The sequence below is a fragment of the Heptranchias perlo genome, chromosome 1, assembly GCF_035084215.1.
Source record: "Heptranchias perlo isolate sHepPer1 chromosome 1, sHepPer1.hap1, whole genome shotgun sequence".
Lineage (NCBI taxonomy): Eukaryota > Metazoa > Chordata > Chondrichthyes > Hexanchiformes > Hexanchidae > Heptranchias > Heptranchias perlo.
In genome coordinates this window covers 35,745,035-36,006,522 of record NC_090325.1, presented here as the reverse complement: position 1 = coordinate 36,006,522, position 261,488 = coordinate 35,745,035, and the positions used below count along the sequence as shown (strand labels likewise).

Sequence of the window (261,488 nt, the reverse complement as noted above, 5' to 3'; positions counted from 1 at the left end):
AACAAAAAAAAAACAAAAAAAAACAGAGAGAGGCAGAAACATCCGGAAGGCAGAGAAAGCCAGCAAATGACCCATTATATTAAAAACAGATAACATTTGTTCGCTGGTGGGGTAACGTGTAGCGTGACATGAACCCAAGATCCCGGTTGAGGCCGTCCTCATGGGTGCGGAACTTGGCTATCAATTTCTGCTCGACGATTTTGCGTTGTCGTGTGTCTCGAAGGCCGCCTTGGAGTACGCTTACCCGAAGGTCGGTGGATGAATGTCCATGACTGCTGAAGTGTTCCCCGACTGGGAGGGAACCCTCTTGTTTGGCGATTGTTGCGCGGTGTCCGTTCATCCGTTGTCGCAGCGTCTGCATGGTCTCGCCAATGTACCATGCTCTGGGGCATCCTTTCCTGCAACGTATGAGGTAGACAACGTTGGCCGAGTCACAGGAGTATGAACCATGCACCTGGTGGGTGGTGTCCTCTCGTGTGATGGTGGTATCTGTGTCGATGATCTGGCATGTCTTGCAGAGGTTACCGTGGCAGGGTTGTGTGGTGTCGTGGACGCTGTTCTCTTGAAAGCTAGGTAATTTGCTGCGAACGATGGTCTGTTTGAGGTTGGGTGGCTGTTTAAAGGCGAGTAGTGGAGGTGTGGGGATGGCCATAGCGAGGTGTTTGTCCTCATTGATGACATGTTGAAGGCTGCGGAGAACATGGCGTAGTTTCTCCGCTCCGGGGAAGTACTGGACGTCAAAGGGTACTCTGTTGGTTGTGTCCCGTGTTGGTCTCCTGAGGAGGTCTATGCGATTTTTTGCTGTGGCCCGTCGGAACTGTCGATCGATGAGTTGAGCGTCATATCCCGTTCTTACTAGGGCGTCTTTCAGCGTCTGTAGGTGTCCATCGCGTTCCTCCTCGTCTGAGCAGACCCTGTGTATTCGCAGGGCCTGTCCATAGGGGATGGCCTCTTTGACGTGGTTAGGGTGGAAGCTGGAAAAGTGGAGCATCGTGAGGTTGTCCGTGGGCTTGCGGTAGAGTGAGGTTCTGAGGTGCCCGTCTTTGATGGAGATTCGTGTGTCCAAGAAAGAAACTGATTCTGAGTAGCACTGGATTTTGTGGGCATGTGCAAGGGAGCTGTCACTTACTAGATCAGCTGTTGGCAGCATGAACTAATTTTACTGGCAGAAAATTAGAGAGGAGATGCTGTAGGAAAAACATTGACAATTTTTGGTTGGTTTTAAAATCCTTCAGTAAAAAAAATCCAAAATGTTTTTAAAAGGTCAGCAATTTTTGCTGGAATCACATGAATGAGATCTATTCTGCTGCCTTAATTATCTATTGATGGCCATCTACAGGTTGATACTTCATTGGCCTGTTTAGGGATCCATCTCCTGTTTGTGAGGAAGAAAACCTGATGTTCAAAGTCTAATTGTCGAGCAGGAGTTGAGACTGAGGAATCTATAGAAAGGCAGGAAACATGTGTCCATCCCTTTTTGTTAATTGAGAGTTTCATTGGTGCATTTGACTGAAAGGCAGTTACACTAATGGGTTCCAGTGACAATTAAATGCCTTTCTGAAGAGAGAAAAGATTTGGTGACTATGATGAAAATGTTGATGAATGGGATTCATGTATGAAAAAGAGGTGAGGTATTGGGCCTGATGGATTTGTTCCCTTTTTCCAAGAACTTATGTTATTTGTCATTGTTTTCTCTTCCCTCAGCCAGGCTGCTATGAGGGGCTCTGCAGGATCACATGGACAGAATTCTGTGATTAGTTGTCAGGTGACTTGCTTATAGTTGTTATTTTTAAGTGGGAACCACCATAAATTCAACTGAAAATTCTAATTTCTTGTACTGTGGTTCAAGCTGGAACACTGTTGCCTTTACAGAATGAGACACTGGCCTAGACATTTGGCTGCACAGCTCCCGTTTTTTGGCCAAGGTCACTTCCATAAGTGAGCCCTTGTTCCCTACAAATTGCCAAGTTACTTTATACACACAATGGGTTAGATTTTAACTTGGGCTGCCTGGGGTAAACGGGGTGACAGCGGTCTGAAAATGGCTTATCGCCCCATTTATGTCAGCTACCGGCCTCCACCAGCTTCAAAGGGGCCTATCATAGTGCGGCTGACGTGCCCGCCTGCTTCAGGTGGTAGGCCCTTTTAATATGCAAAAAGGGGTCCAATGATGTACATAGGACCCTGAGTGCAATTTTAGGACAGAAGTGGGCGGATTGTGTGCCGTGAATGCTCCGCCCAGTTTCAGTTGGTGGGCAACTCTACTGATGAGATATCTTTCTTTAACTCATACCACTTTCTGTTCATGGTAGCCACGATGTGGAGATGCCGGTGATGGACAGGGGTTAACAATTGTAAACAATTTTACAACACCAAGTTATAGTCCAACGATTTTATTTTTAATCCCACAAGCTTTCGGGGGCTTTCCCCTTCCTCAGGCAGTGTGGAAAATTGCCTGAGGAAGGGGAAAGCCCCCGAAAGCTTGTGGGATTAAAAATAAAATCGTTGGACTATAACTTGGTGTTGTAAAATTGTTTACACTTTCTGTTCAGTAGCTTTACCTCAAATACTTTTGAAAAGCAGGAGCACAAATTTCACAAGCTTCACTGAGGTAAAAATTATGTGTTTTTTAAAAAAAGATAGAGATGCTATGTGTGTGTGTGTGTGCGAGAAATAGAGTGAAAATGGCAGCATTCTGATCATGCACCTGTTGTAGAATTTGTGTTCTATAAAGTTTAGTAAGTGCATTTAACTAAATGAAAGATAAACGGAGAGAGACAAGCTTGGAGGCGATAAAAAACAGCAATGTAGTTTGGACCTAACACCAGCTGAAGTATCTAAGGCCAATGTGTGTACTTTTTCTGAAAGCAACATTTGATCGATATGAGGAACAATGTAGGAAAATTTATTATTCTGTTGAGCTCTGCTGCTTTACAAAATATCCAGTCCACTTACTGAAGAATATTGAAGATGCTGTGGAGAAAGATGAAAGGAGAATGACGAGTCATAAATGCTGTTGTTTTCCCCAATTTTCTCCCCTCTTCTCAAATTGCTGACTCTTGCTGGTTGTGCTTCGATGGGTGTGCGTTGTCCATGTGGCTATTGTTCACGTGTGAGTGTAAATAGTGAGTGGATCATTCCTTTTGATCATGTGGGGATGTCGGAAGACGCATCTTAGCTGAACCTGATCTCGTCCTCTCCTGATAGTCACATTTTTTATCAGCGAAAGCCGGAAATATTTCATAGCAACAAGTATTATTTGATATTATCCCTTGCAACTCCACGCCTGCAAAAGTTAATGCCCAGACCATGAATTATTCTTCAAATGAAGTAGTAGATTTCCACTGATTTTGCCCATGGGTAGTCTGAGGCTGGAATAGAGTTTTTTGATGTTTACAGGGCTCCTTCACTGAGATCCAAATGGACACTCAGTCTGCTTACTGACATCCTGCTGTTATTGCTTCAGGTGGGGGCCTAACACAGATCTCCAACTGCTGCCACTCAAGCCTCGGACATACTGTGTTATCTGCAGAACTGCATCTGTAGACAGAAGTGAACAAACCTTGCGTTGGCAGACAAGTAGTGCATGGGGGAGACTCCTGTTCCCATCAGAAGCTGTGACACCAGACCCAATGGCACCAGCAAGACAAGTGAACATCCGGCACACTGTACTGTTGGATGACTGCTTGGAAGCATCCTAGTTACAGCATGTCATGCTTTCAGTGATACTGCATAACAGAAGGCATGACAGGGTATGTAACAAGTACCACAACCCAAATAGTTGAACCTGCTAAGATACAACCAACCATATCTGCAAGTCTGGGGAACTGTCTCCACAGGGTCTGGATCAGTAAATAGCCAGATGCAGAGCTGTGTCATCCGCTGTTAGCACACCTGCAGCATATAACTGGCACAGCTGCCGTGCAGCTGTGGCCTCCAGCTTGCCTTCACCTCTTTCCATGCAGGCTGCAGTGCGCATCTATGAGATTTGAGTCATAAAAAGGACCACCCCCCTCACAACCGCCTCCTGCAGCACCACCTCCACTTCACAGCGGTCATCAAACAGAGGGTTGGGGGATAGGCTGCAGATTCGTTCCTGGACCTTAGGTTTCCTTTCACTTCATTTTTTTTGCCTGTCGCTTCTTAGTCTTCTCCCCCTTCAAGCCTTGGCAAAAGGTTGCTAATGGGTTCAGGTGGTTTTTGAGTCTTTCCAAAGGTTATTAGAATTTTTGCCACCTTGCTCTGAGACTTCTGTAATTGTTTCAATCCCTTTAAATTTCACTGACGTGCAATTTTCCATTCTCACTATCCGTGAACTCTCTGCTAATCCGCAGCTGAAGCTAGCAACGTGCGTGTGCAGCCAAGGCACTATCTTGGCACTTCAGGAGGCCGCGTAGCGCCGAAACAATGAGCGCTACATGGGCCAATTTCTAGCCTTGTGTCCTTCAATTGGAAAAGTGCAAATATCACACCGTTATTTAAGAAGTGGGGGGAGGAGTACTGATGGAATGCGTTTGTTGGTATATGGGTGATGGGGATGTAGTGCGGCTAGTAGTGCATTTGGTAGGAGACGCCACTTGACAGTTGACCTCACTCACTTTGACCACTCGTATCAAAGCATTGAACTTCTTCCTGCACTGCATCCATATTCGTGGTGCTGTGCACCTGGCATTGACTTCGTCCCCCGCTGCCTCCCACTGCCTTTTGGACATATGACTGCAGGGCCTCTTGTGCTGCCCCATCTCCCTCCCCCCTCCTCCCGCAGATATAGGATGTCTCACCTTCTGTTCACCTCTTGCACCAAGGCCTCTAGTGCATCAGCAGAGAACTTTGGTGCACGCTCTCTCACAGGCCTGGTACAAACTCAGATCGGCAGATTGGTGAAGTCTGGCATGCAGATTGGAGGATGTGGGATTTAGTAGTGCGCAACCTTTATTTAATGTTTTAAAATAACTCAACAGTTTGTAAACATAGGGACGGGACCTGCATCTGTGTTTTACATGTGCGATGTCTGATCTCCGTTCAGACTCCGTACAGACAGCAGACTGTTATTTTTAGCAACTAACAGGTGCTGGCTACCTTTAAGAGATTTTAAGGGACATCCTCCCTTTAAGAAATTGGATGGTGGAGATTGGTGGAAAGTGTGCATTTACTTCAATCGCTATGTGAGGCCTACTTTTCGATGCTGCATGAAAGTAAGTCCACAGGCCGGATGAATGTGTTGTCCTGCCTGCGTAGGGGCCAAAGGGTGTGGGTTAATAGTGGGTCATGCAACCCATGCCCAATAATAGGCCTTACCAATCCCCCACCCCCGATGTAACTGCAGACTTGCCAGTTTGGCATCAGTTGTGGAGGAGTTATTGGAATTTATCATCAGAGTGATTGAGCATTTAAATGCAGAGAAACAATTTCCTCTGGTAGGGAAATCCAGGACAAGAAGGCAAAATCTTAATTTTAGAGCTAGGCCATATGGAAGTGACTCCAGACCTCATTACAGACTTGGTCCAAACATGGACAAAAGAGCTGAATTCCAGAGGTGAGGTGAGAGTAACTGCCCTTGACATCAAAGCAGCATTTGACCGAGCGTGGCACCAAGGAGCCCTAGTAAAATTAAAGTCAATGGGAATCAGGGGGAAAATTCTCCAGTGGCTGGAGTCATACCTAGCACAAAGGAAGATGGTAGTGGTTGTTGGAGGCCAATCATCTCAGCCCCAGGACATTGCTGCAGGAGTTCCTCAGGGCAGTGTCCTAGGCCCAACCATCTTCAGCTGCTTCATCAATGACCTTCCCTCCATCATAAGGTCAGAAATGGGGATGTTCGCTGATGATTGCATAGTGTTCAGTTCCATTCGCAACCCCTCAGATAATAAAGCCCGCATGCAGCAAGACCTGGACAACATCCAGGCTTGGGCTCATAAGTGGCAAGTAGCATTCGTGCCAGAAAAGTGCCAGGCAATGACCATTTCCAACAAGAAAGAATCTAACCACCTCCCCTTGACATTCAATGGCATTACCATCGCCGAATCCCCCACCATCAACATCCTGGGGGTCACCATTGACCAGAAACTTAACTGGACCAGCCACATAAATACTGTATCTGCAAGAGCATGTCAGAGGCTGGGTATTCTGTGGTGAGTGACTCACCTCCTGACTCCCCAAAGCCTTTCCACCATGTACAAGGCACAAGTCAGGAATGTGATGGAATACTCTCCACTTGCCTGGATGAGTGCAGCTCCAACAACACTCAAGAAGCTCGACACCATCCAGGACAAAGCAACCCGCTTGATTGGCACCCCATCCACCACCCTAAACATTCACTCCCTCCACCATTGGCGCAACATGGCTGCAGTATGTACCATCCACAGGATGCACTGCAGCAACTCGCCAAGGCTTCTTTGACAGCACCTCCCAAACCCACAACCTCTATCACCTGGAAGGACAAGAGCAGCAGGCACATGGGAACAACACCACCTGCACGTTCACCTCCAAGTCACACGCCATCCTGACTTGGAAATATATCGCCGTTCCTTCATCGTCGCTGGGTCAAAATCCTTGAACTCCCTTCCTAACAGTACTGTGGGAGAACCTTCACCACACGGACTGCAGTGGTTCAAAAAGGCGGCTCACCACCACCTTCTCAAGGACAATTAGTGATGGGCAATAAATGCTGGCCTTACCAGTGACACCCACATCCCATGGACGAATAAAAAAAAAGAAAATGAGAAGCACTTTTTCACACAAAAGGTTGTGGAAATTAGGAATTCTCTCCACAAAAAGGCTGTGGATGCTGGCTTAATTGAAATTTTTAAGATTGAGATTGATAGATCTTTATTAGGTAAGAGTATCACGGGATATGGAGCAAAGGCAGGTAAATGGAGTTATGTAAATAGAGTAAATGAACCATGATTTAATAGAATGGCAGAACAGGCTCAAGGGGCTGGATGGCCAACTCCATTTTACCTTCCTATGTATTCCTGGATATGGTCTACAGAAATACACACTTTATAGAAATATGGAGAAGGTAAAAATGAGAATAAAAACAGAATTTTAAAAGCTATACACTAAAAGGGATGTTCCATCCCACGTGAGGCAAAGGGATAAAGATCTGAGCCCAGGAAATTCATTCCTTCTTGGGGCATAATTCTAGTGTTTCTGCCTATTGATGCTCCGTTAGAAATTTACAAGGGATGGGGCAGAGGTTGGGCACTTCTGCCAGCTCTCCACGTCTCAACTGCAGTTTTAGGATGAGCCTCAGGGGCATTCCTGGGCTATCCTGGCAATGCCGCCAGATGTGCTGCCAATAGGCCCAGTGGTAGTGATGTCTGCAGAGAAGGATCAATTGTCATTTGATTCTGGGCTTGCCAACTAAGAAGGCAATTAGCCAACCTGTTGTCTTTGGCCAGACTGGCCTGTGGCCTTCCTATGTCGGAGCAGCAGGATGCTGACTCCTCCCCTGGATGGACACCCCTGTTGTGGACATCTGCCTTCAACGAAGGTTCACCAAGTTGATTCCTGGGATGAGAGGGTTGTCCTAAGAGGAGAGATTGGGTAGAATGGGCCTATACTTTGGAATTTAAAAGAATGAGAAGTGTTTTCATTGAAACATATAAGATTCTGAGTGGGCTTGACAGGGTAGATGCTGAGAGGTTGTTTCCCCTGGCTGGAAAGTCTAGAAATAGGGGGCTGAGTTGCAGGATAAGGTGTCGGCCATTTAAGACTGAAATGAGGAGGAATTTCTTCACTCAGAGGGTTGTGAATTTTTGGAATTCTCTACCCCAGAGGGCTGTGGCTGCTGAGTCGTTGAATTTATTCAAGGCTGAGATCGATAGATTTTTGGACTCTAGGGGAATCAAGGGATATAGGGATCGGGCAGGAAAGTGGAGTTGAGGTTGAAGATCAGCCATGATCTGATTGAATGGCAGAGCAGGCTTGAGGGGCCGCATGGCCTACTCCTACTCCTATTTCTTATGTTCTTACGTTCAACATGTTGACGACCCTATCCGTGGGATTTGAGAAGGGGTCACGGTGGGACCAAAGTGTTGGGTGGAAGTTCTTTACCCCTACATTTCTGTTGGCACAACAGCATAGCCAGATATTCTGCCCCCCTTTCTTTTTGACTGAAAAAATTAGCAAGGTCAATGAAACGACAGGTGATTTTATCTGGGGACTTAAGTTCTGGGGTGGGATGAGAGGATTCTTTCATCGAAGAAGAGCAACACTGAAACAAAAGAATGTGCAGGGTTTCAAAGATCACTATCCTCCTTCTAATTGCTTCCCTTTGCCAACCCATAGTCATTGGGTTCAGCAATTTCTTTGAAAAAAACCTTTAAAATCTGAATTCAACTCAAGTAATAGATATAAACGAACCTTTAATTTGAAAAATGCGCACATTTAAAAGCACAAAATTACATTTTCTTCACAACATTCCTTATACATTATTAACCCCAAGCGATTAAGACAAATGGTTATTTTTAAAATGAGATAACATTTTTTTTGTGCAAACTTTATTCATTGCGTGGCATTGTTCTATAAACACAATATAATACTTGAGAGAGATTCAAACAAGTTTATTAAAAACAAATCATCTATTTTTTGAAGATCCTTTAATGTGATTATAATTCAGTGTCAGCTGGCTATAAATTGAAACAGGGTGACAGAGAGTTTATTGGAATGGGAGTCTTGTTCAGGTCAAGGTCTGAGTATGTAATAATAGACACAGCGACAGACTACATGGTTAAACATGCTACCTAGATGTCAGACTGCATTTCCAAATACAGGGAGTTTTCCCAATAAGCAATAAAAGGTTTACTCAAGTTTTCTCCATAATGGAGCAACCATACTTCTCCCAAGTTTCACAAATTGATATCATGATTATGTTTTTTAACCCTTTGCCTTCACACTTCAAGGCATTTGACTAAAAAGGCAACATTTAGGCAGAAACTTTCTGTAAAGTTTGAGGTCCCACCAGTATGTGTTTTGCTAACCTACATAGATTTAAAACCCCCTGTTCCTCCAATGTTCTCCACTCTTTTGAAGGCTCGTGTTGACTCATTCTGACAACTGGCAGGTCTATGATGCCTCACTCGAGGCTCCATCCTTCACGTGTGAATCCAGGCAAAGAGTATCAGCAGACTGAGGAGGGCATCAAAGCTGAGCCTGATCCTGTTCTCACCCAACGTGCATGCATATACACACACTTTCCATCGGGAGTCACTAGATAGCCAGTAAGAGCAGGAACCAAGGCTGAGTTTTCCTTTCCCTAACTGCCAGGCAATGCATTTACCAAATTCGTCACTTCGGAAGCTCTTAAATTTAATTTTTTATGAACTCTCATAAACATAGAAATATATAATCAGTCTGGCTGAAGGTATTGGCACCATTCGTGTACCAATACCACCAGTCCATTGCGTTTACAACTCCTTGTCAAGGACAGTCTAAATACCATACAATTTTCCAGTTTCACAATAGGTTTTAACAGGACACTGTCTTGCCAATCCTTTGTTTCAGCTTCTCAATAAACGTTGCTTTGGAGTATATCACTTGCATGTGATGTTATTATAATCACCACAGTGCACCCCTCTTCTGGCCTTTCATAAGAACTTAAGAAATAGGTGCAGGAGTAGGCCATATGGCCCCTCGAGCCTGCTCCACCATTCAATAAGATCATGGCTGATCTTCGACCTCAACTCCACTTTCCCGCCCGATCCCCATGTCCCTTGATTCCCCTAGAGTCCAAAAGTCTATCTATCTCTGGTGGTACTGGAGGTTCTGGTACACGAGTGGTGTCAATATCTGCGGCCAGACTGATTCTTTATATTAATGACTTAATGACTTGGACTTGGGTGTACAGGGCTCAATTTCAAAATGTGCAGATGACACAAAACTTGGAAGTGTAGCAAACAGCGAGGAGGATAGTAATAGACTTCAAGAGGGCATAGACAGGCTGGTGGAATAGGCAGACACATGGCAGATGAAATTTAAGGAGGAGATGTCCTTAACCCAGTGCCAGGGTTAAGGACATCTCCTCCGGGCTGGAGAAGGGAGAGGATCCAGTTGTTGTGCTCCACATAGATACCAATGACATAGGTAGGACTAAGAAAGAGGTTCTGCTGAGAGAGTTTGAGCAGCTAGGGACTAAATTAAAAAGCAGAACCACAAAGGTAATAATCTCTGGATTATTACATGAACCACGAGCAAATTGGCACAGGGTAAATCAGATCAGAGAGATGAATGCGTGGCTCAAAGATTGGTGTGGGAGAAGTGGGTTTCGATTCATGGGGCACTGGCACCAGTACTGGGGAAAGAGAGAGCTGTTCCATTGGGATGGACTACACCTGAACCAGAGTTCTAGCGAATTGAATAATTAGGGCGGTAGATAGGGCTTTAAACTAATAAGGGGGGGGGAGGGTCCCAGTGGAGAGAAATCTAGAATGCTGAAGAGAAAAGACAAGGAAGCAGTACAGGAAAGTGACTGGGATAAGGATAACCAGATTGTGTCAGGGAGGGACAGAGCTCACAAACAAAAGAGTGCACTAACAAATAGGGTCCAGGTAAGAAAAAATGGTAATAAGTCAAATGGGCCAGAGTATAAAAAAATGTTAAGATGTCTAAAAATGTTTAAAAGACAAATCTAAAGGCACAGTATCTGAATGCACGAAGCATTCGTAATAAGGTAGACAAATTAACAGCACAAATAGATGTAAACGGATACGGTATAATTGCGATTATTGAGACATGGCTGCAGGGTGACCAAGGCTGGGAGCTGAATTCCTAGGGTATTCAATATTTAGGAAGGACAGGCAAAAAGGAAAAGGAGGTGGGGTGGTGTTGTTAGTAAAGGATGAAATCAGAGCAATAGTGAGAAAGGATATTGGCTCAGAAAATCAAGATGTAGAATCAGTCTGGGTGGAGTTAAGAAGCACCAAGGGGCAGAAAACACTGGTGGGAGCTGTCTAAAGGCCTCCAAACAGTAGTGGTAATGTAGGGGATGGGATCAAACAGGAAATTAGAGATGCATGTTACAAGGGTACCACAGTAATCATGGGTGACTTTAATGTACATATAGACTGGCTAAACCAAATTAGCAATAATACTGTGGAGGATGAATTCCTGGAGTGTGTATGAAATTTTTTTTAGACCAGTATGTTGAGGAGCCAGCCAGGGAACAGGCTATCCTAAATTGGGTATTGTACAATGAGAAGGGGTTGATTAATAATCTTGTTGTATGGGGTCCTTTAGGGAAGAGTGACCATAACATGATAGAATTCTTCATTAAGATAGAAAGTGAAATAGTCCAATCCAAAACTAAAGTCTTAAATCTAAACAATGGAAACTACGAAGGTATGAGGAGTGAGTTGGCTATGATAGATTGGGAAGCTTCATTAAAAGGCATGACGATGGATAGTCAATGGCTAACATTTAAGGAATGAATGCATGAATTGCAATTGTTATACATTCCTTTCTGGCGCAAAAACACAAAAGGAAAAGCGGCCCAACCATGACTAACAAAAGAAATTAAGGATAGTATTAGATCCAAAGAGGAGTCATATAAAATTGACAGAAAAAGTAGCAAGCCTGAGGATTGGGAGCAGTTTAGAATTCAGCAAAAAAGGACCAAGTGATTGATTAAGAGGGGAAAAGTAGAGTATGAAAGTAAACTTGCAAGGATCATAAAAGTGAACTGCAAAAGCTTCTACAAGTATATAAAAAGAAAAAGATTCGTGAAGACAAATGTAGATCCCTTACAATGAGAAACGGGAGAATTTATAATGGGGAACAAGGAAATGGCAGAGCAATTAAACAAATACTTTGGTTCTCTCTTCATGAAAGAGGACACAAATAACTTCCCAGAAATGCTAGGGAACCAAGGGTCTAGTGAGAAGGAGGAATTAAAGGAAATTAGTATTAGTAAAAAAAATAGTGCTGCAGAAATTAATGGTACTGAAAGCCGATAAATCCCCAGGGCCTGATAATCTGCATCCCAGAGTACTAAAAGAGGTAGCCATGGAAATAGTGGATACATTGGTTGTCATCTTCCAAAATTCTAAAGATTATGGAACAGTTCCTAAAGATTGGAGGGTGGCAAATGTAACCCCACTATTTAAAAAAGGAGGAAGAGAGAAAACAGGGAACTACAGACCGGTTAGCCTAATATCAATAGTAGTGAAAACGCTGGAGTCTATTATAAAGGATGTGATAACAGGACGCATCGAAAATATCAACAGGATTAGACAAAGTCAACATGGATTTATGAAAGGGAAATCATGTTTGACAAACCTACTGGAGTTTTTGGAGGATGTAACAGGTAGAATAGATAAGGGAGAACCAGTGGAAGTGGTGTATTTGGATTTTCAGAAGGCCTTTGATAAAGTCCCACATAAGAGGTTAGTGTGCAAAATTAAAGCACATGGGATTGGCGGTAATATACTGGCATGGATTGAAAATTGGTTAACAGACAGGAAACAGAGAGTAGGAATAAATGGGTCTTTTTCAGGGTGGCAGGCAGTGACTAGTGGGGTACCGCAGGGATCAGTGCTTGGGCCCCAGCTATTCACAATATATATCAATGATTTGGATGAGGGAACCAAATGTAATATTTCCAAGTTTGCTGACGACACAAAACTAGGTGGGATTGTGAGTTGTGAGGAGGATGCAAAGAGGCTTCAAGGCGATTTAGACAAGTTGAGTGAGTGGGCAAATACATGGCAAATGCAGTATAACGTGGATAAATCGGAAGTTATCCACTTCGGAAGGAAAAACAGAAAGGCAGAGTATTATTTAAATGTTGATAGATTGGGAAATGTTAATGTACAAAGGGACCTGGATGTCCTTGTACAACAGTCACTGAAAGCAAACATGCAGGTGCAGTAAGCAGTTAGGAAGGCAAATGGTATGTTGGCCTTCATTGCAAGAGGTTTTGAGTACAGGAGCAAGGATGTCTTACTGCAGTTATACAGGGCCTTGGTGAGACCACACCTGGAGTATTGTGTGCAGTTTTGGTCTCCTTACTTAAGAAAGGACATACTTGCCATAGAGGGAGTGCAGCGAAGGTTCTCCAGACTGATTCCTGGGATGAGGGAACCAAATTGAAGCCTCTTTGCATCCTCCTCACAACTCACAATCCCACCTAGTTTTGTGTCGTCAGCAAACTTGGAAATATTACATTTGGTTCCCTCATCCTAATCATTGATATATATTGTGAAGAGGAGAGATTGGGTCGACTCGGCCTGTATTCACTTGAATTTAGAAGAATGAGAGGGGATCTCATTGAAACATATAAAATTCTGACAGGGCTAGACACACTGAATGCGGGGAGTATGTTTCCCCTGGCTGGGCGGTCTAGAACGAGGGGTCACAGTCTCAGGTTACGGGGTAAGACATTTAGGACTGAGAGGAGGAGAAATTTCTTCACTCAGAGGGTGGTGAAACTGTGGAATTCTCTACCACAGAAGGCTGTGGAGGCCAAGTCACTGAATATATTTAAGAAGGAGATAGATAGATTTCACGACACAAAAGGCATCAAGGAGTATGGGGAGAGAGCGGGAATATGGTATTGAGATAGGGGATCAGCCATGATCATATTGAATGGCGGAGCAGGCTCGAAGGGCCGAATGGCCTACTCCTGCTCCTATTTTCTATGTTTCTACGTTAATGCAGAGAAGTGCGAAGTTATACATTTTGGCAGGAATAACGAGGAGAGGCAATATAAACTAAATGGTACAATTCTAATGGGTGCAGGAACAGAGGAACATAGGAACAGGAGTCGGCCATTCAGCCCCTCGTGCCTGCTCCGCCATTTGATAAGATCATGGCTGATCTGTGATCTAGCTCCATATACCTGCCTTTGGCCCATATCCCTTAATAACTTTGGTTGCCAAAAAGCTATCTATCTCACATTTAAATTTAGCAATTGAGCTAGTATCAATTGCCGTTTGCGAAAGAGAGTTCCAAACTTCTACCACAGAGATCTGTGGATAGATGTGCACAAATCTTTGAAGGTGGCAGGACAGGTTCAGAAAGCAGTTAAAAAAGCATACGGGATCCCGGGCTTTATAAATAGAGGCATAGGCCCCGATATTAGTGGGGAGGCAGGATTGCAATGGTTGGGGGGGGGGGGGGAAGCAATTGGGCGCGTGGGTAACCCGCCCAATAAAATTTATTTCTTCCCCACGCGATCACGGGTAAATTGGAGCCACTTAACATGGCTTCCGGGTTTGCCGTCGGAAATCTGCGCAGCGGGCGGACTGCACACCTGCGTCACAGGCTGTCAGCTGGAGGAGCTCTATTTAAAGGGGTAGTCCTCCAATGGCTGCTCCTGGAGCAAACACCCAAATAGAACAATGGAGCATCCCAGGGGAAAGGCTGCTCCTAGATTTAGTGATGCCTCACTGCAGGTGCTACTGGATGGGGTGAGGAGGAGGAGGGATGTCTTCTACCCAGCGGACGGGAGGAAGTGGCCTGCCTCTGCCTCCAAGGAGGCCTGACTCGAGGTGGCAGACGAGGTCACCAGCAGCAGCAACATCTCCCGCACCTGGATCCAGTGCAGGAAGTACTTCAATGACCTAATTAGGTCAGCCAAGGTGAGTACACTTACTCATTCTCCTACATTCCGTCTTCCACATCATCGCCCCCACCTCCCAACTCATTCTGCACTGCCAACACTACTCTGTCACATCTCTCCTCACACCCACTCAAAGCTCATCCTCAACTTACCTGCAAGTCCTCACCACTTACTCACCTCCCCATTAGTCACCCCACCACTACCACTCAACTCAATCCTCATACAACGTCATGGCTCTGTCTCATACTCACCCTCTGATGCATCTCTTTCACGGTCAGCCGCACCCAAACCAATGCATTCATCGATTGGCCACGTCGCCACCACTCACTCATGTGTCTGTACTTTCTCCCCTTATAGGAGAAGAGAGCCCAGAATGCACGGAAGAGGGCGAGGACTGAAGGGAGGCCGCCACAGATAGTCGTCCTCACAGACGCAGAGCAGGAGGCGCTGGAGCTGAGCCGCACCCTCGAATGCCTCTCCATCGGGGACGACGAGACTGGCACCCAACAAACGTCTGGTGACAGAACTTTAACATTCAGCACACACAATATGAATTGATGTTAACATGCCTTGCCATCGTCAGCACCTCAGCATCTGTGGTCTTCTTAATATTGCCTTCTGTTCTCTTACAGGGGCCTTCAGCGACCGCTGTGACGGCAGAGGACGATTCCTCAGAGGACCTCCCGGCCTCTGAGGGTGGACTATCACATCTGAGTGAGCCATCCATCAGCGCAGATACACACACCTCGGTGGGTCCCAGTCCGCAGTTAGTTGGGGTCGCACATGGTGAGTTACCACACACATGTGAGCACGAGCAGACACTGGTGGCAGGGATAGCTGTGGAGAGTCCGCGTCATTGGGAGCACTCCTCTCTAGGGTCTGCTCAGCTGGACGCAAATATGAACCGTGGGGGCCATCCTGTAAAAGGACAATGATCGAGGGGCAGCAGCACATTTGCGAGGGGCTGGATCAGGTGCCATGCGCACTCTCCACAATCGCGCAGAGGATGGAGGAGTCCAACTCCTGCATGAGTGGAATGGTGGCACAGGTACGGGAGGGAATCTCTGAGATAGTGTCGCAGGTAAGTGCAGGAATGTCTGCGATGGAGGGAAGGCTAGCCTCCATGGAGCTTCAAGCACGGCTCACAAATGAGTCCATTCAGGCCCTGACAACGGCCATTCAGGCTTAGGGTGAACAACATTCTGCCACCTTCAACAGGCAGGCAGTTACACTAGCACTGGCCCTACAAGGCTTCACACATGTCCTCCAAACTGTCATCCAGCAGAGTGGTAGGAGTGGTGTGGGCCTGGCCCAGGGGTGGGAATGATGGCGAAAGGGGACATGGAACTGGGGACACCACTCAAAGCAACCCCATGTCTCACCCATTGCCCCAGAATGATCAAGGCACCTGAAGTGCATCTTGAGCAGCCCTATACCATGCTCAGTTGTAGGTCTGGTGGCGATGTGGCTGTCGTTATATCGACGCTGTTGCTCGGTAATGGGGTTCCTCAGAGGTGTCATAAGCCACGTGTGCCTTGTCCCCAAGGAGCCAGCCCTTACGGGTGTTCAGTGCGTGGAAGAAAGATGGGATGTTGGACTCCCGGAAGATGAAGGTATGGTGGCAGCTGCCAGGGTATCTGGCACAAACGTGAAGGAATCTCTTGCGGTGGTCACAAACGCGCTGAGTGTTGATGGAGTGATAGCCCTTCCTGTTGATGAACAGTCCTGGCTCATCTTGGAGGTACTCGTATTGCTATATGAGTGCAATCGATTACATCCTGCACCCGTGGGAGGCCAACCACATCATGGGATCCCACTGCCCTCTCTGTCTGGCTGAGGTCGTCCATGAGGAAGTTGACGTAGTGCGAGGCCCTGCAAAACAAGCCATCAGTGACCTGCCTTATGCACTTGTGTGCAGATGACTGAGAGACCCCAGAAATGTCCCCAGTGGCACCCTGGGATGATTCGGAGACAAAGAAGTTGAGGGCAGTGGTGACTTTGACAGCGACTGGTAAGGAGATGCTGCTCGGCCAGGCCAGGAGCAACTCGGCATGAAGGAGGCCGCAGATGTCTGCAACTACCTGGCGACTGACTCAGAGCCTGCTCCTCAGAGAGGTCCAGGAAGCTGAGCCTCGGTCTGTAGACCCTGTTGCGAGGGTAGTGCCTCCTGCAACGTCGCTCTCTCCGTTGTTGCCCTCCGTGGTCTTGTGCAGGTGCCTGTGGTAGCAGCACTGTGTTGTGGAGCTCCACATGGCTGAGGTGGATGCCATGCCTGGCGAGGCTGGTGATGTTGCTTGTCCTCGGATGAAGTGGTGAATGAAGCCATGACATCCTGACGATGTGAGTTTGAGGGGGTCCGCAAAGTAGGTAAATATGTTTGCACAGCAGAGTTTTGGATGGAAAGTAAGAATTTTGAGTGAAAAGACAAAGGTCTTGCAGCTGAGGATCCTTCAAAATTGCACCCCTGCCAAAATGTCTACTCAATCAAGTATTTCAAGTACTTTAACTATTTGTCAAACTATCTAAATTATCAGCCCGCTGGCTTTAATTGCCGGTGGGGACTCCCGCACTCGGGAGGCACGCGCGCACCCGAACACGTCACTGGGGAACCCAGAAGTCAGCGGGTTGGGGCCGGGCTCTGAACCCGCTCCGGATTTCAGTGATTTTTGGAGCCCCCCCGCCCTCAACGCACCCGCCCCTTCACCCGAAAATCGGCCCCATAGAGTCCAAAAGCAAGGAAGTTATGTTGAACCTTTATAAGGTTCGACCACAGCTGGCGTATTGTGTCCAATTCTGGGCACCACACTTTAGGAAGGATGCGAAAACCCTAGAGAGGGTGCAGAAAAGATTTACTAGAATGGTTCCAGGGACGAGGGACTTCAGTTACGTGGATAGACTGAGAAGCTGGGGTTGTTCTCCTTAGAGCAGAGAAGGTTGAGAGGAGGTTTGAGAAAAATCTTCAATATCATGATGAGTTTAGATAAAGTAAATAAAGAGAAACTGTTCCCATTGGCGGAAGGCTCGAGAACCAGAGGACACAGATTTAAGGTGATTGACAAAAGAACCAAAGTCAACATGAGGATAAACTTTTTAAAGCAGTGAGTAGTTATGATCTGGAATGCACTGCCTGAAAGGATGGTGGATGCAGATTCAATCGTAGCTTTCAAAAAAGAATTGGATAAATATTCGAAGAGAAAACATTTGCAGGACTTCAGGGAGAGGGGGAATGGGACTAACTGGATTGCTCTTACAAAGAGCCGGCACAGGCTCGATGGGCCGAACGCCCTCCTTCTGTGCTGTAACGATTCTATGATTCTATCTCAGCCTTGAACATATTCAACGACTCAGCATCCACAGCCCTCTGGGGTAGAGAATTCCAAAGATTCACAACCCTCTAAGTGAAGAAATTCCTCCTCATCTCAGTCTTAAATGGCCGACCCCTTATCCTGAAACTATGCCCCCTAGTTCTAGGCTCTCCAGCCAGGGGAAACAACCTCTCAACACCTACCTTTCTTTTTGTTTGCCAAATGCTCTCTTACGACAATGCTCCTTAAGGGAACCCATCTGATTTTGGCCTGAAGCCCAGAATATGCAAAAGACTGCAGCACCTCAATGTTGCCATCAACAAAAAAAGCTACCGTCTTCCCCATCTCTGCCCTTCAGAGATTGTAAAATTCTGGACTATTCCAAGATTTATTCAATAATACTGAATCTGAACTGTAAAAAAATTACATTGACAACTGTAGAACCAGGCACGTTGTTACAAAGCAGGCATAATCTCAATTTATACCTTTTTTAAGAAATTATCTTAACAACCATCCGCACGGGATTCTAACTGAACCTTCTGTTTAGGGGGATGGTGGATACAGCCCCTTGTTCCTCAGCTTACAATGATTACGACTAACACTTTGAATAATGAATGCCTTTTATATTTTACAAAGGTAAACGTGATCCATCTGGAGACATCTTTGTAATTAGAAGGCAGAACTAAGGCAAAAAAGTGGTGAGCCACAGAACATTTAATATTTCTTGTGTTACTTTTTGTTTGCACAGGTGTATCAGAGGGCAAATTCTACAATAAGTATAAAAGAACTGGATTTGAAACATGCTGTGAATTACAACAGCAGTAGACACACATTGTCATCCTAAACCATGATTTAGAAAAATCTGGCACTAAATCTGGATTTTCCCCAGCACTATAGCCCTGCCTTACTGAAATAATGAATTATTTTTTATAAGGGGGAAAGGTAGAACAAATTAACTATCACATTTAATACAGATATGACCATGGAAATGATGTTCAAATAATATTTTTCTCCCACATAGCTATTATCTAGTTTATAGAATGTGCAAGTTTAGCTTTCCTTTTATTTCATAAGTATACAGAAAAGCTACTAAAATTGCAGTGCATCCACATCTATATTCCAATAGTTTAACTCAGATTATAATACCTATTTTAGGCCTTCTAGCTGAAATTAGTCTGTGATGAGTAGGGTAAGAATCGGGCCTCGGGCCTACCCCGCTCGGGATTCTTCAGCGGCCTCTGCGGCCTAAACACCTCAAAGGGAGGTGAGTCGGCAATCGCCCCCCCCCCCCGCAAATTCTCCTTCCCCCTCACCCCACGCTTACCTGGTGGGGGGCAGGCGGCCTGAAATTCAAACCAGCAGAAAGGCGTTGCCTGTGGAGACGTGACAGGTGCCAGAGAGCTCACCCATATTATTGAGATGAGGCGCAAGGCCCAATTTCAAGCAGGCCTTGGGCCGCCTGGTTCAGGCAGGGGTTGGGGCTTCACCACTGCCTTCGCGCCTCAAATCGGGCGCCGACAATTTTCCACCCCAATGTGCCTTTGATATATTTACATTTACAATTTACATAAATACTCCCTATTGCAACTTCAAATTTCAATCAACTTGGATGCAACATGGTGGCACACGACTTCACATATGGCATCAAATTATGGCATCACAGATTGTTAGAGTTCATCTCCACAATCACCTACACCACTGATCTCAGAAGTGTTTTCCATGGGGTGGGTGAAAGGAGGAAACTTGTTCAACAGAAGAATCATTTCTGAGCCATTATTGCACACCTCTTAGTGTTCAATTTTACAGCTATTTTGCCAGAGGTCTGGAAACAGATCACCCACCCTCTCACCTATGGATGGTGCACTCTGTGGGGAGATCTAACTGGAGAAAGAAAAAACTTGCGTTTATATAGCACCTTTCACAACCTCAGGATGTGTCAAAGTGCTCCACTGCCAATGAAGTATATTCAGATTCTAGTCACTCATGTAAGGTATGGAAATGCGGCAGCCAATTTGTACACACCAAGAGCCCACAAACAGCAATGAGATAAATGACCAAATAATCTGTTTTTTTTTAAGGGAAAAAAACAAAAAGAGGAAGCACTACCCTCCCCTTCCAAAAAATGAAAATTGATCTAGAAACAAGGCTTACTAGTACTGCAAAGAAACATGGGGGTCGATTTTCGGAAGGCCGAGCGGGTGCGTTCGTGGTGGGGGGGCTGCGAAAAATCGGGATTCCCACTTCCGGGTTCCCCAATGACGCACTTAGATGCGCGCGCAGCCCCCGCATGTGGGACTCCCGCTGGCAGTTAAAGCCAGCGGGATCCCACTTAAGCCAATTAATTACATAGTTCAGGTCGTTTGCAGACCTGACTGGGAGGATATTTTAGGAGGGGTGGGATTTCATATCAACTGAGCGTGTTTCCCGTACTGAGGGAATCACTCCCAGTTGAAACAGACGTGTTGCAGCCACCAGCCTGTGGCAGCTGCAAAGGTCCATTTGACAGGTGGGGTGGGGGGGGAGACCCTCACTCATTGCAGGAGGCCACTCTGTCACTTTGGACAAAGTTTGGCCTCCACCACCCTCCTCCTAACACAAAGATTCACAAACTTGGAACCTCAACTCCAGTGCGCAGACACATTTACCTACCTTGTGGACCCCCTCAAACGTACATCTTGCTGATGGGGGCCACCATAGCTGCAGTCATGACCTCATCGGAGGACGAACAGAATCACCAGCCTCGCCGGCCACGCCATCCACCTCTGACACGTGGAGCTTCACAACACAGTGCTGTGACACATCCGCCTGCACAGCAGGAGGGAGGGCTACCGCAGAAAGAGATGCGTCGCAGAGGGCACTACCCTCGCCACAGGGTCTACAGGCCGAGGCTCAGCTTCCTGGACCTCTCTGAGCAGCAGTGCATACGGAGGCTCAGAGTCACTCGACATGTAGTCGTGGACATCTGCAGCCTCCTTCATGCCGAGCTGCTCCTGGCTGGCCCGAGCACCATCTTCTTACCTGTCGCTGTCAAAGTCACCACTGCCCTCAACAACTTCTCCTCCGCATCCTTCCAGGGTGCCACCGGGGACATCGCCGACGTCTCTCAGTCGTCTGCACAAAAGAGCCCTGCAAATACACCTACACCCACTCTGCAGTGACACAATGGGTGGCATCAGATGTGGGTCTTCATTGTGATCTTCAGGAAAGTGAATTATTGCACAAACCAGGCAAGATTTGAAAAGACGTGGCAATAGTGGTGATAACAAATTTTAATGTGCTTGGCAAAACAACAAAACTAAATGAAAAACATGACATTCTGTCATACACCCTTGTGCATCCCCTTTGTGCTCACAAAACCTTAGCCTTACGTTTACGGGAACCCCTACGTGGTGCTACCCCTGTGGCTTCAGCAAAGGTAGTGGCAGGTTGCTCTTGTCCATGCCCTGACCGATGAGATGCTTTGCACGGACGCCCTCTGGGTTTCGGTGCCCGTGAGGGCCCCTCCAAAGACTGCTCCACCTGCACCCGTGCAGGGGCAGACTCGGCCACCTGGAGACGAGGCAGCATTGCGGGTACTGGTTGAGAGGGGGGCAACGGGTGAGACGTGGAAGCACTTTGAGTGGCGTCCCCACTTCCATGTCCTCTTTCGCCATCATCCCTCTCCTGGCCCAGGCCCACATCACTCCTTCCACCCTGCTGGATGACAGTTTGGAGGACTTGTGTGAAGCCTTGGAAGGCCAGTTGTAATGTATCTGTCAGCCTGATTAAGGTGGCAGAATGTTGCTCACCCTGAATCCGAACGGCCCCTGTCAGGGCCTGAATGGACTCATTGTTGAGCCGTGCTTGAAGCTCGATGGAGGTTAGCCTTTCCTCCATCGCAGACGTTCCCACACCTACCCGCGACACTATCTCAGAGATGCCTTCACGTCCCTGTGACAGTATTCCACTCATGCAGGAGTTGGACTCCTCCACCTTCCATGCGATTGTGGAGAGTGCGTGTGACAACTGTTCCAGTACCTCAGCAATGTGCTGCTGGCCCTCGATGACTCTCCTTTTTATGGCTGGCCCCCAGGGTTCAGCATCTGGGTCCAGCTGAGCAGAACCAACGCGGACTCTCCACGGCTGACCCTGCCACCAGGGTCTGCTCGTGCTCACATGTCCGTGTTGACTCACCACGTGCAAGCCCAACTAAGTGAGGACAGGGACCCACCCAGGTGTGTGTATCTGTGCTGGTGGATGGCTGGCTCAGATGTGACGATGCCCCCTCAGAGGCCGGCAGGTCCTCTGAGGAATCGCCCGCAGTCACGGCAGTCGCAGATGGCTCTGCAAGAGAACAGAAAGCAATATTAAGCATGTGGACAGATGTTGAGGTGCTACGGATGCCAAGTGATGCTAAGATCATTCGCTATCATGAGTGCTGAGTGTTAGATTTCTGTCACCAGCTCCTTGTGCGCTCCCAGTCTCGGCGTCTGCCACGGACAGGCACTCCAGCGTGCGGCTTATTTCCATTTCCTGCTGCTCCGCATCCGTTAGGACCACCTGGTGTGGCGGGCCCCCTCCGGTCCTTGCCCTCTCCCGGGCATTCTGGTATCTCTTCTTCTATCAAGGCAAAACACAGAGAGGCGTGATTGAGTTATGGTTGCATAGTGACCCGCTGCATGCATTGGTGTGGGTGGGGGTGAGCGTGAGGGAGATGCATGGGAGGGTGCGTTTGAGACATGGCCATGTGATTGTATGAGGATTGGGTTGCATGGTAGTGTTCGAATGGGAACTGGGGCGGTGAGTAAGTGCAGGCAAGGTGAGGATGATGGTTGAGTGGATGTGAGGAGTGATGCGAGAGCATTGTGGTGGCAGTGCAGAAGGAGTTGTGTGGTGGTGGAGGTGATGTGGAAGACGGAGTGTGGGAGAATGCGTAAGTATACTTACTTTGGCTGACCTGGTTAGGTCATTAAATCGCTTCCTGCGCTGGACCCAGGTTCGGCCGACATTGCTGCTGCTGCTGACCTCCTCTGCCACCTCGAACCAGGCCTTCTTGGTGGCAGAGGGAGGCCACCTCCTCCCATCAGATGGGAAAAACGTTTCCCTCCTCCTCCTCACCCCATCGAGCAGCACCTGGAGTGAGGAGTCAGAGAACCTTGGAGCAGCCTTGCCTCTGGACTGCTCCATTCTATTATTTTGGTTCTTTGCTGCAGGAGGAGCATTGGAGGACTGCCCCTATAAATAGGGCTCCTCCTGCTGACTGCCTATGATGAGGGTGCGCAGTGCGCCCGCTGCGCAGATCTGCAACAGGAAACCTGGAAGCACGCGTAAGCACCTTCAATCAGGCTGCGATCGCGTGCGGAGCACCCCAAATTCACTGGGCGTGTTACCCACGCGCCCAGTTGACCCCCCCGCTGCCAACCTGCCTCTCTCCTAATATTGGGCCCATGAAGTCTCCGGTGGCTGACTGGCCACCTAGTAAGTTTGGAGATTTCCCGAGTGCCCCCCGTGAATCGTGCCACAGTACTGTATTATCGGTGCCTCCCTGTTTTCATGAGAATCCCGAAGAATCCCACACCCTTTTGGGGAGTCAGTTCACCCCTGAATGTCTCCACATGGTTACTTCTGATTAGTCATTACAAATGACTTTGTAATTGTAATTATCGATCTGTACGTTGGCTAGCTGTCATTATCTCCTCCTTGTCCCCAACTAAAGCAAACAAAATGTTTGGTAGATGTCAACTCCTTACAAATAAGTACTTTCTGGATGAAAGAAAAGTGATTATAGGGTGAAATTCATCTTGGGCAGTAATGCAAAGCGAGCAATGACAAATCACCAGTCTGTTTCTTTTCCACTGAAGTCAACTCACCCAAAAAATTCATCATCAAGCTCAACAAGTCAAAGGTATATACAATCCCAGGCATTAATATAAATCATAAGTTTTGCTGCAGTATAAACACACAGCTTAATCTTTCACTGACCTGATTGGTCAGCTGTACTACTAATAACTGCGTAGGACAGCATAGCAGCAAGAGTGTTTATGAGTAATAATTATGCTGCCATTTCTGTAACTCACATAAGAAATTAACTAAAACAGATACCGCTTTTTAAAGTAGTTACAAAGAATGAGGAGGAGATGTAGCAGTGGGTTCATAAAGCACATGGTGAGGGTATTAAAGATGACCAGGCAATTCCGATGTGATGTAATGTTTTAACTGTAAGTTTCAGGCTTACAGAAAAATGCTGCTAAATATGGGACTGAGGCAAAAATCTGAGGAGTTGCAAGAATATTTCAAGGCCAACATGTGGTGCAATATTAACATTGGAGGGTTTGTTAATACCTTTGTACCCGTTAACCTCCTGCTGTAGGTAATCCAGTGGATTGTACACAGAACCATTTTAAACTTTTAACTGGTAATGTCCAGCTTGCAAAAGGTCAAAATCAAAAACTGCACCCTCAGGAGCCACGTTACCTTTGAAATAGTGAAAGGGCTTATTTACTTCTGATGATGTCGTTGTTACTTAAAAGGGCAAAGGTAACTAAAGCAAATATTGGCACTAATAGGCACTGCACCTATAGTCTGCCTCTAAATCAGTTTTAAAAAAATACACATGTGCATCAGATTTTAGTTTTGGAGAAACGCACATCCGTTAACATGCAATGCAGACTTGAGGGGAGATGGAAGGAACTTTCATTGAGACTGCAGCCGACATGTTGATTCGCCCCAGCTGACACTATCCCAGCATGTCAGTACTATTTAGGCTGGATAAATGGGAGGTATGGTGAAGCTTTGTAAATGAAGATTTTTCCCCCAAAATGAAAACTATTTTTTTCAGTTTACTAATATGGTAGAGTCATAGAGTCATAGAGTCATACAGCACGGATAGAGGCCCTTTGGCCCATCGTGTCCGCGCCGGCCATCAAGCCCTGTCTACTCTAATCCCATATTCCAGCATTTGGTCCGTAGCCTTGTATGCTATGGCATTTCAAGTGCTCATCCAAATGCTTCTTGAATGTTGTGAGGGTTCCTGCCTCCACAACCCTTTCAGGCAGTGAGTTCCAGACTCCAACCACCCTCTGGGTGAAAAATTTCTTTCTCAAATCCCCTCTAAACCTCCTGCCTTTTACCTTGAATCTATGTCCCCTTGTTATAGAACCCTCAACGAAGGGAAAAAGCTCCTTAGTATCCATCCTATCTGTGCCCCTCATAATTTTGTACACCTCATGTCCCCCCTCAGCCTCCTCTGCTCCAAGGAAAACAAACCCAATCTTCCCAGTCTCTCTTCATAGCTGAAGCGCTCCAGCCCTGGTAACATCCTGGTGAATCTCCTCTGCACCCTCTCCAAAGCGATCACATCCTTCCTGTAGTGTGGCGACCAGAACTGCACACAGTACTCCAGCTGTGGCCTAACCAGTGTTTTATACAGCTCCATCATAACCTCCTTGCTCTTATATTCTATGCCTCGGCTAATAAAGGCAAGTATCCCATATGCCTTCTTTACCACCTTATCTACCTGTTCCGCCGCCTTCAGGGATCTGTGAACTTGCACACCAAGATCCCTCTGACCCTCTGTCTTGCCTAGGGTCCTCCCATTCATTGTGTATTCCCTTGCCTTGTTAGTCCCTCCAAAGTGCATCACCTCGCACTTTTCCGGGTTAAATTCCATTTGCCACTGTTCCGCCCATCTGACCAACCCATCTATATCGTCCTGCAGACTGAGGCTATCCTCCTCGCTATTTACCACCCTACCAATCTTTGTATCATCAGCGAACTTACTGAGCATACCTTTTACATTCATATCCAAGTCATTAATGTAGACCACAAACAGCAAGGGACCCAGCACCGATCCCTGTGGTACCCCACTGGCCACAGGCTTCCAGTCACAAATACAACCTTCGACCATCACCCTCTGCCTTCTGCCACTAAGCCAGTTTTGTATCCAAAGTGCCAAGGCACCCTGGATTCCATGGGCTCGTACCTTCTTGACCAGTCTCCTGTGGGGGACTTTATCGAAGGCATTACTGAAATCCATGTATACCACATCCACTGCGTTACCCTCATCCACACGCCTAGTCACCCCCTAAAAAAATTCAATCAAATTAGTAATGGGTAAGTATCTGTCAGTGATGATACGGGAGGAACTTTATAGGATAGTAGCAGCACTGAGCTGTGGAGTTACCTTCCCCATTAAATCCCCGCTACTTATTCCATCTAATTTAATTCAGCCTGATGCAATATTATCTATTTACCTTAAATTTCATTTTTGAGCGAGGGGGGAGTGGGAGCATGATCTGTGCAAGTGGAAATTCTTTTTTTTAACAATGTTAATGCAAATTCATGGTCCTGTCAGACAAAGCAAACTTGAGATTTGAAGGGCGTGGCTATAGTGGAAAATATTTAATTAGTTTCACTCATTATTTACAATTTTCTTTTCCCCACAAAACAGTTAATTGAATACATTTCCTCTCCCTCCCTAACTCAAATAGCTACTCCATGCCCTATTACATCCTGTGGCCCAACAGCTAGGTTTGCTTTCGTATTTGTTAAGGAAAAAAAGTTGTCTGCTGCCGGGAGAGGCAGGGAGCAACTCATCAGCAGCAGAAAATGCCACGCAGAAGTCAGATCATGCAGAAATTGAGTCTGCGATGTGAATCTGCTCAGCTGTGTCAATAGAATTATTCATGAAGGAGTTTTCGATAACAGTGGAAAGCAGTGACATTATTGCAACAAGAAAGTGTGTTTACCTGTAATGCCCCTTTAATACAGTGCACCCACATTACATCACGTGACAACATCAGTGTGTTGAGCAAAGTTAAATCTGTGGGTCAGACATAAGAACAATTTATCCACATACCAACTCTCCAATAGTCTTTCAGTGGGGACTCACATAATTTAAATAGTAGACATAAATCTGTATGGATCAGTGAACGTGAAGCAATGTACTCAAATCAGTTTAAGAAATCAATATGTGATCCATAAATGGCAGGATAAATTACTTCATTATGTTAAAACCCCCCAAAAAGGTAGATAATAAAAACAACCTCAAATGTAGTTATACTTCATTGGTGAGAGGATATCAGCAGTTAATATGTGCATATCACATACTACAAGCTGGCCTCTGTACAGGTATCATTCATCATTTGTGCAAAATATGTTCCAATACAATCTCATATACATGGTACTTACTGAATTAATCTCTATACCGTAGTGCTAGAATGCCACAAGATTAAATCACAGGGCAAATTCAACTCTCAAGCACTCCTAGCAGGGAGTTGCGCTAGTAAGGATTGTGGGATGGACAATTGGTGCTACAGTGTTTTGTAGCCCCATCTCTGACCCAAGCTGAGTGCAGTTCCCCTTTGGGAGCTTGAATTTAACCTCAAAGTCAAGTTGAAACCAATGTCCCACTTAACCATTCTTTCAAAGACATGTATCATTTTGTTAGATAAGCTAGCACAGACCCACCAGCAGATTCCAAATATCTTGATTCAAATCAAAATGTTGCAAACCTAAATAAATTCAATATTAGCAGAGAATCAAAACTGACAACATGAGGCTCTGCCAGGTTATAAAGGCCAATTCTTAAGGAATTTTAAAAACAGTGAAACAAATTGTTGCAAGAATTATGATTAAAATCATTTTATTTCTGTTCATCCTTCTGAATATTTGGATTTAATAATGAATACGAATAATATTATTAGAAGGGAAACTAAGTTGGAGGAGGAAATGGGCCCAACAGCACAAGAAAGTTGAATGTATGCAAAGGTGCAATCATCGGGCCATTCCAATGAGTGTATATTCATCCAGCTTCCTCACATTGCTGCACTCAGTAGCTCCCAGTAGTTAGTTCTCCAAACTCACAAATGCTCAAAAGATCAAAGGGAAGACAGAAACAAAAATGACATCAAAATTCAAAATTAACTTGAGAGTTTCTATTTCAAAAGACTAATGAGGAACCGAACTGACAAAATTCTTCTTTCCACATCTTGCTATTGTCAGAAATAATAACTGCCCTACAGCCTATTTAAGTGATTCATTCAGTTATCCCAGCTGTTTATTCAATTGTACATGGAAGTTCATGGGAGCGTTAGGAGCTCTTGGAATAATGTAAGGAATGTTGCTATTTTAAAATAAAAGGTAACTTATCCAGTTTTCCCTGACTGGCAGGCCTTCTGAACACCCAAACTGACAGGTTAGTTCAACAGCTGAGATTAAATCATGATCATTTGCCTCAGCAATACAGTTCAGTCAACTGAGTCAAGCAGAGAGAATTCTCATTATGATTGGGACTTTGGGCTACAGGAAGATGATGTTGGACTGGAATTAACCACGGTGACTAAGGGCATGATTTAAATGGGAAAAATGGGTGGGTTGGGGGCGGGAGGGGGGGGCAGTAAAAATTTTTAAAATCTAAAACCCGCCTCCAACCCACCCACTTCCGGTTTTCACAGAGGCTGGATGAGGGGTGGGTTGGTCAGTAAAAGATTTCGGGGAGGCTGTGGGCCTCCATTTTCATAGAATCATAGAAAGGTTACAGCAATGGAAGGAGGCCATTCGGCCCATCGAGTCCACGCTGGCTCTATGCAAGAGCAACCCAACTAGTCTCATTCCCCTGCCCTATCCCCGTAGCCCTGCAACTTTTTTCCTTTCAAGTTCTTATCCAGTTCCCTTTTGAAGGCCATAACTGAATCTGCATCCACCACCCCCTCGGGCAGTGCATTCCAGATCATAACCACTCGCTGTGTTAAAAAGTTTTTCCTCATGTCACCTTTGGTTCATTTGCCAATCACCTTAAATCTATGCCCTGCCACCTTCAATGATTTGTGCACATATACCCCCAGCTCTCTCTGTTCCTGTACCCCTTTTGAAATTGTGCCCCCTAGTTTATATTGCCTCTCCTCATTCTTCCTACCGAAATATATCACTTCGCATTTTTCTGAGGTAATTTTCATCCACCACATGTCTGCCTTTGCCACCAGCCTGTCTGTATCGTCTTGAAGTCTATCACTATCCTCCTCACTGTTTACTACACTTCCAAGTTTTGTGTCATCTGCAAATTTTGAAATTGTGCCCTGTACACTCAAGTCCAAGTCATTAATATATATCAAAAAAAGCAGTGGTCCCAGTACCGATCCCTGGGGAACACCACTGTACACCTCCCTCCAGTCTGAAAAATAACCATTCACCACTACTGTCTGTTTCCTGTCCCTCAGCCAATTCTGTATCCATGTTGCTACTGCCCCCTTTATTCCATGAGCCACAATCTTGATGATAAGCTTACCGTACAGCACTTTATCCATCGCCTTTTGAAAGTCCATTTACACCACATCAACTGCATTGCCCTCATCTACCCTCTCTGTTACCTCATCAAAAAACTCTATCAGGTTAGTTAAACATGATTTGCCTTTAACAAATCCGTGCTGGCTTTCCCTAATCAATCCACACTCGTCCAAATGACTGTTAATTCTGTCCCGGATTATCGTTTCTAAAAGTTTCCCCACCACCGAGGTTAAACTGACTGGCCTATAGTTGCTGGGTTTATCCTTACACCCTTTTTTGAACAAGGGTGTAACATTTGCAATTCTCCAGTCCTCTGGCACCACCATTTTGACAGGTTTTTTGTTTTTAACCCCTGCGGGCCGGGATTCCCGGGTCTTCTACTTCATGCCACTTGAGAGGAGGCAAGAAGGTCCAAAACTGCAGGTAAGTGCCTTTATAGCACAGCTTGTGGGTCTGGAGGACAGGAGTGCTTCCCCCAGGCCAACAAGCCTACCTGCAGCGACCACCCTCACGATCTTCGGCACCCCCTCCCCATGATCCCCGACTCCCCCCACGATCTCCGACCCCCCCCCACAATCTCCAAACCCCCACCACGATCTCTGACACTCCTCGATCTCCGACCCCCTCCCACAATCTCCAATCTGCCCCCCACGATCCCCGACTCCCACCACGATCTCCGACCCCCCCCACAATCTCCAAACCCCCACCACGATCTCTGACACTCCTCGATCTCCGACCCCCCAACGATCTCCAATCTGCCCTCCACGATCTCTGACCCCTCCACGATCTCCGATCCCCCATGATCTCCCACCTCCCCCCACGATCTCTGACTACCCCCACAATCTCTGACCCCCGCGATGAACCCGACCGTGACCCCCCATGACTGATCCCCCGATGAATGACCCCACCCCCGCTGACTGACACCCCCCAATGACTGAGCCACCCCGATGACTGACCCCCTCCCGATGACTGTCCCCCCCAATGACCCCTGATGATTGAGCCCCCCGATGACTGATGCCCCCCCCCGGTGACCTCCCGACCCCCCCGATGACTGAGCCCCCCTCAGATGAACCCCTCCCCACCATCTAACACTGACCTTTCACACTCTGTTCCTTCTTCTTCTCCCGTCCGAAAGAGACCAGCCCGTCAACAGGCTGGCCTGTCAAAAAAATGACGTCCTTACATCAAAACCGTAAGGACATCCGGGAAACCCATACTTCCGGGTTTCCGGTCAGGAATTCCACCCCTCCCCCTCCCGTTCCCTTGATAAAATCATGCCCGAAATCTCAGCTGTTCAGGTGATCTACTGAAAAGGGGCTCAGGGAATATATATAGGCTGGACGCAGTTATGCAAAGTGTTTACTTTGTAGCCACAACGAAGATTCCCAAAACATCAAATATTATAATTGTTATCAGATTCACCGGGGAAAGAACGCTAGCCTGGATTTGCGATTGAGTGAATTACATTCTTCTAGAATCCAACCGAGAGTGAGAGTTTGAAAGTCTGAGCAAAGTTGTTCACATGCACGTAAAGAAAAAGTCACCCAAACTTTGGCCAGACATTCTCTATGGGCCTGTGCAAAGTATAGAGAAAACTTAAAGACGGTCTGAATCTGCAGTGGTTGCTGTGTAGCTCATTCAATTGGTTGAGAAGAATGGTCTGAGCCAGATAATGCGAATGTTTTTCCAAAGTTATATATATCTTGCTTCTTTGATCTTCTCCATTGTGATGGAGCAGTCTGCTGCTGTGAAGTGTCCTACCTAACAGGCTAGTTGGCAGTGACATTATTTCCAATGCATTCTACCCAATTTGGTCAACTGTGTGATTTACATTCAGAAGATCCAAATGTCATTTTACTGGTAGAAATATGGCTGTTTTAGATTTTTAACATGTTGTAAATACTCCAGATTAGCAGCCAACACATGCAGTTGATGGTTCAAGGCCAACACGGTATGAATCCCAATATTCACTAGGCTTTGTGCGCAATAGTTTTCATGAGTTTTTGTCTTGGTCATTAAACAGGATGTCTCACAGATGCAGCAAGTTAACACCACATGGAATGGAAACACCTATAAACTTTTTTTTGTTGTATTATTAATAAACATGCTCTCATTACGTGGACACTGAGGTGCCAGGCTATAAACCAGGCTGCAATAAATTTTACCACCATCCTATCTCAGGGGGAATGGATGGAAATTAAAGTTCTTTGGGTGCTAAATTGGGCCATGTAGCGCCCGTTGTTACGGTGCTAGTGGCCTCTCGAACATCCAAGATGGCGTCTTGGCTGCGCAAGCATTTTTCTAGCGTTTGTGTCAGACGCCAGCTTGGTATAGGAGTTAGCACATGCGCAAATACCGAACACCGGAAGCATGTAAAGTAAGGAGAAAATGGATACAATCAGTGTACAATGATGATTTAAAGTGATAGACACCATTTTGGGACTTAATGCTCAACTCAACGCACAGTCCAAACCACGACCATCTGAACGTGTCTCGGAGTGCCTGGAGGACCCCCACCAGCGCTATTTAAAGGGACCATGCAGGATTTACAGGTTAGTGACTGGATTATTGCTTCTGGCTGCTGATACATTTGTAACTGTTTTTGGAGGTCTCCTATACTTGAATACTAGGATTAGGGGACATAGCCTAACATTTAGAGCCATGATGCGCGGGAGTGAAGTTAGGAAACGCTTCTACACGCAAAGGGTGGGAGAAGTTTGGAACACTCTTCTATAAACAGCAGCTGATGCTGGCTCAATGGTGAATTCTAAATCTAGGATTGATAGATTTCTGTGAACCAAGGGTATTAAGTAATATGGGGCTAAGGCGGGTATATGGAGTTAGGTCATAGGTCCAGCACGACCTCATTGAATGGCGGAACAGGCTCGAGGGGCTAAATGCCACTGCCACTTGCTGTCTCCTGTTATGCGCCACCTTTTTCTGCAAGAAAGCGCAATGTGTGTCTGGGTGATGTGCTTGTCATGGTTGAATAGCTGCCAGTGTGTGTGGCCTGTGAGTTGGGGGTGGGCGGCTTGCAACAGTGGTAATATGTAAGGATGAGAGGAAGCATTTGATTGGAAGAATTGAGCATTGATGGAAAGAGTTTGTTGGTATGTGATTGATGGGGGGTGTAGTGCATGGAGCAGTGGATGCGGCTAGTGGTGCAGTTGGTAGGAGACGGCACTTGACAGTTGACCTCACTCACCTTGACCACTCGTGTCAAAAGCATTGAACTTCTTCCTGTACTGCATCCATGTTCGTGGTGTTGAGCGCTTGGCATTGACTTTGTCCCCCACTGCCTCCCACTGCCTTTTGGGTATATGTCTAGAGGGCTTCTTGCCACCCCCCATCTTCTGCGGATATAGGACGTCCTTCCTTCTGTCCACCTCTTGCACCAAGGCCTCTTGTGCATCTGCAGAGAACCTTGGTGCACGCACTCTCGCAGGCCTGGTTCCAACTCAGATCGGCAGATTGGTGAGGACTGGCGTGCCAATTGGAGGATGTGGGATTTAGTAGTGTGCAACCTTTATTCAATGTCTTAACATAACTCATCAGTGTGTAAACACTGTGTTTTACGTGTGCGATGTCTGATCTCCGTTCATACTCCGTGCAGGCAGCAGACTGTTATTTTTTAGCAAATAACAGGAACCAGCTACCTTTTAGAGATTTGAAGAGACACCCTCCCTTTAAGAGATTAGGGCTCCCCCTGCTGGTGGAAAGTGCAACTTGCATTGAATCGGCATGCAAGGCCTGGGTTAATAGCAGATCACACTACCTACGCTCAATAAAAGGCCCTATCGAATTTTTCCCCCTTTGTCAACAAAACTGTTGGCTTATACTTCAAAAGAAAGTATTATACCAGAAAAGAAATGGATGGATCTCTTCAAAGGGAGTCCAAAAGTTCGATTAAGATTACCAATACTCTTTCATGGACATTTTCTCAAACATTTCATTTAAATGTAAATGCAATTTATTTTACACGTAAGTTACTTGTTGCCTTTTGCAACTTGCTGGCCTTATTTTCATCGTTGTATCAGATGGCTTATAATTCTGTACGAAATATCAAGTTTATTTTACTTTTCATTTAGCTGTGGGGCAGCATCAATTTGTGGCTAGAAGCAGTTTAGTGCTGTTAATTTGGCAGGGGCAAATAATCCACTGTACTGAGGTATACATCCACAAGTCAAATCTTCCAACTGGAGTAAGTTATCCTGGAGGCATTTTGATTCTGCAACACCTAAACAGTCCCAACTACAATGATTTTCTCCTAGTTACTACCGAAGATGTCCAGGAGAAAATTTAAAAACCAAAACAATGAGATAGGAAAATAAACTTTCTGGAGAAACCATTTACACATGCAAATAATCTTTAGCTGTGGCAAAGTTGTTTTCTAGCAGGCACACTTTTTCTCGTTTGGGTTGTCAGCTTCGAGTTTATGGGCGGCTCCTCCATTGACTGAATCAGGTATTTCACTCTTGTCGACACACTGCTCCATACGTTTCATTATTAAGTCCAGCAGTGTGATTATAGATTTATCAATGTTGGTTCCAGTGGCGGCACTAGTTTCAAAGTATGGAATCCTGTGGGAAGGAAAGAACATTAGATAGTCTTCCATTTTCTATGAAAGGAAACCAAGTACACACAGGGTCCAATGCGAATATCTTTCTTTCCAGTGGTATTTATTATCTAAAAATTACCGGAGGAGCCATGGTGTAGACCAGAATGATGAATCCCTATTCTTGTTAAAAATCACATGCAAGGGGTTTTGATTTTCTTTTTTTTTAAAATATAGTTCCCCCCACCAACTCCATGCACCTTGTCTGACTTTGAAGCCAGATGATCTGCTTTTAAGCCTCAGACCAAGTCACAACATACTTTGCTGCTAGAAATTTCAAGAGAAACCTGCCAGGTTAAGACAGGGGGAAAAGAGGATCAGGGCTAAACTGGTATGTTTTTTTTTAGGTACAGCATAGAAGGAGGCCATTCGGCCCATTGTGCTTGTGCTGGCTCTTTGAAAGAGCTATCCATTTAGTCCCATGCCCTTGCTCTTACCCCATAGCCCTGTAAAATTTTTCCCTTCAAGAATTTATCCAATTCCCTTTTGAAAGTTACTATTGAATCTGCTTCCACCACCCTTTCAGGCAGTGCATTTCAGATCAGTACAACTCGCTGCGTAAAAAAATGTTTCCTCATGTTGCCTCTGGTTCTTTTGCCGATCACCTTAAATCTGTGTCCTCTGGCTTTTATATAATATAAAATAAAAACAGAAAATGCTAGAAAGACTCAGCAGGTCAGGCAGCGTCTATGGCGTGAGAAACAGAGTTAACGTTTCAGGTCGATGACCTTTCATTAGAACTGGAAGAAGTTAGAGATTAAACAGTTCATAAACAAGTACAAAGCCAAGGATAAAGGCAGGGTGGGGGGGGGGGGGGTGGAGAACAAAAGAGAAGGTCTGTGATAGGGTGGAGGGCAAGGAGTGATTAAATGACAAAGGGGATGACAGTGCAAGGCAAGGAGGGTGGAATTGGAACTATAAAGAAACAAAAGTGAGGCGACGTAAATGGTTACAACAGAACCATTACCAGCACTGACTTTCCGAGAAAATGGGAGCAGTGGTTATGATCTGAAGTTATTGAAATCAATGTTGAGTATGGAAGGTTGTAAAGTGCCTAAACGAAAGACGAGGTGCTGTTCCTCGAGCTTCCACTGAGCTTCACTGGAACAGTGTAAGAGGCCGAGGACAGGGAGGCCAGAGTGGGAGTGGGACGGGGAATTAAGGTGGCAAGAGTTAAGTTTTTATGATTTCTTTGTGGGGCCAGGAAGAGCAGAAATGCTCCGCTGGGCCCCACAATAAAAGCTGGGGCCTTCCCGTCTGCTGATTCGCCCCTCACTTCCCGATCGCAAGACCCCCATGAGACAACCCCGGCAGCTGACACCCCCACCTACCCAGTGTCGGCAGTTACGCTCTGGGCCGCGTGATTTTCCGCCGCTTCCCGGGAAGTCGGCCGGCAGGATTTAAATGAGGCCCGGGAGTTAAAGTAGCTTGGGCCTTTTTTCTGAAGCAGTGGGCGAGTTTCTAACTCACACTGATACCCGAACGCCCAAAACCCGCCCAGAGTTAAAATCAGGGCCCATCTTAATTTTCAGAAATTACTCTGACTGGTCAGGTACAGAACACAGATATTTACAACCTATTTGTAACTAAACAGGCACCAATCAGAATTCTATTTTTTTAATGGGGAAAAATGGACGAGAAAAGACCGATTAAGTTCTTTCACTGCCAGTGCCACCAAGTTATTCAGCTCCAAAACGGTCAAACTACTCAAAACGGACATGATAAAAGTTAAGTGAGCAGAGCACTCACCCGTATTTGTCTGCTAGCTCTTTTGCATGCTTCTCTTGCACCTCTCTCTGATCGGACAAATCCGCTTTGTTTCCAATTAAAACCACGTCAGGATTTTCACAATATGCATTTGCTTGAAGCTGGCCTGAATGAAAGAAACATTAAAAACATTTAGGGCACGATTTTGAAATGAAAGTGTGGGTGAGTTGGGGCATAGAAAATCAGGGTCGTCTGGAGCGGGCAGGAATTCGTGGCTCCAACCCGCCGAAAAACACGCATGACCCAGAGTCATCTGGGTGCACGCCCCGTTCCCGAACCCGGAGGTCCCACCAGCAATTAAAGCCGGCGGGACGATATTTAAAACAGTAAATCCAATTTAAATGTACATAAATCCAATGAGGGCAAACGATTTCAATGCTGCCTCAACGTGTTTCCCGTGCTGTGTGAAACACGCCATGTGAAAGTAGTCGGGTTTCAGTCGGCAGCCATTTGGACATTTAAATCCCTCGTTGATAGATTGGGATAAAAGGTCAGTTATTACAGCAGGGGACTCAGTTCTCTCAGGCAAACTTTTGGCTGGGAGATCTTTGTGTTTAGACTGAAAATTCTTGGTTTAGTCTCAGAATTCTTCTGTCTACACATATTTACCTACATTTCAGACCACCTCAAACCGACACCATCAGGATGGGGGGGGGGGGGGGGCGCGAAGGCTGCATTCACCACTACATCCGAGGACGAGCAACATCACCATCCTCGCCAGGCACGGCGTGCACTTCCACCACTTGGAGCTCCACAACACAGTGGTGCGCCACAGGCACCTGCACAAGAGCAGGGAGGGGAACAACAGAGGGACCGACGTTGCAGGAGGCACTACCTTCATCAGAGGGTCGACAGACCGAGGCTGAGCATCCTGGACCTCTCTGAGGAGCAGTGCATACAGAGGCTGAGAGTGAGTCGCCAGGTGGTCGCAGACACCTGCAACATCCTTCATATCGGGCTGCTCCTGGCTGGGCCTGGTGGCATCTCATTACCTGTCGACGTTAAAGTGGCCACTGCCCTCAATTTCTTTGCCTCCGGACCATTCCAGGGTGCCACTGGTGACATCGCCGGTGTCTCTCACTCGTCTGCCGACAAGTGCATAAGACAGGTCACCGATAGTTTGTTTCGCAGGGTCAACTTCCCCATGGGCGACCTCAGCCAGACAGAGAGGGCAGTGGGAGTCCACTCTGTGGCTGGCTTCCCACGTGTACAGGGTGCAATCGATTGTACACATATAGCAATCTGAGCACCTCCACACGAGCCTGGACTGTTCATCAACAGAAAGGGATATCACTCCATCAACACTCAGCTCATTTTGACCAACGCAAAAGATTCCTTCACGTGTGTGCCAGATTCCTGGCAGCTGCCACGATTCCTTCATTCTGAGGGAATCCAACAGCCCGGACCTCTTCCACGCACCGAATACCCTCCAGGGCTGTCTCCTCGGGGACAAGGGATACCCCCTGCACACTTGACTCATGACACCTCTGAGGAGTCAGCGAGCAACAGCGTTGATACAACGACAGTCACATCGCCAACAGGTCTGTAATTGAACATGCGATAGGGCTGCTGAAGATGCGATTTTGGTGCCTCGATCGTTCTGGGGGAGCGCATCAATACACACCAGCGAGAGTGGGTCACATTATAGTAGTTGTGTTGTGTCCTGCACAACATGGCACAACAGAAAGGGGTCCGGCTGATGAGGCCCCATGCCCTCATTCACCATCCACATCTGCAATGAACATTTAGGAGGAGCAGGAAGCAGAGCAGGAGGAGGAGGAGTAGGAGGAGGAGGAGGAGCAGGAGCAGGAAGAGGAGCAGGAGCAGGAGGAGCAGGAAGAGGAGGAGGAGCAGGAGGAGGAAGAGGAGCAGGAGGAGGAGCAGGATGTGGAAGAGGAGCAGGAGGAAGAAAAGGAGGAGGAGGAGCAAGAGCAGGAGAAGAAGGAGCAGGAGGAGGAGGAGGAGCAGGAGGAGGAGAAGGAAGAGGAGCAGGAGCAGGAGGAGGAGGAGGAGCAGCAGGAGCAGGAGGGGGAGGAGGAGGAGCAGAAGGAGGAGGACCAGGAGCAGGAGGAGGAGGAGGAGGAGGAGGAGCAGGAGGAGGAGGAGGAGGAGGAGGAAGATGAACCCATGGGCAGAGCAGCAGCTCATCTGGCTCTCTTGAGGCCACGGAGTCACTGATATGTGAATGGTTCGCATAAGATCACAAAGTAAGAATAGTCCAATCCTCACTCGACCTGGAAAGACCAGCACCAACACCGGTACCCCCCACCCCCACCCAACACAAAACAGTCCTACAACTACAGTACAACCCACTGTAAAGTCACCCACTGCGTGGCATCAAGGGGCTGATTGGCCTACTCCTGCTCCTATTTCTTATGTTCTTATGTAAGTGTGCCTTTCATGATGAAGCTCATGAAAGGGCCCTATCACTAAAGCCAGTCAAGAATGGGTTAGATGTGGCAGCAGTGGTGAGAATGGTAACATTTAATGTGACTTTAACAAAAAAGAAATATAAATGAAAAACATGACAGTCTGTCAGACACCCTTGTGCATACCCTTCGTGATCACAAATCCTTAGCCTTTCTCTTCCTACTACTTCTATGTGATGCATCCCCTGTGGCTGCAGCAGAAGTAGTGACAGGTTGCTCATATCCATGTCTGGACTGCTTAGATGCTTTCGGCCTACGCCCTCTGGGGTTTTCAGCCCATGAGGGCCCCTCCAAAGACTGCTCCACCTGCAGCTGTGCAGGGGCAGACTCAGCCACCTGGAGAGGCGGTAACATTGCAGGTACTGGTTGAGAGGGGGGTAACGGGTGAGACTTGGAAGCGCTTTGAATGGCGTCCCCACTTCCATGTCCCCTTTCGCCATCATCCCTCTTCTGGACCAGGCCCACATCACTCCTACCATCTTGCTGGAGAACAGTTTGGAGGACATGTATGATGCCTTGGAAGCCCAGTTGTAAAGTTTCTATCTACATGTTTAAGGCGGCAGAATGTTGTTCACCATGAGTCCGAACAGCCGTTGTCAGGGCCTGAATGGAGTCATTTGTGAGATGTGCTTGAAGCTCAATGGAGGCTAGCCTTCTCTCCATTGCAGACATTCCCGCAGTTACCTGCAACAGTATCTCAGACATCCGCAGACATTTCAGCTCCACTATATTACCTGTGAAATTATAATGTGATAAAACAGTTTCTCTGAATACACATAAAAAAGCAGTATGGGGGAAAAAAGCATTAGGGCTGAAACTACAGCGCATGTCATCCCACCCTAACTTCAGCAGGTGTGCACTAGAAGGGCCACAAACTAGGCCACAAATTAGATACCAGCCTTATGTCAGGGATTCTGGGTTGGCCTGTTGGGGGTTGAGCTTTTGCCTGTTCCAAACAAGACCATCGGCAGAAGAGAGGGTGTGGATTCCCTACAGTCAGAGTCCCCGAGTTTTCAACGGTCAGTGGGACCCAGAGGAGGTATGTCAAAGTGAGCCCAGGTGTACCAACTCACCAATAGGTGGAAGTGAGTCCCAATTGGCAGCCCAGGCTAGAATTATGACCTGGACCCCAAAGAAAAGCCCCAGAAATTTTTCTTAAAAATATATAAATAAGGAGGATAGTCAACTAAGAGTTGTTTCTGCATTTATATACAGCCTTATTATATCCCTCAGAAATGTCTTAAAATGCTTCACATACATTGAATTATATTTTGTAGTTCAGTGTTATTTGAGTAAATATAACAGTCTGTTTCCACACAGCATGATCCCACAAACAATAATGAGATGAATGACCAGTTAATGGCGATCTAATGGTGTTGGTTGAGGGAGAAATGATAGCCAGGACACCAGGGGAACAGCCTGCTCTTCTTCAAATAATGCCACGGGATCTTTAACAACCACCGGAAAGGTAGGAGCCTCGGTTTAACACGTCATTCAAAGACTGGCACCTCTGACAATACACATACCTTCAGCAGTAAATGTCAGCTTAGGTTTTATGCTGACTTTCTGAAATGGGGCTTGAACCCACAACATTCTAAGTCAAAGGCAAAAGTGGTATCAATGAACAGAGAGAGATAGAGAGAGAGAGACATGGGAGTCATTTTAACCTAACCCGCATGGCAAGAAACTGACGGGATTCGATCGGCCACCTGTTTTACGCCCCGCCTGATTTACTTTCCAATGACTTCAATGGAAAGTAAAATCCAGGTTTGGGCAGATTGAGTTAAAATGACCCCCATACAGACTGACGCAGACAAATGCAAAGGCAGATTTAAAGTGCTGGCAAAACAGATGCGCCATTATTCAGTACGCAGTCAGTCACAAACACATAAATATGTCAACAGTTCAGCAACCAGTCAATTGAGGAAAAATTCATACCAAACTACAGGAATGCAGCTATGAAATGAGGAAAAGTGTGAGTTCCTCCTAACTCAGCTATTTGAAGGTGGAGAGTGTTGTAAATAATCCAAAGGTGCATTTATACTGATCTCAGGTCAATAGACATTGTATCCATTCCCAGTTGGCAGTACTTTGTTCATACTGCTTGGCTGTTAGTCAAACAATCAATTAAGAAAGTGCTCTGCACATAAGTGTTTACATGTATATGTAGTCTTGCTCACCTAACTTAAATTTTAAAGGAGTGTCTGCACTCGCAATGCATTAAAATCAACTTTGGGTACGTATATAAAAAAACTACAATAAAAATTTGTATTTATATCGTGTCTTTACCATGGAAAAACATCTCAAGGTGCTTCAAAGAGGTTTAAGGAGCGATGACCAAAAGGATGGAAAGTGGAGGCTGAGGGACTTATTGAGGGAATTCCAGAACATGGGTCCTAGGTGGCTGAAGGTATAGCTGCCAATGATGGGGCGAGAGGAAGGGAGGTGTTCACACGAGGCCAGAGTCAGAGGAATAGACAGTTTGGGGTGAGGGTTAAAGGCCTGGAGGAGGTTACAGAGATATGGCGGGGTGAGGACATAGAAGGATTTAAACATGGACAAAGTAAAGAAGAGGTACTTGAAAGGCTGGCTGTACTTAAAGTAGATAAGTCACCCGGTCCAGATAGGATGCATCCTAGGTTGCTGAGGGAAGTATGGGTGGAAATTGTGGAGATACTGGCCATAATCTTCCAAACATCCGTAGATATGGGGGTGGTGCTAGAGGACTGGAGAATTGCAAAAGTTACACCCTTGTTCAAAAAAGGGTGTAAGGATAAACCCAGCAACTATAGGCCAGTCAGTTTAACCTCGGTGGTGGGAAAACTTTTAGAAACGATAATCCGGGACAGAATTAGCAGTCACATGGAAGAGGGTGAATTGATTAGGGAAAGCCAGCATGGATTTGTTAAAGGCAAATCGTGTTTAACTAACCTGATAGAGTTTTTTGACGAGGTAAAGGAGAGGGTAGATGAAGGCAATTCAGTTGATGTGGTTTACATGGACTTTCAAAAGGCATTTGATAAACTGCTTATCATCAAGTTTGCAGCCCATGGAATAAAGGGGGCAGTAGCAACATGGATACAGAATTGGCTAAGGGACAGGAAGCAGAGAGTAGTGATGAACGGTTGTTTTCGGACTGGAGGGAGGAGTACGGTGGTGTTCCCCAGGGGTCGGTACTGGGACCACTGCTTTTCTTGATATATATTAGTGACTTGGACTTGGGTGTACAGGACACAATTTCAAAATTTGCAAATGACACAGAATTTGGAAGGGTAGAAAAAAGTGAGGAGGATTGTGACAGACCTCAAGAGTATATAACCAGGGTGGTGGCATGGGCGGACACGTGGCAGATGAAATTTAACGCAGAAAAATGCGAAGTGATACATTTCGGTAGGAAGAACGAGGAGAGGCAATATAAACTAGAGGGCACAACTCTAAAAGGGGTACAGGAACAGAGAGATCTGGGGGTATGTGTGCACAAATCGTTGAAGGTGGCAGGGCAGGTTGAGAAAGCGGATAAAAAAGCATACGGGATCCTGGGCTTTATAAATAGAGGCATAGAGTACAAAAGTATGGAAGTCATCTTGAACCTTTATAAAACACTAGTTCAGCCACAACTGGAGTATTGTGTCCAGTTCTGGGCACCGTACTTTAGAAAAGATGTGAAGGCCTTAGAGAGGGTGCAGAAGAGATTTTCTAGAATGATTCCAGGAATGAGGGACTTTAGTTACATGGATAGACTGGAGAAGCTGGGGTTGTTCTCCTTGGAACAGAGACGGTTGTGAGGAGATTTGATAGAGGTATTGAAAATCATGAAGGGTCTAGACAGAGTAGGAAGGGTCAAGGGCCAGAGGACATAGATTTAAGGTAATTGGCAACAGAACCAAAGATGACATGAGGAAAATGTTTTTTACACAGCGAGTGGTTAGGATCTGGACTGCACTGCCCGAGGCAGATTCAATCATGACCTTCAAAAGGAAACTGAATAAGTACTTGAAAGCAAAAAAATTGCAGGGCTACGGGGAAAGGGCGGGGGAGTGGGACTAACTGTATTGCTCTTGCATAGAGCCGGCACGGACTCGATGGGCCAAATGGCTTCCTTCCCTGCTGTAACCTTTCTATGATTCTATGGACAAAAGATCTGAATTCCAGAGGTGAGATGAGAGTGATTGCCCTTGACATCAAGGCAGCATTCAACTGAATGTGGCACCAAGGAGTCCTAGTAAAACTGAAGGCAATGAGGATCAGGGGGAAAGTCTCCAGTGGCTGGCGTCATACCTGGCACAAAGGAAGATGGTTGTGGTTGTTGGAGGCCAATCATCTCAGCCCCAGGACATTGCTGCAGGAGTTATTCAGGGCAACGTCCCAGGCCCAACCATCTTCAGCTGCTTCATCAAAGACCTTCCTTCCATCATAAGGTCAGATGTGGGCCTGTTCGCTGATGATTGCACAGTGTTCAGTTCCATTCGCAACCCCTCAGATAATGAAACAGTCCGTGCCCGCATGCAGCAAGATCTGGACCAGATCCAGGATTGGGCTGGTAAGTGGCAAGTAACATTTGCATCATACAAATGTGAGGCAAGGACCATCTTCAACAAGAGAGGGGCTAAGCACTTCCCCTTGACATTCAACGGCATTACCATCGCCGAATCCCCCACCATCAATATCCTGGGGGTCACCTTTGACCTGAAGCTCAACTGGACCAGCCAAATAAATGCTGTGGCTACTAGAGCAGGTCAGAGGCTGGGAATTCTGCGGCGAGTGGTTCACCTCCTGATTCCCCATAACTTCTCCACCATCGACAATGCACAAGTCAAGAGTGTGATGGAATACACTCCACTTGCCTGGATGGGTGCAGCTGCAACAACAGTCAAGAAGCTTGACACCATCCAGGACAAAACAGTTCGCTTGAGCAACACCCCATCCACCAGCTTAAACAGCCACTCCCTCCACCATGGCTGTAGTGTGTACTATCTACAGGATGCGCTGCATCAAGGCGCGAAGGCTTGTCCAGCAACACTTCCAAAGCCTGCAACCTCCGCCACCTAGAAGGACAAGGGCAAAAGATGCATGGGAATATCATCACCTCCAAGTTCCAAATTCTCACACCATCCCGACATGAACATTCCTTCTTCATCGCTGGGTCAAAATCCTGGAATTGCCTATCTAACAGCACTGTGGAAGCACCTTCACCACATGGAGTACAGTGGTTAAAGAAGAAGACCCACCACAACCTTCTCAAACTCGACTAGGGATGGCCAATAAATGCTGGCCTTGCCAGCGACGCCCATCAAAAAATGTTGTAAAAACCCAACTCGTTCACAAATCTCCTTCAGAGAGGGACCTGCCCCACCTACCTGGTCTGGCTTAGATGTGACTCCAGTTCCTGGTTGACTCAATGCCCCCAGGGAAACTAGGGATGGGCCATAAATACTGCCTTGTCAATGTTATCCACATTCCAAAGACAAAATAAAACCTATTTGAATTATTTCTCTTGCTTTCTCTGGTGAGCAAAGAGAAAGCAAGAGAACTCTGTGAATGTAGGGTTACCTCAACATTCACAGCAGCAGTGAAAGTCTTCTATTGAAAGTAAGGAGGCAAGAAAATGCTGGCGATTAGTGACAAATATGGGGGGTGAGTTTCAATCTGAGGGCAGGGTATTTGGTGGGACCCAAGCCTAAGACTATCCAGCTTTTCAGTGAATTTTTTATTGTTAACTTGTACATTGGGTGGCCTTTTTCCAGAAGACTGATCAAAGACAAGTGCACTTTAGGCTTTTATTCAAGGGTATTCCTATAACAATCATTGTTTGAGGGGGCGAATATTAGGAACCAATTGGGGTTATATTGGATAACCCCCAAAACAGGGTGCGGGGGTCGCTGTACGCGATTAACCTAAAAGTTATGCACTAAATCCCACATCCTCCAATCTCCAAACCAGTGGAGACCCCACCAGTCTACCTATCTGAGTTTGTACCAGGCCTGCGAGACAGCATGCAACAAGGTTCTCTGATGATGCACTAGAGGCCTTGCTGCAAGAGGTGGACAGAAGGAGGAGCATCCTATATCCACAGGGGGGGTGGGGGTAAGAGGCCTTCCAGACATATGCTCATGAGGCAGTGGGAGGCAGTAGGGGCGAAGTCAATGCCAGGGACACAGCACCACAAACATGGATGCAGTGCAGGAAGATCTTCAATGCTTTGACTCGAGTTGTCAAGGCAAATGAGGTCAACTGTCAAGGGGCATCTCCTACCAACTGCACCACTAGCCGCATCCACTGCTCCACGCATTACATAAGAACATAAGAACATAAGAAATTGGAGCAGGAGTAGGCCAATCGGCCCCTCGAGCCTGCTCCGCCATTCAATAAGATCATGGCTGATCTGATCCCAACCACAAATCTAAAGAACACAAGAAGTAGGAGCAGGACCCGGCCACACAGCCCCTGGGCCCTCTCCGCCACCCACAGGGCATTGACCGATCCGAACTCAGCTTCATGTCCAATTTCCTGCCCGCTCCCCATAACCCCTAATTCCCTTTACTTCTAGAAAACTGTCTATTTCTGTTTTAAATTTATCTAATGATGTAGCTTCCACAGCTTCCTGGGGCAGCAAATTCCACAGACCTACCACCCTCTGAGTGAAGAAGTTTCTCCTCATCTCAGTTTTGAAAGAGCAGCCCCTTATTCTAAGATTATGCCCCCTAGTTCTAGTTTCACCCATCTTTGGGAACATCCTTACTGCATCCACCCGATCAAGCCCCTTCACAATCTTATATGTTTCAATAAGATCGCCTCTCATTCTTCTGAACTCCAATGAGTAGAGTCCCAATCTACTCAACCTCTCCTCATATGTCCGCCCCCTCATCCCCGGGATTAACCGATTGAACCTTCTTTGTACTGCCTCGAGAGCAAGTATGTCTTTTCTTAAGTATGGAGACCAAAACTGTATGCAGTATTCCAGGTGCGGTCTCACCAATACCTTATATAACTGCAGCAATACCTCCCTGTTTTTATATTCTATCCCCCTAGCAATAAAAGCCAACATTCCGTTGGCTTTCTTGATCACCTGCTGCACCTGCATACCAACTTTTTGATTTTCTTGCACTAGGACCCCCAGATCCCTTTGTACTGCAGTACTTTCCAGTCTCTCGCCATTAAGAAAATAACTTGCTCTCTGATTTTTCCTGCCAAAGTGCATAACCTCACATTTTCCAATATTATATTGCATCTGCCAAATCTCCGCCCACTCACCCAGCCTGTCTATATCCCCCTGCAGGTTTTTTATGTCCTCCTCACTCTCTACTTTCCCTCCCATCTTTGTATCATCTGCAAATTTTGATATGTTGCACTCGGTCCCCTCCTCCAAATCGTTAATATAGATTGTAAAGAGTTGGGGACCCAGCACCGACCCCTGTGGAACACCACTGGTTACTGGTTGCCAGTCCGAAAATGAACCATTTATCCCAACTCTCTGCTTCCTGTTCGATAACCAATCCTCCACCCATGCCAGAATGTTACCCCCAATCCCGTGATTTTTTATCTTAAGTAATAATCTTTTATGTGGCACCTTGTCGAATGCCTTCTGGAAGTCGAAATACACTATGTCCACTGGTTCCCCTTTATCCACCCTGTACGTTATATCCTCAAAGAACTCAAGCAAATTTGTCAGACATGACTTCCCCTTCATAAAGCCATGCTGACTTTGTCCTATTAAATTATGCTTATCTAAATGTTCCGTTACTGTCTCCTTAATAATAGACTCCAAAATTTTACCCACCACAGATGTTAAGCTAACTGGCCTATAATTTCCAGCCTTCTGCCTACTACCCTTTTTAAATAACGGTGTTACATTAGCAGTTTTCCAATCTGCCGGGACCTCTCCTGAGTCCAGGGAATTTTGGAAAACTATCACCAAAGCATCCACAATCCCTACTGCCACTTCCCTCAAGACCCTAGGATGGAAGCCATCAGGTCCAGGGGATTTATCCGCTTTGAGTCCCATTATTTTACTGAGTACCATCTCCTGAGTGATTTTAATCGTATTTAGCTCCTCCCCCCGTAGAGTCCCCTGTTTGTCCAGTGTTGGGATATTCTTAGTGTCCTCTACTGTAAAGACTGAAACAAAATATTTGTTCAGCATTTTTGCCATCTCCATGTTTCCCACCATTAATTTCCCGGTCTCATCCTTTAAGGGACCTACGTTTGCCTTAGCCACCCTTTTTCTTTTTATATAACTATAGAAACTCTTGCTATCTGTTTTTATATTTTTTGCTAATTTCTTTTCATAATCTAACTTCCCTTTCTTAATCAATCCTTTAGTTACTTTTTGCTGTCTTTTGAAGAATTCCCAATCTTCTATCCTCCCACTAAGTTTGGCTACCTTATATGTCCTTGTTTTTAGTCGGATACTATCCTTGATTTCTTTACTTAGCCACGGATGGCTGTCATTTCTTTTACACCCTTTTTTCCTCAGTGGAATATATTTATTTTGAAAGTTGTAAAATAACTCCCTAAATGAACACCACTGCTCATGTACCGTCTTACCCTTTAATCTATTTTCCCAGTCCACTTTAATCAATTCCGCTCTCATACCATCATAGTCTCCTTTATTCAAGCTCAGTACGCTTGTTTGAGAATCAACCTTCTCACCCTCTAATTGGATATGGAATTCAACCATGATGTGGTCGCTTGTTCCAAGGGGATCCTTAACTAGGACATTATTAATTAATCCTGACTCATTACACAGGACCAGGTCCAAGGTTGCCTGCCCCCTTGTAGGATCAGTTACATACTGCTCAAGAAATCCATCCCTGATGCACTCAATGAACTCGTCCTCAAGGCTGCTCTGCCCAATTTGATTTGTCCAGTTAATATGATAATTAAAATCCCCCATAATTATAGCTGTTCCCTTATTACATGCCCCGACTATTTCCTGATTAATACTTCTTCCAGCAGAGTTGCAACTATTAGGAGGCCTATATACTACGCCCACTAATGTTTTTTTCCCCTTATTATTCCTTATCTCCACCCAAACTGTTTCATTATCTTGATGCTTTGTCCCAATATCATTTATCTGTATTACAGTGATTCCTTCCTTTATTAACATAGCCACCCCACCTCCCCTTCCTTCCTGCCTGTCCTTCCTGATTGTTAAATACCCTGGCATATTTAATTCCCAGTCGTTGTCACCCTGCAGCCATGTTTCTGTAATGGCCACAAGATCATACCCATACGTAGTTATTTGTGCCGTTAACTCGTCCATTTTGTTACGAATGCTACGTGCATTCAGATAAAGAACTTTCAAATCTGTTTTGTGACGCTTAGTTCCTGCTTTTTCCTTTTTTAACACTTTACCTATTACTCCATACCTTCTGTCCCTTCCTGTTACGCTTTCCTCTCTCTCCCTGCTCAGGTTCCCAACCCCCTGCCACTTTAGTTTAAACCCTCCCCAACAGCACTAGCAAACACTCCTCCTAGGACAGCGGTCCCGGCCCTGCCCAGGTGCAGACCGTCCTGTTTGTACTGGTCCCACCTCCCCCAGAACCGTTTCCAGTGTCCCAGGAATTTGAATTCCTCCCCCTTGCACCATTCCTCTAGCCACGTATTCATTTGAAATATCCTCCTATTTCTACTCTGACTAGCACGTGGCACTGGCAGCAATCCTGAGATTACTACCTTTGAGGTCCTATTTTTTAATTTACCTCCTAACTCCCTATATTCTGCTTTTAGGACCTCATCCCCTTTTTTACCTATATCGTTGGTGCCTATGTGCACCACGACAGCTGGCTGTTCGCCCTCCCCCTCCAAAATGTTCTGTAGCCGCTCCGAGACGTCCTTGATCCTTGCACCAGGGAGGCAACACACCATCCTGGAGTCTCGGTTGCGGCCGCAGAAACGCCTGTCTATTCCCCTTACAATTGAGTCCCCTATCACTATAGCTCTTTCACTCTTTTTCCTCCCAGCCTGTGCAGCAGAGCTACCCGTGGTGCCAGGAAGTTGGCTGCTGCTGCCTTCCCCTGATAAGTCATCCCCCACAACAGCATCCAAAGTGGCATATCTGTTTGAGAGGGGGATGGCCACAGGGGACCCCTGCACTACCTGCCTGCACCTCTTACTCTTCCTGGTGGTCACCCATTCACTTCCTGCCTGTATACCCTTTACCTGCGGTGTGACCAACTCGCTAAACGTGCTATCCACGAGTTTCTCTGCATCGCGGATGCTCCACAGTGAGTCCACCCGCAGCTCCAGCTCCGAGATACGATCGGTCAGTAGCTGCAGGTGGACACACTTCCCGCACACATGGTCGGCAGGGACACTGGTAGTGTCCATGACTTCCCACATCTTGCAGGAGGAGCATATCACCCCCCATCACCCACATACCAACAAACTCTTTCCATCAGTACTCAACTCTTCCATTCAGATGCTTCCTCTCACCCTCACACTTTACCACTGTTGCAAGCCGCACACTCACAACTCACAAGTCACGCACACTGACAGCTAGTCAACCATAACAGGCTCATCACCCAAACAGCTTGCAGGAGATTCACCAACACATGTCCCGCTTTTGTGCCGGAGAAGGTGGCGCATAACAGGAGGCAGCAAGTGGCAGTGGCTCCATGGAACATGAACCTGCTGTACTCTCTCAGGATGACAACATTCCTGTCCCATCCCTGCCACTCTGCCAGTGCCCTTGCTTTTGCCTGTCAGCCAGCCAGTCCACTCCCTGTAGAGTGTTGAAACTTTATTATAGGAAGATGGGAACAGGAGTAGGCCATTTAGCCCCTCGAGCCTGTTCCGCCTTTCAATGAGATCATGGTTGATCTGTGACCTAACTCCATGTAACTGCCTTAGCCCCATATCCCTTAATACCTTTGGTAAACAAAAATCTATCAATCTCATATTTAAAATTAACAATTGAGCTAGCATCAACTGCCATTTGCAGACGAGCGTTCCAAACTTCTACCACCCTTTGAGTGCAGAAGCGTTTCCTAACTTCAAGTTCTGGCTCTAATTTTAGGATATGTCCCCGAGTCCTAGTATTAAAGTACAGGAGACCTCCATAAACAGGTACAAATGCGTCAGCAGCCAGAAGCAATAATCCAGCCACTAACCTGTAACTCCTGCATTATCCCTTTAAATAACGCTGGTGGGGGGGGTCCTCCATGCTGTTTACGATCTGTTCAGCTGGGCGAGGTTAAGACAGTGTGTTGGCTGGAGCGTTGAGTTCTAAAATCACATCTGTCTCTTTAAATCAGTGTTGCACACTGATCTACCGCATATTCTCCCTACTTTACATGGTGCCGGCGTTCATTGGAACATAGGACCAGGAGTAGACCATTCAGCCCCTTGAGCCTGCTCCGGCATTTGATAAGATCATGGCTGATCTGTGATCTAACTCCATATACCTGCCTTTGGCCCATATCCCTTAATACCTTTGGTTGCCAAAAAGCTATCTACTTCAGATTTAATTGCCGTTTGCGGAAGAGAGTTCCAAACTTCTACCACCCTTTGTGTGTAGAAATGTTTTCTAATCTCATTCCTGAAAGGTCTGGCTCTAATTTTTAGACTGTGCCCCCTACTCCTAGAATCCCCAACCAGCGCAAAAAGTTTCTCTCTATCCACCCTATCTGTTCCCCTTAATATCTTATAAACTTCGATCAGATCGCCCCTTAACCTTCTAAACTCGAGAGAATACAACCCCAATTTGTGTAATCTCTCCTCGTAACGTAACCCTTGAAGTCCGGGTATCATTCTAGTAAACCTACGCTGCACTCCCTCCAAGGCCAATATGTCCTTCCGAAGGTGCGGTGCCTAGAACTGCTCACAGTACTCCAGATGCGGTCTAACCAGGGTTTTGTATAGCTGCAGCATAACTTCTGCCCCCTTGTACTCTAGTCCTCTAGATATAAAGGCCAGCATTCCATTCGCCTTATTGATTATTTTCTGCACCTGTTCATGACACTTCAATGATCTATGTACCTGAACCCCTAAGTCCCTTTGGACATCCACTGTTTTTAACTTTTTACCATTTAGAAAGTACCCTGTTCTATCCTTTTTTGATCCAAAGTGGATGACCTCACATTTGCCTACACTGAATTTCATTTGCCACAGTTTTGCCCATTCACCTAATCTATCAATATCCCTTTGTAATTTTATGTTGTCATCTACACTGCTTACAATGCCACCAATCTTTGTGTCAGGCGTTCGTTATCTGTGCGTGCGCAAACTCCTTTAACAATATGGCGTCTGGCGCACGTCACGCTAGAAGTGTGCGCACGCATTCTGGACACTATTTTGGGACCTTAGGAGTCCGCATAGTGCCTACACAACGGGCGCTACACGGCCCAATTTAGACCCCAATGTGTTTACTCACAAGGAATGTAGGAGCATTCGAATTATAATTAATTAAAGTTAGGTTAATATCTTGCAACACTAATGTGATTAATTGTTCTAAGGTTTGAAAAAAGGACTGTATTACACAAATAAATCCTTTAATCAAGTCTAGGAAAGGACTGTTATGAAATATGAACATAAGAAAATCTAGAGTGAGAAAAGGCCATTCAGCTCATCAAGTCCACTCCAATCAGAACCCATGTATGATTCTTCCATCATGGATCTCCCGCCCAAAGCACCGTTGATCTTTACTTTAAGTTCCTTCTGCAACCTCCCATGAAAAAAAATCTCTTTAACCCTTAATCCTGCTTCCCAGCCGATATAAGTCCAGTTCCTTTTTAAATGTGCCATTTGACCCTGTAACGACTACCTTCACTGCAAGTGTGTTCTACATATTCACTATCCTGTGGACAGAAAAAGTTTTTTCTCATCTCTAACCTTGCTCAAGGCTTGGGAATTTAAAACTTATGTCCTCTAGTCCTATGCTTGCTATTCAAGTTAAATAGATTGTTCACTTTTTTTTTTATTCGTTCATGGGATGTGGGCGTTGCTGGCGAGGCTGGCATTTATTGCCCATCCCTAATTGCCCTTGAGAAGGTGGTGGTGAGCCACCTTCTTGAACCGCTGCAGTCCGTGTGGTGAAGGTTCTCCCACAGTGCTGTTAGGAAGGGAGTTCCAGGATTTTGACCCAGCGACGATGAAGGAACGGCGATATATTTCCAAGTCGGGATGGTGTGAGACATGGAGGGGATCGTGCAGGTGGTGTTGTTCCCATGTGCCTGCTGCTCTTGTCCTTCTAGGTGGTAGAGGTCGTGGGTTTGGAGCACTTCGTTCATGCTTTCCATGATTTTGAAGACATGTATCGTGTCTCTCCTCAGTCTTCTTTTCTCCAGTGAAAATAAGTTTAGTTGTTTGTGCCTTTTTTCATAATTAAGTCCCCTAAGGCTTGGAAGTATCCTCGTCAGTGTCTCTGAGTCCTTTCACGTGTATCTATATCCTTTTGGAGGCTGGATAAAGTAGTTAAATGAGACCATGATTGATTTGTGTGGTTTGAAATGGCAGAGATATTTTTCTCATCTAACCTCGTGAAGTCATACAACACAAATTTCAAAATAGTTCATAGTTTTGTACCATCTGTGTGGTTTGAGATCTCAAAGATCGATATCAATAGCAGACAATGAGACAGGATAGGCAGCTCCACTTCACCATTTACTGTCTCAGTTTCACTGGCGATATACTTATCTCATTTTCCTGCTGGTTATCACAAACCCTCCAACTAAGGTTGGCAACTCTGGTTGAATGTATTTCTGGAGATTTCATCACATGACCTCCTGCCTCCAACTAACCTGTACCCATACTCCCGCCATTGGTTACCCAAAACATCCATCCTTCTGGTCCACCACCTTCCCACACCAATTGAAAAGCGAAAAGACTTCATTACCCAATTGGATGATTCTTGACTGTCAGTCAAATAACCATTGTTCCCATCTCCAATAATTTTATAACTAATAAACAGAAGTGTTCAAAGAAAATGAAAAAAACACAATTTTTTTAATGTCCCAAAGATTTTTCTCCAGGGTTGTTCACAGCAGTGTCCTGGAGATGAATCCTGGAGACTGCAGGCCAATCCTGGAGGGGTTGGCAACCCTACCTCCAACTCTGGTTTTATGTTACCATTGCGAGCCAGTGATATTCCAAAGACCATTTGGTAAGATAATTTGAATGTGCATGGGGTTATCAATGGTGAATTTACTTCCCACATCACACTGTTCCCTATTCACATTTCTATTTTAACACACAAATGTGTGATGCAATAGTAAAATACTGTAATTTTATGATTTAAAATGTTGATGTGCAGGGCCCATTAAGAGATATTAGTATGCAGAGTTAACTTGGAAACAACCCAACTGCATCTCCATCTGCCTGGGTGGTATAAAGCTGTATTAGTGATTACTCTTTAGTTGTTTTCTTGTTTATAGGGCTTTATGGAACTCATTTAAAATGCAGCGCATGAGGGTGATTTCAAAATAATCTTTTACTTACATGTCTGCTAACCATCATCGTCACTGGGTCAAAATCCTGGAAGTCCCTACCTAACAGCACTGTGGGAGAACCTTCACCACACGGACTGCAGCAGTTCAAGAAGGCGGCTCATCACCACCTTCTCAAGGGCAATAAGGGATGGGCAATAAATGCTGGCCTTGCCAGCGATGCCCATACCCCATGAACGAATAAAAAAAATTCTAAATTGTCCTAGTAATCACATAATATTTCTTTAACCTAAAGTCACAAATCACTGACTTCTGCTATTGTATCTCTCATATATTATCATATTCCCAGTATACACATTTATTTTTTCAGTCGTAAACCTATTACTAGTTTGATAAATAGAATGCACCTTGGCCAAAAACAAGATATATGTCTAGTGGAATGGCTAACTGCACATCAGACTGTGAGTATAGATTAATTGGTGACAAGTACAGATAAGTGAACGCGTGGGTTTCCAACAGATGAGGTGACACAACATTCTAATTCACAGTTACCTGAAGGCCCTCCATGAACATAAAACTCTGCTAGTTGCTGAGTACATTTACATTTTTAGAAAGTTTCCAATGTAGAAAAACAGGTTTAGTCATGCTCACGATAAGTTTTCAATAAAAGCTCCTCCCCTCAAAAGAATGCTTTAATCAGAACTGAATTACCACGGTAACTTACTTATCCAGTTTCTCACATTCAGAAAACTCTGTTGATTCGTTAGGTCAAAGATCAATAAAAAGCCCATGGCATCTCTGAAAAAGGCTGTGGTGAGGCTCCGAAACCTACAGGAATAAAATAAATGCAATGCTTTGGTCCATTTTAAAAATGCTTAAGTCAGGTAATCAATCTCTTACCGTCTATCATTAGACCCTGCCACAGTGGAATGTCTCATTAGGAGTTTCTGGCTTTCAAGACAGTAAAAAGACTTGCATTTATATAGCACTTTTCACAGCTTCAGGACATCCTGAACCACTTTACAGCCAATTTGTATCTTTGAAGTGTAGTCACTGTTGTAATGTAGGAAATGCAGCAGCCAATTTGCACACAGCAAGCTCCCACAAACAGCAATGTGATAATGACCAGATAATCTGTTTTTAGTAATGTTGGTTGAGAGATAAATATTGGCTAGGACACCAGGGATAACTCCCCTGCTCTTCTTTGAAATAGTGCCATGGGATCTTTTACACCCACTTGAGAAGGCAGACAGGGCCTCAGTTTAACCTCCAACAATGCAGCACTTCCTCAGTACTGCACTGGAGTATCAGCCTGTGATTTTGTGCTCAAGTCTCTGGAGTGGGGCTTGAACCCACAACCTTCCGATTCAGAGATAAGAGTACTACCAACTGAACCACAGCTGACACTTCAGTTTATGGCAATTAAATGTTTTGGATATCATCTTTTACCATGACGAATTTCTGTTGCTTATGAAGCAATTTTTTTAAAAATGCACTTTCTCCCATTGAGGGTGACACTCACTTTAAGCTATTTTCCCCTGTTTAATTTTTTTGAGTCTTCTTAATTCAAACATCTTCTGTGGTCAAGAGGACCAGCAACATTCCCAAGTCTATTCCAATCTAAAGCCAAGCCCCCAGAAGGAGCATGAGTTCAGGTAGCTGGGTGACCCTTTCTTTCTTTCCTGTGTCCTGGGGAAGTGACTAGCCCTACCGACAAGAACTTAAAAGGGTAGAGGGAAAGGGCAGGGGAATAGGACTAAGTGGATAGTTCTTTCAAAAAAGCTGGTATGGGTGTGATGGGTTGAATGGCCTCCTCCTGTACTATAAAATTCTGTGATTCTGTGAAATTCATGTGGGAGAATCAAAGACCCAAATCTGGATCCTGCTTTGCCATTATCTTGTCTCCATTTATCCAAACTATCAAAAGATATGTATACCTTCAATGCTCAGCACTGGACTTTGAACAGCATATTAAACTTCCAGATGGATTGGTGTGAGAATCAACCATCGGGTATGGTATTGAACCATACAGGTCATAGTTTCAATTCCTGTACTGCGCAAAGTTAGCTGATCTCAGCGGGGTGACAGGAAGGGCAAATCAATTAGCCTCAGCAAAGAGGGCCAAAGTCCTGAAACTTTAGGGATGCTATGAATGTGGCAATGGGAGTCGCTGTACAGTTTTGAATTTCTTAAGAATGGTTGGTATCTTGCATATCTCCGCAGGGGCTTTGCAGTGTTGGGATGCACATTTCTTTGCTTTGAATTCAGCCCAAAAATGATGGAATGCATTTCAGTATTAGTCGTGTGGCAGCCATTTCTCTCCAAGAAGTCTTAAGAAAATTAGACAGAGGTTGAGTTGGACTGAGTGGAGTGCTTTCAGTTGGAGCTCCTTCTTCAGGTTTTACAACTTAGGCACACTGAAGGTCAATATAGCTTAGGTTTTCAAACTAGGCAATCTGCAAGATCAACACATTTCTGTCAGTCTGGAGTGAAGTGTGTTGCATGCCATGAGCAGTCTCGCAAGAATTTTGTATTCTATATTATTTTCAGTATTCGTTGATTTACTAGCATGTTATTTCTATTTCTGTACTAACAAAAGATTTCTTTTTGCAATTATAGCACCGTTTTCCTTTGGGTGATGACTGCCTTCCAGAAGTTAGGACAAGGGGTTCTCCAGGAGAATGTCAATATCTCTCACACAGAAAAGTAAGGCATGAAGGAGGAAAACCAGAATAGTGCAATAACACTGATATTCCAAATGATAACGATAATCTATACAATGTAGATTTGTTACTAAAAAGGCACACCCACCTATAGATAATTTTGGGTCTCAATTTAAATAAATGAGTTATTTAAAACTGCTGGTTATGTTGAAAACGTTTTTGTGCTCAGAACAAAGACTTTGCATGATCTGACTGGCAGCACTGAAAGCTGGCCATTGTCTCAAGCTTTTACAGTGCTACAGAGGTGATTTAAAATCACATAATACAAGAGGGGAGGGGAACATCATGGTGATGGTCATAAACACAGTTACAAACCAATCTAACCATGTTCGCTTAAGGAACAGGAAAAATAAGTATTTGAAAAAATCCCACAGTCAGATCATGCAAAGTTACTAATCTAGATTTCGGAATCAAGGGAACAAGATCAAAATTTGCTGATGACACCAAATTTAGAGGTTAAAATCGACATGGCTTCACTCTGCAGTTTAGAATTCAGCAAAGGAGATTGATTAAGAGGGGAAAAATAGAGTATGAGAGTAAACTTGCAAGGAACATAAAAGTGGACTGTAAAAGCTTCTACAAGTATGTTAGAAGAAAAAGATTACTGAAGACAAATGTAGGTCCCTTACAGTCAGAAACGGGAGAATTCATAATGGGGAACAAGGAAATGGCAGAGCAATTAAACAAATATTTTGGTTCTGCCTTCACGGAAGAGGACACAAATAACTTCCCAGAAATGCTAGCAATCCAAGGGTCTAGTGAGAAGGAGGAATTAAAGGAAATTAGTGTTAGTAAAAAAATAGTGCTGGAGAAATTAATGGGACTGATAGCTGATAAATCCCCAGGGCCTGATAACCTGCATCCCAGAGTACTAAAAGAGGTAGCCATGGAAATAGTGGATGCATTGGTTGTCATCTTCCAAAATTCTATAGATTATGGAATAGTTCCTGCATATTGGAGGGTGGCAAATGTAACCCTGCTATTTAAAAGAGGACGGAGAGAGATAACAGAGAACTACAGACCGGTTAGCCTAACATCAGTAGTAGGGAAAATGCTACAGTCTATTATAAAGGATGTGATAACAGGACACTTAGAAAATATCAACGGGATTAGACAAAGTCAACATGGATTTATGAAAGGGAAATCGTGTTTGACAAACCTACTGGAGTTTTTTGAGGATGTAACAGGTAGGATAGATAAGGGGGAACCAGTGGATGTGGTTTATTTGGATTTTCAGAAGGCCCTTGATAAAGTCCCACATAAGAGGTTAGTGTGCAAAATTAAAGCACATAGGATTAGCGGTAATATACAGTCATGGATTGAAAATTGGTTAACAGACAGGAAACAGAGAGAAGGAATAAATGGGTCTTTTTCAGGGTGGCGGGCAGTGACTGGTGGGGTACTGCAGGGATCAGTGCTTGGGCCCCAGCAATTCACAATATAAATCAATGATTTGGATGAGGGAACCAAATGTAATATTTCCAAATTTGCTGACGACACAAAACTAGGTGGGATTGTGAGTTGTGAGGAGGATGCAAAGAGGCTTCAAGGCGATGTTGAGCTGAGTGAGTGGGCAAATACATGGCAGATGCAGTATAATGTGGATAAATGTGAAGTTATCCACTTTGGAAGGAAAAACAGAAAGGCAGAGTATTATTTAAATGGTGGTAGATTGGGAAATGTTGATGTACAAAGGGACCTGGGTGTCCTTGTACACCAGTCACTGAAAGCAAACATGCAGGTGCAGTAAGCACTTAGGAAGGCAAATAGTATGTTGGCATTCTTTGCAAGAGGATTTGAGTACAGGAGCATGGATGTCTTACTGCAGTTATACGGGGCCTTGGTGAGACTACACCTGGAGTATTGTGTGCAGTTTTGATCTCCTTACCTACGAAAGGATATACTTGCCATAGAGAGAGTGCAGCGAAGGTTCACCAGACTGATTCCTGGGATGGCAGGACTCTCATATAAGGAGAGATTGGGTTGACTAGGCCTGTATTCACTTGAGTTTAGAAGAATGAGAGGGGATCTCATTGAAATATATAAAATTCTGACAGGGCTAGACAGACTGGATGCAGGGAGGATGTTTCCTCTGGCTGGTGGGTCCAGGATGAGGTGTCACAGTCTCAGGGTACGGGGTCGGACATTTAGGACTGAGACGAGGAGAAATTTCTTCACTCAAGAGGGTGGTGAACCTGTGGAATTCTCTACCACATAGGGCTGTGGAGGCCAAGTCACTGAATATATTTAAGAAGGAGTTAAGATAGATTTCTAGACCCAAAAGGCATCAAGGGGTATGGGGAGAGAGCGGGAATATGGTATTGAGATAGAGGATCAGCCATGATCATATTGATTGGCAGAGCAGGCTCGAAGGGACGAATGGCCTACTCCTGCTCCTATTTTCTATGTTTCTATGCTGTGAAAGGACAGGAATCAAACTGAAACTAGAGATCCCAGCGGAAAGCCCTGGCAGGTAAAATCCTTCTCAGAGTTACTAAAATGGTACACGTTTTTCCTCTCTCCAAATAAAAAATTATTTGCCAATCGTTTTTTTCATAAAGCCAGTGCCTCTTTAAATAGAATGTAATGGGACCAGCAAAGCCTTACAGCTTGAGAAAATTAAATCGATCATTGTTTATTATATAAAAAACTGTAGAAACTTATGCTGACTGTTAGTTTACAGTATATATAGCATTACCTTTCCTGCCCAGCTGTATCCCATAGTTGGAGATGGATTTTAAAGGGGTTGCCTGTTTTACCATTTGAGCCTCCAACATGGTGCACCTAAAAAATAAATAACATGGGATTAGTGTTCATAGAAACATAGAAAATAGGAGCAGGAGTAGGCCATTCGGCCCTTCGAACCTGCTCCGCCATTCAATATGATCATGGCTGATCCTCTATCTCAATACCATATTCCCACTCTCTCCCCGTACCCCTTGATTCCTTTTGTGTCTAGAAATATATCTATCTCCTTCTTGAATACATCTAATGACTTGGTCTCCACTGCCTTCTGTAGTAGAGAATTCCACAGGTTCACCACCCTCTGAGTGAAGAAATTTCTCCTCATCTCAGTCCTAAATGTCCTACCCTGTATCCTGAGACTGTGACCCCTTGTTCTAGACAGCCCAGCCAGGGGAAATATCGTATCTGCATCCAATCTGTCTAGCCCTGTCAGAATTTTATACGTTTCAATGAGGTCCCCTCTCATTCTTCTAAACTCGAGTGAATACAGGCCGAGTTGACCCAATCTCTCCTCATACGGCAGTCTTGCCATCCCAGGAATCAGTCTGGTGAACCTTCGCTGCACTCCCTCTATGGCAAGTTTATCCTTTCTTAGGTAAGGAGATCAAAACTGCACACAATACTCCAGGTGTGGTCTCACCAAGGCCCTGTATAACTGCAGTAAGACATCCTTGCTCCTGTACTCAAATCCTCTTGCAATGAAGGCCAAAATACCATTTGCCTTCCTAAGTGCTTACTGCACCTGCATGTTTGCTTTCAGTGACTGGTGTACAAGGACACCCAGACCCCTTTGTACATCAACATTTCCCAATCTATCACCATTTACATAATACTATGCCTTTCTCTTTTTCCTTCTGAAGTGGATAACTTCACATTTATCCACATTATACTGCATCTGCCATGTATTTGCCCACTCACTCAACTTGTCTAAATCACCTTTGCATCCTCCTCACAACTCACGATCCCACCTAGTTTTATGTCGTCAGCAAACTTGGAAATATTACATTTGGTTCCCTCATCCAAATTATTGATATATATTGTGAATTGCTGCGGCCTAAGCACTGATCCCTGCGCTACCCCACTAGTCACTGCTCGCCACCCCGAAAAATACTCATTTATTCCTACTCTCTGTTTCCTATCTGTTAACCAATTTTCAATCCATGCCTGTATATTACCGCCAATCCCATGTGCTTTAATTTTGCACACTAACCTCTTATGTGGGACTTTATCAAAGTCCGTCTGAAAATCCAAATACACCATATCCACTGGTTCTCCTTTATCGATTCTACCAGTTACATCCTCAAAAAACTCTAGTAGGTTTGTCAAACATGATTTCCCTTTCATAAATCCATGTTGACTTTGTCTAATCCCGTTGATATTTTCTAAGTGTCCTGTTATCACATCCTTTATAATAGAATCTAACATTTTCCCTACTACTGATGTTAGGCTAACTGGTCTATAGTTTTGTGTTTTCTTTCTCCGTCCTTTTTTTAAATAGTGGGGTTACATTTGCCACCCTCCAATCTGCAGGAACTGTTCCATAATCTATAGAATTTTGGAAAATGATAACTAATGCATCCACTATTTCCATGGCTACCTCTTTTGGTACTCTGGGATGCAGATTTTCAAGCCCTGGGGATTTATCGGCTTTCAGTCCCATTAATTTCTCCAGCACTAATGTTTTACGAATACTAATTTCCTTTAATTCCTCCTTCTCACTAGTCCCGTGGTTCCCAAGCATTTCTGGGTAGTTATTTGTGTCCTCTTCCATGAAGACAGAACCAAAATATTTGTTTAATTGCTCTGCCATTTCCTTGTTCCCCATTATGAATTCTCCCGTTTCTGACTGTGTGGGAACTACATTTGTCTTCACTAATCTTGGTCTTGCCTTGGGGTGTCAAAGATGGCGTGCTGCAATAGGCATTAAAGCTCTATTGCCTTAGGTCTACTAATATTTTATTAGGTCCATTACTTGCACATAGCAGCACACAGATGTTGCACTAAAGAGGCAGTGTCACCATGGGGCTGATATTCTATGCCTATTGCCCAATTTACACTGAAAAACAGGGTGGTAAGAAGGTTATGTTCCTCCTGGTCGCACAAAAATAATCTAGTCCGCAGCAGGTCCCCTCCCTCGGGATTGCCCCTCCCCCAACCCTCACCAGATCCCTATTGTTGGCCAACTTGGCATAGGAGCCGGCCGATTTCCTGCCCTTCCCGACTAGCAAGCTGCCTCAGAGTGCCCTTTCAGCACATGCAGCTCACTGGCTGCATGCTAATGAGATTCGACCACCAAGATGGTTGAGGTTTCGCGCTGCTGCAATCGGGTGGACGGCCCGATCGTAACACCGCCACCCCCACCCCCACACTGATCACCGCAGCAAACCAAAATCAGACCCATTTGTTTCTGAAACATGAGACACATTGTTAGAGATTTGAAGAATCCTATCCCCCTCAATCAGGCATCTCTAATATATCCGGGTACGGTAGCATAGCGGTTATGTTACTGGACTAATAATCCAGAGTCGTCATGAGTTCAAATCCTGCCATAGCAGCTAGGGAATTTAAATTCAATTAAATAAAATCTGGAATCAGTACTCTGGCCATGAAACTACCGGATTGTCGTAGAAACCCATCTGGCTCACTAATGCCCTTTGGGGAAGGAAACCTGTCGTCCTTACCCGGTCTGGCCTATATGTGACTCCAGACCCACAGCAATGTGGTTGATTCTTAATCACCGTCTGAAACGGTCTAGCAAACCATTCAGTTATACAATCTCGCTACAGAAAATCACATTAAGAATAAAACCGGTTAGACCACTAGGTACCAGACACGACAAAGGCAAACCAAGCCCAGTTGACCCTGCAAAGTCTTCCCCACTAACATCTGGGGACTTGTGCCAAAATTGGGAGAGCTGTCCCACAGACTAATCAAGCAACAGCCTGACATAGCCATTCTCACAGAATCATACCTTTCAGCCAACGTCCCAGACTCTTCCATCACCATCCCTGGGTATGTCCTGTCCCATCGGCAGGAAAAACCCACCAGAGGTGGCGGTACAGTGATATACATTCAGGAGGAAGTGGCCCTAGAACTCCTCAGCAGTGACTCCGGACCCCATGAAATCTCATGGCATCACGTCAAACATGGGCATGGAAACCTCCTGTTGATTACCACCTGCCGCCCTCCCTCAGCTGATGAATCAGTCCTCCTCCATGTTGAGCACCATTTGGAGGAAGCACTGAGGGTAGCAAGGGCACAGAATGTACTCTGGGTGGGAGACCTCAATGTCCATCACCAAGAGTGGCTCGGTAGCACCACGACTGACCGTGCTGGCCGAGTCCTGAAGGATATAGCTGCCAGACTGGGCCTGCGGCAGGTGGTGAGTGAACCAACACGAGAGAAAAACCTACTTGACCCTCGCCCTCACCAATCTACCTGTCGCAGATGCATCTGTCCATGACTGTATTGGTAAGAGGGACCACGCACAGTCCTCATGGAGACGAAGTCCCGTCTTCACACTGAGGACGCCATCCAATGTGTTGTGTGGCACTACCACCGTGCTAAATGGGATAGATTCAGAACAGATTTAGCAGCTCAAAACAGGGCTCCATGAGGCTCTGTGGGCCAGCAGCAGCAGAATTGTATTCCAGCACAATCTGTAACCTCATGACCTGGCATATTCCTCACTCTACCATTACCACAAGCCAGAGGATCAACCCTGGTTCAATGAGGAGTGTAGAAGAGCATGCCAGGAGCAGAACCAGGCGTACCTAAAAATGAGGTGCCAACCTGGTGAAGCTACAACTCAGGACCACATGCATGCTAAACAGCGGAAGCAACATGCTATAGACAGAGCTAAGCGATTCCACAACCAACGAATCAGATCAAAGCTCTGCAGTCCTGCCACATCCAGTTGTGAATGGTGGTGGACAATTAAACAACTAACGGGGGGAGGAGGCTCCATGAACATCCCCACCCTCAATGATGGCAGAGTCTAGCACATGAATGCAAAAGACAAGTCTGAAGCATGTGCAACCACCTTCAGCCAGAAGTGACGAGTGGATGATCCATCTCGGCCTCCTCCCGATATCCCCACCATCACAGAAGCCAGTCTTCAGTCAATTTGATACACTCCACATGATATCAAGAAACGGCTGAGTGCACTGGATACAGCAAAGGCTATGGGCCCCGACAGCATCACGGCTGTAGTGCTGAAGACTTGCGCTCCAGAACTAGCCGCGCCTCTAGCCAAACTGTTCCAGTACAGGTACAACACTGGCATCTACCCGATAATGTGGAAAGTTGCCAAGGTATGTCCTGTCCACAAAAAGCAGTACAAATCCAATCCAGCCAATTACCGCCCCATCAGTCTACTCTCAATCATCAGCAAAGTGATGGAAGTGTCGTCGACAGTGCAATCAAGCGGCACTTACTCACCAATAACCTGCTCACCGATGTTCATTCGGGTTCCGCCAAGACCACTCGGCTCCAGACCTCATTATAGCCTTGGTCCAAACATGGACAAAAGAGCTGAATTCCAGAGGTGAGGTGAGAGTGACTGCCCTTGACATCAAGGCAGCATTTGACCGAGTGTGGCATCAAGGAGCCCTAGTAAAATTGAAGTCAATGGGAATCGGGGGGAAAACTCTCCAGTGGCTGGAATCATACCTAGCACAAAGGGAGATAGTCGTGGTTGTTGGAGGCCAATCATCTCCACCCCAGGACACTGCTGCAGGTATTCCTTAGGGCAGTGTCCTAGGCCCAACCATCTTCAGCTGCTTCATCAATGACCTTCCCTCCGTCATAAGGTCAGAAATGGGGATGTTTGCTGATAATTGCACAGTGTTCAGTTCCATTCGCAACCCCTCAGATAATGAAGCAGTCCGTGCCCGCATGCAGCAAGACCTGGACAACATCCAGGATTGGGCTCATAAGTGGCAAGTACCATTCGTGCTAGACAAGTGCCAGGCAATGACCATCTCCAACAAGAGAGAGTCTAACCACCTCCCCTTGACATTCAACGGCATTACCATCGTCGAATCCCACACTGTCAACATCCTGGGGGTCACCATTGACCAGAAACTTAACTGGACCAGCCACATAAATACTGTGGCTACAAGAGCAGGTCAGAGGCTGGGTATTCTGTGGCAAATGACTCACCTCCTGATTCCCAAAGCCTTTCCACCATCTACAAGGCACAAGTCAGGAGTGTGATGGAATACTCTCCACTTGCCTGGATGAGTGCAGCTCCAACAACACTCAAGAAGCTCGACAACATCCAGGACAAAACAGCCTGCTTAACTGGCACCCCATCCACCACCCTAAACGTTCACTCCCTTCACCACCGGCGCACCATGCCTGCAACGTGTACCATGCAGCGACTCGCCAAGGCTTCTTCAACAGCACCTCCCAAACCCGCGACCTCTACCACCTAGAAGGACAAGGGCAGCAGGCACATGGGAACAACATCACCTGCACGTTCCCCTCCAAGTCACACACCATCCCCTTGGAAATATATCGCCGTTCTTTCATTGTTGCTGGGTCAAAATCCTGGAACTGCCTACCTAACAGCACTGTGGGAGAACCTTCACCACACGGACTGCAGTGGTTCAAGAAGGCAGCTCACCACTACCTTTTCAAGGGTAATTAGAGATGGGCAATAAATTTTTATTCATTCATGGGATGTGGGCGTCCTTACCAGCGACGCCCACATTCCATGAATGAATTTTTAAAAATGCAGGAGTACTAAATGAGGATGCGGGTCAATTCTTAGATTTAACTGTGTAAAAGGTATATATAAACTGTTTGAAAAAATAGCAGAACTCAAGATGGATGAGTCACCAGGTCCTGATATTATCTACCCTAAACAGCTGAAGGAAATGAGAGAGGCGAGGCTCTGATCTAATTTTTTGAATCCTCCTTAGATGTGTAAATTGTGCCAGGGACAGTAGCCAAATTAACAAATTTATTCAACAAAGAAGGATAAGCTGGGTAATTTTAGACCAATAGTGTAACATCAGTTGAAACATTTGAATTCATAATTCATGATAAAATTAATTAACATTTAGAAACGCATAGGAACATAGGAACAGGAGTAGGTCATTCAGCCCCTCGAGCCTGTTCTGCCATTCAATGAGATCATGGCTGATCTGTATCCTCGCTCCATCAACCCGCCTTGGCTCCATATCCCTTAATATCCTTGGCTAGCAAAAATCTACTGATCTGATTTAAAATTATTAATTGAGCTAGCATCTACTGCTTTTTGTGGGAGACAGTTTCACACTTCTACCACCCTTTGCGTGAAGAAGTGTTTCCTAACTTCTCTCCTGAATTGCCTGGCTCTAATTTTAAGGTTATGACACTTTGGCCTAGATTCCCTCACCAGCAGAAAAAGTTTCTCTCTATCTACCCTAACAATTCCTTTCAAAATCTTAAAAAGCTCAATCAAATCACTCCTTAACCTTCTATATTCCAGGGAATACAAGCCTAGTTTATGTAACCTCTCCTCATAATTTAATCCTTGGAGCCCTGGTAACATTCTGGTGAAACAGTGCTGCACTCCTTCGAAGGCCAATATATCCTTTCAAAGGTGTGGTGCGCAGAACTGTACACAGTACTCCAGATGTGGTCTAACCAGGGCTTTGTCTAGCTGACCAAAACTTCCTCCTCTTTATATTCTAGCCCTCTAGTTATAAAGGCTGACATTAGCCTTTTTGATTATTTTTTGTACCTGACCACTACACTTCAGTGATCTGTGTACATGGACCCCTAAATCTCTTTAGACCTCCACTGTTCCTTGCTTTTCACCATTTAAAAAATACTCGGACCTATCCTGTTTTGGTCCATAAATGGGCAATAAATGCTGGCCTTGCCAGCGATGCCCACATCCCATGAACGAATAAAAAAAGGTTGAAGAACAGAAATGAGATCATAAAATGATAGATTTCAATAAATTTGTTATTGGGAAAATCATGGCAGTGTTGGGCTTTAGTTATCTTCAGCATTGATAGAGAAGAGGGGAATGTACTTTCAATACAAAGTAGACTTCACTCTCCGACTAACTCAATGTTATAAGACCATAAGAGCATAAGAGCATAAGAGAGAGGAGCAGGAGTAGGCCATTCGGCCCCTCGAGCCTGCTCCGCCATTTAATGAGATAATGGCTGATCTGATTTTTACCTCAACTCCACTTTCCCGCCCTTTCCCCATGTCCTTTGACTCCCTTGCTGATCAAAAATTTGTCTAACTCAGCCTTGAATGTATTCAATGACTCAGCCTCCACAGCTTTTTGGGGTAAAGAATTCCAAAGATTCATGACCCTCTGGGAGAAGAAATTCCTCCTCATTTCCGTCTTAAACGGGCGACCCCTTATTCTGAGACTATGCCCCCTAGTTTTAGATTCCCCCATGAGGGGTAACATCCTCTCAGCATTTACCCTATCGAGTCGCCTCGGAATCTTGTATGTTTCAATAAGATCTCCTCTCATTCTTCTGAACTCCAATGAGTATAGACCCAACCTGTTCAATCTTTCCTCATAAAACAACCCTTCCATACCCGGAATCAACCTAGTGAACCTTCTCTGAACTTCCTCCAATGCAAGTATGTCCTTCCTTAAATAAGGGCACCAGAACTGTACGCAGTACTCCAGGTGTGGTCTCACCAGCACCCTGTACAGTTGTAGCATGACTTCCCTGCTTTTATTCTCCATCCCCCTAGAAACAAAGGCCAATATTCCGTTTGCCTTCTGGATTACCTGCTGCACCTATATGTTGACTTTTTGTGTTTCATGTACGAGGACATCCAGGTCCCTCTGTACCGCAGCATTTTGTAGTATTTCTCTATTCAAATAATATTTTGCTTTTTTATTTTTACTCCCAAAGTGGTGACTTCACACTTTCCCACATTATATTCCATCTGACAAATTTTTGCCCATTCGCTTAACCTGTCAATATCCCTTTTGAGATACTTTGGGCTCGATTTTCGCGTTGGGTTACCTGCAGGGTTTCCAGCGGGGGGGCCCCGAAAATCCCGATATCCGGTCACGTGACTGGATCGCGCCGAAATCCCGCCCACTTCCGGGTACCGCGCTGACGTGCGGGGCTGCGCGCGCAAGCCCCGCTGGTGGGAATCCCGCAGGCAATTAAAGCCAGCGGGGTTCCACTTGAGAGTACTTACCTTGCTTGTTGAGGTCAGTTAATGAGCTGAATCAGCTGTCAAAAGAGGAAGTGTGGGATTTTGGGTTCAAGCCAGTGAGTTTCCCACACTGGGGGAAACAGTCTCTCTCCAACCAGGCGTGTTGCAGCCAGCAGCCTGTGGCAGGTGCCAAGGTGCACTCCACGGGGGAGAGCCCTCACCCACGCAGGAGGCCACCGCGTCACATAGGGCAACCCCTGCCCTCCACCACCCCCCGCCAAGCCAGAGGACAGACCAACACGAAACCGCAGCCCGAGTGCGAGGAACCACCCACCTACCCTGCACAACCCCTCAGATCAACACCTGCCAGATGGGTGGTGCGTGGACACCCTCGGAGGACGAACAGCATGACCAGCCCCAGCAGCCTCGCAGTCCACGCCGTCCGCCGCAGAGACGTGGAGCCCCCCAACACGGTGTTGTTGCACGCCCACCTGCACAGCAGGAGGGAGGGCTACCGCTGGGAGAGACGCATCGCAGAAGGCACTACCCTCGCCGCAGGGTCCACAGACCGAGGCGCAGCTCCCCGGACCTCTCCGAGCAGCAGTGCACAGGGAGGCGCAGATTCGCTCGACATGTAGTCGTGGAGATCTGCAGGCTCTTTCATGCCGAGCTGCTCCTGGCAGGCCCCAGCACCAACTGCTTACCTGTCGCTGTCAAAGTCACCACTGCCCTCCACAACTTCTCCTCCGCATCCTTCCAGGGTGCAGCCAGCTACACCGCCGATGTCTCTCAGTCGTCTGCGCGGAAGAGCCCTGCAAATACACCTGCACCTACTCTGCAGTAACACGATGGGTGGCATCAGTGGTGGGTCCTCATAGTGATACCCAGGAGCGGGCATTATTGGACACAACGGACAGGATTCGCGGAGACATGGCAGTGGTGGTGTCAATATAATGTGTGCTGTTTGTTGCTCTGAAATTCAATATAGGTAACACCCAGGACAAACCCTCAGACACCCTTGTGCACCCCCTTCATGCTCACGACACGTTTGCCTTACGCTGCCTACTGCACATATGTGATGCATGCCCTGTGGCTGCAGCACAGGTGGTGGCAGGTTGAGTGAGGCTGGCCGTGAGGGAGATGCACGAGAGGTTGAGTATGGGATGGAGCAATGAGATTGTATGAGGATTGGGTCGCGTGTTAGTGGCAGGATGAGTACTGGCGAGGTGAGTAGGTGGAGGTAAGATGAGGATGGGGTTTGAGTGGGTATGAAGGGTGATGTGACAGAGTAGTGTTGGCAGTGCCGAAGGAGATGTGGGGTGGGGGCAGTGTTGTGGCAGACGGAGTGTAGGGGAAAGACTTCGTGTTCTCACTGTGGCTGACCTACTGCAGTCATTGCAGCGCCTCCTGCACTGTATGCAGGTGGGCGATATGTTGGTGGCGCAGGTGACCCCCTCTGCCACCTCGAGCCAGGCCTTCTTGGTGGCAGAGGCAGGCCGCTTCCTCCCGCCCGCCGGGGGGAAGATCTGTGTCCTCCCCCTCCTCCTCACCCCATCTGATGATACCTGGGGTGAGGCATCATTAAACTGGGAGCAGCCTTCCCCCTGGGCTGCTCCATGCTGCAATTTGTCCCATTGGTTGCAGCATCTGTCAGTGGAGGACTGCCCCTTTAACTAGAGAGCCTCCAGCTGACAGATCGAACTGCGCATGCGCAGCCCGCCCGACGCGCAGACCAGCGCCGTGGACCCCGGAGGAGCAGGTAATTGATTCCTATTAGTGTGTTGCCTGCTACGATCGCGCGGGCAACCCACTAATTTCGCCGAGCGTGTTGACCACGTTCCCGGAGGACCACCCGCTGGGAACCCGCAGGCCTGCTAAATTCGAGCCCTTTGTGTCCTCATTGCAACTTGCTTTTCCACCTAGCTTTGTATCATCAGCAAATTTGGCCAGAAGACTCTGTTCCTTCATCCAAGTCATTGATATATATTGTAAATAGTTGAGGCCCCAGCACTGATCCCTGCGGCACCCCACTAGTTACAGATTGCCATTTTGAAAATGACCCTTTTATCCCGACTCTTTGTTTTCTGTTAGTTAGCCAATCCTCTATCCATGCCAGTATATTCCCCCCAACACCATGAGCTCTTATCTTGTGCAGTAATCTTTTATGTGGCACCTTATTGAATGCCTTTTGGAAATCCAAATATATTGCATCCATTGGTTCCCCTTTATCCACCCTGCCCGTTACTTCCTCAAAGAACTCTAATAAATTTGTCAGACATGATTTCCCCTTCATAAAACCATGTTGACTCTCCTTGATTGTATTATGAGTCTCCAAATGTCCTGCTGCTACTTCCTTAATAATGGATTGTAGCATTTTCCCAATGACAGATGTTAGGCTAACTGGTCTATAGTTACCTGCTTTCTGTCTCACTCCCTTCTTGAATAGGGGTGTTATGTTTGCGGTTTTCCAATCCGCTGGGACCTTTCCAGAATCTAGTGAATTCGGAAAGATTACAACCAATGCATCCACTATCTCTGTAGCCACTTCCTTTAAGACCCTCGGACGCAAGCCATCAGGTCCAGGGGACTTGTCAGCCTTTAGATCCATTAGTTTACCTAGTACTTTTTCTCTAGTGATAGTGACTGTTTTTAATTCCTCCCTCCCCTTTGCCCCTTGATTTTCTACTATTATTGGTGTGTTATTAGTGTCGTCTACTGTGAAGACAGATACAAAATATCTGTTCAATTCCTCTGCCATTTCCTTGTTTTCCATTATTATTTCCCCAGTCTCATCCTCTAAGGGACCAATGTTTACTTTAGCTACCCTGTTCCTTTTTATATACTTGTAGAAGCTTTTACTGTCAGTTTTTATATTTCTTGCTAGTTTACTCTCATAATTTATTTTCTCCCTCTTTATTATTCTTTTAGTCATCCTTTGCTGGATTTTAAAGTTTTCTCAATCTTCGGGCTTACCAGTAATCTTTGCCATGTTATATGCTTTTTCTTTTAACCCAATACCATCCTTTACTTCCTTAGTTCGCCATGGTTGGTTCAGCCTTTTTGTGGAGTCTTTCCTCCTCACAGGGATATATTTTTGTTGCGAGTCATAAAATGTCTTTTTAAATGTTTGCCACTGCTTATCCACCATCATACCATCTCATCTGTTTACCCAGTCCCCTTTAGCCAATTCCGCCCTCATTCCTTTATAATTGCCCTTATTTAAGTTTAATGCAGTAGTTTCAGACCCAAGATCCTCGCTCTCAAACTGGATGTGAAATTCTATCATGTTATGATCACTGCTTCCCAAGGGATCCTTTACTTTGAGATCATTAATTAATCCTGTTTCGTTACCCATTACCAGATCCAAAATGGCCTGTTCCCTGGTTGGTTCCCCGACGTATTGGTCTAAGAAACAGTACCTAATACACTCCATGAACTCCTCCTCAGGGCTATTTTTGCCAATTTGATTTGTCCAATCTATGTGAAAGTTAAAATCGTCCATGATTATTGCATTACCTTTTTTACAAGCCCCTCTTATTTCCTGATTTATATTTTGCCCTACAGTGTAACTACTGTTAGGGGGCCTATATACTACTCCCACCAATGATTTCTTTCCCATGCTATTTCTTACCTCCACCCAAATTGATTCGACATTTTGATCTTCTGAGCCAAGATCATTTCTCACTATCAAATCAATTTCATCCTTTATTAACTATATGTTAAATAGTATTTTTAAAAATGTTATATGTGATAAGGGATATCCTCAGGTTTCTATGTAGTCCCATGGAGACCTGTCATTTTGCCTCTCCACTAGTGAGCTAATGGAACATCGGTGACTGTCTCATGCGGAATACTATACATGGACACTCAGGACGGGCGTGAATGCTGATCAGGAAGCGCACAAGCCATGAAAAGTCAGTGCCAGCTGGATTTTTGCCAGTTGAGGACTTCCTAACATTCACCAGGCCTTGTACAGGTCGCTGATACACAGGATTCCTCAAGAAGCTGCTTCCTTACATGCCCAGAACTGATCTCAGTTTAAGAGTTCTCTAGCACAAGGGAAACTCAAAACTGATAGATCTTCAGTGGTTCAAAACCATCGATGAGAGAATTTTTTAAAATTCTGAACATTATATAGATTGGGCGGAGAGAAAAATGACACTTTATATTTGAAATACTGCCCATATTATCCTTCTTCAATTCTCTTTTGAGAAAAAAAGTTGTAATTAAGTGCTATATTAATACTAATAATTAAAATTAAAGTTCACTGCTGGGTTAAACCTGGGCACTTGACTAAGTAGGTTTCTTTTTCCTTATGCTGCTAGCATAGCGTAATAAGAGGCAGCATCTGCAGCCCTTAGGGAAGCATTGCTGTGAAATTCGTCGTGGGTAGTATCAAGATGTTACTCATCACACATCAAGGTTTGGATAGAATCAAGTACACCCTGTCATGCTCTCTTGGGGCATTTTTTTTTATGAAACTGTAAAACATCCCACTTCACATAAATATTTTAAAATAATATCAATGAAAAATCTAGGCTACTGTGTCTTTGAAGAATTGAAAGAAAAGATTTGCATTGCAAATTTAGGACTAATAAAAGGAGGTTCTTCACACCTGTTTCTCATGGGTAATTGGGCAAATTGTTATGTAAGCTGTATGCAATTGATACAATCCACGTTCCATAAATTGGAAAACCTCTCAGTAGCTAAGTTAGAAGATTTAAATTAAATTAATTGGTCATAAGGTAGATCCAGACGAGGCAAGCCATTTGGCTCATCCTAGCTCATCCATCCAGAAAGAGCCCATCACAGCATTCATTCTTAAATAACTCTAGGATTTTTGCCTCCACTATCATTCCTGGAAATTCATCCTACATGTTGATCACTGTGTATGAGGAACTTCCTTCCACTAGTCGTAAATTTGCCTTTTGCTAGTTTAAACCTGTGCACTCTTTTCCTACCATCAGTTTCATTTGAAGTAATGTTCTAGATTTACCTTTTCTATACTGTCTACTATTTGCTATGAAATACTCTTTCAGTCGCATCCTTTCCAGCTTTTTTTGGTCTTTCCTCAGTCTTCTGATGCCAAGGATTAGTGTTGTGAATCTTCTCTGCATGCTTCCGTTACAAATTTGGGACTACCATAGATAACTTCTTGTGCTCAGTAGCATCAGTGGGATAGATTTTGACTTTGTGCCATAGTGAAAAAATAGATGATAGCTAATCGGCAGCCCGGTTTATACCTCTCCCGATTTTTATTTCCATTGAAGCTTTTAATCACCCATCATAATGTCTCTTTCTTTGGCTCAGTTGCCAATTTTTACCTGATAATGCTCCTGTGAAGCACCTTTTGATGTTTTACTACGTTAAAGGTGCTATATAAATGCACGAGAGGTAACAAAGTTCACCTGAGGAAGGAGGAAGCCTCCGAAAGCTTGTGAATTTAAAATAAAATTGCTGGACTATAACTTGGTGTTGTAAAATTGTTTACAAATATAAATGCAAGTTGTTGTAAAATATTTTTCTTTAATAGGTCGCCTCCCTTGACATGACATTCCCATAATCACAGCAGCTCAGGAACCATCAAATTCCATAGGGCAATTGATCCCGTTCTTAGCCAGATATTTATCCAGTTCTTTTTTATATTCATATTAGATGATTATTTGCATAAAAAATATAAACACTCCTTTTGTAGGTATATTTGTACATATAGCAGTAATAATTTACAGCATAAAATTATTGAACAGTAGCTTCCAATCCAGAGACAAGGCAGCTAAATAATTTTTAACATAAAATACCATTTCAAAGGTCAATTAGCTCAGTGCTTAAGATAAACAAATGTGTGCTTCCTTCTTAAAGTAAGTTGAAGTTTATTTATACCCTGATCAAATGGTTGTGGCAAAAAGATTTGTGATTTGGATATTGTTACCAGAAGTTCAAATCTCCTCTGCACCCTCTCTAAGGCCTTGACATCCTTCCTAAAGTGTCAGAATTGGACACAATTCTCCAGCTGAGGCCTAACCTGTGATTTATAAAGATTTAGCATAATTTCCTTGCTTTTGTACTCTATGGGCTCAATTTTAAAAGTAAAAAACGGTTGGGTTGGGGGTGGGGCATTGAAAATTGCCACCATTTCAGACCCGCCCTCAACCCCCCTCCAACCTGCCCATTTCTGGTTTTCACCAAGCCCGACCCTCCAACCCTGATCATCCAACCCCGATCCCCCAACCCCCGACCTCAATCTTCCGACCCACCCCCTCAATGATTGCGGACCCCCGCGATGATCCCCGATCCCACCTCCCCATGACTGACCTCCGATCCCATCCCCCATGACTCGCGACCCCCGTGCCTACCTGTGCCCCGTGCCCACCCGTGCCCCTTGCCCATCCATTCCCCTTGCCCATCTATGCCCCTTGCCCACCCATGCCCCTTGCCCACCCATGCCCTCCCATGCCCCTTCCTCCCGATCCATGCAATCAAAGATTTACCTGCAGATGTCCTCTCCCTGGCTGGTCTCCCGTCCGACTGAGACCAGCCTGTCACTCAGCTGGTCAGTCGGATGGGAAACTGACAAAAAAAACACAAAAGACGTCCGGGAAACCCGTACTAATGGGTTTCCCAATCTCAAATTGACCCCCCCCCCTGCCCACTTCCTGGCTCCATTTGAAAATTAAGCCCTACGCCTCTGTTTATAAAGCCAAGGATATTGTATGCTTTTTAAACAGCCTTCTCAGCTTGTCCTACCACCTTTAAAGATTTGTGTATGTACACCCCAAGGTCTCTCTGTTCCTGCACCCCCTTTAAAATTGTACCATTTAGTTTACATTGCCTCTCCTCTTAGTCAATACTTAGTTAATAGAGTAGATGGGAAGAAACTGTTTCCACTGGCAGGAAAGTCAGTAACCAGAGGACACAGATTTAAGATAATTGACAAAAGAACCAGGAGGCAGATGAGGAGAATTTTTTTTATGCAGTGAGTAGTTATGATTTGGAATGCACTGCCTGGCAGGGTGGTGGAAACAGATTCAGTAGTAACTTTCACAAGGGAATTGGATATATACTTGAAAAGAAAAAAATGTCAGGGCTGTGGGGAAAGAGCAGGGGAGTGGGACCAATTGGATAGCTCTTTCAAAGAGCCAGCATAGGCATGATGGGCCGAATGGCCTCCTTCTGTGCTGTATCATTCTATGATTTTAGGTGCACAAGTGGGGTGAGACTTCCACTCGGTGCAGTAGTTTTTGATCTCGTTTCAGCAGTTCCCTCACAGAAACATGCATGAGCTCAGGAACATGCTGTAGAAAGAATGCAAGACATTAAGCAACATAGTAGATTCTATAACCTCGCTGACTGGAACACCAAAATGCTGCTTGGACCATTGCAAACTCACTTCTCTGACTAAACTAGACCTATGTTTATCATAATTCAGTTCACTACAGAGGTTCCACTCAACCAGAATGGATATTGCAGGAAGGGAAAGCCACCTGTATCTTAAGATTGATATCCGCTATAAGAAAACCCAGTCTTTTCCCCACAACACATGTGAATGGTTGACAAAACAAGAACTTTGCAAGTAAAATGAATAATAAAACTTTTAAAGCAAGTTTATTTCTCTTTTGTAGTATTTTCCCTCTTTAGTCCCTCTTTTGGCCATTATTAGTGGGGTCGGACCACAATTGGAAGGCTTAAAAAAACCAGACATGCACTCACCAGTCTCTTTTCCCGGAAGTCAATTCCCACTGTGGTGACAAACTTGGGGTTGAACTTATTCTCTGTGTATCTGTACAGAAATGTGGTCTTACCAACCCCTGAGTCCCCGAGAGCCAGGAGCTTGATCAGATAATCGTAGTCCCCATCAGTCATAGTGCTATTCATGTTGACCCTGCAAAAAAAACAGGTCAGAAAGAACAGGGCATGAGAACCAAAATATCACAGTGCAGTAGATCACCTTCACTCCTTAGGTCCCATCTTTATTGCTACTGATCAACAAAATACGTTAGTTTCAAATGATCAAAAAGATATGGAGCCACTGGATGCATCTTACCCCAGCAGCTGGTATCAGTGCAAATCTCAAAATAGATATCAATGTTTTAGAAAGTGCTTTGTGATCCCATAGTATGATTCAATCATTCTTAATCCTGTTAAACATACAAAATAGGAACAGGAGTAGGCCATTTAGCCCCTCGAGCCTGTTCCGCCATTCAATGAGATCGTGGTTGTTCTGTGACCTAACTCTATATACCCACCTTAGCCCAATGTCCATTAATACCTTTAGTTAACAAAAATCTATCAATCTCAGATTTAAAATGAACAATTGAGCTAGCATCAACTGCCGTTTGCGGAAGAGAGTTCCAAACTTCTACCACTCTTTATGTGTAGAAGTGTTTCCTAACTTCACTCCTGAAAGTCCTGGCTCTAATTTTTAGGCTATGTCCCCTAGTCCTAGACTCCCCAACCAGCGGAAATAGTTTGATGTTTGATAGTAAAGATGTAGCGCTATTTAATTTAAGAGCAACGTTATACTTTAATTATAATTTATTAAAAATATTGTGCTTGGTACTTTATTCTTGATACTCTCAACTTTATTCCATTATAAATTCATAATATTCACATTCATAATTGAAACTACATGTATAAACCTGTCACACTGTTATTACATCCACTCACCACGCACCTCAGCACCTCACTCTACCGCAAGCCCACGGACAACCTCACGATGCTCCACTTTTCCAGCTTCCACCCTAACCACGTCAAAGAGGCCATCCCCTATGGACAGGCCCTGCGAATACACAGGGTCTGCTCAGACGAGGAGGAACGCGATGGACACCTACAGACGCTGAAAGACGCCCTAGTAAGAACGGGATATGACGCTCGACTCATCGATCGACAGTTCCGACGGGCCACAGCAAAAAATCGCATAGACCTCCTCAGGAGACTAACACGGGACGCAACCAACAGAGTACCCTTTGTCGTCCAGTACTTCCCCGGAGCGGAGAAACTACGCCATGTTCTCCGCAGCCTTCAACATGTCATCAATGACGACGAACACCTCGCTATGGCCATCCCCACACCTCCACTACTCGCCTTTAAACAGCCACCCAACCTCAAACAGACCATCGTTCGCAGCAAATTACCTAGCTTTCAAGAGAACAGCGTCCACGACACCACACAACCCTGCCGCGGTAACCTCTGCAAGACATGCCAGATCATCGACACAGATACCACCATCACACGAGAGGACACCACCCACCAGGTGCATGGTTCATACTCCTGTGACTCGGCCAACGTTGTCTACCTCATACGTTGCAGGAAAGGATGCCCCAGAGCATGGTACATTGGCGAGACCATGCAGACACTGCGACAACGGATGAACGGACACCGCGCAACAATCGCCAAACAGGAGGGTTCCCTCCCAGTCGGGGAACACTTCAGCAGTCAAGGACATTCATCCACCGACCTTCGGGTAAGCGTACTCCAAGGCGGCCTTCGAGACACACGACAACGCAAAATCGTCGAGCAGAAATTGATAGCCAAGTTCCGCACCCATGAGGACGGCCTCAACCGGGATCTTGGGTTCATGTCACGCTACACGTTACCCCACCAGTGAACAAATGTTATCTGTTTTTAATATAACGGGTCAGTTGCTGTCTTTTCTATGTTTCTACCTCTCTATCTCTGTTTTTTTTTTGTTTGTTGTTTTTTTTGGTGATTTGTATATTCTGAGACCTGGCAGGTAACACCTGTCTGTCTGCACACTGATTGCCTTGGCAACGGGCAGTTGAAAAAACTGTCTGTTATCACCAAGCATTGTTCTGTGAATTATAAATGCGACTTCATTTCGAGGACTTCATTTCCACATCGTTCACCTGAGGAAGGAGGTAGCCTCCGAAAGCTTGTGAAATTAAAATAAAATTGCTGGACTATAACTTGGTGTTGTAAAATTGTTTACAATCACCAGTGAAGGCACTGCAGTGTAGTGCCTCAGTTTTGCAACTCCCAGCTCCTCTGCCGACTTTGTGGAAAACCTGCTATGCTCTGAACCTCTGCTTCCTAAATTGCTGTAAGTTTTTTGATATAACTATAATTTATCATTATATCAAAATATTATATAAAATAAAAAACAAAATGTACAACTTTAAAATGGGGACTGAATTACATCTGCGTGTCCTAGGTCAGTTGTCCCCTGCCCTCTGAACCCGGCTTGACCTGAACATAGGAACATAGGAACATAGGCACAGGAGTAGGCCATTCAGCCCCTCGTGCCTGCTCTGCCATTTGATAAGATCATGGCTGATCTGTGATCTAGCTCCATATACCTGCCTTTGGCCCATATCCCTTAATACCTTTGGTTGCCAAAAAACTATCTATCTCAGATTTAAATTTAGCAATTGAGCTAGTATCAATTGCCGTTTGCGAAAGAGAGTTCCAAACTTCTACCACCCTTTGTGTGTAGAAATGTTTTCTAATCTCGCTCCTGAAAGGTCTGGCTCTAATTTTTAGACTGTGCCCCCTGCTCCTAGAATCCCCAACCAGCGGAGATAGTTTCTCTCTATTCACCCTATCCGTTCCCCTTAATATCTTATAAACTTCGATCAGATCACCCCTTAACCTTCGAAACTCCAGAGAATACAACCCCAATTTGTGTAATCTCTCCTCGTAACTTAACCCTTGAAGTCCGGGTATCATATCTTAAGAATACACTTAAGCCCCGATTTTAACTTAACACGTCGGGCGAGATCTGGGCACATTCAGGTTGGACGCCCAATTTAAATAACGCCTGATTTTACGCTCCACTGATTGGAGAAAATTGAGTGGGGTGTAAACTGGGCATCTGACCTGAACACACCCCCTTCTCCCCAGGTACATTAGGTTACTACCTGTGTGCAAAGCCATTAGAGATCGACTCACGTTTTAAGAAAAGTAAAAAAAGGATGGAGTTCAACAGTCCTGAATTTTTTTGAACATTCTTGTTTAAACAATGAATGCTGACAGAAGAGTAACTGAGACCATTAGTGAGAGAGAGCTGATGTTGAACACATGAGGACCTCTGGTTTCCTCTGGAACTTAAGAGTGTCATAGGCCAGGTATATAGCAACAGTGAACATGCAGTGTCACTCCAACTTTGAGAGGACACTGCAGCACCCATATGGTGAGTGCAATATGGTTGCACTTATTGGGGGCGATTGTCATCTGCCTACTGCCCTGTTCATGCTGAAAAATGGGGCAGTAGGCAGAATTTTTTGAAATTAAAAAAACATTTACTTGCCACCTGAGGTTTGTTGAGCACTGGCAGATCGCCAATCCCATTTAAATGAGGCCCAACTATGAAAATAGTTTGGGCCTCTCGGTAGTGCCATCGGGTGGGCAGTGCAATCGCTCCACCCACCATCCACCCAATGTGTGTTCTTTATGAAAATTGGCCCCACAAAATTTAACAAACACACGTCTACTAGCAGATGATAAGGGAGTTTCAAAGGTGTGCTTTAATTCTGGTACTATGTTTGAACCATAACAATGATGCCAACATATCACTCCATCGTTGAGCCACTGCCTAGTGTGGTAGAGGTGATGCAGTTTAATTGGAGTAAAATTTTGAAGCTCTGTATGATTTTTGAGTTGAATTTATGTGTCTACAGATGTAAATTTAGTATGAAAATTGAGCTTGGCAAAAAAAAATTAATTGCATCAGACGTTAGAGTGAAAAACAAGGAATTCATTATTGTGTCAAATTCCAAGTTTTTCTTCTTGAAGAGAGTGGTTTTGGACAGTTTGCAGGGTGTCATTTAAACATATAATTGTGGTATTAGAGTAAAAGGCAAAAAGAGGGAGAGGAGACAGAGGTTGCCTGTAGGAGAACAGTCAAAGTATTGCACCTGTACTTCAATTACCCTCTCCACCACGTAGTATAAATCATGGGGGTGAATTTCCATGGGGTTCTCCCACTCCCACTCATCCATCCTAATTCTGACATAAGAGCTGCAGAATCCCACCTTTTCTGGAGTTTCTGCAGCACTTCCGCCAAAGTTGTGACAGACGAGCGGAAGAACCCCATGTGGAAATTCACATCCCCATTTCTTTTCAGACTTCTAGACTTCATTGTTAAAGCATTCAAAAGTACTTCATTGGCTGTAAAGCGCTTTGGGACGTCCTGAGGTCGTGAGAGTCTTTCTTTTACTTCCCCTTCCATTCAGAACCACCTTCAATGTTTACCTCTTCCACAAACTTTCAAAAGCTTTTTGAAAAAAAAATGAACATTTATGAAAAGAATGAATTTTCAATTGTTTAAAAATTACATACACAGTTTTGATGCAGGATTATTGAGACTTAGCGCTAGTCTGGCTGTACTAGTTCAGCCCCTTTTCTGGGAGGAGTGTTGCAATGTTGCTGTTGGTGCTCATGTGAAGTAGGCCTCTACGAAAGTGGCTCTGATTGCTTATTTTCCCCATTTCCCCAACTGAGTGTCTCTGCAAGACACAGGTTCAAAGCTAGTGGTAGGGCCTTCAGAGTGCAGGAACTTAGAGCTCCAATGACAAGGGTATGTGGAACATCAGCATGCACTTCCACCAGCTTCTACTTTGATTAAAGCAAACTACATGTTTACATTTTTCTAATTAACATTTCTCTGCTAAACAGTGCATATTTTTCTATAAATGCAATAGGTTGAGTGCACTTAGGGAAAGCAAAGCTCAGAAACAATGAAACTTCTTCCCTACTTTCTTTTTTCACTGCTGAGTATACAAAAGATTTTTTTTTAAAACACTTTCATAAATGTGCTATTTGTTTTCATGTTGCCTCTCTCCCTAGGTCTTTCTGCATACAGTTTTGGTCTCCATACTTAAGAAAAGACATACTTGCTCTCGAGGCAGTACAAAGAAGGTTCACTCGGTTAATCCCGGGGATGAGGGAGTGGACATATGAGGAGAGGTCGAGTAGATTGGGACACTACTCATTGGAGTTCAGAAGAATGAGAGGCGATCTTATTGAAACATATAAGATTGTGAAGGGGCTTGATCGGGTGGATGCGGTAAGGATGTTCCCAAAGATGGGTGAAACCAGAACTAGGGGGCATAATCTTAGAATAAGGGGCTGCTCTTTCAAAACTGAGATGAGGAGAAACTTCTTCACTCAGAGGGTGGTAGGTCTGTGGAATTTGCTGCCCCAGGAAGCTGTGGAAGCTACATCATTAGATAAATTTAAAACAGAAATAGACAGTTTTCTAGAAGTAAAGGGAATTAGGGGTTATGGGGAGCGGGCAGGAAATTGGACATGAAGCTGAGTTCGGATCGGTCAATGCCCTGTGGGTGGCGGAGAGGGCCCAGGGGCTGAGTGGCCGGGTCCTGCTCCGACTTCTTGTGTTCTTTAGATTTGTGGTTGGGATCAGATCAGCCATGATCTTATTGAATGGTGGAGCAGGCTCGAGGGGCCGATTGGCCTACTCCTGCTCCTATTTCTTATATTCTTATGTTCTTATGAAAGTTGACTCCAAACCCAATAGGGTAGGTGAGTGCCTATGGTCTGTTGTAGCAACATTTTGTAGCCATCCATGATAGCTTGAATATCAAGATAGACCATAGCCCAAGATAACTTTAAAGAATCCGGAGTAAATGATCTCCATTTTATCCCACAAATCCTGTGATTCGGTAATTGCCATATTTACAAGCTCATGAGCCTTGCCTGATTCAGCCCCGTGCACACCTTTATTGGGGTGGGCCATTGCTTGTACATCTTTACCAAATCTTGTGGTTTGTTCGTTAGAACCTCATTACTCACAGCATTAATGGATGCCGCTCCCAGCCCTACTGTGGCTGCTAGGATCCCCTAATTTGAACGCTGGACAAGGAGAGTGAATAATTATTATACTTCTGCGACACATCAAACAAAGAAAATGGATGAGAAACACGCACTATTTTCCAACTTGTAATGATACGATGTACGATTTAGGTGGAGCATCAGAACAATAGGACCTGACCTGATTTGGGCTGCGTACGCATCACGGAATGGCATTGTTGTGCCACTTCCCGGTACAGGAGTGGTATAGGCATCCACATTAGGGCAGGGCAAAGGGTTCCCCCTTATAGAAGCCGACATCCTTTTGCCTGCTGTCCCACACAAGCATGTCACAATAATGGATGTGTTACATGTAACCTCCCAATATCGCCTGTGCACGTATGTGAAATATGTATACAGATGTTCACGGCAATATTCTATTGTTGGTTGAAAAGGTGTATGTGTAAAAGGTTTCACTATCATGCCATCAAGCAAAGCTCAGAAACAATGAAACTTCTTCCCTACTTTCTTTTTTCACTGCTGAGTATACAAAAGATTTTTTTTTAAAACACTTTCATAAATGTGCTATTTGTTTTCATGTTGCCTCTCTCCCTAGGTCTTTCTGCATACAGTTTTGGTGTCCATACTTAAGAAAAGACATACTTGCTCTCAAGGCAGTACAAAGAAGGTTCACTCGGTTAATCCCGGGGATGAGGGAGTGGACATATGAGGAGAGGTCGAGTAGATTGGGACACTACTCATTGGAGTTCAGAAGAATGAGAGGCGATCTTATTGAAACATATAAGATTGTGAAGGGGCTTAATCGAGTGGATGCGGTAAGGATGTTCCCAAGGATGGGTGAAACTAGAACTAGGGGGCATAATCTTAGAATAAGGGGCTGCTCTTTCAAAACTGAGATGAGGAGAAACTTCTTCACTCAGAGGGTAGTAGGTCTGTGGAATTTGCTGCCCCAGGAAGCTGTGGAAGCTACATCATTAAATAAATTTAAAACAGAAATAGACAGTTTCCTAGAAGTAAAGAGAATTAGGGGTTACGGAAAGCGGGCAGGACATGAATTTAGATTTGAGGTTAGGATCAGATCAGCCATGATCTTATTGAATGGCGGAGCAGGCTCGAGGGGCCGATTGGCCTACTCCTGCTCCTATTTCTTATGTTCTTATGTTCTGGGAACCTGGAGTGTACTGATCTTATATAGGTGTCTGAAACTTTATGTGGAGACCAATAGTTACTAATGGATCACCTGGAAGCAGAGGTTCCTCTAAGAGTAAATATAAAATTATATTCCATAGTACAAAAGGGTAAATAAAAAGTTGTGTTCCTTTGCTGACAACTTAAGTCCCATGCGCTAAAAATGTGCATTTCTTGTATTCCGACAAATCGTACCGTCCTTAATTTATTCTTAATGTAATAAGTACCACATACACAGCATAGAAGGCGATAAAGTGATACAACATATGAGGGATGGTGAGTTCCTTTGTAAGGTGAGCCCAATAGTTGGTGCGGTTTTGCATTATTACCCAACAATAGCAGGAGATAAGCAGCATGGCGGTGGCACCAGGTGAAATTATATATAAGGTATGAATGGAAAAAGTACTTGAATCAAAATAATGAGGGGTTTTGAAAGAGTAGATGGGGAGAAACAGTTTCCACTGGCAAGAGCGTCGGTAACCAGAGGTCACAGATTTATGGCAAAAAAGCTAGGGTTGGGGGGGTGGTGAAGAGAAATTCTGTTACTCAGTGAGTTGTTATGATCTGGAATGCATTACCTGAAATGGTGGTGGAAGCAGATTCAATAGTAACTTTTAAAAGGGAATTGGATCTTTATTTAAAAAGGAAACATTTGTAGAGCTATGGGAAAAAGCAAGGGAGAAGGACTAATTGGTAACTCAGAGAGCTGGCACAGGAACGATGGGCCGAATGGCCTCCTGTGCTGTATGACTCTATGATTGATCAGCAACAGAAAATAAAGAGACAGCAATTGAATCTCAGGACTCAGAACAAACCACCTTGGTCTTGGGGTTTAAGTTGTCACTTGACTGGATTACTGACTTTGTAGAGTACAGCAACCATCACCTCTGTCACTGGCACTACCTTGCATTTGCATGCCGCCTTTAATGTAAAAAGTATCGCAAAGCATTTTGTGATAGAGACAGAGGAATGGACACTGAACTACGCAGGGAGAGATTAGACGGGATGGCCGATAGCATGGTGAAATAGATGGATTTTGAGTAGGTTTTTAAAAGTAGAGAATGAAGCGAGGTGGAGGTTTTAGAGATGGGGATCCAGAGAGTGGGGCTGAGGCAGCAGAAGAGACTACCACCAATGGTGAGGTGAAGAGGAAAGGGTTGCACAAAAGGCTAAAGTCAAAGGACCTATGGATACAGGAGGGGATGTAAAGCTGGAAGAGTTTGCAGAGAGAGGGTGGAGTGAGGCTGTGGATTAATTTGAAGATCTGGATGAAGATTTCAAACTTAATGCGTTAGAATGACAATAATTGATGGGCTGTACATAGTGCAGGATAAGAACATAAGAACATAAAAAATAGGAGCAGGACCAGGCCATCCGGCCCCTCGAGCTTGCTCCGCCATTCAACAAAATCATGGCTGATCTTCTACCTCAACGCCATTTTCCTGCACCATCCCCATATCCCTTGATGCCTTTAATATCTAGAAATCTATCAATCTCTATTTTGAATGACTAAGCCTCCACAGCCCTCTGGGGTAGAGAATTCCAAAGATTCACCACCCTCTGAGTGAAGAAATTTCTCCTCATCTCAGTCCTAAATGGCCTACACCTTATTCTGAGACTGTGACCCCTGGTTCTAGACTCCCAAGCCAGGGGAAACATTCTCCTTGCATCTACCCTGTCGAACCCTGTAAGAATTTTGTATGTTTTAACGAGATCACCTCTCATTCTTCTAAACTCTAGAGAATACAGGCCAAGACTACTCAATCTCTCCTCATACGACAATCCCGCCATCCCAGGAATCAGTCTGGTGAACCTTCATTGCACTCCCTCTATGGCAAGTGTATCCTTTCTTAGGTAAGGAGACCAAAATTGTACACAATACTCCAGGTGCGGTCTCACCAAGACCTTATATAATTGCAGTAAGACATCTTTACTCCTGTATTCAAATCCTCCTGTAATAAAGGCCAACATACCATTTCCCTTCCTAATTGCTTGCTGCACCTGCACGTTAGCTTTCAGTGACTCATGTACAAGGACACCCAGGTCCCTCTGAACATCAACTTTTCCCAATCTCTCACCATTTAAAAAATACTCTGCATTTCTGTTTTTCCTACCAAAGTGGATAACTTCACATTTTTCCACATTATATTCCATCTGCCATGTTCTTGCCCATTCATTTAGCTTGTCTATATCCCCTTGAAGCCTCTTTGCATCCTCCTCACAACTCACATTCCCACCTAGTTTTGTGTCATCAGCAAACTTGGAAATATTACATTTGGTCCCCTCATCCAAATCATTAATGAAGACAGTGACTAGCTGGGGCCCAAGCACCGATCCCTGCGGTACCCCACTAGTCACAGTCTGCCAACCTGAAAAAGACCTGTTTTTTCCTAATCTCTGTTTTCTGTCTGTTAACCAATTCTCAATCCAGGCCAGTATATTACCCCCAATTCCATGTGCTCTAACTTTGTTCACCAACCTCCTGTGTGGGAACTTATCGAAAGCCTTCTGAAAATCCAAATACACCACATCCACTGGTTCCCCCTTATCTATTCTACTAGTTACATTCTCAAAGAACTCCAAAAGGTTTGTCAAACATGATTTCCCTTTCATAAATCCATGTGGACTCTGCCAAATCCTATTATTATTTTCTAAGTGTCCTGTTATCACATCCTTTATAATAGATTCCAGCATTTTCCCTACTACTGATGTCAGACTAACAGGCCTTCAGTTCCCTGTTTTCTCTCTCCCTCCTTTCTTAAATAGTGGGGTTACATTTGCTACCCTCCAATCTGCAGGAATCAGTCCAGAATCTATAGAATTTTGGAAGATGACAACCAATGCATTCACTATCTCTATAGCCACCTCTTTCAAAACCGTGGGATGTAGATCATCTGGTCCTTGGGATTTATCGACTTTCAGTCCCATTAATTTCTCTAGTACTATTTTTTTACTAATACTAATTTCTTTCAGGATAGAATATGGGCTGCTGCATTTTGGAATAGTTGGAGTTTATGGAGGCCAGCGAGGATGCCATTCAACTAATCTAGTTTAGAAACAATAATATGGATATGAGTTTCAACAGTGGAAGGGCTGAGGTAGCAGTGGAAGTATGAGATGTTGCGAAGGTGGAAATAAGCAGTCTTATTGATGGACAGGATGTGGGGTTTGAAGTTCAGCTCTGGATTGAACAGGATACCAAGGTTTCGCAGAGTGTGGTTCAGCCTGAGTGACAGAATTGGGAGGGGATGGAATCAGTGGCAAAGGACTGGAGTCTATGGAAGAGGCTAGTAATAATGGCTTCAGTGTTCCTGATATTCAGTTGAAGGACTCACCTAGTAGCAGGTAACATTCACCTCACATAAGTTCCAGGTAATCACTACCTCGAGCAAGAGATAGCCCTGCCATCTCTGCCTGACCTTCAACAGCCGCCCTATCATTGAACTCTTCCTTATCAATATCCTCAGGGCCATCATTGACAAGAAAATGAATTGGATCTGCCATACCAACACTGCAGCTATAAAGGCAAAGCCTCTCCACCATCTACAAGGCTCAAGTCAGGAGTGTGACGAAATACTCTCTACTTTCCTGAATGGATGCAACCATGACAACACTCAAAAAGCTCGAGACCATCCACAACAGAGCAGTTTGGTTGACTGGCATCCCTGCCACTGAACTCAATATGCAGCACCTCTACCACCGGGACACTGTGGTTGCAATATATATAATTCAGACATTGTACTGCAACATCTTGCTAAGATTACTTCAACAACATTTTCCTCCTCTGCAACCTCTACCACCTAGAAGGACAAAAGCAGCAATGTTGTGGGAACATCAGCACCTCCAAGTGCCCCTCCAAGTCACACACCATCCTAACTTGGATATATATCACCATTCCTTCATCATCACTGGGTCAATATCCTGGAAGTTCTCTCCTGACACAATTGTGGGAGCAATATCAGCAAAAGGACTGCAGTGCTTCAAAGAGAAGGTCCACTACCACCTTTGCAGGGCAACTATGGATGGGCAATAAATGTGGCCTTGTCAGCATTGCCCACACCCCAAAAACAATTTTTTAAAAAGGTGGTCGTGGGGTTAAAAGCAGTGGTGCACATATAGTTGGATGTCCTTAGCATACATACAGAAGCTGTGCCTGTGGATGCGATTACATGTAGCTGAGGAAGAAGAGAGGGGCAAAGGTAGATCCTTTAGGAGACTCCAGAGGTACTGGTGCAGGGAGTGGGAAGAGAAGCCATTGCAGGAGAAACACTGGCTACTTTCAGATAGGTAGGAGTGAAACCATTTGGCAGTGGAGCTAAACAAAGGAGGGGAGATGAAGGAGGATGGCATGATCAACCATATCAAATGTTGCAGAATGATAAACATAAGAACATAAGAAATAGGAGCCGGAGTAGGCCATAAAGCCCCTTGAGCCTGCTCCCCCATTCAATAAGATCATGGCTGATCTTCGACCTCAATTCCACATTTCCACCCGATCCCCATACCCCTTGATTCCCCTAGAGTCCAAAAATCTAGCGATCTCAGTCTTGAATATAATCAATGATTCAGCATCCACAGCCCTCTGGGGTAGAGAATTCCAAAGATTCACCACTCTCTGAGTGAAAATATTCCTCCTCATCTCAGTCCTAAATCATCCACCCCTTATCCTGAGACTGTGTCCCCTAGTTCTAGACTCTCCAGCCAAGGGATACAACCTCTCTGCATCTACCCTTTCAAGCCCTCTAAGAATTTTATACGCTTCAATGAGATCACCTCTCCATCGTCCAAACTCCAGAGAATATAGGCCTATTCTTCACAATCCTGGTCACTATCAACAAAATAGACAGAGCATCGAAAACCTGATAAAACTGACTGGGTTTCTTTCATATCAATCAAGTTACAGACCTCCATAACCTACTTAGTAGTCGCTTAAATAAAAGTTAGAAACTGCCAAAATATAACACAAGTTGTGCCTCATCTTAGTTAAGCGACTGAACAGATATAAAATTTAAGGCCTGGAGTTTCCTCTGCATTTGGGCCCAGGGACACCTGTCATCTGGATGTGAATTAAAAGATTGCGGAGTTTTAGGCGTGAGTTACCCGCGTAACTACATTACATTGTACGTTGAGCGAATGGAAGCCCTTTTTGTTGAAAAGCAGTGCTGGTTGGTGATGGGAAACATGCAAAGCTATGAGTGTGCAGTCTATGCGCGTGTGGGCAAATCCCAGTGCTCGTTTCTCCTGCTTGTCAGACTCAATGGGGAAGCTAATGAATTAAAAGCAAAATACTGCGAATTTGGAAATCTGAAATAAAAACAGAAAATGCTGGAAAAGCTCAGCAAGTGAGGCAGCATCTGTGGAGAAAGAAACAGAGTTAATGTTTCAGGTCGAAGACCTTTCGTCAGAACTGGAAGATGTTAAAGAGTTAACAGTTTTTAAGCAAGTACAGAGCTAGGGAAAGGGGAGGGGGGAAGGGGAGAAAAGAACGAAAGGGAAGACCTGTGAGGGCAAGAGTGATTAAATGACAAAAGGGATGATGGTGCAAGGCAAGGAGGGTGGTAATGGGACAGGTTAAGAAACAAAAGATGGGTCTAGAGGAGCTGTAAATGGCAACAGCAGAACAGCAGCTGCCGACACACAAAAAAAAATGAAGCGTTGGCACCTTGCAAACAGTGCGCCTGTCACCTTCCTGATTGCCGTATGTACGGCAAACAGACTGATGTTGCTGATGTCCCCACAAGAAGTTTGGAAGGAGCCAGAGACATAAATGTTTAGAGCCACGGTAACATCAACAAGTTCCATCCCACCATCAAACTCACCATGGACTACTCCTCAGAATTGGTTTCTTTCTTGGACACACGAATCTCCATCAAAGACGGGCACCTCAGCACCTCACTCTACCGCAAGCCCACAGACAACCTCACGATGCTCCACTTTTCCAGCTTCCACCCTAACCACGTCAAAGAGGCCATCCCCTATGGACAGGCCCAACCAATACACAGGATTTGCTCAGACGAGGAGGAACGCGATGGACACCTACAGATGCTGAAAGACGCCCTCGTAAGAACGGGATATGACGCTCGACTCGTTGATCGACAGTTCCGACGGGCCACAGCGAAAAATCGCATAGACCTCCTCAGAAGACAAACACGGGGCGGAACCAACAGAGTACCCTTCGTCGTCCAGTACTTCCCCGGAGCGGAGAAACTACGCCATGTTCTCCGCAGCCTTCAACATGTCATCGATGACAACGAACACCTCGCTAAGGCCATCCCCACGCCTCCACTACTCGCCTTCAAACAGCCACCCAACCTCAAACAGACCATCGTTCGCAGCAAATTACCCAGCTTTCAGGAGAACAGCGTCCACGACACCACACAATCCTGCCATGGCAACCTCTGCAAGACATGCTAGATCATCGACACAGATACCACCATCACACGAGAGGACACCACCCACCACGTACATGGTTCATACTCCTGTGACTCGGCCAACGTTGTCTACCTCATACGTTGCAGGAAAGGATGCCCCGGAGCATGGTACATTGGCGAGACCATGCAGACACTGCGACAACGGATGAACGGACACCGCGCAACAATCGCCAGACAGGAGGGTTCCCTCCCAGTCGGGGAACACTTCAGCAGTCAAGGACATTCAGCCACTGATCTTCAGGTAAGCGTTCTCCAAGGCGGCCTTCGAGACACACGACAACGCAAAATCGGCGAGCAGAAATTGATAGCCAAGTTCCACACCCATGAGGACGGCCTCAACCGGGATCTTGGGTTCATGTCACGCTACACGTTACCCCACCAGCAGAGAAAAAAAAGTTATCTGTTTTTAATACAACTGGACATTCTCTCTCTCTCTCTCTGCCTTTCGGGCCTCTTTCTCTTTGTCTTTGTAATCTGACCCATTGTGTATTCAGTATACTGGGATGTAATGTTTTCCGTGGCTAACCTGTCTGAACACCAATGACACCTTTGATTGCTGTGATCGTCTCCCAGCCTAATATATGCTATGCGATTTTAGAACCCTTCACTCACTCACCTGACGAAGGAGGTAAGTTCCGAAAGCTTGTGATTTTCAAATAAAACTGTTGGACTATAACCTGGTGTTGTAAGATTCCTTACATTCACTGCCACAGGCAGTGCAGCGAATGTACTGGTGCTGGGCTCTAATTCTCTCTGCAACAGCTGCGATAGGTGAGCAACTGGCTCCCTGTTGAAGTACAGCCACCTTACATACTGCTGCTCTGTGACGTTCAGGTATGATTTTCTGTTTCTGAAGACCCACATGCTGTAAGGCTTCCAACGCCCTTCCCTCCTTCGCTCTCTTCCTGCATCTGTACAGGTCTTTGCTGTCTTCCTTGCTACTGCTCCTCCTCCTGATTTAGCAACCTCAAGGGTAAGTCCAGCAGAATCCCCATGTTCAGCAATTCTTTTTTTTATTCATTCATGGGATGTGGGCATCGCCGGCAAGGCCAGCATTTATTGCCCATCCCTGAAGAAACAAATCTTGCGAAAGAGTTCAGGACCTCACAAAGCTCACTCTTCAGAAGTATTTCACAGCCAAACACTTGCCAAAACAAATTGGTCCAAAAGTACCCTAGAAGCCTAAAATGACTAACCAGAGACTTACTTTAATGGAGGTGAGAATCTGCTCCCAACTGTTACATTGGAACATAGGAAGAGGAGTAGGCCATTCAGCCCCTCGAGCCCTGTCCGCCATTTGATAAGATCATGGCTGATCTGTGATCTAACTCCATATACCTGCCTTTGGCCCATAGCCCTTAATACCTTTGGTTGCCAAAAAGCTATCTATCTCACATTTAAATTTAGCAATTGAGCTAGTATCAATTGCCGTTTGCAGAAGAGAGTTCCAAACTTCTACCACCCTTTGTGTGTAGAAGTGTTTTCTAAACAGTTCCCGCCATGGTTTTCTGGATGGGTTTAGGAAGTGACATCTCGGGCGCTCCTGGACACTGGTTTTTCAAAAGGGTCCTGATTCAAGCATAGGACCCTTATTACCATGTTGTAATAACCCCTGCATTTGTTTCAGGTGGCTGTCAGGGACGCCTAGTGAGCGCTCCAACCAATATTGCATTGTGCGCATTTTCCGGCGCCATTCCGGCATGAAATTGCACTTTGTGGTGCCCATTTTTGACCTGAGAAATAGACGAAATGCATACCAATTCTGTCCCACTGAGCCTTACAAAATGTATTAGTTATGCAGCATTCACACTGCGGAGATGATACATTATTGAATTATCCTTTTTAATAAACATTAAAGTAGCTGTTTATGTGTAGCTCTATATTCAGTTTGCAGATTGTTAAAAGCATGATCGAGGAACACTTTATGCTTGTATATCGAATTGTATATAAGGGAATTGATTTTTGCCGCTTGGAATTCTATGATTATGTACTTGTCAGTCATTGTAACCAGGCTTGCCATGAACACCACAAGACTATTGCACCACATTCATGCCACTACCAGCTCCTGCAACTATCTGCTTGTTGTTGCTATTTCATTCAGGCATTTCCTTACACAACCCCATCACCCCAGCTTCAAACTTCCAAACTGTCATTTTCCGCTGAGACTCATTTCATCTTCTAAAGATATTAATCTTCAGCTGTATAACAGATGTACTGGCCATCGCAATCTTCTCACTTAACACGTTCTGTTACTGCGCACAGATCACTTCTCATTACTTCAGTGTTGGCCTCTTTGTCTTTCCCACGTAATCTCCAACATCCTCCTTTCACATCTAATTGCAAAATCTTATTCCATTAGTCTCTTCATCTTCATCTGGCTCGAGCTCTCAGAACAATAAAGGAGTGTAAACTAGCCCCATACACTTCCCTTTCCATATCCCAATATACATATATCTATAATGGTGCAATCTATTGAATATTCAGATAGGATGGAGGTATTATTTTTTACTTTCCTATAAACAGGAAGTCTAAAAACCTGCATGAATCCAAAAATGCATACAAAGACTATTTAAAAATAGGGCAGTAGTTCCTTCATTGTAGTGAAGCACCAGTTAGAAGGCTTTGTGGTGCAAAAATGCACACAATGATGCATGACTTTTGATAAGCTTGTTAAGTGGCAGGAATATGCTAAAGGCTTATGGCTTTCCTCCCACTCAAGTTATATTTCATGCATCATTACCAGAAGATAACATTACTGACACAGATTGCATTAGGGGTTTATTATTTAAAAACAAAAGCTTCTTAAGGGTGATCATAACCACTTTTCTTGATGTAATGTAATTGACAAACTCATGGCTGTTTAGCATTACAGTAGGGCACAGGATTATTACAATTATATTATGGATATTTAATATTGTAATACCACAACATGACTAATGAGCAATTCCATTATCAGATCTCCCCATATAACACTGTTCTACCCAAAATATTTGACCGTCTTAATCTCTTATTTTTGAGAATCTAGGATTTCCAGAATGCTGGGAAGTATTAACAATGCTGTAAAATTTATTCCACATTATATCTGGGTTTCACTATGATAACAGGCTAAAATTTTTTAAAAAGACAACACACACACACACACACACACACATATACACAAACGCACACACCTACAAATGCACCACACACGAGCATATTCCTGGTCAAATAAAGTTAAAGCTGGGCCTGGGCTGGGTGACTATCCGAGGAGTGCTGTTGTGGTTTCATCCTGGCCCAAAGAACTCAATCCAATAAAAAGCTGTATCCTATCCCGGTGCAAAGCCAGTCTGTAAACCTGGTTCATTGCCAAATTGTGTTTCTGTGACACGGGAGAAAAAGCTGAAGAATGAAGCAAAGTATTTTTTTTGCTTCAAAAAATATGTTCCAAAACAACGCAATGTAAGCCTCACAACATAAAGACATTGTGCTGATCGTTCAGTGGGCTATGGGGCCTCAGAGATAAAAGATTTAAAAAATAGACATATAGGTCAAAATAGTGGACAATGGGCTTGTCATAACATAAACTGTAAGTACCCAACTTTCTGTTACTTTTATTGCAGGGGAAAAAAACCTAGGGCACACAAAAGTACGGTTTGAAGCATACTAATGCAATGGTGGGGGTTCTTCTGAAGATAGATTTTAAGTGCATTGTTGGCATAGAATAAATGGAGCACCAAACTGTGTTATATCTGGCTAGGTGACACCGAGTGCGAACACTGAAAGAATGTTCTGTCCCTCTCAACACAGGCATTCCTCATAGTGCTTACCACAGAATGTCACTAAGAATAATCTCTACATTTCACAACTCACTATCATATATGCACTGCATAAACAATACACATATTGGGCTCAATATTAGCACCCGCTATCGGGTGCGTTCCTGGCGGGGGGGGCTCCGAAAATCGGGGAATCCCGGAGCGGGTCGGGAGCCCGGCTCCAACCCGCCCACTTCCGGGTTCCCCACAGACGCGCTGACATGTGCGCGCAGCCCCCGCATGTGGGACTCCCGCAGGCAATTAAAGCCAGCGGGGTCCACTTGACAGCATTTATTCTGCTATTTCAGGTCGTTAACAGACCTGATTAAGGGAATATTTCAGGAGGGATGGGATTTTAGAAACAACTGGGACTGTTTCCCCTACTGGGGGAAACATTCCCAGTTGAAATGGATGTTATGCATCTATCAGCCTGTGGCAGCTGCAAAGGTCCATTTGACAGGTGGGGTGGGGGGAGACCCTCACTCATTGCAGGAGGCCACTCTGTCACTTGGGACAAAGTTTGGCCACCACCACCCTCCTCCTGACAATCAAAGTCACCAACTTGCACACTTACCCCGGGGTCCAGACACATGTACCTACCTTGTGGACGCCCTCAGATGTACATCTTCCGGATGGGGGCCGCCATAGCTGCAGTCATGACCTCCTCGGAGGGCGAACAGCATCACCAGCCTCGCCGTCCACCTCTGACACGTGGAGCTCCACAACACAGTGCCGTGACACATCCACCTGCACAGCAGGAGGGAGGGCAACTGCAGAGAGAGATGCTTCGCAGAGGGCACTACCCTCGCCACAGGGTCCACAGACCGAGGCTCAGCTTCCTGGATCTCTCTGAGCAGCAGTGCACATGGAGGCTCAGAGTCACTCGACATGTAGTCGTGGACATCTGCAGCCTCCTTCATGCTGAGCTGCTCCCGGCTGGCCCGAGCACCATCTGCTTACCTGTCGCTGTCAAAGTCACCACTGCCCTCAACAACTTCTCCTCCGCATCCTTCCAGGGTGCCACCGGGGACATCGCCGACGTCTCTCAGTCGTCTGCACAAAACAGCCCTGCAAATACACCTACACCCACTCTGCAGTGACACAATGGGTGGCATCAGGTGTGGGTCTTCATTGTGATCCTCAGGAAAGGGCATTATTGCACAAACCAGACAAGATTCGCAAAGACGTGGCAGTAGTGGTGCCAATATAATATGTGATGTGAGTTGGTCAGAAATTAAATATAAGTAAAAACCATGACAAACCCTCAAACACCCTTGTGCATCCCCTTCATGCTCACAACATGTTTGCCTTACGCTTCCTACTGCACATATGTGATGCATGCCCTGTGGCTGCAGCACAGGTAGTGGCAGGTTGAGTGAGGCTGACTGTGAAAGAGATGCATGAGAGGGTGAGTATGAGATAGAGCCATGAGATTGTATGAGGATTGGGTTGAGTGGTAGTGGCGGGATGAGTACTGGCGAGGTGAGTAAGTGCAGGTAAGATGAGGATGAGGTTTTAGTGGGTATGAGGGGTGATGTGACAGAGTAGTGTTGGCAGTGCAGAAGGAGATGTGGGGTAGGGGCGGTGATGTGGCAGATGGAGTGTAGGGGAATGAGTAAGTGTACTCACTTTGGCTGACCTACTGAGGTCATTGCAGCGCCTCCTGCACTGTATGCAAGTGGGCGATATGTTGGTGGTGCTGGTGACCTCCTCTGCCACCTTGAGCCAGGCCTTCCTGGTGGCAGAGGCAGGCCGCTTCCTCCCGCCTGCCGGGGGGGAAGATCTCTGTCCTCCCCCTCCTCCTCCTCACCCCATCCAATGATACCTGGAGTGAGGCATCATTAACCTGGGAGCAGCCTTCCCCCTGGCCTGCTCCATGCTGTAATTTTTCCTATTTGTTGCAGCATCAGTCAGTGGAGGACTGCCCCTTTAAATAGAGCTCCTCCAGTTGACAGACCTTACTGCGCATGCGCAGCCCGCCCGACGTGCAGCTCAGCAGCGGGGAACCCGGAAGAACAGGTAAGTGGATCCAATTAGGCTGTGATCGCACGTGGGGCAGACTGATTTCACAGGGCACGTTACCCACGCGCCCAGTCGCACCCTCGCCGCGAACCCGCAACCCTCCTAATATCGAGCCCATTGTCTGTACTTCAGATTCACCGATGGTATACTGGGTCAATAACAGTATACTATAACATGGCCTGTAAGCAGATCAGATAATCTGCATGGCTCTGTCAATTATCATCCGTATCACCCAGATTTATCAATGAGAGATCAGTGACTGGTGATAATACTACACTTGCAAATATTGGAAAAGGAAAGCTACTGAACATTTTCTCTAGAACACTACTGTTAAAGAAACTTCTTCGAAAACCTATTCATTTCTGAAAGACCTAAAATGTGGTTTAGAGATCAGGCTTAGGGAAAAGTCTAACTTGAGTTTTGTTTTGGCACATTGTCCAATATTTTAAAACACAACCACTACAAGTTAAAAATATTGTGGTTATGTTCATAAAGGTGCGCGTAGATAACATTTTTTTTTAAAGATGCTGGAAATGCAAAGTGGGTCAGTCAGCATCGGCAGAGATTATGACATTTCACTTTATATGGGATATGGCTGTGTTGTGGTAATGATACTTGGACTAGTAATCCAGAAATCTTGGAAATCCAGAGAGAGCGAGTTCAAATCCCACTGTAGCAGTTTGAGAATCTGAATTCAGTTTAGGAAAAAAAAAGAAAAAAAAGCTGGTATCACTAAAAGTGATCATGAAGCTCTCAGATTGGCATAAAAACCCAACAACTGCACTAATGTCCTTTAGGGAAGGAAACCTGCTGTCCTTATCTGGTCTGGTCTATATGTGACTCCAGTCCCAAACCAATGTGGTTGACTCTTAATTGCCCTCTGAAGTGGCCTAGTAGGCCATTTAGTTGTATCAAACAATGAATAACACTGCAGCATTTGAAGAAGAAGGCTCACCACCACCAGCCTTGCCAGCAATGCCCACATCTCAAGAATGAATGAAAAAATACAGCCAACGTGCCAACAACCTGTCAATTTTCTCTTTATGATTGATCTGCTGAGTATTTCAGGATTTTCAGTTTTTATTTCAGATTTCTAGCGTTTGCAGTTTTTCCTTTTCATGTTACATGCAAATATAAAATGTATTAAAATAGAACAATTTGCATATCTTGTAAGCATACTAGAGTATCAGGACTTTGCATCTGTCTTTACCAAGGAAGAAAATGCTGCCAGAGTCTCAGTAAAGGAAGATATAGTTGAGATACTGGATGGGCTAAAAATGGGAAAAGAGGTACTTGAAAGGCTGACTGTACTTAAAGTAGATAAGTCACCCAGTCCGGATGGGATGCATCCTAGGTTGCTGAGGGAAGTAAGGGAGGAAATTGCGGAGGTACTGGCCATAATCTTCCAAACATCCATAGATATGGGGGTGGTACCAGCAGACTGGAGAATTGCAAATGTTACAGCCTTGTTCAAAAAAGGATGTAAGGATAAACCCAGCAACTATCGGCCTGTCAGTTTAACCTCAGTGGTGGGGAAACTTTTAGAAACAATAATCCGGGACAGAATTAACAGTCACTTGGACAAGTGTGGATTGATTAGGGAAAGCCAGCACGGATGTGTTAAAGGCAAATCGTATTTAACTAACCTGACAGAGTTTTTTGAAGAGGTAACAGAGCGGATAGATGAGGGCAATGCAGTTGATGTGGTGTAGATTGACTTTCAAAAGGCGTTTGATAAAGTGCCACATGGTAGGCTTATCATCAAGATTGCGGCCCATGGAATAAAGGGGGCAGTAGCAACATGGATACAGAATTGGCGAAGGGACAGGAAACAGAGAGTAGTGGTGAATGGTTGTTTTTCGGACTGGAGGGAGGTGTATAGTGGTGTTCCCCATGGGTCGGTGCTGGGACCACTGCTTTTCTTGATATATATTAATGACTTGGACTTGGGTGTACAGGGCACAATTTCAAAATGTGTAGATGACACAAAACTTGGAAGGGTAGTAAACAGTGAGGAGGATAGTGATAGACTTCAAGAGGATATAGACAGGCTGGTGGCATGGGCGGACACGTGGCAGATGAAACTTAACGCAGAAAAATGCAAAGTGATACATTTCGGTAGGAAGAACGAGGAGAGGCAATATAAACTAGAGGGCACAACTCTAAAAGCGGTACAGGAACAGAGAGATCTGGGTGTATATGTGCACAAACCATAGAAGGTGGCAGGGCAGGTTGAGAAAGCAGTTAAAAAAGCATATGGGATCCTGGGCTTTATAAATAGAGGCATAGAGTACAAAAGTATGGAAGTCATGATGAACTTTTATAAAACACTGGTTTGGCCACAACTGGAGTACTGTGTCCAGTTCTGGTTACCGCACTTTAGGAAAGATGTGAAGGCCTTAGAGAAAGTGCAGAAGAGATTTACTAGAATGATTCTAGGCATGAGGGACTTTAGTTACGTGGTTAGACTGGAGAAGCTGGGGTTGTTCTCCTTGGAACAGAGATGGTTGTGAGGAGATTTGATAGAGATATTCCAAATCATGAATGGTCTAGACAGAGTAGATAGAGAGAAACTGTTCCCATTGGCAGAAGGGTCAAGAGCCAGAGGACATAGATTTAAGGTGATTGGCAAAAGAACCAACGGTGACATGAGAAAAAACTTTTTTACGCAGTGAGTGGTTAGGATCTGGAAAGCACTGCCTGAGGGGGTGGTGGAGGCAGATTCAATCATGACCTTCAAAAGGGAACTGGATAAGTACTTGAAAGGAAAAAATTTGTAGAGCTACGAGGATAGGGCGGGGGAGCGGGACTAGCTGCATTGCTCTTGCATAGAGCCGGCGCGGACTCGATGGGCCGAATGGCCTCCTTCTGTGCTGTAACCTTTCTATGATTCTATGACTCTTACTGGGATTTAAAATCCACTTTCCCGTTGTTTAAATGGCATTGATCACCTTCCTGTAGAGTGCGAGTTCCCTAAATTTCCACCATGTAATTTAGAACAGGAAGGACTTATAAAACCTTTACAGAAAAAACAGACAAAAGAGATATAAAAAAAATACAGAAACAGGGGAAAAACCTCAATGCAGGAAGCTATAATAGAAATACGAACAAAAAGGCAAACCAACACCTAATATATAAATTCTGATACAAGGAAATGCTTGATCTTACTTCTCCTGGGTCGATTCTGTACTCGTGTAACTGCTCCAGTTACAGGACAGTCTAGTTAGATAGTTCTTCCTGACTGAATCCTGTACTTTTGCTTCATCGAGAAAGCTAATACAAGTTAAGACTTGTCAGAATTCAAAGTCCTTTGACTGGCGTCAGATTCTTCCCAATGTTTTAAAAGTAAATTGTACAGTTTTCTCTTACTCTGGGAAACATAGAATCATAGAAAGTTACGGCACATCCATTATTTTTAATGGAGATCATCACTTCGGGTTGCTTTGGGTATGAAATAGTTAGTGGAGGCACCCAAATAACCACACAGCAGCCAGTAAATCTAGTAAAGAGGAGTGCAAGCATTCCTGAATTAGTCGGCTCAGACCTATTGCTTGCTAAATCACTGAAGTGTGAATTTTAGATTAGTAGAAAGATGTTTTACAAAGCAAGTTCACTCTAATGGTCCAACCGAGCATTAGTACAAAAATGTACTGGGCATCCAACCAGAACCATCAACATTTTTAAGGATATTTAAGACCAAAACTTACTGTGTTCAGGAACACTCTGGCTTATTTTCTGTAGCTCTGTAGGTAAGAGAAATGTCAGGGAAGGCTTCACTTCAGACTGTGCAGTGAACAGAGGGCTTGTATCTGACTTTGCACAGCGAGGAGGTGTGGCTTCCTGCAGCAATTTGAGAAACTCACCTCAGGCCAATTTTTTTTTTAAAAATGTGAATATGGGTACACATGATAGGCTTACCTGAACAGAGAAAGCCAAGACTCAAATAAGCATTTCTAAGAGGTATTTAGGTAATGTGGCCCATCCTTCCCCTTCCCACACCCCTATCCCCACTCCAAAAATAAACTGAGAAACTAGGTGCTTGATATCGAGTTACATTGAAACTACAGCACAGAAACAGGCCATTCGGCCCAACTGGTTTATGCCGGCGTTTATGCTCCACAAGAGCCTCCTCCCTCCCTACTTCATCTAACCCTATCAGGACACCCTTCTATTCCTTTTTCCCTCATGTGCTTATCTAGCTTCCCCTTAAATGTATCTATGCTAATCGCCTCAACTACTCCTTGTGGTAGCACGTTCCACATTCTTACCGCTGTTTGGGTAAAGAAGTTTCTCCTGAATTCCCTATTTGATTTATTAGTGACTATTTTATATTTATGACCTTTAGTTTTGGACTCCCCCACAAGTGGAAACATTTTTTCCACATCTACCCTATCAAACCCTATCAGGACACCCCTCAGCCTTCTCCTTTCCTGAGAAAAGAGCCCCAGCCTGTCCAGTCTTTCCTGATATCTTCTCAGTTCTGGTATCATACTTGTGAATCTATTTTGCACCCTTTCCAATGCCTCTATATCCTTTCTATAATATGGAGACCAGAAGTGTGCACAATACTCGAAGTGTAGCCTCACTGAGGTTCTATACAGGTTTAACATAACTTCTTTGCTTATCAATTCTACCCCTCTGGAAATGAACCCCAGTGCCTGATTTGCCTTCTTAATGGTCTTATTAACTGTCGTCGCTACTTTTAATGATTTGTGTATCTGTGCCCCTAGACCCCTTTGCTCCTCTATCCCATTTAGACTCTTATTATCCAAACAGTATGTGGCTTCCTTATTCTTCCTACCAAAATGTACCACCTCACACTTATCTATATTGAAATTCATTTGCCAATTACATGCCCATTCTGCCAGTTTATTAATATCCTCCTGTATTTTGTCACATTCTTCCTTTGTATTAACTACACCCCCCAATTTGGTGTCGTCTGCAAATTTTGAAATTGTACTTCTGATTCCTGAATTCAAATCGTTAATGTAAATTGTGAACAGCAGTGGTCCCAGCACCGATCCTCGTGGAACACCCCTTCCCACCTTTTGCCAGCCTGATATAAGTGTTTACAGGTTTTATCATTGGGAACTTGGAACAACAAAATTGGGAATTTTGATAAAATCAGGAGATCTCACGTGGAATTGCCTGGGAGAGGCAAGTACTTCTCTTATTTATTATTCTCTCTTCAAAACCTTTCTCCTTTTTTCTGCGATATTTACATGACTGTGAGAGGTAGATTGTAACTACGAGTGGACTTCATGCAGTGGTGGGAGGAAGCCTGCCCAAAGTTCCTGGGGAGAGGCCAGCACCATTTTAAGGGCCAAGCCTCATTTGTATAATCCTAGCGAACTGTGAGCACTGTTCAGGTGGGAATTAGTCGGGGGGGGGGGGGGGGGGAGGGCACGGACAGACCGAAAGTGGATCGGAAGATTTTTGTGAGGCTAGAGGGAGCATTCACCTTTCACAAAAATCTTAAAGCAAAACATAAACTTACTTTTTATGAAGTGGCCTGGAGCGGTCCCTTTAAATGCTGCTGGTTAGGCCGCTCAATGCCTGATACCAATGGTGAAGGGTGCGCACACATTGATACCTAAAAATTGTTGAGGCCCTTAGTATGACATAGGAGGCCAATTAGACTCAGGTAGGCATCTGTGCCGCCCATGTGATGGCCCCCAGGAAAATGTCAGCGGGTAGGAATGGAACGGGAATGAGGTGGTAAGTACAGCACCACAATTTTCCGAGCTGCTACCACCCCATTCCCATCTGCTGGGGCGACTACAAACCCGATCCCTAAAAGTTATTTTTTTCTCCTCCTTGAATCATAGAAAATTTACGGCACAGAAGGAGGCCATTCGGCCCATCGTGTCCCTGCCGGCTGAGAAACGAGCCACCCAGCCTAATCTCCACTTTCCCACATTTGGTCTGTAGCCCTGCAGGTCACGGCTCTTCAGATGCGCATCCAGGTATTTTTTAAATGAGTTGAGGGTTTCTGCCTCTACCACCCTCTCAGGCAGTGAGTTCCAGACCCACACCACCCTCTGGGTGAAAATATTGTTCCTCATTTCCACTCTAATCCTTCTACCAATCACTTTAAATCTATGCCCCCTGGTTATTGACCCCTCCGCTAAGGGAAACAGGTCCTTCCTATCCACTCTATCTAGGCCCCTCATAATTTTGTACACCTCAATCAAATCACCCCTCAGCCTCTTCTTTTCCAAGGAAAACAACCCCAGCCTATCCAATCTGTCATCATAGCTAAAATTCTCCAGTCCTGGCAACATCCTCATAAATCTCCTCTGCACCCTCTCTAGTGCAATTACATCCTTCCTGTAATGTGGTGACCAGAACTGTGTGCAGTACTCAAAAGCTGTGCCCTAACTAGTGTTTTATACAGTGCCAGCATAATCTCCCTGCTTTTATATTCTATGCCTCAGCTAATAAAGGAAAGCATTCCATATGCCTTCTTAACCACCTTATCTACCTGTCCTGCTACCTTCAGGGATGTGTGGAGATGCACTCCAAGGTCCCTCACTTCCGCTACACCTCTCAGTATCCTCCCATTTATTGTGTACTCCCTTGCCTTGTTTGTTCTCCCCAAATGCATTACCTCACACTTCTCCGGACTGAACTCCATTTGCCACTTTTCTGCCCATCTGACCAGTCCATCGATATCTTCCTGCAGTCTACAGCTTTCCTCCTTACTATCAATCACACGGCCTATCTTTGTGTCATCCGCAAATTTCTTAATCATGCCCCCTACGTTTAAGTCCAAATTGTTAATGTATACCACAAAAAGCAAAGGACCTAGTACTGAGCCCTGTGGCACCCCACTGGAAACAGCTTTCCAGTTGCAAAAACACCCGTCGACCATTACCCTTTGCTTCCTGCCACTGAGCCAATTTTGGATCCAATTTGTCACATTCCCTTCGACCCCATGGGCCTTTACTTTTTTGACCAATCTGCCATGTGGGACCTTGTCAAAAGCCTTGTTAAAATCCATGTAGACTACATCAATTGTGATACCCTCATCGATCCTCCTTCTCACCTCCTCGAAAAATCCAATCAAGTTAGTCAGACATGACTTCCCCTTAACAAATCCATGCTGACTGTCCTTGATTAGTCTGTACCTTTCTAAGTGGCAGTTTATCCTGACCCTCAGAATTGATTCCAATAATTTGCCCACCACCGAGGTTAGACTGACTGGCCTGTAATTACTCGGTCTATCCTTCGGCTCCCTTTTTAAACAAAGGTACAATGTTAGCAGTCCTCCAATCCTCCGGCACTACGCCTGTATCCAGTGAAGTTTGGAAAATGATTGTTAAAGCCTCCACTATTTCCTCCCTGGCTTCTTTTAACAGCCTGGGATACATTTCATCCAGCCCTGGTGATTTATCCACTTTCAAAGGTGCTAATCCCCTTAATACTTCCTCTCTCACTATGTTTATCCCATCCAATATTTCACACTCCACCTCCTTAACTTCAATCCCTGCATCATCCCTCTCCTTTGTGAAGACAGATGCAAAGTATTCATTAAGAACCATACCCACATCTTCCACCTCCACACACAGTTTACCATTTTGGTCTCTAATAGGTCCTTCGGGTAGCCTTTAGGGCCTATTAGAGACCAAAAAGGTAAACTATTTTGAGAATTTGTAGTTCTTGCTGAAACTATTGGTGAAGCAATCAGTGCAGTTTTTTCCCACACTGTTGAGGCTTCAATGACCAGCACATTAACAGGTCATTTATTCATTATGGTTCAGGCCTTGCTGATTGATGGACTCTTGCTGCAATGTCCAAGGTCAGCGTCAAAGCATCACATAAACATCCGCCTCTAACCCCATCACAAATGTGAGCTCCTCCTCAGCAACACTAAAAAGGTCTCATCCCAAACACCATTAGCTCTGAGTTTTTATTTAATGTCTTATACTATAAAAAGAAGAAAAAATACATCTTTTTTTTCTCTTGCCACAGGTATTTGCAATTTTTCTGTCTAGGTCATTGTGCGCTGTGGGTATTGACGTTCCATCGTGAAAATGAAAATAATTCATGATGCATCTGACACACACACACACACAAGGCAGGATTTTAACTGTGAAAAATGGATGGGTTGGTGGCGAGGGGGCATTGAAAATTGCAACAATTTCAGACCCTGCCCCCAACCCGCCCGTTTCCGGTTTTCACCGGGCCGGGACGAGGGGCAGGGAACTAACCCGCTCTCAGGAGGTGGGTTGGTCATTAAAACATTTCAAGAAGGCTGCGGGCCTCCAGGTTTTGGAATTTCAACCCCAGGGGGCCAGGATTCCTGGGCCTTCTCCTTCACGCCGCGTGAGAGGAGGTGAGGCGGCCTTTCTGGCACAACTTGTGGGCCCGGAGGAGCAGGAGTGCTTCCCCCAGGCCCAACAAGACTACCTGCAGCGACCCCCTCTACGATTGTGGACACCCCCACGATCACGGACATCCCCACAACGATCGCAGGCCCCCGTGATGACCCCCGATCCTGACGCCCCCCCCTTTAATGATTGACCCCCCGGTGACTGACACCCGATCGCTCTCCCCCCATGACCCCCGATCCCACCCACCCATGACTGACCTCCCCGCAACTGATGACTGCCCCCCGCCGTGAGCCCCATGTCCCCGTGTCCACCCATGCCCCCTCCCCACCATCCATACAATCTAAGACTTACCTGAACACTTACCTTTAAAGTCCTCTTCCTTGATCTGTCCAACAGAGACCAGCCTGTCAATCGGGCTGGCCTGTCGGACAGCAAACCGACAAAGAAAAAGACGTCCTTATGTCAAAATCGTATGGACGTCCAGGAAACCTGTACTTCTGGGTTTCTCGTCCGCAATTCGACCTCCTCTCCGCACCCCCGCCCTCTTCCCGGCTCCGGGTCAAAATCCTGGCCATAGAATTTATAGAATCATAGAATCATAGAAGTTACAACATGGAAACAGGCCCTTTGGCCCAACATGTCCATGTCGCCCAGTTTATACCACTAAGCTAGTCCCAATTGCCTGCACTTGGCCCATATCCCTCTATACCCATCTTACCCATGTAACTGTCCAAATGCTTTTTAAAAGACAAAATTGTACCCGCCTCTACTACTGCCTCTGGCAGCTCGTTCCAGACACTCACCACCCTTTGAGTGAAAAAATTGCCCCTCTGGACCCTTTTGTATCTCTCCCCTCTCACCTTAAATCTATGCCCCCTCGTTATAGACTCCCCTTCCTTTGGGAAAAGATTTTGACTATCTACCTTATCTATGCCCCTCATTATTTTATAGACTTCTATAAGATCACCCCTTAACCTCCTACTCTCCAGGGAAAAAAGTCCCAGTCTATCTAACCTCTCCCTATAAGTCAAACCATCAAGTCCCGGTAGCATCCTAGTAAATCTTTTCTGCACTCGTTCTAGTTTAATAATATCCTTTCTATAATAGGGTGACCAGAACTGTACACAGTATTCCAAGTGTGGCCTTACTAATGTCTTGTACAACTTCAACAAGACATCCCAACTCCTGTATTCAATGTTCTGACCAATGAAACCAAGCATGCCGAATGCCTTCTTCACCACCCTATCCACCTGTGACTCCACTTTCAAGGAGCTATGAACCTGTACTCCTAGATCTCTTTGTTCTATAACTCTCCCCAACGCCCTACCATTAACGGAGTAGGTCCTGGCCTGATTCGATCTACCAAAATGCATCACCTCACATTTATCTAAATTAAACTCCTTCTGCCATTCATCGGCTCACTGGCCCAATTTATCAAGATCCCGTTGCAATCCTGGATAACCTTCTTCACTGCCTCCTAAATTCTCATCCAAATCATTAATATAAATAACAAATAACAGCGGACCCAGCACCGATCCCTGAGGCACACCGCTGGTCACAGGCCTCCAGTCTGAAAAACAACCCTCTACAACCACCCTCTGTCTTCTGTCATCAATCCAATTTTGTATCCAATTGGCTACCTCACCTTGGATCTCGTGAGATTTAACCTTATGTAACAACCTACCATGCGATACCTTGTCAAAGGCTTTGCTGAAGTCCATGTAGACCACGTCTACTGCACAGCCCTCATCTATCTTCTTGGTTACCCCTTCAAAAAACTCAATCAAATTCGTGAGACATGATGTCTCACAAAACCATGCTGACTGTTCCTAATCAGTCCCTGCCTCTCCAAATGCCTGCAGATCCTGTCTCTCAGAATACCCTCTAACAACTTACCCACTACAGATGTCAGGCTCACTGGTCTGTAGTTCCCAGGCTTTTCCCTGCCGCCCTTCTTAAACAAAGGCACAACATTTGCTACCCTCCAATCTTCAGGCACCTCACCTGTAGCTGTCGATGATTCAAATATCTCTGCTAGGGGACCCGCAATTTCCTCCCTAACCTCCCATAACGTCCTGGGATACATTTCATCAGGTCCCGGAGATTTATTTACCTTGATGCGCGTTAAGACTTCCAGCACCTCCCTCTCTGTAATATGTACACTCCTCAAGACATCACTATTTATTTCCCCAAGTTCCCTAACATCCATGCCTTTCTCAACCGTAAATACCGATGTGAAATATTCATTTAGGATCTCACCCATCTCTTGTGGTTCCGCACATAGATGACCTTGTTGATCCTTAAGTGGCCCTACTCTCTCCCTAGTTACTCTTTTGCCCTTTATGTATTTGTAGAAACTCCTTGGATTCTCCTTTGCCTTATCTGCCAAAGCAATCTCATGTCCCCTTTTTGCCCTCCTGATTTCTCTCTTAACTCTACTCCGGCAATCTCTATACTCTTCAAGGGATCCACTTGATCCCAGCTGCCTATGCATGTCATATGCCTCCTTCTTCTTTTTGACTAGGGCCTCAATCTCCCGAGTCATCCAAGGTTCCCTACTTCTACCAGCCTTGCCCTTCACTTTATAAGGAATGTGCTTACCCTGAACCCTGGTTAACACACTTTTGAAAGCCTCCCACTTACCAGACGTCCCTTTGCCTGCCAACAGACTCTCCCAATCAACTTTTGGGCCAGACCTATCATTCTCCATAGCTATCTTAAAACTAATGGAATTATGATCACTGGTCCCAAAGTGATCCCTCACTAACACTTCTGTCACCTGCCCTTCCTTATTTCCCAAGAGGAGGTCAAGTTTTGCCCTCTCTCTAGTCGGGCCATCCACATACTGACTGAGAAATTCCTCCTGAATACACTCAACAAATTTCTCTCCATTCAACCCCCTAATGCTATGGCTGTCCCAGTCAATGTTGGGAAAGTTAAAATCCCCTACTATTACCACCCTATTTTTCTTGCAGCTGTCTGTAATCTCCTTACATATTTGCTCCTCAATTTCCCGTTGACTATTTGGGGGTCTGTAGTACAATCCTATCAAAGTGATCTCTCCCTTCTTATTTTTCAGTTCTACCCATATAGACTCAATGAGCGAACCCTCGGATATATCCCCTCTCACTACTGCCGTGATGTTCTCCCTAATCAAGAACGCAACTCCCCTCTCCTCTCTTACCTCCTGCTCTATCTTTCCTATGGCATCTGTACCCTGGAACATTGAGCTGCCAATCCTGCCCCTCCCTTAGCCATGTTTCAGTAATAGCTATAACATCCCAGTCCCATGTACCCATCCATGCCCTGAGTTCATCTGCCTTGCCCATCAGACTTCTTGCATTGAAATAAATGCAGTTTTGATCTAGACTTCCCTTGGTCTTTGCCCTGCTTTCTCAGACCATCTGTCCGGTCATGTTTTGTACACTCTCCCTTACTGCCTTTTGTTTCTGTCACCACTTTACTTCCCACTGACGTCCTGCATCGGTTCCCATCCCCCTGCCACATTAGTTTAAACCCTCCCCAACAGCACTAGCAAACACTCCCCCCAGGACATTGGTTCCAGTCCTGCCCAGATGCAGACTGTCCAATTTGTACTGGTCCCACCTTCCCCAGAACCGGTTCCAATGGCCCAGGAATTTGAATCCCTCCCTCTTGCACCATCTCTCAAGCCACGTATTCATCCTAGCTATCCTGTCATTCCTACTCTGACTAGCCCGTGGCACTGGTAGCAATCCTGAGATTACTACCTTTGAGGTCCTACTTTTTAGTTTAACTCCTAACTCCCTAAATTCAGCTTGTAGGACCTCATCCCGTTTTTTACCTATATCGTTGGTACCTATATGCACCAGTAAATCAACAGTAAATGGGAATTCCAGCAACCCGGCCCAGGTGAAATTTTCAAATCACACCCTAGGCTCCAGAAAGAAGGGTAGGCCTATCAAAGGGAAACTTTTTGCAGACATTTCCGATTTTATAGGCCATTTTCTTTTTAGAATTGTGTAATTTTTAAATGTGTTTGCTATGTTATATTATTTCCCGCTGTAGACTCTCACCTTTGTGAACAATAAAATGGAGGATGAAAACTGTGAAGAAATTAGTGTAGCAATTTGACTGATTGGTTTTATGGTTCTTGCTGGTTAATGTTTGATTAAATATCGGAAAGACCGAAGCCATTGTCTTCGGTCCCCGCCACAAACTCCGTTTCCTAGCCACTGATTCACCGACTGTATCCCTCTCCCTGGCCACTGTCTGAGGCCGAACCAGACCGTTCGCAACCTTGGCATCCTATTTGACCCTGAGATGAGGTTCCGACCACATATTTGCTCCATCACCAAGGCTGCTTACTTCCACCTCTGTAACATCGTCCATCTCTGCCCCTGCCTCAGCTCATTTGTTGCTGAAACCCTCATCCATGCCTTTGTTACCTCTAGACTCGACTATTCCAACACTCTCCTGGCCGGCCTCCCACCTTGCACCCTCCGCAAACTTGAGCTCATCCAAAACTCTGTTGTCGTATCCTAACTTGCACCAAGTCCCGTTGACCCATCACCCCTGTACTTGCTGACCTACAATGGCTCCCAGTCCGGCAACACCTCAATTTTAAAAGTCTCATCCTTGTTTTCAAATGCCTCCATGGCCTCACTCCTCCCTTTCTCTGTAACCTCCTCCAGCTCTACAACCCTCTGGGATCTCTGCGCTCCTCCAATTCTGGTGTCTTGCAGATCCCTGATTTTAATTGCTCCTACCATTGGCGGCCGTGCCTTCAGCTGCCTAGGCTCTAAGCTCTGGAATTCCCTCCCTAAACCTCTCCGCTTCTCCACCTCTCTCTCCTCCTTTAAGACACTCCTTAAAACCTACCTCTTTGACCCATCTTTTGTTCAGCTGTTCCAGTATCTCCTTATGTGGCTTGGTGTCAAATTTTGTTTAATAACCCTCTGTAAAGTGGCCTTGGGACATTTTACTAAGGTAAAGGTGCTATATTAATGCAAGTTGTTGTTGTTGTTGATAGCTTTGATTATTCGGTTTTCTGCTGATTATTCATTGGTATAACTATCATTATTTTTGGTACTTTTATATCACTTTTTGATTTGTTGACATTTAAATCAACCAGATATTTGATTGATAACTTCATAGATAAGTGGTTTTGTGAGACTTTTCCTGACTGTTTGCCCAACAGATATAAAACGCTTTGGAGGAGTGATTGCCTGAGGTGTGACACTTTTGAATTGTGATGCAACAAGTTGAACACTGTACAAAAGACTTTTAATTTTTATAGATTTTTGAAATTCAATATAAAAAGGTATAATTGTCATCTCCAGCTGCATCTTGTATTATTTCAATTAGTAATAAAAGAATTTTTGCATACAAGCAGTATTATTGTCACTGAATAAAATTATTGCATGTTTTGTCAATGCAACAAATTTGGGACTAAATGTTTTAAAATAGGACGAGTTCCAAACAAAGAGGTAGAGATTAAACTAAAGTTACTTCCAGATCTAAAACAATAGTGGTCAGTAATGCACAACTTTTGAAATAGATGTTAGAAAACTAAACAAACAAATAAGTTCTTAGTTGTTTTCAAACTCCAGTTTATTATTTCTCAATATTTTTGTGGCTTTGTGAATTGTCCAAACAGAAATTATGATTATTTTTGAAATACAGAATTCGAAAAAAAATAATGAAAAGAATAAATTAAATTATGGAAAGCAGAACGGAACTAAAAACATTTCTGAGGCTGAAGCTAAAATAAGACAAAAAATCTGGAACATAAGTGTGGCCTTAAATTTGTACAACATTTCTTTTGAGACTATTTTTTGGCTTTGTTAGTGGACAAGTGCTTGACTCATTCATCTAACATTTTTCTGTCTATTATTTAAAATAAGCATTAAAATAGAGGACAGACGAATATCAGAAGAATATCTACTAATATCATCAACAGAAATTTCTAGGCTTGTAGCTAATAACAAAAATAAATTTCAAGATAAAGTGGCAAAGCTAAAATTACTTCCAGGACCAAAACACTGTGCTATTCTGGAAATGATTAGAATTCATTTTTAATCCACTTAGCTGCCAAGTACCATTTATTCTTTAATTGATCAACACAGCCCAACGTGTTCTAATAATGTTACTCGCTGCACTTTTGTTAATTTGTTTTCAAGAGCAGGGCAGCTTTCCTAATCTGTTCACATATGTCCTATCAAGATCCCCGTGGGCAGAAGTGCTGCATCAGATGGCAATTTACCGGCAGCGTTTCATGGATTACAGCATTACTGGGGATTAACAAGTGAGATTGTACAAATTAAGGATTATGGTCTCCTGTGCCCTGGTATTGTATCAAATGTTTAACATCATATCAGCATTGCTTGGAAGTTAAAGCTAGTACACAGCACAGCAAATTATGGTAAAACCATTGCAGTCAAGAGGCAAAAGTTGTTGGAAATTTAGAGCGTTTGTAAAGATGTTAAAGTTTCAGATGTATGCCCTTAAAAAGTGAAAGAATATACCTGAGACATTAACCAGTCTTTCTTCCTGAGGAAATGTGAGGCACAATATATTTGTACGTTCTTATTTTGTTTACAGATTATGACAGACTTGCTAAATATTTCCAGCATTTGTAGTTTTCCTTCTTTTTACTGGAAACGTACTAGGGCTGGCTATAGAAATTAATAATGTAAATGGGTTCAATTGACAAATGGATACATTTCTAGAGGGACAGGGATTGTGCAATGTGGATGTTGAAATAAATTTAAAACAGAAATAGACAGTTTCCTAGAAGTAAAGGGAATTAGGGGTTACGGGGAGCGGGCAGGAAATTGGACATAAAGCTGAGTTCGGATCGGTCAAGGCCCTGTGGGTGGCGGAGCGGGCCCAGGGGCTGAGTGACCGGGTCCTGTTCCTACTTCTTGTGTTCTTTAGATTTGAGGTTAGGATCAGATCAGCCATGATCTTATTGAATGGCGGAGCAGGCTCGAGGGGCCGATTGGCCTACTCCTGCTCCTATTTCTTATGTTCTTATGTTCTTATGAGAGAAGATGGGTATGTAGGATTTAGATCAAAATACAGGTTTATTGGAAATGGTGGGCTTTTCTTGTTCCTAAAAGTTACGTCCTTAAATCAATGCCACTGATTTTCCAATTACCAAAGGTGCTGCATCTCCACATTTAATTTAGCAAAAGGTACATTTTATATTTTAATTGTAAATGAAATAGTAATTTAGATCAGGATCAGTAATAGGGCCGCTGACTGGAAGGGAGTACTGGAGAAATTTGAAGTGTCTAAAATTTTCTGATCGAAGTTAGAACAAGTCCACAATTGGAAAGACAACCTTCTGAGTGGCACCATTACTTCCATTTCAAAAGAAAACACTTTGAGCAGCAGTTACAATTGATTTCAAATACCAATACCTGCTATCTTTAGAGAAGACATTTGACAGCACAGATGCAGCACGAGCACTTTGTACACTCATGGGCATGTGTGATGGTAAACTATTTTAAAGGGGCAGATAGTGGAAATCTCAATTTAGGCTCTGTTCAGAAATGGACTTCGGGTACATCAATTACTCTTGTTGATCACTATTTATGAACTGGAGCCCTTTGCATGACTTGTATCTGCCCATTGACTCAGAATATTGACACACCAACACAGTTGAGCTGTGTTATCTTACAAATTGGTTTTGCATTTCCAATTCTGCTCACAGTGAGTTCACAAGATCACGAGATAATACAGATGAACCCCATGTCAGCTCATCCATCCAGAAAAAAACAAACTTACATACCCCCCATCACTGCATCCAACTTGATTTGGAATGAATCTAAGGCGTTCACCTCCACTATTCCACCCAGATGACAATTCCAAGGGTTGATCACTGTTTGCATGAAGAAGTTCTTTCTGACATCTGTCCGAAATTATCCTTTCACTAGTTTTATGGCCTCTTACTCTACTGTATTCACTTAACTTTAAGTAGTGTTCCTTACAAATACTGTTTATTATCTTGTATATATGATGACCTCTCAATCACCTCTTTTCAAGGCTATGGAGCCTTAATCCTGAATTTAGGAACATAGAAACAAAAAACAAAATACTGCAGATGCTAGAAATTTGGAACAGAATCGACTGGAAACACTCAGCAGGTCAGGCAGCATCTATGAAGGGAACAAACAAGTCAACATTTCGAGTACGCAAACTCTTCGTCAGAACTGGAAAATATTGCATTTAAAAAGGATCAGGATTCAGTTCTTCAATTCTCCGTCCCACTCCCAATCGGACCCCTCTGTCTTTGGCCTTTGTTTCGATGAAGCTCAATGCCGGCACTTTGCAGCTCTTGGCCTTATTATTAACTTTAACAACTTCAGACCTTAACTGTAGCTCTCATTTTCTCTTTAGCAGCAAATACGGTGCAATGGAAGTGCCAGCGTTTCTGGAGATGGGGAAAGGAGAAGATTGGTGCTTGGGGTGAGCCGGCCCGGCCCCCAGCCCGTCACAACACTGTACTGGCAGCATGGTCTGCACCCTTGGTTTTGACCTAATTGTTCCCTCTACCAGGCTCTTGAATTGCTGGAGCCTGCTCCACTTGGCCAGTTTTCATATTTTCCTTTTACCTGCTTATCCCCCATCCTTTCACACTCTTTGGGGTAAATTTTAACTTCGAGCAGGGAAGGGAGCAGGTTGGGGGGGGGAAGATTTCCTGCTGCAAAACCTGGAAGGTAAGTGGGCAGGTCGCGATCGAGCCAATCAATTTTATTTCCTGATTTCGCATCCAGTAGCCAGCCTGATTGACAGGATGGCTGGCTGTCGGGCAGGAAGGCCTGCAGCAGCAGGCCGCAGCCAGGGATCGGAGAGAGGGAGGGATCATGGGCTGGGGAAGAGATCAGGGGGCTGGGGAAGAAATGGGAGGGCCTGGAAGAAGATCGGGAGGCCGGGGAAGAGATCAGGGGCTGGGAAGATCGGGGGGGGGGGAGGGGGGGAAAGAAGATTGGGGGAGGGGGGCAGGATGGAGTTCGGGAGTCGTGGAAGAGATCGGAGGGGGGAACCAGGGAGGAGTTTGGGGGGCCAGGGAGGAGTTTGGGAGCCAGGGAAGAGATCGGGGGTGAGGGGGCCAGGAAGAAGATCGGAGGTCGCTGGACGCCGGATAAAGAGTCAGAGGGGTTCCCCATTGCACAGGGTGGGGGGGGGGGGGAGGGGGTCCACCATCGGGGAAGGCGGATGATCACGGGTTCCTGTCGGCTTAGTGAGCTTGTTGGGCCTGGATGAAGCACTCCTGCTGCTCTGGGCCCACAAGCAGTGCAATAAAGGCACTCACCTCATGGATCCGGCCCTTCCCGCCTGCTTTCGCCCAATATGATTCGGAAGCGATGGGAAACCCTAACATGTGACGCGCTAAATTGGGCCATGTAGTGCCCGTTGCTTTGGTGCTATGCGGCTTCATGGAGTTCCAAAATGGCGTCCAGAATGTGCACGCACGCTTCCAGCATGACATACGCTGGACGCCATCTTGGTAAAAGGTTTTGCACACCCGCAGATAACGAATGCTGGCATCATGTAAAGTAGGGAGAATATGTGTTAGATCAGTGTGCAACGCTGATTTAAAGTAATTGACAGCATTTTGGCATTTAATGCTCCACTCAACGCACTGTCTTAACCACGAACACCTGAACATGTCTTAGAGTGCCTGGACACCCCCTGCCAGCGCTATTTAAATGGATCATGCAGGTGTTGCAGCTTAATTGCTGGATTATTGCTTCTGGCTGCTGGTAGAATAGGGCGTGATTGTTGAAGCTTCCTATACTTGGACAAAGTTGCTATTGTATATTTGAGAGTGGTTTGCCAGGTACTGCCTTACAGTTGGTGTACTTCACAACATTGTTTGAAGAAGATTCCTGTAAACCACAGGTGGTCTGGTAGGGCTCCCGCTGAGCACAGAACGCGACTGGGAGCATGCAGGGAAGCCACAAAAAGCGAGTCAAGCTCCGAGGAGAGGGAGGAGGAGGAGGCGCAGGGCACTGAGCAGGAGGCCATATCCCATTAGGGCCTTCAGGGAACAATACCCTTACCTCAACATGAGTGAAGATCAGTGCATCCGACGGCTGTGGTTCACCAAAAAGGTCGTGACGGAGATCTGTTAACTGCTGCAGCCACAACTACAGCCTCAGAGCGGGGCAAGGACAGCATTGCCTGTGGTTGTCAAGATAACTGTGGTGCTGAACTTCTACGGCTCTGGATCCCTTCAGGCCTCTGCTGGCGATATGTGCAACATCTCGCAGTTTGCAGTGAACTGCTGCATAAGGGAGGTCACGAGCTGCGCAACAGATTCATAACATTCCATATTGACAGAGAGATGCAGAATGAGTGAGCACGAGTGAGCACGAGGGTTTGCTCGCATTGCAGGCTTCCCCATGGTGCAGGGTGCCATTGACTGCACGCACATTGCCGTGCGTGCTCCACATCTCAACTCAGCCGTCTTCATGAACAGAAAGGGGTTCCACTCCCTCAGTGTGCAGCTGGTGTGCGACCACACGCAGCGCATCATGCAGGTCAATGCCCACTACCCTGGCAGCAGTCATGATCCCTTCATTCTGCAGCAGGGGTGGGAGCAGGAATGCTGTCGTCCGGAGAGAGGATAGCAGGTCCGACTGCAATGGCACCACTGCCACTCGCGTGGGGCGGCGCCTCAGCTCCTGGTGATCAGCTGGAGAACGGATTGCTGGAGTGCTGTGACGCCCTGGGAGCCCCGTTCCACGGTGGTCCCCAGAACCATGATAGCAGCAGTCTGAGCTTCCATTGCAGCAGTCTGCGCTTCAACCATAGCTTGCAGACCTTTGATGACATCAGTTTGTGCTGCAATGGAAGCCGCGACATCGGCCATCAGATGCTGCATCATGGTGGGTTCCACAGGTGTGCTGATGGAGGTGACCACCCGTTCCAAATTGTAAAGGATGGGCTCCAAGCTCTGAGCAAAGCCCTGTGCCAAGTTGGAGCTGGACTCCTCCATGCCCCTTGACATGGTGCACAGGCTTTCTGGCAGGTTTTCCAGTGCCCCAAGCATTTGGTGGTGTACGCCCATCAGCCGTCTTCTGCAGCCTGGACCATCAAAATCCTCACCTGACTCCTCTGCAGCAGAACTAGTGAGCGACCTCGCCCTCCAGCAAGCTGGCACCTGTGGCATCCGTTCCCCGCGCCCCGGCTCCTGCGCGCTTGTGCCCGGTGTCTCACTACATGCAGATACCTCCACTAAACTAGCCTCTAAAGGACGCGCAGTGTCAGTCTGTGAGCTGGTGGATGCGAGTGTCAGATCGAGTGACAGTGTGGCTTCAGTGTCTCCCTCTTCCTCCTTGGACGGTGCCGCCATGTGTTCTTGGATATCTACAATGACAAAGGGAAACATGTTGAGATGTGCAGTGTGGTGAGCAGCACGTAAGACATGCGTGTTGACAACATCTGCAGCACGTGAGTCAGAAAAGATTATGGGAGGAGGGAGATGTAGTAAACGAGAAGGAGCATTAGAAATGCAGAGACCCCCCTTCCTTGGGACCTCCAGCACGGCAAGTGGTCACGGCTGCAGCGACAGCCCGCGCAATGATATGAAGCACGGTCTCCTCCATGGGGGTGAGGACGTGTAGGCGTGCCCGTCCTCCCTCAGGTCTCTCCCGCTGCTGGCTGTTATGCGCCACCTTCTCCTGAAAAACAGAGGACAGTGTGTCAGTGAGTCTCCTGCAAGGTTTGTGGTTGATGTGCCTGTTGTGGTTGAAAATAGCTGCCAGTGTGTGTGACCTGTGAGTGGTGGTTGTGTGGCCTGCAAAGGTGGTACTATGTGCGGGTGAGATGCAGCATGCCAAGTGCAGCATTGCATACGGATGGGCAGTGTTTGTTAGTGGGTGGGTGACAGGGGGTGTGATGCATGTAGCAGTGCTTCAGTTGGTTGGATGTACCACTTGACACTTACCATGTCAAACCATTGAACTTCCTTCAGCACTGCAACCACGTGCGCGGTGCAGTGCTCCTGGTGTTGAAATCCTAGGCCACAACCTCCCAATGCCTTAGAAGCTGGAGTCTGGACGGTCTCCTACCACCCTGCGGGTACAGGATGGCCCTCCTTTTGTCCACTTCCTCCACCAGGGCCTCCAGTGCGTCGTCAGAGAAGTGTGGGGCGCGTTCTCTTGCCGGTCCAGCAATCCTTCCTGCCATCCTGCACTGCTCCCAGTAGACTGTGCACCTCCCCTTTAAAAGGTGCAGGCTACCTGTGACAAGCACTGGCCATGCCCCATTTCAGGCCTCCTGCTTCTCCGTGCAGCCAGCGCTACCCGCGCTGCTAAGAGGCTGTTCAGAGAAATCATGTTAATGATAAGGCAGCACAAAGCTCACGTGATGCCTGCGCCGGAATCACTGGATGCGGGTTAATCACGGATCGCGATACCCGCGCCCGGTTTCGGGGGTTAGCGAATGTAACCCCCGTAACGTTAAATTCATTTTAATATTCCAATGCACAAAATATTAAGTACCTCAAGTATTTCAATGAGGTACACTGCCCTTTTAAGTATCAGCTCGCTGACTTTAAGTGGGGGTGGAATTTCCTGGTGTCTGCTGTCCACAAGCAAACAAATCTGCCTGGATTAAACCCAGAAGTGGGCGAGATGGAGTCGGGATGTGGTCCCACTTCAAAAACCTGTTATTTTAACCTCCCGTTCGTCCCCAACCCACCCATTCTTGGGGGTTAAAATTTGCATCTTTATGTCTCATTTATGTCTTTTATTTCTTTGATTTCTCTTATTTTCCCCCTATTGTCTCATACTTGTATCACTTCTGTCATTAAACTATCTCTTTTTTTCACTTAAGCACTTTACAGGTCATTCTATTTCTATTCCTGCATGTGTGTTTTTTCCCCTACCCTTTGTCTCGTTCCTGTTCCTTCTTAAACGCTGTTCATCAATAATATCTTCCAGTTCTGACAAAGAGTTCACACACTTGAAATGTTGGCCCAGATTCTCCTGGGGACTTGCGCCATGGTAACGGCACATCTATGTCGGAGGGCCCAATTCAACGGTGCACTAATTCCAAGGGAAGTATTGCATAAGTGACTTATGCCATGCCATCATTTCCTTGGACACCTGCATCAATCCGTCGTTTCCCTCGCCGAAACATTGAACAGTTAATTAACATAGCTAAGCCCCCATCAAGGACGGCCATCATTTTGCTGAACCAATGCTACTTTGATCGCCGTTGCCACTTAGACAGTTGAAGAATGGCCATGCTGGGCTTTCTAACTATCTACAACAGGTCCTGTAAAAGCAATGGTGATAGCCAGGGCAAAACACTTCCACATTGATGAAATGACCTATATTTTGGCTAACACAAATAAGAACTGCTGCAAAATAGCATCTAATTATGTCTCATTAAAACTAACAAAAATCAAAACAGAGCTTAGTTTGCATGCATGTACAACATCAAAAGATGTCTTGTTACTGAGCTTTGCTGATTTATTTAGCTAATGCAAAAATAATTGGTTTTCAGACACACTAGCTGGCTGGAAAGTTTCCTGTTAAATGGAATTGAATTTTTGAAAGCCATTTAATGTTTGCATCGACTCACTGATCTCTTGTCCCTTAGCAGTGTCAACTGTTAATTTTAATATAGATATTGATCCAACTACGTGTTTCTTTTGGAGTTCATATTGATAAATACATTTGATTGCACATCAATGGGATACTGCATCAGTAAATTTTTCGCTGAGGGAATAAATGTAAAATATGTCTATTTAAAGAGTTACGATGACTACTGGAGACCATGCAGCTACTGATGATCAGAATTTAAATGCAGGGATATCTGAGAAATTAATTATTAAATAATTACTTCCTACAGATCTTGCATTGAGTTTGTAATATTTCCCCTGCAAAACACAGATGCTTTGAAACGAATTTGCCCACCAACATCTGAAAACAATTACAATTTAAAAGTCTTCAATTAGCTCAGGTACCTGAAGCTTCTATTACACCCAGGAGTTATATTTTCACAACTTCAGAAAAAAAAAATAAGTAACCCAACAGATTTGTGGTAACTTTGTGAAAACGAGACTCACGGGTCGAATACCCACTTTTATAAACTGGACTAAAATGTTAACATAAAGTGGATGAATAATGCAATAACGTTCAAGTGATCGAAATCGGAATTGACAGCAAATATTTGTCAATGGACATTGTCCGTGCAGCTTCTGATTCATTGCTCTGCTCATTGAGGCATATTCTAATTAGAAGGGCAGGAGAATATGGAGTCAGTTCTCAATGGCGAGATCGGCGCGCTGGACAATGAAATTTACAGTCCAGGTTGCCTCGCACTGCAGGAAAATCTAGGCGGTCAGCTTCATTATTCGCTCCACAGATGCTGCCTGTCCTGCTCAGTGTTTTGGGAACAGACCGTGAAGCCTGCTGCTTGGATATTTTAGCCACAACAGCTTCATCTTGTTCATTCCAATTTTCCACTATTTCTCCATGGCCCCAAGTACCTTTAATTCCCAAGTAAGTATCAATCTCCCTTTAAAAATCTCAATTGATTCTATACCTATGGCCTTTTGGGGCAATGTATTCTCACAACCTTTGCGAAAATAGTTTTTTCTATATTTGCTTCTAACTGGCTTACATTGTATTTTAAAATGATGTCTCATTGTTCTAAGTTTCCCTACTAGAGGGAAGAGTCATTCCATATATACCCTGCCAATTCTTTTTATTATCTGATGCAACTCATTTGGATCACCCCTTTAACCACCTCCTCTTCAGGGAATACAACTGAAGTTTGGCCAGTTTCTCAATCACAGCCAAATCCCATTATCTCAGGATTATCCTAGTGAATCAATGCTAAACTTTCTCCAAGGTCAGTATATCCTTCCTATCATGAACCACCTAAAACTGCACACAATGTTCAGAATGAGATCTGGATAGCACTCTGTATGACCGCAGTAGTATTTCCTTGATCTTATGATGATGCCTTGCATTCTATGAGACTTCTTTAACCTGTGAGCTAGCTTAGAATGGTTTATGTCCCTGGACCCCTAAATCTTTATGTTCATCTACCACTCCCCTCGCTTTCGTACTTACATTGTATTCCCACCTGCCATACTTCCATCCAAAGTGTACTACTTCCAACTTAATGTTAAATTGCATCTGCCGTCATTCCAACCATTCACTTAATCAACGCCCTGTAGCGAATTTCTCTAGTTTTTCCTTGTTATGTAATTAGCCAATTTAAGGTAATTAGCAAAAGAACCAGAGATGAGATGAGGAGAGGTTTTTTTTTACACAGCGAGTTGTAATGATCTGGAATGCACTGCCTGAAAGGGTGGTGGAAGCAGATTCAATAATAACTTTCAAAAGGGAATTGGATAAATACTTGAAGGGAAAAAATTTGCAGAGCTATGGGGAAAGGGCAGGGGAATGGGACTAATTGGAGCTCTTTTAAAGAGTTGGCACAGACACGATGGGACAAATGGCCTCCTTTTGTGTTGTATCATTCTATAATTCTATGAACTCAACGTTGACAGCAGGCATCAGTTTTGAAGCTCCTCTCTGCATTGTCTCTACGGCTCAAGCGTTTCCTTTACGTCTTGGTGGCCAGAACTAAACCAATACTTGTTGCCGTTTTGATTACAGCTGGGTTTACGGGAGATGAGGTCAGCAGAGATCAAGCAGCTCTCTCCCGAGTAACCTGCTCTCCTAGTTACCCATGTCACTAGTTGTTAAGTGGCAGAGTACTGGCATCAGACTACCTGCCTACTATTTCAATCAAGCAATTATCCAAGGAGGCAACTGTACCATGAGGCTGGCTATAACTCTCCTTAATAGAGTGCCAGTGATTTTATACTCTCCCACTGAACAGCCAGTCAGATATCAAACCAACAAACAGAAGCAATTCTTTTTAGTCTACAAGGCTTCAGCCACAGAATCCATTCATCTGACACCAGCATAAATTCGAGGAAACACAAAATACCAGGTCACGTAGGAATTGAATGTGGAACTAGGGCCATGGGCTCTATTCTTCCAAAATAACTTTTTTCCAATTTGCACGGAATGGCTTCTTCCCCCAATAAAGTAAATGTGAGAGTGGATGGAGCACTTTCAATCTAGTTAGAATAGGAAGGGTGAGGAGGGGACTTTTTTAAAAACTTACTTTTGTGAGCCAAGGCTTTTCAATATGTTCTGTGAAAGAGGGGTTTTATTTTCAATTCTGAAAGATCTTTCATCTCTTGAAGAATGAGTTTGAGTCACAAGTGTTGAGTGAGATGAAAAGAAAAAAAACTGCAAATGCTGGAGAACGGAAATAAAACCAGGGAATGCTGGAAATACATAGCATACCCCTCTGCATCTGGAAAGAGAAAGGGTAAGCTGTGGATGTTCAGTCGTTCAGTATATTTAAGGGTGAGATGGATAGATTTTTGAACTCTAAGGGAATCAAGGGATATGGGGATCGGGCAGGTAAGTGGAGTTGAGGTCGAAGATCAGCCATGATCTTATTGAATGGTGGAGCAGGCTTGATGGGCCGTATGGCCGACTCCTGCTCCTATTTCTTATGCCCTTATAAGTTGATTTTTCAGGTAGAGACCCTTCATCAGGATGGACCCCAGTTCTGACATGTTTCAAACGCTGATCGATTTATGTATTTCCAACAATTTCATTTTTGTTCGGAAAGCTCAATAAGCTGTATTGGTTTTACATGCACTTTGCTCACAGTGGGCTGCTTGCACATTAAAAATATAAAACACCCTTCAAGGCATAGTACAGACATGCAAATTGGTATTAAAGAGAAATAGAAGACTTTTTTTAACCTTCTTCAGTTGATCCTAATATAATCACTTGGGTGTTTTTCATCAGGTTCCTTTACTTAGGTTGTTTGGCTTCAAATCTTTTTCTTCTCTAAATTAAAGCGACAAGGAAAGTATGGGGTGGACATTTTCTTCAAAGTACTACACCAATTGTCTATTCAAAAATATGCTTGATGTTATTTAGAGTCATTTCTACCTCAACTGATCTATGTCTGGCCTTGTTGCCCTCAGGTCACTCTAGTGATTTCATTGATAGGGAGAAGACCCTGAATCAAGATGGGTTTGTTGGTTACAGTCAATGGATGAACACTGGGATGCACAGGGCTCCTCTCTGACATGGGACATCATTGGAGTGACCTGGAAGCAAAAAGCCCTAACAACATCCCTTACAAGGCTGCATCCCTGTCTTTTTCCGGTGGGTTCCTCTGGACTCCGAACAGAGTTATGGTGCGAATGCACAAGAATCTGCGAGTAAATTCAGGGCCATGATATTGTTGAAAAACATCAAACCACATTTTTATATCAACATGTATGTGTATTTTGAATAGACATTGGACAGTACTTTGAACAGAAACATACTCCCTCTAGGCTTTCTGCCTGTGCTGCCCTTACAAAAACCGAAGTTTATTGATCCCCTAAGTTAATGGAGTAAAGAGGATGAGTTAATCATAGAATCATACAGCATAGAAAGAGGCCTTTCGGCCCATCGTGCCTGTGCCGGCTCTTTGAAAGAGCTATCCAATTAGTCCCACTCCCCTGCTCTTTCCACATAGCCCTGCAAATTTTTCCTTTTCAAGCATATAGAGTAGTTTAATGGAGTAAATTAAATGAGTTAAGGGAGTAAAGAGGATACCGCCCAGATTTTCCTGAAACTGTGAGATTAGCGACGTACACCGTCCATTTCAACGGCTATTGTGCCGGTGTCGCCATTGATAACCTCCTCCATATTTTCCTGCATTACTAATTAGAATATGCCGCAGCGAGCATGGCAGCGAATCAGATACAACGATTTTAAGAATGGTCAAGGTTTGCTGCAACTCATTGTGATGGTACTAAACCTTACAACTTGATCCCCTTCTCAAATTTGATCTGTTTTATTTTTGACGTCAATTATTACAAAGCAAAGAAATGCAAGTCCTGGGATATGTATAGAAGCATAATGTTATTCCAACATTTGAAGCCTTGAGAGAATGTCTGCACGGGACAGACGGCAAATAGTTAATATTTATAAACAGACCTTTGCTATTTGTAACCCTGGTACCAGAATGATTTATAAAAGGCAAGCACCTTCTGGTGCAGGTTTTCACATGTTACCGCCACCCTGGTTGGGAGTGCAAGTACCAATGATATTTCAGGGCTCTCGTAGTTTTGAAATTGTTCTGGCAATCTCCTCGAAATATTTGGAAATCCCTTAGTAGCCCTCAGTGACCCTTTCTGTGATAATTCTTAAACCTACAAAAACTCAGTTGTTTAATCGAAAAGAGTCATCTCATTGCAGCAGTTTAGCCTTTAATGGACCAGATTTTGCCGATGCGGAGCATCTCGTGGCATGCCCCATTAATTAGACTTACAATCACACATTTAGGTTTTAAAAATTTTTGCCCACGAAGTTGCTGGAAGTGCGAGCTGATAATGAGGGAAACAGGGCATCTGGGACCTTGGTGAACAACGGGACAAACAGCTCGACACCAACCAGGACAAAGCAGCCCACTTGATTGGCACCCCATACACCACCCTAAACATTCACTCCCTTCACCACCAGAGCACCGTGGCTCCAGTGTGTACCATCTACAGGATGCACTGCAGCAACTCACCAAGGTTTCTTCGACAGCACCTCCCAAACCCACGACCTCTACCACCTAGAAGGACAAGGGCAGCAGGCACATGGGAACAACACCACCTGCACGTTCCCCTCCAAGTTACACATCATCCTGACTTGGAAACATATCGCCGTTCCTTCATCGTCGTTGGGTCAAAATCCTGGAACTCCCTTCCTAACAGCACAGTGGGAGAACCTTCACCACAGGGACTGCAGCGGTTCAAGAGGACGGCTCACCACCACCTTCTCAAGAGCAATTAGGGATGGGCAATAAATGCTGGCCTTGCCAGCGACGCCCACATCCCACGAATGAATAAAACAAAAATTGGCCAGCAACTTATGGCGATTCATAATTCACGGGGTATCTCTTCCTCGCTACAAGTTGCTGGCTGATTTGTGCATTAATAATTTGTTCAGATGCTGTTAATTTTTCAGCAAAATCTGGCCCAATATCTCTATTATATCTGAGTTGTTCAACCTTTCTCCATAATTTCATTGAAATTTGTTTCTGGGTCTTAGCAACTGTCTAATCTTCTTTGTAGTTTTTATGTAAAACTGCGACCAAATTGAAGTCCCGAGTTCTCCCTTCTGGTCTTCGACGTCACTCCATGTTAATGGAATAATTTTCAATCAGCGCATGCGAACATGATGAAGCAATAAACTGGAAGAAAAAAAGTGATGAAACTGACAAAAGTTGCTGTCAGTTGAATTGTATCTTATGACTGTGCTTGATCAATTTCAGCTGGGAGTTGTTTGCCCTGTGAACACATTTCACATCCTGTATACTGAAAGTGATAAATGACTGTTAACTGGACGATCATGGCTATAGATTAGGCGAACGTGACTCAGATCTCTGCAGCTCTATCTACTACCAATCATTCTGTTGCCTTTAAACAATGCACAAATTATTTCCTCATATAAAATATTGAAAGCATATTAGAATGTTTCTTTTGTTGGTATTGTTTCTTTATGAATATACGGTTCAGGTTAGTGTCCAGTTCAATTGAATTCTGGCTATTTATGGGAACTTTGTCAAAATTTCAGTTTTAATTCATTGCCCAATCAAATTCAAGGACATCTTCGAGGGGCTTTATGTAATACAAATAATAACCATGAAGTCAATGGAACCATAATTCTAATATTTGGAAAATGCTAAAGATATGCAGACATGTTTCTTTCCTCATAAGTGCAAAATCTAATAAAGTCAAACAAACGCCTCTCCATTTTCAGCACGGATGTTAGGGAAATCACGCCACTGCCAGGTCACCGGTGCCATTATTTTCCGTTCACGTGGCAGCGCCGAGAAAACAGGTAAACATTCTGGAAAATTGCTTTGATTTTTATGGGGGCGGGGTGGAGCTTTGATAATTAACTTAAATACTGTTTTGGCGAGGGCAACGGCAAACAGCCCAGGAAATTTTGGCATGGCGTAATTTCCTTGGAAAATCTGTGCTCGAATAATGTTGAACGCTGTAAATGCACCATTACCATGGTGTGAGTTTTCAGGAGAATCTGTGCCGATGAGTTAATGGAATAAACTGAATGAGGTAAGGAAGTAAAGAGAATGAGTTAATTGAGGAGAGCAGCACAACACAGCAAAGGTAAAGACAGTGTTCCTTGTCCGGTAAACTGAATTTTTTTTTAACTGAAATTTTATGAATCATTTTAAACACAGATTTGCTCTACCCAACACAAGGTCACTGTTTGACTCAGATTAAATATGTCATAAGAAATTCTCTTGCTGAGAAATGTTTGTGTTCTTGCTTGGCAGGTTATCATGCTGTGAGATGAAGCAGTGACTAATCATACTGACCTTTTTCTGAGTACTGACTTCATGTCAGTCTTGTCAAACAAGATTTGGGGGCTGTGGATATCCAAGCAGTTTTTGTAATTAAAGAGCAGCTTTTCTCAGATCATCAACAACCATCACTTCTACCACAACCATATATTTATACAGCACCTCTAATGCAATTAAACATTGCCAAACATTTCACAGAAGTGACAACAGACACCAAGGAGTGAAGGAAGAAGATATGAGAGGTGACCAAAGGCAGGGTCAAAGCAGACAGTATTTGAATAACTGTGTAAACGAAGAAGAAAGATAGCAAGTGGGAGTTCCAGCGTGTGGTGGCTGAAGACTCTGAGACTGAAGGTGGAACAGAGGGAGGAAGACACAAGGAGACCAGATTGTGGTCGTGACCCAAAAAACAAATATTTTCAACTCCCACTTGCCCCTAACCCACCCGTTCTTGGGGTTTAAAATCACCCCCAAGGTGTTTGATGCTATTATACTTGTTTGTGAGCTGGGGATATGCAAAGCTACTCACTCATGACTGTCTATTATAGGCTGTTCTTATTGAGGCATTGTTTTCATTGATGGTTATACATTTATGCAAATTCAGTTTCACTTGCGGGCAACATAAGCAGTAGTTTTTTTTAGAAACGACATTCCATTGATTAACCTGACAATGCGGAATCTTAGATATTTTGGAAGTATTGAAGGAATTTACAAAGCATACAATGATAAAATTTACAATGGTTTAGGGAAAAGGTAGAACATTTAAGAAGAAAGAAGTTAGTAGGTGCCCAACTGATGACTGGGATACAGGATTTGAAAACAACCACCATACAATAAAGTCAGTGGACTTTAATCTTTAACCCCATAACTGTCAAGGTTTTAAAGACACCCATCTCCGGAGAAATAATCTATAATTAGCGGATTACAGACGCGTAAGCAAAAAGAGATAGTAGGAGGGATGAACAAAAGCTTGTTATAGAATCATAGAATCATAGAAGTTTACAACATGGAAACAGGCCCTTCGGCCCAACATGTCCATGTCACCCAGTTTATACCACTAAGCTAGTCCCAATTGCCTGCACTTGGCCCATATTCCTCTATACCCATCTTACCCATGTAACTGTCCAAATGCTTTTTAAAAGACAAAATTGTACCCGCCTCTACTACTGCCTCTGGCAGCTCGTTCCAGGCACTCACCACCCTTTGAGTGAAAAAATTGCCCCTCTGGACCCTCTTGTATCTCTCCCCTCTCAACTTAAATCTATGCCCCCTCGTTATAGACTCCCCTACCTTTGGGAAAAGATTTTGACTATCTACCTTATCTATGCCCCTCATTATTTTATAGACTTCTATAAGATCACCCCTTAACCTCCTACTCTCCAGGGAAAAAAGTCTCAGCCTATCCAACCTCTCCCTATAAGTCAAACCATCAAGTCCCGGTAGCATCCTAGTAAATCTTTTCTGCACTCTTTCTAGTTTAATAATATCCTTTCTATAATAGGGTGACCAGAACTGTACACAGTATTCCAAGTGTGGCCTAACTAATGTCTTGTACAACTTCAACAAGACATCCCAAAGAGATAGGCTGTAAGCAGGGTCTTAAAGGAGGAGAGGGAGGTGGAGAGGCAGAGGGAGTTAGGAAGAAAGTTTCAGAGTGTGGGGCTCGGCTGGCTGAAGACAGAGCCGCCAATTGTGGGGTGAAGAGAGAGGGAATGCCAGAGTCAGAGGAACAAAGAGTTCGGGGAGAGTTGTAGAGCTAGTAGAGATTACAGAGATATGGAGGGGCAAAGCCATTTATATATTATCTTTAATATAGACACAAAGATGAGAATGTTAAATTTGAGGTTTTGAGGACCAAAAGTCAGTAAGGGCAAGATGAGGGGTGAGTTGGACTTATTGTGGGATTGGATACAAGTAGTGGAGTTTTAGATGAGCCAAAGTTTATAAAGGGTGGAGGACGGGATGCTTACTGGCCAGGAGAGCTTTGGAATACTCGAGTCTGGTGGTGACTACAGCATGGAGGAAGTTTCAGCAGCCGATGGGCTGAGGCGGGCAGTGTTACGGAGGTGGAAGTGGGCATTCTTTGTGATGGAAAGGTTATGGGGTCAATAGCTCAGCTCCGGGTCAGATCGGATGCCGAGGTCGCCAATTGTCTGGTTCACCCTGAGCCAGTGGCTGGGGAGGGAGGTGGTGTCAGTAGTGATGACATGGAGTTTGTGGCCGAGACCAAAGATGCTGGCTTTGCTCGTAGTGTTTAGCTGGAGGAAATTGTGGCTGATCCAAGATTGGATGTCAGTCAAGGAGTTTGACAGCACAGAGGCAGCAGAGGGGTCGAGAGGCGTGGTGGAGAATGAGAGCTAGATTTCATCAGCGTACATGTAGAAGCTGACATTCAAACTGATGACCTGCAAACCAGTTGCCAACCTTCTAGGAGCGATTGGAGGGAAAGGAAAATGGGGGCCACTTTTTCTGATACTTTTTTTTAGCTACCCTTAGTTGCCTTCTTGTAGAAATCCATATCTCCCTCTTTGTTTGCTTCCCTCTCAATCGCCCCCTCCCCTATTGATCACCTCCTTCCCTCTTGATCGCCTCCTCCCCCCCGAATATGCCATTTTCCCCGGGTTTACGCTAATCTTCTAACAGATTTATGCCAGGAGATTGGGAGAATTCCTGCGCAAGTTCCACCTCATGGTGCTTTGTCAACTGCAAAGTTTACATAGCTGTTCAAATCAAAGTACACATATGGTTACACAGCACTTGCATATACTTACAGATAAGTATGTGGATATTTGTATACTTTTGGATAGCACATGTGGATATTTGTATACTTTTGGATAGCACATGCACAGACACTGGTAAGAGTTTAAATTTTGTTCAATGCTTTTTCTTTGAAAAATTACATGAAATGCCATAGGTTTGATTTCTCAATTAAATCAAATTGTTATAAGTAAGCTCCTTGTTTAAAACAAAATATTCAAAATAACTCTTCCCATTCCTTTAACAGTGAGTCATATGCACAACCCTCTCCACTATCATGCTTTGCTTCTTGATCATGTGACACATTTTGTAGCCGTTACTCTTTGTGGTGCTATAGATCAAATAAATTGTAAAACTATATATTTTTTAAAATCCAATGCCAGGAGAAGTAATTCTTTTTGCAAAGTGTTCAAAGTGTTCCTAATTTTAATTTGTCTTCCTCCTTTTAGATCATTTGTTACAGTTGGATAAAGCTCTGGTTAGACCCCACTTAGAGCACTACGTTCAGTTCTGGGCACCACACCTCAGGAAGGATGTATTGGCCTTGGAGAGGGTGCAGTGCAGATTCACCAGAATGATACCGGGGCTAAAAGGATTAAATTATGAGGACAGGTTGCATGAACTAGGCTGGTATTCCCTTGAGTGTCGAAGATTAAGGGTTGATCTAATTGAGGTGTTTAAGATAATTAAAGGAATTGATAGGGTAGTTAGAGAGAAACTCTTTCTTCTGGTGGGGGAGTCCAGAACAAGGGGCCATAATGTTAAAATTAGAGCTAGGCTGTTCAGCGGTGATGTCAGGAAGCACTTCTTCACACAAAGGATAATGGAAATGTGGAACTCTCTCCCCCAAATGCCTGTTGATGCTGGGTTAATTAAAAATTTAAAAACTGAGATAGATAGATTTTTATTAGGCAAAGGTATTAAGGGTTATGGAACCAAGGTGGATAAATGGACTTAAGATACAGATCAGCCATGATGTATTTGAATGGCGGAAGAGACTCGAGGGGCTGAATGACCACAACCTGGCTTTATTTACGGGTTTAATGTCCCAGTCTCTTCCATCACCATCCCTTGGTATGTCCTGTCCCACCGGCAGGACAGACCTACCAGAGGTGGCGGTACAGTGATATACAGTCAGGAGGGAGTGGCCCCGGGAGTCCTCAACATTGACTCTGGACCCCATGAAATCTCATGGCATCACGTCAAACATGGGCAAGGAAACCTCCTGCTGATTACCACCTACGGTCCTCCCTCAGCTGATGAATCAGTCCTCCTCTATGTTGAACACCACTTGGAGGAAGCACTGAGGATAGCAAGGGCACAGAATGTACTCTGGGTGGGGGACTTCAATGTCAATCACAAAGAGTGGCTTGGTAGCACCACTACTGACCGAGCTGGCCGAGTCCTAAAGGACATAGCTGCTAGACTGGGCCTGCGGCAGGTGGTGAGTGAACCAACACGAGGGAACAACTTACTTGACCTCGTCCTCACCAATCTACCTGTCGCAAATGCATCTGTCCATGACAGTATTGGTAGGAGTGACCACCGTGGAGATGAAGTCCCATCTTCGCACTGAGGACACCATCCAACGTGTTGTGTGGCACTACCACCGTGCTAAATGGGATTCATTCAGAACAGATCTAGCAGCTCAAAACTGGGCATCCATGAGGCGCTGTGGGCCATCAGCAGCAGCAGATTTGTATTCCAGCACAATCTGTAACCTCATGGCCCGGCATATTCCTCACTCTACCATTACCAACAAGCCAAGGGATCAACCCTGGTTCAATGAGGAGTGTAGAAGAGCATGCCAGCAGCAGCACCAGGCGTACCTAAAAATGAGCTGCCAACCTGGTGAAGCTATAACTCAGGACCATATGCATGCTAAACAGTGGAAGCAACATGCTATAGACAGGGCTAAGCGATTCCACAACCAACGGATCAGATCAAAGCTCTGCAGTCCTGCCACATCCAGTTGTGAATGGTGGTGGACAATTAAACAACTAACGGGAGGAGGAGGCTCTGTAAACATCCCCATTCTCATGTAGGCGGAGTCCAGCACGTGATTGCAAAAGACAAGGCTGAAGCGTTTGCAACCATCTTCAGCCAGAAGTGCCGCGTGGATAATCCATCTCAGCCTCCTCCCGATATCCCCACCATCACAGAAGCCAGTCTTCGGCCAATTCGATTCACTCCACGTGAAACTAGAACAAGGGGGCATAATTTTAGAATAAGGGGCTGCTCTTTCAAAACTGAGATGAGGAGAAACTTCTTCACTCAGAGGGTAGTAGGTCTATGGAATTTGCTGCCCCAGGAAGCTGTGGAAGCTACATCATTAAATAAATTTAAAACAGAAATAGACAGTTTCCTAGAAGTAAAGGGAATTAGGGGTTACGGGGAGCGGGCAGGAAATTGGACATGAATTTAAATTTGAGGTTAGGATCAGATCAGCCATGATCTTATTGAATGGCGGAGCAGGCTCGAGGGGCTGATTGGCCTACTCCTGCTCCTATTTCTTATGTTCGTATGTTCTTATGTGATATCAAGAAATGGCTGAGTGCACTGGATACAGCAAAGGCTATGGGCCCCGACAACATCCCGGCTGTACTGCTGAAGACTTATGCTCCAGAACTAGCTGCGCCTCTAGCCAAGCTGTTCCAGTACAGCTACAACACTGGCATCTACCCGACAAAGTGGAAAATTGCCCAGGTATGTCCTGTCCACAAAAAGCAGGACAAATCCAATCCGGCCAATTCCCGCCCCATCAGTCTACTCTCAATCAGCAGCAAAGTGATGGAAGGTGTCGTCGACAGTGCTATCAAGCGGCACTTACTCATCAATAACCTGCTCACCGATGCTCAGTTTGGGTTCCGCCAGGACCACTCGGCTCCAGACCTCATTACAGCCTTGGTCCAAACATGGACAAAAGAGCTGAATTCCAGAGGTGAGGTGAGAGTGACTGCCCTTGACATCAAGGCAGCATTTGACCGAGTGTGGCACCAAGGAGCCCGAGTAAAATTGAAGTCAATGGAAATCAGGGGGAAAACTCTCCAGTGGCTGGAGTCAAATCTAGCACAAAGGAAGATGGTAGTGGTTGTTGGAGGCCAATCATCTCAGCCCCAGGACATTGCTGCAGGAGTTCCATCTTCAGCTGCTTCATCAATGACCTTCCCTCCATCATAAGGTCAGAAATGGGGATGTTCACAGATGATTGCACAGTGTTCAGTTCCATTCGCAACCCCTCAGATAATGAAGCAGTCTGAGCCCGCATGCAGCAAGACCTGGACAACATCCAGGCTTGGGCTCATAAGTGGCAAGTAACATTCGCGTCAGACAAGTGCTAGGCAATGACCATCTCCAACAATTGTAAACAATTTTACAACACCAAGTTATAGTCCAACAAATTTATTTTAAATTCCACAAGCTTTCGGAGGCTTCCTCCTTCGTCAGGTGAACGGTGTGGAAATGAAATTTTTGAATTCTTCGCATTTGAAAATCACAGAACAATGCCTGGTGATTACTGCCCGTTGCCAAGGCAATCACAGTGAGCAGACAGAAAGGTGTCACCTAAAAGGCCACCGAATATACAAACCCCCCAAAAAAAAGAGAGAGAGAGAGAGAGAAGGAAGACAGTCAATGACCCGTTATATTAAAAACAGATAACATTTGTTCGCTGGTGGGGTTACGTGTAGTGTGACATGAACCCAAGATCCCGGTTGAGGCCGTCCTCATGGGTGCGGAACTTGGCTATCAATTTCTGCTCGACGATTTTGCGTTGTCGTGTGTCTTGAAGGCCGCCTTGTCGAAAATTTCATTTCCACACCGTTCACCTGACGAAGGAGGAAGCCTCCGAAAGCTTGTGGAATTTAAAATAAATTTGTTGGACTATAACTTGGTGTTGTAAAATTGTTTACAATTGTCAACCCCAGTCCATCACCTGCATCTCCACATCATCTCCAACAAGAGAGAGTATAACCACCTCCCCTTGATATTCAACGGAATTACCTTTGCCAAATCACCCACCATCAACATCCTGAGGGTCACCATTGACCAGAAACTTAACTGGACCAGCCATATAAATACTGTGGCTACAAAAGCAGGTCAGAGGCTGGGTATTCTGCGGCGAGTGACTCACCTCCTGACTCCCCAAAGCCTTTCCACCATCTACAAGGCACAAACCTGATTGCTTTTTTGAAGAGGTGACTGAAGTAGTGGACAGGGGAATGTCAATGGATGTTATTTATATGGACTTCCAGAAGGCATTTGATAAGGTCCCACATAAGAGACTGTTAGCTAAGATAGAAGCCCATGGAATCGAGGGAAAAGTACGGACTTGGTTAAGAAATTGGCTGAGTGAAAGGCGACAGAAAGTAGGGATAATGGGAAGGTACTCACATTGGCAGGATGTGACTAGTGGAGTCCCGCAGGGATCTGTCTTGGGGCCTCAATTATTCACAATATTTATTAACGACTTAGATGAAGGCATAGAAAGTCTCATATCTAAGTTTGCCGATGACACAAAGATTGGTGGCATTGTTAGCAGTGTAGATGAAAACATAAAATTACAAAGCGATATTGATAGATTAGGTGAATGGGCAAAACTGTGGCAAATGGAGTTCAATGTAGACAAATGTAAGTTCATCCACTATGGATCAAAAAAGGATAGAACAGGGTACTTTCTAAATGGTGAATAGTTAAAAACAGTGGATGTCCAAAGGGACTTAGGGGTTCAGGTACATAGATCATTGAAGTGTCATGAACAGGTGCAGAAAATAATCAATAAGGCTAATGGAATGTTGGCCTTTATATCTCGAGGACGAGAGTACAAGGGGGCAGAAGTTATGCTGTAGCTATACAAAACCCTAGTTAGACCGCACCTGGAGTACTGTGAGCAGTTCTGGGCACCGCACCTTCGGAAGGACATATTGGCCTTGGAGGGAGTGCAGCGTAGGTTTACTAGAATGATACCCGGACTTCAATCTCCCGAGTCATCCAAGGTTCCCTATTTCTACCAGCCTTGCCCTTCACTTTATAAGGAATGTGCTTACCCTGAACCCTGGTTAACACACTTTTGAAAGCCTCCCACTTACCAGACGTCCCTTTGCCTGCCAACAGACTCTCCCAATCAACTTCTGAAAGTTCCAGTCTAATACCATCAAAATTGGCCTTTCCCCAATTTAGAATTTTAACTTTTGGGCCAGACCTATCCTTCTCCATAGCTATCTTAAAACTAATGGAATTATGATCACTGGTCCCAAAGTGATCCCTCACTAACACTTCTGTCACCTGCCCTTCCTTATTTCCCAAGAGGAGGTCAAGTTTTGCCCCCTCTCTAGTCGGGCCATCCACATACTGATTGAGAAATTCCTCCTGAATACACTCAACAAATTTCTCTCCATCCAAGCCCCTAATGCTATGGCTGTCCCAGTCAATGTTGGGAAAGTTAAAGTCCCCTACTATTACCACCCTATTTTTCTTGCAGCTGTCTGTGATCTCCTTACATATTTGCTCCTCAATTTCCCGTTGACTATTTGGGGGTCTGTAGTACAATCCTATCAAAGTGATCTCTCCTTTCTTATTTTTCAGTTCTACCCATATAGACTCAGTGGGCGAACCCTCGGATATATCCCCTCTCACTACTGCCGTGATGTTCTCCCTAATCAAGAACGCAACTCCCCCTCCTCTCTTACCTCCTACTCTATCTTTCCTATAGCATCTGTACCCTGGAACATTGAGCTGCCAGTCCTGCCCCTCCCTTAGCCATGTTTCAGTAATAGCTATAACATCCCAGTCCCATGTACCCATCCATGCCCTGAGTTCATCTGCCTTGCCCATCAGACTTCTTGCATTGAAATAAATGCAGTTTAATCTAGACTTCCCTTGGTCTTTGCCCTGCTTTCTCAGACCATCTGTCCGGTCATGTTCTGTACACTTTCTCTTACTGCCTTTTGTTTCTGTCACCACTTTATTTCCCACTGACTTCCTGCATCGGTTCCCATCCCCCTGCCATATTAGTTTAAACCCTCCCCAACAGCACTAGCAAACACTCCCCCCAGGACATTGGTTCCAGTCCCGCCCAGATGCAGACCGTCCAATTTGTACTGGTCCCACCTCCCCCAGAACCGGTTCCAATGTCCCAGGAATTTGAATCCCTCCCTCTTGCACCATCTCTCAAGCCACGTATTCATCCTAGCTATCCTGTCATTCCTACTCTGACTAGCCCGTGGCACTGGTAGCAATCCTGAGATTACTACCCTTGAGGTCCTACTCTTTAGTTTAACTCCTAACTCCCTAAATTCAGCTTGTAGGACCTCATCCTGTTTTTTACCTATATCGTTGGTACCTATATGCACCACGACAACTGGCTGTTCACCCTCCCCCTCCAGAATGTCCTGCAGCCGCTCCGAGACATCCTTGACCCTTGCACCAGGGAGGCAACATACCATCCTGGAGTCTCGGTTGCGTCCGCAGAAACGCCTGTCTATTCCCCTTACAATCGAGTCCCCTATCACTATAGCTCTGCCACTCTTTTTCCTGCCCTCCTGTGCAGCAGAGCCAGCCACGGTGCCATGAACCTGGCCACTGCCACCTTCCCCTGGTGAGCCATCTCCCCCAACAGTATCCAAAACGGTATACCTGTTTTGGAGGGAGATGACCGCAGGGGACCCCTGCACTGCCTTCCTACTCTTCCTCTGTCTGTTGGTCACCCATTCACTATCTCCCTCAGTAATTTTTATCTGCGGTGTGACCAACTCACTGAACGTGCTATCCACGACTTTCTCAGCATCGCGGATGCTCCAAAGTGAGTCCATCCGCAGCTCCAGAGCCGTCAAGCGGTCAAACAATAGCTGCAGCTGGACACACTTCCCGCAGGTGAAGGAATCAGGGACACAGGAAGGATCCCTGAATTCCCACATCCCACAAGAGGAACATGACACGGCTGTGGGATCTCCTGCCACGACTTAACCCCTAAGTTAGCTTAACAACAACGACAATGTCAAGAGAAAAAAAAGGAAAGAAAAACTACTCACCACTCCCTTTAAGGAGTTTACTCCTTTAAATTGTTCTTAATTTAGAGAATGTTAACTGCACTAGGGACCTTGATTCACTAAAAAAAAACGCTACTTCCTATAAGACCTGCAGACCTTCCCTTTCTTTTTACTTTAGTTACTGTAGATAATTAGAAATACTCACCTGAACCTACTCACCAATCAGGTGCCTCCCCTGTGTCGCGTCCCGATCTGATTCCTGACGTCACTTCGAACTCGGTCGCAGCTCCCTCTGAAATCCCGCCTTTTATCGGACGCTCCCTCGGCTCCTCTCAGCTGTTCTCAGCGCTCTGAAATCCCGCCTTTTATCGGATGCTCCCTCCGCTCGGCTCGGCTCCTCTCAGCTGTCAAGTCAACTTGGCTATCTATTTCTGCTCGACGATTTTGCGTTGTCGTGTGTCTCGAAGGCCGCCTTGGAGTATGCTTACCCGAAGGTCGGTGGCTGAATGTCCATGACTGCTGAAGTGAAAGAAAATGCTGACGACATTTTCTTTCTTGGACACACGAATCTCCATCAAAGACGGGCACCTCAGCACCTCACTCTACCGCAAGCCCACGGACAACCTCACGATGCTCCACTTTTCCAGCTTCTACCCTAACCACGTCAAAGAGGCCATCCCCTATGGACAGGCCCTGCGAATACACAGGGTCTGCTCAGATGAGGAGGAACGCGATGGACACCTACAGACGCTGAAAGACGCCCTAGTAAGAACGGGATATGATGCTCGACTCATCGATCGACAGTTCCGACGGGCCACAGCGAAAAATCGCGTAGACCTCCTCAGAAGACTAACATGGGACGCAACCAACAGAGTACCCTTCGTCGTCCAGTACTTCCCCGGAGCGGAGAAACTACGCCATGTTCTCCGCAGCCTTCAACATGTCATCAATGATGACGAACAGCTCGCTATGGCCATCCCCACACCTCCACTACTCGCCTTTAAACAGCCACCCAACCTCAAACAAACCATCGTTCGCAGCAAATTACCTAGCTTTCAAGAGAACAGCGTCCACGACACCACACAACCCTGCCACGGTAACCTCTGCAAGACATGCCAGATCATCGACACAGATACCACCATCACACGAGAAGACACCACCCACCAGGTGCACGGGTCATACTCCTGTGACTCGGCCAACGTTGTCTACCTCATACGTTGCAGGAAAGGATGCCCCAGAGCATGGTACGTTGGCGAGACCATGCAGGCGCTGCGACAACGGATGAACGGACACCGTGCAACAATCGCCAAACAGGAGGGTTCTCTCCCTGTTGGGGAACACTTCAGCAGTCATGGACATTCAGCCACCGACCTTCGGGTAAGCATACTCCAAGGCGGCCTTCGAGACACACGACAACGCAAAATCGTCGAGCAGAAATTGATAGCCAAGTTCCGCACCCATGAGGACGGCCTCAACCGGGATCTTGGGTTCATGTCACACTACACGTAACCCCACCAGCGAACAAATGTTATCTGTTTTTAATATAACGGGTCATTGACTGTCTTCCTTCTCTCTTTTTTTTGGGGGGGTTTGTATATTCGGTGGCCTTTTAGGTGACACCATTCTGTCTGTTCACTGTGATTGCCTTGGCAACGTGCAGTAATCACCAGGCATTGTTCTGTGATTTTCAAATGTGAAGGATTCGAAAATTTCATTTCCACACCACCTGAGGAAGGAGGAAGCCTCCGAAAGCTTGTGGAATTTAAAATAAATTTGTTGGACTATAACTTGGTGTTGTAAAATTGTTTACCATTGTCAACCCCAGTCCATCACCGGCATCTCCACATCATATGTTCCTATAAGTCTGATGTGGAGATGCCGGTGATGGACTGGGGTTGACAATTGTAAACAATTTTACAACACCAAGTTATAGTCCAGCAATTTTATTTTAAATTCACAAGCTTTCGGAGGCTTCCTCCTTCGTCAGGTGAACGATATAAGTCAGGAGTGTGATGGAATACTCTCCACTTGCTTGGATGAGTGCAGCTCCAACAACACTCAAGAAGCTCGACATCATCCAGGACAAAGCAGCCCGCTTGATTGGCACCCCATCCACCACCCTACACATTCACTCCCTTCACCACCGGCGCACTGTGGCTGCAGTGTGTACCATCCACAGGATGCATTGCAGCAACTCGCCAAGGCTTCTTTGATAGGACCTCCCAAACCCGCGATCTCTACCACCTAGAAGGACAAGGGCAACAGGGACAAGGGAACAACACCACCTGCACGTTCCCCTCCAAGTCACACACCATCCCGACTTGGAAATATATTGCCGTTCCTTCATCGTCGCTGGGTCAAAATCCTGGAACTCCCTTCCTAACAGCACTGTGGGAGAAGCTTCACCACACGGACTGCAGCGGTTCAAGAAGGCGGCTCACCACCACCTTCTCAAGGGCAATTAGGGATGGGCAATAATTGCCAGCCTTGCCAGCGACGCCCACATCCCATGAACAAATAAAAAAAATAACATCAGCGTGTAAAAGTACAGGCTTCCCACTGGGAATGCAAAGTCCGAAAATTTTTCAGTTGCAACTGAAAAAAACAACTATTCTCAACTCCCACCCGCCCCCAACCCACCCGTTTTTGGGGTTTAATATCACCCCCTTTGCTTTCATTTGAGGACATGTCATCAATACAGCACAATGAGACTGCAATTATAATTTACACTGGGACTGGGAAGAGATTATAAGAAGAGCCAACAAAATGGGTTCACATGAGGAAAATAAATAAGGAGAAACTGTTTCCAGTGGCAGAAGAGTCAGTAACCAGAGGACACAGATTTAAGGTGATCGGCAAAAGAGCCAGAGGCGACATGAGAAAACATTTTTTTTACGCAGCGAGTTGTAATGATCTGGAATGCACTGCCTGAAAGGGTGATGGAAACAGATTCAATAATAACTTTCAAAAGGGAATTGGATAACTACTTGAAGGGAAAAAAATTACAGAGCTGTGGAAAGAGTAGGGGAGTGGAACTAATTGGATAGTTCTTTCAAAGGGCTGACACAGGCACGATGCTCTTCCTTCGGTGCTGTACCATACTATGTATGATACATGGGGAACAATAGTAACTGGCTCATATGTTTTCCAATCCCTCAGGATTGTATCTTTTCAGATAGGAATCAATGAATGTTTAAGCACAGAAATAGGCTACTTTTTTTCTCCACATAAACCACCTAGTATAAACCCCACCCTTCTGCTTATTCCCCATACTCCTTAATACCCTCTTTTTAAACAACTACCTAATTGCCTTTTAAAAGTATTTATGGACTCTGGTTTAACAATGGTCTGTGGCAAAGAATGCCACATTCTAACCACTGTGTAAAGAACTTTTTCCTGGCCCCCTAATTACTTTTGTGGCTATTTTAAATTTGTGGCTACTCATTACCATCTTGCCAAATATTAGAAATAATGTATCATTATTTACCTTGTCATAAGTCTTCAAAATCATGAAGACATCAATCAGGCCTTCCCTTAACCTTTTCAGATTTCGGTGGAAGCCCCAATTTCTCAAGTTCCTCTTCATAACTAACTCCTCATCCCTGATGAACCTATGCTGTGTCTTTTCCATTGCTTTCACATCTTTCCTATAATGAAGTGCCCAAAAGCATACACACTGTGCACAGTTTTAGGCATCCTATTATAGAACAGATATAAAAGGAGTTCAGACCTTAGGTTCAAATCTGAAACAGTAATGCAGTATCCTTTTAAACTGTAGTATGGGGGTAAATTTTAACTGAGATCCGAGAAGGGAGCAGGGGGGGAAGATTTCTGGGTGCAAAACCTGGAAGGTAAGTGGGCGGGTCACGATCTTGACGCCCATCAATGGCACTTCCGGGTTTTGTGCCCGGCAACCAGCCTGATTGACAGGCTGGCTGTCTGTCTGCCAGGAAGGCCTGCTGCAGCAGGCCACAGCCTGGGATCAGAGGGAGGGAGGGAAGGATCATAGGCCGGGGAGGAGATCGGGGGCCGGGGGGGAGGGGGGGCGCAGCAAGAGATTGGAGGGGGCCAGCAAGAAGATTGGAGGGTGCCAGCAAGAAGATTGGAGGGGGCCAGCAAGAAGATTGGAGGGGGCAAGCAAGAAGATTGGAGGGGGCAAGCAAGAAGATTGGAGGGGGCAAGCAAGAAGATTGGAGGGGGCAAGCAAGAAGATTGGAGGGGGCAAGCAAGAAGATTGGAGGGGGCCAGCAAGAAGATTGGAGGGGGCCAGCAAGAAGATTGGAGGGGGCCAGCAAGAAGTTTGGAGGGGGCCAGCAAGAAGTTTGGAGGGGGCCAGCAAGAAAATTGGAGGGGGCCAGCAAGAAGATTGGAGGGGGCAAGCAAGAAGATTGGAGGGGGCCAGCAAGAAGATTGGAGGGGGTCAGCAAGAAGATTGGAGGGGGGAGCAGCAAGAAGATTGGAGTGGGGGGGGCAGCAAGAAGATTGGGGGACCAGCAAGAAGATCGGGGGACCAGCAAGAAGATCGTAGGGGGCCGGCTAAAAAGATCGGAGGTCGCTGGAGGTCCGGTGGCAGAGTTGGAGGTAGGTGGGGGTCCACCATGGGTGGGAATGAATCTGCCATCGGAGGGGTGGGTCAGCCATCGGGGGGTGGGTAGGGGGGTTGGCTGATTGTGGGGGTCCTGTTGGCCAGGTGAGCTTGTAGGGCCTGGATGAAGCACTCCTACTCCTCCAGGCCCACAATCAGTGCAATAAAGGCATTCACCTCATGGATCCGGCCCTTCCCGCCTGCTTTCACCTGACGTGAATGGGAAGCGATGAGAAATCCGAACAGGTACGGTTAAATTTGTTTTAACTGTCCAATTCACAAAATATTAAGTACCTCAAGTATCTCAATGAGGTGCATTGCCCTTTTAAATATCGGCCTGCCGGCTTAAATGGTGTCTGCTCTCCACACGCAGACAAATTTGCCTGGATTAAACCCAAAAAAGTGGGTGAGTTGGAGCCAGGATGTGGTCACACTCTGAAAACTTGTAATTTTCACTGCCCACCCACCCCCAACCCACCCGTTCTTGGGAGTTAAAATTTACCCCATGGTGTCAACATTGAATTTCAAATTAAATCCCCAAAAGAATATGAATCTGCAACCTTCTGATCTAAAGATATATGAGTCCTAACAACCAGACAGTTCCCTTCAGTAGGAGCAAGGCCTAAACTGTGCCAAAATGTGAGAATTCAGGGCAGGGTTCAATATTTTGGTTTCAATTAGATGTGCATCATGCACAAAATGGCTTTTTTTGCAAGTTTTGATCTATTCTACCCTTGCACAACACCATCTCGTAATCTGCATCATTGGATGGTTCTGAGTCATAGGGAAAGGCATTTCTGAACAAAAACACACCGCTGAAACAAATCATACATACTGGACTTAAACTAAATTCTTTAACCTGTACAAGGTAACAGGGAACCATTCCTTAACTCATCAGGCCAAGCAACAAAATAAAAAGGAATAAAATGTAAATTGGAGCAGTAGTTTTCATGAACAGATGGTTTCTAGAGGTGAACACCAGGACAGATATTTGTCTCATCAGTGAAAATGTAATGCAATTCATTACTATCTCATTTTAAATTAAAATCAACAGCGTGTTAGTGTAGTTGAGAATTAAACTAGTTACCTACCTACAGGTTTTGTTATAAAAAAGTATTGTATGGTTTCATGTTGTCAACTAACAAGTAAGGCAACATTACTTAAGCTAAGAGTCATTGTGAAGTATCCTAGCCAAGGGTTACACCTCTCCTTCCTCATTTAAGAATGTTTAACAGAAAAACATTCCAAGGAAATAGGTTGGCCCTTTAATGCTGGGTCAGGTTTCAATTGTAAGCCAATACCTATTAGTTGATGAGCCTGCTTTATATCATAGATCGTAAATATGTCAAGAAAAACAAACATACCTGTCTTTCTTATATAGTTATCTTCCAAAAAGCTTGATGCACCTGTTGTGCTAGTGGCAAAAATCATTAACTTTTTGAATCATTTTGTGCTTAGCTAGGTCAGGGTTCTTAGTGCTAACAAACAGAACACAGTCCTGTTTCAGATACTCACTGCCATCATCAAGCACTCCTAGGTCAAGTAAAAAACAGTTAGATGCAGTGTAATCTCCCTCTACTTTACCTCAAAAACATGCCTCAATACAAACCTTAGAGAAGCAATATTTTCCATTGTCCACAATGTGGTCTCTCTGGGTAAGATTACTAATTAGTGCTCAATTAGGGACAGTGTTGTTTTGGTCCATGTCCACTAAGAACTGGGTTCGGACATCCCAATTCCTCAAGAGATTTAGCTCACCAAATCACCGAAGAGCTAGATGACCTCCCGTCACTACTGTGCTACACAGAATTCAAGCTAAAGACAGTCCTTAGTTATTTCCGATGATGGTAGTCCTCAAGCAAGATCATGTTTAAACAAGAAGGGAAATAATTTGTCAAAAGTAAATATTTTAGTTCAAACATTCCAAATAATAGTTAGAAATAGTGAAGCAGGATGGCAAGTCACAGAGGCACACAAAAACATAAACTGCAATCAGATAACATTACCAAAGGCAGGAAATCTTGCTTTCTTTCTCATTCATTTATCTCCAACACCACAGTAGTGCCAAAAAATGCTAGTGCGTTACTTATGAGGTAACATTAAGGCCTTCCTTATTGACTGCTAGATTGCATCTCTGGAAGAGGAGTCCAAACAATAGGTGTCGATCCAGGTGTTCAATTCACAGATATGGGGCTCAATTTTAAAATGGAACTGCGGGCGCATTGAGGGCGGGGGGCGAAGAAAATCACGATTTCCAGGAGCGGGCAGAAATCCCAGCTCCAACACGCCTAAGAACGCGCACGGCCCAGAGTCATCTGGGGGTGCGCGCCGTTCCCAAACCAGGAAGTCCCACTGGCAATTAAAGCCAGTGGGACGATATTTAAACTTGAAATGTACATAAATCTAATTAATAGTGAAGGCAAGCAATTTCAACGCTGCCTCAGTTTGTTTCCCGTGCTGTGTGAAACTCGCCATGGGGAACGAGTCGTGTTTCAGCCGGCAGCCATTTGGACATTTAAATCTCTGTTTAATCTCTCCTCGTAACTTAAGGGTTAAGTTACGAGGAGAGATTACACAAATTGGGGTTGTATTCTCTGGAGTTTCGAAGGTTAAGGGGTGATCTGATCGAAGTTTATAAAATATTAAGGGGAACAGATAAGGTGGATAGAGAGAAACTATTTCCGCTGGTTGGGGATTTTAGGAGTAGGGGGCACAGTCTAAATATTAGAGCCAGACCTTTCAGGAGCGAGATTAGAAAACATTTCTACACACAAAGGGTGGTAGAAGTTTGGAACTCTCTTCCGCAAACGGCAATTGATACTAGCTCAATTGCTAAATTTAAATGTGAGATAGATAGCTTTTTGGCAACCAAAGGTATTAAGGGATATGGGCCAATGGCAGGTATTTGGAGTTAGATCACAGATCAGCCATGATTTTATCAAATGGCGGAGCAGGCACGAGGGGCTGAATGGCCTACTCCTGTTCCTATGTTCCTATGACAGATGGGGATAAAAGGTGAGTTATTGCTGCAGGGCATTCTGTTCTCTCAGACAAACTTTTGGCTGGGAGATCTTTGTGCTTAGACTGAAAATTCTTGGTTTCCACTCAGAATTGTTCTGTTCACACATATTTACCAACTTTTCGGACCCCCTCAAACTGACACCCTCAGGATGAGGGGTGCGATGGCTGCATTCACCAGTACATCTGAGGACGAGCAACATCACCATCCTCGCCAGGCACAGTGTGTACTTCCGCCAATTGGAGCTCCACAACACAGTCCTGTGTCACAGGCACCTGCACAAGAGCCCAGAGGGGAACAACAGAGGGAGCGACGACGCAGGAGGCACTACCTTCGTCAGAGGGTCTATAGACCGAGGCTCACCTTCCTGGACCTCTCTGAGGAGCAGTGTATATGGAGGCTGAGAGTCAGTCGCCAGGTGGTTGCAGACCTCTGCAGCCTTCTCTATGCTGAGCTGCTCCCGGCTGGGCCTGGCGGCATCTCATTACCCGTAGCAGTTAAAGTGACCGCTGCCCTCAACTTCCTCGCCTCTGCATCATTCCAGGGTGCCACCGGTCATATCGCCGGGGTCTCTCAGTCGTCTGCACACAAGTCCATAAGGCAGGTCACCGACAGCTTGTTTCGCAGGGCCTCACAATACGTCAACTTCCCCATCAGCCAGTCGAACAGGGCAGTGGGATTCTACTCTGTGGCTGGCTTCCCACGTGTACAGGGTGCAATCGACTGCACGCATATAGCAATCCAAGCACCTCCACATGAGCCAGGCTGGTTCATCAGCAGAAAGGGATATCACTCCATCAACACTCAGCTCGTTTGTTACTACAGCAAAAGATTCCTTCATGTGTGTGCCAGATTCCCTGGCAGCTGCCACGATTCGTTCATTCTGAGGGAATCCAACATCCCGGGCCTCTTCCACACACCAAATACCCTTAAGGGCTGGCTCCTCGGGGACAAGCGATACCCCCTGTACATGTGGCTCACGACATCTCTGAGGAACCCCATCAGCGAGCAACAGCGACGATACAACGACAGCCACATCGCCACCACGTCTATAATTGAACATGCGATAGGGCTGCTCAAGGTGCGATTTCGGTACCTTGATCGTTCTGGGGGAGCTCTTCAATACGCACCAGCGAGAGTGGGTCACATTATAGTCGTGTGTTGTGTCCTGCACAACATGGCACAACAGAGAAGAGTGCCGCTTGAGGAGGCCCCATGCCCTCATCCACCATCCACATCTGCCATCCACATTGAGGAGGAGCAGGAGCAGGAGGAGGAGGAGGAGGAGGAGGAGGAGCAGGAGCAGGAGGAGGAGGACGAACCCATGAGCAGAACTGCGGCTCACCTGGCTGTTCGTGAGGCCAGGGAGTCACTCATATGTGAATGGTTCTCATAAGATCAGAAAGTGAGAATAGTCCAGTCCTCACACCACCTGGAAAGACCAGCACCAACACCATCCCCCTCCCCCCCCATACAAAACAGTCCTGCAACTACACATACACTCACTGTAAAGTGACCCACTGGGTGGCATCAAGTGTCGCCGTTCATGATGAAGCACATGAAAGGGCGCTATCACAAAAGCCAGTCAAGAATGGGCAAGACGTGGCAGTCGTGGTGAGAATGATAACATTTAATATGACTTTAGCAAAAACCAAATATAAATGAAAAACATGACAGTCTGTCAGACACCCTTCGTGATCACAAATCCTTAGCCTTTCTCTTCCTACCACTTCTACGTGGTGCATCCCCTGTGGTTGCAGCAGAGGTAGTGGCAGGTTGCTCATGTCCATACCCTGACTGCTTCGATGCTTTGGGCCTATGCCCTCTGGGTTTTGGAGCCGGTGAGGGCCCCTCCAAAGACTGCTCCACCTGCACCTGTGCAGGGGCAGACTCGGTCACCTGGAGAGGAGGCAGCATTGTGGGTACTGGTTGAGAGGGGGGCAATGGGTGAGACGTGGGAGCGCTTTGAATGGCGATCCCACTTCCATGTCCCCATTCGCCATCATCCCTCTCCTGGACCAGGCCCACATCACTCCTACCACCCTGCTGGAGAACAGTTTGGAGAACACGTATGATGCCTTGTAAGCCCAGTTGTAAAGTTTCGGTCTGCCTGTTTAAGGCGGCAGAATGTTGTTCACCGTGAGTCCGAACGGCCGTTGTCAGGGCCTGAATGGACTCAGTTGTGAGCCGTGCTTGAAGTTTAATGGAGGCTAACCTTCTCTCCATCACAGACATTCCCCCACTTACCTACGATGGTATCTCAGACATTTCAGCAGTTACGTGCAACACTAGCTCAGACAGTTGTTCACGTCCCTGTGACACTATCTCAGAGATTCTCTCCCATACCTGTGCCACCATTCCACTAATGCAGGAGATGGACTCCTCCATCCTCTGCGCTATTGTGGAGAGTGTGCGTGGCACCTGTTCCAGTACCTCGCAAATGTGCTGCTGCCCCTCGATCATTCTCCTTTTAAAGGATGGCCCCCAGGGTTCAGCATCTGTGTGCGGCTGAGCAGAGCCTGGAGAGGAGTGTGCCCACCAATGCGGATTTGCCACAGCTGCCCCTGCCACCAGTGTCTGCTCGTGCTCACTTGTGTGTAGTGACTCACCAGGTGACAACCCAACTAACTGACTACTAGGACCCACTGAGGTGTGAGTATCTGCGCTGTTGAATGGCTCACTAAGATGTGACGGTGCACCCTCAGAGGCCGGGAGCTCCTCTGAGGCACTCGCGGTTGCGGCTGATCTGCAGGGCCTCCTCCTCCACGTCTGTGAGGACCACTATTTGTTGTGGCCCCCCTCTAGTCCTCGCCCTTTCCCGTGTATTTTGCGCTCTCTTCTCCTAGAAGGGGAGAAAGTACAGTCGTGTGAGTGAGTGAGGGTGAAGTGACCAGCCAATGAATGCTTTGCTTTGGGTGAGGCTGACCGTGAAAGAGATGCATCAGAGGGTGAGTATGAGACAGAGACATCACATTGTATGAGGATGGGGTAAGTGGTAGTGGTGGGGTCACATATGGGGAGGTGAGGAAATGCTCTGGGAGTGAAGGTAAGTTGAGGATGAGCCTTAAGTGGGTGTGAGGAGTGATGTGATGGAGTAGTCTTGGCAGTGCAGAATGAGTGTGGGGGTGGGGTGGGGTGATGTGGAACACGGAATGTAGGAGAATCAGTAAGTGTACTCACTAGTTAGGTCACTGAAATGCTTCTTGCACTGGATCCAGGTGTGGGAGATGTTGCTCCTGCTGGTGACCTCCTCTGCCACCTCGAGTGAGGCCTTCTTGGTGGCAGAGGCAGGGCACATCCTCTTGTCGGCTGGGTAAAATAGTTCCCTCCTCCTCCTCACCCCGGCCAGTAGCAGCTGAAGTGAGGCATCGCTGAATCTTGGAGCTGCCTTGCCCCTCTGCTGCTCCATTGTGTCTCCTTGCTCCTTACTCCAGCAAAAGCCATTGGAGCAATGGCACTTTAAATCTAGATGCTCCAGCTGACAGCAGGTCACGCGAATGCGCAGTCCGCCCACTGCGCAGCTTTCGGACGGCAATCCCGGAAACAAGGTTAAGGGGCACCAATTAAGTTGCAATTGCGTGGGGAACGGTAAGCTTAATTATTCGGGTTTGCCGCGTGCCCACTGTACCACCCCGCTGCCATCCTGCTGCCCTTTTAAAATCGAGCCCATGGAGTCATTTGGTGGCTAGTGAGTAGAATGATCCTTCAGTTCATTTGTGTTGTTAATTTAGCAGCTGGTAACATAAGATGGATTGTGGATGTAAATCCTTAACACATTGTTTAATGACTGCGTTACCCAAAAATTTATTGCCAAATGAAATTAGCAACAATCTAGGCTTACAGAAGTCTCGAGTTTTATTCATGCTGCATGTTGAAATTGTGAAGAAAATCTATGCAGAAAAATCTTAGTAGCGGCCAAAACCATTATGAAATAAATAGAGCCCTGCAACCTCTTGAAAAAGCTTAGACCTCAAAATATTCAAGAACTAAGAAAATAGCCTGATCCAGCAAACATGGCAGATTTACTGCAAGAGTTTGAAGATCAGTGACTTTATGTGTAAAAACTAAGACCAGGAGTGCAACTATTTTAAGTGTAAGAAATTTAAGGCCACATAGAAGGTATCTATTATATACTAAGTTTGGTAGATGAGGTGTAAATTTTATTTAACACTCAGTATCAGTATCTGCAGTACATGCTACTCCTGTAGGTGGCACTGTTGAAAAGTACTTTGCTCAAATGCTTTCCGAAGTTGTCAGCCACCAATTTTTTTTCAGCAACTTTCTAACACTCAAAATAAAGTTATAAACAAAACTTTAAAAAAAATCAAAAAAATATATATTTCACAATAACATTGCTTAAATTTATCTATTGAATTGTCTTTTGTGTCTTTTAATGCTTGAAGGCCTCAGCCTCTCCCAAAAAAATTGGGTTGGACTTGATATTTTTGCCCAGAGCCATTACAGTGAGCTGAATTTGGATTGTACAGTCTGAGCATGTGCAGTGTACCTAATTTGCCCTTACTATCCAGTTAGCTGTACTGATGGGATATTTTCCTTTACCTCCTAGCACTTTCTGTCCTGAAATTTTTTCTCAAATAATTTTGAATTACAAGAGGACAAATTTCAAAAGCTTTAATGAGGTATGTTTATGTTCAGTGTTTTTCTTTTGGAAATCAGTGTGTGTACGTGTGTGTGTGAATGAGTAAAATAAGTGACAGTGTTCTAAATACACAGATGATGTAGCTTTTGTTTTGTGTTTTATTAACTTTGAAAAGTGTATTAAACTTAGGGAGGATGAGAGAAAGACGAGTTAAAGGGAAGGGTGGAAGTAATAATCCGGAGTCATGAGTTCAAATCCCGCCACGGCAGCTGGGGAATTTAAATTCAATGAATTAAATAAAAACTGGAATTTAAAAAAATTGTATCAGTAATGGTGGCCATAAAACTACCGGATTGTCATAAAAACCCATCTGGTTCACTAATGTCCTTTAGGGAAGGAAACCTGCCGTCCTTACCCGGTCTGGCCTATATGTGACTCCAGACCCACAGCAATGTGGGTGATTCTTAATCGCCCTCTGAAATGGCCCAGCAAGACACTCAGTTGTAAAATCTTGCTACAAAAAGTCATAACAAGAATAAAAACAGAGAGACCACCCGGCATCAGACCACTAGACACCGGACACGACAAAGGCAAAACAAGCCCAGTCAACCCTGCAAAATCCTCCTCACTAACATCTCGGGACTTGTGCCAAAATTGGGAGAGCTGTCCCACAGACTAGTCAAGCAACAGCCTGACATAGCCATTCTCACAAAATCATACCTTTCATCCAACGTCCCAGACTGTTCCATCACCATCCCTGGGTATGTCCTGTCCCACCGGCAGGACAGACCCACCAGAGGTGGCGGTACAGTGATATACAGTCAGGAGGGAGTGGCCCTGGGAGTCCTCAACATTGACTCCGGACCCCATGAAATCTCATGGCATCACGTCAAACATGGGCAAGGAAACCTCCTGTTGATTACCACCTACCGTTCTCCCTCAGCTGATGAATCAGTCCTTCTCCATGTTGAGCACCACTTGGAGGAAGCACTGAGGGTAGCAAGGGCACAGAATGTACTCTGGCTGGGGGACCTCAATGACCATCACCAAGAGTGGCTCCGTAGCACCACCACTGACCGAGTTGGTCGAGTCCTGAAGGACATAGCTGCCAGACTGGGCCTGCAGCAGGTGGTGAGCGAACCAACACCAGGGAAAAACCTACTTGACCTCGTCGTCACCAGTCTACCTGTCGCAGATGCATCTGTCCATGACAATATTGATAGGAGTGACCACCACACAGACCTTGTGGAGACGAAGTCCTGTCTTCACACTGAGGACACCATCCAACATGTTGTGTGGCACTACCACCGTGCTAAATGGGATAGATTCAGAACAGATCTAGCAGCACAAAACTGGGCATCCATGAGGCAATGACCATCTCCAACAAGAGAGAGTCTAACCACCTCCCCGTGACATTCAACGGCATTACCATCGCCGAATCCCCCATCATCAACATGCTGGGGGTCACTAGACCAGAATCTTAACTGGACCAGCCACATAAATACTGTGGCTACAAAAGCAGGTCAGAGGCTGTGTATTCTGCGGCGAGTGACTCACCTCCTGACTCCCCAAAGCCTTTCCACCATCTACAAGGCACAAGTCAGGAATGTGATGGAATACTTTCCACTTCCCTGAGTGAGTGCAGCTGCAACAACACTCAAGAAGCTCAACACCATGCAGGACAAAGCAGCCCGCTTGATTGGCACCCCATCAACCACCCTAAACATTCACTCCCTTCACCACCGGCGCTCAGTGGCTACAGTGTGTACCATCCACAGGATGCACTGCAGCAACTCGCCAAGGCTTCTTCGACAGCATCTCCCAAACCCGCGACCTCTACCACCTAGAAGGACAAGGGCAGCAGGGACAAGGGAACAACACCACCTGCACGTTCCCCTCCAAGTCACACACCATCCCGACTTGGAAATATATCGCCATTCCTTCATCATTGCTGGGTCAAAATCCTGGAACTCCCTTCCTAACAGCACTGTGGGAGAACCTTCACCACATGGACTGCAGTGGTTCAAGAAGGCGGCTCACCACCATCTTCTCAAGGGAATTATGGATGGGCAATAAATGCTGGCCTTATCAGCAACGCCCACATCCCATGAACGAATAAAAAAAAGAGGGAGTGCGCTTTCTTAATTTAGCGTTGATTCAATTTCTAAAAAAACACTTGTTGTATTTTTAAGCCAGTTAATCATTTCCATCGGACAGAAAAGGTCAGTACTAATTGCACACACCTATGGCAGAATCACTTATGAGACTGAGAAAGACTCAAATATAGTGAAAGGCAGATTAGCAGGGTTTTTTTCTCATTCTAACTTGATTTCTTCCTTAAAAAATTAATTTTGAAAGCAAATAAAGCTTCTTTGAGGGAAACAGGTAGCGAAGGTAGGAGGGGAGTGGTTGTAGGAGTCGGAGTGGGAGGGAAAGGCTTCTAATCTCCTTCTAATCTCCTAGAGCCTGCACTTGTGAGGGAGTGACTGTGAGTGGGAGGAAGTGGATCGAGGGCTAAGTGTGGTGAGTAATACCAAAGCAAGGGAGGCAGGAGAATTAAGGGGCTGAACTGCTCATTCAAAGAGTTCGGAGTAATGATGGGAGTAAGAGGGGAGGAAGGAGAAGGGGTGGTGGGAAGCTGAAGCATTTGAGGATGCGATGTGAACAAGGGTGGGGAAACACTAGTCGTTGGGGAGGGAGAGGAAAACGAGCCGCTGAGCATCATATTTTCCCCGGACCCCCACCCTTCATGCAGCCTGCAGCCATTGGTGTCTCCTTTCCCTGCCACACCACAATGTATCACCCACATCCTCCCACCTGAAAGTGAAGGAGGAAAGAAAAAGATAGGGAGAGAAGCAAATAGAAGATTTAAGGAGACAGAAACAACAGGGGAGAAAAGGAGATTTCGAGAGAATCAGCAACACTGATTATGCGGCGAGTAATGTGCTGGGGCATACCAATATCGATATGCTGGGGCATACCAATATCGAAAACAGGTCCTGCAAGAAGCGTAATCCGGATGCACACTCCTGACACCAATGCATCTACTTATACCAATATGGCGGGTGGCGCCAGCTGGTAATGAGCGCGTGCTTCCTGTTTGCCATTTTGGAAGGCTAGGAGGCCGTTTAGTGCCTGAAAAACGGGCGCTGCGTGGCTGAATTCCTAGGCCTTTGATTTTGTATCTGTTTCAACTTCTGTGATCACAATTTAAGTTTAAAAGTTAGTCTAACCTTGGTGTTACTCTGCAAAAGTACAAGCATTTGTGCTGCACATATCAAAACAGCAAAAATACGAACGACGTTGAAATGTCTTGGCTCGGTGTCGAATTTTGTTTGATAATGGTCCTGTGAAGTGCTTTGGGACGTTTACTCCGTTAAAGGCACTATATAAATATAGGATGTTGTTGTTGTTGTTCTGAAAATTTGCATGGAATTTGATTGGAAGAGACTGAAACTCAAAACAAAACTACATTACTTCATCGATTAAGAGTTTTACAATTGTATGCAGCTGAAAAACACTTGCAGAACTGTTTGACCTGAGACAACACATAATGTGTTTTATCAATTATTATCTGCAAATGTCAATCATGTAAAGAAAAAAGTTAGAAATCTTCTACCACTTCAATACTTACTGTTACTTACAGTCACAGATGTACAATCGATCGTCACCAACCATCTGTTGTTTACCGAGGCCAGGCCAAAGTGATGTTACATATACGATTGGAATTAATGTAATATTGGAAGAACAAAGTGCCAAGGCTTCTTCCCTCTCAGACACCCTTTTAGGTTTCCTTCCTGTTGCGTTGCAGCCACTTCCTCAGATCAACAGTTATGCAGGAAACTCCAGTTTGTGGCAAGAGACCTTATCACAAAATTTGTTTTGGTTCTGTTTCTATGCATCAAGACCTTATGAAATTACAAATTAGAACATCTTATCAAGGACGTATCACTTGTTTGGGTTTAACAGCACTAATACCTTGGACCCTCACTATTACAGAATTAAGAAGACTTTCTTTTCCTCCTCCTATCTCATTCCACCATTTCTAATCATAGTATCATACTAGGTACAACACAGAAGGAGGCCATTTGGCGCATCGTGCCTGTGCTGGCTCTTTGAAAGAGCTATCCAATTCGACCCATACCCCTGCTCTTTTCCCATAGCCCTGTAAATCTTTTCCCTTCAAGTATTTATCCTATTCCCTTTTGAAAGCTATAATTGAATCTTCTTCCATCACTCTTTCAGGCCGTGCATACCAGATCATTACAACTCGCTGTGTAAAAAAACATTTCCTCGTGTCGCCTCTGGTTCTTTTGCCAATCACCTTAAATCTATGTCCCCTGGTCACCGACCCTTCTGCCACTGGAAACAGTTTTTCCTTATTTACTCTGTCAAAACCGTTCATGATTTTGAACACCTCTAACAAATCTCCCCTTAACCTTCTCTGTTCTAAGGAGAACAACCCCAGCTTCTCCATTCTCTCCACATAACTGAAGTCCCTCGTCCCTGGCACCATTCTAGTAAATATCTTCTGCACCCTCTCTAAGGCCTTGACATTCTTCCTAAAGTGTGGTGCTCAGAATTGAACACAATACTCCAGCTGAGGCCTAACCAGTGTTTTATAAAGGTTTAGCATAACTTCCTTGCTATGCCTCGATTAATAAAGCCCAGGATCCCATATGCTTTTTTAACAGCCTTCTCAACTTGTCCTGCCACCTGTAAAGATTTGTGTACATACATCCCTAGGTCTCTCTGTTTCTGCACCCCCTTTAAAATTGTACCATTTAGTTTATATTGTCTCTCCTCATTCTTCCTACCTAAATGCATCGCTTCACACTTCTCCGTGTTAAATTTCATCTGCCATTTCACCAATCTGCCTATGTCCTCCTGAAGTCTGTTACTATCCTCCACATTGTTTATTACATTTCCTACATTTAATCTCTCTCTTTCTCACACCCCCAACTCCTTGGGTAGGCTCCAATTGTCAACATTCGAGCTCAAACCTCAATAAGATGCCCTGATAAGAATGCTAATTCCAAGAGCTTGTAGTCTTTGACCATACTTGGAAATGCAGATAGCTATCTTCAAATAACTAAAAGTTTCCCTTTACTTTAATAAGAAATGTTTTCTACCTTAAGTCTTTCTTCCACTAATCTTTGAACGAGATCAGCACAATTATTTTTTAAATTCATTCTTGGGATATGGGCATCGCTGGCAAGGCTGGCATTTATTGCCCATCTCTAGTCAACTTTGAGAAAGTGCTGGCGGGTCTTCTTGAACTGCTGCAGTCCATGTGGTGAAGGTACTCCCCCAGTGCTGTTAGGTAGGGAGTTCCAGGATTTTGACCGAGTGACTGACAATGAAGGAATGGCAATATACGTCCAAGTCAGGATAATGTGTGACTTGGAGGGAAACTTGAAGGTGTTGGTGTTCCCATGCATCTGTTGCCCTTGTCTTTCTAGGTGGTGGAGGTTGCGGGTTTGCGCGTTGCTGCAGTGCATTTTGTAGATAGTACACACTGCAGCCACGATGCAGATAAATTTTAGATAAAATTCTTTATCTAAAAAGAAATGTTTAAAAATTTTGCCCTAACTACAAGCATTTAAACTTAGACCACCTCATGTCAATGCGATGTCATTATGCAATTGGTAGACCAAATTGTGCATAGCACATTCACAAACATCACACAGGTTGTGTAAGTTCCATTCAAGTACAAATTGTTGTACAAATATATCATGTACTTTTGTGATTTCTCTAGAAGAGATTATGCAACAAGCAATTCCTATCCTTTGTATCACTCATAATAGAGTGTGTTTCAGTAGCACACTTGCACGTATTAACCTTGCATATAAAAAATTCAAAGGTTGTGGTAGCTGAAACAGAAATTCTGAGACAACCTCCACCACCAAACATTTGTGGGATGTTTCTTAAAGTGGCACTGTCTTCATGAAAAAGAGGAACAAGAAAATGTTTACCCAACACAAAATATGATAACATAGGTGACATATGTGCAATATCACTGTAATAAAAATGACTCAAGGATCATTATAACTCCCCAGAAGTCAGATTTGCCAAAGCTTTTTTTGGTGAAGGCAGTTGTTCAGGGATGTCACTTAAAGTTCTAAAGGCTGGCATTTATTGCCCATCCCTAGTTGCCCTGAAAAGATGGTGGCGTGCCTGCTTCTTGAACGGCTGCAGTCTGTGTGAGCGGTTGGACACAATTGAGTGACTTTCTAGGCCACTTCAAACGGTAGTTAAGAGTTATCCACATTGGTGGAGGACTGGAGTGACATATAGGCCAGACTGGGCAGGTTTCCTTCCCCAAAGGATATTAGTGAACCAGTTGAGTTTTTAACGATAATCCGACAGCTTCATAGTCACTTTTAACGATACCAGCTTTTTCATAGTAGGTACAGCACAGAAGGAGGCGATTCGACCATTGTACCTATGCCAGCTCTTTGAAAGAGCTATCCAATTAGTCCCATTCCCCTGCTCTTTTCCCATAGTCCTGTATTTTTTTCCCTTCAAGTATTTATCCAATTCTCTTTTGAAAGTTATTACTGAATCTGCTTCCACCACCTTTCAGGCAGTGCATTCCAGATCATTACAATTCGCTGCGTAAAAAAATGTTTCCTCGTGTCACCTCTGGTTCTTTTGCTGATCACCTTAAATCTGTGTCCTCTGCTGACCGACCCTTCTGCCACTGGAAACAATCTCTTCTTATTTACTCTATCGAAACCGTTCATGATTTTGAACACCTCTATCAAATCTTTCCTTAACCTTCTCTGTTCTAAGGAGAACAATCCCAGCTTCTCCAATCTCTCTACATAACTGAAGTCCCTACCATTCTATTAAATCTCTTCTGCACCCTCTCTAAGGCCTTGACATCATTCCTAAAGTGTGGTGCCCAGAATTGAACACAATACTCCAGCTGAGGCCTAACCAGTGTTTTATAACAGTTTAGCATAACTTCCTTGCTTTTGTACTCTATGCCTCTATTAATAAAGCCTAGGATCACATATGCTTTAACAGCCTTCTCAACATGTCCTGCCACCTTCAAAGATTTGTGTATGTGCACCTCCAGGTACCTCCTTTCCTGCACCCCCTTTAACATTGTACCATTTAGTTTACATTGCCTCTCCTACCAAAATGTATCACATCACACATCTCTGCGTTAAATTTCATCTGCCTTGTGTCTGCCCATTTCGCCAGTCTGTCTTTGTCCTCCTGAAGTCTATTACTATCCTCCACATTGTTTACTACATTTCCAAATTTCGTGTCATCTGCAGACTTTGAAATTATACGCTCTATAATCAAGTCCAGGTTACTAATATAGATCAAAAAGAGCAGTGGTCCTAATACTGACCCTTAGGGAACACCACTGTATACTTCCCTCCAGTCTGAAAAGCAACTGTTCACCATTACTGTCTGCTTTCTGTCCCTTAGCCAATTTTGTATTCATGCTGCCACTGTCACTTTAATCCATGGGCTTTAATTTTGCTAACAAGTCTATTATGTGGTGTTGGCCAGAGGCTGCAGAAGACTGCTGAGCTGAATTCGAAGTGCTAACAAAGACACTGACCTTTTGAACTGAGGTGACCTGGAGTTCAGTCACTGGTCTGAACTGGCCAGAACCGGTTTGAATTCGTTCCGCTTCTTAGAGAGACAAAGAAACGGTGATGCTACCTGAGCCCTTGGAACAGAGCCAATCAGGGGATGACATCGGTCACTCCAGCAACTTTGAGCCAACCGGAGAAGACAGCATCATTCGAAAAGACAGACTTGGGGAATAAAAACTGAAGAGTTGCTGGTTTGGTCCCAGAGTGTGTGTGTCTTTGTTTGTTTGTGAGCAAGAGAGAGAGTCAGTGTGTGTTTTTGTTGGCGTGTGTTTGTGTCTTTGTCTGTGAGGAAGACTCTGGAGACTAACCCTCGTGGAAGTGAGAACCTTACGTCAGGGATGTAAAGACTGCGTCAGGGACGTGGAGACGACGTCGGGAGTAAGAGGGAGAATTGCCTGGCCAGCAGTGTCTCTCCTTTCCGGGTAATATAATATCCTTTCTATTCTGTGACCACTCTGGGAGTGTTGTCAGGAAAACCTAGTGGGTGTGCGTTTAAAGCCTAATACTCGGGGAGTATTAATAGAGAAACCTAGTGGGTGTGCGTTTAAAGCCTAATACTCGGGGAGTATTAATAGAGAAACCTAGTGGGTGTGCGTTTAAAGCCTGATACTCGGGGAGTATTAATAGAGAAACTTAGTGGGTGTGCGTTTAAATCCTAGTTTGAGTATAAACCTGTATAACCTGCTGTAAACTACATGCCTATATCTAACTAGACGTATAAGCGGTATGTACATGATCTAATAACGTTAATAAAGCGAATTGAGAATTAAGAGAGAATTGACTCTTCCTCTGTGTACTAAGCCAAAACCGTTAACCGGTGACTTCCGGTCAACAGTGGTACTTTATCAAATGCCTTTGAAAGTCCAACAACATCAACTGCACTGCCCTCATCAACCCTCTCCTTAACTTCAAAGAACTCAATCAACTTAGTCAAACACGATTTTCCTTTAACAAATCTGTGCTGACTTTCATTTATTAGCCCATACTTTTCCAAATACCAATTAATTTTGTCCTGGATTATTGTCTCTAAAAGTTTCCCCACCAAAAACCGACATTAGACTAACTGGCCTGTAATTACTGGGTTTATCCTTCTCCCCTTTATTGAACAGGGGTGTAACATATGCAAACCTCCAGTCCTCCGGCACCATCCCCATATCTAAGGAGGATTGGAAGATTGTGGCCAGAGCCTCTGCAATTTCCACCCTTACTTACCTCAGTGACCTAGGATGCATCCCATCTGGACTGGGTGATTTTTCTACTTTGAGTACTGCCAACCTTTTAACTACCTCCTCTTTACCTATTTTTATCCTATCCAATATCGCTACTTCCTCCTCCTTTATTGCTACAACCGTGACTCAGTTGGTAGCACTCTTACCTCTGAGTTAGAAGGTTGTGGGTTCAAGTCCCACTCCAAAGAATTGAGCACATAATCAAGGCTGACACTCCAGTGCAGTACTGAGGGAGTGTTGCACTGTCGGAGGTGCCGTCCTTTGGATGAGACATTAAACCAAGACCCTGTCTGCCCTCTCAGGTGGATGTAAAAGCTCCCATGGCACTATTTTGAAGAAGAGCAGGGGCGTACTCCCCGGTGCCCTGGCTAATATTTGTCCATCAATCAACACCGCCAAAAACAGATCTTCTGGTCGTTGTCACACTGCTGTTTGTGGGAGCTTGCTATGCGCAAATTGGCTGCCGCGTTTCCTACATTACAACAGTGACTACATTTTGAAAGTACTTCATTGGCTGTAAAGAGCTTTGGGACATCCTGAGGTCATGAAAGACGCAATATAAATGCAAGTCTTTCTTTCTTTCTCTCCTTACAATGACAGCATCCTCTTAGAATCATAGAATCATAGAATGGTTACAGCATAGAAGGAGGCCATTCGGCCCATCGACCCCATGCCAGCTCTCTGCAAGAGCAATCCAGCTAGTCCCACTCCCCCGCCCTTTCCCCATAGCCCTGCAATATTTTTTTCCTTCAAGTACTTATCCAATTCCCTTTTGAAAGCCATGATTGAATCTGCCTCCACCACCTCCTCAGGCAGTGCATTCCAGATCATACCACTCACTGCATAAAAAGTTTTTCCTCATGTCGCCTTTGTTTCTTTTGCCAATTACCTTAAATCTGTGTCCTCTGGTTCTTGACCCTTCCGCCAATGGGAACAGCTTCTCTCTATCTACTCTATCTTCTCTAGTGAAGACAGATTTAAAGTATTCATTTAGAACCTCAGCCATGCCCTCTGTCTCCACAAGAAGATCTCCTTTTTTGTCCCTAATCGGTCCCATCTTTCCTCTGACTACCCTTTTACTATTTATATGTTTATAAAAGACTTTTGGGTTCCCTTTTATGTTAGCCGCTTATCTATTCTCATACTCTCTCTCTTTGCCCCTCTTACTCCCTTTTGTAAATCTCCTCTGTGCTTTCTGTATTCAGCCTGGTTCTTTACTGTATAATGAACCTTACATTTGTCATAAGCCTCCTTTTTCTGTTTCATTTTAATCTCTATATCTTTAGTCATCCAGGGAGCTCTAGCTTTATCAAAAACAAAATACTGCGGATGCTGGAAATCTGAAATAAAAACAGAAAATACTGGAGAAGCTCAGCAAGTCAGGCAGCATCTGTGGGGAAAGAAACTGAGTTAACTTTTCAGGTCGAAGACTTTTCGTCAGATCTCTAGCTTTGAATGCCCTTCCTCCCCCCCCGCGTAGGAATGCACCTACTCTGCAACCGATCCAATTCCTCCTTGAAGGCCTCCCATTATCCAATTACTGTTTTGCCTCCAATTTTTGATTCCAATCCACCTGGGCAAGATCCCTTTTTAACTCACTGAAATTAGCCCTCCTCCAGTTAAGTATTTTCACATTTGATTGTTCCTTGTTCTTTTCCATAACCATTCTAAGCCTAATGATATCATGATCACTGTTCACCAAATGCTTCCCCACCGAAACATGCTCCACCTGCCCCACTTCATTCCCCAGAACTAGATCCAGCACTGTTTCCTTCCTTTTTGGGCTGGAAACACACTGTTCATGAAAGTTCTCTTGAACACATTTCAGGAATTCCTCCGCCTCTTTGCCCTTTACACTGTTACTGTCCCAGCCTATATTGGGATAATTGAAGCCCCTCATTATCACTACTCTATAATTCTTGCGTCTTTCTGTAATTTGCCTGCAAATTTGCTCCTCTATCTCCTTCCCATTATTTGGTGGCCTATATTATACACCGCCTGCAGCGTATTAGCTCCTCTATTGTTCCTTAATTCTAACCAAATAGATTCTGTCTTTGACCCCTCAACTATATCATCCCTTTCCAGTTCTATAATAGTTACTTTGATCAATACTGCCAACCCTCTCCTTACTTTCTTTTCCTATCTTTCCTGAATACCTTGTAACCAGGAATATTAAGTCCACAATCCTCCCCTTCTTTGAGCCAGGTCTATGTTATTGCCTCTATATCATAGTCCCATGTGACGACTTGAGCCTGAAGCTCACCACCTTATTTACCACACTACATGCATTTATGCACATGCACTCTAAACTCATCTTAGTCTGCCTCGAAATAGTCTGATCTCTCCTATTTCTGAACTATTCTTTACTCTAGTTCTATTTGTCCCTCCCAGTCCTCTGTACCCCTTGTTTCTCCTCTCTAATGTTTCATCCTGGTGCCCATCCCCTTGTCAAATTAGTTTAAACACTCCCCAACAGAACTAGTTAACTTCCCTGCGAAGGCATTGGTCCCAGCTCTGTTGAGGTGCAACCTGTCCTTATTGAAGAGATTTCTCCTGCCCCAGAACTGGTCCCAATGCCCCAGGAATCTGACGCCTTCCCTCCATTGCTCCAGCCACCTGTCGTATCCTACAATTCCTATCCTCACTAGCGCGTGGCACTGAGAGTAATCCAGAGATTACTACCATTGAGGTCCTGCTTTTTAACTTCCACCCTAGCACCTGGAACTCTGACTGCAGGACCTTGACCCCTTTCCTTCCTATGCCATTGGTTCCCACATGGACCACGACTTCTGGCTGTTCCCCTTCCCCCCTCAAAATGTTCTGCACCCTCTCAGTGATGTCCTTTACCCTGGCACCAGGGAGGCAACACACCATGCAGGATTCACGTTGGCGGTTGCAGAAACGCCTGTCTATCCCCCCGACTACTGAATCCCCTTTAACAACTGCAGATTTTGTAAATTGAATTCAAATTCTCCAACTACCATGATGGGATTTGAACTCACGTTTTCTGGATTACTAATTCAGTAACATAGCCACTACACTAGCATCCCCCTCAATGACATCATGACACGTATAGGCAAAATTAGTTTTATTTAATCATAATGCAAATAATCTCCCTTTAAATCAGAAGGGAGAAGAGATCCACATGTTGATTATGTCCTGGTCTTTAATTAAAGTCCAAATTACATATTTATTGAGAGGGCCAACAACATCAAATGGCACTAGAGATAAATTTTGATTTACAATCAAGAAATATTCTGATCAGGGCAAAATAAAATACACAGAAGTTGATTTTCACTGCATTCGCCTGGCGCTAACAGCCTTAAAATGGGGTCGGTGGCCTTACCATCCCGTTAACAATGGCGATGCGGCCAGTGCCATTTTGAAAGAGGCCTATTGCCGTGAGTCCAAAGCGTCCGCCTGTTTCAGGCAATAGGCCCCTTTTAATAAGGAAATTCGGGTCCTATGATGAAGAGTCCCGGCAAAGGCAAGTGTCGAATTATTTTTGTAGGTCTCAGAGGAGCAGGAGTGCCCCAATGGGACCCACAAAAATAATCTGGGCCGCTGCCGCCCTGGGGTCTCCCTCACCCCCCACACCCCACAGTTCGCCTGCCAAATTTAAATGAGAACGGGGCCTCAAAATCGTGGGGGCCTCTTCGCCGCCTGAACGAGCTGCCGGCCAGAGCCCTCTGCCAGTCGGTCGCCCAAAAGTCAAAATAGATCCTACTGGATGCTTCCATTTAGTTACATAGTCCCTTTGGGAAATAATATGTGGGGCATACATACATAAGAAAACGAGGTGTAACAGTTGGAGGTGTCCCACCTCATTTACAGATACGGTCAATTGGGCAATTGCAGGACCTTCTCACCAGCGTTACTCACCTAGGAATAACCAACTGTAAATTTTGCTCTTTTACTGGCACCAGTTGTACCAACAAACTCTTAATGGTTCATAAACAGTATTGTTAAGGAAACAAAAGATCTTTCTCTACCTTAGACTTACTGGAAAATACTATTATTAGAATACTGCACAATACTATAACCAACATTAAATAACATTTAGAAATTATAGGTTCATCCAATATCTTGAGCAATAAGGGAATCAAGGGATATGGGGATAGGGTGGGAAAGTGGAGTTGAGGTAGAAGATCAGTTATGATCTTATTGAATGGTGGAGCAGGCTTGTGGGGCCGTATGGCCTACTCCTGCTCCTATTTCTTATGTTTTTATCCTGAGTTAAAATACAATGCACCTTAATAAAATTCTGGCAAAATGATTAATTAGTACCAAATGTTACTTGGGCTCTGTTGATAAGTCACTTGGGAATTCCTTGATATTTGTTGGGATTATTGCTGATCTGAATTATTTAATGTTTGCAGATTGTCTCTCCCAGCTTGATCCTTCTAGTAAATAATAAACAAGAAGTGGTGGTTATAGGACATTGAATGTGCTATTGTCATTTCAACTGTTCTCAGAGGAGAACCGTTAGCCTGAATAGATAGACAATGGCAGCTTAGCCAGCACTTCAAATTCACTTCAGCATTTTTTTCATCTGATCAGAGTGAATTTCAAATTTTGGCTGGATTGACATAACTTGGAGCGCCTGACCTTTAAAGGTGCACTGTTCTGGAGCGGTGCTTTTTAATCAGCTCTGTTCATGTGGGGAGCCAATTTGCTGCTGACATACAAAACATCTGCATGCCATTACATCTCTGTGGTCTTCCTGTGACCTGTCATCTGGAAAGGTTGAAAAACAAAATTCTCACTGTGCTTTCCAATTTCCTTGGCCTCTATCAGAGTCTTCTCAACTAAGCTCTCTGACAGGACATGCGTAATGTATATGCTAAGTTTTCTTTACCAACCAGTACTTTACCATTCCTTGTCGTAGTCCGTCATTACCACATTTGTCCCCTTTTACCACATTGCCCTCCCATTTTCTTCCTTGAATAAATTTCCTCTTCCCCGTTTTGAGAGATGGTGGCAAAGCACCTCCGAGTTTCCTGGATTTGGACTGCTGCTCCACTTGGGGTAACTTACACACAGTTCAACGAGGTACAACAGCTATCCAGATCAGCTGTTCAAGGTGGAGATGAGGAGTTCCTGAAACAGAAGAGGCTGGAGATCTTTCAATTCAGGTTTCTGCAGGTAGGAAACTATTTTTAAAGTATTTTTTGATTTGCTATTCTGCCTATAGGCAGCTGCATTTGCTTCTGATTGCTTCTTACAGGGTTGGACCACAGGCAGATTTTCGGATCTCCTATCCCTCACAATCAGGACTTCTCAAAAGCAGGTATGGCATTCCCACCTATTCTTGTCCTTCTAGGTGCCACCTGAGGGCCAGGCTCACGGGGGGAGGTTGGCTGCACTTGCTCTACAAAAGGCTCATGGGTCTGAGGTGGATCTCATCTCATGTCAGCTTGCTCCTTGGCAGCTTGTTGTCATCTCCCACGTTCCGCTGGCATGGTGCTGTGAGAGGGGACAGCTGGAGGCCTGGCATGTGCTGCTGAGAGACGGCAGCATCATGTATCTGCGACTCCTGGATAACTTAATCTTTATCATACTATCACTATCATTATCATGTTCCTCCTCCTATGCTGCCTGTTGCATAGAACCGTATTCCATCTTAAAGGTGAGGTCTTAAAGAGCAGAATGGAGGGATTAAAAAAAAAGTAAGTAGCCTAACAATATTCATCTTTCATCAGGTGCTTTCCATGGCACAACATTTCCATCATTAGGACCACTCAGGGATGAAGGGGAAATGTAGTTGCGGAGGATCAATATATTAAATAAATATTTTGCATCCGTTTTTACAGATGATGGTGGAAGTGAGAATGCAGGAGTACTAAATGAGGATGTGGAACAATTCTTAGAGATAACTGTATGAAAGGAATTGGTTATGAAAAAAATAGCAGAATTCAAGATGGATGAATCACCAGGTCCTGATATTATCTACCCTCGGCAGCTGAAGGAAGTGAGAGAGGCGAGGCTCTGATCAAATCTTTTGAATCCTCCTTAGATGTGTAAATTGTGCCAGGGACAGTAGCCAAATTAACATCTTTATTCAACAAAGAAGGATAAGCTGGGTAATTTTAGACCAATAGTCTAACATCAGTTGTGAGCAAACCATTTGAATTCATAATTCATGATAAAATTAATTAACATTTAGAAACGCATAGGAACATAGGAACAGGAGTAGGTCATTCAGCCCCTCGAGCCTGTTCTACCATTCAATGAGATCATGGCTGACCTGTATCCTCGCTCCATCAACCCGCCTTGGCTCCATATCCCTTAATATCCTTGGCTAGCAAAAATCTACAGATCTGATTTAAAATTATTAATTGAGCTAGCATCTACTGCTTTTTGTGGGAGACAGCTCAATTAATAATTTTAAATCAGATCTGTAGATTTTTGCTAGCCAAGGATATTAAGGGATATGGAGCCAAGGCGGGTTGATGGAGCGAGGATACAGGTCAGCCATGATCTCATTGAATGGTAGAACAGGCTCGAGGGGCTGAATGACCTACTCCTGTTCCTATGTTCCTATGCGTTTCTAAATGTTAATTAATTTTATCATGAATTATGAATTCAAATGGTTTGCTCACAACTGATGTTAGACTATTGGTCTAAAATTACCCAGCTTATCCTTCTTTGTTGAATAAAGATGTTAATTTGGCTACTGTCCCTGGCACAATTTACACATCTAAGGAGGATTCAAAAGATTTGATCAGAGCCTCGCCTCTCTCACTTCCTTCAGCTGCCGAGGGTAGATAATATCAGGACCTGGTGATTCATCCATCTTGAATTCTGCTATTTTTTTCATAACCAATTCCTTTGCGTGAAGAAGTGTTTCCTAACTTCTCTCCTGAATTGCCTGGCTCTAATTTTAAGGTTATGACACTTTGGCCAATATATCCTTTCTAAGGTGCGTTGCCCAGGACTGCACACAGTACTCCAGATGTGATCTAACCAGGGCTTTGTATAGCTGAGCAAAACTTCCTCCTCTTTATATTCTAGCCCTCTAGTTATAAAGGCTGACATTCCATTAGCCTTTTTGATTATTTTTTGTACCTGACCACTACATTTTAGTGATCTGAGTACATGGACCCCTAAATCTCTTTAGACCTCCTCTGCTCCTGGCTTTTCATCATTTAAAAAATATTCAGATCTATCCTGTTTTGGTCCGAAATGGATGACCTCACACTTACCTGCGTTGAAATCTATCTGCCACTGTTTTGCCCACTCGCTTAATCTATCAATGTCTCTTTGTAATTTTATGCTCCATTACTATTCCATCAATCTTTGTGTCATTGGCAAATTTGGATATATGGCTCTCTATTGTGTTATCTAAGTCATTAATAAATATAGTGAATGGTTGAGGCCCCAGCACAGATCCTTGTGGGACACCACTAGTCACTTCCTTCCAATTCGAGTACATACCCATTATCCCTACTCTCTGTCTTCTACCACATAACCAATCTCCTAACCAGGTCAATAATTTGCTTTCAATTCCATGAGCTTTAATTTTAGCTAATAGTCTCTTATGTGGAACCCTATCGAATGCCTTCTGGTAGTCCATATAAACTACATCCATAGACATTCCCCCTTACTTCCTCAAAAAATTCAATTAGGTTTGTCAGACATGACCTACCCTTTACACATCCATGTTGGCTCTCTCTAATTGGCTCAAATTTCTCTAAGTGCTCAGTCACTCTTTCCTTAATTACAGATTACAATAACTTCCCCACAACAGATGTTAGATTAACAAGACTATAATTTCATGGTTTCTCTCAACTTTCTTAAATAATGGAGTTGCATTTGCAATTTTCCAATCTCAAGGGACAATTCCTGAATCAAGAGAGCTTTGGAAGATTATGGCTAAAGCATCTGCAATTTCCTCACCTACCTATTTTAAAACCCTGGGATGGAAACCATCAGGTCCTGGGGATTTGTCAGTCTTTAGTGCTGATACTGTTTTCTTGCTCACATTAACTTTAGTGAGTTCCAGTTGTTAATTCATTAATAGTTTCCCTGGAATATCAGGTATATTATCCTCTTCCTCTACTGTGAAGACTGTCACAAAGTAATTATTGGGATAATCAAGGGCAAACAGGATTTTTTAAAGGCAGATCATGGTTGACAAATTTAATAGAATTTGTTGAAGAAGTGATTGATTAAATAGATAAAGGGAAAGTAGCAGATTTGATATATATGGACTTTCAGAAAGTATCTGATAAGGTGTTTCACAGGAAGCTTATTACAAAAATTCCGGGCGTGTGCAACGAGGAAATATAGCAGCACTGATAGCAAGTCATTTAGCAAACAGGAAACAAAGAGTTAGAGTTAATGAGTATTTCTTGGATTGGAGAAAGGTTGGAAGTGGCATGATGGACATGTTGGAGAGTTAAGGGTTAATGATCAAACTAACCTGTATAACTACAAATGGTCATGGAGGCAACAGGCTTTCTAAGATAAACGGGAAACCAGAAGGGAACTGGGAGAAGAAACGATGAACTATATGGCCTATTTCAAAGGTTTGATAATGATCTACAAGGGAAGCGTACAAAGAGATAATGTTTGGGATGACTTCGACCATGAGTGATTAAGGTATAACTTTAGGGACTGGTGTAATAAACATAGGCAGAGGGATCAATTAACCATGGTATAGAGTGGATGTTTAGGTAAATAAGCTGACAATAAACTGTTCTTGAAAGGTTCTGAGAACAGTATGTCAGGAAGTCTTGTTTATGGAATGTACTATTTATGTAAATAAGTTGTTCTTGAAAGAACCAAGAACAGATCATTCACGAAGTCTTATCTCTGAAATATGCCTTTGAAGTAGGCAAACTGAGGTGTACAAGAGTGGGTTTTTCCAGAGTTTAGCTGGAAGAGCTCGAGAGAGAGGGACCCAATGCGGTATAAATTGATCACCTGTACTGTATGAATAAAATCTGTTGTGTACATTCCCCTATCAAGTGTCATGTACTTACTCGAAATGTGTTGTGGTGAACCTCAGAATGAGGTCAACAATTGTTGCCGTGAACTCGTCCAACAATACGTGGATGGTGAGTATGATTTAATTTCGACAGTGGGTATAACCAGCTCCTGGGAATCGTGATCTAGGGAATAGGATGGAAGCAACAAAATAGAAGGTTTCTCAACCAAGTTGGTCCCTTTGAAAATTTCTGACTGGATTAGAAGGGGGATCCTACAGATTTTCCAAGGAAATTTCGAAGGGGAGCTGGGAGGTGATTGAGCAGGCACCGGAGACCGCATGTCAGCAGAAACAAAAAGATTGGGGACAGAAAATGTTCCTTGTTGCAGCAGGGATTAAAAGAGAGAAGACAGAAGTCATACCTGTGTCTGGGAATAGGCGCCCTTTGGAGGCAGCATGATCAGACACAGGCTGAAATTAGAGTCTTCAAGGCAGAAACAGAGGAGCTTTAAAAAAAGACCAAGGTGCAGTAAGAATCCTCGCTGTACAAGCTACCAATTTCATCCTGGCTAGTCACAATACTATGGAACGAATGCGTGCTGAGGGAGAGGAGTTGAAGATAAGGTAGGTCTGCAGTATCTACTGTGATTAGAATGGTGCTGTAATATGTTGGCGGCTGAGTTAGAGTTTACGTAGATTGTAATGCACTTTCTGCAATATGGTGTCTCATCAAAGAATCTCCTCCTCCTCCCGTTCAGAAGACCACATAGATTTACTAATCCAGAAGGCAGAAAAAGTTCTCGGGGCATTCTCGCAGCGTATGACCAGTCCACAACAGAACTATGGCAGTCCTGGTACTGAAGAGATGCTGGAAGCTGATCGATCCTGGGACAATCCACCTGTTATGTTGTAATTTAAACACAAGTTTCTCTTTTCCTTATTGTAAAAGCTAGGTGAAGGGCCAGGGCCCATAATGTAGGCACTACCAAGTTCAGAAAACTTGTAGAAGAGAAGGTGTGTTATGAAGTAATGGCAGGGTGATGCTAATGTTGGACTTTCAAGAAAGTAATTGGGGCAATTTTGAGGTCTCCTGCCCGGTGGAAATGGGCTGGTAGCGCCCTGAAAATGATGGAATTTTACTTATCACCACCGGTGTAGCCAACGTTATCTTCTATCTTCCCAAAGGCCTAGTGCTGCCTGAGTAAAGCAGTAGGCCCTTTTAATATACAACATGAGGTCTTGTGTCATTCATAGGCCTCTGATTGCCATTTCAGGATTCAACTGGGTGCAGAGTGCGGCCTGCATATTCCTCGCAGTTTCAGTAGGTGGTCCAGCTGAAGAACATAAGAGCATAAGAAATAGGAGCATTTGGCCCCTCGAGCCTGCTCCGCCATTCAATAAGATCACGGCTGATCTTCCAAATCAACTCCTGCCCAATCCCCATACCCCTTGATTCCGTTAGAGTCCAAAAATCTATCGATCTCAGTCTTGAATATAGTCAATGACCGAGCATCCATAGCCATCTGGGGTAGAGAATTCCAACGATTCAAAACCCCAAGTGAAGAAACTTTTCCTCATCTCAGTTCACTAAGATCAGAGAGAGTAGCATCACAGTGATGCCACACTGAGCAGAGAGGAGGAATTCTGAGAGACCCGGAATAAAAGGGTGGGTTAATCGGGGTAATCTAAAGGGAGTTTAGAAAAAAAGGTTTCTAAATATAATGAACGGGCAGCTGAGACCCATTGCCTGCAATTCCTCCACCATGTGGGAACTTCAGGATGCTTCAAGTATCCTGGAGGGCCACTTGAAGGAAATGCCTCCAGTTATTATACCTCAAGCTGAGGGTTTCTGAGCTTGAGGGGTGGCCGGAGTCACTGCAGAGCATAAGGGAGGCTGACGGTTTCCTGGATCATCCGTTCCAGGAGGTGATCACCCCGCAGCTACGGAAAGTTCAGGATAGCAAGTGGGTGGCCACCTGAAAGGGTAGGAAGAGGCAGGCAGTGCAGGAATCTTCTGGGTGTGTGGTACTCTCAAACTGCTATTCAGCATTGCATACCAGTGAGGGTGACGACATCTCGAAGGAATGCAGTCCTGAGCATGGCACCATGGGACAACAGACTGCACAGGGGGGCACAGTGAAGTGTAGAAATGCAATAGTTATAGGGGATTCGATAGTTAGGGAGACAGACAGACATTTCTGTGACCGCCGATGTGAGTCCCACATGGTGTGTTGCCTCCCTGGTGCCAGGGTAAAGGGCATCATGGAGAGGGTGCAGAAAATTCTGGGGGGGGGGGGGGCAGAAGAGGAAAAGCCAAAAGTCGTGGTCCATGCAGGTACCAACAACATAGGAAAGAAAAGGGATGAGGTCCTGCGGTCAGAGTTTCAGGAGCTAGGGAGGAAGTTAAAAAGCAGGACCTCAAAGGTAGTGATCTCTGGATTACTCCCAGTGCCAAGCGCTAGTGAGTACAGAAAAAGGAAAATAAGACAGGTTAATGCGTGCAGTAATGGGGCAAGAGGGAGCGCTTCAGATTCTTGGGGTATTGGGACCAGTTCCGGGGCAGGAGGGACCTGTTCAAGACAGATGGGTGGCACCTCAACAATGTCCTCGCGGGGAGATTCACTAATGCTGTGGGGGAGGGTTTAAACTAATTTGCATGGGGGATGGGCACCAGGATGTAGCATTAGAAAGCAGAAACAAGGTGCACAAAGGATTGGGAGAGACAGATAGCACTAGAGTAAGAAATAGTACAGTATTAGGTGGGATCAGACTAACAGAAAATACGAGAAGGTCTAACATAGGTTTAGAAAGCATGAATGCAGCGTAGTAAATAAGGTTGGTGAGCTGCAGGTGCAAATAGTCACATGGGAATATGATGTAATGGCGATAATGGAGACCTGGCTCAAGAAAGAGCAGGATTGGGTACTAAATATTCCTGGATACAAGGTGTTCAGGAAGGATAGGGAAGGAAAAAAAGGAGGGGGTGGCAGTATTGCTGAAGGAGAATATTGCGGTGCTGGAGGGAGAGGATGTCCTCGAGGGGTCAAAGACAGAATCCATTTGGTTAGAGTTAAGAAACAATAGGGGCGCCATTACACCACTGGGTGTATTCTATAGTCCACCAACTAGTGGGAAGGATATAGAGGAGCAGGTTTGCAGGGAAATTACAGAGGGGTGCAAAAACTATAGAGTAGTGATAATGGGGATTTCAACTATCCTAATATAGACTGGGATAGTAATCATGTAAAGGACAAAGAGGGGGAGGAATTTCTGAAGTATGTTCAGGAGAACTTTCTTGATCAGTATGTTTCCAGCCCAACGAGGAAGGAGATTGCAGGATCTAGTTCTGGGGAATGAGGTGGGTCAAGTGGAGCAAGTGTCAGTGGGGGAACATTTAGGGAACAGTGATCATAGTATCATAAGGTTTAGATTAGTTTTGGAAAAGGACAAGGAGCAATCTGGAGTAAAAATATTTCATTGGAGGAGGGCCAATTTCAATGGGTTGAGAACGGAGGATCTGGCCCGACTAAATTGGAATCAAAGATTGGCAGGCAAAACTATAATTGAACAATGTGCGGCCTATAAAGATGAGATGGTTCGGGTACAGTCCAAGTACATTCTCATGAGGGGGAAAGGTACGGCAACAAAAGCCAAAGCTCCCTGGATGACGAGATAGTGAGTAAGGTGAAGCAGAAAAAGGCGCGTATGACAGATGTCAGGTTGGTAACACAAGTGAGAACCAAGCTGAATATAGAAAGTACAGAGGAGAAGTGAAAAAGGAAATAAGAGGGGCAAAGAGGGAGCATGAGAATAGACTGGTGGCTAACATAAAAGGGAATCCAAAAGAGTGTCTTCCATAGGCATATAAATAGTAAATGGGTAGTAAGAGGGTTAAGTGGAGCAAGTGGAGCTGATTAGGGACCAAAAAGAAGATTTACGCATGGAGACAGAGGGCATGGCTGAGGTACTAAATGAGTACTTTGCATCTGTCTTTACCAAGGAAGGAGATGCTGTCAAAGTCATAGTAAAAGAGAAGGTAGTTGAGATACTGGTTAGGCTGAAAATTGATAAAGAGGGGGCACTAGAAAGGCTGGCTGTATTTAAAATAGATAAGTCACCCGGTCTGGATGGGATGCATCCTAGGTTGCTGAGGGAAGTAAGGGTAGAAATTGCAGAGGTGCTGGCCATAATCTTCCAATCCTACTTAGGTATGGGGTTGGTGCCAGAGGACTAGAGAATTGCAAATGTTACACCCTTGTTCAAAAAAGGGTGTAAGGATAAACCCAGCAACTACAGGCCAGTCAGTTTAACCTCAGTGGTGGGGAAGCGATAATCCAGGACAAAATTAACAGTCACTTGGACAAGTGTAGATTAATAAAGGAAAGCCAGCACAAATTTGTTAAAGGCAAATCGTGTTTAACTAAATTGATTGAGTTTTTTGATGAGGTAACAGAGAGGGTTGATGAGGGCAATGTGGTTGATGTTGTGTATATGGACATTCAAAAGGTGTTTGATAAAGTGCCACATAATAGGCTTGTCAGCAAAATTGAAGCCAATGGAATAAAAGGGGCAGTGGCAGCATGGATATGAAATTGGCTAAGTGAGAGGAAAGAGAGAGTAGTGGTGAACGGTTGTTTTTCGGACAGGAGGAAGGTATACAGTGGTGTTCCCCAGGGGTCGGTGCTGGGACCACTGCTTTTTTTGATATATATTAACGACTTGGGTGTACAGAGCACAATTTCAAAATTTGCAGATGACACAAAACTTGGAAGTGTAGTAAACAGTGAGGAGGATAGTGATAGACTTCAAGAGGACACAGACAGGTTGGTGGAATGGGCGGACACATGGCAGGTGAAATTTAATGCAGAGAAGTGCGAAGTGATACATTTTGACAGGAAGAATGAGGAGAGGCAATATAAACTAAATGGTACAATTCTAAAGGGAGTGGAGGAACAGAAAGTCCTGGAGGTATACGTGCACAAATCTTTGAAGGTGGCAGGACAGTTTGAGAAAGCGGTTAAAAAAGCATACGGGATCCTGGGCTTTATAAATAGAGGCATAGAGTACAAAAGCAAGGAAGTTATATTGAACTTTTATAAAACACTGGTTCGGCCACAGCTGGAGTATTTTGTCCAATTCTGGGCACTGCACTTTAGGAAGGATGTGAAGGTCTTAGAGAGGGTGCAGAAATGATTTACTAGAATGGTTCCAGGGATGAGGGACTTCAGTTACATGGATAGTCTGGAAAAGCTGGGGTTGTTCTCCTTATAGCAGGGAAGGATAAGAGGGGATTTGATAGAAATGTTCAAAATTATGAAGAGTTTAGATAAAGTAAATAAATGTTCCCGTTGGTGGAAGAGTTGAGAACCCGAGGACCCAGATTTAAGGTGATTCGCAAAAGAACCAACGGATGAACGGACACCGCGCAACAATCGCCTGACAGGAGGGTTCCCTCCCAGTCGGGGAACACTTCAGCAGTCAAGGACATTCAGCCTCTGATCTTCGGGTAAGCATTCTCCAAGGCAGCCTTCGAGACACACGACAACGCAAAACCATCGAGCAGAAATTAATAGCCAAGTTCCGCACCCATGAGGACGGCCTCAACCGGGATCTTGGGTTCATGTCACGCTACACGTTACCCCACCAGCGAAAAAAAAGTTATCTGTTTTTAATGCAACTGGTCATTCTCTCTCTTTCTCTGCCTTTCGGGTGTCTCTCTCTCTCTCCCTCTCTCCGTCTTTGTGTTCTGACCTTTTGTGTATTCAGTAGTCTTGTATGTAATGTTTCTCTGTCTGAACACCATTCAACTCCTTTGATTGCTTTGATAACGGGCAGTTGGAAAGATTATCTGTAATCACCAGGCATTGTTCTCTGACTATATATGCGGTACCTTTATGGAATCCTACACTCACCTGACGAAGGAGGAAGCCTCCTAAAGCTTGTGATTTTCAAATAAAGCTGTTGGACTATAACCTGGTGTTGTAGGAAACTCTGATTAAGTAGAATGGGCCTATACTCTCTGGAGTTTAGAAGAATGAGAGGTGATCTCATTGAAACATTTAAGATTCTGAGGGTGCTTGACTGGGTTGATGCTGAGAGGTTGTTTCCCCTGGCTAGAGAGTCTAGAGCTAGGGGGCACAGTCACAGGATAAGGCGTCGGCATTCAAGACTGAGATGAGGACGAATTTATTCACGTAGACGGTTGTGAATCTTTGGAACTCTCTACCCCAGAGGGCTTTGGATGTTGAGTCGTTGAATATATTCAAGGCTGAGATGGATAGATTTTTGGACTATAGGGGAATCAAGGGATATGGGGATCGGGCAGGAAAGTGGAGTTGAGGTCGAAGATCAGCCATGATCTGACTGAATGACGGAGCAGCTCGAGGGGCCGTATCGCTACTCCTGCTCCTATTTATGTTCTATGTAAACTGCTTAGTTAAATACAAGGCACTAATGAAGTAATTGTGCTGATAGAACCCCCTTTGATCTTGAAAGTTAACAGAGATGTTATCAACTGATAATCTGTTTATCAGAAACTGCTGCTGTCTTAATAGTCATGATGTGGAGATGCCGGTGATGGACTGGGGTTGACAATTGTAAACAATTTTACAACACCAAGTTATAGTCCAGCAATTTTATTTTAAATTCACAAGCTTTCGGAGGCTACCTCCTTCCTCAGGTGAACGATGTGGAAATGAAGTCCTCGAAATGAAGTCGCATTTATAATTCACAGAACAATGCTGGTGATAACAGACAGTTTTTTCAACTGCCCGTTGCCAAGGCAATCAGTGTGCAGACAGACAGGTGTTACCTGCCAGGTCTCAGAATATACAAATCACCAAAAAAAACAACAAACAAAAAAAAACAGAGATAGAGAGGTAGAAACATAGAAAAGACAGCAACTGACCCGTTATATTAAAAACAGATAACATTTGTTCGCTGGTGGGGTAATGTGTAGCGTGACATGAACCCAAGATCTCGGTTGAGGCCGTCCTCATGGGTGCGGAACTTGGCTATCAATTTCTGCTCGACGATTTTGCGTTGTCGTGTGTCTCGAAGGCCGCCTTGGAGTACGCTTACCCGAAGGTCGGTGGCTGAATGTCCTTGACTGCTGAAGTGTTCCCCGACTGGGAGGGAACCCTCCTGTTTGGCGATTGTTGCGCGGTGTCCGTTCATCCGTTGTCGCAGTGTCTGCATGGTCTCGCCAATGTACCATGCTCCGGGGCATCCTTTCCTGCAACGTATGAGGTAGACAACGTTGGCCGAGTCACAGGAGTATGAACCATGCACCTGGTGGGTGGTGTCCTCTCGTGTGATGGTGGTATCTGTGTCGATGATCTGGCATGTCTTGCAGAGTTTACCGCGGCAGGGTTGTGTGGTGTCGTGGACGCTGTTCTCTTGAAAGCTGGGTAATTTGCTGCGAACGATGGTCTGTTTGAGGTTGGGTGGCTGTTTAAAGGCGAGTAGTGGAGGTGTGGGGATGGCCATAGCGAGGTGTTCGTCGTCATTGATGACATGTTGAAGGCTGCGGAGAACATGGCGTAGTTTCTCCGCTCCGGGGAAGTACTGGACGACAAAGGGTACTCTGTTGGTTGCGTCACGATAACATCAACAAGTTCCATCCCACCATCAAGCTCACCATGGACTACTCCTCAGAATCAGTTTCTTTCTTGGACACACGAATCTCCATCAAAGACGGGCACCTCAGCACCTCACTCTACCGCAAGCCCACGGACAACCTCACGATGCTCCACTTTTCCAGCTTCCACCCTAACCACGTCAAAGAGGCCATCCCCTATGGACAGGCCCTGCGAATACACAGGGTCTGCTCAGACGAGGAGGAACGCGATGGACACCTACAGACGCTGAAAGACGCCCTAGTAAGAACGGGATATGACGCTCGACTCATCGATCGACAGTTCCGACGGGCCACAGCAAAAAATCGCATAGACCTCCTCAGGAGACTAACACGGGACGCAACCAACAGAGTACCCTTTGTCGTCCAGTACTTCCCCGGAGCGGAGAAACTACGCCATGTTCTCCGCAGCCTTCAACATGTCATCAATGACGACGAACACCTCGCTATGGCCATCCCCACACCTCCACTACTCGCCTTTAAACAGCCACCCAACCTCAAACAGACCATCGTTCGCAGCAAATTACCCAGCTTTCAAGAGAACAGCGTCCACGACACCACACAACCCTGCCGCGGTAACCTCTGCAAGACATGCCAGATCATCGACACAGATACCACCATCACACGAGAGGACACCACCCACCAGGTGCATGGTTCATACTCCTGTGACTCGGCCAACGTTGTCTACCTCATACGTTGCAGGAAAGGATGCCCCGGAGCATGGTACATTGGCGAGACCATGCAGACACTGCGACAACGGATGAACAGACACCGCGCAACAATCGCCAAACAGGAGGGTTCCCTCCCAGTCGGGGAACACTTCAGCAGTCAAGGACATTCAGCCACCGACCTTCGGGTAAGCGTACTCCAAGGCGGCCTTCGAGACACACGACAACGCAAAATCGTCGAGCAGAAATTGATAGCCAAGTTCCGCACCCATGAGGACGGCCTCAACCGAGATCTTGGGTTCATGTCACGCTACACGTTACCCCACCAGCGAACAAATGTTATCTGTTTTTAATATAACGGGTCAGTTGCTGTCTTTTCTATGTTTCTACCTCTCTATCTCTGTTTTTTTTTGTTTGTTGTTTTTTTTGGTGATTTGTATATTCTGAGACCTGGCAGGTAACACCTGTCTGTCTGCACACTGATTGCCTTGGCAACGGGCAGTTGAAAAAACTGTCTGTTATCACCAGCATTGTTCTGTGAATTATAAATGCGACTTCATTTCGAGGACTTCATTTCCACATCGTTCACCTGAGGAAGGAGGTAGCCTCCGAAAGCTTGTGAATTTAAAATAAAATTGCTGGACTATAACTTGGTGTTGTAAAATTGTTTACAGCTGTCTTAATAGATTTGCACTTCTAAAGGATGAAAACAAGTTCTTCCACTCACCTGACAAAGGAGGAAAGCTCCGAAAGCTTGTGATTTCAAATAAAGCTGTTGGACTATAACCTGGTGTTACATTTGTCCACCCCAGTCCATCCGCGCGCGGCATCTCCACATCAGGTTTTCTGGGGCTGTCTTCATTTCTTTTCAGAGCTAAAAGCAGTTCTGTAGTCCTTGGTTTTATATTAGGATTATTTTAAGCATTTTTAATCATTGTGTTTTCTTCTTCTGTTACAATTTAGAGAATTTTTTTCTTAATTTTGAGTGTTCTTTTTAGTCCCTGAAGGACGTAATGATTTGAGGTGGGAGATATTGCTGAATTAAAAAAGGAGTTATTCATAGAATTACACAATCATAGAAATTTATGGCACAGGAGGAGTGTGCCAGAGTTATTGAGTTTAACTAACGTATTAAACTGTGAAAACCAGACTTTTATTATGACCACAGTGAAATTCTGGTTATTGTAATTTATGTGCTAGTCTCTAATTCTGGGTATGAAATTATCACATCTAAAAATTGGCATTTTGAAGGTTTTAAATGTGTAATGAGTTGATGTGTAAGGAGTTAATATAGTGTGTAACTGTGATTGGAGAACAATATTTTGTTATCTAGGAAGACTAATTCAGAACAGGGCATCAATTTTGAAAATTTTGAGACATTTGAGGTGATTACACAGAACGTACAGCACAGAAACAGGCCATTCTCCACAATAGGTCTATAACAGCGTTTATGCTCCACTCGCGCCTCCTCCCTTCCTACTTCATCTAACCCTATCAGGACACCCGTCTGTTCCTTTCTCCCTCATGTGTTTATCTAGCTTCCCCTTAGATGCATCTATGCTGGTCGCCACAACTACTCCTTGTGGTAGCGCACTGTTTAATCATCTTGGGTGTGAAATGTGATAGCTGTTAGCAAACGGACAGCACCCTTTGATCGACTGGTCAAAACAAAGAGAATGTGAAGAGAAAAAAAATGATTAAAGTATCTCTGCTATCTCTATGATAACAATCCGGAGACATCTTGTAGTTGGATTATATTACAGAATTGTTTACATTTTTTTCCAAAATTTAATTGCATTCGGATCTTTGTGCAAGTTTTAAAGGCACAAAGATTTTGAAAAAAGTAAAGTGGAATTTTGTTCTTTTCCATTCGGCAAAGGTGTTTTTCAAAGTTAGTGATGTCTGGGTCCGTCTTCTTTTTACTGCAAAGATGTTAACTCTTCCACAAGCAGCTGTGCTTTTTTTTTTGCTTTCGCGGGTATGATTGACTCCGCTTAAATCTTGGAAACAGTCAAGAGAAGGAGAAAAAGCTGGAGTAAGCGATGAAAACTTTGTTTCTCTTACAGGTGACCGCAGATAAAGGATCCCTGATAGTAATCCAGCCACGATCCAAGGAGATGGAGGAACAAATGGATGGTGGTACAACCCTCTTGTCTGTCATATGTTGTCGCTCATGGTCTCAACAATATTGTTGCTGTGTGTTGGTACGCAAAAAACTTTTGTCTCTGACGCTTTTGTTTCTGTTCCATCGAGTCCTATTATGCATCGGACTGACTGGATGGAAGAAGTAAATGATTATTGTCGTATCTCTGGGACTGCTTTTACCAATGTGACCCAAAATGAGACTTTGCATTGGTATAATGACTCTGTGAAATGTTTTGAGAATCAATGAATCAGTTGTGGATGGCAGACTAAAGATCCTTACAAGAATGGAATGCAGGGACAATATTATATTACTGTTATGTTTATGCCAGGATGCTCACAGTGTAAATTAATTAACGATTCAGGCTTGATATATGTACGAAGAAGGAGGGAGAGTGCATGTCGCAGCTACAATCTATTAAGTGGTGCAGTGATGAACATAGGGACCACTATGATTGGTGACAATAAAACGTCCATCACGAGGTCGTTCACAAAAGGGGCTCGGTCTCCATGTGGAGTGACATCAGTGGTCTGCTGTGATTGGCTGATGATGGAACCATCCTCAGAAGCTTGCCCACTGCCTGGTGGCATGATAGTGAAACCTTTTACACATACACCTTTTCAACCAACAATGGAATATTGCCGTGAACATCTGTGTACATATTTCACATACGTGCACAGGCGATATTGGGAGGTTACATGTAACACATCCATTATTGTGACATGCTTGTGTGGGACAGCAGGCAAAAGGATGTCGGCTTCTATAAGGGGGAACCCTTTGCCCTGCCCTAATGTGGATGCCTATACCACTCCTGTACCGGGAAGTGGCACAACAATGCCATTCCGTGATGCGTACGCAGCCCAAATCAGGTCAGGTCCTATTGTTCTGATGCTCCACCTAAATCGTACATCGTATCATTACAAGTTGGAAAATAGTGCGTGTTTCTCATCCATTTTCTTTGTTTGATGTGTCGCAGAAGTATAATAATTATTCACTCTCCTTGTCCAGCGTTCAAATTAGGGGATCCTAGCAGCCACAGTAGGGCTGGGAGCGGCATCCATTAATGCTGTGAGTAATGAGGTTCTAACGAACAAACCACAAGATTTGGTAAAGATGTACAAGCAATGGCCCACCCCAATAAAGGTGTGCACGGGGCTGAATCAGGCAAGGCTCATGAGCTTGTAAATATGGCAATTACCGAATCACAGGATTTGTGGGATAAAATGGAGATCATTTACTCCGGATTCTTTAAAGTTATCTTGGGCTATGGTCTATCTTGATATTCAAGCTATCATGGATGGCTACAAAATGTTGCTACAACAGACCATAGGCACTCACCTACCCTATTGGGTTTGGAGTCAACTTTCCAGTAATTTTAACCAGTTTGCTAATGATAATTCATGCACCTGGATTCTACTGTCTAGACTGTGCACTGAAATAGGTTGTCAACAGTTCTGGTGAATCCCACAGGATGGTACAGGGTAATGATATATCCATACGTTGATGTAGGACTGTGATAGGCGGTTTCCGATGTGTTTTTACAGACCAAAAAAGCTGGGAATCAAACCTTGATACCACAACAGGCAGTTTTCTGCAGTATCATGTAACGAGTTCCCTAGACAATAAGTTAGGAAGGGTATGCTTTCCACCCTCTCAATCTACGAGGGAGAACGTAACTAATGTGACTGTAACACATGTTCGGAAATGTTGAGGCCCATGTTATTTTATGCTGGACGTGGACTGTTATGTTTGAGAACCAAGTGTAATAATGTAACTATTGATGTGATCGATTGTCAGACTATATAATATGTATTGTTTAGTGTACATGGTGTTCAATCGATATCTGTACGTGAGGATTCCTCGTTGACTGCTCCACAATGGTATAATTGGGATAAGACTGTAGGAGAGTTTAACTATTCGATTAATAATATGGATATGGGACTTAATATCAAGGAAATTAGACAGTTAATAGATAATGAGCATGTGAAGAGGGAATTGAATAAGTTGACAGAAAGTGATTGGAAGTTACATTTGGAAACTAAAGACAATCTGGATCAGGTACAGGTGATTCAAACGAAACTAGAACATGACGTTAAGCACCAATGGTGGGAATAGTTACTAGGGTGGTCACCATCAGACACTGAAGTTTTAAATATTTCTTTGCACCCATCGTTTGCATCGTGGCCTTGCTAAATCCTGTTACTGATCATCATGTTAACCCTTCGCTGCTGGGTAAAGAAGAATGATGTGGAGATGCCGGTGATGGAATGGGGTGGACAACTGTAAGGAATCTTACAACACCAGGTTATAGTCCAACAAATGTATTTTAAAATCACAAGCTTTCGGAGATTATCTCCTTCGTCAGGTGAGTGAGTGAATGAAAGGTTCTCAAATCGCAAGAAGAAGACATTGTTGATGACCAAACGGTCGGAAGAGCAACTGAAGCTTATATTGTATACATGGTTCATCTCACTATACGAGGATGCATAAGAAGAAATAAAAAGTGGTGGATATGCTGGACATGTTGGAGAGTTAAGGGTTAATAATCAAACTAACCTGTATAACTACAAATGGTCGTGGAGGCAACAGATTTTCTAAGGTAATCAGAAAACCAGTAGGAGATTGGGAGAAGAAACAATAGATTTTATGGCCTACTACAAAGGTCTGATAATGATCTACAATGATCTACAAAGAGATAGTGTTTGGGATGACATAGACCATGAGTGATTAAGGTATAAATTTAGGGACTAGTGTAATAAACATAAGTAATAAACTGTTCTTGAAAGATTCCGAGAACAGTTTGTCAGAGAGTCTTGTTATGGAACTGTACTCAACTAAGACTGTTTATGTAAATAAATTGTTCTTGAAAGAATCCAAGAGCAGATCAATCATGAAGTCTTATCTGTGAAATATACCTTTGAAGTAGGTGTATAAGAGGGGTTTTTTCCAGTTTGTTGGGAGAGCTCGAGAGAGGGACTTGAAGCTACTCCTGTATACAGTATAGATTGATCACCAGTACTGTATATGAATAAAGTCTGTTCCATATATTCCACGATCAATTGTCTCGTACTTACTCAAAGCGTGTCGTGGTGAACCTTAGAAGGGAGGTCAACATGGTGTACCTCACAGGTCAGTGCTAGGTGCACTGTTGTTCTTGGTATTTATGGATGCTTTGGACTTGATAGTTAGAAGTATGATATTGAAATTTGCTAACAATACAAAAGAAGGGACTGGCAAGCAGTGAGGTGGACTGAAAAAGGCCAGGAAGACATAAGTTAGAATGGGCAGACAAATAGCAGAAGTAACTTAATATGGAGATGTATGAGGTAATCATTTTTGGGAGAAAAAACAAAGAATAGAGTATACACTTAATGGAAAGACACTGAGGGATGGGGATGAAATGAGAGACCCAGGGGTTCAATTCTCTGAAAGTGTGTACAGCTAGTTAAAACCATTTTGGGTTTATAGATTGGGGCATAGAGTATAAGAGCAAAGATTTAATGATAAAGTTGTATAAGTCAATAAATATGTCATAGGTAGGGTACTGTGCAGTTTTGGGCACCCCATTTCTAGAGAGGACATTAAGGCCACAGAAAGCATGCAGCACAGATTCACCAGGAAGATAACAGGGTTGGAAAATTATAATTATGAGGACAGACTTGAGATATTAGGATTATTCCCACTGGAGCAGATAAGGGTAAGAGATTTAATAAAGGCTTTTAAAATTATGAAGGAGTTTGATAGAATCAATAAGGAAAGTCTATTTACTCTGATTGGAAAGTCAATGATGAGAAGTCACCAATTTAAAATTATCGCTAAGAAAGTGAGGAGAGGTGTTAGGAAAAAGTTTGTTATGCAGAGTTGTAGGAGCACTAAATGCTCCCACAGAGAGAGATTAAGGCAGAAATCATTGCAGTTTTTCAGGGAACATTGGATAATTATTTGAGATGAAGAAAGCTACAAAACTATGGGAAAGGAGTAGGGCAGTGGGATTAATACTGCACTGTTCTATCAAGAGCAAGCATAGACACAATGGCCCCAATATTTATGAGGAGGCGGGGAGGGAGTAGGGGCGCATGTCAGTGGCTGGCAAACCCGGAAATGCTGGGAAGGTGGATTTAATGGCAGGACCGCAATAGAATTTTTTTACACCGATACCTGCCCGGGAGCTGGCCAGGTTGAGAAGCTTGCTGGCTGCCGGGCAGGAAAGCCTGCTATATGAAGGTCGCAGTGGGGGCTGCTTGGGCTGGTCCACCAATCAAGAAGATCGGGGAGTTGGTGGGGCAGAGGGTGGGATGGGGAGACACATCGCGGGGGGGGGGGGGGAAGAGACATCACGAGGGGGTGGGGGAGAGACATCACGGGGGGGGGGGGAAGAGACATCACGGGGGGGGGGGGAAGAGACATCACGGGGGGGGGGAAGAGACATCACGGGGGGGGGGAGAAGAGACATCACGGGGGGGGGGAGAAGAGACATCACGGGGGGGGGAGAAGAGACTTCACGGGGGGGGAGAAGAGACATCACGGGGGGGGGGGAAGAGATATCACGGGGGGGGGGGGAAGAGATATCACGGGGGGGGGGGGGAAGAGATATCACGGGGGGGGGGGGGGAAGAGACATCACGGGGGGGGGGGAAGAGACATCACGGGGGGGGTGAAGTGACATCACGGGGGGGGGGGAAGAGACATCACGGAGGGGGGGGGAAGAGACATCTCGGAGTGGGGGGGAAGAGACATCACGGGGGGGGGGGGAAGAGACATCACGGGGGGGGGAAAAGAGACATCACGGGGGGGGGGAAAAGAGACATCACGGGGGGGGGGGGGGAAGAGACATCACGGGGGGGGTGGGAAGAGACATCACGGGGGGGGGGGGGAAGAGACATCACGGGGGGGGGAGTGATGTCTCTTCCCCCCCCCCCCCGTGATGTCTCTTCCCCCCCCCCCGTGATGTCTCTTCCCCACCCCCCCCATGATGTCTCTCCCCCCCCCCCAATGTGATGTCTCTTCTCCCCCCCTCTTCTCCCCCCCCCGTGATGTCTCTTCTCCCCCCCCCCGTGATGTCTCTTCTCCCCCCCCCCGTGATGTCTCTTCCCCCCCCCCCCCCGTGATGCTCTTCCCCCCCCCCGTGATGTCTCTTCACCCCCCCCGTGATGTCTCTTCCCCCCCCCCCCCCGTGATGTCTCTTCCCCCCCCCCGTGAAGAGACATCATGGGGGGGGGAAGAGACATTATGGGGGGGGGGGGGAAGAGACATCACGGGGGAAGGGGGGGAAAGAGACATCACAGGGGGGGGGGGGAAAGAGACATTACGGGGGGGGGGGGGGAAGAGACATCACAGGGGGGGGGAAGAGACATCACGGGGGGGGGGGGAAGAGACATCACGGGGGGGGGGGAAGAGACATCACGGGGGGGGGGGGAAGAGACATCACGGGGGGGGGGGGAAGAGACATCACGGGGGGGGGGGGGAAGAGACATCACGGGGGGGGGGGGAAGAGACATCACGGGGGGGGGGGGGAAGAGACATCACGGGGGGGGGGAAGAGACATCACGGGGGGGGGGGGGAAGAGACATCACGGGGGGGGGGGAAGAGACTTCACGGGGGGGGGAAGAGACATCACGGGGGGGGGAAGAGACATCACGGGGGGGGGGGGAAGAGACATCACGGGGGGGGGGGGAAGAGACATCACGGGGGGGGGGGAAGAGACATCACGGGGGGGGGGGGGAAGAGACATCACGGGGGGGGGGGGAAGAGACATCACGGGGGGGGGGGAAGAGACATCACGGGGGGGGGGGAAGAGACATCACGGGGGGGGGGGGGAAGAGACATCACGGGGGGGGGGGGAAGAGACTTCACGGGGGGGGGGAAGAGACATCACGGGGGGGGGGAAGAGACATCACGGGGGGGGGGGGAAGAGACATCACGGGGGGGGGGGGGATGAGACATCACGGGGGGGGGGGGGGGATGAGACATCACGGGGGGGGGGGGAGACATCACGGGGGGGAGACATTGTGGGGGGAAGAGATCACGTGGTGGAGAGATCACGTGGTGCAGAGATCGCGGGGAGATGAGATCGCGGGGAGATGAGATCGTAGCGGGGAGGGTCGGCCGATCACAGGGGGTAAGTAGATCGCGGGAGATCAGCAGAACGTGGGGCGGTGGGGTTGGCAGATCACAGGGGGGGGGGTCACAATATCACAGCAGGTTTGCCTGGGAGGCCGGGGTAAAGCACTCCTGCTCTTCCTGGCCCACAAGCATTGCTGGAGAAACACTTACCTGCTGGAACCGGCAGGTCCCCCCTCCTTCAGATGCAGGGTTTTCTGAGCCCTGGGAAACCCAGCCCACAGCCGTTAAATTCAAATGGCTGCCAAAATCTGAGGAATGGAGCCTCATTAATATATTATAATCACTGACCCGCTTCCCCACTGCGAGTTACTGAGCCGCCCCAAAACCCGCCGAGAGTAAAGCGGAGATTGGCGCATTCGCGGTGGGGCGGGGCAGGGTTAAAATTCCCCACAATGTGTTGAATGACCTTCTTCTGTGCTGTAAATGTCTATGGTTCTAGGATACAGATACAGTGAAAGCAGTTAAAATCCTGCTTGGCTTCAACGAGCGAGGAGAGGAGGAGAGGAGGAATGTGAGCCAATAATACATTAAGTACAGTTTAATGTATTGTCCTGTAACTCTTCATTTTAACATTTTGCAAGGAAACAGGATGGTAAAAACCTAATAATAAACAACAATGTCATACACATCAGGAACAAATCACTGATGAACCAAACAGTTAATGCAGTAAACCAGATTGGAAAAGAGCTGAATTAAATTAAGTAACAGCACAGGACTCTACATGGCAATAATCAAATTGAAACTAAGCAATGGTTGACTACCTCACAAATATTATTAATAAGCAGCAGTCTGCACAACAATGCATGTACGGCTCTGCTAGAAATGTGGTGACGGCGAGGGAAATGGGGAGCATCTGTCTCGGATCAGGCAGGTCATTCCACTCTTCAATGGGGACACATACTTTTCCTGTTTTCTCTCTGTCATTAGATTACTAATGTCTAATTCACAGTTCTCCCTGATGCTGCATTTATATAAGTGACTCACTTCCTTATGTGGTCCTCTACATTATACACTCTGGTCTATATTGCTACAGCAGTAAGGTCCGTCCATTCAGTTGTTTCAAAGTTGCAAACAGCAACTATTTTGGTGGTGAGCGCTGCCTCTGTGGCTGAAGTGCCGCTTTGTTTATATTTGCAGTTTGCTGCTAACTTCAGACATGCTGTTGGCAACAAAATGTGACTACAAGTATTCTATTGAGAACCTGATGTTCACGGAACTCACTGAGATAAGGCAAGAGGTGTCTAGAGAATCTAATTGAAGTGTTTAAGATGATTAAAGGAGTTGATAGGGTAGATAGAGAGAAACTATTTCCTCTGGTGGGGGGATCCAGAACAAGGGGGCACAGCTTTAAAATAAGAGCTCGGCCGTTCAGGGGTGATGTCAGAAGTCTCTTCTTCACACAAAGGGTAGTGGAAATCTGGAACTCTCACCCCCAAAAAGTTGTTGAGGCTAGGTCAATTAAAAATTTCAAAACTGAGATTGATAGATCTTTGTTAGACAAGGGTATTAATGGTTACGGAACCAAGGCAGGTATATGGAGTTAAGATACAGATCAGCCCTGATCTAACTGAATGGCGGAACAGATTCGAGAGGCTGAATGGTCTACTCATGTTCCTATGGTCCTATGTGCCTAAAAGATGTTACTTTAAAAAAGAACTGCATTATGTTAGGATGCAATCATTGTACAGAAAAATACCAACAGAAACAGCAGCTGGGTGATATTTTCCAACTCCAAGGTAAGTGTAATACAGGGAGGTACCTGCAGATGTCATCTCCTTCAAGATGATACCGCCATTGTAAGTACTGAGGACCAGTCAGACCCAACAGATGGGAGACAATACTCTTCACTATAGAAATAGCTTTGCACGTAGGCAGGGAGACATTTTTCAGTGACAAAAGCCACCCAAGTGCTTGCAACCAAATCCACAAAGTGGAGGGACCCTAACAGGGACATTCATAAATAATCCTAACTGTCCATTGGAGAACACTGAAGGTCCAAAAAGTTCAATCTAACATTCATCCCTAGCAAACTGGGACACCTCATATGAAAACATTATCTCCATTTCTGGAGATAGGCTGTCAACCAATATCTACTATAAGCCCACCAACTCTCGCTGCCTCCTTGATTACACTTCCTTTCACTCCGCTTCCTGTAAGGACTCTATTCCATTCTCCCAGTTACTCTGTCTCCGTCGAATCTGTTCTGACGATGCCGCCTTCCACACTAGTGCTTCCAATATGTCTTCGTTTTTCCTCAACTGAGGATTCCCATTTACTGTAGTTGACAGGGCTCTCGATCATGTCCGTCCTATTTCTCGCACATCTGCCCTCACCCCTTCCCTCCCAGAACCACGATAGGGTCCCCCTTGTCCTCACCTTCCATCCCACCAGTCTCCACATTCAATGCGGGAGGAGGTATTGGCGGTTTTAGCAGGCCTAAAAATGGATAAATCCCCAGGCCCGGACGAAATGTATCCCAGGCTACTGTGTGAGGCAAAGGAGGAGATTGCGGGGGCTCTGACACATATATTCAGAACCTCTCTGGCCACAGGGGATGTGCCAGAGGACTGGAGAACCGCTAATGTAATACCATTATTCAAGAAGGGGAGTAGGGAAAAACCGGGGAACTACAGGCCAGTGAGCCTAACATCAGTGGTAGGAAAATTATTGGAAAAAATTCTGAAGGACAAAATTAGTCTCCACTTGGAGAAGCAAGGATTAATCAGGGATAGTCAACATGGCTTTGTCAAGGGAAGATCATGTCTGACTAATTTGATTGAATTTTTTGAGGGGGTGACTAGGCGTGTGGATGAGGGTAACGCAGTGGATGTGGTATACATGGATTTCAGTAAGGCCTTCGATAAAGTCCCCCACAGGAGACTGGTCAAGAAGGTACGAGCCCATGGAATCCAGGGTGCCTTGGCACTTTGGATACAAAACTGGCTTAGTGGCAGAAGGCAGAGGGTGATGGTCGAAGGTTGTTTTTGTGACTGGAAGCCTGTGGCCAGTGGGGTACCACAGGGATCTGTGCTGGGTCCCTTGCTGTTTGTGGTCTACATTAATGACTTGGATATGAATGTAAAAGGTATGATCAGTAAGTTCGCTGATGATACAAAGATTGGTAGGGTGGTAAATAGCGAGGAGGATAGCCTCAGTCTGCAGGACGATATAGATGGGTTGGTCAGATGGGCGGAACAGTGGCAAATGGAATTTAACCCGGAAAAGTGCGAGGTGATGCACTTTGGAGGGACTAACAAGGCAAGGGAATACACAATGAATGGGAGGACCCTAGGCAAGACAGAGGGTCAGAGGGATCTTGGTGTGCAAGTTCACAGATCCCTGAAGGCGGCGGAACAGGTAGATAAGGTGGTAAAGAAGGCATATGGGATACTTGCCTTTATTAGCCGAGGCATAGAATATAAGAGCAAGGAGGTTATGATGGAGCTGTATAAAACACTGGTTAGGCCACAGCTGGAGTAATGTGTGCAGTTCTGGTCGCCACACTACAGGAAGGATGTGATCGCTTTGGAGAGGGTGCAGAGGAGATTCACCAGGATGTTACCAGGGCTGGAGCGCTTCAGCTATGAAGAGAGACTGGGAAGATTGGGTTTGTTTTCCTTGGAGCAGAGGAGGCTGAGGGGGGACATGATTGAGGTGTACAAAATTATGAGGGGCACAGATAGGATGGATACTAAGGAGCTTTTTCCCTTCGTTGAGGGTTCTATAACAAGGGGACATAGATTCAAGGTAAAAGGCGGGAGGTTTAGAGGGGATTTGAGAAAGAACTTTTTCACCCAGAGGGTGGTTGGAGTCTGGAACTCACTGTCTGAAAGGGTTGTGGAGGCAGGAACCCTCACAACATTCAAGAAGCATTTGGATGAGCACTTGAAATGCCATAGCATACAAGGCTACGGACCAAATGCTGGAATATGGGATTAGAGTAGACAGGGCTGATGGCCGGCGCGGACACGATGGGCCGAAGGGCCTCTATCCGTGCTGTATAACTCTATGACTCTATGACTCTATGACTCAATGGTTCATCCTCCACCATTTCCGTCACCTACAGCACGGTGTCACCACCAAACACATCTTCCACCCACCCACCCCCCACTTCAGCATTCTGAAGGGGCCGTTCCCTCCGCGACACCCTGGTCCACTCTTCCATCACTCCCAACACTTCTGCCCACCACCCTATCACAGACCTTCCCTTGTGTTCTTTCCTCCCCTCCCCCTCCCTCTCCCCCTCCTCTCCCCGCCTTTCCCCGGCTCTGCTAAAAAAACGTTAAATTTTTATTTCTTCCAGTTCTGACAAAAGGTCTTTGACCTGAAATGTTAACCCTGTTTCTCTCTCCACAGATGCTGCCTGACCTGCTGAGCATTTCCAGCATTTTCTGTTTTTATTTCGGATTTCCAGCATCCGCAGTATTTTTCTTTTGTTTTAATGACTTGCTCTGCATTTGCTGTCTCTGCAAATTGCAATGTTGTCTCAATTGTCTCTGCAAATTGCCAGAAGATCATCTTAATCTAGAAGCAAAAATCTTCATTAGGATAACAGAAATGGATATCAGTATAATTATTTGAAGATTAAGAATATAAAAGGATACAGGAAAAAAGGATTAGAGTAAACAGTTCCTGGTGAAGAGGTAGCACCAGAACAGACACGATGGGCCAAGTGGCCTTCTCCTGTGCTGTCAATTCAATGATTCCACAAGAGTACTAAACCCCCCTCAACCCTCCCCTGAAGTTATTAAATCATGCTAAGGTTTGGCTCCATGGGTATTAACTACTCTCTGGTATCTTACCCAACTAGACACTCATCATGCTAGGTTATAGATCGTGATTATCAGCAGGCCATTTGATAATGGGCCTGCATCATAGCAGATGCCTACATGTGGCACTCTTCAGCAGAGATCACTGGATAATGAGCTGCAGCAGGACCATGGCTGAGTTATTTTTTCTCTCTGTAGGCAAGAGATGCTGAAGCCAATTGCAGCACTCTACTGCCACCCGAGGTGAGATCAGCTAACAAAACACAGGCTGCGAATTGTATCTGGTACCTTCCTGATCTGTACGGCTCAATCCCACACGTAGTAATTAAGCCACCAGCAAATCTTGAACAGATCATTCTAAAGCTGAAAACGAGAATGAAATGTATAATAAATAGTGCACATCAAAATCAAAACTCACAATTCAGTACCACTAGTGCAGTCTTCAAAAGGTTAAGGCAATTTAGACCAGTGTGCTTCCTTGTTTATCAGTTAAATGTAAATCTGTGGTTAAACATAATTACAAGGAAGATTACAGACCTTTTTCTAAATTGAAGTCCCTGCTGGCAATGATGATAAAGCAAAATGCAATCACTAAAATCTTCCATTTGCACGACACTAAAGGGTCACTTAACATTGGACAGTAGAGAGAGACAAACGTAACATTGCCTTTAATGCTTCAGTCTTCGTCTAATTCTGTATATTCTTGTCAAGGTGCTACTGTTCTTACCTACTGAAAAACTAAAAATTGATGCTTAGGGAAATTCATGGCCCAGGTTTTCCGGCAACGCCAGATCAGCGACGTTAGCTGTAAATTTTGCCATCTAGCGCGCTGAAGTCGCCGTTGATAATTTACTCCTTACTGTGCTGGTTTTCTCATTAGAATTCGCGCAGTGAGCATAGCGGCAAACCAGAAGCAGTGCAGCCAATGGTCATTGAATGACAGTGTTCACAGGCTGTCAGGGGTCCTTTCAAATGCAGCCTCCAAGTAATTAAAAAAGGGAACAAACGCATTGTGTGAACAAAATGCTGTATCTGAAAAACTGCAATAAATACAGTAATTCTCCTAGCAGCTAAAAGAAATATAAATTGTTACCTCAATCTGTTAATAACATGCCAGCACCAGGCGTAACTCCAGTAACTGTGAGTCAATACCATCGTGGACCTTAATTAACAGGCTAAACAATCTCAATTTTAAATCTAACTGATAATGGGTCAATCATTCACCGAATGAAGTACACTGAAATATTCTATTTCATGGGCACTAACTGCCTTTCCAAGAATAACAAAGGCAAAATCGAAAGTGATTACAGACTCGGCCATTATTTCAGCCAAGGAACTTTGTGAAACATACCAGGCACCATTTCAGCTTGAAACCTGCGATTCCCAGATTTGTTTCTTTCATCTAGGGAAATGTCGAAACTTGTTTTATTTGCTTCCAAATATTATACAGCAAATAATTGCAATTAATTTTAAAAGGCACTTTACACATTTTACCATTAAGTGACAACGATGTTTGCGAGGTATTAGCCCAGATTTTGCTGTAGTGGGGCCAGTTAGTTAAGATTTTTTTCCTTATCCTTCAGCTGAAAAATTTTTTGCACCATAACTTGTTGGAAGTGCGAGCTGGCAACGATGTGACCCCAGTGAACAACGGGCCAACAGTCTATCTCCTTAACCAAAGAGATTTAAGGATAGAGAAAGAAGCGGAGCAAGTGACAGAAGGAAATAGGGTGAATTAGAGTCAAATCAGGTACAAAAAGTGAAATAAAGAGAGGGAAAGAAATATTAGATTAAGAGAGAGAGAAAGAAAGAGACAGAAAGGAAAACCAAGATAAAAAATTTAAAATTTCACACTTTTAAATTTTAAAAAGCTCTAAGAACAATTTACTACCTGCTGGAATGAGACGCCACAGTTTCAATTGTTCCCTTTCTGGGCCGGAGAGGTTGATTGGCATTGCAGAAACATAAATCTCATCGTTAAAAGGGTCCTCACAAGCCCTAACTTTCTGCGGCGAGTTTAATTCGTATTTACTGCATAAATGCAGCAATTTCTTAAATCTCATGGGGAGGTTGACAGTGAGCTCCCGTATTTGCGAGGCACAAATCGTCCAGCAATTAATGGCGATTCACATTTCACGGGGTATCTCTTCCTCACCACAAACTGCTGGGCTATTTACACACTAATAACGGCGAATGCATTAAACTCGCCATTATTTATTTTAAGCTGTAGTGTCCCTGCCTGGCCACCAGCGCCACTATTTTTAAATCGAAGTGGGGCAGCGACATAAAAACTGGCATTAATCAGGTTAATAAGGCCATAAAAAAACAAACCAAGCACTGGGGTTCATTTCTAGAGGGATAGAATTGAAAAGTAGACAAGTTATGTTAAACTTGTATAGAACCTTGGTTAGACAACACTTGGAGCACTGTGAACAGTTCTGGCCAAGAATGGAACCAAAAGAGACCTAGGAGTCTTAATAGACTCGACATTCAACATGTCCAATCAATGCAGAGTTGCAATCAGCAAAGTCAACAGAATGTTCAGCTGCACAGCCAGAAGTCAAAGGTAGCTGTGACCAAGCTGTATATTGCTCTGATCAGCAGAAAGGAAAACCAGGCAGGCTGTATAAATGGGGGCTGTTCTACCACCACCCATTTTCTGCTCCCGCTGAAGTTGAATTTCACCCCATTAAGTATTTTTTATATTTAGAAATGAATTGCATCTAAAAAGGTTTTCATTTTTAAACCACCATAAGTGAGCCTCACCCCGATTAAGAAAGACAAGTCTGCCATTTGTATGCAGCAGGAAACAGGGACACAGCTGCATTCTTTCAGAAGAGCTTCATTTAAATTAATAACTGAAACTCCCTCAGCCTTAATGGATTCTGAATCATGTTCAAGATTGGTATTGAACTATGCAAGTTATACTTTAGGGAAAACAAATCGATGGTACTCTATTAAATTCTTAGTAAACAGTGCATCAATTCGGGAAAGGCAACGGCAAGCACACTATTTAAACATATTACAACGACACTGATTCCTTTGTTTCAGTCATAGGGAGGTGCTGAGTGGACCCAGCCACTTCCCCACAGAGAGCAAGAAATGCTGGATCATGTTAAAGAATGCTTGCACATTTCCTAGTTGCCAATCATATAGTGCCATATGGACAAATGAAATACAGTCTACTCCTAATAATTCAAAGTTGTTATTGCACAAAAAAATTGAATTATACAATAATTTGAATTAGGCCTTCTGTGGGCACAATTCAAATTGGCAGCTGAAACTACTTGTGTACTACTTTGTCATGAATTCACACAAGGCTGGCTGGGCACTGGGGTGGCATTCTCTGTTCTTCCAAATGTTAACTCCTATACGTTTAGTATAGCTTCAAAGGAGACAGTTGCCCAGAGCCAGAGAGAAACATCCAAGGTCAGCAGTGAATCACCTAACCTGAAGACTCATTGAGATAAGGAGCCAGCCCTGCAAATAACTGGATGAGAGTCAATTGAGGAAAGCCTGGTGGCTTTGTACGAGCTCAGTAAGGCTGGTGTCCTCTTTTACTTAATTTCCTTGCTCGTTCTTCAAACTCACTCACTCATGGGGACTTGACAAATTCTGCACAATCCTGCTGCATCCTTTCCAGGAAAACACCCAATTAATCTGGGCTGGGTCCCTTTTTATCTCAATGAAATGAGTTGCATTCCAGACTGACACCTAGGGTGCTAAACTGGGCCATGTAGCGGCCATTGTTTCAGTGCTACATGGCCTCTTTGACATACCAGATGGCATCTTGGATGCGCACGCATGTTTCCAGCGTGATGTGCGCCAGATGCCATCTTGGTATAGGAGTTAGCGTAATCACAGATAACGAACGCTGGAATCATGTAAAGTAGGGAGAAAATGGCTTCAATTAGTGTGCAACGCTGATTTAAAGTGATAGATACCATTTTGGGACTTAACGCTCAGCTCAACACACAGTCTTAACCCTGACCATCTGAACGCGTCTTAGAGTGCCTGGAGGACCCCCCACCAGTGCTATTTAAAGGGACCATGCAGGATTTACACGTTAGTGGCTGGATTACTGCTTCTGGCTGCCAGGACATTTGTAACTGTTTTTGGAGGTCTCCTAGACTCCAATACTAGGAAGTGAGCACGTGGCCGAACATTTAGAGCCAGGACATGCAGGAGTGAAGTTAGAAAATGCTTCTACATGCAAAGAGTGGGAGAAGTTTTGGAATGGTCTTCTGCAGACGGCAGTTGATGCTAGCTCACTTGTGAAAGTTAAATCTGAGATTGATAGATTTCTGTGAACCAAGGGTACTATGGGATATGGGGCTAAGGTGGGTATATGGAGTTAGGTCACAGGTTCACCATGATCCCACTGAATGGCGGAACGGGCTCGATGGACTAAATGCCACTGCCACTTGCTGTCTCCTGATATGCGCCACCTTCTCCTGCAAGAAAGCAGGGCAAAGACCAAGGGAAGTCTAGATTAAACTGCATTTATTTCAAAGCAAGAAGTCTGATGGGCAAGGCAGATGAACTCAGGGCATGGATGGGTACATGGGACTGGGATGTTATAGCTATTACTGAAACATGGCTAAGGGAGGGGCAGGACTGGCAGCTCAATGTTCCAGGGTACAGATGCTATAGGAAAGATAGAGTAGGAGGTAAGAGAGGAGGGGGAGTTGCGTTCTTGATTAGGGAGAACATCACGGCAGTAGTGAGAGGGGATATATCCGAGGGTTCGCCCACTGAGTCTATATGGGTAGAACTGAAAAATAAGAAGGGAGAGATCACTTTGATAGGATTGTACTACAGACCCCCAAATAGTCAACGGGAAATTGAGGAGCAAATATGTAAGGAGATTACAGACAGCTGCAAGAAAAATAGGGTGGTAATAGTAGGGGACTTTAACTTTCCCAACATTGACTGGGACAGCCATAGCATTAGGGGCTTGGATGGGGAGAAATTTGTTGAGTGTATTCAGGAGGAATTTCTCATTCAGTATGTGGATGGCCCGACTAGAGAGGGGGCAAAACTTGACCTCCTCTTGGGAAATAAGGAAGGGCAGGTGACAGAAGTGTGAGTGAGGGATCACTTTGGGACCAGTGATCATAATTCCATTAGTTTTAAGATAGCTATGGAGTATGATAGGTCTGGCCCAAAAGTTAAAATTCTAAATTGGGGAAAGGCCAATTTTGATGGTATTAGACAGGAACTTTCAGAAGTTGATTGGGAGAGTCTGTTGGCAGGCAAAGGGACGTCTAGTAAGTGGGAGTCTTTCAAAAGTGTGTTAACCAGGGTTCAGGGTAAGCACATTCCTTATAAAGTGAAGGGCAAGGCTGGTAGAAGTAGGGAACCTTGGATGACTCGGGAGATTGAGGCCCTAGTCAAAAAGAAGAAGGAGGCATATGACATGCATAGGCAGCTGGGATCAAGTGGATCCCTTGAAGCGTATAGAGATTGCCGGAGTAGAGTTAAGAGAGAAATCAGGAGGGCAAAAAGGGGACATGAGATTGCTTTGGCAGATAAGGCAAAGGAGAATCCAAAGAGCTTCTATAAATACATAAAGGGCAAAAGAGTAACTAGGGAGAGAGTAGGGCCTCTTAAGGATCAACAAGGTCATCTATGTGCGGAACCACAAGAGATGGGTGAGATCCTAAATGAATATTTCACATCGGTATTTACGGTTGAGAAAGGCATGGATGTTAGGGAACTTGGGGAAATAAATAGTGATGTCTTGAGGAGTGTACATATTACAGAGAGGGAGGTGCTGGAAGTCTTAACGCGCATCAAGGTAGATAAATCTCCGGGACCTGATGAAATGTATCCCAGGACATTATGGGAGGTTAGGGGGGAAATTGCGGGTCCCCTAGCAGAGATATTTGAATCATCGACAGCTACAGGTGAGGTGCCTGAAGATTGGAGGGTAGCAAATGTTGTGCCTTTGTTTAAGAAGGGCGGCAGGGAAAAGCCTGGGAACTACAGACCGGTGAGCCTGACATCTGTAGTGGGTAAGTTGTTATAGGGTATTCTGAGAGACAGGATCTACAGGCATTTGGAGAGGCAGGGACTGATTAGGAACAGTCAGCATGGTTTTGTGAGAGGAAAATCATGTCTCACGAATTTGATTGAGTTTTTTGAAGGGGTAACCAAGAAGATAGATGAGGGCTGTGCAGTAGACGTGGTCTACATGGACTTTAGCAAAGCCTTTGACGAGGTACCGCATCGTAGGTTGTTACATAAGGTTAAATCTCATGGGATCCAAGGTAAGGTAGCCAATTGGATACAAAATTGGATTGACGACAGAAGACAGAGGGTGGTTGTAGAGGGTTGTTTTTCAAACTGGAGGCCTGTGACCAGCGGTGTGCCTCAGGGATCGGTGCTGGGTCCGCTGTTATTTGTTATTAATATTAATGATTTGGATGAGAATTTAGGAGGCATGGTTAGTAAGTTTGCAGATGACACCAAGATTGGTGGCATTGTGGACAGTGAAGAAGGTTATCTAGGATCGCAACGGGATCTTGATAAATTGGGCCAGTGGGCCGATGAATGGCAGATGGAGTTTAATTTAGATAAATGTGAGGTGATGCATTTTGGTAGATCGAATCGGGCCAGGACCTACTCCGTTAATGGTAGGGCGTGGGGAGAGTTATAGAACAAAGAGATCTAGGAGTACAGGTTCATAGCTCCTTGAAAGTGGAGTCACAGGTGGATAGGGTGGTGAAGAAGGCTTTCAGCATGCTTGGTTTCATTGGTCAGAACATTGAATACAGGAGTTTGGATGTCTTGTTGAAGTTGTACAAGACATTAGTAAGGCCACACTTGGAATACTGTGTACAGTTCTGGTCATCCTATTATAGAAAGGATATTATTAAACTAGAAAGAGTGCAGAAAAGATTTACTAGGATGCTACCGGGACTTGATGGTTTGACTTATAGGGAGAGGTTGGATAGACTGAGACTTTTTTCCCTGGAGAGTAGGAGGTTTAGGGGTGATCTTATAGAAGTCTATAAAATAATGAGGGGCATAGATAAGGTAGATAGTCAAAATCTTTTCCCAAAGGTAGGGGAGTCTATAACGAGGGGGCATAGATTTAAGGTGAGAGGGGAGAGATACAAATGGGTCCAGAGGGGCAATTTTTTCACTCAAAGGATGGTGAGTGTCTGGAACGAGCTGCCAGAGGCAGTAGTAGAGGCGGGTACAATTTTGTCTTTTAAAAAGCATTTGGACAGTTACATGGGTAAGATGGGTATAGAGGGATATGGGCCAAGTGCAGGCAATTGGGACTAGCTTAGTGGTATAAACTGGGCGACATGGACATGTTGGGCCGAAGGGCCTGTTTCCATGTTGTAACTTCTATGATTCTATGTTTGTCTGGTGATGTGCCTGTCATGGTTGAAGAGCTGCCAGTGTGTGTGGCCTGTGAGTTGTGGCTGGGCGGCTTGAAACAGTGGTAATGTGTAAGGGTGAGAGGAAGCATCAGATTGGAAGAGTTGAGTACTGATGGAAAGAGTTTGTTGGTATGTGGGTGATGGGGGGTGTAATGCGTGGTACAGTTGGTAGGAGACGCTACTCGACAGATGACCTCACTCACCTTGACCATTCATGTCAAAGCAGTGAACTTCTTCCTGGCTGCATCAATGTTCATGATGCTGTGCGCCTGGCATTGATCTTGTTCCCCGCTGCCTCTCACTGCCTTTTGAGTACATATCTGGAGGGCCTCTTGCCACTCCCCCCACCCCCCACCCTGCGGATATAGGATGTCCCTCCTTCTGTCCACCTCTTGCACCCAAGATCTCTAGTGCATCAGCAGAGAACCTTGGTGCATGCACTCTCACAGGCCTGGTAACAACTCAGATCGGCAGATTGGTTAGGTCTGGCATGCAGATTGGAGGATGTGGGATTTAGTAGTGTGCAACCTTTATTCAATGTTTTAACATAACTCATCAGTGTGTAAACATAGGGATGGGATCCGCATCTGTGTTTTACTGATCTCCATTCAGACTCCGTGCAGACAGTAGACTGTTATTTTCAGCAAATAACAGGTACCAGCTTCCTTTAAGAGATTTCTAAGACACTTCCTCCTTTTGAGAGATTGAGCTCCCTCTGGTGGTGGAAAGTGCAAATTGCATTAATTCCACATGCAAGGCCTGGAAAGGAACGCTGATTGCAGGTAAGTCCTCGGTTGGGTCCAAACTTGCATCCTGCCTACGCAGGGGCCATTGGGCTTGGGGTAATAGCATATCACGCTACCTACACCCAACAACGGCCCCTATCGAACTTTTCCCCCCTAAATCTTACAACTCCTCTTTTGCTTTGTGAACCTAATTAAGTCATGGTCATTATTATCCAAACGTTCTCATATCTTCATTTACTTGTTTTGCTTCATTACCCAGATCTAGATTCAGCATGGCATCATTCTTTGCTGAATATGCAACATGTCAAGGAAACAAGCTTCGATGCAAACCCCTTTCCATTCTGACATAAACTTTTGCCCTTAACGGTCTTATCCTTAGGATAGTATTACTGAAACCTCTCAAAATTACCTAAATAAATTCAACTTCAATTTCTTTCCCATTATTTGGTGGTCTATAATGTACAGTGCTCCCATACGGTAACATATTCCTTATTATTTCTGAACTCAATGCATTCAGATTCTGTCTGAGCACCTACATGGGTAAGAACTTTGCTTTCTAAGGCTGTAATTGCCTCCTTAATTAATAATGTCACCCCTTTTATGATTTTCTATCTCTCTTGAAAGTTTTATAGCTGGCAGCTGCCAGTCCCACTAAAGCCAAGCATTCTGTCAGGATGTGGGCAACACTGGCAAAGCCATATTTATTGCTCATTCCTAGTTGCCCTGAGAAGATGATGGTGGGCCTTTACACAACCACATAAAAAGTGTTACTCTGGCCCATTTATACTTCCTCAATATCCCTTTCCCTTCCATTTCCTTCATCTCCTCTCTCTTAGGTGTCCTAAGGTACATTTCTTCATTCTGCCTCTCGTTGAATTTACCGCTTTAGGCTGTTTTGTTCCTTCCCCCATTTTACTAGTTCAAATGCTTCCCCACTTCCCTGTTAATCCTTTTTGCCAGTGCAGTCTATCACTCTAGCTCAGGTAAAGCCTATCCCCTGTGTAGAGCTTGCACTGACCCCAGAAATCATCCCAATGACTTAAGAATCTGAAGCTCTCCCTTCCACACCATCTTTCATTTCATATGTTGAGGTGTCTAACCAGCCTGTCACTATTGACACACGTTGATGTGTCCAGTCTGGCTCTCAGTACCTAGGCTAGCACCAGCTACCAGGAGACGACTACCCTTGAGGTCCTGCTCTTTAAGCTAGCACCTAAGCCCTCCATCCAAATCTTTCCTACATGAATCAAAGCTTCTGGCTGCCCTGCCTTCCTTTCCAAAAGCTTTTCAACCCACTAAATCATGTCCTTCAACCTGGCTTCTGAGAAGCAGCACAACATTTTGGATTCCCAGTCATAATGCAAATGAGGCAGCCTACTCCTCTCGTTATAAACTCCTCCACAGCTACAGCACATTTGCTTTTACTGCCCTTACTTGTTTTCACTTGGGTAACCTCTTGCTCCATGGTGCCATGGTATTCCTCATGATTACATTCCCCTGAGTCAGCACCCATATCTGCATCATAGGTATCCAGTACTGTAAATCTGTTCGACACTGACAGAAGATGCCTACGCTAACTCCTTTTCAATTTTTTCCCCGATTTTGCTGGGAAATCACACACTTTCCCACCTCTGCCTCACTCCTCCTCCTCTATACCTGTGGGGTGACCATCTTCTGAAAATTATGTTCCAGAAAACCCTCCCCCATCACGTATGATATGGAGTGTCCCCAACCGTTCCTCAAGCTCAGTGACTTTGACCTCAAGCGAATCAACTTGGAGTCAATGCTTGCATTTGTGGACACTCGTGTTTCCCGAAAACATTCACATCATATACATTCTACACAATACTGACTTCCTGCCATACTAAGTAGTCCATTAGTTGACGCCTAGTAGTTGGATCTGATGGATCAGCCCAACTGACCCTCAGCACTTTATTCTTGTTGGTCCCTTTCTGTTCCTTAACCCAAACTTAACTGTTTGCGAAATTAGCAGCTCTTTAAAGTGTCTTAATATCTTTAATTTTAATCTTTTATCTTTATCTGGACTCTTTAATTTAACGTGTCTTTATTAGATAACCAAAATAATATTTACAACTCAATACACCTTAATGTACCAGTTTCACACATCCTTTTAAATACAATTCAATTCTACTAATTCCTATCTGGAAGGCGTCAAACAAAAAAGGTCCAAGTTCAAGTTCAACAGCTAAAGTACCTGGTTCATCGACTTACACAACTGAGCTCTGTTGCTCCCTGAATTTGCGACTCCTGTGGTCTGTCTGAAACTTGTGACTGGACCTCAGTGTACTAATTCTTTTACTTTATCCCATTTGTTGAGAATTGAAACGATGTCAAGTGGCTACCTTAGCTACAATTACATGAAGGAGCCGGTTTTCAAGATCAGCACAGTGTTCTGGTGAAAAATGTTGTGTACAACGATTTTTAGAGAAAGCAGCAATACAGAATTAAAAATACATTCATTTCCCAGAGGCGATTGAGTCTGTCAATAAATTCAGAACGAAAAATGGCACTTAATCTAATCGTAGAAAGAAAAAGACCTCATAGGAGAATACATGACATGCAAGTGAAGGATCTAACAGTCTTTGTATTAACTGTTTTATAAACAAAGTATGCAAAGAAATTCCCCAAATATCTCTTCTCACATCTGCCTTCTAGTTCCTTTCCAAATCATTATAACAGTTCATGTACTGTACGATGTTCTTTTACAGAGGAAAAAAATTGCAGGGCTCTGGGGAAAGAGCGTGTGAATGGGGCCAATGCGATAGCTCTTCCAAAGAGCTGGCACAGGCATGATGGGCCAAATGGCCTCCTTCTGAGCTGTAAGATTCTACAATTCTACAATCTGAATAAGCAAAAAGAAATGAAGTCCGCTAATTAGAATAGTCAAAGTTCCGCCAATGAATTACCTGTGATCGTTCATGCAGTTCTCATGAATCTAGTCTCACTTAAAAATGCAACCTCTTTTGATGTATCCTACTCTTACAGGTCAATTTTAACTGAACAGGTTTTGAGCTAGTGGGGCATGGTGAGTGCGTATTGCAGTCTCTGGCCCAAGTTTGATGCCCGGAGTATTTTAATTCCTGGGCCTCATCCATATTCTGTCGGTCGGCTGCCCACCTGAAAAGGTGGAAAGCTAGCCGATGGGCGGGAGAGAAAGATCAGGTGGCCAGAGGATGCCAGGCAGCACGAAGGGAAGGCTTGCCAGCAAGCAGGTAATTCGTGAGCAGGGAGTTTCAGGAGGGTCTTGGGGGAGAGAAGTGGGGAGCAGTGGAAGTCGCGACTTTCCTTGTGGGCCCTGGAGGAGCACTCCTGTTCTTCCTGGCCCCACAATGGAACGTTTTACACTTACCTTGGATAGCCTCTTCTGTCTGCAGACCAGTTTCAGCCTGGAGGGAAGGCTGCAACGGCCTCCTCACTCAGGCCATGGTTAAAATTCAATCAGGGTCCTTCTGACATAGTAGGACCCCGACTAACATAAATTCATAAGGCCCCCACGTGCTTTAGGTGGGCCCGTCATCCACCTGAAAGGTTAAAATTGGCAATGTTGGGAAAGGGCCGAGTTAAGAGCGAGTAATTAACACCCTTGTTTTTAACTGTCCACCCGCCCGGTTTTCGCTGGATGAGTTACGTTAAAATCGACACCTAAAAAAATAACAAGATTTTTGTGCATTTCAGAAGGTTCCCTCCCGAAATCTTAGTGTTTCTCTTTCAAGTGCTGACCGACCCCCTGTATGTCTCCAGAATTTTCTGTTTTTTATCCCATGTATTCAATTGGTTTTGTGAAAATAGAAGTTCATGTGAATTCTGCTAGTACATTAGGAGATTGATCTATGGATCTTGTTAAAGGCCCAGTATTATCAGGAAATGTCGCTCAAAGCTGTTGCAATTGATGTAAACATCCTGGCACTTAAGAGTTTGCCACTTATGTAGGCCTAGCAACAGTAAGATGGAAGTGAATAAATGGAGTCTGCTACATTACAATAAAGCAGCCAACACTGCAGCTTTGAAGCACTTACAAAACATGCACCATCTTCACCATTACTCAACATTCATCTTTATCAGTACAATTTATTAATGTGCGCTTTCATATCTTTTCCACCCCTTGTGTCTCTAATCATACAACCTTTAACTGAAAGTATTGAGTATTCTTTGCTGTGTACATCACAAAATGAATTTATAAGGGGACATCTGTACTTGAACAAAGATTGTATCTGTTCTCTTCTCCCCTCCCTCACTGCTTCAACTTCAACTGGTGGTTCCCTTCATAGTCACAAGATGCACCATCTCAAGGTAACAACCTAGGAAATTCCATCCCCTGGTAACAACGTGTAGTGAGTAGAACTGAGTGCCAAGTAAATATCCCTAGGATTTCAACAACCCTCTGGTTTTCAGCATTGCAACCACTAGGCTAATTGTGCCACTCTGAAAAACGCAGGTAACAGAACGTATATGGGCAGCTGCAATGTGTGCATATTCATGACAAATGGTTCATAACCCTTCCTTGTTCCCCCCAAAAAGAGGAAACTCAGACTCCAATAACTCGGCCCCAGTGCCCTCCTAGTATCAGTCAGATCGTCACTCTCTCAATCGCATGATTCAGAAATTAGGCAATTTTCTAACTGTCCAGCATGGTCAGTGCAGTAGCCTATGACTTTCTAAAGCTTTTGATAGAATACACACACCTCAATTCTATTGCTGCCCACCCAGTTCTATTCTATAAAGTTTATAAATTCTCCAGTTACAAACATTCAATTGTGTGACGTACAATACAGAAAAACATGTGGCAAAGATGGCTAGAAAATGTAGCAGAAGAGTGAGAAATCACAAGAAACAATGGCCCTACTTGTCACCACCATCAACATCTGTATTTTACAATGCATAAATTCACTCAACGGTGGGTTATTGTAGCTCTGCTTGCCCATTTACAAGGAAAGCTCTGTCTTTTGTTCCTGGACTCCAAAAACATGCAAACTAAGGAACTTGGTGAGAATGATCTACTCAAACCTCTCTGGCATCAAAGGGCTGCCAGTTCTCTACAAGCTTATGACTGGTGCTGACGTCAGGCTTCCATGTTTATGTTACAAACACAGCAGCTGCATCAGAACTTTCTCTACCAATCTAACAATCTGCAAAGAATGCCAAGCTTCACACAGCATTCCTGCCCATGGAGTTCTGTTTCCGACAGTGTATGCAGAAGTATAAATGCAGAGTAAACTATCATTTGCTGAACCATGGTTGCTGGAGTACATGTCAGCCTATGGAAATGTAATCCCTGTTGGTAATCTAATTCAATTGCTTCAGTTCTTCCTGTAGTCTCAACACCCAACAGGGTCAAAACTGCGTGACATCCAGCCTTGTCACAGTTGTTTCCAACTGCATCTCTATTGTTATGCCACTTAAAAAAATACTTTGCCATGCATTTTTTTGGGAAAAGATTACATCTTTTACAATCCTAATTGTGAGAGAAAAATGACCCATTTTAGTTACAAAAGGGGTGAAACTCATCTCGGGCAGTAGCGCAAAACGGGTAATAGCGCATCGGCCGCCCACTCTACACCCTGCACGGTTTTCACTTTCATTGAAGTCAATGGAACAATCGTGCAGTGTGTAAAACAGATGGCCGATCTGCTATCACCCATTTTGCGCTACTGTCCAAGACAGATTTCACCCCCTATTTCTAGCATCTCTCCAGCATTCCTAGAGATATAGCTTTGGGATCGATTTTGGACAATATACCCGAAAAGAAACCGACCAGAGACGGAAATGTGTATGTCTCAAACTCCAATTCTCCCCATCGCTGTCCCCTTCTCTCACACAACTATCTGCCCTCCCTCTCAATTGAAAAGGTTGATGAAAGCATGGACCCCCCCATGACTACTGACAATATCCTATTAATTCAAACAAGCCAACAAAATCAGTTATAGTTCAGAGACAGACGTAATTCAGATTAACCCAGGGTAAATGTACCAGTTTAACTAAAAATGTATCATCAAATATTCTAAAATTAATATCAAAATGTATTAAAGCTGATACAGAAGTATACTGAGGACCGCAAATTTCAAAAATAGGTTTCAACAGTTAATCGTTGAAAAATTGTCGTGTTATTTCTTGCCTGAAAAGCTGTTGATGTTTCATCAACTATTCATGATATTATAAAAACTTAAGTATGAAATAGGAAAGGATCAATTCCTTCCACAAACACTGAGTACCCTGGAGGAGAAGCCAGACTCACAGTGGGTATGTCTCTTTACCAAAACCCTGCGCATGAGCATCTGGATCAAACAGATGGTGACAACTAAACTTGGCATGTGACATTGGACTTATGAAAAAGGACAAATAAAGACTAGTTGGTCCATTGAGCCTGTCTCATCATGACACGGTTTAACTTCTGCACACCATTACCTCCACCTCCCCCCACCACCCAATCCTCCTTTCACACAGCCACACAATCCTATGTGATAGGCAAAAACAGGGAAAAATCTTTGGCTAAATTAGGCAAAAAGCTTTGGTTGATTCCTCTGAAGAATATCAAATAGGAGACCAAGGTGGCCTGGGCGAACGTCAAACAGCAGAACCCTTACCCACACTTTTGTCACATCTAGACTGGATCATTCCAATCAGGTACACTAGCTGCGTATTAAGAAAGAAAAAGTTAGTTCCCTCTCCTCTCCCCCTCACCTGCTTTCAGCAGAGGAAATCTTACAGTACCTGGCCAAAGCTCGTTGTATGTTATTATCATCAGCCTCCCATCCTCCTGCCTCCATAAACGCCAACTTGTTCAGAATGCAGCAGTGTGTATCATATTCCATTCATCAATCACCCCTGTCATCACTAACCTACATTGGTTCCCTGTCCACCAACGCATTAAATTTAAGATTTTCGTTATCGCCTTCAAATCCTTCCACGCCCTCATCACGATTTATCTGTGCAAATGCCTCCAGCCTTATATCCCCCCCCCGCCCTGCACCATTAGGTCCTCTGACTCTTGCCTTTTGTGTATCCCACTTACTTTGTCTCACTTTTGTTGCTGAAGCCTTCATCTGACTCAGTCCTACTATTTGGAACTCCCTCCCTAAATGCCTCTGCCTCTCTTCTTTCTCTACCTTTAGAAACTTACTCAAAATCCATCTTTACAACAAGCTTTCAATCACTTCTCCTAATCCTCCCATCATGACTTGGCATCTGTACCCCTATCTATCTCCATTGTGAAGCACCTTGGGATTTTTTTTTAATGTTAAAGGCACTATATAAATGTGATGTTTAGAAACTTCAGGCCCTGTATTTCTCGCACTCTGTCTAGATTATTTCCTACCTATACTACCCTTAGCATGAACATGTTCCATCTAAATTTATTTTTCATTAATTTATAATTATGACCTGTAATGCGAGGGCAGCTCATTTAAATATTTTAGTGACACTTCCAGCACATAGTGCCTGTCACTCAGGGAGCACTATACGGTGGGAGGGAGTGGAATACTTGCTAGTGAAGCAGCTGAACATTGCCGCCAGTTTTCTGCCATACAGCCGCAGGGGACTTAAGTTCTCTTGATGGCTCTGGCCAATGGGATCGAGAGAAAAGTACGGACTTGATTAGGAAGTTGGCTGAGTGAAAGGTGACAGAGAGTAGGGATAATGGGTAAGTACTCACATTGGCAGGATGTGACTAGTGGAGTCCCGCAGGGATCTGTCTTGGGGCCTCAATTATTCACAATATTTATTAACGACTTAGATGAAGGCATAGAAAGTCCCATATCTAAGTGTGCCAATGACACAAAGATTGGTGACATTGTAAGCCGTGTAGATGAAAACATAAAATTACAAAGCGATATTGATAGATTAGGTGAATGGGCAAATCTGTGGCAAATGGAATTCAATGTAGACAAATGTGAGGTCATCCACTTTGGATCAAAAAAGGATAGAACAGGGTACTTTCTAAATGGTAAAAAGTTAAAAACAGTGGATGTCCAAAAGGACTTAGGGGTTCAGGTACATAGATCATTGAAGTGTCATGAACAGGTGCAGAAAATAATCAAGAAGGCCAAAGGAATGCTGGCCTTTATATCTAGAGGACTAGAGTACAAGAGGGCAGAAGTTATGCTGCAGCTATACAAAACCCTGGTTAGACCGCACCTGCAGTACTGTGAGCAGTTCTGGGCACCACACCTTTGGAAGGACATATTGGCCTTGGAGGGAGTGCAGCGTAGGTTTACTAGAATGATACCAGGACTTCAAGGGTTAAGTTATGAGGAGAGATTACACAAATTGGGGTTGTATTCTCTGGAGTTTTGAAGGCTAAGGGGTGATCTGATCGAAGTTTATAAGATATTAAGGGGAATGGATAGGGTGGATAGAGAGAAACTATTTCCGCTGGTTGGGGATTCTAGGAGTAGGGGGCACAATCTAAAAATTAGAGCCAGACCTTTCAGGAGCAAGATTAGAAAACACTTCTACACACAAAGGGTGGTAGAAGTTTGGAACTCTCTTCCGCAAACGGCAATTGATACTAGCTCAATTGCTAAATTTAAATGTGAGATAGATAGCTTTTTGGCAACCAAAGGTATTAAGGGATATGGGCCAAAGGCAGGTATTTGGAGTTCGATCACAGATCAGCCATGATCTTATCAAATGGCGGAGCAGGCAGGAGGGGCTGAATGGCCTACTCCTGTTCCTATGTTCCGATGTTGGAACAACAGAGGGTGGCTCTACTTTAGGGAGAGGGCCACCAAAATGTTCTCTCTCTGAGCCTCCCCTGTAGTGCTCAATCCAAACAAGTGCACCAGTTGTATTATGGGGAGGTCCCATATACTTTAAATATTTCTGAAATCTTAATAAACCTCATTCGCATCTTGAGCATAGGCTCTCATCACTCCAGTCATTGGGTGGCAAGTATTGAGACATGCTATGTACATCGAGCACAGAGTAGGGCCTCAGCGCCAGACAATACAGGATGGTCGCCATAGCATTATCAGCACTGTTCCTTGGTGAGCCCTGAATTCTACATCTCATTGCATGTCTCAGCCGGCATGATGCCTAGCCCACAAGACTAGGATACCTGCAGGCTGCTGCTCAGAAGTTGATTTTTAAAAAAAAATTTGAATATGATTTAGATGCAAGAGGTGTTACACTTTGTTCTGCTCCCACTTCAATTCCCCGTTGTCCTAACTTAGGAGTTTGTTTGATTCATCAGGGAATGCTGAAACAAAAAGACTGCAAAGAATATTCCTTTTTCCTAATATAACATGGGATAGAGATGGGTCTTGGTCTCATTCTCTTCTCCCTCCACGTAGTCCTCGTTCATTTAGGACTGCAGGAAGCCAGTCCTGATGGGAAAAATGAAAGATACAAAGTAGTCGCATGAAGTGGGGAGATGGAAGAAAAAAAGGAGATAAAATTAGCAGAAAGACAATGTCAGGAATACTGTAGCTCTTTATGGCACAATAATGAAAATACAAGCAGTTAGAGAGGGCACTCAAACCTACGGCCCTGAAATTCTGTGACGGGTTCTACTGGTCTCCCACTGTAACTTCAGTCTCAGGTCTCTCGCCGACATTACTGGAGAATCCTTGTGGCAATTCAGAACCTAGGTATTTATAGCACATCATCTAGAGGTGTATCACTTTAATATGCACCACCCAGGAACAAAACAGTAAGGAAGATAAAACTACAATGGGCATTAATCACTAAAGGGCCAATCTTCCTTTCCCAGCGCTGAACGAAAGCAATGTGAGTGCAGCACACCAGTAGTGCACTGCACATGGAGCATGGTCACAGAGCCTGAACTTCTTGTCGGGCATAATTTAAATGATAGGACCACGCACCAGGTGATCCATTTAGATGGAAAATCATGTGGGGAGCATGCTGACCTCTGTATCTGAATTTCTGATATGTGGTACCGTCTTGCAAAACTCTACGTCGGGAGCATTAGTTTGGAAAATGTACCCCGTAGTTACATGAGTGTGGTTTTTATTTTTAGTTCATGAACAGCACCACAAGAGATCCATTATTCTATAGTAAAAGATTTAATATGTCACATTGCTAGACCTTGGGGCTGGCTGTTTGTGTTCCAGACTTGAATCCATTCCTGTTTCTTATCTTGTTTTCACAAATGTGAAGGAAAAAACTTCACTCAATGAAAATATGATAAGAAATAAAAGAGCTGCAACATACACACCACTTCCAAGGACTAACAAGGTGATCAGCGTCAACACTGGTCTTATCAGGCCCTGTATAAAAGGACACACAAAACCCAGTACAGAAGCATTATATGTGAAGTGGGGTATATTGAGATAGTGATGAGATGAAAGGAACCAGTTTCAATTCCAAGACTCTCTTGAGCTTTCCAATCTTATCTAGGATAGGATGGTGCAATTGACCTCAGCATCACTAACTAAGGAGGGGAAAGGACAATTGCCTAAGGATGCTCCTTTGGATTGCTTTCCATACAGTAGCCTAGTGGTTATGGTGCTGGATTTGCAACCCAGAAGTCATGAGTTCAACGGTAAGTTGTAAAAATGAATTCAAAAAATCCGGTAACTTGTGGGCTAGCACCAGAAAATGACCATGAAAGTTGCCAGATTGCCATAAACACCCAACTGGTTTGCTAATGTCATACAGGGAACCTACCACCCTTACCTAGTCTGACCTACACTATGTGGTTAACTCTTAATGCCCTCATGGCAACTACAAGTGGGCAATAAATACCGTCTTGCCACATCGCAAGATTACATTTTAAAAAATAACTTTGTTTCCTGAAGTCTGTATGCAGACCTGCAATCCCATTGTTATATATAAATAGGAGTGTGCCTTTTTGGCCCAACAAGCCTGCTCAGCCAAGCTGTGGTTGCTCCAGTCATAATCTTTTAGAAGACTGGCAGATATTTTTATTCCCTTGCCAATTTTCTCCTCTCCTGAAGATGTTCACTCCGTGCTGGGCTACGGTTCCATGGGTGCCGTGCACTCTCCAATATCTTGCCCAAGTAACCATTATCCACATGGTAACCCTGACAGTGAGTTCCAATAGGCTCGGCAGAGCCAAACCCAATCCTGTCCTCAGCTCACATCCACACAACTGCATTTCCAGATAGACATCAGGATTAGAAACCCCAACTAATTTTCTGCTCCCTAACCCAAAGGCACTTAGACAGATCATAGCTGCATTGGATTAAGGAGTGGAAAAGTGGCACAATTTCAGATTATACTGAACATAGGAGAAAGCGAGAGCTTTTTTTTCCTCAAAAAAAATTAGGGTACAATATTCTATCACAGTGTAGGTGTTAACTTTGATGAACATTGAAATTGCTGACAGTGATCTGCAGAGCTCAAGCTTTCCTGAGGATTCCTATTCTGTCGATTTTTGCAGCCCCTTTTATTGCTTGTTGCTTGCTGCAACACATTGGAGTCCGGGTTCAATATGAACATAAGAACATATGAATTAAGAGCAGGAGTAGGCCATTCAGCACCTCGAGCCTGCTCTGTCATTTGATAAGATCATGGCTGATCTGATTGTGACCTCAACCCTACTTTCCCATCCACCTACGATAATCTTTGACTCCCTTGTTAATCAGGAATCTATCAAACTCAGCCTTAAAAATATTCAATGACCCTGCCTCCACCGCTCTCTGGGGAAGGGAGTTCCACAGACTCTCAACCCTCTGAGAGAAAAAATTTCTCCTCATCTCCGTCTTAAATGGGAGACCCCTTATTTTCAAAATGTGGCCCCGAGTTCGAGTCTCTCCCACAAGGGGAAATATCTCTGCCATATCTACCCCTTCTACTCACCTCAGGATCTTATATGTTTCAATAAGATCACCTCTCATTCTTCTAAACTCCAGTGTATACAGGCCCAACTTGTCCAACCTTTCTTCATAAGAATCATACCTTTCAGCCAACGTCCCAGACTCTTCCATCACCATCCCTGGGTATGTCCTGTCCCACCAGCAGGACAGACCCACCAGAGGTGGCGGTACAGTGATATACAGTCAGGAGGGAGCGGCACTGGGAGTCCTCAACATTGACTCTGGACCCCATGAAATCTCATGGCATCAGGTCAAATATGGGCAAGGAAACCTCCTGCTGATTACCACCTACCGTCCTCCCTCAGCTGATGAATCAGCCGTCCTCCATGTTGAACACCACTTGGAGGAAGCACTAAGGGTAGCAAGGGCACAGAATGTACTCTGGGTGGGGGACTTCAATGTCCATCACCAAGAGTGGCTCGGTAGCACCACCACTGACCGAGCTGGCCGAGTCCTGAAGGATATAGCTGCCAGACTGGGCCTGCGGCAGGTGGTGAGCGAACCAACATGAGGGAAAAACTTACTTGACCTCGTCCTCACCAATCTACCTGTCGCAGATGCAATTGTCCATGACAGTATTGGTAGGAGTGACCACCACACAGTCCTCGTGGAGATGAAGTCCCGTCTTCGCACTGAGGACATCATCCAACGTGTTGTGTGGCACTACCACCGTGCTAAATGGGATAGATTCAGAACAGATCTAGCAGCTCAAAACAGGGCATCCATGAGGCACTGTGGGCCATCAGCAGCAGCAGAATTGTATTCCAGCACAATCTGTAACCTCATGGCCCGGCATATTCCTCACTCTACCATTACCAACAAGCCAGGGGATCAACCCTGGTTCAATGAGGAGTGTAGAAGAGCATGCCAGGAGCAGCACCAGGTGTACCTAAAAATGAGGTGCCAACCTGGTGAAGCTGCAACTCAGGACTGCATGCATGCTAAACAGCGGAAGCAACATGCTATAGACAGAGCTAAGCGATTCCACAACCAACGGATCAGATCAAAGCTCTGCAGGCCTGCCACATCCAGTCATGAATGGTGGTGGACAATTAAACAACTAACGGGAGGAGGAGGCTCTGCAAACATCCCCATCCTCAATGATGGCGGAGTCCAGCACGTGAGTGCAAAAGACAAGGCTGAAGCGTTTGCAACCATCTTCAGCCAGAAGTGCCGAGTGGATGATCCATCTCGGCCTCCTCCCAATATCCCCACCATCACAGAAGCCAGTCTTCAGCCAATTCAATTCACTCCACGTGATATCAAGAAACAGCTGAGTGCACTGGATACAGCAAAGGCTATGGGCCCCGACAACATCCCGGCTTTGGTGCTGAAGACTTCTGCTCCAGAACTAGCTGCGCCTCTAGCCAAGCTGTTCCAGTACAGCTACAACACTGGCATCCACCCGACAATGTGGAAAATTGCCCAGGTATGTCCTGCCCACAAAAAGCAGGACAAATCCAATCTGGCCAATTACCGCCCCATCAGTCTACTCTCAATCATCAGCAAAGTGATGGAAGGTGTCGTCGACAGTGCTATCAAGCGGCACTTACTCACCAATAACCTGCTCACCGATGCTCAGTTTGGCTTACGTCAAGACCACTCGGCTCCAGACCTCATTACAGCCTTGGTCCAAACATGGACAAAAGAGCTGAATTCCAGAGGTGAGGTGAGAGTGACTGCCCTTGACATCAAGGCAGCATTTGACCGAGTCTGGCATCAAGGAGCCCTAGTAAAATTGAAGTCAATGGGAATCAGGGGGAAAACTCTCCAGTGGCTGGGGTCATACCTAGCACAAAGGAAGATGATAGTGGTTGTTGGTGGCCAATCATCTCAGCCCCAGGACATTGCTGCAGGACTTCCTCAAGGCAGTGTCCTAGGCCCAACCATCTTCAGCTGCTTCATCAATGACCTTCCCTCCATCATAAGGTCAGAAATGGGGATGTTCGCTGATGATTACACAGTGTTCAGTTCCATTCGCAACCCCTCAAATAATGAAGCAGTCCGAGCCCGCATGCAGCAAGACCTGGACAACATCCAGGCTTGGGCTCATAAGTAGCAAGTAACATTCGCGCCAGAAAAGTGCCAGGCAATGACTATCTCCAACAAGAGAGAGTCTAACCACCTCCCCTTGACATTCAACGGCATTACCATCGCCGAATCCCCCACCATCAATATCCTGGGGGGTCACCATTGACCAGAAACTTAACTGGACCAGCCATATAAATACTGTGGCTACAAGAGCAGGCCAGAGGCTGGGTATTCTGCGGTGAGTGACTCACCTCCTGACTCCCCAAAGCCTTTCCACCATCTACAAGGCACAAGTCAGGAGTGTGATGGAATAATCTCCACTTGCCTGGATGAGTGCAACTCCAACAACACTCAAGAAGCTCGACACCATCCAGGACAAAACAGCCAGCTTGATTGGCACCCCATACACCACCCTAAACATTCACTCCCTTCACCACCGGCGCACCGTGGCTGCAGTGTGTACCATCCATAGGATGCACTGCAGCAACTCGCCAAGGCTTCTTCGACAGCACCTCCCAAACCGGCGACCTCTACCACCTAGAAGGACAAGAGCAACAGGCGCATGGGAACAACACCACCTGCACGTTCCCCGCCAAGTCACACACCATCCCGACTTGGAAATATATCGCTGTTCCTTCATCGTCGCTGAGTCAAAATCCTGGAACTCTCTTCCTAACAGCACTGTGGGAGAACCTTCACCACATGGACTGCAGCGGTTCAAGAAGGCGGCTCACCACCATCTTCTCAAGGGAAAATAGGGATGGGCAATAAATGCCCGCCTCGCCAGCGAAGCCCACATCCCATGAACAAATAAAAAAAAAACCCTCATCCCAAGAATCATTCGAGTGAACCTTCTCTGAACCGCCTCCAAAGCCAAGTGAAGAAGTTAATTGCTTTTGAATTGAGGAGTTACTAACCCATATCACATAAAGTGATGTCTTCACAAACAAACTTAAATGAGAAGGAAATTCGTCATTAATTAAAATCATTGGATTGGAGTTTCCTCAGAGCTGCTCTCACTCCGCCACCGTAACTATGCCGGAAGTGTGGTGGAGTGCCTGTACACACAATGCACTTTCGGCAGAGTTATGGTAACGGAACGGGAGCAGCTCCAAGGAAATCCTTGGGCATTGCATTTTCATTAACTAAAATACATTTCTTACAGAAATAATACTAAGACTAAATTTGAAACAGAGACAAAAACTAAGGTATTTTCTAGAACTAAAAACTGGTCCATAAACTATAACTTTTGGAACAGATTTTGGAAATTGTAATTTGTTGCACTTCAAGCCCTAGTTTATTATTAATCAATATTTGTATGACCCTGTGAATTTTGGGATAGTGCAACAATTTGTAGAAAGCTAAATCTGGTAAAAGTTCCTGACAGGAATAGAATGAAAACATGAAAGCTATGACAAAAATTTGTGATCAAAAAAATTAGATTAAACCAGAACGAAATTTCTTCCAAAGATTGTAAATAAATAAGACCACAACTTGAAGTCCACGGGCAAGACTGGAGCTGAAATTAAAACTGTTTCTAGCACTAAGTGGATTGGCAACACACAGTCCATCTTCCTCCAGAGAGTTACTGACTTGCAAATAACTGGCACAGACACAATAAACCAAATAGCCTACTTCTGTGCTCTAAACTTGTATGGTTCTTCTCAGCACTGATGAGAGCATGCCTTCTGTTCTCTCTGTAATTCAGTCTATATGTGCAGTAATTCAGTCACCACTTGTCTTTCAAAAAGTTAAAACACTCCATAAATAGTTATGACAATACCTATCATGCATCAAAATGCAATGCAACCATACAGGGAAAGATTTCAGGGGGTATAAAAACAGAAAATGCTGAAGTACTCAGCAGGTCAGGCAGCATCTGTGGAGAGAGAGCATCTGTTCTCTCTCCACAGATGCTGCCTGACCTGCTGAGTATTTCCAGCATCCATAGTACTTTGCTTTTGTTTTAAAGATCTCATGGTAACGGATATTATTTTGTGTCACAATGACCATTTCTTCCAAATCTTCATAAGCTTTTACAGAAACGTACTGCACTGTACTTTATTCCAGTGTTTTATTTCTTTGACAAACATGAAACCTTTTCGTCCAGCAGAGATATTTTTAATTTGTTCCCCCTCCCCATCATTTCTGTACATTTCAGAGTCATAGACAATCTGCCAATCCCAAGTTACATGGCCAGTGGAGAGGAAAGGAAAGAACTTGCATTTATATAACACCTTTCACAATCTCAGGATGTCCCAAAGTGGGGGATGAAGTACAGCCAATGAAGTACTTTTGAAGTGTAGTTACTGTTATAATGTAGGAAACATGTCAGCTAATTTACATTCAGCAAGATCCCACAAACATCAATGAGATAATACCATATAATCTGTTTTAGTGATGTTGGTTGAGGGATAAATAAGGCCAGGACACCAGGAGAACTCTGCTCTTCTTCGAATAGTGCCATGGGATCTTTTACGTCCACCTGAGAGGGCAGACAGGGCCTTCGTTTAACATCTCATCCGAAAGACAACACCTCCAACTCCCTCATTACTGTACTGAAGTGTCAAGCTGGATTATATGCTCAGGTCTCTGGTGTGGAATGTGAACCCACAACCTTCCTACTCAAAGGCAAGAGTGCTACCATTGAGCCAAGACTTCTGTTGTCAAACCCATTGATTAATAAAGCTCAAATCACAATTTCATTACAGGAAGTTGCCATTGATCACTGTCCATCAACATGCTTTGCAGTGAAAAAATTACTAATTTTGTAAATTATAATAAGGTGGTGATTAAATGATCGAAGAGCGAGGTAGATTAACTTATATTTCTTTTATTCATTCTCAGGATGTGGGCATTGTCGGCAAGGCTCATCTCTAGTTGCCCTGAGTAGGAGAGGGTGGTCAGGCGACGGGGGCCGTGAACCCGCTGCAGGCGACGGGGGCCGTGAACCCGCTGCAGGCGACGGGGGCCGTGAACCCGCTGCAGGCGACGGGGGCCGTAAACCCGCTACAGGCGACGGGGGCCGTGAACCTCTACAGACGATGGTGGCCGTGAACCTCTACAGACGACGGTGGCCGTGAACCGCTACAGGAGATGGTGGCCGTGGACCGCTACAGACGACGGTGGCCGTGAACCGCTACAGGAGATGGTGGCCGTGGACCGCTACAGACGATGGTGGCCGTGAACCGCTACAGACGATGGTGGCCGTGGACTGCTACAGGAGATGGTGGCCGTGGACCGCTACAGACGATGGTGGCCGTGGACCTCTACAGGAGATGGTGGCCGTGAACCTCTACAGACGATGGTGGCCGTGGACCGCTACAGGCGACGGGGGCCGTGGACCACTACAGGAGATGGTGGCCGTGGACCTCTACAGACGATGGTGGCCGTGAACCCGCTGCAGGCGACGGGGGCCGTGAACCGCGACAGACGACGGGGGCCGTGAACCGCTACAGACGACGGGGGCCGTGAACCGCTACAGACGACGGGGGCCGTGAACCGCTACAGGCGACGGGGGCCGTGAACCGCTACAGACGACGGTGGCCGTGGACCGTTACAGGAGATGGTGGCCGTGAACCTCTACAGACGATGGTGGCCGTGAACCGCTACAGACGATGGTGGCCGTGAACCTCTACAGACGATGGTGGCCGTGAACCGCTACAGACGACGGTGGCCGTGAACCCGCTGCAGGCGACGGGGGCCGTGAACCGCGACAGACGACGGGGGCCGTGAACCGCTACAGACGACGGGGGCCGTGAACCGCTACAGACGACGGGGGCCGTGAACCTCTACAGGCGACGGGGGCCGTGAACCGCTACAGACGACGGTGGCCGTGGACCGTTACAGGAGATGGTGGCCGTGAACCTCTACAGACGATGGTGGCCGTGAACCTCTACAGACGATGGTGGCCGTGAACCGCTACAGACGATGGTGGCCGTGAACCTCTACAGACGATGGTGGCCGTGAACCGCTACAGACGACGGGGGCCGTGGACCGCTACAGGCGACGGGGGCCGTGGACCGCTACAGGAGATGGTGGCCGTGGACCGCTACAGACGATGGTGGCCGTGAACCGCTACAGACGATGGTGGCCGTGGACCTCTACAGGCGACGGGGGCCGTGAACCTCTACAGGCGACGAGGGCCGTGAACCGCTACAGACGACGGGGGCCGTGGACCGCTACAGGAGATGGTGGCCGTGGACCGCTACAGACGATGGTGGCCGTGGACCGCTACAGGAGATGGTGGCCGTGGACCGCTACAGACGATGGTGGCCGTGAACCTCTACAGACGATGGTGGCCGTGAACCTCTACAGACGACGGTGGTCGTGAACCGCTACAGACGACGGTGGCCGTGAACCGCTACAGGAGATGGTGGCCGTGAACCGCTACAGGAGATGGTGGCCGTGAACCTCCACAGGCGATGGTGGCCGTGAACCTCCACAGGAGATGGTGGCCGTGCACCGCCACAGGAGATGGTGGCCGTGAACCGCCACAGGCGATGGTGGCCGTGAACCGCCACAGGAGATGGTGGCCGTGAACCTCCACAGGCGATGGTGGCCGTGAACCGCCACAGGCGATGGTGGCCGTGAACCTCTACAGGAGATGGTGGCCGTGAACCTCTACAGTCCCACAATGCTGTTAAGTAGGGAGTTCCAGAATTTTGATGCAGCATTTAAGCAACAGCAAGAGAATTACTAACTGAGCCAAGCTGACACTCACGGAAAAGGAAGGCCAGCAACAGGAGGGGGTTGTCAGCCTATTTCTGCTGCACTGCAGCAAAAAGAGGTCCACTTCAGTAATGGACACCACAGAATATGCTGAATGCTTTGGGCGTTAGCAGGGTTTACATGCATAGCAAACCTAATGGTACGAATTCTACTTCACACTAACCAGCTGTGGATCTTACCAGAGTGTGGTAAACATAGTAACATGGACACTGCTTGGGAGTTCTGAGTTTTAAGGTTTCTCTTTGGCTTACAGTAAAATCCAAAGCAATGTTCTTTAGATACTAGGGTAGTGGGGGTTACAGTATTAGAGGGGTTACATATAGAACACCAGATTGATGCAAAGCATGGGTACAATTTCCTTTTATTCGTGGGGAGGTGGGAAAAAGGAGTGGGGAGTAGAACTAGCATCCTTTGCCAAGTCCAAAACCAGGCAGAGGGGGCAGTGGTCAGATCATGACTTGACTTCTAAAACTTGCTGTGATGTGAATGAAAACATACTGAAACCCTTAGTGCCTAATGTTGCATATCAAAACATATCAAGTGGAAAAAATAACTCCTTTAAAAATAAATACAAAACGTTGGTGTCTGGTTTACATTTTAGAAATATCCAGACTGCCAGGTCCAAAAACCAGACAGGTGTTAAACCTGAGTAAAGGGGAGAGAGGAAAACGTTTTCAAATTATACCCCATTTAAAAAGAGTCTTACTGGGATCAGGATGACACATCTACCAATGGAAGATTGGAACCAAATCAAGCCTCTGTGCTGGACTTGGTAATCTGACACCTAAGGTCCACAGCTCTGCTCAGTACATGAGCCCAGGGCCTGTATTCTTCCCTCACTCTCTCTCTGCAAGTCAATTAATTGATTGCCCCATCTGGATAACCAGGAGGAAGCTCCCTAATGCTTCATGCTGATAGGCTGCCTGGGTTTAGCTGGTTAAACTTCAGTGGTCCTTCTTTACACATTTGTAATCCCTAATCCTTAGCTGTTGCCAAACTTCTTTCCTACATTACAACAGTGAGGACACTTCTTCTGTACTTAATTGGCTGTAAAGCGCTTTAGGACGTCCTGAGGTCGTGAAAGGCGTTATACAAATGCAAGTCTTTCTTTTTTCTTATTAACCTCTGTGGACTTGGGTAAGTGGCATGTGTCCCTACATGGAGAGGGAGTATTGACCACATCGATCAAAAATGCAAGGATATTTTTCAGTAGCTTTATTTGAAATCTCAAACATGGTGTTGGGTCTCCCTGCGTCAAACACCTGGCCAAAAGAAGCCTTTAAGAGACCACGGCAAAGGAACACAAACTTTAGAAAGGGTGCATCCAGGACAGCAGTTAGTCACATACAACACTCCAGTGAGTTAAAATATACAAGAAAAACAGAGGTTAGGATATAAAACGCGAATAAGGAGAATCTCAATAGACCTTCTGGGCAAATACATCACAACTTGTTCAGCCAACTATTTACACGGAAATGCAAAACGAATAATTGAAAAAAAGCTTAATAATGGGATCTTGATAAAAACAAAACGCTGGAACAAGCCCATAAACAAAAATATATATTTATTTTAAAAGTGTCATCTACCGAAATGCACGGAAATCTACTTACTTCGCACTGCTGTAAAGCAGGGTTAGCCTTCTTTAAAAAAAAAACAAATAACTAGCCCATTCCTTTGCTTGTCTTCAGCACCGATCTGATCAAACACAATTGACGGGTTCTCATCCAGCTTTTGCACCGTTTACTACACCGACACACAGAGAGAGAGAGAGAGAGACTGACAATCTCCTCGTTCCGGCCAAGTCAGCTCAGAAACAGAAAATGTGAACACAAAACGGATACAAGTAGAAGAAGACGATCTTACTGCCTTGCAGATTCCTCCTGCTCGTAATGTCCTAGAGACCGATCGCAGCAGCTCCGCGCTGGTGACAGGCTCCTCCACCCTGGAGATGGAGCAGGATCGCGACCCTCCAGGTCCTAACGCTGATGCTGTTACAGCAGCAACAACAAAAACCACCCTCTTTTCTCCTCCAAGTATATATTTAGAAGAATCATTCAATCTGTGAAATAAAATATATTTTAAACGCAGTTTGTGTGAGGGGGAAAATAACACTTTGTATTAAGAATATATTTTTGCACTATGCTCAAGAAGTGTCATTTTATTATTTCCCTAGTGACCAAGGCAGGATCAAGTTGAACAAAGCTTTCGTACCACTTCCCTAATCTGCTAATGCATCCAAAGGAGGGCTTTTAAACCTAGTTCTTATTTAACAAAGCAAACGTGTGACGTTAAAGGGATATGGGCTTTAGAAAAGAAAATGTTTGCAAATACAAAAGACAATAATGTACATACTATGCAGAGGCATGTCATTGCTCTTTATTTATCATCTTGATCAAAATAGCACGCAGTTCCTCTATTTCTTTTCAAAAAAATATTTTTTTAAATTAGAAAGGCAATTCCTCTTTCACAACCCTCGCTAGGTGTTTAACTTTAATAATGAGACATGGCGAGTTTGAAAGATTGGCTTTGGATGTGGTGGTGGGTGGGGGTGTTGACGTGCAAGGTGAGATTGAGTGAGGATAGACGGGCAGAGACGTGGGAAGAGGGTATTTGGGTGCAATTTGAAATCATCATGATTAGTCAAGGTGCACAAACTGAGTGAGGAAAACGGAAGAGATTTTGGTGAGGGCTTTCACCAACTTCTTCCTTGATGCGGTAAATTTGCTGCATTTATTTTTTATTTTTGCTCCTGTTCGGTTGCCTTAGATTGGGTGATGTTGTGAACTCCTGACACTTTGGTTTAAGAAAGACTTGGCAGAATGAAAATACAGCACAAATTAAGGAGGCATGTCATTTATTTCTGTCATATTTACAATAATTTAAACCACGACTGCTTTACATGGGAATATAATGCTCTTAATCTTCAAGATACAGTGAATATAATTTTTTATGGATCCTTTGGAGTTTCTTTCCAAGATCTCTCTTGTTTCATGTTCACGTTCACCCTCCACATACTCTCTGAGTCACACAACTTTTAAAAAGGGCAAAAGGCCCGTTTCTCCAATAAACCCACCTCCTTTTTGATATCACTTCACCTCCCTGCTTCTTCGCAGATCCCTTTACTTTCCTTTTCCCAGACTCATATCTCTTCAATTCTTTTACACTATTTGCTTCGGTAGTCTTCCTTGGTCATTTATTCCACAACCCAAATTTGACAAATTCATGCTCCTGGCATGGAACTTCACATGGCGGGAATGCATTTTAGGAATTTGGCAGGGAGATCAGTGGGCCCTGCAGGATTTTCCATCCTTTCATTTTAATGGGTAGGAAGTCCTGCTGGAATCTGTTGATCTCCATTCCTGATGCACTCTCTGCGCACAAAATCACGCCAGGATTGCAAATTCATAAAATCGACTCTCATACGATCTTTACCCTCTGTGTGAAATACTTTTGCCTGAATTGCCTATCTACTTTTAATTTACTTATTTTAAAATTATATCCCCTGGTCTTCTTTAAAAAAAATTCTTGATTGTGTGTTTTCATGAAATGAAAAAAAAAATTAATCAATTGAATACCAATGAGATTAGTACTAAAATATCGCTGAACAATAAGGGTGTGATTGGATTAACAACAAAATTAAGTATCAGAAACACATGCATTGGATGAATATAGTCTCTGGTTGAAGGCTGACCAATTCTATACAGTAATTGAAGCTGACTACTAGAGTTCGGATTACCCAAGGTCTGCACCCGTCTATTCCAGGAGAGGATTGACTAGGCCTATATTCACTAGAGTTTAGAAGAATGAGAGGTGATCTCATCGAAACATATAAAATTCTAACAGGACTAGACAGACTGGATGCAGGGAGGATGTTCCCGATGGCTGGGGAGTCCAGAACCAGGGGTCACAGTCTCAGGATACGGGGTGTGCCATTCAGAACCGAGTGGAGGAGAAACTTCTTCACTCAGAGGGTGGTGAACCTGTGGAATTCTTTACCACAGAAGGCTATGGAGGCCAAGTCATTAGATGTATTCAAGAAGGAGATAGATATATTTCTTAATGCTAACGGGATCAAGGGATATGGGGTAAAAGCGGGAACAGGGTACTGAGTTAGACGATCAGCCATGATCATTTTGAATGGCGGAGCAGGCCCGAAGGACCGAATGGCCTACTCTCGCTCCTGTTTTCTATGTTTCTAGGATAGAAATATTAACAGAACTGTTTGGGTAGGGGAAGAAATTTACAAATAAATTTTCCACTTGCATACTCATAATGCAGAGTATCACCTGCTGGAAGTTCATAGCAAGAAATTGTGTGTGCGCAGCTAATGGTTAGCTCCCAGTTAACTTTAATGGGTAGAAAATTGTGGGCAACACTCCACTCCGTGAGAGTGTTAGTAGAAAAGTTATCCTTTAGTGCTCTTTAAGTAGGGGATCAATAGGTGGGGGAAGGGGCAGGTAGTCCATGATAGGGTAATCATGCATGCATTGTCAATGAAGCATGCTTGGCCCAGATGTCCTTTCCTCATTCTAGATTTCTTATGTTCTTCTTCTTCTTCACCAACCAGAGGAGTGGGACTAATTGGACAGCTCTTTCAAAGAGCCAGCACAGGCATGATGTGCCGAATGGCCTCCTCCTGTGCTATAACATATTATGCTACAACCATGAACTCTTTTGAGGAGTGAAGACATAGCTACTTACCTACCCTTAAATAACAGGCCAAGAAATGCCGACATTACTCATAATACTCTAGGAAAGGAATTTGACCAGATGAAGATGCAGGGAGTGCAGAATTTTGTCCCCATGCTTTTGAACCTTCTCTTAGTGTGAACAATTTCTCTGGATCGCCTTTATCAATCTCATTGATAAAAGCGAGATAGGTCTTCCCTGCAATGGTAAAATGTTCAATTGACAAAGGAGGTTCCTCAAACATGTTATGCAGTGAAATGCTTCCAACAAACAGCAATACAAAACTACATAGAGAAGGGTCATGACTCATGCTGCAGGGCACTGAAGTTAAAAAGAGATGAAATAATTCAGAAAACTGTAGCGGCTGGTGATCTTTTTGACTAGTGAGGCACACGCTAACCAAGCCAGCTTGTCACCATGACGACAGACTCTTCGAGCATGTGCAACGTCTTTGAATGCACACATCGCAAAGCAGGAACAGAGACCTAGTGACCCCCGAGGAGGAGCTTAAAAGGGAAAAAAAATCGAAAAGAATGCAGTTTTCGCAAATGGTCTTTCGGTTGCAATTTTCAGTTTTGCACATGGAATATTCTAAAATAGAAATTGATTTTTTTCATGTCTGTGTCATTCTGTAGTTATTGCAAGTCTGACAATTCTAGGTGAGTCAGTGCCTCACCCAATGAGCTGTCTCTGTCAGAAAGTAATGGTTAGGTGATCCAAAACATCAATTTTAAAAGCATGAAGATTGTAGAAGATGGGGAAGAGGGAGTAAAGTGCTCCATAAGTTTCAGTTCCTTGAAAAGAATGAATTAGAGCAGCAAACAGTGCGATGTGCTTTGATTTCACCAAAGTGAGGGTGTGAGAAGAGGGAACAGCATGTAAGAAGCCATTACCTGCACTTCAGAAAAGACAAGAGAGGAAATTGAGAGGGTCACTGAACGTAGTAGTATCAAAAAAATAGAGACAGAAAGACAAGAAAGGTTGCAATGAACAGAGATATGTTGGAGGCTTGATGTGAGAGTGGGATCAGATACATTTTTTGTTGTATACTGCCCAGAAATTCAGTGGGGTGTTTAAAGATCCTACCAGATATGGCAGATGTATTCAAGTCTCAGATGAATTTGGCCTTTAAACAGAATTAAGAGTTGTTGAAAAGAAAAGAAATACCTGGCACAAAAGATGAAACCAAGCTTACAGCAAATGTGGGAGTTCCATTTGAAATATAAATTCTGCACAGTAAAGCATATCCATAACTGGAAATATGTTCATACCATATACTGAGATTAATTATCCTGTTGTCACAGTGCTGGGAAAGCAGAAACTGGAACATTAAAATAGATTTGTCAGGGAGGGTTATCACAGTTAAGTATGGGGATCACTGGAGCAAAATGTAAAAGTTTTTTCACATGACATTTAAAGTATTTACGTGATGAATAAGGACTCATATTTTTTCTAAGTTCAGAATGTCAATTCCAAACAAGGCAGCAATGAAAGTTCCCATGTGAATACTGCCAGATTGCTCAGAAGCTCTGAGAATAGTGTCGAACCTTTTGATGCATGGTTCAGCTCCAACTAGAGACTGTACTTATCTTGCCAACAATAACTGCAGAAAAGGAAGGTCACTGCACGCTTTCCCATTTTAACTTCACATCAGCTAGTTACAGGAAAATGTAAAATTTGTCTGGGAAATGTCAGTGTAATGTTCTTTTACATATTTCAATGCAGCCAGATCTATTTATGTGTTTTATGGTCTAAGGAATTTAAGTTATGAGTAAAGGTTATGGAGGTTGGGTTTGATTTGTTTTGAACTTTAAGATTATGAATGAGATCAATGAAGCTGATCAAGGCAAATTATTACCTAAGTGAAGAATTCAAATACCACACAAGTTAAAATTGAGGAAGTTAAAGAGTAAGAGAGGAAATCAGGTGACACTTTTTTTTACACAAAGGAGAAAAGACTTGTGGAATAAGTTGTCAAGGAAGGTCAGACAGTGTAAATGGGTTCAAAAGACAATTGGATATGTTTCTGAGAGAAGAGATTTAGATATGGTTAGAAATCAGAATTGGGATCTATTAAAAAGGGATGGCTTGTTGGGTGTAATGGCCTTTTCCTCTTCCTTAGTTCTTTGGCCCCGAAGTTTCTGGTCCTTGATGCACAGGTTTAAGTGTGGCAGGACTTCTGCCCACCGATATCCAAGGGCACTGACAAGTAATCCTGGGGTTAGCTACTTTGAATAATATTGGGCAGGACAAGGATATGAGTCACACAAACATATAGGTTTAATGGCCCAGAATTTCCTGGAGACTAGCACCATTGTAATGGGTCATTTACATCCTGGGGCCTGTTTAACAGCACAAAGGTCCAGGAAATTATGACACCAAAGGCTTAGAACACTCGTCTCCATTTCCCTACAGATACAAGTCATTGGCCGCGCTGCTTCTGATGCATCAATATGCTAACTGTGGCATAGTTTTCCAGCAAATTTGGTGTAAATTCACCACTGGAGGATCGGAGTGATTAACGGTCTAATTTATGGCGTCTATTGACAACATCGCTGCTGCAGGAAATTTCAGGCCAATAGCACTAACAAAAACTTGGCCTCAAATTGTGCTGGATTAGAAAATTAACATAGAAGGTTCTGTGAATCCTAGCCACTCCGTCGTGTGGTTGGGGAGGGAAGTCAAAGGCTAGGTTGACGAAAGATTGCAAGGGAGCATTTACTTAACTTCCCTGATGCTCCCTCGGTGGTGGTCCCCATACTCGAATGGTAATCGATCAATCTTGGTTCCACTATTTTTTTGAATGCAGCATTCTTGAACCTTGTATGACAAGTATACCTGTTTCACGCAGGCACGCTTACCACAAGCAGTACAAGAGGCTTAATTGGTGGGATCCCACCAGACACACTGCAAAGTGACATCCGGATGGAAGGGAGTAACAGGTGGAAGAAACGCTCACTCCCGTTCCATTTGGAGGTCTCAGTGCGGCAAGTAAGAGACGGAAAAACGGCAGATATTGCTTCTGCTCAAAATTTCCCCCCTCCATTCTAAGTGTGCTGGATTTCTGCCCTATCAAAGAACATACTCTTGAGGCCTTGTTGTACAGAGCAACAGGAAGTAAATGAAAAAATTACAACAAACGCTGAAAACTCCTTTAAGAACCCAGCTACTAAAAGCATGGCCAAGAACACAGTCAACCCTTAGGTTTTTTTTATTAATTTATAGGAAGGTTCTCCCACAGTGCTGTTAGGTGGGGAGTTCCAGGATTTTGACCCAGCGACGATGAAGGAACGGCGATATATTTCCAAGTCGGGATGGTGTGTGACTTGAAGGGGAACGTGCAGGTGGTGGTGTCCCCATGTGCCTGCTGCCCTTGTCCTTCTAGGTGGTAGAGGTCATGGGTTTGGGAGGTGCTGTTGAAGAAGCCTTGGCGAGTTGCTGCAGTGCATCCTGTGGATGGTACACACTGCATCCACTGTGCGCCGGTGGTGAAGAGATTGAATGTTTAAGGTGGCGGATGGGGTGCCAATCAAGTGGGCTACTTTGTCCTGGACGGTGTCAAGCTTCTTGAGTGTTGTTGGAGCTGCACTCATCCAGGCAAGTGGAGAGTATTCCATCACACTCCTGACTTGTGCCTTGTTTTGTATGAGCAAACTATTATGGGAAGAGGGTGGAGCAAAAGATGTGAAGTCCGGCCTGGAATTTGTTAGTATAAAATTCAAAGATATAATAAGACTCGTACTGGTCAACAGCACACACGTCAAAACACATGACAATTTCTTCACCGTGAAGTATAGTGTGCTTCAAATTGGGGGTACTGACCCCAACACCGGTTTTACAACCGCTGTTTCCAGCCTCCAAGGCACCAAACCGTGAGCGGATACTCACAAAATGTATCCTTAAATAACTGTACGGACATCAGGAACTACATTTCTCCAGCAGTCTCTGGACGAAAGAGCCTCTCCATTCTGCAGAAAAAGTTTGCTTAATAACAGCAAATTAAAACGTACAGCCAACCGTAACCTTCAAGTATTTATTGCTAAGATTAATGCAAATTCTGAGATAATTTCGCTGACTAAATTTGTTAGTAAATGATGATACAAGCAACATACCTGATGATGGTAATGAACATAACAGAAAGAAGTAATGGTTAATCCATTTGTATGAGAATGCATGCATAGGGTTTTTATTCTCCCCGGCCGATCTACTATTGGTGTTATTCCTGTGGTGTTATCCATATTTCCTGTTACACAATCTGAATACACCCATGATCATAGAATCTCGCTATAATGACAAATCAAGTAAAATATGCCCCACCAACCCCATCTTGTTCTCCAACTGCAAGCAAACTACATTGAAGGTTATTTTCTTCAGCCATCAGTTAAGGCAAATTGATTGATTGGTCTTCCTTAAACACCTTGAGCCTTTTGACCTTATGCTGTGGGTATCCTGAAAACCTGAGCGAGAATATGGTCTGCTGTTGCATGGAAGAATTTGTCCATATCCAAGGTCTTCAGCTGATAAAGGAAAGTAAAAATACTTTATTTTGTAACCAAAATATACTTTTGAAGGTATAATTAACAACAAGCTGTGAGTCATTGTAATCCATTGCAATTTGTCAGCTTTGGCTCAGCGGGAGCATCTCATTTCTGAGTCAGGAGAACATGGCCTAGAAAATGGATCGCACTCGAATTCAGCCGCTGCAGGCGCCTAATGAGGCTGGCGACAGGACCACGGAAAATTTGGCCTTTGTCCTCATTTGTATATTACCGGCAATCTGCGGGCAATTGTCACGGTTCCAGTAGCAGTTCACCGGTCGTGGGGGGGAGGGGAGGGAGATTGCCTGGATGGGATGCTGGCCAAGGGCAGCAGGTAAGTCCGGGAGTGGGGTGAGGCAATGGGGGGTGGGGGGGGGGGGGGGGGGGTGAAACATGGACCAGCAGCGACCTGCAGTTTTAATGTGGAGCCAGGAGGATTAATCTTATTCCTCCTGGCTCCACATTCAGGTAAGTATAAAATTTTGTGTGTAACTTTTTGATGGCAGTTTGGCTGCTGTGCACCTGAGAAAACTGACCATTGTATAGGTGGTGCATGCTGCGCTCAGTCGTGATCCAATTTGGCAATGGGGCCTGTTTCAGGCATGCGCCCTGGACGACTACAGGGCACCCTAACCAATATACCATGCGGCACACTTCTGGTGTAGACTGAGTGCGTGCATGGTGCACACCATATTGGACTCTTCAGCACCTGTTTCTCACCCAAAAAATGGGTGCTGCACAGTCGAATTTCTAGGCCCATGGGTTTAAGTCCCACTCTAGAGACTTGGGCACAAAATCTAGGTTGACATTTCAGTGCAGTACTGAGGGAGTCCACCTAATTTTCTGACTATTTGAATTCATGGCACACCAGCAGCAAAATCTTCCCCTATGTGCCGTGGCTATGGAATAGGAGGTTGGGTAGGGCTATGCATATTTCGGATGAGACTGAGATCGATAGATTTTTGGACACTAAGGGAATCAAGGGATATGGGGATAGGGTGGGAAAGTGGAGTTGAGGTAGAAGATCAGTGATGATCACAAATTGGCTGCTGCGTTTTCTTACATTACAACATTGACTGCTCTTCAAAAAATACTTTGTTGACTGTAAATTGTTTTGGAATGTCCTGAGGTCATGAAAGATGCTATATAAATGTAAGTCTGCAGTGTTGAGTGGTGTAAATAGGACTGTCACATGTTACCATAAACAACTCTACAGCAGATCAATTAATCTTTAGTTGCATCCTGCCAACTACCTTCCAGAACATGCAATATTGTGTCACGGTTTGCTGTCCCATTGAGAATTACTAAGGGCCCGATTTTAGCACCCGCTCTCGGGTGCATTCTCGGCGGGGGGGCCTCGAAAATCGCGAAATGGAGGACCCCGACCGGATCCCGCCTCGATCCCGCCCACTTCCGGGTTCCACGTTGACGCGCCGGCGTGCGCGCGCAGACCCCGCAGTTGGGAATCCCGCAGGCAGTTAAAGCCAGCGGGGTTCCACTTGAGAGTATTTATGTAGCTATTTCAGGTCATTAACTGACCTGATTGAGATTTTTTTTAGGAAGGGTGGGATTTTACGTTGAACTGAGACTGTTTCCCATACTGGGGGAAACATTCTCACTCCAAACGGACGTGTTGCAGCCAGCAGCCTGTGGCAGCTGCCAAGGTGCATTCCACAGGTGGGGGGGGGGGGGGAGAGCCTTCACCAACGCAGGAGGCCACTCCGTCACATAGGGCAACGCCTGCCCTCCACCACCCTCCTCCAAGCAAGAAGATTCACCGACGTGGAACTGCAACCCCTGTGCGAGGACACACTTTTCTACCGTGCACAACCCCTCAGACCTATACCCGCCAGATGGGGGCTGCGTTGACATCCTTGGAGGACAAACAGCATGACCAGCCTCAGCAGCCTCGCAGTCCACGCCGTCCGCCTCAGAGACGTGGATCCCCACAACACGGTGCTGTGGCACGTCCACCTGCACAGCAGGAGGGAGGGCAACTGCAGAGAGAGATGCATCGCAGGAGGCACTACCCTCCGCACAGGGTCTACAGACCGAGGCTCAGCTTCATGGACCTCTCTGAGCAGCAGTGCATACGTAGGCTCAGAGTCACTCGCCAGGTAGTCGCCGACATCTGCAGCCTCCTTAATGACGAGCTGCTCCCGGATGGACCAAGCAGCATCTTCTTACCCGTCGCCGTCAAAGTCACCACTGCCCTCAACTTCTTCGCCTCCGGATCCTTCCAGGGTGCCACGGGGGACATCACCGGGGTGTCTCAGTCGTCTGCACACAAGTGCATAAGGCAGGTCACCGATGGGTTGTTCCACAGGGCCTCGAACTACATCAACTTCGTCATGGATGAGCGCAGCCAGATGGAGAGGGCGGTTGGATTCCATGCTGTGGCTGGCTTCCCACGGGTGCAGGGTGTTATCGATTGCACCCACATAGCAATACAGGCACCTCCACATGAGCCAGGGCTGTTCATCAACAGGAAGGGGTATCACTCCATGAACGCCCAGCTCATTTGTGACCACCGCCAGAGATTCCTACACGTGTGCGCCAGATACCCTGGCAGCTGCCACGATGCCTTCGTCCTCAGGAAGTCCACCGTCCCGCCCCTCTTCCACGCACCCAACACCGGCAACGGCTGGCTCCTCGGCGACAAGGGATATCCCCTGCACACGTGGCTTATGACACCTCTGAGGAACCCCATCACCGAGCCGCAGCGTCGATATAATGACAGCCACATTGCTACCAGGTCTACAATTGAGCAGGCTATGGGGCTGCTCAAGATGCGCTTCAGGTGCCTTGATCGTTCTGGGGGAGCGCTCCAATACACGCCACTCAGAGTGGGACGAATTATAGTTGTCTGCTGTGCCCTTCCCAATATGGCACAACAGAGAGGGGTGCCGCTGGAGGAGGCCCCATGCACACCTGCCACCCACATTGAGGACGACGATGAGGAGGACGAGGACGAGGAGGAGGAGGAGTACGAGCGAGAGGAGGAGGAACGACCCATGGGCCGAACACTGGCTCACCTGCGTGCTCGTCAGGCCAGGGAGGCACTCATATGCCAACGGTTCTCCTAACATCACACTGTGTGAGGCGTTCACATATCATCACGTGCACAGACGAGGGTCCATACAAGCCCCCTCCACAGAAGAGTGGTGCCTGTACTCCTGCACCCACTGTATTATGCCCAATGGGTGGGACCAGGTGTTCGTCATCATGATGAGGCGCACGGAAGGGACCTATTGCACAAGCCGCTGAAGAATGGACAAGAGGTGGCAGCAGTGGTGATAAAAATTGTGTTTATTCTGTATGTCCATTCAAGGACTAGAAATAAAAAGATAACAAATCGTCAGACACCCTGGTGCATTCCCTGTGTGTTCACAAAACCTTGGCTTTACGTTTTCGGGAACCCCTACGTGGTGCTACCCCTGTGGCTCCAGCAGAGGTGGTGGCAGGTTGCTCCTGTTCGTGCCCTGACCGGGTGGATGCTTTGGGCCGACGCCCCCTGGGTTTCTGTGCCCGTGAGGGCACCTCCACAGATTGCTCCTCCTGCACCTGTGCAGGGGCAGACTTGGCCACCTGGAGAGGAGGCACCATTGCGGGCACTGGTTGAGAGGGGGGCAACGGGTGAGACGTGGGGGCACCTTGAGTAGCGTCCCCACTTCCATGTCCCCGTTCACCATCTTCCCTCTCATGGCCTAGGCCCACATCACCCCTTCCACCCTGCTGGACGGCAGTTTGGATGATGTGTGTGAGACCTTGCAAGGCCACCACCAAAGTATCTGTCAACCTGTTTATGGCAGCAGAATGTTGCTTACCCTGAATCTGAACAGCCGTTGTGAGGGCCTGCATGGACTCAATGTTGAGCTGTGTTTGACGCTCGAGGGAGGCTAGCCTGTCCTCCACCGCAGACGTTCCCGCACCTACCCGCGACACTATCTCGCCGATACCCTCCTGCACCTGTGCCACCATTCCCCTCATGCAGGAGTTGGACTCCTCCATCCTCTGTGCGATTGTGGAGAGCGCCCGTGGCACCTCTCCCAGTACCTCGGCAATGTGCTGGTGCCCCTCGAGGACTCTCCTTTTGACTGGTGGCCCCCTGGGTTCAGCATCTGGGTCCGGCTGAGCAGAGCCTGGAGAAGAGTGCTCCCACCGACGCGGACCCTCCGCGGCTGACCCTGCCACCAGGGTCTGCTCATGCTCACGTGCGCGGTGACTCACCATGTGCAATCCCAACTAATTGAGGGGGGGGACCCACCGAGGTGTGTGTATCTGCGCTGGTGGATGGTTGGCTCATATGTGACGATGGACCCTCAGAGACCGGCATGTCGTCTGAGGAATCGCCCTCAACAGACACGGTGCTCGCAGACGGCCCTGTAAGACAACAGAGGGCAATATCAGGCATGTGGCCAAATGTGGCGGTGCGGCAGATGCCATGTGATGCTAAGATTATTCGCGATCATGAGTGCTGAGTTTCAGCTTTCCCTTACCGGACGTTTCTGCAGACCCAGCCTCGCCATCCGCCACGGACAGGCAATGTACCATGTGGCTAATCTCCAACGCCTCCACCTCGGCGTCCATCAGAGCCACCTCGTGTGGCGGGCCCCCTCCGGTGCGGGCCCTTTCCCGGGCGTTCTTGCATCTCTTCTCCTGTGATGGCAAAACACAAAAGCGTAATTGAGTGATGATTGCATTGTGAGACGCTTCAAGCATTGGTGTGGGTGGGTTGAGCATGTGGGAGATGGATGGGAGGATGCATGTGCCACATGGCCATCCCATTGTATGGGGATTGGGGCGTGTGGTAGTGGTCGAGTGGGGACAGGGACGATGGGTACGTGCAGGCACGGTGAGGATGATAGTTGAGTGGCTGTGAGGATTGTTGCGGGAGCGCTGTGGTGTCAGTGCAGATGGGGTTGTGAGGTGTTTGAGGTGATGTGGAAGACGGAGTGTGGCAGAGTGCGTTAGTGTACTCACTTTCCCGGACCTGGTGAGGTCATTGAATCTCTTGCGACACTGTATCCAAGTTCGGTTGGTGTTGCCCCTGCTGCTGACCTCCGACGCCACCTCCTCCCATGCCTTCTTGGTGGCGGAACCAGGGCACCTCCTTCCGTCAGTCGGGAACAGCGTCTCCCTCCTCTTCCTGACCCCGTCCAGCAGCACCTGGAGGGCGTGGTCTGTGAAGCGAGGAGCAGCCTTACTCCTGGGTTGATCCATATTGCGATACCTCTTGGTTGTGGCTGGAGGGGCTTTGGTGGACTGCCCCTTTAAATAGAGCTCCACCATCGCTCAGACGTCACTGCGCATGCGCAGCCCGCCGGCGCGCAGCTGAGAAGCGGAGAACCCATAACTGCCGGCTAATTACATCAATCATCCTGCGATCGTGCGCGGGACGCACTCAATTCGCACGCCGCGTTTTTCACGCGCCCGAAGGACCACCTGCCGAGAACCCGCACCCCTGGTAAAATCGGGCCCTAAGTGTCTAAACTTAAAAGGCATAAGCCACCTTTACATGGCTTCCCATGTGATACGGTTTATGAATACAGGAATAGTTTCCCTGAATTGCTGGCTTCTCTGGGGTTTCTGTGACTGGTGAATGTCTAAAATAATCATGGAGACTCTCAAGCCACAGAGCTGTCAAGAAAACTGAACATCACTTCAGCAAAGCTAGCACCACATAGACCTGACTTTATTCTTTAAACAAAACTTTATTCTTAGACAAGTAAATTAAAAGAGTTAATCTTAGGTATCCATTCAAACCTATTCCCACTAAGACCTCCACTAGTGTGTGTTTACTATGGCCCTGAAATTCCTTGGATATAAGAATGCGTAAATTAGGCATTTCCTCCTCGGAGCCTGGAATTTGGGGTAGAATCCAGGCTCACTGGGTTTCTGCCCCATTTGGCCTCTGTAGGAAATCTCAATCCGAAGGGGCAGGTGGATCTTCTGCCTGCCCTCTTCTACATTCTGACAGCAGTTTGGGGTCATGTCTGGGGCTGTTCCTCGCCTATCCCTGGGATTCCTACCAGCTCAGTCACCTCTTTCTGGCCTAGGTGATCCCGGGCCTACTGACAACAGGTATGGACTTCCTGAAGGCCTCAAGATGTAAAGCAATCAAAGTAATTGATTCCAAAAGGATTGATTACCTTCTGATTGCAGCCTCTGATTCCCTGCAAGAAATAATGTTTTTTACTTACATCTTCAGCCTTTAATGATATTCCACTGGCACTTCCACATGCATGAGTTGCCCACTCTGAATATTAAAATGGTCCATCCCTTGGATCAAAGACGGGGTCACTGGCCTAGCCTAGTGGCAGGTGGAAGTCCTGCCTCGCCACCCTTCCATCCCCTGGAACGGATCTTCCATATCTCAGGCCATGTGTCGCTACGTATGTAATACCCTACTGATGAGTGCATTATTTAAAGCACACATACGCGCAGCCCCACTCCCATCTCCCAGTCCATAACCACGGCACATAGCGGCAGGTTTTCCTTTTTGGGTGCCATTAATTCAAATAGACCGAAAATCATGTGGGCTCCCTTACAGACATGCAATCCTTTCTGACTGATTTGCCTCTGTGGCTGCACCCAGGTGATCCAATATCTCCAGGTGCAGGGATAGGAAAATCTGTCCCATAAAGTCAGCTGGGCAATTGTTTGGATATAGGTTTCGATTATTGCCCTCCATATACCACCCAGACTAGGAAGAACCCAGGTTCAATCTTAGGTCACTGATGGGCTAGCTGTTCTCAGCCAAGGGTGATAGTAAAGATACTACAGTTGGTTTCAGTATTCCTGATTTAGGGAGAAGGAGAATTTAAAAAAAAAACACAGTCACCCTTCATACCCCCGATTGCTAGCCAGAAACCCACTCTATAAGTGTATGTGTGTGGACTTTGGTTGATGCAGAAATAGGCTCAGCTGTGGTGGCCTCTATAATCAAACACCCCGCTGACACTTGGGCTGGATTTTCCTCTTCACGCTGGGAGGAGGGTCAAGGCAGGACTTCTGCCTGAAGCCCCAGCCCATCTCCCTGGGCTGGGACTCATCACCCATGCAGCATTGAGATGAGGCCTAAAAAATGCAAGTGTTTGGGGCCTGAAAAGAAAGAGAGGACCCAAAACTAGACCTCTTTCCCTCTCCTCAAGTGCCCGCTACTGGGCCATCTCCAATGGGAATTCTGCCACTGCCACCCCTCTCCTGGTGGTGCCAACAGCGGAAGGCGAGGAAAGCAACTGGCTTGGCGGACCCCGCCTCCCTGCCATCACTTACATGCAGCAAGGCAGTGAAGGGGCAACTGGCAGCCTTCCCTGCTGGGACAGCGGGAGGATAATCTAGGTCAGGCCTCCCTACATGTTCGCTGATGATTGCACAGTGTTCAGTTGCATTCGCAACCCCTCAGATAATGAAGCAGTCCGTGCCCGGATGCAGCAAGACCTGGACAACATCCAGGCTTGGGCTGATAAGTGGCAAGTAACATTCGCGCCAGACAAGTGCCAGGCAATGACCATCTCCAATAAGAGAGAGAGTCTAACCACCTCCCCTTGACATTCAACGACATTACCATCACCGAATCCCCCACCATCAACATCCTGGAGGTCACCATTGATCAGAAACTTAACTGGACCAGCCACATAAATGCTGTGGCTACAAGAGCAGGTCAGAGGCTGGGTATTCTGCAGTGAGTGACTCACCTCCTGACTCCCCAGTGCCTTTCCACCATCTACAAGGCACAAGTCAGGAGTGTGATGGAATACTCTCCACTTGCCTGGATGAGTGCAGCTCCAACAACACTCAAGAAGCTCAACACCATCCAGGACAAAGCAGCCCGCTTTATTGGCACCCCATCCACCACCCTAAACATTCACTCCCTTCACCACCAGCGCAGAGTGGCTGCAGTGTGTACCATCCACAGGATGCACTGCAGCAACTCGACAAGGCTTCTTCGACAGCACCTCTCAAACCCGTGACCTCTACCACCTAGAAGGGCAAGGGCAAGGGCAGCAGGCACATGGGAACACCACCACCTGCACGTTCCCCTCCAAGTCACACACCATCCCGACTTGGAAATATATCGCCGTTCCTTCATCGTCGCTGGGTCAAAATCCTGGAACTCCCTTCCTTACAGCACTGTGGGAGAACCTTCACCACACAGACTGCAGCGTTTCAAGTAGGTGGCTCACCACCACTTTCTCAAAGTCATTAGGGATGGGCAATAAATGCTGGCCTCGCCAGCGATGCCCACAGCTCATGAACGAATAAAAAAAAATCACTAAAACAGACTATCTGGTCATTATCACATTGCTGTTTGTGGGACCTTGCTGTGTGCAAATTGGCTGCCGCGTTGCCTACATTACAACAGTGGCTACACTTCAGAAAGTACTTCATTGGCTGTAAAGCACCTTGGAATGTCCTGAGGTTATGAAAGACGCAATGTAAATTGACCTTAGGTATCCATTCAAACTATTCTCGCTACGACCTCCACCAGTGTGTGTTTACTATGGCCCTGAAATTCCTTGGATATAGGAGACCGTAAATCAGGCATTTCTTCCTCAGGGCCTAGAATCCAAATTTTTTGTTTCCCTACCCAATTTCCTTCATTTTTCTTCATTGTACTGCCTGATTTTGGGCAGTATAACAGAGGAAAATCCAGCCCAAAGTTTCCACATCAGCAGTTACAGAACTTGGAGATAAAGTAATCCATCAAACCTAGTTATTTTGACAAACACAGTAAATGTATTTCATCAATCTCAGCCTGGTCTCCAGCGCACACTGATATGTTCTTACCTGGTTATTAGTGCTGAACGCGCTGACTGCTAACATTTCTTCATTGCAAATGCTTTTAATAAAATGGTGTGTCCCAACAGGAATAAATAAAATATCGCCAGTGTCTACTTTAAAGCTTGTAGCTGTAGAACCAGTACCAATCACTCCAGCCTAAATATAAATAGATTCAAGGATTGCAATTAATTGAACCATCCAGAAGAAAACTACAAAACCTGTTGGTTCATCACACTTTGGTGATGGCAGAAGGAGCCCACCTGGCTGGTCAATGTGAAAGATAGGCCGGTCTGAGAAACCAGGAGGAATTCTTTGAAATCTTGTCTCTGTTTCTGGAACATTGCCAGCGACTTGGCCTGCACATCATCAGCCCCTCATAAGTTTCCCACCAAGCATCTGCAGTGTGGTTCACCCCATCGAAACAGGACAACTATCAAAGCCTTGGTGACACAGTTAAAACCTACCAGTCACTGACACAGCAAGTGAGCAGCGAGATGCATTTTAGCGTCACTGCAACTAATTGGAATTGGTTCCCAGGATCATTCACAACACCAACCATCTAGTAATACGGATTCACTACTTCAATCGACCATGTATTTCAAACCTTGTGCACTGAACGCTATGAATGCCTGTATGTCAGTGCATTCTAACCAAAGAAATTTTTTTAAAATAGAAAATCGAGGCTACGCAACAAATGAAACATGTGAAATGAATGGCGATGAATATTTCATAAGGCACTTACATAAGCCTTGGGATTTTGATGATATGACATAATACCTCTATTTTCATTAAGTATTTTTTTAAACCACCACTTGGAACACAGTCAGTTCCAGATCACTCTCCAGCAATCCCTGTTAGAAGTGCATGTGTCTGGGTGAAGATACAGGCTATGATGCCCTCCATAGTTAAATAGCTTGCTGGCACTCATCACCCAGACTCACACATAAAGAATGGGCACTTGAGGTAACAGAGGTTGCCAGTGTCTGTAAAACCACACCCTAGCATGAATTGTCACCTTTTGGATGAATGAAAGGATGAATGGTTATCATCTTGGCCTGAAACTTAAATGAAGTTAAATTCTTGGATTGTTTCAGCTCTAAATATCGCTCTTTTCACAAAGATACCGTGGGAAAGATGAAAAGGACTTTTTCTGCCGAGTATTAAAGATCTGGCACAGACTCTATAATGCGATATAAGTGCCCAAAGTGCCACTGTATTATCGGAGGTGGAGACTCAGGGCTTACTCCGCACCTGCTGTGAATAGCTCAGCACAAACCAGGAGGGAAAAGTTTTCAACGTTTGGGGTCTGCGCAAGGAGATGGGAGCAACACCCAATATTCTGGGCACCTGTAGAAAATGGCCACTGTTCCCTTTTTAGGGTCCTTGGCCCAGAATTTTGTCGGAGTAGCTTCCACTCCGCTGTCATATTCACAGGTAAACGGGGTTTCCGACAAACTTCCAGCAAAGTTATAGAAACAGAATGGGACAGTTCCAAGAAAATTCTGAGCACTTGTTGTTAAAGACACGTTGTTATATCTTCCAACAACTATGTTGTTTTGGTCTGTTAGACAAGAGAAGTTATTGGAAGTTGTTAGTGCCTTCCTAATATATACTTAAAGCTGTGCCTACTTCCACCTCCGCAATATCAGTCGTCTCCGCCCTTGCCTCAGTCCATCTGTGCTGAAACCCTCATCTATGCTTTTGTTATTTCCAAACTTGACTATTCCAATGCACTCCTGCTGGTCTCCCATCTTCCACCCTCAATAAACTTAAGCTCATCCAAAACTCTGCTACCTTTATGCTAACTTGCACCAAGTCCCACTCACCCATTGCCCCTGTGCTTGCTGACCTATATTGGCTTCCGGTCCACCAACGCCTCGATTTTAAAATACTCATCCTTGTGTTCAAATCCCTCCATGGCCCCTCCCCTCCCTATCTTTATCACCTTTTCCAGCCCTACAACCCTCCAAGAACTCTGGGCTCTTGTGCATGCTCCATTTCCTTCGCTCTACCATTGGCAGCCATGGTATCAGCTGTCTAAGCTGCTGAATTCCCTCCCTAAACCTCCCTGCCTCTCCACTGCTCTCTCCTCCTTTAAGGCACTCCTTAAAACCTACCTCTTTGACCAAGCTATTAGTCAACTGTTCTAATGACTCCTTCTTTGGCTCGGTGTCAATTTTTGTCTGATAACGCTCCTGTGAATCGCCTTAGGACATTTTACTATGATAAAGGTGTTGTATTAATGCAAATTGTTTCCTACTGACATTCCTCTCTATTTGTAGGTTCAGACAAAGGAGGAGAATCAGAGGAGACATGCCAGACAGGTAGGTCCTTATGCTGACAATCGTGTATACAAGGCCAAGGTCTGTTATCTGAACCTGTAGGAAGAAATCTACCAACCTTCAATCCATAATTATCTCAAGCAACTAACTGATACATTGGGCCTGAATTTGCTGAAAACTTGCGCCATGGTAATGGCACATCTATGATGCATGGCATTATTATGGTACAGAGATTCTAGGAAATTATAGCGTGAGTGACTTGTGCCATTACATACGCCACATTATAATTTGCTAAGACTTCTGCGCTGTTCCTCAGAGACACTCACCGCAAATGTTAAACAGCTAATTATCATAGCTCCGCCCTCCATTAAAATCAATGGCTAGATCGAGTTTGCTGAATTAGTGCCACAGCCACTTAGACCATTACACTGGAGGACTCAGAATCAGTCAAGTATTCAATCATTCAATAGGTTATCTAAGGGTAACATTTTTGCTGTCTCGTTCTAGGAACTTCATTGAAATCTTAAACCTTAAATCTTAAAGTACTAAAATAAGTGTTTTGTCAGCCAGGCATGTACTGAAATTCTACCGACTGATATTATTTTTATATTAGTACTTATTGAGCTTGTGCACTGAGCATAGATTGCAACCAGTAACGAAATATGACATGGGATTGCTCGCAGTTCGGGAGACAACCCTATGCATACAGGTCCCTTCTTAACATCAACTTATATTTCAGTACAAACTAATCAATCAAATTAAACCCAACCTGAGCATTCTGTCGGTAACATACTGTGATCTATCCACACATTACCAGATCATATCCTTTGCTCCTAAACGTGTCCCTGTTAAATAACCTGTTGTTCTGTTCTGTGTCTGCCCTGTGGTACCTTGGTTGTGTATTAGACATTGGCCGCGCCGGTCCCGATCTGCCACTAAGTTCACAGCGGCATATTCTAATTATTTATCCAGCAAATTGTGGCGTGAATTCACCACCGGAGGATTGAGGAGCACAATGGTTTAACTTATGGCTACGGGCACCAATATTCTGCACATGAATGAATTTTTCCTTCGCAACTCCCACAATTTATTCATCCTGTGACTGACAATGATTCCAGCTTTATTTGAAGGATCAGGAAGAAACCAAAGATGTCTTTCAGGGCAACATGGATATTCTCTTCAGCCACTAGTATGGAGTCCAAGGACTAGAGCTCAGGAGACATAATGCAGGCCACACATCCACAACCCTACCTTTTCTTTTATTCATTCTCAGGATGCAGGTGTCAGTGGCAAGGCCTGCATTTATTGCTTATCCCTAGTTGCCTTCAGAAGGTGGTGTACCTCCTTCTTTAACTGTAACCTCTGATCTTAAACCAACAACAATTATTTCATATGCTTTCAACACCAGACAGGTTTCTTCTCTAGCAGTTATGTGTTTTATTTTAAACTGGAAGAAAGTATTAGCTTAAAGCCAGGTAATCATGTGGACTATAAGTTGTAGTATTTGCTTTATGTAATACTTAAATAGAATTAATGTTCTAACTCATTAAAAGTGATTTGTTTTTATACTTGGAAACCTACCGTGTGCTATAAATGGAGGATATGGTCTGGCTGGTCATCAGATTAAAATAAGTATCTCCATTTGATAGACAAACCTTGTGATGACTTTTTGATCAGTCCCACTTCTGTGGCTAAATGGTGACCAGGTTATCCCATCTACTCATAATATTTGTGAAGGAAAAAAAATGTTAAAAAGGGTCCTTTGCCATTCTTTTAAAATCTTATGTGGTGAAATCACCAATGGCATTATAATGGAGGAGCTCTGCTTTATGGTGATCATGATGTGGAGATGCCGGTGATGGACTGGGGTTGACAATTGTAAACAATTTTACAACACCAAGTTATAGTCCAGCAATTTTATTTTAAAATAAAATTGCTGGACTATAACTTGGTGTTGTAAAATTGTTTACAATTATGGTGATTAGTTAACATAAAAATAAGGAGTAAAATAAGAATAAACAGTAAAGGATGAGACAAAGGATTACCTTTCCACAACCTTTTGCTATGTATAATATTTCATTAGCATTAGCATGAAAATGGGGCACTCTCAGCCCCGTTTTGACTATCTGCTTTGTTGACAAGATAAGGCTGCCTTCAAACTGCAAAAAAAATTGAATAGAGAAAAAAGTTTGAAAATAAATTGAGAACTCAAACAGAAAAGTTCAATATATTCAAACTGAAGGCAGTGTGACATGATTTTTATTCCTGCTCACAATGCTTCACTCAGTGATTTCATTGTGCAAACGTTATACAACCAGCTGACCTGTGAGAAGAAAACTGCACTGAACTCAATTCTGCTCACCAGCACTTTTTAAAATCAGTATATGAGTGAAAGTGCAAGGAGTAGAACTGAGTGCCTGCCTAAAGTAAGAGCAGCTGTTACAGGTAGTAGCTGGGAGCGTCCTTCAATGTTAAGTGGTGGAGAGAGGTAGGGCTCTAAAACTGACTGCTGCTTAAAAGTGCCATTAGAAAGCTGGGACTGAGCCACATCTGCAAAAAAAGAAAGTATCCCCTGCAAGTCCCCGCAATTTCCTGATTTCCACCACAACAGCCCTGTGGTTATTAGTAATTTGTGCCACATCAAATTATTTATCATACATATAATTAATAATGTAAATTGCATAACCCAGCCAATATCTGTCAGAAGCAACTGTAGAATAGGCTTAAGCAGTATTTTTCTTAAGCCAATTAGGATACAGTGTTCAATCCCCCATAATCCAGAAAGAATTTAGTGCTTTGTATTCTGGAGGGGGAGGGTGACCAGCCAGTAGTTGTGGTCCATATTGGTACCAACGACATAGGTAAAAAAAAGGGATGAGGTCCTGCAAGGCGAATTTAAGAAGTTAGGAGATGAATTAAAAAGCAGGACTTCAAAGGTAGTGATCTCAGGATTACTACCAGTGCCACGTGCTAGTGAGTATAGGAACAGGAGAATAGACCGGATGAATGCCTGGCCGCAGGGATGGTGTAGGAAGGAGGGATTTAGATTCCTGGTACATTGGGACCGGTTCTGGGGAAGGTGGGACCTGTACAAGCGGGACGGGTTACACCCGAGCAGGACCGGGACCAACGTCCTCGCGGGGATGTTTGCTAGTGCTGTTGGGGAAGGTTTAAACTAGAGTGGCAGGGGGATGGGAACCTGAGCGGGGAGTCAGAAGGGAGTAAAGTTGAGAGCAGCAAGAGAGGGGAAGACCCAGGGGAAATTTACAATACAAATAGTACAAACAGTTGTTCAAGAACAAGTGAAAGGGAAAAGCCTAGAGCAGCAGAAAGAAAGTGTACGTTAGGCACTACAGATAAAGTGAAAACTAGAAGGCGTAAGGCGATTAACCCAGCATCAAAGCTGAAGTTCAGGCTAGGGTGTGTGGCCCAACTAAGAGTTCCGTATACAAATGCATGGAGCATAAGGAATAAATTAAATGAACTACAGGTTCAAATTCAATTGGAGGGTATGACATGATAACTATTACTGAGACATGGCTGCAGGATGGTCAGGATGGGGAACTAAATATACTGGGTTATAAGGTCTACAGGAGAGATAGAGAAAATGGAAGAGGGGGAGGAGTAGCCTTAGTGATTAGAGATTAAATCACTTCAATGATAAAGGAGGATATAACGAGAGGTAAGCAGCCAACAGAGACCTTATGGGCTGAATTGAGAAATAGGAAAGGATCTAAGACTATAGTGGGAGTTGTGTATAGGACCCCTGGCAGCAGCTCTGAAGTGCTAGATTGTATAAATGCAGAGATTAGACAAGCGTGTAACAAAGCCATAGTGGTCTTAATGGGGGACTTTAACCTTCATATAGATTGGGAAAAGCAGACTAGCAACTGTCAGAAAGGTAGTGAATTTCTTGAGTGTGTCCGGGATAGTTTTCTACAGCAGTATGTCTTAGAGGCAACAAGGGGGCAAGCCATACTAGATTTAGTAATGAGTAATGAACCAGATTTAGTTAATGGCTTAACTGTGCGTGAACAGTGTTTGAAAGGGAAAAAATTGAGTCAGTTGCTAAAATTCTAGACTTGGGTAAGGCCGACTTCAATGGGATGAGACAGAGACTGTCCACAGTAAACTGGGCAAATCTGTTAATGGGTAAAATGACTGATGATCAGTGGGAAATGTTTAAAGAAACATTTAACGTGATACAGAATCGGTTTATACCCCTGAGGGGCAAGAACTCTATTTGCCAAAAAAAACAGCCACGGACAACTGAAGAGGTAAGGGACAGTATAAGACATAAGGAAAGGGCATACAAAAAGGCAAAAAATGGCACAGATCCTGGCAAATGGGAAAGATACAAAGATGAAATAAAGGATCACAAAACAGATAGTAAGGGCTACAAAAAGAGAGTATGAAAAGAAACTTGCAAGGGATATCAAAACCAGTACGAAGAACTTTTATAGTTACATTCGGAAAAAGAGGGTGGTCAGGAGCAGTGTTGGCCCCTTAAAAACTGAAAGTGGGGATATTGTCATTGACAATGGGGAAATGGCGGACATGTTGAACAATTATTTTGCGTCAGTATTTACAGTAGAAAAAGAGGATAGCATGCCGGAAATCCCAAGAAAACTAATATTGATTCGGGGACAGGGACTCGATAAAATTAACATAAGTAAAGCAACAGTAATGAAGAAAGAGTGACAAATCCCCAGGACCAGATGGTTTCCATCCCAGGGTATTAAAGGAAGTAGGTGAGCACATTGCAGATGCCCTAACTATAATCTTTCAAAGTTCTCTAGATTCAGGAACTGTCGCTCTACATTGGAAAATTGCACATGTCACTCCGTTTTTTAAGAAAGGAGAGAGAGGGAAACCAAGGAATTATAGACCAGTTAGCCTAACATCTGTTGTGGGGAAAATGCTGGAGTCTATAATTAAGGATAGGGTGACTGAACACCTCGAGAATTTTCAGTTAATCAGAGAGAGCCAGCATGGATTTGTGAAAGGTAGATCGTGCCTGACAAACCTGATTGAATTTTTTGAAGAGGTGACCAAAGTATTGGACAGGGGAATGTCAATGGATGTTATTTATATGGACTTCAGAAGGCATTTGATAAAGTCCCACATAAGACACTGTTAGCTAAGATAGAAGCCCATGGAATCGAGGGAAAAGTACGGACTTGGTTAGGAAGTTGGTTGAGCGAAAGGCGACAGAGAGTAGAGATAATGGGTAGGTACTCACATTGGCAGGATGTGACTAGTGGAGTCCCGCAGGGATCTGTCTTGGGGCCTCAATTATTTACAATATTTATTAATGACTTAGATGAAAACATTTCTACACACAAAGGATGGTAGAAGTTTGGAACTCTCTTCCACAAACAGCAATTGATACTAGCTCAATTGCTAAATTTAAATCTGAGATAGATAGCTTTTTGGCAACCAAAGGTATTAAGGGATATGGGCCAATGGCGGGTATATGGAGTTAGATCACAGATCAGCCATGATCTTATCAAATGGCGGAGTAGGCACGAGGGGCTGAATGGCCTACTCCTGTTCCTATGTTCCTATGGTATTAATCTATTTAAGCAGATGGATTTGGTCAATCTGGAAGATAACTGTACAGTAAATTGTTATTGGATAAAGTTAAAATATACCTTGTTAAGGAATTCACTATATATATTTTCTCACTTGGTGCAAGTGATGAAGTATCTTGAAGATAGCGGGCCCATTGAATGAAACCACCAGGCTTTTTGTCGATCTTGGAACCTAAACCAGAATCAAAAATGCATGTGTTTATAAATCTTAATACATGAAAACATCAGAAAGCAGAACCGTGTAAAAGTGATCTAGAACATCTGACTTGCACAGTCTTTTTGGACTATAAATAAGATCCACTCAGATCATTTCTATCTCCCTCTTTCTTTACACAGACATCCCTCTCTTGCCCACTGAACAATCAATCCATATATTTTCTAAGTCTTCACTCACAGTGCAATGAGGCAATCTTTCCCATATATTAACTCAAAGTAACAGTACATTTGGCTGTCACTTTCCTCAGCCTATAATCATGTCTCCGAGTTCTCTTCTCTGGTTTTGCAATAAGGAGCTTCTCCACATCGGCCTCACCAATTCCCATCATGATTTGAAAATCTTGGACTCCTTTGTCTCCATAGCTTATTATTTTAAGATTCACTGCCATTTTTAAAGTCTTTCCTTGAAGACTTTTCATTGTCCATGAGGAACAAAACTGGGCACAATAGGAATAATGTTATGAATTTGTGCTCCTGGTAAGCCCATGAGTGCATATTAGGAATTCATGTGCACGCTCTTGCTCACCCTTGATTTTATGTCCATTTGGGCAGAAAATTGTGTAAGGCCCTCATTTAAAGTCAATGCACTAAGAGTCTAGGTTCCAGAGGTGGTCAGTAAGAACAGGGGTCATAGGTACTGGGTGAGTTGGAATGTGTGAAGGGGAGGCCAGCAAGGACGGTGTTGGAGAAATTGAGCCTTGACATCACAGTGAGCCATTCAATGAGATGTTGTAATTTCAGAGCTTCATCACCATGGTCTGCGCTCAAGATGCGCATTGCCTTTAATACTATGAAGAGGTTTGGTTACTACAGCAACCAGCCCGGTTTATTGGATTCCATTCAGAAAGTAATACCAGTGACCACAGTTGGGCTATTGGTAATACAAGTGGGCATGGTGTTACATATTTATTAGCCATATTGGTGAGCTGAGGCTACAAAAGAGATTCTTGGGTCAACAGTTCAGTCCCAGTGCTGTGGCAGTGGAGACATTACTCTTTGGGTAATGGGTATACCTGTAGCACTATTGCCGATATCACCCTTAACAAGAGATTAGTTCCTTTGCCCAATATTGTAGCACTCTCAGCGCACAGCGCAAGAAGCAAAGAAGGGTGTTCCTTTAATTAACAGCCACAGATGACAGATGAACTGCAGCTTTAAGCATGTGTGAATAGCTGCAGTGGTGAAACCCAAAGGCACCATGTAGTAAACAATGAAATCTTGGCCCAACATACAGATACTTGTTGCAGCTACCAAACAGACTCTCCTTTAAAGAACAGCAACCAATATGGCTAAATCAGACAACCATGCACCACTCATTTAAAATGAGCATTGAGCTCGATCAGCGCTCTTCAAATTCTGCGGTCACAATAGAATTACATAGAATTTACATCACAGAAACAGGCCATTCGGCCCAACAGGTCTAGGAACATAAGAACAGGAGTAGGCAATTTAGTCCCTCGATCGTGTTCTGCCATTCAGTGAGATCATGGCTGATCTGTGACCTAACTCCGTATACCCGCCTTAGCCCCATATCCCTTAATACCTTTAGTTAACAAAAATCTATCAATCTCAGATTTAAAATTAGCAATTGAGCTAGCATCAACTGCCATTTGCAGAAGAGAGTTCCAAACTTCTACCTTTGCTTGTAGAAGTGTTTCCTAACTTCACTCCTGAAAGTCCTGGCTCTAATTTTTAGGCTATGTCCCCTAGTCCTAGACTCCCCAACCAGCGGAAATAGTTTATCTCTATCTACTCTATCAGTTCCCCTTAATATCTTGAAAACTTTGATCAAATCACACCTTAACCTTTTAAATTCCAGGGATTACAACCCTAGTTTGTGTAATTTCTCCTTGTAATTTAACCCTTGGAGTCCAGGTATCATTCTAGTAAATCTACGCTGCACTCCCTCCAAGGCCAATATATGCCGGTGTTTATGCTCCACACGAGCCTCCACCCACCCTAGTTCATCTAACCTTTTCTGCATATTCTTCTATGGGGCTATGATCTCATTAATTTTTTTTCAGGCCTTAATGATGCTAGCACATGCCAAGTACACTAGCTCCCAGCATCATGGATGGTTTCCCACCATATTATACTGCGCTATAGGACACTGTAGGCCTCAGGCCACAGCACCAGATAATGTGGGTTACTTGCGCCCAGTGCACAGCTGTGCTATGAGTGCTGACTATCATATTATCAGCCCCTATAATTATTTACTTTTCATATCGTGTGCCACAGTACAGATTTGGCACAAGATGAATTTTCTATTTTGGTCTTCCTGTGCTAAGTGCCATCCATAGTCAAGAGGGCAGACATGTAACATCCTCTAAAGCCTCCACCAATGCTATTCTGAAACTGGTAAACTGGCTGGTAAAGTGCCTGGAGTTTTTTTGCCCTCACTGAGAGAAAATACCTGTTACCTTTCACCCTGTGAACATAAGAACATAAGAACATAAGAAATTGGAGCAGGAGTAGGCCAATCGGCCCCTCGAGCCTGCTCCGCCATTCAATAAGATCATGGCTGATCTGATCCCAACCACAAATCTAAAGAACACACGAAGTAGGAGCAGGACCCGGCCACACAGCCCCTGGGCCCTCTCCGCCACCCACAGGGCATTGACCGATCCGAACTCAGCTTCATGTCCAATTTCCTGCCCGCTCCCCATAACCCCTAATTCCCTTTACTTCTAGAAAACTGTCTATTTCTGTTTTAAATTTATCTAATGATGTAGCTTCCACAGCTTCCTGGGGCAGCAAATTCCACAGACCTACCACCCTCTGAGTGAAGAAGTTTCTCCTCATCTCAGTTTTGAAAGAGCAGCCCCTTATTCTAAGATTATGCCCCCTAGTTCTAGTTTCACCCATCTTTGGGAACATCCTTACCGCATCCACCCGATCAAGCCCCTTCACAATCTTATATGTTTCAATAAGATAGCCTCTCATTCTTCTGAACTCCAATGAGTAGAGTCCCAATCGACTCAACCTCTCCTCATATGTCCGCCCCCTCATCCCCGGGATTAACCGAGTGAACCTTCTTTGTACTGCCTCGAGAGCAAGTATGTCTTTTCTTAAGTATGGAGACCAAAACTGTATGCAGTATTCCAGGTGCGGTCTCACCAATACCTTATATAACTGCAGCAATACCTCCCTGTTTTTATATTCTATCCCCCTAGCAATAAAAGCCAACATTCCGTTGGCTTTCTTGATCACCTGCTGCACCTGCATACCAACTTTTTGATTTTCTTGCACTAGGACCCCCAGATCCCTTTGTACTGCAGTACTTTCCAGTCTCTCGCCATTAAGAAAATAACTTGCTCTCTGATTTTTCCTGCCAAAGTGCATAACCTCACATTTTCCAATATTATATTGCATCTGCCAAATCTCCGCCCACTCACCCAGCTTGTCTATATCCCCCTGCAGGTTTTTTATGTCCTCCTCACTCTCTACTTTCCCTCCCATCTTTGTATCATCTGCAAATTTTGATATGTTGCACTCGGTCCCCTCCTCCAAATCGTTAATATAGATTGTAAAGAGTTGGGGACCCAGCACCAACCCCTATGGAACACCACTGGTTACTGGTTGCCAGTCCGAAAATGAACCATTTATCCCAACTCTCTGCTTCCTGTTCGATAACCAATCCTCCACCCATGCCAGATTGTTACCCCCAATCCCGTGATTTTTTATCTTAAGTAATAATCTTTTATGTGGCACCTTGTCGAATGCCTTCTGGAAGTCTAAATACACTATGTCCACTGGTTCCCCTTTATCCACCCTGTACGTTATATCTGTGGCATGGCACAGATTGATAACTCAGGAATTGAGGGAGACACAAACCTATTCCTGCTACTCTGTTGGTGCTTAAAGGATTGTACCACTGAGACTCTGGAGCACAATCTGAACAATTGAAGTGTATTGTAATAGAAACAGAAAATGATTGAAATACACAGTAATTAACACACCAAAAACAGATGATCTTCTCATTCATTCATTCATTCACTCATTCATTCATTCACTGTTTGTGGGACCTTGGTGTGCACAAATGGACAGCCACATTTGTCTTCATGCCAACAGTGATTGCACTTCAAAAGTAATCCATTGATTATAAAGAGTTTTGGGAGGTCCTGAGGACATGATAAGGCACCTAATAAATGCAAGATCTTTCTTTCTCCTTACCTTTAAGGTCATAAAAGCACCTTGACACAATCTTGTCCGAGGCTTTTGCATAGGTGGCACTTTGGATCAGTTGTGCCAGATTCTTTGGAAGGCTTATGGTCTGGTCCAGATATGGCTTTTCAAAAGATCTTATAAAATTCAATCCATCTATTGGCTTTAGAAGTGAAAGAAAGGAAAAAAATATTGTTGATTTTTGCCCACTGAATTCAATTTCCTTTGAACTTCAGCAATGAAATATTTACTCTATTATCCAGTGGGAAATTCACACAGATTTACATGATCCAGTGAAATGACAAAAAAAAATCAAATCATTGAATTACACTCAACAAGTTTTAAAATTTCTACTATTTGTAAACAAGTTCTAAAATTTTGATAAAGAAATTTGATGGCTGAAAACTTGTCAATTCAATCAGATTTATGTGATTGTGTTTGAAAAGACAAAGGAAATCCGTCTGGCATGACTTCCTGGATAGTGCACAGTTACAGTATCACAAATACAAAGCTGGGCAACTTACCTGAAAAACTACCAGACCCAGTCTTGTCTGTTATGGACCTCTAATCTTCTATTTTGAGTTCTTCATGTTCTAATTTGTACTCCAGGTCAAAATCAGACATAGTCTAGCTGATTAGCTGATACTATACTTTGTTTTATTAATTGTGACACTTACTGATGAAAATACAGGTCAACTTTGAAAAACTTGATCCCATTCACTTAAACTGGCAATGAATTTAGCTAATTATGTGTTAATGATCAGCCACTGTGTACAATAAATCTGAAACACTGTGCTAATTAAATATTGTCTTGTTGAGATGCAAATGCAGGTTTGACAGCAAGTTAGTATTTGATTAATTGGGTGTAAGAGAGCTGCAAAATAGATGAGCCATACAATCCAGGAAAGTACCAGTTTCAATCCCCAGTATATGCTGAATTAGCTGATCTCAGCCACAGTGGCAGTAAGGTGCTACAATTGTCCTCAGCATCCTTGGGTTAGAAGGGGGAAAAAAATCGGCCAGGGGTCCCCACTTGTACCTGTCCACCTGCTTTTAGTGATTTGTGTATATGGACACCTAAATCCCTCTGATCCTCCATCCTCAGTTCCTAGTCTCTCACCATTTAGAAAATATTCTGAATTGTCTTTCCCACATCCAAAGTGGATGACTTCAAACTTCCCCACATTGAACTCCATCTGCCATAGATTTGCCCATTACTATGTCCCTTTGCAACTTTCTGTTCCCATCCATACAACTTACTGTGCCTCCTAACTTAGTGCTATCTGCAAACTTGGATATACAACTCTCTATTCCTTCATTCAAGTGATTAATAAATATGGTGAAAAGCTGAGGTCCCAGAACAGATTCCTGGGGAACACCTCTTGTCACTTCCAGCCAATCAGAGAATATTCCCGTTATCCCTACTCTCTGGTTCCTACCTCCCACCCAATTACCAATCCATTTCAGCAGGTAATCCACCAATTTCATGTGCTCTCATTTTTGCCAATAATATCTTGTACAGAATCTTATCCAATGCCTTCTGGAAGTCCATATAAAAAATTTTATAGGCACACCCCTATCCAGAATGCTAGTGACCGCTTCAAAAAATTCAAGTAGATTAGGCAGACATATCCTATCTTTTACAAAAATATGTTAGCTGCTAAATTGGGCCATCTAGCTCCCATTGTTTCAGCACTACATGGCTTCCCGAACATCCAAGATGGTGTCTTGGATACGCACTCACGACGTGCGCCGAATGCATTCTTGGTAAATGGTTTAGCCCATGCACAAATAACAAACACCGGCAGCATGTAAAGTAAGGAGAAAATGTGTACAATCAGTGTGCAATGCTGATTTAAAGTGACAGACACCATTTTGGGACTTAACACTCCACTCAATGTACTGTCTTAACCATGACCATCTGAACAAGTCGAGAGAGCCTGGAGGACCCCCCGCCTGCGCTATTTAAAGGGAAGGACTTACAGGTTAGTTGCTGGGTTATTGCTTCTGGACTCTGATGCATTTGTACCTGTTTTTGGAGGTCTCCTATACATGAATACTAGGACGAGGGGATATAGCCTAACATTTAGAGCCAGAACGTGCAGGAGTGAAGTTAGGAAGCGCTTCTACATGCAAAGGGTGGGTGACGTTTGGAACGCTGTTCTGCAAACGGCAGTTGATGTTAGCTCAATTGTCAATGTTAAATCTGAGATTGATAGATTTCTGTGAACCAAGGGTATTAAGGGATATGGGGCTAAGGATATGGAGTTAGGTCACAGGTCAACCACGATCTCAATGGCGGAACAGGTTCGAGAGGCTAAATGCCACTGCCATTTGCTGCCTCCTGTTATGCGCCACCTTCTCCTGTAAGAAAGCGGGACATGTGTCTGGGTGATATGCCTGTCATGGTTAAATAGCTGCCAATGTGTGTGGCCTGTGTGTAGTGGTTGGGTGGCTTGCAACAGTGGTAATGTGTGAAGGTGAGATGAAGCATCTGATTGGAAGAGTTGAGTACTGATGGAAAGGGTTTGTTGGTAGGTAGGTGACAGGGGGGTTGTGGTGCGTGGAGCAGTGGATGTGGTTAGTGGTACAGCTGGAAGGAGATGGCACCTGACAGTTTACCTCACTCACCTTGACCACTCGTGTCAAAGCATTGGACTTCTTCCTGCACTGCATCCATGTTCATGGTGCTATGCGCCTGGCATTGATTGCGTCCCCTGCTGCCTCCCACTCCATTTTGGGCATATGTTTGGAGGGCCTCTTGCAACCCCCCTCTGTCCACCCCGCGGATATAGGATGTCCCTCCTTCTGTCCACCTCTTGCACCAAGGCCTCTAGTGCATCAGCAGAGAAGCTTGGTGCACAGACTCTTGCAGGCCTGGTACCAATTCAGATTGGCAGATTGGTGAGGTCTGGCATGCAGATTGGGGGATGTGGGATTTAGTAGTGCACAACCTTTATCCAATGTTTTAACATAACTCGTCAGTTTGTAAACATAGGGATGGGACCTGCATCTGTGTTTTACGTGAGCGATGCCTGATCTCAGTTCAGACTTCGTGCGAACAGCAGTTGGTATTTTTAGCAAATAACAGGTACTGGCCACCTTTAAGAGATTTTGTCAGGCTATCAGAGAGACAGCCTGCCTTTAAGAGATTGGGGATCCCCCTGCTGGTGAAAAGTGTGAATGTCATTCAATCCTCATGGCAACACTGACTTGGACCACTACTTTCAGGTAAGTACTGAGGCTGGACGAATGTCTCGTCCTGCCTGCGAAGGAAGCACCGGACACAGTTCAATCACTGCAAAACTGTTTACTTTGCCTGGTTGTATAAATACCTGTAGTAAGACACCCCAAATACGAATCAGGGCTATTCGTGAGAACTCCTTTCATATTGTCTGTAAATCACAACAAGCGGAACAGGACAAGATAAAGAATAATCACTCGAGCACTTCCTTGAACGATCATCGAAACAGAATCCTTCATTCACCTTTGACAGTCAATCCCTGCGCCCGGTTTTGGGCCCTATCCAATTTAACCCCCGCTAACTCTCTTTGATCAGCTGATACTTGTCCAAGTGCTCCGTCACTCTCTGATGACAGATTCCAGTAACTTCCCCACAGCTAATTTTAAACTGATGGGTCCGTAGTTACCTGGCTTCTCCCTCCCTTCCTTCTTAAATAATGGAGTAACATTTGCAATTTTCCAATACATAGGCACAATCTCTGAATCTAGAGAGCTTTGGAAAATGATGACTAATATATCTGCAATTTCTACACCTATTTCTTTTAATACCCTGGGGTGGAAACCATCAGGTCCTGGAAATGTATCTACCTTAAGTCCCATTATTTTTGATGATTGGAAGATTATGGCCAGTACCTCCATAACTTCCACCCTTACTTCCCTCAGCAACCTAGGATGCATCCCATCCAGACCGGGTGACTTTTCTACTTTAAGTATAGCTAGTCTTTCTAGTCCCTCCTCTTTATCAATTTTTAGCCCATCCAGTATCTCAACTACATCTTCCTTTACTGAGCTATTTTTTCCTTGGTAAAGACAGACGCAAAGTATTCTGAATCTAGAGATCTTTGGAAAATTATGACTAATACATCTGCAATTTCTTCACCTATTTCTTTTAATATCCTGGGGTCCTGGAAATTTATCTATCTTAAGTCCCATTATTTTTTCATTACAATTTTTTTTAACTGATGAAAAAATAAAAGAGTTAATGTTAAGAACCATGAGTGCCCCGTGCACTGTAAGAAAGAAAGGATCTTTCACAGTTAGCACCTGGTTCTAACTAATGACTAGAACTAAAGACGCCCAGGCTTGTCAAAGATGTTTTGGCGATCGTTCAAGGAAGTGCTAGAGTGATTATTCTTTATCTTGACCTGTTTTGCTTGTTGTGATTTACAGCCAAATTGAAAGGAGTTCTCACGAATAGCCCTGATTCTTATCTGCGCGAACTTACTACAGGTATTTATACAACCTGGCAAAGTAAACAGTTTTGCAGTCATTGGGCCAAACCAGCCTTTTTCTCAACACATTAAGAAGTTGCACAATAATGTGGTCATATGTCAGTTTGAGGTATTGTCACCAAATAGGGGAATCCAGGCAACAAAATGTATCGCAGAGATGCCATCAAAGGGATTTATTTTGTGAATCAAATGTATAAATAGTTTTTGACACAAAAGAAGGAAGATTTGAGACGCAGAAGAAAGATCAGAAAGAGAAGGAGAGAGAGGTTACAGTTCAGAGAAAGTAAAGAACATAAGAACATAAGAAATAGGAGCAGGCGTAGGCCATCCGGCCCCTCGAGCCTGCTCCACCATTCAACAAGATCGTGGCTGATCTTCCACCTCAACGCCATTTTCCTGCACCATTCCCATATCCATTGATGCCTTTAATATCTAGAAATCTATCGATCTCTGTTTTGAATGTATTAAATGACTGAACCTCCATGGCCCTCTGGGGTAGAGAATTCCAAAGATTCACCACCCTCTGAGTGAAGAAATTTCCCCTCATCTCAGTCCTAAATGGCCTACCCTTTATTCTGAGACTGTGACCCCCTGGTTCTAGACTCCCAAGCCAGGGGAAACATCCTCCTTGCATCTACCCTGTCGAGCCCGGTAAGAATTTTGTTATGTTTCAATGAGATCACCTCTCATTCTTCTAAACTCTAGAGAATACAGGCCGAGTCTACTCAATCTCTCCTCACCCCGCCATCCCAGGAATCAGTCTGGTGAACCTTCATTGCACTCCCTCTATGGCAAGTATATCCGTTCTTAGGTAAGGAGACCAAAATTGTACACAATACTCCAGGTGCGGTCTCACCAAGACCCTATATAATTGCAGTATGACATCTTTACTCCTGTATTCAAATCCTCCTGTAATAAAAGCCAACATACCATTTCCCTTCCTAATTGCTTGCTGCACCTGCACGTTAGCTTTCAGTGACTCATGTACAAGGACACCCAAGTCCCTTTGAACATCAACATTTCCCAATCTCTCACCATTTAAAAAATACTCTGCATTTCTGTTTTTCCTACTAAAGTGGATAACTTCACATTTTTGCACATTATATTCCATCTGCCATGTTCTTGCCCATTCACTTAGCCTGTCTATATCCCTTTGAAGCCTCTTTGCATCCTCCTCACAACTGACATTCCCACCTAGTTTTGTGTCATCAGCAAACTTGGAAATATTACATTTGGTCCCCTCATCCTAAACATTGATATAGAATGTGAATAGCTGGGGCCCAAGCACCGATCCCTGCGGCAGCCCACTAGTCACAGTCTGCCAACCTGAAAAAGACCCGTTTATTCCTACTCTCTGTTTTCTGTCTGTTAACCAATTCTCAATCCATGCCAGTATATTACCCCCAATTCCATATGCTCTAACTTTGTTCACCAACCTCCCATGTGGGACCTTATCGAAAGCCTTCTGAAAATCCAAATACACCACATTCACTGGTTCCACCTTATCTATTCTACTAGTTACATCCTCAAAGAACTCCAATAGGTTTGTCAAACATGATTTCCCTTTTATAAATCCATGTTGACTCTGCCAAATCTAAGTGTCCTGTTATCACATCCTTTACAATAGATTCTAGCATTTTCCCGACGGCTGATGTCAGGCTAACAGGTCTGTAGTTCCTTGTTTTCTCTCTCCCTTCTTTCTTAAATAGTGGGGTTTCATTTGCTACCCTCCAATCTGCAGGAACCGTTCCAGAATCACTAGAATTTTGGAAGATGACAACCAATGCATCCACTATCTCTATAGCCACCTCTTTCAAAACCCTGGGATGTAGATCATCTGGTCCTTGGGATTTATCGACTTTCAGTCCCATTAATTTCCCTAGTACTTTTTTTTTACTAATCCTAATTTCTTTCAGTTCCTCAATCTTGCCAGACCCTTAGTTCTCTGAACTCCATGGTTGGGAATTTCCGCAGATCTGCTCCTGGGAAATCAACATTAAGTGGGACAAATTCACATCAGGCAGCCACCGCCTGCAGAGGCCAGGTAGATGACGGGATCTGCTGCCCGGGCAGTCCCACGGGGGTCTCGGGATCAGGAAGGGGGAGTGAGTCCACAGCAGGGGAGGCATAAGCTTTTCTTTTTTTTTATTTGTTCATGGGATGTGGGCGTCGCTGGCAAGGCCAGCATTTATTGCCCATCCCTAATTGCCCTTGAGAAGGTGGTGGTGAGCCGCCTTCTTGAACCACTGCAGTCCGTGTGGTGAAGGTTCTCCCACAGTGCTGTTAGGAAGGGAGTTCCACGATTTTGACCCAGTGACGATGAAGGAACAGCGATATATTTCCAAGTCGGGATGATGTGTGACTTGGAGGGGAACGTGCAGGTGGTGTTGTTCCCATGTACCTGCTGCCCTTGTCCTTCTAGGTGGTAGAGGTCGCGGGTTTGGAAGGTGCTGTTGAAGAAGCCTTGGCGAGTTGCTGCAGTGCATCCTGTGGATGGTGCACACTGCAGCCACAGTGCGCCGGTGGTGAAGGGAGTGAATGCTTAGGGTGGTGGATGGGTTTTTTTGGGGCCTGGAGGATTAATAAAGAACTTCGAGGGAAAAATTAGTTAAGGGCCGTTTTCGGGCAGGGGTAGCATGATGCGCTAGTATCCCGTGCCCGATTACCCCTATGCAGGCAGCACGTGAACTTGGTGCTGCCTGCTAATTATCATAATATCTCAGTGCAGCCAGCGCTACCCGCGCTGCTGAGAGGCTGCACAGAGAATGAGGAAGTTGGAAATGGGGCGTGCACAGCGCACGTCATCAGCAGTCTGCACCTCTTAAAGATGCAAGTACACATTTCAAATGGTAGGTACACAGTTTACTTGGAGGAGGGAAAGATGGCCACGAGGATAGTAAGACCGGCATGAGAGAGGGCTCCATGCTTCTCCGATGATGCTCTGGAGGCCCTGGTGGAAGGCGTGGACGGAAGGAAGGCCAACATGTACCCACAGGATGGCAGGAGACCCTTCAGACTGCAGCTCCACAAGCATTGGCAGGCCGTGGCGCAGGAAGTAAATGCCAGGAGCATTGCATCACGCAAGTAGGTGCAATGCCGAAAGAAGTTCAATGATTTGACACGAGTGGTCAAGGTGAGTGAATGCAAGTGTCAAATGGCACATCCTACCAACTGCACCACTGCTCCATGCATCACACTCCCCGTCAGCCACCCACCAACAAACACTGCCCATCCATACGCAATGCTGCACTCGGCATGCTGCATCTCACCCGCACATAGTACCACACTTGCAGGCCGCACAATCACCACTCACAAGTCACACAAACCAGCAGATATTCGACCACGACAGGCACATCACCCACACACCTTGCAGGATATTCACTGACACACAGTCCTCTGTCTTGCAGGAGAAGGTGACGCAATAACAGCCGGCAGCAGGAGAGACCCGAGGGTGTGGGCACGTTTACACGTCCTCAGCACCCCCTAGAGGAGCCAGTGCTTCGTATAATTGGGCGGGCCGACGCTGCAGCCGTGACAACATGCCACGCTGGAGATCCCGATAAAGGGGGGGGGGGATCTCTGCATATCTAATGCCCCTTCTCCTTTTCCACATCTCCCTCCTCCCATAATCTTCTCTGACTCACGTGCTGCAGATGCCGTCAGCACACATGTCTTACTTGCTCCTTTCCCCACTCCACAACTCAACCTATTTCCCTTTGTTATTGCAGATATCCAAGAACACGTGACAGCACTGTCCGAGGAGGAGGAGGAGGAGGAGGAGGACACTGAAGCCACATCATCACTCGATCTGACACTTGCTTCCACCAGCTCAGAGGCTGACACTGCGCGTCCTTTAGAGGTTAGGTCAGAGGAGGGATCTGCACATGGTGAGACACCGAGCACAAGTGCGCAGGAGCTGGGGCAGAGATAACGGATACCACAGGTGCCAGCTTGCCAGAGGGCGAGGTCGCTCACTAGTTCTGCTGCAGTGGAGTCAGATGAGGACTTTGATGGTCCAGGCTACATAAGACGGCTGATGGGCGTACACCACCAAATGCTCGGGGCACTGGAAAACCTGCCAGAAAGCCTGCGCACAATGAGAAGGGGCATGGAGGAGTCCAGCTCCAACTTGGCACAAGGCTTTGCACAGAGCTTGGAGCCCATCCTTTCCAACATGGAACGGGTGGTCACCTCCATCAGCTCACCTGTGGAGCCCACCATGATGCAGCTTCTGATGACCGATGTCACAGCTTTCATTGCTTCACTATCATCTGCCATTCAAGTTCTGACTGCTGAATTTGGAGCTCAGACTGCTGCCTTGGAAGCTCAGACTGCTGCTATCGTGGGTCTGGGGACCACTGTGGAACGGGGCTTCCAGGGCATCACAGCACTCCAGCAATCTGTTCTCCAGCCAATCACCAGGATTGCTGAGGCGCTGCCCCAGGAGAGTGGCAGTGGCGCCATGGCAGTCGGATCTGCTGTCCTCTCTCAGACGACAGCATTCCTACTCCCACCCCTGCCACTCCGCCAGTGCCCCTATTGTTGCCTATCGGCCAGATAGGCCAGACTGCTGGAAATGTGCGTGCGCGTCCAAGATGCCATCTTGGATGTCAGAGAGGCCGTGTAGCACCGAAACAACGGGCGTTACACAGCCCAATTTAGCACTCTTCAAGGCTTCAAATGCAACTGAGATATACAGACCAGGGACGTTTCAGGTTAAATCCCAGGTTTGTGCAGACTAGCTGATATGAAATAGAGCAGCAGCTGAAAGGGACGGAAAATTCACCCATGTTTACCACTGCTGATTTTTTTCCCAATGACCCTTGCTGCAAAGAAAGCATATATGGTCAACAGGTGAGGACAGGACTGGGTTCATCTGTGGCTAAGGTTAGATAGGCTGCTAATAGTCACCATTTGGTTCACACCTGAAATAATGGCCCTTGACAGCACGGGATAAACATTAACATACCGGCAGGAACTCAGCGTGGGGGGTGGGGGGTGGTCAATACGGGCGCTTGGGAAACCCAGAAAAATTTTGCGGCATTGTCTCGAGCAATCGCAATTCAGTTGAAGGCCCTTAATGTGACTTCCGGGTTTCGCATCTTCAAGCTGAGCAGCAGGCGTACTGTGCACCCGCATTACGTCATCAAGGCAGCATTTGACCGAGTGTGGCACCAAGGAGCCCTAGTAAAATTGAGGTCAATGGGAATCAGGGAAAACTCTCCAGTGGCTGGAGTCGTACCTAGCACAAAGGAAGATGGTAATGGTTGTTGGACGCCAATCATCTCAGCCCCAGGACATTGCTGGAGGAGTTCCTCAGGGCAGTGTCCTAGGCCCAACCATCTTCAACTTTTTTTTTTTGTTTATTCGTTCACGGGATGTGGGCGTCGCTGGCAAGGCAGGCATTTATTGCCCATCCCTAATTGCCCTCGAGAAGGTGGTGGTGAGCCGCCTTCTTGAACCGCTGCAGTCCGTGTGGTGAAGGTTCTCCCACAGTGCTGTTAGGTAGGGAGTTCCAGGATTTTGACCCAGCGACAATGAAGGAACGGCGATATATTTCCAAGTCGGGATGGTGTGTGACTTGGAGGGGAACGCGCAGGTGGTGTTGTTCCCATGCGCCTGCTGCCCTTGTCCTTCTAGGTGGTAGAGGTCGCGGGTTTGGGAGGTGCTGTCGAAGAAGCCTTGGCGAGTTGCTGCAGTGCATCCTGTGGATGGTGCACACTGCAGCCACAGTGCGCCGGTGGTGAAGGGAGTGAATGTTTAGGGTGGTGGATGGGTTGCCAATCAAGCGGGCTGCTTTATCTTGGATGGTGTCGAGCTTCTTGAGTGTTGTTGGAGCTGCACTCATCCAGGCAAGTGGAGAGTATTCCATCACACTCCTGACTTGTGCCTTGTAGATGGTGGAAAGGCTTTGGGGAGTCAGGAGGTGAGTCACTCGCCGCAGAATACCCAGCCTCTGACCTGCTCTCGTAGCCACGGTATTTATATGGCTGGTCCAGTTAAGTTTCTGGTCAATGGTGACCCCCAGGATGTTGATGGTGGGGGATTCGGCGATGGTAATGCCGTTGAATGTCAAGGGGAGGTGGTTAGACTCTCTCTTGTTGGAGATGGTCATTGCCTGGCACTTATCTGGCGCGAATGTTACTTGCCACTTATCAGCCCAAGCCTGGATGTTGTCCAGGTCTTGCTGCATGCAGGCTCGGACTGCTTCATTATCTGAGGGGTTGCGAATGGAACTGAACACTGTGCAGTCATCAGCGAACATCCCCATTTCTGACCTTATGATAGGGGGAAGGTCATTGATGAAGCAGCTGAAGATGGTTGGGCCTAGGACACTGCCCTGAGGAACTCCTGCAGCAATGCCCAATGCCCTGGGGCTGAGATGCTTGGCCTCCAACAACCACTACCATCTTCCTTTGTGCTAGGTATGACTCCAGCCACTGGAGAGTTTTCCCCCTGATTCCCATTGACTTCAATTTTACTAGGGCTCCTTGGTGCCATACTCGGTCAAATGCTGCCTTGATGTCAAGGGCAGTCACTCTCACCTCACCTCTGGAATTCAGCTCTTTTGTCCATGTTTGGACCAAGGCTGTAATGAGGTCTGGAGCCGAGTGGTCCTGGCGGAACCCAAACTGAGCATCGGTGAGCAGGTTATTGGTGAGTAAGTGCCGCTTGATAGCACTGTCGACGACACCTTCCATCACTTTGCTGATGATTGAGAGTAGACTGATGGGGCGGTAATTGGCCGGATTGGATTTGTCCTGCTTTTTGTGGACAGGACATACCTGGGCAATTTTCCACATTGTCGGGTGGATGCCAGTGTTGTCGCTGTACTGGAACAGCTTGGCTAGAGGCGCAGCTAGTTCTGGAGCACAAGTCTTCAGCACTACAGCTGGGATGTTGTCGGGGCCCATAGCCTTTGCTGTATCCAGTGCACTCAGCCGTTTCTTGATATCACGTGGAGTGAATCGAATTGGCCGAAGACTGGCTTCCGTGATGGTGGGGATATCGGGAGGAGGCTGAGATGGATTATCCACTCGGCACTTCTGGCTGAAGATGGTTGCAAACGCTTCAGCCTTGTCTTTTGCACTCACGTGCTGGACTCCGCCATCATTGAGAATGGGGATGTTTGCAGAGCCTCCTCCTCCCGTTAGTTGTTTAATTGTCCACCACCATTCATGACTGGATGTGGCAGGACTGCAGAGCTTTGATCTGATCCGTTGGTTGTGGAATCGCTTAGCTCTGTCTATAGCATGTTGCTTCCGCTGTTTAGCATGCATGTAGTCCTGAGTTGTAGCTTCACCAGGTTGGCACCTCATTTTTCGGTACGCCTGGTGCTGCTCCTGGCATGCTCTTCTACACTCCTCATTGAACCAGGGTTGATCCCCTGGCTTGTTGGTAATGGTAGAGTGAGGAATATGCCGGGCCATGAGGTTACAGATTGTGCTGGAATACAATTCTGCTGCTGCTGATGGCCCACAGCGCCTCATGGATGCCCAGGTTTGAGCTGCGAGATCTGTTCTGAATCTATCCCATTTAGCACGGTGGTAGTGCCACACAACACGTTGGATGGTGTCCTCAGTGCGAAGACGGGATTTCATCGCCACGAGGACTGTGCGGTGGTCACTCCTACCAATACTGTCATGGACAGATGCATTTGCGACAGGTAGATTGGTGAGGACGAGGTCAAGTAAGTTTTTCCCTCGTGTTGGTTCGCTCACCACCTGCCGCAGGCCCAGTCTAGCAACTATGTCCTTCAGGACTCGGCCAGCTCGGTCAGTAGTGGTGCTACCGAGCCACTCTTGGTGATGGACATTGAAGTCCCCCACCCAGAGTACGTTCTGTGCCCTTGCTGCCCTCAGTGCTTCCTCCAAGTGGTGTTCAACATGGAGGAGGACTGATTCATCAGCTGAGGGAGGACGGTAGGTGGTAATCAGCAGGAGGTTTCCTTGCCCATGTTTGACCTGATGCCATGAGATTTCATGGGGTCCAGAGTCAATGTTGAGAACTCCCAGGGCCACTCCCTCCTGACTGTATATCACTGTACCGCCACCTCTGGTGGGTCTGTCCTGCCGGTGGGACAGGACATACCCAGGGATGGTGATGGAAGAGTCTGGGACGTTGGCTGAAAGGTATGATTCTGTGAGTATGGCTATGTCAGGCTGTTGCTTGACTCGTCTGTGGGACAGCTCTCCCAATTTTGGCACAAGTCCCCAGATGTTAGTAAGGAGGACCTTGCAGGGTCGACCGGGCTTGGTGTTTTGCCGTTGTCGTGTCCGGTGCCTAGTGGTCCGATGCCGGGTGGACCGTCCGGTTTTATTCTTATTATGACTTTTCGTAGCGAGGTTTTACAACTGAGTGGCTTGCTAGGCCATTTCAGATGGCAATTAAGAATCAACCACATTGCTGTGGGTCTGGAGTCACATATAGGCCAGACCGGGTAAGGACGGCAGGTTTCCTTCCCTGAAGGACATTAGTGAACCAGATGGGTTTTTACGACAATCCGGTAGTTTCATGGCCATCATTACTGATACTAGTATTTTAATTCCAGATTTTATTTTCATTAATTGAATTTTAATTAATTAATTGAATTTAAATTCGCCAGCTGCCGTGGCGGGATTTGAACTCATGACTCTGGATTTTAGTCCAGGCCTCTGGATTACTAGCCCAGTAACATAACCACTATGCTTCATCAATGAACTTCCCTCCGTCATAAGGTCAGAAATGGGGATGTTCGCTGATGACTGCACAGTGTTCAGTTCCATTCGCAACCCCTCAGATAATGAAGCAGGCCGTGCCCGCATCCAGCAAGACCTGGACAACATCCAGGCTTGGGCTGATAAGTAGCAAGTAACATTCGCGCCAGGCAATGACCATCTCCAAAAAGAGAGAGTCTAACCACCTCCCCTTGACATTCAACGGCATTACCATCGCCGAATCCCCCACCATCAACATCCTGGGGGTCATCACTGACCAGAAACTTAACTGGACCAGCCATATAAATACTGTGGCTACAAGAGCAGGTCAGAGGCTGGGTATTCAGCAGCGAGTGACTCATCTCCTGACTCCCCAAAACCTTTCCATCATCTACAAGGCACAAGTCAGGAGTGTGATGGAATACTCTCCACTTGCCTGGATGAGTGCAGCTCCAACAACATTCAAGAAGCTCGACACCATCCAGGACAAAGTAGCCCGCTTGATTGGCACCCCATCCACCACCCTAAACATTCACTCCCTTCACCACTGGCGCACTGTGGCTGCAGTGTGTACCATCCACAGGATGCACTGCAGCAACTTGCCAAGGCTTCTTCAACAGCACCTCCCAAACCCGCGACCTCTACCACTTAGAAGGACAAGAGCAGCAGGCACATGGGAACAATACCACCTGCACGTTCCCCTCCAAATCACACACCGTGCTGACTTGGAAATATATCGCCGTTCCTTCATCGTCTCTGGGTCAAAATCCTGGAACTCACTTCCTAACAGCACTGTGGGAGAACCTTCACCACACGGACTGCAGTTGTTCAAGATGGCAGCTCACCACCACCTTCTCAAGGGCAATTAGGGATGGCCAATAAATGCTGACCTTGCCAGCGAAGCCCATATCCCATGAACGAATAAAAAAAAATCATGCTGGGAGCTGGAGTATTTAAAGGGACATTGCAACTATGGATTTTGAGGGAGAAAGGAGGAATTTAAAGACATGGAGCAACAAAGGTCAAAGCCAGCACTCCGCTTTACTGACTCTTCACTTGAGTTGCTACTGGCCAGTGTGAGGAGCAGGAGGGATACCCTGTACCCGGCTGATCGGAGGAAGTGCCCTGCCTCTGATACCAAGAAGGCCTGGCTTGAGGTGGCAGAGGAGCTGAGCAGCAGGAGCACAGTGGCAAGGCCGTGTTTGTTTTTTATTCATTCAGGTTGCAGTGCAGGAAGCGCTTTAATGACCTAACAAGGTCAGGAAAAGTGAGTACAGTTACTGATTCACCTACACCCTGTGGTGTACATTGCCCCCCATCCCCCTCACTCTGTCTTGCCAAGCCTACTCCATCACATCACTCCTCACACCCACTTAAATCTCATTATCAACTTACCTTCACTTTCTGTGTACTTCCTCACCTCCCATTTGTGAACCCACCACTGCCACTCACCCCAACCCTGATCCAATTTCATGAATCTGTCTGATACTCACCCTCTGATGCATCTCTTTCATGGGAAGCCTCACTCAAAGCAATGAATCCATCGGGTGACCCCGTCACCCTCACTCACTCACACGTTTGTTCTTTTTTCCCTTGTAGAAGAAAGCCTAAAATGCATGGGAGAGGAGTAGGACTGGAGGGGGACCATCACAAATAGTGTCCCTGACAGAGGAGGAGGAGGAGGCCTTGGAATTGAGCCGAACGGAGATGGCGAGACTGGTACCCCGCAAATGTCTGGTGACAGAACTTTAACGTCCTTCATACACCTCATGAATTGATGTTATCAGTGATTGACCTATTGCACACTTCTGTATGCTTATTGCAAAGTAACTTCTGCGATGATTCTTGATATTGCTTTATGTTCTCTTCCAGGGTCTTCAAGGATTCATGATGAGGCACAATACCTGGACGAGGGCGATTCCTCAGAGGAGCTCCATCACATCCGGCCATCCAGCGCCGATACTCACACCTCGGCGGGTCCTATTAGACAGTTAGTTGGGTTGTCACCTGGTGATTCACCACTCACAACTGAGCACAGATATTGATGGCAAGGACAGCTGTGGAGAGTCTGCGTCAGTGGGCGCACTCCTCTCCTCTAAAGTAAAAATATTTAATTGGAGGAGGGCCAATTTCAGTGGGATGAGAAAAAATTGGAATCAAAGATTGGTAGGCAAAACTGTAATTGAACAATGGGTGGCTTTTAAGGAGGAGATGGTTCAGGTACAATCTAGGTACATCTTCATGAGGGAGAAATGTAGGGCAACTAAAGCCAGAGCTCCCTGGATGACAAAAGAGATAGAGAGTAAGATGAAGCAGAAAAAAGGGGCATAGGACAGATGTCAGATTGAAATCACAAGTGAAAACCTGGCTGAATATAGAAAGAACAGAGCGGAAGTGAAAAAGGAAATAAGTGAGGCAAAGAGAGAGTCTGAGAATAGACTGGCGACAAACATAAAAGGGAATCCAAAAGTCTTCTATAGTCATATAAATAGTTGTAAACAATTTTACAACACCAAGTTATAGTCCAACAAATTTATTTTAAATTCCACAAGCTTTCGGAGGCTTCCTCCTTCCTCAGGTGAACGGTGTGGAAATTCCACACCATTCACCTGAGGAAGGAGGAAGGAGGAAGCCTCCGAAAGCTTGTGGAATTTAAAATAAATTTGTTGGACTATAACTTGGTGTTGTAAAATTGTTTACAATTGTCAACCCCAGTCCATCACCGGCATCTCCACATCATATAAATAGTAAACAGGTAGTAAGAGGAGGGGTAGGTCTGATTAGGGACCAAATAGGAAATCTACTGATGAATGCAGAGGGCATGGCCGAGCTACTAAATGAGTACTTTGCATCTCTCTTTACCATGGAAGAAGATGCTGTCAGTCTCAGTAAAGGAAGATGTGGTTGAGATACTGGTTGGGCTAAAAATTGATAAAGAGGAGGTACTACAAAGGCTAGTTGTACTTAAAGTAGATAAGTCACCCGGTCTGGACGGGATGCATCCTAGGTTGCTGAGGGAAGTAAGGGTGGAAATTGCAGAGGTACTGGCCATAATCTTCCAAACATCCTCAGATATGGGGGTGGTGCCAGAGGACTGGAGAATTGCAAATATTACACCCTTGTTCAAAAAAGGGTGTAAGGATAAAACCAGCAACTATAGGCCAGTTTAACCTCGGTGGTGGGGAAACTTTTAGAAACAATAATCCGGGACAGAATTAGCAGTCACTTGGACAAGTGTGGATTGATTAGGGAAAGCCAGCACGGATTTGTTAAAAGCAAATCATGTTTAACTAACCTGATAGAGTTTTTTGATGAGGTAACAGAGAGGGTAGATGAGGGCAATGCAGTTGATGTGGTGTATATGGACTTTCAAAAGGCATTTGATAAAGTGCTGCATTACAGGCTTGTCATCAAGATTGTGGCCCATGGAATAAAAGGAGCAGTAGCAACATGGATACAGAATTGGCGAAGGGACAGGAAACAGAGAGTAGTGGTGAACAGTTGTTTTTCGGACTGAAGGGAGGTGTACAACGGTGTTCCCCAGGGGACGGTGCTGGGACCACTGCTTTTCTTGATATATATTAATGACTTGGACTTGGGAGTACAGGGCACAATTTCAAAATTTGAACATGATACAAAACTTGGAAGTGCAGTGAACAGTGAGGAGGATAGTGATAGACTTCAAGAGGATATAGACAGGCTGGTGAAATGGGCGGACACGTGGCAGATGAAATTTAACACAGAAAAATGCGAAGTGATACATTTCGGTAGGAAGAACGAGGAGAGGCCATATAAACTAAAGGGCACAATTCTAAAAGAGGTACAGGAACAGAGAGAACTGGGGTTATATGTGCACAAATCATTGAAAGTGGCAGGACAGGTTGAGAAAGCAGTTAAAAAAGTATAAGGGATCCTGGGTTTTATAAATAGAGGCAGAGAGTGCAAAAGCAAGATAGTCATGATGAACCTTTATAAAACACTAGTTTGGCCACAACTGGAGTGTGGTGTCCAGTTCTGGGCACTGCACTTTAGGAAAGATGTGAAGGCCTTAGAGAGGGTGCAGAATAGATTTACTAGAATGATTCCAGGGATGAGGGACTTTAGTTACGTGGATAGGATGGAGAAGCTGGGGTTGTTCTCTTTAGAACAAAGAAGGTTGAAAGGAGATTTGATAGAGTCATAGAGTTATACAGCACGGATAGAGGCCCTTCGGCCCATCGTGTCCGCGCCGGCCATCAAGCCCTGTCTACTCTAATCCCATATTCCAGCATTTGGTCCGTAGCCTTGTATGCTATGGCATTTCAAGTGCTCATCCAAATGCTTCTTGAATGTTGTGAGGGTTCCTGCCTCCACAATCCTTTCAGGCAGTGAGTTCCAGACTCCAACCACCCTCTGGGTGAAAAAGTTCTTTCTCAAATCCCCTCTAAACCTCCCGCCTTTTACCTTGAATCTATGTCCCCTTGTTATAGAACCCTCAACGAAGGGAAAAAGCTCCTTAGTATCCATCCTATCTGTGCCCCTCATAATTTTGTACACCTCAATCATGTCCCCCCTCAGCCTCCTCTGCTCCAAGGAAAACAAACCCAATCTTCCCAGTCTCTCCTCATAGCTGAAGCGCTCCAGTCCTGGTAACATCCTGGTGAATCTCCTCTGCACCCTCTCCAAAGCGATCACATCCTTCCTGTAGTTTGGCGACCAGAACTGCACACAGTACTCCAGCTGTGGCCTAACCAGTGTTTTATACAGCTCCATCATAACCTCCTTGCTCCTATATTCTATGAATAGAGGTATTCAAAATCATGAAGGGTTTAGACAGAGTAGATAGAGAGAAACTGTTCCCATTGGTCAAGAACCAGAGGACATAAATTTAAGGTGATTGGCAAAAGAACTAAAGATGACATGAGGAAAAACTTTTTTACGCAGCGAGTGGTTATGATCTGGAATGCACTGCCCGAGGGGGTGGTGGAGGCAGATTCAATCATGGCCTTCAAAAGGGAACTGGATAAGTAATTGAAAGGAAAAAATTTGTAGGGCTACGGGGATAAGGCGGGGGAGTGGGACTAGCTGGATTGCTCTTGCATAGAGCCGGCACGGAATTGATGGGCCGAATGGCCTCCTTCCATGCTGCAACCTTTCTATGATTCCATGGGCGTTAAATTGGGCCGTGTAGAGCCCGTTGTCTCGGCACTACACGGCCTCTCCGACATCCAAGATGGCGCCTTGGACGTGCACTCACGTTTCCAGCATGACGCGCGCTGGACACCATCTTGGTATAGGAGTTAGTGCAGACGCAGATAACGAACTATGGAATCATGTAAAGTAGGGAGAAAATGGCTTCAATCAGTGTGCAACGCTGATTTAAAGTGATAGACACCATTTTGGGACTTAACGCTCAACTCAATGCACAGTCTTAACACCGACCATCTGAACGTGTCTTAGAGTGCCTGGAGGACCCCCCACGGAGCTATTTAAAGGGACCATGCAGGATTTACAGGTTGTGGCTGGATCATTGCTTCTGGCTGCTGAGACATTTGTAACTGTTTTTGGAGGTCTCCTAGACTTGAATACTAGGATGCAGGGACATAGCCTAACATTTAGAACCAGGACATACAGGAGTGACATTAGGAAATGCTTCTACACGCAAAGGGTGGGAGATGTTTGGAACACCCTTCTGCAGTTGGCAGTTGATGCTAGCTCACTTGTGAATGTTAAATCTGAGATTGATAGATTTCTGTGTATCAAGGGTTTTAAGGGATATGGGGCTAAGGTGGGTATAAGGAATTAGGTCACAGGTCCACCATGATCTCACTGAATGGTGGAACAGGCTTGAGGGGCTAAATGGCACTGCCATTTGCTGCCTCCTGATATGCGCCACCTTCTCCTGCAAGAAAGTGGGACGTGTGTCTGGGTGATGTGCCTGTCATGGTTGAATAGCTGCCAGTGCGTGTGGCCTGTGAGTTGTGGGTGGGTGGCTTGCAACAGTGGTAATGTGTAAGGGTGGGAGGAAGCATCTGGTTGGAAGAGGTGAGTATTGATGGAAAGAGTTTATTGGTATGTGGGTGATGGGGGGTGTAGTGCGTGGTGTAGTTGGTAGGAGACGCCACTTGACAGTCGACCTCACTCACCTTGACCACTCATGTCATAACATTGAACTTCTTCCTGCACTGGCATTGACTTCGTCCCCTGCTGCCTCCCACTGCCTTTTGGATATATGTCTGGAGGGCCTCTTGCCCCCCTCCCCCCCCCCACTTCTGCAGATATAGGATGTCTCTCCTTCTGTCCACCTCTTGCACCAAGGTCTCTAGTGCATCAGCAGAGAACCTTGGTGCATGCAGTCTCACAGGCCTGGTACCAACTCAGATCAGCAGATTGGTGAGGTCTGGTGTGCAGATTGGAGGATGTGGGATTTAATAGTGTGCAACCTTTATTCAATGTTTTAACATAACTCATCAGTGTGTAAACATAGGGATGGGAACTGCATCTGTGTTTTACGTGTGCAATGTCTGATCTCCGTTCAGACTCTGTGCAGACAGTAGACTGTTATTTTCAGCAAATAACAGGCACCATCTACCTTTAAGAGATTTCTAAGAAACATCCTCCCTTTAAGAGATTGAGTGCCCCCTGGTGGTAGAAAGTATGAATTTCATTGATTCCATGAGCAAGGCCCGGAATGGAACACTAATTGCAGGTGAATCCTCGGGTGGGCCAAAACTTGTGTCCTGCCTGCGCAGGGGGTCATTGGGCGTGGGGTAATAGCACATCACGCTATGTGCGCCCAGAAACGGCCCTTATCCAATTTTCCCCCCTATGACTCCAAGCTCTGCTCAGCTGGATGCAGATGCAGAACCCTGGGGGCTGCTGTTGCAATTGAGAATGATAGAGGTACAGCCTCACCTTTGCGAGACAATGGAAGACACAACAGCAGAGAGGATGGAGGAGTCCACCTCCAGCTTTAGTGGAATAGTGGCGCAGGTAAGTGCGATAGAGAGAATGGGAGCCTCCATTGAGCTTCAAACAGGCAGACAGATACTTTAGCCATGGCCTTAAAGCGCGTCACAGATGTGCTCCAAGCTGTTGTCCAGGAGAGTGGTAGGACTGATGTGGCCGTGGCCCTGGAGAGGGATGATGGTGAAAGGGGACATGGAAGTGGGGACTCCACTCAAAGTCTCAGCCGTTGCCCCCCCTCAACTAATACCCGCAATGCTGCTTCCTCTCCTGATGGCCGAGTCTGCCCTTGCACAGGTGCAAGTGGAACAGTCTTTGCAGAGGCCCTCATAGGCTCCAAAACCCAGAGGGCATAGGCCAAAAGCATCTCAGCAGTCAGGGCAGGAATCTGAGCAAGCTGCCTCTACCTCTGCTGAAGCTACAGGGAATGCACCATGTAGAAGTAGTAGGAAGAGGACGGCAAAGGTTTTGTAATCACCAAGGGTGTGTACAAGGATGTGTGACAGAATGTCATGTTTTTCATTTATATTTGTTTTTTCTTACATGCACATTAAATAAGAACATAAGAACATACAAAATAGGAGCAGGAGTAGGCCACATGGCCCCTTGAGCCTGCTCCACCATTCAATCAGATGATCTTCGACCTCAACTCCACTTTCCCGCCTGATCCCCATATCCCTTGAATGTTATAATTGTCACCACCACTGCCACGTCTTGTTCATTCTCGAGTACCTTTTTGTGAAAGCACCCTTGCATGTGCTTCATCACGCACGCCGAAACTTGATGCCACCCATTGAGTGCGTTTACAATGGTTGTATGTGTGGTATGTCAGTTTGCAGATCTCCTTATGAGAATCTATTAGATATGAGTGACTCCCTGGCATCACGAGCAGCCATGCGTGCTGTTGCTCTGCCGATGGCTTGCCCATCATCGTCCTCCTCCTCTTTGTCTTCTTCAATGTTGCCAGCAGGTGCGGATGCTTCATGAGTGCATGGGACCCACCTGTAACCCTCTCTGTTGAGCGATGTTGTGCAGGATGCAACACACGACTATCATTCTGCATACCCTCGTTGGTGAATACTGAAGGGATCTCCCAGATCAAACCAGGCACCTGAAGCGCATCTTGTCCATTCCAATGGCTTGTTTAATGACAGACCTGGTGGTGATGTGACTGTCGTTGTATCTCTGCTGTGCCTCGTTGGTGGAGTTTCTCATCGATGTCATGAGCCACATCTGCAGGGGGTATCCTTGGTCTCCAAACAGCCAGCCCTTAAGTCTGTTTTGTGCGTGGAAGATGAAGGAATCAAAGCAGCTGCCAGGGAATTTGACACACACCTGCAGAAACCTCTTCTGGTCATCACAAACCAGCTGCACAGTGATGGAGTGATATCCCTTTCGGTTGATGAACGGTCC

General features: G+C 45.3%; 1 protein-coding gene across 6 annotated transcripts; it reads right to left on the bottom strand.

Annotated features, from left to right (window-relative positions):
* Positions 1–33,074: 33,074 nt before the first annotated feature.
* rab27b (RAB27B, member RAS oncogene family) lies at positions 33,075–211,644 on the bottom strand. 6 transcript variants are annotated; one of them, XM_067983695.1, is made up of 6 exons: positions 211,553–211,644; positions 73,634–73,805; positions 57,744–57,829; positions 53,047–53,150; positions 35,492–35,615; positions 33,075–33,707 (listed from the first exon to the last, which is right to left on the bottom strand). In XM_067983695.1, the coding sequence occupies exons 2-6, from the start codon at positions 73,796–73,798 to the stop codon at positions 33,518–33,520; spliced, it is 669 nt and encodes a 222-aa protein (XP_067839796.1). In that variant the 5' UTR covers positions 73,799–73,805; positions 211,553–211,644; the 3' UTR covers positions 33,075–33,517. The 6 variants fall into 6 exon arrangements, with proteins under 6 accessions (XP_067839796.1, XP_067839768.1, XP_067839778.1 ...); XM_067983667.1 differs by lacking the exon at positions 211,553–211,644 and adding an exon at positions 211,300–211,545; XM_067983677.1 differs by lacking the exon at positions 211,553–211,644 and adding an exon at positions 147,495–147,570.
* Between the last annotated feature and the right edge of the window lie 49,844 nt (positions 211,645–261,488).

Bases quoted from the DNA above. Each gene is read 5' to 3' on its own strand.
- rab27b (XM_067983695.1), bottom strand. From the start codon at position 73,798: ATGAATAGCACTATGACTGATGGGGACTACGATTATCTGATCAAGCTC. The intron at 57,830-73,633 runs GTGAGTGCATGT...TTTATTTTTTAG, and splicing joins ACTTCCGGGAAAAGAGACTG to GTGCACCATGTTGGAGGCTC. The intron at 53,151-57,743 runs GTAATGCTATAT...TTATTCCTGTAG, and splicing joins GATACAGCTGGGCAGGAAAG to GTTTCGGAGCCTCACCACAG.